Source organism: Cyprinus carpio, chromosome B7, assembly GCF_018340385.1.
Source record: "Cyprinus carpio isolate SPL01 chromosome B7, ASM1834038v1, whole genome shotgun sequence".
Taxonomy (NCBI): Eukaryota; Metazoa; Chordata; class Actinopteri; order Cypriniformes; family Cyprinidae; genus Cyprinus; species Cyprinus carpio.
The window spans coordinates 24651829-24937455 of NC_056603.1; the positions used below are offsets into that span (position 1 = coordinate 24651829).

Genomic DNA, 285627 nt, shown 5'->3' on the forward strand with positions numbered 1-285627 from the left:
AACAACACAAACGGGGCAAAAACGCGGGTTCCCGCCCAAGTGGGCTTCTTGGTAATGTCAGACCGGAAAAAAAATGCATTTTTCAAGTAAAAACACAGAACAAACAACACTGGCTCAGATTACACACACACACACACACACAAAAAAAAACGTATGTAAAAGTACATTAATAGAATGCTGCACAACAGGCTAGTTGCCCAGAAGGGATATGCAGCCTAGATCTTAGAGAAGCCTTTGGGGGCCGACTGAGCTGTTAACTTGTCCAAATGCCCGAGAAATGAACCCCAAACAGCGGAAAACTTTTCAATAGATTCAGTCCTCAAAAGTCGAAGTCTTTCCATCTGTATGACGGAGATCATATCCTTAATCCACATCTGGAAGGAAGGGGGCGAGGGTGACTTCTAGTTCTTAAGCACAAGTCTCTTAGCCACGACCATACCCAGCATTAAGGACTGTTTCAATGCACTTGAAAGGCTAGAGGTGTGCTGTGAGAGGCCAAAGATGGCAAGTTCAGCATCCGGTGGAAGAGGCTTATTGTAAGCCTTGGAGTACCAGTCAAAAATGCTTGACCAAAATCCAGACAATAAAGGGCAAAACCAGAAAGCATGAGAAGCTGTATCTTCTGCCACCTTACACCTGTCACACACACATTGGTGAAACGGAGGCGAAGATTTTATGCAATTTAGCTTTGGTGTATTGTAAGTGGTGAATAACTTTGAACTGGATCAGTTGGTGTCTGCTATTGACTGAACAAGCATGTATCGTAGCCAAGCACCTGTCCCACGTGTCATCAGAGAGCTCAACTCCTAGATCTTCCTCCCAGGCCTCTTTAAATCTTACAGTAGGGGCTGAGAGGCAACTTCCAAATAAAGAAACAAATTTAGAAATAATTTAGAAATAAGACGTACAGAGCCAGGAGGATTAAAAAAAACCAGGAGGATTAAAAAAAACCGTCCCTCAATATAAAGGTCTTTAATGGAACCCAAACCCTTTTCCCTCCAGACATGATAAGTTCTATCAGACCATGGGGGTAAAAAGGACTGATTGTAACAAATTGGCATATGAACAGAGGTCTCCGGCAGGGACAGAACTTTTCTCACTTGATTTAAAATTTTGACAGAATTTTTCAAAACAAAGCTTAATTTATTTAAATCTTTGGGCTTATCCAATTTGGAGAACAGCAGTGCCTTTAAGGAGGTGCCAACAGCCAAGTTGGTCTCCATTTGTACCCACAAGGGGGCCTCAGGGGTCTCATTACCCGGTGCCCCCTTCAGCCAGAACATTAAAGCCCTAATATTGGCAGCCCAATAATAATGTTTAAATACTGGCATACCCAGTCCACCCAAAAACTTGGATTTTTGTAGATGACTCTTAGAAATCCGGTGGGTCTTATAATTCCAAAAATAAGACAGGATTATAGAATCCAGTTCCTTAAAGAAAGCAGAGGTAAGAAAAATAGGGAGATTTTGACACAAATATAGGAATCTAGGAAGAGAAACCATTTTAATTGAATTTATACAGCCAATCATAGACAAAGGTAAAATTTGCCAATTCCCTATATTACTTTTGAGCTTAGAAAGAAACTCCAAAAAATGTAACTTAAATATTAGTTTGGGATCTTTGGGGATTGTCAGTCCAAGGTATGTGAAATGATCCCTAACTATCTTAAATGGCATATTCTCCAAAAAACCAGGGCTGTAAGTGTCAGAGAGAGGCATAAAGTTACTCTTTGACCAATTAATGGTATATCCCGATAGTCTCCCAAAAGAAGTAATTAAATCTAAGAGAATGGGAACTGATCTCTCAGAGTTCCGCAAATATAATATTATATCGTCAGCGTACAGGCTAATAAGAGCTTCCCTGCCCCCCACTTCAAGACCCGTGATATCTTTATGATGCCTTATGCTTAGGGCGAGAGGCTCTATCGCAATGGCAAAAAGGGCAGGTGAGAGGGGACAACCCTGTTGCACTGAGCGCTGCAAGGGAAACCTAGGCGACCTGTCTGTGTTAGTTAAAACTGAACACATTGGCCTGGCGTATATTAATCTGACCCATGATATAAATGCCTCGCCGAACCCAAACCGTTGTAATGACACAAACATGTAAGGCCATTCGACCTGATCAAAAGCTTTCTGCGCATCCAAGGACAGGATAGCTGCCCTGTTTGCTTTTGTATGATTGGAGTATATTGTGTTGAGAAGGCGACGTACATTAGAGAAAGAGAATCTGCCAGGGATAAATCCAGTCTGGTCAGGGTGAATGATAGGGAAAATGTACATTTTAATATAGAAATGCATTGCCATTTTACATACTGAATTGTCATTTTGCATATTACATTTAAAAAATGAATTTTGCTACCCATATGCTTCCATATTTGATATTTAATATGAAATCCATTGCAGTTTATCATTAGCGGAATGAAATGTCATTTACCAGGAATCACCACGTGATGGCAGCAAATGAACATAGCAGACAAACACGTCCTCTCCTCCTCAATATAAGCCACCTCAGGAGCCACCGACGACTTAGCAGGCTTGATTGATCAGTGCTGGATGTAAATGAACCACGTTAGACAACTAGCTGTCTGTAGCCCTCGTGGAGATATGTGAGACGAAAGCACACACCTCTTACTTCTTGCTAATAATGTATCTGTTTCTCTCCGGTTATGAAAACCAGCATAAAATCGGTGTGGTGGTGTTTTGGTTGGACAAAGGAATAAGGTTATCTGTAACTATGGTTGCAGGTGTTAATCGAGGCTATCATGACTCAGAGAAGAGATTTGTCTTTTAACTAAGCTCTGTCCCCTTGGTTACTGTTGCTAAGTCTGACAAGCTTTACAGAACTTCTGATAAATGATTAGAAAAGATTTATGTTCAACAGAGTAGCTCAAGTGGTAACAAATCAAGATATATTTTTCACATGCAGGCTGAAATTAAATGTGACACAAAGCGTTTAAAACTTGTTTAATCAAAGTGATTTTTTTTAAAGAAATTAAATTTTTTTTTTTTTTTTTTTTTTCTAAAACTACAGCTTTTCTCAACATCTAGCTATACATTCCTTATGGATATTTTTCTGCTGATTGTTTTTATTGTAAGTCATTGTCAGGACATTGGGCTTAATGTGCCTACAGCTGAATCACAGACGTGTTTGTGTGATATTGCCTTTACTGACATTTATTCAAACACAGAAGCATGTTCCTGTGGCTCAAAGACAATAGTATGGTGTTATAAACACTGACAAGGTTATGTGTTTGATTCCCAGAGAGTCATGACCTGGTAAAATATAAACTCCGAATACAATGTAATGCTTTGGATAAAAGTGTTTACAACATGTGTAAACGCAAGTTCTTTGAGAGCTTAGTGAGCCTGACTTGATGATTTCATTTTGATGGCAGTGTGGATATATGTATGCTCACCTTTATGTTGTTTCAAACAAAGATGAAAACCTTTCTTGTGTGCTATATTCCAAGTCATATTATAGCTTAGTGTGCGAAATTTCAGCTTTGTGTTTTAACTGCTGTGAAGAAGACCAACACATTTTCTTTGGAATATCATGCTATTCCATGCACCATACAATGAATCATTCTCAATTGAACCAGAACCTTGTATTAAGAAAAAATTGGGGGCACTTTTCATTTTTAAAATTCATATTGACTTTAACCTCAGTGACAATCACCTAGGGTGGCTGGGCCTCGGGGTCTCATGGAGGCTGTGACCTGTGCTGCGTGTGTCCTTTTCAAGACGTATGAGGCCTTGAGTGCTCCCACAGTCTAATTCAACATGACAGATCAGTGAGATGGACACTGGGAGAGGACTAAAGGAAAATAAGTGAACAGAAAATGAAATGACAGTGAAGATGAAAGCGAGGTATGTTCTTAGTGTGCAGACGTGTCCAATAATGACAATAATAAAATACTATTACTGGTGAGCTTGGGCTGACTGAAGGAAAGTAATGTAGACTCTAATGGAAATAAGAGAAAATATGCATGATGGATTTTTTTGTGGTTCACAAGTTGCACATCGATCAAATGTACTTCAGGTGGTGTAATTTTATTAAAATGTAATTGGACATCTCTCACATCAACATCATTACAATTATTCATGTTATGTCTAAAATGGAAGTGCAATTATAATTTGATATACAACATTTATTGGTTAGAAAATATATTCCTGCTTATTTTTACTTATTTAACAACAAAAAGAATAATTTCTATACAAAAGGTGTAAGCATCATTTACAATTTTCCACACTTTATCTGAAGCTTGTAATGGATTGGTTGAACCTCAAAAACTGTATTTTTATAGGTTAAAGAACATATATGTGCTGTGGTCTTTAATGGCCACTGAGACACAATAATGAGTGCACACAGGGAATTCACTTAAAACAAAAGCTAAAAAAGCAACTCTAAAAAAACAATGGCAAAATATGTAAATCAGGTCTGTGTTTGTGTACACTGGTAATAGATGATCTAGTAGCCATTCTTGTTCAAAAGCATGTTCCTCTGAACACCGTGTCTAAAGCAAACACTAAATCCTCTGTCTTCATGTAAACTAGTTTTTTTTGCCCTAAACAGCGATGAGCACAGCTATATATTAAACTCCAAATATGTCCTGATAAGCTGTGATTGTCACGTCACATGCCATTATTTTTTAAGTGGATGGAAACCTTTCTGATCCTGTCTGCTTTGAGCACGGTGTAAAAGGCCTGTTAACACCAAGAACGATAACTATAATAACTATAACTATATATATATATATATATATATATATATATATATATATATATATATATATATATATATATATATATATATATATATATATATAACTATATCGTTCCTCTGTATATAATATACAGTATATGTGTAAATTAAACAGATTGAAGTACACTCTTAAAACTAAACGTTTTTTTTTGGCATCCATGGAACCTTTCAAATGCAGGAAAGGTTCTTTATAGTCGAAAAAGGTTCTTTAGATTTTTTTAAATGTTCTTCAAAATGGTTCTTTTAGGAACTGTTCACTAACAAGTTAGTTGGGGGAACCAAAAATGGTTCTTCTATGGCATCACTGCAAAAACATCCTTTTATTTTTAAGAGTGCATGTATTGAAGTATGTTTTAATAAGAAAATACTTTCAGTCTGTCTACTTTCATATTTAATTCAATGTGCTACTTGCCATTTTTTATAAACATGAAAGGTATTTTCTACATTTTTGTGTACTTGTGGTGTGGACTTCACTATTCTCATAGATTTAAAACTATTATTAAAACTTTATAGTTATCATCCTTGGTGTGAACAGCTTTTAAGGGTACAGCAGGGGAAGGGTTTGTATCCAGTTCATAATAGGTCATCTTTATTTGAGAATAATTCCAGTTATCCACAGAGTCAAATGATGCAAAATGTGAGTTAATGCCAAGCAACAACACAAAACCTACATACTGTTTATCTTTCATTTTAAATGTACATAGATTAAAATAGCCAGCCACATGTCGTCTTCTCTGCCTATCCGTGTACAGTCCATTCACTCAGTGCAATCAGTGCTTGTCTGTATGACACTGGAGCCCATGCATTAAAAACAGCAATGCAGGACAAAGTCAGTTGTGGTCAGGACTCTCGTTCTCCCACGTCTTTCTTCACCATCTCAGAAGTCCATGGATATGGAGCGTTGTCCCGGGTCCACCACGCTGGTGGTGTTGTTGCTGCGAGCACTGCCATGGTTTCGGATGGCAATGCTCCCGCATCCACTTCCAATGCTGCCTGCAGCCCCTCCTACACTCCCACCCCTCACGTAGATTTCACAGGGGATCTCCTCCATCACGCGGTCCTCGATCACCTGCTCGGCGCAGTCGTGAGTCTGTTTGTAGCCGTAGCAGCTCTTCTTGTAAGTGCCGGTGTTGCTGCTATTAAAGGTCTTCATGGGAGGCGGCTTGGAGAAATCATTGTGGTAAGAGAGCTCCATTGAGCTGAGCGTGGTGCGGCTCTGCTTTGTGCTGCCGCCTGAGGAGGCCTGGGTACCACAGTGGTGCTCGTGGATGCATCGGGACATGGTGGAGGAGCGCCGCAGCTTATGGTAGCCGTCCAGCTCATCTGACAGCTCAGCCAGATCTGACGACAGCTCCTTGTCGCGGAGGGAAAACAGCTCATAGTTGGGGGGATCAAAGACCTCCTGGAAGCCACCTTTGTTGAAGACCGCCGGACGACGGGCCACTACTTTCTTACGGGGTTGCTTCATTTGCACCAGGATAGAGATGATGAGCAAGACCAGAACCACACCAGCAGAGATGCCGATTACCGTGCCGTGCGTTTTTGTGATTTGGTGAAAGAGTCCCTTGGACTTTTTCTCTGAGGGTGGAGAAACAAAGAGCTTTCAGTCAAACTTTAAAACATAAAGAGACATTCAAACATAATTATAATAGTCATCTAGTAATATAGCATATTAAAAGCACAAAGAAGTTGACAGGGAAAAATGTGCCACAAAAGATGGACAGGGAAAATATGCCACAAAATAATATATAGAATATGTTTTGAACTTGATAGTTGCTCACAACAACAAAAACAGAGACCAGTTCAATTTGTGAACAGACTCTGATGGTATGAGTTAAAGTCAGCAGAATTTACATTTATGCATTCAGCAGATTATTTTATCCAAAGGGACTTACAAGAGAGGAGCATAAGCAATTCATCACAGAGCCAACAATATTCACAAAATACAATGCCTCATTTATTAGAAGGATAGCTTAAAAAAATGCTAAAGCAGAGGAGAAAAAGTCAATTTTATGAAGAAAATTCCTGGAATGTTTTCCTCAAAAACCTTAATTACTTTTTGACTAAAGAAAGAAAGACATGAACATCTTGGATGACACAGGGGTGAGTGAATTATTAGGACATTTTCATTCTGGAAGTGAACTAATCCTTTAGGTGCTGGCGGAGAAGATGTGTCTTCAGTTGCCTCCGGTTCTGGATTAACATAGACTGACTGAGAGATTGTACATTTGGGGATTAACACCTTTTTTAAAGCAAAGAATTGAGCAAGGATGCATTAAATTGATAAAGTAACTGTAAAGACATTTCTTATGATACAAAAGATTTATTTTTCAAATAATGTTATATCCATCAAAGAATTCTGAAAAACATGATGAAACATGACAGCAAATCAGCATATTAGAATGATTTCTGAAGAATCATGTGACATTGAGCACATTTACTTGCACACCAGTAAGCTGATAACTCACAAATATCAGCTTATTAAAATAACCAGGTTTCCCGTTTACATGTACATCAGTAACCTGACAATGCCAGTAAGCTGTGTTTACTTGTCTTAATAAATCATAGCATAGCGTCAGTTCTGGCAGGTCACATTAGTCAAGCTTGCATCAGCTGACTCTCAGCTGATACACGTCTACCTATAGGGGATGTGACACCAATCAGAGCACTCATATATAAGGTCCTTCAGTATTATCACCAGCTTGTGTTGCTCAATAGCTAATTACCCTCCTCTGTCCCCAACTCCTCTTCTTGTTAGTCAGGATTCAGCCTTCTGATTCTCCTCGAATCAGACTACTTGCAAAAGGTTACATTAATTTATTGAACCTAATGATATCTGAAACACATTTATGTTGGTTCTGTTCTGTTACACTGGGGGGTTAATGCTGCTCTGCCTGCTCTTATCCATGCTAGACTGCGAGTATTGTATGCTAATTGTCCGTCATCTTTGATGATAGTGGTCCTGACAGAAATCAGTTTAATTCCCTTTGGTGACATCAAAATATAATAATTTGCGTATCTGACTCCATATTCCATAAGTTTGTCAGTTGTGATGTTAAAAAGCTAAAGCTTGCAACATTTCGGGATGATACTTACAGCTCAAATGATCCTCTCATGCAGTTATAAATGCAGCATTTTGACTGAAACACTTCTACTTCTGCTGCACGAGATGAGAACACTTATCATTTTGAGTCATGAAAGAGTCTGCTTTTATGATATATTTCCTTCTTTTTTACTGCAAAACGTTTGCTCTGTCTAGATGCGCATAAATTGGCACTAACAATGCATTCCTGTCATGTATCACACTTGTGCACTTCAAAAAGCCAACAGAAAGTGGGTTATTGCATTTACATGCTGCGCGAAATTAGAATAAGAGGCAAAAAACTACCTGTGTCGACCAGTTTATGCTTACGCCGTTCATGACCTTACTCCGATAAAAGAAAACTAAGAAAAAAAAGGTTACTGCGTTTACATGACCACCTGCGTTTCGGCTTATTAAACATAAACGGCGTCACTGAAGACTGGAGATGACCAGTAATGGTTTTGCCACCACAGGAATAAATTACATTTTAAAAGATGTCATATGAAAATAGAAAACAGTTATTTCACATTTACTTTATTTTTGCAGCATTGGACAGTATTTTTTCAAAAAAAAAAAAAGCTTACTGACCCCAAACTTTTGGTAGTGTGTATATTCAAAAATACATTTTGAATAATCCAAATGATATTTTAAAAATAAAAAAACAACACCAAAACATGTTACAAAAACAGAATGGTTTTGTTCAAAGAAAAGCATTTTAGCCACAAACAGAGGTTACTGTTGCAGGTGAGGAAACAGAAGCTGGTGTTTCTGCAGTAACTCACCCTTGCAGTGGTTCTCATCCCAGGGGTAAACGCAGTTCTGAACGCCGTTGCACACCAGTGAGTTGTTGATGCACATGTTGCTGTGACAGAAAAAGGTGCTGCTGGAGCATGGAGCTGAAAAACAGAACAGATAGAAAAGATTAAATCTCTTAAAAACAAGGCAACCCCTTTTCTTTCATCTCATAGCAGGCCATCTGCAGATACGTGTGCCTCATGCCTGTGCCACAGGCTGTGGAGCGGGTGTTGAGCACAGCACTATAAATCAAATCTAACAGCCATCACAAAGCCCATCTGGCCAAGTTGCCATGAAGCTCTTGACTGAACGTACGCTTAGCATGCTAGTCAGAGCAGAGGGTAACGAAGAATGGAAAGCGAGGGAGAGGGGGAGATAAGCTTGTAATTGAAGGTGAGTGCTGATCTCTGGGGATGAATCCTTCAGGCTGACACTCATCTCCTCATCGCGTCTCTTTCTTTCAGCTTCACAACCTCATCCCTCGGTCTCCATTTTATGTCAAAACCCAAGCATCCTCCTTATAACTGCTGTGCTAGAGCTTGAGTGAGGAGGGAAAAATCTCATCCAGTTTACAGGACTAAGTGCTTCTGACAGAGGATTGAAGAGGTCGTAACTTTCATTTCCTGGCAACGGCTCCCTGCTCCCACTATACTGTGCTCATTTCCAAAATTGTTAGACATTTCTTGCCTTCCAACAGTGGCCACTGACGGCTGCTAAAGTCTCACCACATCCCCCGATACATAATCACTCATCAGAGGAATGGGGTGAGGCGCCAAGTGTATTAGTTAGAGAAGAAACATTAAAGGTGACGATCCAGAGCAGGATGTGCATAGTCTGACAAGATGAATGTGTAATACAATTCAACAGTTTGTGATCAGTAAGAGTTAATGCTAATACTGCTTTACTGCTAAATTACTACTATGTTAATACATTCATTCTGCATTCTGATACATTGAATGATAGTGAAGCAATTGTTACAAACAATTTTCAGTTTTTTCTTTCAATACATCAAAGAATCCTATAAAATGTATCACAATTTCTTAAAATATAGCAACATTTTTAAGAACTGATAATAATAAATTTCTTAAGCAGCAAATCAGCACGGTTTCTGAAGGATCATGTGAAGACTCATCTGTCATCACATAAATGACATTTTAAAATATTTACATAAAATATGTAATAATACTTCATTATTTATGTATGTTTGATCAAATAAATCCTTGGTGAGCATAAGAGACTCCTTTCAAAAACATTACACAATCTTAGTGACCCCAAATTTTTGAATGGCAGTGTGTCTGTGGCACTGGACCAGAGAAAACTCAAATGTGAACGTGTTATTGTTATTGGTGTGCATTCTGATGGAAATCTTCTGTTGTGCTCAGTGTATGTGAGGTTTTGAAACACACAGTGGAAAAGAAAATGAAATTGTTGCTCATTGCCAAGATGGTAGTGAAGGCATTAAATGAACCAACTAATCCAAACACAACTTGGCTGTGTCAGTCTATTCACAGCGCTGCAAGGCTTTCAGCAGTTCTACGAACACAGCCATGAAAATCATTTGCATTTGCCACTGCCACTGCGTTTGCACTCTAAGCAAGATTAATATTCAGACGGAGTTGACATTGAATGCTGCAATTAATTCCTCTGATTATTCTGGCATTTATTAAAAGTATTGCAAAGTAGAGCAAAAATTTCCATTTGGTAATTTTCCGCAATTTGCATACAACCTTTAAACACCAACTGTGCTGAAAAGCAAAGTGGGAAGAAAATGTGATATATCATTCATACCAAAACATCTAACTCACGAAATAAAGCTTCATTTAGTGTTTTCTTTCTTTTCAACAGGTGCAGATAACTTCCAATTTTCCATAAAGACTGACCCATTAGCATGAGGCTGGGGGAGTAATTGGCTTTTTGATATCACTGCTTTCTACAGAGATCACTTTAATTAACTTCACACTCCTTAAATGGTCAATTTTTAAATAAATGCCAGCTTGTCCAAGTCAGCTTCCATGGATCATAGCATATTTCAGTCAATTATTAAACATCTTTTTTCAGACATTTCAAGCTAATTTTGTGATAAATGTGCATGCTTGAAAAGAGCTGATTTCATTTTATGCATTAAAATGTAAATGTTGAGAGTTAACAATATTTCATCCCAGTGCATGTAACAGTTAAACAGAGATGTACAACAGCATTTTCTTGCATCATATTAAGTTGTTATGTAAATGGCTTGTAATTTTAATGAAATTTGGCACATTATAACCTAGGGATCTGTCCTGTTCGCTTTGTTTTTGTGCTGTTTTCATACTGCGGTTAGCAAGAATGCTTTCTCTCCTGGACAGGCAGACTCTGCCTAAAGCACATTACAAAATGAAATATAAATGATGTTTCTACCCAGCCTGCTTGCTTTAGCTCTTTTTTTTGCTAGCTGACTTGGCACAGACTTCTCCAAAGGTCACATCCATCCATACTGACTTTCTAGCACCATGAAAGCCACTGATTTGCCCATGAAATATGAATGCTTTTCACTACTTCTCAATTCAATGATACAAGCAGCCGCTAATAGTCTTTACTGTGATTTATTGATCTGTATATTTGGCTATACTCACCTTGTCTATGTCATTCTGTACTTTTGAACGTTAAGAATGTCTATACTCACGATCTACAAATGAGGTGAAGAGCATGCGGAAACGACTGAGTCTGCTGCTCTCGTCGGCCCACATGCGCACAACGCCCACGCCGGTATCCAGCATCACATCATTGGCCACCGTACTGCAGAACTTCGCTTTCAGGTTCTCAATGGAGCTGCTGCCATCATACACGGCCACAAAGTTCTTCTTGCACTCATTTGAGTGCTCCATCTGGTACTCGAGGAAGCGGAGGTATATCTGCAGGGATGAACCAACCTTTAGCAAATGCATCAGCTAGATTCTGCAAAATGCTGACTCAAACAGGACAAGAAAGAATACAGCAATTTGCAAAAAAGGAATTTCGAGCAGCACGGAAAATACTGCTGCAGTTTGGTCTGACACAAACTGAACTGTCTTGATCTATGGGGACTGCTTAATATGAACAACAACAACAACAAAAAAGCTCCTGGCTATGTTTTCTTTAAGACACAGGCACTAAAGATCACAAAAAAAAGTTGGCCCTCACAACTCTTATCCTTATCTTCATGCTTTGTAATCATTCACTCCTCTGCCAAGTTCTTTAGGGAGTTTTTTCAGCCTGCTAAGTGTTCCGGTCTGCTTAGCGCAGGTGAGTGTATAATCCCTGGGCCATCTTAATGCCGTTTTCTTCCCTTAGTCTTATTCCTTGTACTTGCTGATTCGGCTCTACCGCCATTTCTGCATCACTGGCCTAATTCTTGCTGCTGCTGCATTGCTAATTTGAGCTCTTGAAATGTTTTCTCAGCAGACAAAGGGTCAGGGGGGCCTGATGGCCTCCTGTGGTCTCGTCAGGCCCTGGTTTTAGTTGCTCATATATCTGGTCGTGGCAGAAGAGCAGGGTCATCTCATTTGATGAACTGTGCAAGTAAAGGAGAATCGAAGAGGGTCACCTTGGACTGTGGAGGGGCACGGATGGTCCAGATGCAGTCCAACGCATCTCCATTTTTGATCTTATCCTCTTCTTCCACCTGACTGGAGCGGATGACTCCGTCTGTACCACTGATCTCAAATTGGCAATCTGCCGAAGAAAAAGGTGGAAGCGGGAAAATAGAGGGAAGAGTGAAATAAACTTAAAGTGGCACTAGCTAAAAGAAAGCAAGAGAAAGCCGTGACTGCAAATGGGAGGCAAATGGAGGGTTTTTGGAGAAAACAGAAATGGAAAGTCCGACAAGAGACAGAGTCAGATAGCATAAGACCAACAGAGAGAGGGAGGAGTGGAGGATGTCAGTGGCAGATAGCCTGCAGCCTGCCGCAGAGAATAGAAAGCACTTGAGATGGAATTGAAGTGGGGGGTGAAAATATTGAGGGGCTTACCTGGAATTGGATTTAGCAATCCACCGACGTGCAAATGAAAATCTGGGTCTGAAATGATAAGAAAGATATCGCATTACCCAGATAGCACACGCTGGAAATCCCATGCTCCAAACGTGCATTAAAATCCAGTTTAAGAGAGCCGTGGGTGCTGTGGTGCAAAGATCTGCCGTTTGATCTAATAATAGCATTTAGTGTTTGTCTTATTTGACCTTAAGCACACAGAACATCTGAAAGTCTTAAAGCTACTGCATCTGAACAGGATTTGGCCCAGAATTGTAATGCCTAAAAATCTAATAAATCAAGAAGTATTTGTATAAGTATAAGGAGAGCATAAGAACAGCACGCTTGCATAAATATTTCCTACACTGTAAAAATGTTAACTTAAAAAAAATGTGCTTCATGTGGTAACCAATTAAGTTTATTTTAATTTAAGTAACAAATTTCAAATAAAAATAACATCAGTAAATCAACCTAAACATATTAAATTATACCAACAAAAGCAATTTCAAAGATTAGATCAGGTAGAAATAGCTCCTTAAGGTAACAACTACAGGTTTCCACTTTTTACAGGGTACAACAGTGGCCATAAATGATAAAATTGTTATCAGAAGTTGCCACTGAGGATTATTACAAAATTGTTGTGAAATCTAATTTACATAAGGACGGGGGTCCCATTTATATGCGACAGTAATTAATTTACCGGAATGGAATCCAATCACCAATTGCTTAAATCACTGGATTCAGTCAAATTTACTGAATACAAACTCCAGTTTGTGCACAACATGCATCAAGGCCACCTCTTTGAATTCAGAATGCATTTATGAAGCAAATACACCAAACTGCCTGCTTTCACTGTCAGGGTTACCTGCTATAAAAGTGTATTTGACGCGGAAACCTAAGCCTTCAAGCTCCTCGTCGCTAGTGAATTTAATCCACATGAAGCGGCCCGTGGAGGTGACCACGCCTGGACTCTTTGGCCCACAGAAGCGATCAATAAGAGGGGAGAAACCAAAGGGACCATCCCTTATCTCAATATGGTCAAAGCGGCACTCGAAGGATGGCTCGATATAGTATGTTTTGTCAAAGGCCAGCTGAATTCTCTGCCGAGGGAGAGCTGCAGAAGAGAAGAAATCGTGAATGAAAGAGCAAACATTATATTTAGTTCATAACTGTACAGTATGTGACACGGTAACCTGTGCTGGAGGAAGCCATAGTCTATTCTGCAGAAAGCCTTCCAAAAATTGAGCTTACACAATAATACTACATTGTACAATTATAACATGCCAGTCAAACACAGACTCTCATGCTTACACACACACACACACACACACACACACACACACACAAAGGGAAAATACAGATTTTACATCCACATTTCATCCAGTCACCACATTATGAACAGTCTACTACAAATGAAGATGGATTCTCTTTCATAACCTTGTTGAAAGAACATGATAGACCATTATACTGCATTGCACATCTCATTTGAATTCATTTTGATTTATTAATACAAATAGAGGAATGTTAACAGCAATCTCCAATCTGCATTTTACATAAATACACAAACATGTAGTACAATGAAGCAACCACTATCCACTAACTAAATTTTGAATTTAGGTCACCTGCTTGAGGCACAACAACCACAATCATATCAGTCCCTGAAACAAATAACCAATGTCACTGTTGCTTTAGGTTTGTTTGGCTGTATTTGCTGCTGCTTGCATTAAAACCACATACCCTGCATATTCTAGTTATTTATCAGGAAAACAACTGCTTTTTTCTGTTCTACATATAAAGGCATGCAAATAAATATGCACAGGATTACTACTATCCATTCAGTTAAATAAGTTCCTAAGATAAATTAATGTCACTTAGGCAACTGGGTATTGTGGAAACTCCATCACGTGCAAGTATTTGTTAAAATGTTCATACTCTATCTACAGTATCTTGTTGGTTTGAAATGACAATCACATTAAGATGCACATGTTGAAAGGATTGAAAGGGGAATTCCAACCTATGGTAGCCGCATTTATTTATTCAACAAAAATAAATAAAAACAGAAATAAATGCTTATATCTAGTTTAAAATGATGATTTGAAAAATGTGATATTTATTTCTTTTCCCTTAAAAGACACACATCTGTCACAATGTATTTGAATGCATGTAAATTGCTTTGCCCACAGGGGGCGCTCTCGCACTGCTTCAAATACTGTTATGCCAGTACAAAATTGTGATTCACACTTGTAATGTTATACTAAGATGCACCAGCAGATATGATGCTGTTTAGAGAATAAAATTAATGTTGTATATACCATAATGATAAAGAGAAGAGTTCTTAAGTACCTAGAGGCTAAATATAACACTCCTATATTAGTAAACATGGTTAACTAGAGGCAGACATCAATCATGCTTCATTAACAGTTACTGTCAGTTTGACATCTAACAGCTGAAGAATAGCTGGAGAGGCTTCTTTCATTTGCTTTTAGGGAGGTTACCTTCTAGGATGTACACACACTCCTTGTTGGGCGGATAGGAGTTAGGATAGTTTGGAGATGTAAACAGGCCTCCATTGATATTCCGGGTCCACTGACCGCACTGCTCAGCGTTAGACAGAGATTCACCCGCATTCTGCGTCTCTGTGAGAACAGATAGATGAAGGGGGGATAGAGGAAACAGGAATGAAACAGACAGAATATGGCATTTGTTTGACCAAAATAAACGAAAGTGCAACTAAGATTAGCAATCACTGAAGCGGAGTGAAGAGAGCGAGTCAGTATTTTTGCAGATGGTGACAGTCATCAACAGCTGACCATAGAGTCCCATACTGATTTGAGTAAGAATTTGTACATATTTATTTTTCAGCTTATAAAGAAATACAAAAATGAATATTTCAACCCTAGATCGACTTGTCTGATCGAAACTAGCATTTCTTTTGCATTTTTAATGAGTTTAAAACTCTACATTTACTGGCCAGTTTACCCACAAACAGTTCAGAAACTGAAAGCAAAAAGAGCTGCAAGGAAACCCTCTGCAAGCGCCCAGTGCAAAAATGTGTATAGATAGGACTGTCACAGTTGACAATTCTGATATGAGTGTGATAATGTGAGTGTGAGTCATACCTTTAATTTTCTGCGCCAGGGCAAATCCCTCTTCTATTACAACGAGGAGAACCCAGGCTGGAAACAAAAGTGAGCAAGAGCATGTCAAATGCTAGCAGACAAAAATAGGCATGTGACATCACATTCTAGCCACAGTCGTGTCCTTCATCCGACACGATGTTCAGGACACCTGTATACAAGACTGGGAAATACTGTATCAGCACTGCAAAATGACCATATCGCAAGTATCCTGATATTGGTACATCATTAAAAACAGCACAGAATCTGACTGATCCAGTCTCGTCTCTCTCTCTCTGTCTGAAAAAGACTGTTCTAACAGCACTGATTCATTGTGCAGAGGCAAAGGCCATGGGCATTGATCACACCACACTCCTCTATTACTCTCCAGGCCCCGCATCTGGACAGGAATAAATCTGTCAGACTGATCAAACGTTGAAGAGCCTTGTTATGTCAAAACAAGTCTCGACACTTGACACCCATCTCTGACACAAGGCCAGATGGACAAAGATGCCCTGCCTCCAAAATTTATAATTAAATGACAAAGTATCACACACAGCCACATTGTTGATTTAATTATGATGCAATATTAATTTATTTCCTTCTGGGTTTTGTGAAAATTAATTATCTAGACAGCAAAATAAAGCAATTAACGGTCTCAAGTGTGTTTATAGTGTTGGTCACTGAATTGGCAGTAAATTGGTATTTATTTTCAGGCCAATCGGTTGCCATTCATTCAGTATGATAAGACACAGCTGAAGACAGCCACATGTGCGTTATGTCAAGTACAGCAAGCCTCTGCTTTCATTGTGGTACACTTTTACAGCCAGTGTGCAAACGAAATCAAAGAGACCCAGTTTCCAGGGCTCTCGGAAGCAAAAGTTGTCATAGATTGGTAAACTTCTATAGGCTAGTGGCGGACAGCAGAATATAGCAAATATGGTGGAAGAAAATAACGTGTTTCCATGAGTTTCTAAACAGAGAGAGATTGATTATAGCATTTAGAAAGGAGATGTCAAATTTATCATCACCTCCACAGACAACTTACAATGTTAATAACAGTGGAAACACGTCATCAAAGTCAGTCCGGCTTTCTGTTTTCTGTTCAAGATTATATATAAATGCCGATGACTATTATAGATAATTATATATAAAACATATAATGAAAATTATATGCATATAATGGGTATACAATATATCCTCCTGACTACCAGCTATGGAGTTTTATCCACTGTAGAGGACATTATTTTTTAAGTCTGGATGTCCTGTACAGAGCACATTCAGGGCTTCTCAGGGATACCAAATGATTGGATCATTTCAACATGACCACTCCCTCTTCTTGGTCTTTAAAAATGACTGACATTAATTTAGCGATCAAGTGTAACACCCTTATGGAAATATGATAAAATTTTGTAATTATCAATAAAATTTGACTAATTTTCAAATTGTTTGTCATAAATCAACATCTCAGGAAAATGTTATGGGGTTTCAAATCAAAATATGAATTTCTGTTATGAAACAGGACATCGATTTCATACCAGGACCTAAAGCATGTTTATCACAAATTTTGGGAGACACAACAAATAAATAGAGAAAAATTGAAATATCAATATTCCTATTAAATATTAGATATTATGAAAATCCTGCTAATTATTACTCCCATTTCTGCACTTATATGTTCATTCTATGTTACCCCCAAAACACATTAATACACAAATTAGATACAGTTTATAGATACATTGTATGTAATGGAAAAACTCGTTTATGGCCATTTTACACAGATTTTGTATAAAGAAAAATGTTTTTTAAAAATATCTTTCATAACATAGTTGAGAATCATCTTTATATAAAATTTGATATAAAAAATGAAAACTGATTTGTGATTAAAACAAAAATCCCACTGTTTTTGCCTTTTCATGTCTATTCGTGTCTTTTTATATTTAAAAACAGGACTTTTTAAAGTCCCGATGTCCTCTACAGAAATTGTATTTTTCAAATTTGTTCTTATGCTCTAAACACTGTAATAACATGACAAAATGCTAAATTCACAAAACTGTCTTTTTTCCTGGTAGTCAGGAGGATATAATGGAAATCTCTCAAGTGGCAATTTGTTGCTATGGTAACTGCGTCTTCTATTTGTCAGCATTTCGAAGGCTGCGCCCTCTGGAGGTGCTGGCTGCATAGCTACATCACTTCAGAAAAGTATCCATTACATTGCAGAGTAGGAAAGAATTACTGTAATTTACGAGGAATAACAGTAATTTTTAAAGATTAGTTTTTGCTTTTCTTTTTTTGAAAGGAGACATCCTCAAAAACGACCTCCGGAGGGATATAACCATTTGATTATATCATTAAAAATATGTCACAAAAAATAGCTTGTTAGAAAAATAAAGATTGAAATAGAAATAGAAAAATAAAGACTGTTAACGTTTGGCTGACTGTTAGGGGCACCAAAAGACAATTCTGTTACTGCTCGGGCTGAACCTCAACAGACTGTGTTTACTTTGACCTGAAACAATACAACATCAGCGGGGATTCATTTGCTAAAATGCATGTTTGGCAAAGAAAAGTCAAAGGCGACAATCTCCTTGTGATGAAACGCCGCTCACACTAAAGAAGGAACCCTGTGTCTTGAAGAGATGAAGAGATGTCAAGACAAACACACATGAAAGATGAACCCAAGAGCTCTCCGGGGATCCTTTATCTTGTGTGATCTGAGATCAACAAAAAATATTTTTAAATAGCCCACAACTTGTATATAGGCTAAAGACAAATGAAAAAAGCCTAACTTAATTAAATCGAGTTTTGTCCTCAAAATGAGGATGGCAATAGTGGCTCCAGATCTCACATAGATTGGATTTTCTGCATGAATTATCTTGACTGCTGTCTGGTTTCAAATGAACACACATCTGGGATGAGCCCCATGGGACGAAGCGTTAAAATGTTCTGAAGCGTTTGAGCAATGTGTCCATTCAAAAACCCAAACAAATCTCACTAAGGAAAAAAAACTTCATTCTTGCTTTATTATACCTTTAATTGACCAAAGAGATTGACTAGCTATTTTCCACTGAACTGTAGAGCTTAATGTCATTTGAATTAAATGTATTTAAAGTTAATTAAAAACAGGTGACAGTTTGCCTGTAGCATATTACTGTGAACTATAAATGCTTCAAACTAATGACTCATACTGGTGTTAAATACTTCAGGTCTCCATTTCTTTACAAAAACTGATTCCTTTAGTTTGTGATTTTTATATTCTCTAAGACCACACTCGCATTAAGCCAAACAGAAATAATAAACACAGTTCGATTAATGGACACAGACGCATCTCGTTATAAGCCATCTCACTGCAAAATCAACAATGCTTTGGTTGTAATTTAAAATGTGCAATAGAGCAGTTGATGGCAAATTAGTTTAGGTTAGAGTGAAATTTCGCCATCATCATCTTTCACATTCACCCAAAACATAGAATTGGTGAGATTATGACTTATTTCAGAGCTTTATCTTCTTCGTGGGCCTTAATTCACAAAGACATGTGGTCATATATTTTACATGTTCGCCTTGTGATTGCACAAATGCGAAATAGTGAACATAATATAAATAAAAATACATACATATTCTTGTAAATATTAAATATTTTGATTATATTCACATATTAATTATATTGGTCTGTATTGTAGCCTACATTGCTATACAATGCGTTACCACATTTTGTCTTGTTTGCATGGTCTGAATTAATTCGCTTACTGCGAGTTGAAAATCAGAAAATGATCTCAATATACATTGAAAATGATTTCAGTATACATTTACAGAAACCTCGAGGTTACGGTTCATCAGTAGAGAGGGTCACGAGGGCTGGGGAGCAGCAGCTCGCGCTCCAGATGTGGCACGCGGGAGCTGTCACTTCAGCACTCGCGCGCCGCTTCTGCAAATGCCACGCGCTCACGCGGCGAAGTTGCAAGAGACGCTGCAGAAATCTAATGCAACTCGCCTTTTGTTCTGTGACTATACAGCTTTTATGGTCCATATGGCCATTTTTGATGGCTGACAGTAACACAATACATTTCCCGTCATATAAATGAACAACGGTTTAATGAAAATGAAGCAAATAACAAATAAAAATTGTTTTGCCAGGACTGGCACATGCGAAACTTAGCTAATAAACAAAAGCACACCTGTAGGTGGCGACGCCACGGTTAGCCCTGAAAACTCTAACTTGTTATTACGGCTCTATGAATGTTGAGCTTTATTTGTTTTGTTGCAGTAACGTATTGTCAGACACACAAAAAAAACAAAAAAAAAAAACAAGATTTAATTGTTGGTTGAAACTCACCTCTGTGCATTTCCTCTCGTTGTGAATTACCGCTGGTTCCACCTTGGTGAGCTCTGTAGACGAGCTTTATCTCTCCATTTTACCAGACCTACAAATCCCAACTTTTCTTCGATCTCGTTAATCCCATTCCTCAAACTGGAAAGAAACCACTGTATTCCTCTCAGAGAACACGCGCCTCAAGTCCGCCTGACAGGTTGTAAATGACTGAGTGAGTTAATAATCCTGTTGAGAAATGTGCTTTGTAAATCCACATGCAGTGTGTCACCAGTTAAATACGCGGGAGAGACGCGCGTCTGCGGGAGTCTCGGGCTGAACTGAGGTGATCGCACTAAACGAGCCTCATTTGAGCTTCGGGCGCTGCTCGCTTGAATGAGCAGCCTGTGCGCATGCGCACTTCACGAGAGTACGACGCGGTCAGGGCAAGGTGACGTGATTCGTATCGTCAAGTGTATTGATTTATTCTTTCTTGAAGAGTTGAGTAATTTACTGTTTATTTTTTTATTAGGGACAATGTGGGAAAACAACAGCCTCCAGTCATGATTTTATTTAAATCATTTGTCTAGTGATAACAAACAGTCCTCTCCATTAATGCATGAACCTTGTTAAAGAAATGCAGTTTTTTTCAAGACGTGATGAACTCATTGCGGATGAATAGTGTCTTCTGACTCATCTGCTGTATCTTCTGGAGATGTATCCGAACTGTAAGTGAATTTCAAATCAACCCAAAACAACTTGAGGAAAACGCATAAGGTAATAAAGCATTTGGTCATGTTTATTTTCAATACAACATTCCAAAATACATCTACTGACAAACAGCATTTAAACGCAACCAAAACATTTTGAGAGTGATTCATTAATAATTAAAACAGAGCACAGATGCACAACCTGTTAGAACCAATATGCACCTGACCAGAAACAATTAGTGAAAACCATCTGCAATAATTACATGCCAGTTAACATGCAGGTCTAGTATGCAGCTGTATTATTGTGGTTTGTCAATTCATTTTGCCTTTGATAGTGAAATCACGTAATTAATGTGCATATGGTGCACCATAACAACACATTTTTTAAAGGTAAAAGAGATTAGCATATAAATCAATGCATGGATCAGATCACCTGACAGATATATACAGCTAAGAACAAAACCCTTCACACTGAAAATTCTTCAGCAGCACGTTATTAATTTCCAGTGTTTTAAAAACAAGTAAAATAAATAAATAATACCACTTAGAAATCAAGGAAAAGTACCTAAAGGCATAAGTGACAAAGGAAAAACAACCCAGAGTTGAAGTATTCATAACAGTGCCTTACAATCGGAAACACAGACAGACACAAAGGGAATTACTAGAAAGCAAACAGAAGAGAGTACATGCAGAAACAACAACCTGCTTTATGTTGACAATGGGCAGTTAAGATTGGGGACTTGCCTTCCTATATAACGTTGATATCCAGTGTCAAGTTAATGAATCGAAACACTGAACTCAGGAGAATATTATTTGGATGTGGTTTGCACAGAGTGTTGAGAGTTAATGCAATACTTTATTGTGAAACAATGATGCCATTTCTAATGACTCCACACAGCTAAATGCCTATTAAAATCAGTTTGCAGAGGACACCTTTGTTTACAGGAGGCCTCATGTAGCGCTTAGATTCAAAGCGTTTATTTAGTAAAGAGGTTCAGTGATGTGAAAGAACTGTCACCCAGTCACATTCATAGACACAGAGGCTGACAATTCATTAAGTCCTTCAAAACACACAACAGAAAACTTGAAACAAAACAAGAGAAAATTACCGGTTCTGTTTCTGCCCACTTGACATTTACCAGTCACTTTAACAATACAGAAAAAGAAAGTTTTAAAATAACATGTTTATCCCAAACCAAAGTACAAAAATGGCACGAAATACTCTTCTCCCTTCTCAATGTGCAAACATCATTATGCGTTTAGGATCATGTAAACAAACTTGACAGAAACACACCTCTTCTCTTCAGAAGTCAACAGATCCACAGAGACACCACTGTTCAAAATAGTCATATTTAGATGGATTCCTCTGATCTCAGACATTATTAAATGCATAAAAATGCTCCAGTGTGGGAAAAAAAGTGAGAATAAATAAACCACTGAAATGAAAGACCCAATCTTCTCAGCGTTTACCCACAATGCTCTCTCCGGTTTCTCACATAGCATCAAAATGGAAGCGATGGGCCTCCTGTCTCTTCTCCCGGTCATCTGCTTTCTGTAACACACAAACAATCAAAGTTTGCTACATGCTGTAACTTAACGGTCCTGATTGCAGAAGCTGCGTCTCGCACGTTAACCGTGCCAGTGAGTTGAATGCAAACACAATCCAATGGCGTTTGATACATCAGGAGAGGAAAAGGACAGACACAAAGAGAGAGAGACACAGAGAACTCATTACACACACAATGGCACACTTTACCACAGCGAAATACCTCTGTGTGTGATCACAGATAGAGCCAACACCAGACACTTGCTGTCCGAGACTGATAATAACACACACTGCCGAGCCTGGAGAGTGAGCGTGTGTGTGTGTGCGCTCAGTGATTATCCTGTCTCGGCGATGGCAAAAACGATGTCTATTCTCAGCTAGTATGAGTGACTCACGCACCGGGTCCCTCTGTGAAACACTCGTGAATTGGCTCTCCTGTTCTATAAGGGTCACTTATAAGGATGTATTTTTAGCTTTAGGTTTGTCGTTTCCCACCTATTAACTGTGGAAAGCACGTCGGTCATAAGCAAAATGGCAAATCAGTTAAGAAGGAAAAAAAGCAATGTGCCAGACAGATATAAGAAGGGATTATTTTCCTTTTCAAAAGGACTTTATATCTCACAGACCATGCAAAAAGAGCCTGAGGCTTTGACTGAGCGCTGTCAAGCCCTACGCTATCTGCTCAGGAGCATCCAGATGATATCTATTCACAAGATATTCTGCTATATGTCGGATTTTTCCACGATACGGTGCCGAGTCACATCAACATCACTATTCGCCGACTTTCATTGCAATAATTGAGGGTTGTAGTGCAAATACATACCTACGGGTTCATCTTCATTTCAGGTCCATTTAAATGTGTTAGGTGAGTCACAGGCCAGTCACAGACTCATTGATTACTCTGTCATGAGTGCTCGACTTAATTACATTGTCAGTGATAAAAATAGCCCGTACGCTCCTTCAAGCTCAGGATCACTAAATAGTAATACTTGCATTTTTAGCATGTCTGACCGTTTTAGTTCTTCCAGCACCAGCCTATAAGTAATAGTAATGTAATAGTCTCTGTCAGATCAGCTTCCAGCTATTTAATGATGCAACTTCACATGATTTCTAACACTGGCACAGTACCAAGGAAAGTTCAGTTTCCACAATTTTGTATTGTGTTTTTGTTGCCACACATTGGGTTTGACGTGTGCTCTCCAACAAGCACACCTGCCTGAAGATATATATGTACAAAAAACCAGGCAATGATGGAGCCATAGGCAACATATAGTACAGCATCTATATACTGACAGGCTGACATTCACATGACCCACACACATATGCAGTCTCCGGCATGGAGGAGGATTAGATGCAGTCATGTTGCCTGGGAGGCACTTTTATAAAGACCTTTCCATGTAAAAATCATGTTCTCCTATTATAATTCAATAAACAGATCAATATTACATTATTTATTCAATTAAATTCCGGCGCCTGTTTTGCTGTACACTTGTCACATACTTGTAATATGTTTTTGTTTTGAATAGCAGTATTAAAGTTGCCATGAAATGGACTTCACCCTTTTTTTGGACTTCTCTAACCATTTCATCCACATTTCTTACAATTGATCGCAAGCACACATTCAGGCTACGTCCACACGAAGCCAGAGCTTTCCCCATCCAATCTTTTTTTTTTCTCGTCTCAAGAAATATCTGCTTCCACACGAAACCACAAAACCGACACAAAACGATCTAGTATACATACCAGACCAGCATGTGGTGCTGTAATTCTGCTACACGATACACTAAAAACAGAGAAGACGACTTGGACTATGCGCATAAACCTTGCACATTGTATACAAACGAACATGGAACAATACATTTATTAATCTGTGTTAATGTTAGTTAATAAAAAGACAATTGTACCATGTTTGTTCATGTTTTTGTTGCTGTTAAGTGATGTAGCGGTGTCTGACTAGGGGCGAGACGTGGGCTGACGGTTTCAAACTATGTATGTCAAAATACGGAAAAAAAAGATTTGTCGCTACTTCTGTTTTCAGTCGCAACTTTAAAATTCTGGGCGATACCAAAAAGTCAATGCTTATTTGATTTTAATCGATGATAAATGGAATTTAGGCTTTTTTGTACAAAAAAAAGCATTATTAAATACAGTATCAACCAATTTCTAAAGGAAACACATGGTGCAACTGTATGTTTCTCGTTCTTTTTGAGTAATTGAGATGTAGCTCCTTTTGCCTTTATAACCCAAAAATTCAATAAAAAAAGAACAAAAACCAAAAAAGAAAATGATTTTTCTCATCATCATGTCTTAACACATCTCTTCAGGCAATTCAGAACAAGGCGTGTTTCTGCCCCATGCAGACATGCAAATGATACAGAACACCTCAGGACCTCATCTATTTGTGTCTTTCCCGCGACATTGAGCAGGATGAAGAGAGGAGCCGGAGGCAAAAAGGAAATACTGCGTCTTATCTTCCTCAAATATTGCGCCCCTCCCACAGGGATGCAAATGGAACGGTCTGCAGAAATGGAGTGATCTGCTGAGAGTCCTCTCCAAATGCTATTTTCACAGGCACTACAGGTTGCCCTCTCTTATCTACTAAAGCCACTTCAATTACAAGCTGTCATGGGGGGCAATGAAGATGGAGGGCAGAGACAAAAAGAGAGAGTGAAAAACACTTTGTATATCTGATGTTTCAAGCTGTGTCCGAAGAGAACATGCATTTTTATGAGGGGTCACATATTGAAGTCAGTCTACACAACAGGACACAATAACAATACGCTCATTCTTGTCCTGAAATTCCAGGCAAAAACATTTACACAAATGCAGCTCTATGACTAGAAGCAGGGCATGTTTGGGGAGCGTTGCTATTTTTGGATCACGAGAAGCTGCAATAAATGGAGAGAGTCACAGAAAAAGCGAGCGATAATGTGTTACAGTCTGGTAATGTAGCAACATGCAATAATAGACCACCTGCAGCCTACACAGCTCACAGCGTCAGTCTGTGCAGAGAAAATGGGCTGCGGAGCTTCTCTCAGACAGGCGGAGGAAAACGGGCCGCTTCCTGACCTTTTAATAGCTGAATAAGTGAGCAATGCTAATCGTCACCTGAACATGTGCATCAGGAAAGCCCATGCTCCATCAAGCAGTCATCAAGACAAGATAAAGAGCCAAAATTCTCCCTCTCTAGGCCTTTCTTCAGCCTCTCTCTTCCCTTTTGTCAAATATATTATTGCAGGGCTGAGGAAGAGAGATATGGAGCCAGCATGTTATTTTAATGCAGTGTCAACTCAAATGAAGGTCGTGTAGTGGGAAGCGCTTCCCTGAGCAGAGAGCAATTATGGTTTTCAGCGCGCATAATCAGGCACCCACAGCAGATGGCTTTGAGAGGACGCCAACACCAGAACAGCTCTTCACTCCTCGCGCACATGCGCATTAAGAGCACCACCAGGACCGGCATAACACCTTTAAATACAGGAACACAAACATGCACTCTTAAAAGAATAAAAAGACAAAAAAGGTGTCCCAGTAAACACCCTGCACACACCTGGGTGGTAGCGGGCAGGTGCACGGGACAGAGTCAAAATATTGATTTTTTTTTGCTATTTAACAAATATTTGCAAGCCTTCACAATATATCATTATTTTTTTTTTTTTTTTTACTTTTCTTCTGTTTATTTACGTTTTGTAACATACATCCTGTGTCAAAGTATCATGTGGTATACATTTGTAGATCTACAGGACCCTCCAAAAGTTTGGAAACTCCCTAGGCAAGGGTTTTGGGCAATATTACCATAAATCCTTAGTTTTGTGACAACTTTGCACTGATAAGAAACAACACAAATTATAAAAACCTTAAAAAAAAATATATATATATATTCAGAAGAGAGAAAACCTAGTTAAAATCTACCTAATCTGGTTCTGATCTTAGCTGGTCGTTTAGTTTGGTCTTTTGGATGGTTTTAGAGAACTGGTTCTCAACCAGGGAGCCAGGGCCCACTAGGATTACTTACTCAAGAGTACTTAAAATTGCTCAAAATAAGAAAACAAGCTTCAAGAGTCAAAATGTTCTTAATATTCAGATATACATAAGAAGTTACTCTGCAATGAAAATGGACAAAGTCCACATGGAGTTAATGACACTGAGAATCACTGCTTTAGAGGGGCTTCAGGCATTTTTCTGCTGGTCAGTTTGGGAAACCTTTTCCCACTTTATATTAGGTGGCCTCAAATACTATGTACTTACATTTAAATTAATCATTTGATACAATGCACTTATTGTGTACATACTGTCCAAGTTTTTATATTGTACTTATATTTTAAAAAATACCTGCATTTAATTAAATCTGTAATACATTTCTGTAATTACATTTATAACTACACAGTCTCTTACATCTTAACCCACCCTTAAACCTACCCATACCACCAAACCTGTCCCTAACCTTACCCGTATCCCACTTCAATAGCAGCAGAAGTGTTCTTCAATACAATATGAACACAATAAGCACACTGTACTTATTTTTTTGATGCAAGTACATAGTAGTTAAGGCCACCTAATATAAAGTGGGACCAGAAACCCCAACTGAACACCAGCTTTGCTAGGATGTTTTTTTCAGCAGGGAAATTCTAGAGCTATTTTTAAACCAACTCTAAACTGAATGACTAGTTGGCTAATTGGTCTTAAGGAAAGATGGTTTCACGTTTACCCCAATTGGACGTGTTTCTTGGGGAATGTTGCATAAGATGTTCCTGCACTCAAAAACGGATTAAAACAGTATGCAGTGGTCTTTAAAAGTCTGACTATTTTAAACTTGACATGCCGTCTAAAAAAAAACACAAAAAAAAAACAGCACGGTATGTGACGCAATAGTCAAAAATATCTGTCTGAATGTGTACAGCTGTAACTTTTCTGAAAGAGTTACACCATGCAAAACTGTCTAACAGCTAAAAGCCCAGTGTGGCACACTAATTAAATTTTAGATCAACTCATCATCCTCACAAATCAGTTGTGGGAAAACTAGTTGATTAGCCGACTGCTGTGACCCATCCTGAGTGTTTAAAAGGAACAAATTCACACATTCAGAGGTACACATAACATACAAGAAAACAAACAATCACCTTCCCACACACAAAGACAAAAACTCCCACGTTCACGTGCACAAACTCACACATAACACCCCGGAGGACATGTTGTATGGGATAATGAGGAACAGATTTGATATGCTGAAAGGACAGAACAAAGCAATTAGCAGCATAGCAGTGTGTGTGGAGCACCCTCGGAGAGAGCCGGAGGGCAGGGCCACACACAGACACACCCATCTGCTCAGATCTTCACACACACATGTGCAGAACAAAGACCAAGGGATGAGTCTGTGTGAGGCCACAATCCTTCGGAACCACAGATGCTGGAGTGTTTCAAGCACATCCACAGTAGAAGCCAGTGATGTACAATGGGGCTCAGATCAGAGGAGTGACAGAGGCTGAAAATAAAAGGATGAGATGTTCGTTCTCACCTTCTCCTGCCAGTGCAGTATCCCGATGATGACGAGGATAAAGACGCACACGCCAATCAGTGCTATCGCTGTCAATAAGACTATATTACTGGGGGTTAGGTAGAGTCTTGCACTCCAGCTAGAAAAACACAGACAGAAAGACAAAAGAAAACTTTTCAGAGCACCATCTTTAAAACTTTAAACATCATTCAAAACTCTGAAACGATGTGAGAGACCACATAAAGACATTACACCGAGCGAAGCCTGTGTAGATCATCAAAACAGTGACGTGGCGTTTACAGCACTGAAGAAAACTCTTATTAGCTCTGTGTACCTTCACGCGCGAGCTTTAATACGATGATTCAAAGAACCAGAGAAAGCTAAATATAATCAGTCCTGGCGCATTCTCTGACAAGCTGAAACATCAGGACATCAAGATGAGCCGCTTGAAATAACAGACGGAGAGCGAGCGAGAGCGTGAGAGGTGGAATGCTCTCCATTTACTGGAGAGAATGGAACGAGAGATGCTCTGTTTATCATTGTGAATTGTTTGAAAGCAAAACGGCAGCGGAAGGAGCTCGAGCGGGGTCTGTGGGGAATAGCAGGAAATCAAGTGATCTGCTCAAATATTTATGATAAAGATTGGCGGACAGCTTCATTAAGATGCATTTCGGCTGTGCTGGTAAACACATTAAATATTAATGCCTGAGGAAATACCTCTCACGGTCTTGATTAAGGCTAGTGACGGATGCAGTGACAGTGTCAAACTGCTTTTAATTACTTGAACAAGTTTATTATGCTTTTAAGTTTATTCTCTCTAATTAGCTGTGAGTTTGCATCTCTATTGGATATTAATGAATCTAGGAACTATTTGTAAAGTGTACACAGCCACATTGTGGAAAAATGTAATTATTGTAAAATGTAAAATATTTCTATGTGATTTAATTTTTTTTTTTTATAATAACAGTTCCTTGCATTTATAGGAAAAAAATAATGGTAATTAGTATATTGACAAAAACATTGATTTATTTATTATTTATTTATCAGTAATAAAAAAAACTATAAAAATAATGTAAAAATCAATAGTTATAAAATAAATAGTAGATAACTGTGCTTACAGTATTGTTTATATAACTGGCTAGTAAATATTTTCTACTTAGTAAAATATTTCTACTTAAGCATGTGTGTGGTCCAGGTACTACCTGCATTGTGGGGACCAAATTTCCCTACAAGAATAGTAAAACCTGAAATTTCTCATGTTGTGGGGACAAAATTGTGTGTGTGTGTACCTGTGAGGGTCATTCTGTGGGTATGGTATAACGATGAGCTGGGAGTTAGGAATGATAGCGGTCCATTCCTGTTTCCTCACGTCCTGCAGGTGAAAGAATATGATGGAAGAGAGAGAGCAAGTGCAAAGAATATTAGTACCATTGCCGTTATGGAAATTACATCACATTCAATTTCTGCAGCTGTCCTTTGCCAAACATGCACTAGAGCTGATGTGCCTCTGTGGAAGACAGGGGGATTTCCAAGAGATTGTATTATTGTATAATTGGACATTATTGAAGTGAGGGGTCTTAACGGTGAAGAGGGCATGTTTAACACATGCCTATCTTTAGTCATCATTAAAGCTGCAGTCCGTAAGCTTTGCCTCTTTGTCGCCATCTCTGTTTGAAACTTGCAATTGGAGTTACTTGCGGAATTATTTTCATTGCGTGGGTTGTGTGCCGGCACGGCTCCAGTGCAGATGAATCAAATATTCTGAGGTGAATGTGTGGCTGTCAGTCACTGCACCGGTGTGGATACTGTAATGTTACTTAGGAATCACAGATTTTCGCCTACGTCTTGGAATATATGACCTAAATAAAAATTTTCACTGGATATTGTCATCAGAACAAGTAAGTAACAAGTCTGCCACGTTTGTTCTGACCAAATGAGGAAAAAAGCATTACAATAAATTGTGCTACCAATGGTGACTTAATCTAAAGATCGGTTAGCTCATATCACATCAAACCATGCAAATTATTAATATTGTTATACTTTTTTCTCAAATTGTTAATGTTAACAACATCAGTATTGTGTGTTGAACTGGTTGTCTTTAAAATACAAATCCTGTGTAATCCCAGACTATCTGTAATCAGACGCACATTTAAAACAGGAATAATTTAATTTCAGTCATGTGTTTCATAAACACATAATTCTTTCTGGATTACGATCCACCATCAAAATGATACATTTAATTAATCCAGCTGCTGTGAGAAAAGGCTAACGATCCGCCACCTGCAGGATCCTCACATGCGATATCGCCTACTAGCTGGGACTCAATGTTTTCAGATGTGTTAGCGTAGTAGCAGGGACAACTTGAATTTCCTGCGAAAACCTACCCATACCGCTCAAATTAGAAAACATTATTATATGCTTACTGTTGTGAATTGGGCTAAAGTAAGGCGATAGTTTTGAACACTGGCTGGTTATGTACTAGCTCGAATATTGATTTCGGATAATTTTAACCAAAAAAAAGTTACGGACTGCAGCTTTAAATACATAATGGCTGATACAATGTTCCAACATCCCTTATCACCCAATTTAGCCCACATTTAGACTATTTAACTAAACTTTTACAAGCTAAAGGGAGAGCCACGCTTCAGGTGCTGATGTTCTCAGCGTGAAGTGATGCTTCAGTGCTATTACTGAAGCGAGCAAGAGCGATGAGTCCAATCAGAGAATTCAGCATCACTTTAAAGTGCAGATGAGTAGGTGGGAAACCATTTGCAGGCAGGTGATCAAAGCTACACAAAACAAGTTTTAAAAATATCTGTGAAGTTAACTCTGTTAGCTCAAAGTGGCTACAACCCAATCAAATTCTTCAGCCACTAACCCCATGTATGATGTTCACTTCAAATACTCTATGAAGGCCAACTGAATTGCTAATTTGTCAAATATTTACTCAGCTCTTAAAGCGATACTTATAACAATTAAGCACTGACAGAACTAACATGGGTGATCAATGAAAACAGCCTTTCCTGTTTGTGTTGAAATCATAAGTCTTTCAGTAGGAGAAACCGGCATAATTTTCAGTGCATCATGCAGTTAATAAGCCTCCAAACATGAAGCAGCATCAACAGTCATCTATTCCCCCAGCTATTTGCAAAAAAGTTCATTAGAGGAAAGGAAATCTCTGGAAGCTTTAATGTATTATGAAGACAGTACCTCTATCAATTACAAAGGTAATTTTCCCTCTTCAACTTGTTTCTCGACAGCAATTAGTAGCAAACGTTAAATACGTCTTTTTGAGGGAATCCTCCAGGGGTACAGATTTTAATTTCCGACAACACATTTATCATAACTCAACATTACGGTATGCACGTGAACACGCACGGTTGAGGACGAGTGTGGGGTCTGAACTAGATATTTTTAGCATGTTTCTTCAGTGAGTATGCATGAGGCTTGCAAATGGAAGGGAAGGGGCGGTATTCAGTCTCCCTGTGGGGAGTCGAGGCTCTGCTTACTGCGGAGGTCAACCATGGGCACCGACAGAAAGACAAAGATTTGTTACAGTCAAAGAGCCTCTACTGCTGCTCTGAGCATTTAAGAGGGAGGGCAGCTCAAGCCCACACATTTAAGAGTTACAGTAACCCACAGGCCCTGGCCTTACGATTATGCAGTAGAGAGAACACAATGGGGCTTTTTTTTTAAAAATAGATGGAGGATATTGCAAATTTAAAAAAAAGAGATGATTTAATGAAATTTAAGAGTGCAGCTGTCTAATATGTGGGAAAAACAAACATTTCATTGCTTGTGTTGACTGCTGAATGCAAGATTTATGCACTAATTACTTCAAGCTAATTTTGGCTTACTTTATTTTATGGTTTCCTTGTTACAGTGTAATTACACAAATAAGCACTGAGTAATATTAATTAACAACATGTACTTACTCTAGGGTTAGGATTAGGGTTAGTTACGCATAATTTACTGTTATTAGTACATGTAACATGCAACAAGGACACTGTCAACATGTAATAAAAAGAAGCTCTGATTCTGCAATATTGAGCCATGTGTTTTTCCACAATGTTCTTCTGACATGGCAACTTATGTTGTTGAGAGATTAGAGATATGAAAACGATAGAGAAGGCTGAGCTGCTTTCCCTTCTCCACATGAGCTCTGAGAGTTCAGAGCCCAATCCGGAGCTGTCAGCGGGAACTGTAGGTATGCTGTATAGAAACATTCATCTGTGTCAGAAAAACAACCACATATGCAGAGCCTTTGTGAGGAAATTCTCTGCCAAAGTCTCCCATTCTCTCCAGTGTTTGTAGGATACAAAAAAACTTACTTTAGGTCAATTAAAAACTGTAATGAATATGCAATTAATCACATATATCAATATTTGCTGAGAAAAGCCCTCAAATCAAGATAATTAGTGTAGCAGAAGAATAAAAATCGAACAAAAAGCACCTTCAAAAATCTATATATTATACTATTTCCAAATGCTAGACGAACATTTTTCAGCCGTTGTGTTGTGTCTTGTTTTTCCAGTGTCTTGCATCATAAGCACTGAATTTTAAAGATACCTTGTCAGGTTAAAAAAAAGTTCAACTTTTAAAGAACATGCCTCAAGACTCCTGTGTTCGATTTCATTATGTTCTATGCTTTATGCAGCTGTTTGTCAATGCAAACTGTGTGAACAGTTCTCAGTAAGTATGTTTTGGCTGTAGTAGCATATGGGTAAGAAGGCATAATTAAACATGCCATTTTTGTGTTATTTTTACAAATAATTAATTATACTAAATGAAGGTGTTAAACTGCCAGCCCCATTAAAAACACAACAAAGCAAATTGTTGTACGCAAGGCTCGCTTATGTGCATGATTTGTGTTATTGTGAATGTGCATGCATGTGCATGTATTCATGTGTGAGTGTGTGTTGGTAAATCAAATCTGCAATTCTAATCACTGTTTGATAAAGACCTCTGTTTAGCTCACTGACAGCAGAGGAAGTCGACGTCTTAAATTTAAATGAGCAGCACTGGGGGAATTCTAGAGGAAGAGGAGGGAGGGAGAGATTTCAAATTGCACTTCATCTAAAACCAGACAGGGACAACAGGAAAAAAGAAACACCATGATAATTTGAAAACCTTGAAATGATCAAGAGATGTAAGCACTGTCTTGGCTACATATCTCTATAATCGTCTATAAACAAGAAATACATATACAATGTAGAACTTTATTTTAAGGTCCAATTCTCGCCATTAAATCCACAATAAGATAAACTCCTCAATAAAGACCACCTCAATAAATAGTAAGTAAGCTAGTTGTTAAGTTTTGGTATTGGGTAGGATTAGGGATGTAGAATATGGTTATGCAGAAAATGTGCTTATAGGTACTAATAAACAGCCATTATGTTAATAATAGACATGCTAATAAGCAACTAGTTAATAGTGAGAGTTGGTCGCTATACTAAAGTGTTACCATATATATTGCTATAAAGGAAACATTGGGTCTGACATACTATATATATATATATAGTATGTCAGACATAATGTTTCCATTTTCAGTCACAGAAAAAGAGCAGGTAGAAGTAAACCAGGCCATCTGCATGCTCTTCCTCTCCCGGGGTCTTTCTACCCATGATTCCTCCCTCCATATGGCGAGTGACTGTGAGCATGTGTGAGTAGGTATGTCTGTACCTTCCCTCCAGGGGGCCGGGGGATGCCCACAAACAGGTGATCCAGGAAGTTGGCGCTGCGCCCCAGACCGAGCACGGTGTAGGGCAGCTGGAGCGCGAGATGAGCCGACTGGCTGAGCTGCCCCGCTGCGGAGAGAGAGAGGATGTGTGAGGAGGGATTGTAGGAGGGAGAGAGTGGGATTAAGGGTGGAGGAGTGAGAGGAGAAAGAGAAAACAGACGAGTGTGAGGGGGAGGGAAGCGTAAGGTATGAAACAGGACATGAACAGGTGAGGGAGGGGGGAGGAGAAGAGGAAAGAGGAGAAAACAGAAAAAATAGCTGCCATTAGTGTCATCCATAAATAAGGCTTGTTATAATAAGAGATCTCAGCATATAAAGAGTTCTTGCTCAGATCCTCATGAGCTTTAAATCAACCTCAACAAATTACTGCAGAAACCTGCACACTGACATATTTCACAGGCTACGATTGCTTTAAAGGGGTAGGTAACCAAAAAATGAAATTCTGTAATCATTTACTCAAACCTGTAGGACTTTCTTTCTAAAATCTAATTTTGAATGATTCTGGTCAAAGGACACTAAATCTGAACTAACCGATGGAGCACTTTGTGTGTGTCCTGCTGAAGTACACACAGTCCCCAACCGGGGAAAGGTCAGTCCATTGCTCATGTGTCATGTGTCTGACTTAATGATGCCATTAAGAGAAGAACAATTAGATGTGTATAAGCTGATTTCCCATTATGCATCAGAGAGAAGAGAGAGAGAGGCAGAGAACAAGGGTCTCCTAATAACTTCCCTTTGGCACATAATAGCAGTACTGGAATTCTGGATGCAGTCTGAGGATCAATTAGATGGACTGATGGAAAATGTAGAGTGAGTCTCACTGACCAGGAACAGATGCTTAGCCAATATAACACAAAACAAGCAAAACAAAAATTATCTTTTGTACTCTTACTCTAGTAGTGGAGTATTCAATGTTGGTTCTTCGATCTATGTCTTCTATTATCATTTACAGAACAGACCATGTTCATGTATTGCATTCAGTCAGATTTGTAAGCCCCTAATGAGATGTCCTTCAGTGGTTTTCTTTATTGAAGGACATTTCTTAAATAAGTGAAAAAACTAGACAGGCCTACACATGCCTTAGGTTTTATAGGCCATGTCGCCCTCATGGTGTAAGAGAGTTTTCATTCTGATGCCAAAGACCCCCAAAAATGATGCTTCCCTTTTCTATAATATAAAGGCAGCAATGCAGTGTGTGTTCAGGAAGACCCTGCTACACTGTGTACACACACACACACACACACACACACACACACACACACACACACACACACACACACTACTCATATCCTTTTCTCTACCCACTATTAGTTATGCTCATAAATGCTGCATTTATTTGACCAAAAATACAATACAAAAAAATATATATATAATTTTAAATTAAAATAATGGTTTCCTATATGAATATATATTTTAATGTAATGTATTCCTGTGTTAGCAAAGCTGAATTTTCAGCAGCTGTTATTTCCGTCCTCGGCATCACATAGTCCTTCAGAAATCATTATCATTAATATGTTGATTTGGTGCTCAAATCATTCTTATTATCGTCAATGTTGAAAACAGTTGTGCTGTTTAATATTTTTTGTGAAAACTGTAGCATGTTTTTCAGGATTCTCGATGAATAGAAAGTTCAGAAGAACAGCATTTATTTGAAATAGAAAGTATCTAAATGATAATTGTCTTTACTGTCACTTTTGACTGATTTAATGCATCCTTGCTGAATAAAAGTATTGATTTCAATCAATCAATTTTTTCAACAGAACATTTTACAATCAATATAATTTCAAAGCAGTGCGTTACATTTTGTGTTAAACATATTTAATAAAAAAAGATTAACAAATATATTAAATACAGTCTGAAAAGCCCTCTTCAGTTGTCTCAAGTCTTCCATGGACCCCTTGCCATCTTTGTGGCCCTCTGAGGGTCCCTACACACCAGGGGTTTTCCAACTGGGGTTCAATGTCATTTACATGAGGGTTTATAGTTGTAGGGAAACCACATGCACATGCACACACATATGAGTGACAGCATCCACAAAACAAAGAGGACTGAGATTCAGCTAGCCGAACACAAGCTGAGGTGCAAGACAAGCTAATAGAGATGTAGCTCGCCTCCTACACACACACCTACTCACACGCTCACTCAACCACAGTCCGCACAAGTGCAAGGGCACATATTCTCTCTAACTACAACTGTAGGACCATTTCGGTAGAGGATGTACTCTAATGCATGCAAGGCAAAGAAAGAGAGAAAATAGCTTCAATGTTCTGACAAACAACAGGCAGGTGGAAAGCACTCTGGAGAGCGAGTGGGATAAAAGGAGAAATAGTTTACAAGTGTATCCGTCTCTAACTTGAAATAATGGACCTGCTAGCCACAATACATACTTCATAAGCAGATTGAAAGAACACAACACAGTATATTAGAAGCAAACATAGACTGAAAGCAGATTCTGATGTCCACACAAACACACTCTATCAGCCTAAACCCAACAGTCCAGATCATCTCCCCAAGCAAACCTGTTTGTTAAATGATCTTGGGTCTAGCGTCGCTATAGAAACCATTCTTTGCTCTGTCGATTGGGCGCTTGTGGAGTGATAAAAGGAACAAATGGTGGCGATGCTGCCTGGGCCTGAGGGATTAGAGAGGTTAGAGAGGAACAGCCACTCGCTGAGCCGCAGAGCCAAAATGGCGGCTTGATCCAGACACTGATTTGTGTGTAGCGACACATGTCTGCTCTGAGGGAGATAAGTGGAGTCTTCCAGAGGCCCCAAGCAGCACTTCCCATCTTATCACGCTACCGTCACAGAAAACAGCGGACTGAAAATATGGCCACTCAAAGCCAGAATGACATCAAGTGTGGAGAGAGGGGAAGAGAAAGAACCTGGAATGACTGAATGACTCAAAATGATGAAATGTTCGCAAACTGTTTTTTTGTAACCAGACCTCACAGAGAGCCCAGTGTCAAATTGTAGTCAATCTCGCCACAAGTATGAATTTTATTTTTTTTTTTAAAGAAAGAACAGATCAATATTTTAGCACAATCACAGCACAATATTTTTGACTTGGCAGGCAGGAATTCAAAAAGATGTAAAAAAAAGTTGTCATGCAGACTGCATGAGGGAAAAAATAGACTTGGTGTGAGTAGGCCTTGCTACATTTTAAGGTCAAATGTATACTGTGTGCACATTATATGCAAATATTGTTCCCCAGCAAAGACCCCACACCTCAAAAAGCTAAAAAAAAAAAAGTTAAAGACAAAAGAACCATATTCCAAAAAGAGCAAACTGATGTCTCAGTGATATTACATACAGTATATACATATATATACAAATCAAAATCATTGTGTCTAAAACAAACAAACAAACAAACAAAAAACACTAAAATTAATCACATTAAAATGAATTTGAATTTAGGCATCACAACATTATAATGACACCTGTTATGTAAAAGGGTTGGCAAAAAAAGCTGGCTTTACCCTATAGCTTTCTTGGTTCATGGGAAAATTATGTTTAATTATGAAATTTTATTTAATTGATGATGATGATGTATAGTAGGGAAATGGATGTCTAACTTGCTAAAGATCACATTTAACACCGTTATTAAAATATTACTGTTTTTTAACATGAGTGTTATAATACTAACCCATTTATTGTTACACTACGCATTTAAATTTGGTTATAATTATTTACGACAAGATATAATGTATTACAATGCTATTAAATCCCTAACCAAAATAAACTAAAGTGACAAACAGACACTTCATTAAAGTGCCCCATTACACATTTTCCACTATTACCTTTCATGCAGTGTGTCATGTAGCTGTATGTGAACGATGCGCTAGATAAGACCCATATTCCTTTGCAGGGATCTAATAGAGCCCCTTGAATGCTTTTGTACTGTTTTTGTTCGTTTTTCCTGTTTTTTGTTTAACAAACACGATCAGTTTCACCAGGGAAGAACTGCTGAACATTCGGCAGAACACACCACAAGATCTTTTACCGGATTTCAATTATTCAGACGTTTTACTGAACGTTGTTGTCGGCGGAGCAGCGGCGCTGATCAAACGCTTCAGGACGCGCAAACGGGGGAAGCGAGCTGGTGCGCTCGTTAGACTCAGGAAGCGCGGATTTCGAACGCCGTTGCCTAGCATCCATCTGGCAAATCTCCGCTCTCTACCCAACAAAACGGACGAAATCCTTCTGCTCTCTCGGACAAATAAGGATTTCTCACACTCTGCTGCTCTGTGTTTCACGGAAACCTGGCTCAATGACGCCATACCGGACAGTGCGCTCCATCTGCCGGGCTTTCAGCTGTTCAGAGCGGATCGCGACGCAGAATCAACGGGGAAATCGCGCGGCGGCGGCGGGGACATGCTTTTACATCAATGAACGGTGGTGTACAGATGTAACTTTGTTAAAGAAGATGTGCTGCTCAGATCTCGAAACACTCTTCATTAACTGCAAGCCGTTCTATTCGCCGCGGGAGTTTCACTCGTTCATTCTGGTGAGTGTTTATATCCCTCCGCAAGCGCACGTAAGTCTGGCTTTACAGAAACTCGCTGACCAGATTACAGAGACAGAACAACAACACCCGGACTCTGTTTTAATCATTCTTGGGGACTTTAATAAAGCCAATCTCTCCCGTGAACTGCCAAAATACAGACAGCAGGTTACATGTCCCACCAGAGACAGTAATATATTGGATCACTGTTACACCACAATAAAGGATGCATATCACTCTGTTCCACGAGCAGCTTTGGGACTGTCTGATCACTGTCTGGTTCATCTTATACCAACCTACAGGCAGAAACTTAAATCTGCTAAACCTGTAGTAAAGACTGTAAAGAGATGGACCAACGAAACAGAGCAGGATTTACAAGCCTGTTTTGACCTCACTGATTGGAGTGTTTTTGAAGCTGCTACCACCAATCTGGACGAACTCACAGAGACCGTAACATCATATATTAGTTTTTGTGAGGATATATGCATTCCTACCAGGACTTATTTAACATTCAACAATGATAAGCCATGGTTTACAGCAAAACTCAGACATCTTCGTCAGGCCAAAGAGGATGCCTACAGAAATGGGGACAGAGTCTTGTACAATCAGGCCAGGAACACACTGAACAAAGAGATTAGAGCGGCTAAAAAGACCTACGCTAAAAAGTTGGAAGACCAGTTTACTTCCAACGACTCAACTTCAGTGTGGAGTGGACTGAGAGCCATCACTAATTACAAGACACCATCCTCCTGCACTGAGGCTAATCAACGACTTGTTAACGACCTGAATGAGTTTTATTGTAGATTTGAAACCCCCAACACCCATTCTGACCATCTCTCTACACAACCGTTAACACCTCCTGCAATCCCCCTCTCCACACCTCCTGCTCTTCAAATCTGTGAAGATGATGTGCGCCAGGTCTTCAGGAAGAACAAAAGAAGAAAAGCACCAGGCCCAGATGGCGTTACACCAGCCTGTTTGAAAACCTGTGCTGACCAGCTGGCCCCCATCTTTTCACAGATCTTCAACAGATCTCTGGAGTTGTGTGAAGTGCCTTCCTGCTTCAAACGCTCCACCATCATCCCCATTCCAAAGAAACCCAAGATTACAGGACTTAACGACTACAGACCTGTGGCTCTAACATCTGTCGTCATGAAGTCGTTTGAAAAACTGGTTCTGGCTTATCTGAAGGACATCACTGGACCCTTACTGGACCCCCTGCAGTTTGCTTACCGAGCAAACAGGTCTGTGGATGATGCAATCAACATGGGATTGCACTTCATGCTGCAACATCTGGACAAAACAGGGACTTATGTGAGGATCCTGTTTGTGGACTTCAGTTCGGCTTTCAACACCATCATCCCAACAGTCCTCCAGACCAAACTGACCCAGCTCTCTGTTCCTAGTTCTATCTGTCAGTGGATCACCAGCTTTCTGACAGATAGGCAACAGCTAGTGAGACTGGGGAAATTCATGTCCAACAGCTGCTCCACCAACACTGGTGCCCCTCAGGGATGTGTTCTCTCCCCCCTGCTCTTCTCGCTGTACACCAACGACTGCACCTCAAAAGACCCCTTTGTCAAGCTCCTGAAGTTTGCAGACGACACCACACTCATCGGTCTCATCCAGGACGGTGACGAGTCTGCTTACAGACAAGAGGTTGAGCAGCTGGCTGTCTGGTGCAGTCTTAACAACCTGGAGCTGAACACGCTCAAAACAGTGGAGATGATCGTGGACTTCAGGAGAAACCCCCCTGCACTCCCCCCACTCACCATCATGAACAGCACTGTGGCTGCAGTGGAGTCATTCAGATTCCTGGGAACCACCATCTCTCAGGACCTGAAGTGGGACAATCACATTGACTCCATTGTTAAAAAGGCCCAACAAAGGCTGTACTTCCTTCGCCAGCTGAGGAAGTTTAACCTGCCACAGGAGCTGCTGAAACAGTTCTACTCAGCCGTCATTGAGTCTGTCCTGTGCACTTCAATAACTGTGTGGTTTGGTTCAGCTACAAAATCAGACATCAGAAGACTACAGAGAACGGTTCGGACTGCTGAAAGGATTATTGGTACTCCCCTGCCCACCCTTCAAGAACTGTATACATCCAGAGTGAGGAAAAGGGCTCAGAAAATCACTCTGGATCCCTCACACCCAAGTTACCCCATCTTTGAACTCTTGCCATCTGGCCGGCGCTTCAGAGCCGCAAATACCAGGACAGTCAGGCACAAGAACAGTTTCTTCCCCCAGGCAATCTACCTCATGAACAGTTAAATGTTCCCCACTTATACAATAAAAATGTGCAATATCCTTATATTTATTTGTTACCCCTTCATCCTAGTACATCCCTGCATCTTACTCAATCCAATTCCATTATCATTTATAGCACAATTGTTTATACACTTATTTATCTGCAAAGGGTTTTTATTTTTTATTTTTTTTGACTGTGTGTTGTTGTCTTTTGTGTACTGGAAGCTTATGTCACTAAAACAAATTCCTTGTATGCGCAAGCATACTTGGCAATAAAGCTCTTTCTTTCTTTCTTTCTTTCTGAACAAAAACTATCTGCAAAGTTGTGACGCCGACAGTGCACAATAAATAAAGTTATTATCTGTCAAAAAAAAAGAAAAAAGAGTATACTCGCAATTGCCGAAACGAGTCGTCAGGAATTTGAATCTTATTCTGTTACGGCTCTACGTCACAAAGCAATACATTTGCATAATGTCCGCCCACGTTTTAGGTCGCCAACTTGCCTGCTCACAAACACAGTAAAATTTCTATGTGGTTAACATCATTTCGAGAAGACGCTGTATCCTACGCTGTGAGAGGAAAATCTGTTTGATCACATCTCATAATTACCACAAACTTGTCAACACTTGACACTTACCACTGAAAAAAGTCCTGCTCCAGTCGTGCTTGTGAATCAGTCTCTTTTCAATCAACCACTTCAACTGTTTCATCATCAGAATCCGGTTCAGAATCCGGTTCCGGTTCTATTCTATTCTGAAAAAGCTAACATGATTTTTGACCTTGCATGCATGTAAACCTGTTTTAGGAGACTCATAAAACAATATTAGCAACCCTAAAAAAGGCATAATAGGGGCACTTTAAGTCTGAATCTACCAAGAGACCTAGAGGGCAGCACTTACAATCCAAAACCTGTTTTGCAGAATCCAGGTAAATCATATTTGCAGTGTGAAACCTCAGAAAGTTGGAAGGTGTGCAACATCTTGCCATTAGAAAAATGGCAACCACTGAAACAAGACACCATACATGTAAACTACTTTTCCTTGTGGTCCTTGTAACTCTAAAATCTGATATTCAAAGTTGTTGATATGCAAAATTAATTTGATATTCAAAGTTATCATCATTTATTAATCTATTTTGTGTGTGTGTCTATTTGCAATGATTATTAATGCATGGTCAACATTTAGTTCTGTTTATCACACCAACAGAGCGGCTTTGAAGTTTCAATCTTGTAAGAGCAAGACAGAAAGAGAGCCAGCAAGAGTGGTAATTATAGAAGAAAGAACTGCATTAGGTCAGATGTCTCTCTCTCTATATGTGCACTGAACATAATGAAAGGACTTCAAGCTGTCCTAGTGGAAAAAAGAAGGCGTTCAGATCAATTACTGAGAATAGAGGCTCCAACAAAGGTCATTATCACAGTCATTCTCTCTATCGCTCTTCATGGGGAGGAAGCAGATGATACAGTAGGCTATATGTGATGAGTGTGAATGTGCTCTCTTCGTGATTTTGATGGATTGGAGTGATAACCAGAGACAGAGAGGTGCTAACACCAGCAGAGATCCTCTCTTTTGCTCTACCACCATTATGATCCAGATCACGATCATAAAGATATACTGTATGTACTTGTGGTTGGCACGAACGTAAAAACGGAGTGTTTCTGATCACAGGAGACATTAGAAAAAGACAGCAGGAAAGAGGGGATAATCTTGTTGGCTTGTGAATGGGTGGGAGTCTATATTTGCTCTGGGAGATTCAGAAAGGGACAAAAGCTGTGATCAATACTAATCGTACCTCTCACTCTAGCTGCAGGCTAAACTACACTTCACGGCACATATATGAGAGCGTGAATGAGGAAGAAGAGAGAGAGGAAGATCGTGAATGGGCTCGAAAGACATAAGACTTGTGTTAGAGACAGAGACAATACGATTCTTGCCATTTTGGAAATAAACAAGCCCACTCAGAATCTGTACCTTGGAGAATAATCAAATAATTCTATAGAACTGTGTAATTCAAGTTCTAGAAATCTTCTCTTATTAAACTGAGTGGGGACCAAAACTCTTGGACAAAACTGTTTATATTTCACTTTTTTCTTTTCTTTCTTTCTTTGCCTTTTCTCTTTTTTGTTTAATTTAAGATTTAATAAAAAATATTAGGGAAATAATCTGACTAAAAACGTTTAACTGAAAAATCATTGTAGATGTGTCCTTTAATGACTCTCCAATCAAAATATAGATCCTAGTCATTTGATTATTTCTTCAGCATGAAAATTAGTATACAAAACTAGAAGTGAAAAACAGAAAAATACTGTTATTTCACACTAAACAAAGGCACAGCTAAATGTATCATTCATTATAAGAGGTTTGTGAGGCAACTGTTATTTAAATTTCAAAGAAAAGCTGCTATAAAACTTTTTTTTTATAAAAACAAGCAATTATAGTTTAAATGGTAACACTTTAGATTAAGGAACATATTCATAGACGACAAGACTCTTCCTCAATAAACTCCTGATTTTCTTATAATTAATAGGAAGTAAGGTAGTTGCTGTAGTGGTCATGTTTATAGAATAAGGCATTATATGTGCTTTATAAGTACTAATACACAACCAATAAGTAATATGCATGGTAATAAGCAGCTAGTTAATAGAGAAGTTTTCCTTAATCTACTGTATTACCATTTTAATTAGGTCACAATGCAAATTATAACAAAAATGTTAAATTTGACTAATTTATATGTCAATGCGAGCTACCAAAAACAGTCAAAATCTCAGCTCTGTTAAACATATCTGATCTAGTTAAAAAAAAGCCTGCAGAACTCTGCAGACATTCCTTCCTAAAATCAATGAAGAGAATGCTAAAAGGTGAGCAGATTCCATCTGTGCCTGAATATGAGTGTGCAGGACATGTAAGAGTGTGTCTGTGTGTGTCCCTCACTGTGATGATTCAGAGGGGCTGTTCATTATACAGCACATTCATTTGGCTAATTAATGAGAACAGTCTCGAGCCCCATATTGATCTGCATCTTCCCTCTCCTCGTTCTGCGTCAGCCTCCTCTCTCCCTCCTCTTGTGTCTGCCTTCATACTTCACCTTTTTCTGCTCACATTCTCTCTGTTTACTTACAACTCTCATTCATTAGCTTAGTACTGCAAGGGTCAGTCCAATTATACAAGCGTGAAAACAAAACCCTCTGAAGTACCTTATCATTCCTGATAGGATTTGAGAGGATGCCCCTCACCCCACCATCAACAAATGCACCTTTACCTACAGGCTATACAAATATTCATACATAAATTCTCACTCACACATAACAAAATGATTAAAAAGAAGAAAACTAATGCAGTTGATGCTAAATTTAATACACACAATATATTTTGTGTTATATAGTTTTTGTATTAAAATATTATTATTTGTGATGGTACACAACACATTTTTAATTGGTAGACTAATGAATTTGTCACAGGTTGTTTGAGGCACAGTCCTAATTAACTTGTAATTGGTTTGAAGAATATTTCTTGCTGGAAGAGATGCTAGCTTAGAAACTGTAGGTTGCTCCTCAATTAAGCCAATTGAGAAAACACAGTGTAATTTGTTTGGTTTAGTCGACTCGGTTCAGTTCAGATAATTTAATAGCAAGAGAACTCTTGTGGGGAGTGCAAGCTGATTTAAAAGTGAGTTATTTTCAATGATCCAGTTAAAGTAGGTATTTTTCTAGTTATTTAAATACGGTTATCAGGACAGCACATGAACAATGTTGCCTTCATGGGATCTGAGGTTACTTACTTTGTCCTCGGATACATTGTCCTTAAATAGAGATAGGCAGAGTGAGTGCAGAGAGCAGCAGAAATACTGCCATCCACATGTTCTGAGCTCGAGTCTAAATGTGCAATAAGTCTTGCTGTGCTGTGTTTCATTACTGGCCAATGAGAGCCTGAGGGAATAAGGGCCCTAATACAACCTGGCCTGTTCTCCACATCGCGTACAACATACACCCCATTACCGTCCTTCAGCTGACCCCAGAAACCCTGCCACAATCTCTCCAATTACAGCAGGACATTGATCACAGAACTGTAGTTAGAAGTTCAGCATCAGAGCACCAAGGGACGATGGGCCACAGTGTCCCTAAGCTCTACTTACAGTTTCTGTGCTGAAATGGTGATTGCTTTTATTTATCTATTCCTCTGTGTTTTCTGTGGGAATGCCATCAGCTCCCTGTCACTCCTTAACTCTTCACATGATAAACTGTGTGTGGGGATAGACAGATAGAACGACAGATAGATGGAACCATAAAGAGACAGAACCACAGATATATAGAATGATAGAGAGAACAACAGACAGAAAGATACAATGATAGAACAACAGAATGATAGAACAACAGATACACAGAATGAAAGATACACAAAATGATGAATAGAACAATAGAAAGACAGAACAGACAGATTGACAGACAAGACAGACAGAATTAAAGATGGACATATAACAACAGTTGGACATAAAATGATACATGGACATAAAACACCAGACATACTGATGAAGTAGGAATGATAGACAGAACAATAGAATGGCAGACAAGACAGACAAAAAGAAACAGACATAAAACCGTACATGGACATAAAACAACAGACATAAAACAATAGGCAGACATAAAAAGTAGAATAATAGAATCATAGACAGTTAGAACGATAGATAGAATAACATAGAATGACAGACAGACAGACAGACAAAAAGAATGATAGATAGATAGATAGATAGATAGATAGATAGATAGATAGATGAATGGATAGATAGATAGATAGATAGATAGATAGATAGATAGATAGATAGATAGATAGATGAATGGATAGATAGATAGATAGATAGATAGATAGATAGATAGATAGATAGATAGATAGATAGAAAGAATGAGAAAGACAGAGTGATTGGCACAAATATTGTTAGGGATAAATAGATGTAACAACAGATGGACATAAAACGATAAATAGATAAAAAGATAGACATACATAGAATGACAGAAAAACTGACAGATAGACAGATACAACAATAGAACGTCATAGAGATAGACTCAGGCAGATAGGATAAAGAGACAGACAGAGACAGTAAGACAGACAGACAGAGAAACAGATAGATAGATAGATACAGTGCCTTGTGAAAGTATTCATACCCATTTATTTTTTTTCATGTTTTGTTATGTTGCAGCCTTATGTTAAACTGCTTTAAATTACTTTTTTCCCCACATCAATTTACACTCCGTACACCATAATGACAAAGCAAAAATCTGAAATAAGTACATTGCATAAGTATTCATACCCTTAACTAAGAAGATCAGGCCCTTTCTTTCCGAACATGCTGCACAACTCCTTGTTCAAGCTCTTGTTCTGTCCAGGCTAGACTATTGCAACGCTCTCTTGGCAGGTTTTCCAGCCAGTTCTATCAAGCCTTTACAATTAATCCAAAACGCGGCAGCAAGATTAATTTTTAATGAGCCGAAAATAATACACGTCACACCTCTATTTATCAATTTGCACTGGCTACCAATAGCTGCTCGCATAAAATTCAAGGCATTGATGTTTGCATACAAAACCACCACTGGCTCTGCACCCCTTTACCTAAATTCATTACTTCAGACTTATGTGCCCTCTAGAAGCTTGCGTTCTGCAAGTGAACGTCGCTTGATTGTGCCATCCCAAAGAAGCACAAAGTCACTTTTACGGACTTTTAAATTAAATGTTCCCTCCTGGTGGAATGATCTGCCGAACTCAATCCGAGCAGCTGAGTCCTTAGCCATTTTCAAGAATCGGCTTAAAACACATCTCTTCCATCTTTATTTGACCCTCTAACTTTTTCCCTCACTATTCTAATTCTAAAAAAAAAAAAAAAAAAAAAGTAACTACCTTTCTAATCTTTTTGTATCCTATCTATTTTTATTTTCATTCATTATACAATTATAAAAAAGACCTCTATCACTAGCTTGCTCTATTCTTTTTCTATTCTATCTGTTTTCTTTTTATTTATTATATTATTTAAAAGCCCTTGCTACGTATACTGTTTAGGCTAACTGAGACTTGTTATAGCACTTTTATATCATTGCTCTTTTGTTGTTTTTGATTGCTTCCATTGTCCTCATTTGTAAGTCGCTTTGGATAAAAGCGTCTGCTAAATGACTAAATGTAAATGTAAATGTAACTACTTCTTGGAAGCACCTTTACAGCCTTAAGTCTTTTTGCGTATGATGTGACAAGCTTTGCACATCTGCATTTGGCAATTATCTGCATATATGATCATGGAGCTCAACTAGAGTGACCATTCTTGGTCACCAGTATAATCAAGCCCCTTTTCCATCAATTGCTCATTTTGGCCAGGAGGCCAGCTCTAGGAAGAGTCCTAGTTGTTCCAAACATCTTTCATTAAGGATAATAGAGGCTACATGCTTCTGTGAACCTTCAATGCAGCGGATTTTTTTTTTTCTTCCCCAGATGTGTGGCCTGACGCAAACCTGTTTCTGAGCTCTACAGGCATTTCTTTTGACCTCAGGGCTTGGTTTTTGCTCTGACATGCATTATCAGCTGTTAGACCTTTATTAAGACATGTGTGCCTTTCCAAATCATACTCATTCAAATGAATTTGCCACAGTTTAACTCCACTCGAAGTGTGGTAACATCAACAAGTGATATGAGTGCTCCTGAGCTAAATTCTAAGTGTCCCAGAAAAGGGTATGAATACTTATGCAATGGAATCCTTTCAGTTTTTTACTTCTAATAAATTTGTACAGATGTTACAAACCTGTTTTGTGCTTTGTCATTATGGTGTATGGAGTGTAGATTGATGTGAAAAAAAGAAAATAATTTAAAGCAGTTTAACATAAGGCTGCAACATAACAAAATGTGAAATAAATGAAGGGTTATGAATACTTTCGCAAGGCACTGTAGACGGGCAGACAGACAGACAGACAGACATACAGACAGACAGACAGACAGAGAGAGAGAGACAGAGAGCAAATTTCTAACAGACATAATCAGCTCTGTGAAACACATTAGCCCCTGACCTGAACATCAAAACAAACCTGACACACAGCAGGTGATGCCAGAGGTTCATACTGAATTTCATACTCAGACTATTAGGAAGCAAGCACTGCCAAACACTTCTGCTCATTTGTATTCTGCTTCAGCAGGTGTACAAGATGACAAACCAAGAACATTATTACTGTGACATTTCATTATAGACCAGTATGTCAGCATATACCATTTAACTCTGAGACAGTTTGTTTTTAATGCGCAACAATGACAATAAACATTTATAAATGCTCTGTGTATAGAGGTGTGTTTTATCACTTATGTATCTCTCCTCAAATAAGAGAGGAAAGAACAAAGATAAAGAGGACAATGAGAGAGTGGAGATATTTAAGATAACAGAAATTCTTGTGGTTTCTTGGCTAGTGAAAGATTGCTCAATAAAAGAGGAAGAAGGGCTATAATTTCATTGGTCAGAACTTAAAGGCAAGTTCAGAAACTCTGGTCTGGCTTTTAAAAGCAGCACATAATTCCATTTTTTTAAAAGAAGATATCAGTTTCTTTTACAAGCATGGAGCACACAAGTTCCCTAAAATCCATTATTTCCAGTTATCTGAGGATAATTTTTGTCCTTTTAGCCATTTAGTCATTTATCTTTGAAATGGCTCTGTCACATTCAGCTCTCTGTTCTGCTGAGAATCTTTAGCACAGTCCACACACACACACACACACACACACACACACACACACACACACACACACACACACACACACACACACACACACAGAACAAGTCCGCACAGAAGATGCAGACATGCACGTGGCCCAGTGAAGGCACACACACAGAACCACAACATGAGAGAAACATTCACTCTGTTTATGTAATGCTTCCACTGAGAGCTCAAGGTCAGTGATGTATTTCAAAAGAGACTTCAGGAAAACAGCCATTTACTCCAAAGTGATGGAGTTCTGTCAATGCCGTGAGGAATTTAATCTTATCTGCTCCTAGAAAGGTGGAACGGGGTCATTCATCTCTGATCTTGAACTTGGTCAATCATTTGTCCTTGAGGGCCAAACAACACACGAGACACTCGTGTATAAAAAACTAAGCAATCAAGAAATAAGACAATTTGAGCCTCATGACTGATGTGTGCCTAGTCGCAGAATCTCTAGTTAGCTCTAGATAGTCTAGTTTACTTTGAAATTGGTTTGATTTTTTTGCATACAATGTACCTCATTACTACAATAAAAATTGGAATATAATTTTTAGGCATGTCATCTATGGAACATTGAATGTGTGACATGTGATAATGGATAAAAACGAACCAGAGACATACTATATATGATATTCTCTATATTGGCTGCATTCACAGTCTTCACTGCAATCCAGCGTCACAATGTGGCTCCCAGGCAAGAAACACATTTATACAATTCCTTATTTTCATCTCAAACATAAAAATGAATCTTTCTTAAAAATAACGATTAAATGCAATCATCATGAACAAATTAAATTTTTTGAGTGATAAATGGGCTGTTCCCCAGACTTCACACAATGCACAATTCCAGAACAGATTTTAAAATTAACACCAGAGTAAAGTTTGGCCAAGAAAAAGCTTTTTATTGGTTCATTCAAATCACTCCTAATTCACTCCTAGTTTACTTTAGTCAGATCCCTAAAAAATAGTGAACTAGTCAAGTCAAATGACTGCAGAGTGTCGAGGTTGACTTATCTTACCTCACTGAGACAGGATATGCGGGGCAAAGAGATATGTGTGATGCCTTTCCCATCTAGTGTTAAGCTTTTCTGAGCTGTGTACTCACCAGACGAGTTCTTCAGATAACCGTTCGAGTCCACTGACGTGTACATGACATACGGGCCAGGCTGGTTCACACCAAAGGGCTGTGGGATAGATGGAAGTGATTAGTAACAAATACAATACACATACAATACACAAAAATATTTGGCAAATGCTATTAAAACAAAATAAACTAACTCTAAATGTGCCGTCAAATTAGAAAAAATTTGGTGAAATTTTGCAGGCCAAAAAACAAAAGAAGTTATGTATGAATTATAAATCACTCACAAACCAAGCAGCTTGTTAAACCAATTTAAACCAACTGTGAAATCCATGTGGGGAAATCCTTTGCCCTCATATAAAATTCCCAAACACGCCGATTCCTATTGAAATGACTGGAAATCGCCGGTGAAAATTCAACTACATATCCGATCATATCAATAAAATCTTCCTTGGAAATGTCCATTGCAGTAGCTTGGGTAATTGCAAATTTGACTTTGTTTCTTGGCAGACTGCTACAATCCAGTATATCGGAGCTCCCCTGACCTCTGATATTGGCCTGACGGTGATCATGTTGACCCTGACTGCTTGTATGCAAGTGTGTGTGTGTGTGTGTTTTTAGTCTCGAGTCCACACAGATCACCACAGGTTACACAGGCCCAGCTCCAGCCTCCTGCAAATACTGAGACACATGAGAGATGTCTATCAGCATCCAGGAGGAATGCGGGGCCAGCGCTGGCTCAGCGCCGGGGAGATGGGGCAGACCTGCTACGCGCCAGCTTCTCAATTATGGATACTTTTCTCTGTGCAGACAATAACCCTGGGAACTGCAAATGAACAGCATGCCAGGAACAAGTGGGCATAAATTTTTAAACAGATGTATTTGTGGGGCATGATTATGGGTGGGGAGGGGTGAAATGATTCCCTAGTTGTAAATTATGTTTCACCGTTGCTGATGAATCCAGCCAATAGACAATGTTGACAGGAAGTGAGACAATCCTGGAGCTGAAGCTCTCAGTCATCCAGTGCCAGACTGACATAAATGAGGGAGAAGATGACCTGGCAGAGTCAGATACAGATGAAAAACGTTCAGACAAACACAACAATGAGGGCAAACTAAACGGCCAGAGAATCTGACGTCAGTGAGACCTGAAGCCCCATACACTTCTTTGGACCTGACAGCCTACCCATCGCCAGCATCCATCACAGAGTTTATTATCCCACAAGGAAACTATGGAAAGCTGTTTATTCAGACTAAATACACTATTCTTCAAAAGTTTGGGGTTCAACCTTTTTTGTCTTGAAGGCTTTGTTTTATTAAAACCAGTAATATAGCGAAATGTTATTACGTTTTAAAATAACCATTTTCTATTTGAATGTATTTTGCAATATATTTTATTCCTGTGAAGGCAAAAATCTTTTTCAGCAGTCATTACTCCTGTCTTCAGTGTCACATGATCCTTCAGAAATCATTCTAATATGCTGATCTCTTATTACCAATGTTTAAAACAGTTGTGCTGCTGAATATTTTTTGTAGAATGAACAGAAAGTTCAAAAGGACAGCATTTATCAGTATTAATACATAAACGTCTTTACTGTCACGTTATCAATATAATGCATCCTTCATGAATGCTGAAAACTAACGTGTTTACTTAAAAATCTATTGATCCCAAACTCTTGAATAGTAGTGTGACTACATATCTTGCAACTGCAATTTTGTTTCCTCGTAATTATGAAATTTAAGCCTGAAAAAATTCCAGCTCACCTAATCTGCCCCTTAAAGAAATGGAGGTTACTTGTGGCAGAGCAGGAAGAGCACCTACCTACTATTATCAAGACCCGGAGAACTGAAAAAGCAAAGCTTAAATCCCACATGAAGACACAATCTGACCCAGACATGACTGCCAAACATAATGTCTGCAACTTCAGAATCCAGTTACAAAGCAAAAAATAACCTCCATTAAACTCTTCAGATTGGCTGAAGCATAATAAACAGCTGGAGGGCCTTGGGCTATATCAACTATACAAGGACAGGTGGATAACACATGATCTCCCTGATGAAAAGACCAGACAGCAAGAGACAAAAATTGAGACAGAGAAGCAAGCCAGAGAACACAGAGAAACAATGTAAACGTGGGAAGATAGAGCATCAGAGGAAACAAAGTGATGCCTAAGACAGCAGAGAGGCGAGAAGCAGCTAAAAGGAAATAAACGAATACATCACAAGAACTGGATTGGGAATAACAAACACCTCCGTGAGTGACTGCAACAGTGGGCCAAATATTTGAACAAAGAACCCTTAAGGAACTAACTAAGACTTTCTCCAAACTAAAACAAAAACTAAAATGCTACAAGAGTTCCAGTGGGTCATTTTTTGCAAGCAACATATAGACAAGGCAAATATTTCATTGTGTTTTTTCATGAATCATAGGCTCCAAATGAACTAGGCACGAACACAATCCTTTGTTTCAAGTAAATAGTTCATTATAACCTGACAGCAGACTTCAAATTGCCCCCACTACTCCCACGTTGCAACTTTAAAGTTGCGAAAAACAGAAATAGCAACAGATCTTTTCTTCCATATTGTGACATATACGCGAGTGTAATGGATTATAGAAAATAAATAATGTAGAATGGAGAAAATTGTTCAAGAAAATTGTTCAAGAAACATACGCATGCTTGAAATATTCACAGTAAGATCTAACATGCATTTAAATAAGGTGAATTATAATTTCGTGCCGACTTCAAGGAAACCTACCGTATGTGATCTACACTGGCTGTGATCAGGCAGGATGTGCAACGGTGTTTATCATGCAACATTGGAAAAATAGGACAAATGCAAATGGCTATGATCTAGAACACATGAATTCATCTGAACTGCATGCTTCTACAGCTAACATCCCTGTTTTCGCATCTGAATATTAATTCAGCATGGGACTGCGTAACGTATGTCAGAGGTCCAGCTGGAGCAAAACAGGAGTGCGGCCCGTCTTAAAGGGCTCTTATTTAATCATAGAGCCCTCTGCTGTCCGCTGGCCTCAGGGCAAACTGTCTGCACTCGGCATATCACTAAGTTAGTGAACCCATACTACGTGATCTGTGTGTTTTTGTGCGTGTCTAAAGTAGAGGATGAACGGCTGGGCAGAAGCTGTTTTATGGCTTCATTATGAAGGATGACAGTTAGCGAACAGAGGTCTTTGAGTGTGTATGTGTGTGTCGCTTATGTATTAACAGAGTGATGAAATGCTTTGGGACCCTGCCAAGAGCATGGTGCTGCTCTAAAACAAACACACACACACACACACACACACACACCTCTCTGTTACAGCTGTGTAGCTGTGTCTGAAATATATATTTTTAATAGTGTACTATATAGGCTGTTAGTTATTCTGTCCATGCACTATTTGCATTATCTATGTGGCATTCACTATATGTTGAGAACAGTGATTCAGTGAACAACTATGTGATTTCAGACATCTCTAGCATAAAATCTACAGATAATGGAGAAAAGTTAAAAAGAAGGTAGAAAAAGAATAGATGGCAGGAGAGGGTGAACGATGGACTGACAAAAAAGAAAGAAAGAAGGAAACAAGGTACAGAAGAGCTCACAGACGAATGGAGAGAGTGTAGAAGAGAGAGAGATAAAAACAAGATGGTGACACAATTGTCCCCAACCTCAACAGCTAGTCAATAAGGTCAGAGAAGTGAAGATAACAAAACAGAACTCACAGACATCCAAAGTCAGGTTTCATGGTTATAAGAGATGCCTACATGCAGTGGTTGACTGTTACATACATTTTTTTAATTAACAGCATTGCCAGAAGTTTGGCCGATTAGTGTCTAAAGAGAGACTTTTGTTTTTACAGTGCTGAGAATTTGCTATATTGCAGAGAGAAGTCGGCAAAGCACATTTTTTACATGTTTATTTTTTAACGAGGTTTCCCTTTTCATAAAGTAATTGCTTTAGAAAATACCATGTAAAATAATACATATTTTATAACTTTTCTTTAAACTAAATACTAGTAATATTATATTATAAATGAACTGATTTGATCAAAAATACACTAATATTGTGAAATATTATTACAGTTGAATATAGCGGTTTTCTATTTTAGTTTACATTAAAATGCAATTTATTCCTCTGATGGCAAAGCTGAATTTTCAGCAGTCATTACTCTAGTCTTTAGTGCCAAATGATGATTTGGAGAGAGAGAGAGAGAGAGAGAAAAAAAAAGAGCTGACAGTCTTACTGGTGAAATTCAGCATATTCGATGCTATCTTATTAACGATAAATAAATATAAAACTTGTTTAAGCTAAAATACTCAATAAACAAACATGGAATAGACAGGGATTGTGTAGAACACTGTTTGAATTCTTCTGAAATCTGCGGGAACAGATTGCATGTGGACCTGGTGATGCCAAACACATGCCATTCCCACTCCAGTTGAGTGAATTGCATGATAGAGAGAGAGAGAGAGAGAGAGAGAGAGAGAGAGAGAGAGAGAGAGAGAGAGAGAGAGAGAGAGAGAGAAGATCAGAACTCACCTTGACATTTTCTGGACAGTCATTGGAGCACAGGCCACTGAGCACTACAGAGAGAAAGAGATAAAGACAGAGAAAGACAATCATGACTTTGTCCCACACATCTGGTCCTTAGATAAGACAAGTTGATTGCAGTGTCCGTATCAAATCCACTTCACAACACTCTGCTAAACACGGGCAGCAGTACATTCACCTCCTCTAATATCACACAATTTAACAGCAACTCTGCTCCCGCACACATCTTCAGCCAGGAATTATGCCCAGAGAAAATGAATCGGGCAAAATGTGCACTAAATTCCCACTAATGGTGTGAAATAAGAGCCAGACTCTGCTTCTCTTGAGGCCAAAATTGACTGTGCATTAGAGAACAGCACATATGAAAGGGAAAGTAAAAAATCATTAATTGCTCATTAGTGGCACACAAAGAACCATCTGTGTACTTGTGCATCTGTCTTCATCTAAACACAGCATTAGATTTTTAAACTGGCAGTGACGGGCAGCACTATTTACAGACATGGCAAATTAGAAAGTTCAGGGTGGAAGAACACCAGCATAAATTATATAAGGGAAAATGGAAAGGACAAAGAAAAAAAGTGGCTTTTGAAAGTCTGTGATGGAAAAACAAATTATGAAAATCTTTCAATCACTTCTCATGCTTTGAAAATGTATAGATTTCCTTGTTTGGTCTGACAGACAAATGTTCTGCATGAGTTATTAGGATTGTAAAATCAAATATGTGGCTTTGCTTTTCAAAGCGACTGTACTGTGGGGTGAAAAGTGAGGTGTGACATGAAGCCTGAAATCATTTTTCATTCATGCCTGGTCTAACAGTTTGTTTTATTTTTTATATTTTTTGGGCTTGAAAGACAAGAACAGAGAGATAACGTGCATCTTCCCTAGTCCTCCATGAATGAGTGAACTTGCTACACCCCTCTGTAATGTTTTTGAAAGATAACATTCTAGCACAGCATAGCCTTCTAGTAAGGCTAATAGGAAATGAAGGAATTTGGGCAACAGAAAATAGTGTAAAAATCTTCTGTTTCATGAGAAAAAATATTGAAACTCAACACAATTTATGTTATTTACTGGTTAACAGCATTTAAAAATGACATTTTCATTCTGAAACAACTGAAATGAATTTTGTTCCCATTGTCAAATACATTACGGGATTTTTTTTTCTTTTTTCTTACTTGAAATATTTTGAATCCTTGATTTATATTGAATAAACAAATACAGATAGCAATTCTGCAATGCAAATATTTCATTATACTATAGTAGTTGTTCTGCCAGTGCCGAAAATAATATATTTTATTTTTTTCATAGAAGTATGAAATGGACTTTATGTACATGCCATAGCTTCCATGAGCAAAGCATGTTGATTTCAAATCATATACACTACCATTCAAATAGTCTGGGGTCAATTTCTTTTCAATGTTTTTAAAGAAACTCTCTTATACTCACCAAGGCTGCTTTTATTTGATCAAAAATACAGTAAAAGCAGTAATACTGTAAATAAAATAGTATTTTAGTATTTTTTTATTAAAAAAAAAAAAATGTAGTCCAGTGATAGCAATGCCAAATTTCCAGCAGCCATTAAATCAGTCTTGAGTGTCACATACTCTTTCAGAAATCTTTGTAATATGCTGATTTGGTGAAAAATAGTCATAATAATAATAATAATAATAATAATAATAATAATAATAATAATAAATAATAATAATTATTATTATTATTATTATTATTATTATTATTAATGTTGAAAACAGTTTGCTCAATGTTTCTGTGATACCATCCATTTTTTTTTAGATTTTTTTTTAAGAATAGAAAGTTCAACAGAACGATATTTATTTGAAATAATAATAATAATTATTATTATTTTTTGTAACGAAGTAAATGTCTTTACTGTCACTTTGTATCAATTCTATGCATCCTTGCTGAATAAAAGCAATAATTTCTAAGAAAAAAAAAAAATGTACTGACCCCAAAATTTGGTTTGGCTGTTCTACAGTAGCTCCTGCAACAAACAAGCAGCTGACATCTAGATGAACAGGAATGCTAACAGATAACCTTCTCCAGGTATTATAGACCTCATTGTGGCAGGCATCCTGGTGGCCTAAAGCTGTCAGATACATTTTAAATCTCTAAGGCTAGTGTTTGTGAATGCGTAGCTAACATTGAACACCAGTTTGAACATACAAACTGACATGCCTGAACATGAATGCTAAAGGATAAGGAAACATGCACACATAGTGGAAATGTCTCTATCAATGACAAGCTACCAGCAGGGCTTGTGCACTGAGCTGAAGCATGATATGCATGGTCATGACACGCTCCCACCGTGTCTGTGTATTTGTGTGTGTGTGTGCATGTACTGCTGTGCAGTGCCCACCTAAGAGTACAACATAAAACCATTAAAAGACAGAAGGTTTAGCACTGAATACATCTAAACGTGCTTAACCCCAATGAAATGCCATTTTGTGAACTCACTACATGAATAATGCACTTGTTTACTGTCAGAGCTTAGTGTGAGCCTTCATATACAGATAAGACTCGACGTTTGTCTCAATTCCTCCCACAGGCTCCATTTGGAGATCCTGGAAACCTCTCGAATACAAAGAAATTAAAATAACCACACAGCGACAGGCCTGTCATCAGACATCTATGATAAACTGAGGGGAAATACAGAGCGGTAAAGTGGACAGTCAAAAAAACAATACAAATAAAAACGTACGATGGTTCATTCATCATAATGACATCTTGATAACTTTATAAGGTTACGTGAACAATTTCCCCGATTGAAAGCCTCATCCCAGAATGTCTGACATGATTGTGTTTGAACAGCTTCAACTGTTTTTTTCTTCTTCTTGTTGTGACAAAAGGAATGGATCCAAATTGTGTTGCAGTTTGTTGTTCCCAGGACATCAGGAGATTCCGCGGAGTGAATCTGCCGGGAGTTTGCAGCAACAATGGAATAGCTGTGATGTGATGGCTGTGAAATTGGACATGAGGCCTGCTGTTCTGTTCCGCACTGGTAAACCAGATGCCTCCGACGCTCTAAGTGACTGTGTCTCATGTCATTCATAACAGCTGCCCCCACACAGACGCTCACACATCATTACACCATCAGAGGTGGTGGTGCACTACTTCATAAAGCTGGAATAAAACCTGTCACTCTTAATCTAGTCCATGAAACTGGTGACCAGGTGCTTTCAAAGTTGTGAGATCACAGCCTGGAGTCGGGAGATTACATCCATTACCTTACTCTAACCCAGTAGCAACGCAGACGGCTTTATGATTGGCTTTCAGTCTCGGTTGAGGTCAGACAGTGATTACAGTAACAAGCAGCACTCTCAGTCCCTCATCACCTAATCACTCCGCCTCAATAAAAATAGAAAAAAATAAAATCTCCACACACTTAAAGCTGCAGTGTCTATGCTCAAATACAACTAATCTAGCTTCATATTCAGAGAGAAGCAAGTAAACTATCATTTGGCAGCAATAATGTGGCACCGTTCGATTTTTTATTTGAAAAAGTAGAATTAAAATGAATAATTTGAAACAAAAAGTTTTGAAAAACTTTTTCCAGACACACAGACAGATATATAGACACACAGATGGATGAATGTCACAATACAGTAGATGGATAGCTAATAGATGTATGTAACGATAGAACAATAGAATGATAGATGGATAGAACGACAGATAAAACAATAGAACGATAGAGTTATAGAACGATAGATAGAAAGTTCATTGACAGAATGATAAAATGATAAACAGAATGACAGAATGATCAATAGATAGAAAAATAGATACAGTAGATGGATAGCTAAAAGATGGATAGAATGACAGAATGATAGATAGTATGATAGATTGATAGAACGATAGATGGTATGACAGAATAACAATGATAAACAGTACAATAGATGGAACGACAGACAGACAGACAGACAGACAGATAGATAGACAGATAGATAGATAGATATTGTTTTAAATAGAACAATTGATAGAATGATAGCTAGCTAGAACGATAGAATGTTAGATAGATAGATAGACAGGCAGACAGACAGACAGACAGACAGACAGACAGACAGACAGACAGACAGACGGTCGGACAGGCAGAATAATAGGCAGAATGACAGAATGATAGATACATACAGAATGAAAGATAGAATGACAGTCGGACAGACAGACAGACAGACAGACAGATAGATAGATAGATAGATAGATAGATAGATAGATAGATAGATAGATAGATAGATAGACAGACAGACAGTCGGACAGGCAGAACAATAGGCAGAATGACAGAATGATAGATACATACAGAATGAAAGATAGAACGACAGACAGACAGACAGACAGACAGATAGATAGATAGATAGATAGATAGATAGATAGATAGATAGATAGATAGATAGATAGATAGATAGATAGATAGAGAGACAGACAGACAGACAGACAGTCGGACAGGCAGAATAATAGGCATCTATCAGAATGACAGATAGAATGATAGATACATACAGAATGATAGATAGAATGATAGAACAATATGTGGCAAGTTCAATTAAAATTCACACTCATGAAAGAGATTAAAATTTTCAATTCTGAATTTTGCACGACCTTGTCAGACCACAAAAAGACAAGCTTGTTCCTCAAAATTAGCTGCCATCCAACTGCCGAGTCTGGTGTGTTCTCTCCCCGATAATTTAGTGTCTTTCTCTACTACATCTGACTAATAAGGCAAAACAAACTAACAAATAAAAAGTACTTGAGTGACTAACAGGACTGAACTGAAATCACAGCGAATCATTCATAAAATCCAATCAGCTATAGTGAAAGAAAAAGTGAGTTCTCATGTACAGTTGTAAGGTGTGGGGTGGGGGCTTGGTTTTTAGAGTGACAGACAGCAGATTCGTGGAAGGAGCTTGCTCTGGACTGAACAAAGCGCACAGATGTTCCTCATTGCGGCTCATCTGCATTCTAATACATGAACAGGAATGCAATCAGCTGCCATAGTTCTCCCTCTCTGCCTATAGCCAACACACACTTACTCATCCACACACACCACAAACACACACTCCAACCACCGTCTGTGTGTTTCTAGAGCACGCAATCACAGGAAATTACAGCACCTGGCCTCTTCCCTCCTCTGATACACTCCTGCTACCCGCTGACTGCTCACTCGGACTTCTTTTTCTGTCTATTGAGTTGTAGCTCAGAGGGGAAGTATAAATATGTGTGCTTGAGCATTTATGACACTGAGGAAAAAAGGGGCAAGTGGGTGTTTTAAACATGGCAAAAGATAAAAGGGCTGGAGAAACGGATGTAAATCCAGAACAAAACTAAGGCTTTAACATATTACACATCTGTGATAAGGCTCAAATTCTTTTCATGTTCAGCTTCAGATTTATGTCAAAACACACATGGCCTTGAGGACTTGGCAACATCGAACGGAACTAAATTGTTTATTTAGTCCTCTGAGGATGGAATAACTGAGGGCTTCCCCGGCAATATGTAAACCACTGGGTACTGAGAGAGGGAAAGGTAATTGCATGAGGAGGACAGTTTTCATACCCACAATTCCTCTAGAGGACAGTAAACGAGGCAAGTTATTATAATGCACTGGTGTACGTCACCTGCCTTGCTTTAGCGACTGGAGGAGGGTGAGGTGGATATTAGGTGAGTTTCTAGTTATCAAAAAACTGTCCCCGTATTTTGATACCTTTTTTATACTATTACAGATACAATATGGATATGAACTGTCTTTAACTGCTTTACAAAGCTCTTCTCAAGCTTTACACACGTGAACATTATCTACAATATATTGTGGGTAAATATCCACCTTCACCAGTGCTCTTTTGATTTTCTGTCTTATAAAGTATCCAGTTATGCTGTGAGAAAGTGTGTAAGTTCACTGTCCAAATAAATCAAACTGGATTGTGAACAATTTCAGACCTTTTTGCAGACCTATATTTAATTGATTACATCAAAAGTGATTTTTTGCTAGTTGCGAGTTTTAATTCATAAGGCTGATTAAAACACACGACACATGAGTGCTGAAATTATCAGGGATAAAAAATTATCAGGGACATTAGGGCTTTTCACACTTGAAATAGTTAACACTGGGTCATTCTAAACAGAATCATGGGATATCTTGGTTTATATTTCACAATGTACAGAATTTATCTGGTGATAATAACTCATAAGCTGATGTTTCACACTGTACATTCCTAAACTCCTGCTGTAATGTTTATATTTGCAGTGTCAGCGCCATTGATTGAACCAACACAGCACTCAGCCTGTTTACATGATGGCTCTAGTATTGTGCATCCTTGTGTTATAAATATTCCCGACTGCACTGTCAAGTTTTTCCTGAATGGAGTTTTCTGTAGACTATAAAGGTAAAAATAAAATGGTCTTCACTCAAACTCATTTGTTTTCAGTCAGCATTTGACATATTTTTACCTTCAAACTCTGAAACAATAACACATAGTCTTTCTGTGACTGTAAAAGTATAAAAAGTCATGCTATCCCCACTTCTAAATTACAAGTGTGAAATGTACCTTTATCAGAGGTTAAAAGTGCGGTTTAGAATGACGATAACCCGGGGTTAAACGCAGAGTGATCTCCACCATTAGGCAACGATTTGTCAGTGGTATATTATTGGCTCACGCCCAGTAAAGAGGATTTTGCAACACCTCTGGTGGGTCTGCTGTTTAGTTTCTTATTAATACATAGAAGAACTTCTATATTTTGCGCCGCAGAGCGGCAGTAACTAGCACATCTTTCAGTTTGAAGAATCATTTGCAGCCAACTGAAGAAAAACTCTTCTCAGAGCAATGCAGCATATGGGCAATGACTGTTTCGATTTTGATTCATATGAAATTCAAATTGGAACCTACTGATTTTTAATACAGCACCATTACTTTTGCTTGAACATGTTTGCTTAATGCATTTAAGCATCTGTGTCCTGTCCCAGAGGTGGCGGGATTTACAGAGCTAATATATTTAGCAGGGATGGGAAAGTCTCCATTTACAGTTGTGTCTCAATCAGATGGCAAATTACTTCCCAAATTGCCATTTCAACTCTTCTTTAACTACAATATTAAAAATCGCTGGTACTTAGGTTGTGCATACATTTTTTGCCAGTACTAATATTTACACCACTGTTCAAAATTTTGGGGGCAGATTTCATTTACTATATATTCAGAAAGGACACATTAAAAGAATAGTTCATCATTTACTCACCTTCATGTCGTTCCATGATTTTCTTTCTTATGTTTAACATAAAAGAAAATATTTAGAAAAATGCTGGTAATCAAAAAGTTGATGTTCCCCATTGACTTCCATAGTAGTTTTTTCTCTACTACACTGTAGAAGTCAATGGGGACCTACAACAGTTTGGCTCTTCAAAAGTCTTCAGAATAACTTCTTTTGTGCTCAACATAAGAAATAAAAATATACAGGGTTGTAACGACATGAGGGTGAGTAAATGAGAACAAAATGTTAATTTTGGGGTGAAGTATTATTTTAAATTGACCCAAAGCGACAATAAATCTATTGCAACAATGTAAAAGTATCTATTATTTTGAATAAATGCATTTTTAGGCAGCACAACTGTTTTCAACATTGATAATAAGAAGGACTGTTTCCTAAGCAACAAATCAGCATATTAGAATGATTTCTGAAGGATCATGAGAAAAGTCTGGAGCAACTGAAAATGCTGGAAATTCAGCTAATTCAGGAATAAATGACATCTAAAATAGTTATTTTACATTGCAATAATATTATTTCAATGTTTTACTGTATTTTTGATCAAATAAATGCAGCCTTGGTGAGCATTTAAGTGTCTTCTTTTAAAAACATAGAAAAAAATAATCTTACCAACCCCATACTTTCGAAAAAGGAATGACACTGCCGTTTTACAGACAAAGACAAACCACGTCTGTGTGGAATGGACTAGTGTAGACAGGAAGTCATGAGTCTGCCATTATTCAACAGGGAATCGGCATAAACTACAGACTCATAAAAGCAGCTTTATAATGGAGGAGAGTCTATTTGTATAAAACATAACATTTATGTTATATATAAACATCAATTCCACCTCTCACTCACAAGTGGCTATTTGATTTGAAAGGGGCACAAGCATCTTGGGAGCACTTTGTCACTGCAGTAAACTACCCAGAGTGCCTCTCTCTTCTCAGAGCCAGACATTCTGGCTTACAGCAGTCTCATTAAACACCACATCTACAGGAGAGAGAGAAAGAGAGCGCGCTAATAAGCGTGAGGAGGGAGATTTAGAGACTCTGGGTCAGTCTCATCCCTGTTTTAATCTGACACTGATAGAATGATCTTCACATGCTGTTACACTGAGGAAGCTAATCTGTGCGCTTGAGCTAGAGGAGATTTCTCCTTCTCCTTTAATTAAAACACAGCAGGCAGGATTAAATGGCATCACGGCTGCTTTCTAGTGGATGCATTTGGCTGTGGAAATGTCAGCTCTCCAAATGCCAGCACCCGGAAGCTCTACAGCCACTACAGCAGCCACACTGGACAAACCTCATACTCACCTATCACTTTGACGAAATACGCATCGGCCTCAAAGTTGTTCTTCAAAGCGTGGATGACGAGCTCGTCCTTTCCTTCCACCTTGCTGAGCACGATCATATCTAATATACCCTGCAAATGAGAAATCAGAAACAATGTATCGAGCCCATTGAATCTCTCCCATCTGATGAGCACTCATATCCTTAATGGACTCCAGCAAGCTATTACGCTTCTTATCAGCCCCTCTCTGCGGTCTATCGGTCTCGCTCTTAAGAACACGGTTACACAGGGGCTCGTGCACAGATAGCATCCTAATACTGTGCTAATGATGACTAGCTCGAATGCTAACAGAATGAGACATGTTTGTTTAATGAGCCTTTAGCTCCATTAGTTATGTAAGCATGAAGGAATTCAAGGTAATTGGCTATATTGTGATTACGACGGGGAGAAGGTTGCGATACGGATGGAGAGAAGGGTCGAGGGAGGGAATGAGTGGATCACAGTGGGAAAGGAAGGGAGAGATGATGGTGAAATAAGACGTGCACATAGATGCTCGAGGGCTGTCTGCAGAGGTGAGACGTTTAACTTCTTTAGGTGGGCACTAAGAAGCACACAAACCAATGGAAACCCTCATACATGCATACTTTGCTCAGACTCATGTAAGATTTCTTCAGCAGTGAGTAAGACATAAAGAGAGTGAGAGATAGTAGGGCTGCACGATTAATTGCATGCATTTGTCATGCGTGTCTCATCAGTAAAGCTGGTTCCGTGATTAGCGGTAAATATCCGTCACCTGTTTTCAAATGCACCGGTTTATACACAGAGCCGTAGTTCACTGACAAGCTACGCAATATCGTGTTCATAATCGAATGCGATTAATCTCAATTATGAACAGAATATTGCGTAGCTTGTCAGTGAACTACGGCTCTGTGTATTAACTGCCGCTCCCGTTTGAAAACAGGTGACAGACATTTACCGCTAATCACGGAACCGGCTTTACTGATGAGACACGCATGACAAATGCATGCGATTAATCGTGCAGCCCTATGTTTTCTTTGATAAGTCTATTGTTAGTTTTATTAGTAATTGAGATGGACTTTCTGTGATGGTGTAACCTTTCAACATGCCCATGAATTCTACAAAAAATAAATGAATAAATAAATGAATCATCAAATTCTAACTATTTCAAAGAAATAAAATGCTTCTCAAAAATTAATACTTTTATTCAGTAAGGATGCATTAAATTGATCACTGACATTTATATAATTGATTAGTAAGAGACATTTACAATCTTTTATAAAAAAGAATGTTTTATCTTTAAAAAAAAAAAAAAAAAGTATCACAGTTTCCACAAAAATATTAAGCAGTGCAACTGTTTTCAGCACAGAAAATGCATTTCTTTTGAGCCCGAAATCAGCATATTAGAATGATTTCTGAAGGATCATGTGACACTGAAGACTGGAGTAACCACTGCTGAAAATTCAGCTTTGCCATCAGAGAAACATATTACATTTTAAAATATATTAAAATAGAAAACAGTTGTTTTTTTAACTGTAATAATATTTTCACATTATTGCTGTATTTATATTTGTATTAAAAAAAATCAGTGTTGGTAAGCATAAGAGACTTCGGTCAATAGCATAAAATCTTATCCACTCCAAACTTTTGAACAGTAGTGTATATATAAATTAAGTATTTGCGCATTTTGGTAGCATATTGGTTTTCCAGTTATTAATTGTATTACCTCCAGGTAATTAAAATATCTGAATGCTTTATAGTTTAAGAACTGTGTGTGAAAAAATCTCATGAATACTTTGCAAGGCAACAAAAAAAAAAAAAAAAAGCATTTTTATATATGCAATTCTTTCCTTTTGATTTTGGGGTAAAATGTAACCTGAACATTTCAGTGAGATTAACCCACACTGTATACAGATGCGAAGCACTGGAAAAGAGCCAGACACATTCATGTGTGTGTCTTGAGTAGAATGAACAGTCCAAATCAATGCGTCTGATCAAAGGACACTTAGAAATCAATAATCTGTAACAAAACCTTTGAGCACTAGGGAGACACACACAGCTCAAGGGAGAAGAGACAGAGCTGCCCGCAGGGAAGCTTCACTTAAAATACTAAAAGCAGAAAATGCCTCAAACCATAGGCACACCCTTAATACTGATCAACAGAAACAGTGCACTGAATTACAAAAGACAAACAGAAAGAAAAAATGGAGGAGGCCTATTTATAGTCATTCTGAAATTTGAAGGAAAATGTTTTTGGTAAAATAAGAATGTAAAATGTAACAAGACATTCATATGAACCCCTTCTGAACATGACCGCCCCCCAAATGGTTTGGATGCCAAAATATATAAATAAATCACAGACCAACAAAATATTAAATAAAATAAGTGATTGGGTCACGTGTCTCAAACAAGCATTGTTGGATGTTGTGTACTTATCAGTGTTACTTTAGTATTATTTTTATACTGTCATATTTTGAATTAGCATTTTTTTTTATTTTAATTTTAAGTTTTGTTTCTTCTACTTTGCGTAAATATATTTTTTCAGTTTTGTTTGTGTTGTAATTTTAGTACTTCAGCTTCAACTGTAACTTGTTTTTTTATTACTTACTTGCCAAAACAACATTTCTAATTTTCTAGTTTACAATTTTCATGTAATATTTATATATCAAACACTTATTCACATCAGACTAGGTTCAAACAGGTCTTAAGACTACAGAGACTGCTATATTATAGGATGGAAGGGTGTTAATCATCAGACTGGGGTTTTTGTAAAGTTCTATACTCTCAATGTCAAAAGAAGAGAGTGCCTGTGTCACACCACAGGGACAACATTACAGTCAAAGTAAATCAGATAACGACTAAAGCTTGGCATAATGCGGGTCACAGAGACATCACAAGATGAAGAAAGAGTGATCGGGGACAGAGAAAGAGAGGGAGATTGAAGAAGAGGCAGCGCTTTAATTAAAGCGTCAAAAGCAAGGGGAAAAGGCCAACACTTACGTCCTCATAGATGTCAAAGAAAGTGGCCACAACTGCCTTGGGGATGGCACTGAGATCTGACTGTTCCCAGTGCACACGAAACATGCGGCCCGCCTGCCGACAGCTCGCGTTATTACACGGCACATTCTCCAACAGGAACGCCTGCTGCTGCGTGCTGCTGAGACAGAAAGAAAGAGAAAAACAACCGTTAATGTGAGTAGAGCTGAGAAACACAATGCAAAAAACTGCAGACACTGTGTCATGTTGAATTTAACCCTTGCTAATTAAGTTTGCAAGCATATAGCAAACCACTGAACTTTGACCAATTAAAGAGCATGTCTGAGCCGGAACACTTCTTCAATGACAATATTACACGCATACATGCACATTGCAGAGTACAGGAGAGGAGCACAGAGCTCGATGAATCAGTGAGACTGGAAAAAAGGTTGAAACTTGTGCACTGAACTTTTGATCCCTAAATAAAAAAGGCAATTAAGCAGAACCCATTCCTCCCCATAATTCAGTGCTGAGTGTGGGGGAGGTGGATCTGGGAGGCAGCTGTGAATTATGAAATGAGATGCTTTTCTGCATTGCTCAACCACCCATCTGCCAGCCCTCTGTTTTATTAAAGACCCCTTGTTTCATACCTTTATTTCACTGCCATTTCTCCCCCTAGTCCGATATTTAACATGTAACACTTCTACACCATTTTCGACCTGGGCGTGTGAGAAGCTAAAAATAGAAACTGCATGAAGGTTTTTCTTTCCTGCCTTCCTTCTGTTTGTCCTTGGTTTCAGAAGAAGGAAATGCAGATGGGATGTACACAAAACATACATTTGAAGCTGGATAATTGCTGCCAGCTTGCTACAAAACACACTCCAGTTGAGCCACATAAAAAGATTGAGCTACATAAACAATGCACCAACTTCAAAAGAAGCTGAATTCTACCAGCATGCTGCTGATTAGCACAGACAATTATTGACTTGTTTCTAAGTCTATAAAACAAAAATTGTCTTTACAGTAAAATCTGTATCAGTACGCTACCATTCGAAAGTTTGGGGTTGGTAAGATGTTTTTATTTGAATGTTTTTCAAAGAACTCTCTTATGCTCACCAAGGCTGCATTTAATTGATTGTGATTATTTTTTTTTATATTTTACAATGTTATTTGTGATTTTTCAACAGCCATTATTCCTGTCTTAAGTGTCTAATGAAATCATTCTAATATGCTGATCTGGTGCTCAACAAACATGTTTTATTATCAGTGTTGAAAATGGTTGTTATTTAATATTTTTGTGGAAACTGTAAAGCATTTTTTTCAGCGTACTTTGAAGAATTAGTAATCTCTTATAACATTAGAAATGTTGTTAGGGTTGCTTTTCATCAATGAATGCAGGGCAAACAAATTAATTGCTTTAATAAAAAGAAAAACTAATGAGAACAAACTTTTGAATAGTAGTATATCTCTTTCTCACTCTCTAAACTGTACATATGGGTACAGGGTTGTATTTGTGCATACTTACAGTACAAAAAATAAGGCCATACAGAAACAAAATGGCACACTTGTGGAAGCAAACTAGCTGTTTTTTATGTGTATTATTTAATTTTTGTTTACTGAAAGTCTTTTCAGAATGACGTTAAGTCAGTAGAACAATCAGTATGTTGTTAAATAACAGTACAATCCTTTGAACACACTGTACTTCTATCCCTCTCATCCTCGTATTCATTCCCTTAAAAAAAAATTAATATAGCACTACCCTGACTAAGGTCTATACAGTGATTTTATCCATCTTAACCCAAATGACTGACAAGTCTATCTAATGGACCCCACTACAACCTCTACTCTGCTCAATACTCTCTCTCTCTCTCTCTCTCTCACACACACACACACACACACACGCACACACACTTTCTACGACCACAAATAATATGATTAATGCTTGAAACTCAAATTCAACTTGGACCATGAAAATGAATTTCCCAGTTTAGTTGTCCGAGGTGGTCTGGCAGGCGATGAGACTTCCTGTGCGGATTGTGTTGGTCAGTCTGGAGCTTGGTCCACTAATCTGTGCATTTCACAGCCAAAGCCTCTGTGCACCTTTGCTGGCCGCCCGTCAGCGCAGGCCGATTTTGGGGGGCTTTGCCAAAGTCATCCAGCCAAGCAAGCAGACTTTGTCCCCTCACAGGATTAACTGACACCACACTTACTGCAGCGCAGAGAACAGCTGCTTTACCGGAGCCTTCGCAGGTTTAACTGGCTGCCGCACACAGAAGGAAAGTTTTTGTCCTTGTATTTGGCTGTGAAACTGTCATGACTGCCAATTTAAAGACTAGAAGCTGAAACACATCAGTGCATTTGGACAGCAACTGTACTCAAAGCACATAGACAGCTATGTGTGTGAAGGAGATTGGCATTTTAGGTGCGTGTATGTGAGTACAGACACTATATGTCTTTATGAGTGTATGCGTCTGGTTACTGGGCATGCAGGCCCCACTTCCTGTCCTCTCGCTCTCTCTCTGGAGCACGGTCGTGACCAGTGGCTCGCTGTGCCAGCTGCACATCCATAAGCACACACATGCTCCTCGCTTAATTGGGAGCTTTGGACCCAACACCATGGCAAACCCAGCAGGGAAGAGCAGGCCAGAGGCAAGCCCACAGGCTGACCCCTCCTTCCAACTCTGTCAACCTTCCCTCTGTTTTTTCTTTTTCTACAGCAAAAGAGGGATCTGACTGTACCGTTTCCTGACCGCTGTGCAGGATCGACATCAAAACGTGAATTTTTGAGGACGTCAGTTGTCCAGAGCACAAACAGGGAACGAGAAAGTGAAAGGCAGGCGTGTTGAGAGGGACGGCAGACAGCAGGTCTGGAGATTCTCTGAGGGGTAAGATGACAGAAGCAGAGAGATCTCGTCCCCCCAGGCATCTCTTCAATACCGGTCCACCCACTCTTCCTGAGGCTTCTTTCTCTCTCTGTTGCTGTATGTGTTGGTCTACTACTTTTTCAATTTGCTCTCAAGGGCAAAAACAAAGCAGTCTGAAGGGTGGAAGGCATTTGAATCATTCGCTACCTCTGCTCTCTCACTGGAAATAGTATGCTTCTGAATAAGGAAGGAGGAGGAAGAAAGAAGTGATAGACATGCACAAAATACTGTAGGAGGCTTAAAAAAAATCATCTTTAACCAGGATTGTGTGTCATTTGGGATTTAATAGATAGCATAATTGCAATTATAATTACAATTAAAGGAAATATATTTAAAGTTAATTAACATATTTTTTAACTAATAAAGCAAAATGTCAAGATTGTTCGTTTGACAGAACGACAGAATGATCGATAGATAGAACATTAGATACAGTAGAGCATGCAACTGCACAAAACTGTGTTTTCAGCTAAAAAAGGGCTAGATTGTAAGGAATAAAGGGTAAATGGCACTCAATAGTTTGAGTGAGAGATTCAGAAAGCAAACTAAACAACAGCAGAACTGACATGCTAATGCTTCAGAGCATAGCTGGGCTAATCAGCTATGACAACAACCATGCTTACTACAAGCTCTCCATGGACTCAAGTGCTTCATGAAGACTACAAGAACCAATGAAAACATCATTACCAGAGAACAGTAAGTAGATCAGTTCAGATAAGAGTGTTGTATAATGCAGAAAGCTACATAACCGGAAAGACTTTTATTGAGCACGTCTTTCCCAATCGGCTGATGTAGATTTTTAGAGACCTTTCAAAATAATCCCTCCCATTTGAAGTGAAGGAAATAAATCTTTGCTTAAACGTTTGACAGGCTTTTAAATCTGAATCGCCTGCTGCATTTTCAGATGCCATTTTATCTTGAAAGTAAATGGGAATACAGTTCACCACGATGTATCTGATGCTCTGTCAGGAGTGTGAAATATTGACACGTATTGACATTTATCTTCCATCTTCGTGAAATGAAGACGTCTTTCTACTCTTGGTGGAACTGCAGCTAATCCTGACTGACAACGAGACAAGTATTTCAAAACACATGCTTATGAGATGGACGGCCATTGCCTAGCAACAGAGCGCCGTGCTGCTGCAGCAGCTATAGATTTGAGCTTGAGCCCTAGCTCAGCCAGGCCAAATAATTCAATGTACGAATAATTCAGCATTGAGGTATACGGTAAATAATGAGACCGCTGCCGATGTGAGAAAAAAATATTCAGGTCTCATGCACTGCAGCCGTGAGATGCACTTGGTATAAACAATGAGCCGTCTTTCCGCAGTAAAAACACACACCCATTTACCTCAAACTGCGAAGCATAATAGCAAATGCAATCACGTCCCAATGCGTGTGTGTCCAGGTCTTCCCCCGCACTCCTCATGGGAGTCTTCTGTCTCGTTCCTCATAAAACTCAAGCACTTCTATTAAGAGGTAATCCTGACATCATAAAGAAGTGTGCAATTGATGGCATTCAATTATACATGCATTAGCTCAGCTTAATGGATCTCTCTGATTTTGCTCCTCTCATCTCATACAGCTTTCAATGCTCCTGGAGACCCATGGTTGATCACTCCATCCTTCTCTCCTTCTCTAGCCCCCTCTGAGCATCATACAGGTACACTTCACCCCAGTGGTGGTTTTGAAAAGTAATACTGCTAGTTAAGCTGTGCAGGGGCTTCCTGTGGCTAAAGACGTGTTTTTCCAGGAATAATGACTGGTGGTTTGGACTGTTCTTCTGTTCATTTCTCACCTTACATTGGTGGGTTGCACTGAGTCCGTCTGTTCATATTGTATGCCTTCTTCTGAAGCAATATTTAATAACGTTTTGAATGACATTACACAGCAGCTCTACGATACAAACCCATAGTCAAAATTCATACACTCCCCAATTAAGGGGCAATTCAGTTTTTACAATCTGAATGTTTCAAACCTGTATGTTTCTATGTAGAAAAAAACACTTTTTCAAAATATTTTATTTTGTGTTGCACAGAAGAACAATTCATACAGGATTGGAATGACATGAGAGTGAGTAAATTATGACAATTTACATTTTTGGGTGAATTATCCCTTAAAAAATGAATTAGGCAACCTTGTGCTTTCTATGTCAGATAGAGTTGAGAATGACAGGAAATTATTATGGTGAAGCAACTGGAGTGGAGACTCAAACCTCAATCACAGCAAAGACAGTATTAGGAGGAGGAGATGGACAACTTATACAACAATTAATGGAAGAAATCACATGGTAGATGTAGGAACTAATCCGATAAAAGAGGCAATTGTTTTTTGAGATAAAGGCATTACATGTTTTTTCGCTTTAAAGGGGACCTGTTTGGTAAAAATCACTTTTATAAGGTGCTTGAACACAGTTGTGTGAAAACAACCAGCCTATAATGGTAAAAATCCACCCACTATTTTTTTTATAATCCTACTAAATCATAAATAGTCTCTCAGAACAAGTGATTGCAGATTTCTCCATATGTACACGTCACTGTAGGGAAAAAGTCATGCCCATTTGTGATGTTCTCTGCCCTATTGTCATAGACACAGCCCTGAGAGAGAAGCAGCAGTCTGCCATTACTGTTTTTTTGCTGTAGCTGCTGGAGATACAATGTCGGCACCAAAGAGGCGTTACTGGGATGCACCAATGAACATTGGAGTCTCCATAAACTCCCGTTTAACTGAGCCACTGAGGACACTGTGGTTTAATTAAATTTTCAAAGGAAATGTCCGGGGAAAAAAAAATCAGTATAGCCCCCTATATGTTTAGAGATCAATGAAGTCGACGGCTTGAATTTGCCAAGCTCATAATCACAATTGGGACTTATAAAGTTTGTAATAGCACGCGATGGCACCATGAGACCAGCCATGTGATTATTTTTATTGTGCCATGCTCCCTGTCTGAGTAATTCATAAACACAAATGTATTATGCACAATACAATCAAATGTCTGACTTTCAACCGAGTACGTTTTCTGTAAAGATAACAGGTTTTTACACCGTAAAAAATATTTTACAGTGAAAATATATTAAAAAATATTATTTTAAAATCCAGTCAACATTCAGACTGCCAATGTTTGACTGTACTAATAAAAACAAATTTAGACGAAACTGAGATCATTCTGCACGTGAACGAGCCTAAAGGCCCCGATATACTTCAAACGTAATCGAAGAACGAACTTATATGACATAATTTCGAACAAAATCAGGCTGAAATTAAATTTGTTTTGAGTTTGTTTCGGCAGTTCGAAACAGCTCACCAAAACTTTCTTGGGGAGTTCATTTTGGCTCCTAAACACCTTTGAGCTTCCATTGGTGGTTATGCAATCGGTGGGTGTGTTCTGAAACTCCATCTTCTTTGACGTGTGATTTTTTTCAAAGGGTCCGTTTCTCATTCTACAGAGGTCTGAGCATAGAACAACATCTCCTGAATACACTGGAGTGTCGAATAGCTGAGCTGCACAAATATATACCCACCTGTACGGTCGCTCGTGGAGAGACCTTAAAGATTCAGAGGAAGCATTTAATTCCTAGAAAGAAATTGCAATGAAGCTTGGTGTCAACGAACCAGAGTTATGCAAAAAGCGATGTAGAGAAACATCAGAGAAAAGTTTTCCAAAGCCATGAAAAGAATGAAAGGAAAGAGCATATGTTTGTGTTGCCTTCCATCTGATCCCAACATTAGGAAAGACTGGATAAACTTTTCAGAAATTTTCAGAAAGACTGAAACTAAGGGTGCTTTCACACTAGCACTTTTGGTGCGCACCCATGTTCGATTGACTTCAAAGTTCAGTTCATTTGGATGATGTGAACGCTGTCTTCCGACCTCTGGTGAGTACCCACAAACTATACCCGAGTCCGCTTAAAAAGGGTGGTCTGGGGTACAGTTCACGTAAGCTCTAGTACGGTTCTATTAATGACATAATATTTGATAAAAATGTGTGTTTGTGTGTGTGTGTTTCACTCACTTCCCTGACGAGCCTGACTGACACGCTGCAAGCAGAGAGCTTTATATCTCATTTCTGTTCATCTTCAGTGTTCTTTAGAGCATTTGCAGTACATTCGTTGGACAGACATAAGTGCTGTTATGTATTGAAGCTTTGGAAACAAAACCAATGGTTCAAAAACATAATTATATATAAGTGGAGAGAGCAATGTTATGCATATTGCCGCCTTCCCCTGCGCAGTCATTACTAAGCAATGGGGTGAACAGCTGCTGGCTTGATGGCACAATCGAACCATGGTTCGGACCCATATAAAATAATATGAACACAGTCCAGTGGGGGCCGGGGGAGGGGGGAGCAATCGAGCTTGAGTGAAAGCACCCTAAAAGACGACGCTGTGCCGAATATATTGGATCCAACAGTAATGTCGCAACACACAAGTGTGAGTATCTGTTTTTATTATGTAGTCACTATTCCTTTGTTATTACAGATTGTTTGATATGTTCTGAGTATTTATACATTTTTAACCTAAATCACAGCAGCGTTCATCTATGAAGGATGTAAAAACATGTTAGCCAATCACACCAGTGGGTGTTTACTTCCGAGTCTACAATCCACCACGCCTATTCAAACAGAGCATTCTGATGAGGGAGGCCAAACAGGACAGAAAATAGCTTATGACTTTTAAATTATGATGTCTTTGGATGTAAACATCTTGATAACATTGCAAGTGGACCTCAGAGAACAGTACAAAATAAAAAAGGCAGTTCATGACCCCTTCAAAGTAAACAGAAGTTGTTCCTTCATGACAAGAAGATGGCTGCCAGATGAACTAGGTTCCCTTCAAAGGGCTGTGACCATGACTCCAACATGAAAAGTGATTGACGAGGAGGTGGAAGCGCTAAAATAAAAATCAAACATGTCAACACATACATTTGTGGTGGATTCAGCTCAGAAACTGACCACTTACAGAAGCAAAACGCACACTTTTGTGTCTGTGTAAGATGAACGGTGCTTTGCAGTGCAGGTCAGAATAGACACAGAGGTGAGGAATAGGAGAGAGGCCCCCCGAAGCAGAGAGGTGATTAGAGCAGTTCAGAAACACAGAAAGAAATAGAGCGAGAGAAAGCATGATAAAGTCTCTCAGGAGCTCTGTTAAACCAGAACACACCTGCTGGCCCATGAGATGGGCATCCACCTGCTGCCTGACTACAGATCAGCTCACACCTTTACACTCCACCTGTGTGCACCATCACACATCTCATTACAGAGCTCCTCTGCATCTGAACCACCATGAAAAGATCCTTGATAGAGATGTAAGAAAGATGTCAGAAAAAATGTGATCCAGCACTTCATAATTGTAACATCTGGATCAAGTCCACTCTAATCACCAGATAAGTGTTCTTGGCAGCTCCGGTGGTGGGTAGGGAAGAGCGACGAGAGGTGGAGAGAGATAGACGAGCAAAGGCCTGGCTACTGTCTCGTCCGCAGCCTCACGTACATGACAAATGGATTTTCAGTGCGGCCCTCCGGCTGTTTAGCTGTGCTTTCCTCTGCTGATTCTATTTGAATTGAAAAATGAAAATAAATTTGATTTTCAACGGTGTCCTTTACATTAAAATTCATTAAGTCTTGACGGGAGCGGAAATGATGTCTAGCCTCATTGGTGGGACACAGCCAATTACCATTTCAAAAAAATCTATAAAATAAAACCAAAATGAGTCAGTTTTACGTACTTTGGAATGAGCGTGCAATACCTTACGCCCATCCAAATATTTTTGCCGTAGATCAGCGCATTGTTCCTCTTCCCTGACATGCTCTGGTGGGCATCCCGAGGCTGTTGATGCAGAACCTTAATTAATTTTCAGCCTAAATGGGCAGGAATGGGGAGGGGGTGGGACCATTAGCCCACGGCATAGCAGCGGTCCTATCGAGTGGGTCATTTGCATGGCGGGAGAACGACTTTGATGTACAAAGCACAGTGACAGGAGAGAAAGAGAGTGATAGTAATAGATCAAGAGAGAGGAGGAGTGCGAAGGAACTGGGAAACACCCTGTTAATGGCCCTCTTGTGTGTAAAGGAGGGGCTGCTGGCAGGCGACAGAGGAGTTTGGCGCATCTGATGGGATGAGGTGAGGAACAGAAGTAGCCTTAAGCCAACTCAATCATACACAGCTGAAGCTAGAGACTCCTGCATGCAGCAAAGGGAATGTAGTTTATTTTCCTTTCTTGTATCTTGACACACAAACCAACACACGGACACAGTCACTGACATGTATAGGGACATAACACACTGCGTGTGATTTAGTGCACAAACAAACTCTTTTCCTCTTCCATTATCTTTTCACCATAATCATACTTTATTCTCATGAGCTGTTGTCTAATGTTTGTCTCTCTTTGCCTCTCAGACACAGAGGAAAGTTGATTTAATTACAGCTAGCAGCCATTTCATTTCCGGAGGATGGTTAACTGTGTGCCAGGAGCAGAGTGGAGCTCTATGTTGCGATTTGTAATGCTTAAAAAGACTGATGGATTGAGACCAAACATGAATGCAATGAATAAATAATGAATGAAATGAATTAACAGAAATCCAGACATTTTCATCATCTGATCTGCATTTAATTGAATACAATTTTCATAAATTATAGATAGTACAGTCAACAAAAAAAGTGATGTAGTCAACAAAATATAGCTTATGAGACTAATTTGTTACTCTTCCATGTTGTGATATTAAAGGGTTAGTTCTTTTGTTCATCTTCAGGACACAAATTAAGATATTTTTGGATGAAATCCGAGAGCTTCCTGACCTTCCATAGACAGCAACAGAACTACCAAATTCAAGGCCCAGAGAGGTAGTAACTTGCTGAGTAACGTGCCAGAAAGGTAGTAAAGACATCGTTAAAATAGCCCATGTGACATCAGAGATTCAACCACTGTCATGAACGCATGTCGAAGATTGACAGTGAAGAGAATTGAAGAATTGTTGAATAAAGTTTTTTTTTTGTGCACAAAAATAATTCTCATAGCTTCATAAAATTAAGGTTGAACCGCTGATGCCGATTTTAACAATGTTCTTACTACCTTTCTGGGCCTTGAACGAGGTAGTTCCCTTGCTGTCTATGGAGGGTCAGAAAGCTCTTGGATTTCATCAAAAATATCTTAATTTGTGGTTTGAAGATAAACAAAGGTCTCACAGGTTTGGAATTACAATTACAATTTCATTTTTTGGGTGAACTAACCCTTTAAGTGCTTCCTAAAGCTATGAAGATGAACTTTAGTTTTGTCCTGTAAGTATGGCCAAAATAAATAAATAAATAAAAGTTTTAGTTGAGATTAACTAATTGAAAAAACTATTTGAGATCAACTAATAGAATTCAGACTTTTAAATTGTATTATAAAATGTTTAACATTATAACATTGTACAAGTCTTTACTGCTACTTAATTTAGTCATAATTTATTAATAATCTAATGAATCCTTGCTGAAACAGTTTGAAAGAGAGTCTACTGATAGTACTCATATTTAATGCATAAAGAACAAATAGGAGCAAAAACCATTCTTTGTATTAAGAAGCAAACCATATAGAAATAGACTATTTACACAGTAAATTGGAATCTTAAAGTGGTCCTATTATGCTCTTTTACATTGTCTTGAATTTGTTTTGGGGGTGTTCTAGAACATGCTCGCATTATTTTTTTACATAATTTACATTATTACAATGCCTTTCCCCCCATCCTGGCACAAATGGCTTGATTAGTTCTGGGTTTGATGAAGGCATGCCTTCCGAAAAACGAAATGTGATGTGACTGGTTAGCTATCCCAGTGCGTTGTGATTGGAGAACAGTTAAGATGGTGTTCAGTACTGCCCCGCCTCTTGCCAAAGCAGCAAGTTTAGTTAAGAATGGCGTCAATATTGACACATCAATTTGAGCTGGATTAAGACCCAGAGAATATTGAACAAGAGGATCGCGCAGAACCTTTGCACACACGTATATTGCAAGACATATTAGAGCGGTAACGTTATTGTTGTTGTTTTTTTTTTGGGCTAAATCACGTTTTAGATAGGATGTCAACAACTGCTTAAAATTAACTGCATTTACTATGTACAGATAAGTGCATATGTGTTATTTTTATTGTTATTTAATTCTAACATAATAACATGAACTGCAGTGAAACTGTTACATACAGTTGAATTCATTCATACCATAGTCCAGTGTTTCCCAGGCAGCATATATATGCAAACTCATTCTCTGCCAGCAGGAGGCGCTGTTGGAGTGGGAGAGATCTAGGTTTCCCCGGCAACCGCTGTACACAAAGCAGCGCTCCCGCTCCAAAAAAACTGCTTTATCAGACATTACATGCAAGATTAAATAAAAATGACATCCATTTTTCTGAAGACAGTAGGTTTCCTTCAGAAATGCAGTGATATAAAAACACCCGCACTCAATGTATGGGAAACACTGTAGTCTCATAATTGAAGTGTAAATTTTGCAGATTACATCTTTGTCCAGTATTCTACTGTCAGCAATTTATTATAAAAACGTTTTCATAATTGTAACATACATTTTTACATATACAATTATTCAGGTGCATGTGTAATAACTTGTGAAAACTTGAGGCTACAGCAGCACTTCTTCGTCGTATTGTCTGATGCACCCAACCAAGCTTTCTAACCATGACCTCGCCCCTCCCCAATCCTTCGAATTTCCATAGGCGGGAATTATTTTAATGATATTCGAATGGGCCGCTTTGGAATATCACAAAACCAGGAAAATAAAACGCTGTAGTCCAAACGAGCCGTTTGTTGTAGTTCCTGAAAAGGGATTTTTTTAAAAGCGAAATATCTCCCTTTGGAGTGGACTTTGAGATTTGAAAGTTTGAAGATCTTTTTAATGCCCAAACATACACACTACACACTACACATTCAAAAAGTGAACAAGCATAATAGGACCCCTTTACATGTGACCATTAGAAAGGGAAAGTTCCTGACATGCTGGATGCGTTCCAGAGAACAACACTGTGTCCAGATGTTTTATCAGGCTAAACAACGTCCTCGCCTGACACATGAAAATGAGGGGCGATGGAGCAGTCCCACTGCTGTCTACATAATCTCACCCCAAGCTGTGAGGTCAGAGGTCACTCTCTCGCTTCTGAGACTTCCACAACGGTTAATCTTTGCATCAGTGCAGAATGCTTGAGTGGTAAATGATTACACAACTTCTTAACAAAGCTGTATCAGAGGCACAAGATCACACTGCCGCCAATAATGAGATCTAAAGCTTTGGATCCATGGAAAAGCTAACGGATCCTGATCAGTGTGTTCGTACTGCAGAATGTGTGATCTAATGAGGTCGAGATGCTGTGATTGTGTATTATTTACACAGCCAGAAGTGAACAAAAAATCAATGCGAGCAGAGCTGTGTGAAGATGAACAAAGCGAGTCCTCTTCTCAGCCCTCTTAAAGCGATTTTATTGGTGAGTCAGAGTTCTGATGACCAAGCTCTTCTGCCGCTCTTCATTTCATCTGAAGCCAAACAAGCACCTGGGCAAGACACCAGAGTGGAGGAGAGCAGAATGGGAAAGGAAGGGAGTGTGTAGGAGATGGGCCAGGTATTTGACATGTAATCTGCTGATAAAGAGAAGATTGAAAAGTGTGCTTGCTTAGCTCTCCATCTATCCGAATCAGACCAAGGGCGAATTCAACAGGCAAACAGCAGTGAGGGAAAACAAAGCTGGAGAAGGACACAGAAGCAGCAGAGTAGGTGGAAGAAAATGACAGGAAAGAGAATGCACACTTTGTTCTCGAAACGGCTGTAGTCGTGCCTAGTCACACTGTTAAACATCCATAGTAAATGTGTGCCACAGAATCAGTTCTGTGTGTGTAGCAATGTCGCTTTAGGTCCATTCACAGTGCAGATATGCCCTCAGGCAGCTATTTTCTATGTAGCAGATACATACAGTACACATACAGCTCCTGCTTGAATGGGCAAAGACTGAAATCTTCAACACTAAGTCAAGATTATGTGTAAATAATGTATTTCGAAGCAGCAATTTGTGATGTAAAGTACTGGTCCTCTGACACTCAATTCAGGACACACAAATATCAGACAGCTTCTTTGTGTCTTCACTTGATGTTAAATGCATTTTGTGGTCAAAATGCTTGCCTTGCCAAGAAATTAATGTAAATAGTTTTGTCAAGTAAAATATCATGCTAAAAACATGTACTGTAGTTTTGAGCAGTCTTGGAGTATTAATGAAAAAACTGACTTTTTGGATAACTTTAGCAGCTTCAACAGGCCTCAACAGTTAGATAGTGAAACACTTCAAAGCACTCTTTGTTCTATGGCTTTTAATTTTTTTACTCTCTTTGTACTCCTATTCAACTTTTCAATAAATAATTCTCAAATACAAATAAAGCTCAAATCATGCTTATAATTTTTTTTTCAGGTTGATCCAGTTAATGTACACTGGTGTATCTCTACTTTCAAAGTGAAGAAAGAGACAGATAAGTGTAGTACAAAGCTATAAAGAAATTTCTAAATCTCTCAAAATGTTGATGTTGTTTCAGCTGAAAAAGGCACTGTACTCCGCTTTTCCTTGCCCACAGTCATTTTCTCAGAAAGTGACACACAGTGACTTACACTAAAACACAAAGCGGTCTCTATATATATACACAACAATGGGTAAAATGGGAATGTGTGTGTGTCAGAGGTACAGATGATTGTCAGTGAGAGAAACAGACAGTGACTCCTCTAGAGCACCTCCATGTCAGTGTCAGCATGTGGGCTGGACTCATGTAGTCAGTGATGGGTCGAGGCCTGACTTCCCCCTAAATACTACCTCCCCAGCAGCAGGTCACTGGTGTATCCACACAGAACCATGTGTTTTAGATGGGGGCATCTAACAGTTTAAATACTGCTCTCTGCTTCAAGTACAGGAGGCAGATGTGAATGATACGATAAGGATGTTAGCACTAAAAACATTTTTGGGGGATTATAAGATTTTGATTTTTGCTCTATGATTATTTTTCAGGAGGCAGATGTTGGTAGTTCTGCAAGACTGTGCAAAAAAGAAACCACATCTAGGATATTGTTCAACCACAAACAAACTGCAACTTGCAAAATGAAAACTTATGATTTAGAAATGTACCAGCTGCACAAATTTCCTTTCCACCCAGGCACCTGATTATGATTTAAAATCTAACATTTCAGACTCAATTGGAAACACTCCGATTGGTAAGAGAGGGCACAACAGAAGTTAAAATTAGTATCTACACCTACACCTATCATCCAAAGACAACCCTTTATCTTATATTGCCTTGATAGGATATGACAGAGAGAGAGACTAGAAAGACTAAGTGTCAGAAGTCCGATGAGAATTGAGATCGAGGCTGATGATGCGGTCTGAAGCTGAAGACGATGGAGAGATGAAGAACCCTTGAAGAGCCAATAAGAAAATCATGTTTTAATCCACTGACAGTTCAGAAACATTTAGATCAGTATGAATCTTTACACTCGCCAAATCTGCTGAAGACTACGTATGGTTCATTTAAAAGAAGTGTGAAGCTCTCATTTCAATTTTAAATGGTTTTGACTTTGAAAATGTCTCTGGCTGGTTGGGTAAACTCTCTCACCCACCCACTCGCTCACTCAAAAAAAAAAAAACCCTCACAAACTCCAACACACTCTATCACCTCAGAAACCATGACAACCTTTGCTAACAAAATGGGCTGGAGGCTGTTTGAAAGCATTTGGGGGAGAATAAAAGCAAGATAGGAACTGGCACAACATTACTCACATCTACATCAGTCACTCTAAACTGTAAAATGCCCATGCGTTTGATGGGTATCAGCATGCTTGTTCTGACCTCATGAACATATGAATATAGCGCGCTTAAGCCATCCACTAAGCCTCTATATTCAACAAAGTCACAGAATATGCAAAATCCTGTATTTGTTCACTAAATTGTTCAATAAATCGGGAAGTATGGAATATGTTATTTAATTCCGCGAAGAGTGTGAAAAAAGAAACTGAAGATTCATAGAAAGATGCTGCTGTCTTTAACGAGAAGGTTCAAGGGATTGTTTAGAGTGATCCAAGCACAGATTGGTATGAGATAAGAAAGTGGCCATCTGTGAGGAAAGGAGGTTTTAACATCCAGCTCCTGGCTGATGAGAATCAAATCACTCTCCTTGGCATCTTAGTCATTAGAGGCAACGATAATGACAATCGGCCGATTTGAACACACTCTGGTGTATCTCTGAGGTCTCTGGATACATGTTGCCTGATTACTGTGGAAGTGCTGATGATGAGATTGGCTGTGGGGTGATTAGAAGAGACTATACCAGCACTAAAGCCTTAGGACACAAGGGGAAGTTTAAGCCTTTACTGACTTAAAGATTAGGTCAACCTAATGTATTAAACATGAAGACCATAGACTAGAGACCACAACGAAGCAGATCATAAAAAAAGAAGTGTTTTTCTAGGATTCTTTGTGTGTCGCTAAAGCGACTTGTGATTCTCTGAGTCCAGACACAAATCCCCTGTCCTTCAGGACGATGTGAAGTTGTCTTTGTGTTCTAAAAGCATCTGGAGCATCTCTCATAGTCACCTGAAGGCCAGCGGCAGAGCCTCTAGTATCTTATCTCAATCAGAGAGCTGTTAATCCATCCATGCCCTTCCTGCTGCTTTTTCAGGCCTGTCTGTCCTCACTCAGGTCAGGCCAGATCGAAGCTTCTGGCTCTTCACAGGCACCTGCTCTCACGCTTTTGTTGATGGCAACACTTCAGCCAACCTTTACCCTGCCATTTATTCACTGTTAACATAATAGTGAATGAAGTGTGACGTATGATGTAAAAAATGCTATTTAAAGCTGTTCAGACATACTCTAACACAGGCAAATTATCTCCACAGTCCATTTACAGAGAGCTGCAAAAACCGATCATTTAGAAATTGATGTCACAACCAGCATGCTCAGAAAGAGGGTGGAATAAGATCATGTATGTTGAGCATTATTGTAAGTGGAGAGGAAAAACATAAAATGCCCCAGAAGTGTAGAAAGTCTCCCAAAGTCTTGTTTTATCAGGATTACCCAAGAAATCCTCTAACTTAAGGTTTAAATTCTTTGAAGGAGAAAAAAAGAGAAAAGAAAAAGCGCTGCTGTGCTTCGAAAAACAGCTAGTGCGGCAGTATCAAAAAGATCCTATTTGGATAAAAGGAAAAGTAATAAAGGTTGGGTTTTAGCCCTTGTATGTTTACAAAATTCTTTAAGCACTTGCTTGGTTTAAAAAATTTAAATAAAAAGTTTCATGGTGTTGAGAGTTTTTGTGTTTAAATGTCAAAACATAGTTGCTTACTTTGCGATTCAGTATTGATAAAAAAATAATTTCCTTGCTAAAAATCTTGCTGAAAAGAGACATTCACTTCTTAAAACACAAGTCACTGCCTTTGAGAGATGGGTGGTCGTAATGCTTTATACGTACTCTGACAAATTTCCTTAAGTAACTTGTGTGAAGAAAAAGAAAACTTCTTAAGAGTAGGTACTCAATTAAAGGAAAGTATTTTAACTCTTCGAGACATTTTGTTTTATAAATCTGGTGTATCTATCTCAAGATGATGTGCAAATCCACTGATTTTAGTGAGATACGATTTTAGCTCTCCACCCAAAACCCAAGATGTATATACATCTTCCCATTTCGTGGTGACCATTTGCATTATGAAACATGTTCACAGTTTCATAATGTCTACATTCATAGACTTTTTTTTCACCATTTCACCATTATCACCACCAGTGCTTTATTCTGAACTTTGATCAGATCCTATGTAAACAGTACTCATTATTTAAACAGTAATTTCACTGGATGCTCTGTTCCTCTAACTCAAATAATCAGTTGTATCATGACTTTTGCTCCTACTTGAGTAATTATTGATAAATAAACATTATTTGTACATTATTTTGGCTACCCGGCACTGATGCTGACTTACCTAGAACTGGTGTTACGAAGAATGACCAGGGCATCAGGAAAGCCATCCATGTTGTAGTCTCCTAAGTGCAGGGTGATGGGAACATCTGAAGAAGACACAAATCCCCACACAGAATCCTTCCTCCTGAAGTCTGTCAGCACCGGCACCCACTGGGACAACAGAGGAAGACAATTCAGTTACATGAGCTGGCATACAGTACAAGAGATCACTGCTAAACTAAAAGGAAAAGCGATATAATTGTTCAAAAGTTAACTAAATTCACAACACAGTTCAAGCAGTTGACATGAATCACTATATGAAGTATTAAGGCCCGTTCACACCAAGAACGATAACTATAAAGATAACTATAAAGATAACGATATTAGCGTCCACACCAGCGAACGATATCTTCTGTTTATTCTAAGCGCACGCTCGTCTGGCGCTTTAAATTCTCGAGCGCGTTACAGCAGGATGGATTCTGATGGGCTGTCAATTTTTTATCGTTCTTCAGCTGGAAAAAAATCGTTTTGAAAGTGATTCCAACGATATCGTTTTCTTTGTCTTTATCGTTATAGTTGTGGTGTGGACACCGCTGTTCTTTAATACTGAAAACGATTTTTAGAACTATATCTTTATCGTTATCTTTATAGTTATCGTCCTTGGTGTGAACAGGCCTTTACACAGAAAGTACAAAATTAAATGTTTCAAATAAATATTACTGCATATTAGATATGTAATACTGTGTAATACTGTCCAAATTTATCTGATTTTATAAAGTGACAAAATTACATTATTAAATTAGTTGATGACGATACGATGAATTTGTCAGAGTAGGGATGTTGGGTCGCAGTTTAGGAATTTCCCTTGTTTAAACCAGTCTCTAATATGAGCCAAAGTTAACAGGTCATGTGAACAACCCCCCCCCCCCCAAAAAAATAAAAATAAAAATAACAATAAAAATAAATAAATTGGACTGAATGTAGCCAAAGCAAAGCAGCACACCAGACAGTGCAGCATTATGGTTCTCTTGCTCTCTGGGTTTGGTCATTTGCACGTATGTGGGGGAGGCACAGGCGCAGATGCTACAGGCTTTACTCACTCATGAATGTAAAACAGAGTGCCAGGTGCATCTCTGCATGTTTACATCCATGGGGATGGAGGCACGGAGACAGGAGGGAGGGAGAGAGAGAGATTGCTAGAGATATGCAGGGAGAGGGGAGTTGGACACAAAGTGGTAAAGAGAGAATGCAGGAGAAAGAAGGCAGAGCTTTCTGTAATGGCTGCTAATAAGATTTTCTCCTGACCCTCGGTACACAGCCAGAATCAGCAATGCATGGATCAGGCAAATAGAGAATGTTTGTATTTGTACAAAATAATACGTCTAAAGCTAATATTGGTAATATCTCTAAAGCAAGAACTAACTGATGTTAGTCTCCTTTCTACTGAAAAGAAAAATAGAAGTCAAGCTTGTGAGTCATGGTGTGCACTGTAAGCCTAGCCGCCTCATTATGAGAAAATATGAGAGTCCTGCAATGTTTGTTTACATTGCAGCACCATTTCCCGCTAAGCGCTTGACAGGTTATCTAGGACAATTTCTGTTAAACCATGGTTTAAAATATTTGATATGCAGTTCAGACAGTTAAAGATATACAGTCACAATTATAAAATGTTCCAACAGTTTAATCATCACAATAGCTAAACAATTAAAGATATAACTAGCCTATATACGATCATAAACATTATTAACCTTCAAAAAATTTGAGAAAATAACTAACCTTAGAACTGCTAGAGATGTAACATACTGATTATCAAATATAACAATAACTAACCTTTAAACCATTAGTGTATATAACAACACTAACAACTGTCAAACAGTTACAATAACTAATCTTTAAACATCAGAGACGTTACAATAGCTAACTTCAGAAAGTTACCAACGTAATTAAGCTTCAAAAAGAGATGTAACAAATAAAGTTCAAACTGCTAGATTGCAAAAACTAACTTTCTAACAATTAGTCACAATAACTGCAAACCTTCAAATATTAGAAACACAACACTGTAACTAAACTTTAATCCATAGAGTAGAGATAAAACAATAACTAGCTTTCAATAACTAACTTTCAAGCTGCAAGGTAGCTGATTCCATAGGCCAGTGGTTCCCAATCCTGGTCCTGGAGAACCATCAAAACTGCACGCTTTTGTCTCTCTTTTCTGACACACACATTTGAGGTCTTGGAGTCTTCACTAATGAGAAGATGAGTTGAATCAGGTGTGTTTGAATAGGGAGACATCTAAAATGTGCAGTGCTGGGGGTTCTCCAGGACCAGGATTGGGAACCACTGCCATAGGCTATAGAGCCAGTGACCCAAAAAGTTGTATCAGCCTATAATTTAAGACAAGATTGTGGGACATGATAAAGTGCTTATCAGAAGATCTGCTAGATAAGTAAAGGAGGATAAGATCTTTAATGTACGATGAGGCTTGATCATTAAGGGCTTTAAAAAACATCATCTTAAACTGGATCCTAAAATAAACCGGAAGCTAATGAAGGAAGACTAAAATTGGAGTGATATGATCTTATATTTTTAGCCAATGTTAACAGCCTTGCAGCAGCATTCTGCACCATCTGAAGGTGCGAGAGTTAATGTGTTTGACTCAAAGTTTAAGAATGACACCCAAATTTCTCAGCTGAAGTGAAATTGAAAGAAAACGATTTCCAAGCTTATTAATCAGGCAACATCTAGATTTCAGGGGACCAAAATAATTATTTCAGTTTTGTCATTATTATGCTGGAAACAGTAATTTGACAACCAAGACTGTCCTCGAAGCAGTCCAGAGAAAGCTGGATGGAGTCACCAGTTTTCCAAGGCAAATATAGCTGAGAGTTATCAGAACAGCAAATAAATAAAAATTAATATGTTGCCCAATAATACTTCCAAGAGGAAGATTAAAAAAAAAAAAAAAAAAAAAGGGGGACTCAATATATACCCCTGAGGAACCCCACTAACAATTGGGGCTGAAGATGAGGAGAACTTGCTGAAAACTGTAGAAAAAGTTCTTTAAAATAAGAACTAAACCACTGTAAGGCTATGCCCTTAATGTGATACCATGGTCTATTGTTTCAAAGGCAGCAGTAAGATCGAGTAGATTTTTTTTTTTCTTTTTTGGCTATGATGACTTTTAAACCATGATGAAATGTAACAATAACTAACCTATAAACCAAATTAGAGATATAACAATTGCTAACTTTCATAAAGTTATATATATAACAATTGACTCTGTAAGGAAAATCTGAGGTTTGTTAGAATCAAATCCCATATAATGATTGTGGTAGAGCGTGGAGAGGCAACTCACACAACCATCCGTGAGTTATATGATGTCTATGTGTGTATACATGTCTACAGTATGTGAACATATGTGCACTCTCATTTTTCCCACTTTGCTGCTTTCTTGCTTGCTTTTTCTTTCACTCACTCAGTTAATGAACGTTTAATGGTTCTTAAGCTCCTGGAGTGCTTCCCTCCAATAGTACTGCTGAGCCAGACCTCAACCCCCACCACAGGTCCTAAGTTAGCAGTTCTGACTGATGGGCTGTTAAAACAGGTTATGAGATGTTATGACAGCTTATGGGCACACTTAGTGATGGCTCATCATAACCAAGTAGAAATACTGACAGGGTTTTATTTAATTGAACATGCTTGGCAAACCATTTCTAAACTAGGGCCATTATTGTTGAGAACCTCGATACCAGCTGAAATAAAACAAATGATCTTTATGAACGACTCTGAGTGGGTTATACATGCTGGTACGTGTTGAGACACTATAAAATACATGCACACATCTGGTTCTGTTTCTGTGTGTGTGAGCCATCCAAGAGTCCTTTACTTCCACTCTACTATTAAGAACTACAGTAAAACTTCACATACAAAAACAAAAACAAAACATCTCTTTCTCTCAAGAAGCCACTCACAGAAAATGGCCTTAACTCCCAGCTGAATTCCGCTGAATTAAAGACTCCTTTCATTCAACACAGAAATGATTATGCAAACAGTCATTGCCCTTGAGGCCATCTACAATCGGCTTCCATCACTCCGTGTCTGCTTGTGTAAATTGACTTATATCAGTGCTGACCGCTGGTTAATGCTAAGTCTTATTGATTTATTAGGGAGGGTAGATGGAAATCACAAGGCTGTGGGCTGACATTGTGGTGAACACAGAATGGGTCTACTCAAGTCCTTCTAGCTGATATTTAGAGTCAAACTGATGCAAGTTTGAGATCATTTCTATTCTGAACATGATTGTTTTCAAACCTTCAAATTTAAGAATGAACTGTCTCTGACAGCAAATGGCATTTATAGAAAAGCAGAAATACCCCATTTACCAAAGCATGCAAAGCGCTGCACAGTTTTCCATTTCAGACACCCACTTGTCATGGAAAATAAATTAAGTATTTAGAGTATTCACAGCTTTTCAAAAGCCATTCTGATTGTAATTTTGTATTTTTGAGTACTATTTATCAAATAACACCAAAAACAAGAGTACAGAGACAACAGAGCTGCTTTGGATTTTTCCTCTGCTATTCACTGCTATTCACAAATGGTCCATTTGTGAGTGCCTCCAAGTCACAGTTTTATATAACAGCAATGTTTCTGTGCATGTGATTCTTATTGGTTAGCCAGCTTCATTTGCAGTTTGATAGAAAAGAGATTAAAACACCTCTCTGTAAAAGAATCAGTCGCATCAGCAACTGATTCTTAAGAATCATACATACAAATCATTTGCTAATGCAACTGATTCTTATTATGACAGCATACAAATGTTTGTCAGTCCGAACAGACACATTAACAGCCATTCATTCAAAATGTTTATCACACCAAATATTCACACCGAACATTCGTTGTGGTGTGAACAGGCCTTCAGAAGATTAGGAAAAAGCAAGAGAAAAATATAGCAAAACATGAAAGACTAAGAGATGATTTAGCCAGTAAAGGTATTGAGAATTAGATGGTGAGACATATCCTGCTTTACGATGAAAGCGAGAACTGCTTGCATGTGCCAAACTTGGCATCTAGACAGTCTGAATATGAGCAGGTGTGATCTACATTGAAAACATCCTTCCAAAGTTTAAAAATAACCTGAACCAGCTGCCGTTGAGAATAGGTGTTGGCGGCATTATCTGCTGGCCAATGAAAACTGTTGGTGGCAAACCAGCCTGGCAGCATCGAACTGTACCACTGAACAAGAGCCTAGCACACATCATTACACTACATGCAACGACATCCCTCAATCTCTAATGCAGACAGGAGAGTGGAGGAGGCCAGCAGAGTCACACAGAGAGGGATGTAAAAGGCACCGTACAAAATTCACGCAGAAATAAGCCCGACAGGATGTGACTGGCAAAATGTCCTGCTTATCAGCAGCCTTTGGAGAAATGCGAACAGGTTTTAAGTCAATAATTCAAGTTTAGTAAACAGATTATACTTTAAGCCGCCATATAACCCAAAGAGTATTTTCCCACCATCTGCTTAACACAGACCTGGACTCTCTGGCAGGTCAGGGGAGGGTTTGGGTTACTTGGGTGCCTAGAGAGCCTGTGTATGCCGCTCATTGTTTAAAAGGATGTGAGAGCTCATCTGAGAATCAGCCAGGCCTTCCTAACAAAGACTCTGCACATTTATCATCCTGTTTGTGGAGAACATCTACCTGACAGGTTATTGAGGCCAATCAGGTGAACACGTGGCATGACTTGCACAAAAAGACGCTTTTGCATGTCTAAGACTACAACTGGCACCTCAGAGTGTGTGTGATGGATGAGAGGAGCAATAAGAAAGCCTGAAGAGGAGAAGAAAGAGGGGAAGGGGTCATTTTTGGTGTATGTTTGGTGGGATGGGCCTGTTGATGATCACAGAGAAAAGAGAGGCAACTCTCTGCTAAAATAAGCCTCCCATCCTGCTATCAACTGCTCTGCTGATTAACCCAATCAACCCGAACTGGAGCACACAGACCCACTTCACACACACACACACACCTTCAATCCAATCAAACAGAAATGAGACAGAAGCTAATCAGTGTCATCCAGGATAACGAGACACTCCGTAATTAACCAACTACCATAGAAAACACGCTAATTTCTCATTTGGCTTCCTGCTTTAAGATGTTTATTGGCTGAACACAGCTGGGAGAGACCTGCATTAATGTCACCGCAATGCCATGAACATCTAGACACTAAGGATGATGGGATACCTCAGCACCAGCGATTACTTCAGCTTTATAGGTTATTACTCTACTTGTTCACGACACACATGACAGTTTGTCATGTTATAAGCCACTTACATCATTTGAAGTGTCTCCTTTGTGTAAATGACGGCATGAGCCCAGCAAACACCATGCGACCGAACAGCCGAAATGTCAGCGAATTAGACTGTGCCGTTGTTGCCAAAGTGACAGAGAGGGGAAGAGGGAGAGAATGATCTCTTTAATGCAGAAAGCCATGATAGCCTTTCCTAAGCAAAAGTAATGGGACATCTTAGATAGAGCAAACGTTGTGCACAGAATACAAATGGCCCATTTTCCTCCCTCCTTCATATCAGTCGGGGAGACATCATCACGTTCGCTTTGCCAAGACTCCATCCCTGTGGCTTTGTTTACTAAAGCGCAAAAAGTCCCTGTTTTAGCCGAGCTACGCTTTCCACCACTCCCACATCCCAGCTGCGACGCTTCATAAGGCCAAGAAATTAAAATCAGAGCTCGCCGGAGGGAAGACACCAGACGAGGTGCCATTACATCAATAGGTGCCATGAACAGATGATATGAAAGTGCGACGTCTAATGAACTGCCATCTTTATGACACTCCGGGAGGAAAAAAAAAAAGGGAGAAAGAAAGCTTCATCGCTCGTCGCATTACGGGGAACGCGTGCCATTCCTCCCTGCGTGTGAAACAGAATCTACAACAGACGGCTTCTTCATTAGCCTCCCTAGAAGAGAGGAGCACAGTTTGTAATGAAATGTGGTACAAGAATCAGAAGACGGGCGTGTCAGATCAGAGGTGTTGATGTCAGGAAAGGTGGGAAGGGTACAGGCTGTTTATTACAGCATGCAGTGTTTATGTCTGAAGAGAAATGTCTAGACACGTGCACCTGCGAGAGTGCCCAGAACTGAAGGTCACCTGCAGGCAGTGATTAATTTGTAAATAATGAGAGCCATACAAAGGACTGGTGGAGGATCTGGCAGGACGGGGGTGGGGGTTGGTGAGAAAAAAAAAAAAAAAAGTATCTTTAGCACCATTTTGACACTTCATGAAAGCATACATACATACATACATGAGAGTTGATGATATTGGTGGGAGCGATCTAGCTTGTGTTGCAATGCCAGCTTGCAGTGTGGTGACATAGTATTACAAGAGATGGCCTGTTTTCTAATAATTTGCATTAAGGTAATTTGCATGAAAGTGTAAAAAATTTATTTAAATCATATTTATTAATCATATTTATAGTTATATTACATTTAAAAATCAGTAAGACTTTTTAAAAATAAATTAATACTTTTATTCCACAAGAATGTATTAATTTGATCAAAAGAGATTATATGCTGTACTTTTCATCAAAAATTTCAGAAAAAAAATCAATCATGTTTTACACAAAAATACTAAGCAGCTCAACAATTTTTAAACAGTAGTAATATTTCTCAATATGAGGTGGCAAAGTACACAACTCCATTACTTGAGTGAAAGTATAGATACTGCTGGTCAAATATTACTTACAGTAAATCACTTCACGTAACCCTAGAAGTGCCAGTACTGATAGAAGAAAAAAAAAAAAAATCACTAACTGACTTTTAAATGGCACTTTTCCACTGCATGGTACGGCACGGTACGGTTCGATACAGTTCACTTTTGGAGGGCTTTCTACTGGGTACAGTTCCTGGTACTTTTTTCGGTACCACCTTGGTTGAGGTTCCAAGCGAACCATACCGTTACCAAAATGTGATGTGTAAACTCTGCTGATCACTGATTGGCTGGAGAGAATCGTCAACACCTGCGTCACTGAACATGCAACTTAAAACATAGCAGAACTGCTAGATTTAAATCAGCACAGCCAGCGAAGGAATCTGATTTGAACGAACACACCTTAACAACCAAAAAATGGCTATTTTGTGGTCTGTTGAGGAAGTAGAGGTTGATAGCAGAGGAGCAGATCCAGCGAGAGCTTGATGGGGCAACGTGGAATGAAAACGTTTTTCAGGAGTCGCGGCAGTAGAGGTGGCGCAACTATAACGACATGTGAATAATTCCACCCACTCTAAACCGGTACTAAACTGCAGTGGAAACGCGAACCAAGCCGAGCCGTGCCGTGCCATACCACACAGTGGAATAGCACTAAAAGCTGCTGCATAGTAACGACTTTCCACTTCGAGGACCTTGATAGAAATGTAGTGGAGTGAAAAGCACGATATTTGTCTTTCAAGTGCAGTGAAGTTTCCAGAAAAAACAAGACTCAGGTAAAGTACAGGTACTCAAAAAGTGTACTTAAGTACAATACTTAGGTAAATGTACTGCAATACTGTCCACCTCTGTCAAAACCACTGTTTTAACTGTATTTTTGATCAAATAAATGTAGCCTTGGTGCGCATAATAGACTAATATATACCCAAAACCCAAATATATAAAACCCAAAACTTCTGAACAGTAGTGTATGTTAAAGGTATAGTTCACTCAAAATTTGAAATTCTTTCTTTATTTATTCCTGTGTGTTGTTCCAAACCTGTATGACTTTCTTCCGTGGCACAAAAAAATATATATATAAATAATGTTTTGTATGCACAGAACGGTCCATAAAAAACAACACTAATCTCACTGACTTTCATAGTAGAAACAAAAACACAAAAGACATCTTTCAAAATGTTACACAGAAGAAAGAAATTCATACAGATTTGGAATGACATGAAGGCATGTAAATGATAACTTTTTCATTTGTTAGTGAACAATTCCTGTAAAATATTATTAGATGATTAATATTAATTGCCTATTTTTATTTTTCAATAAGGCCCTTTAACCATTTAAAAGCATTAAGCCACGTGCTTAATGGGTATTTCATTTAATATAAATTAAATAAATAAAATTAACAGTTTTGCGGACTATGTCAACGATTATTGTGACACCTACAAACATTCAGTATCTCATGGTCCAGAGTAATGTTAAAAAACAAGTGAGATATATTTATCAGAGTTAAGTAACGCAAATCACAAATAACCCATTCAAAAGAAGACGTCTCAATGCCATTACTGCAGAATAAACTGTCATAAACTGTCAAAACTGAGAATTACCATAATTACTCTTAACAAAAGTCAAAGAACAGCATTTTCAGAGAAATGGTTAGACATAAGATGTGGTCCATATGGTTTGTTTATAATAGGAATCGTTAGACCTCTAATCTGTACAGGTCATAGCAAAATGTCTTTCAGAGGCGTATGAGGTTTGATAAACTAAAATAGGTGCTGCATCTTACTGCAGTGGAGCCAGATCAGCCCTCGAAGGAAAACTCTTAGGACTTCTTCAGAATTGTTTCAGATGACATTAAACAGAAAGGATGCAACTAGCATTTCACAAAAAATGTCCAAGGTTGACATCCAGATCTGTCAGACATGTCATTGCATGTATACTGCAGATGCTTCATGTAGCATGATGCACCATTAACCACAGTTGTACCTTAAACTCTGCTGCACAAACACACAAAGCCCTAGAAACCATTCTGAAGACTTTAGCAACTGCCTAGATGTCTAAAACTTTGCCAATGACAAGAATCCAACTGTGCACAAATCTGTGGAGTTTTCTGTTGAGTTCTGTGCGCTAAGTTTCTGGGAGGAACTGCTCATCAGATAAAACTTCTATTTTGGCTAATTTCTGATAATGCTTTCAGCTGCCAATAAGTGCGCAGCCCTCTCAGCTCCCATTAGCACATTTTACCATATTCAAATCTGCACACATTCCCCCTTAATCAGTTTAGATAATGTTAAAAACCATCCAGATTCTGTGTGGGTCGACTAACAACTCATGAGTGGCAGCATACAAGCTGAACAGGTGGTGCTGTGACACGAGGGGAACGGGACGCCATGAGTAATGACAGAATCAGCAGCTGCCTGAGTGAGAGACTAAATGAAGGCCTCAGTGCCCTGTATGGGCTAAGCAGATAATGGCCAATCTAACCTCCTCAGGAGATGTCTCTACACGGAAGTCTGGGAAATGTAGCCCTCAGTAGCTTTGCCCACAGGACACTTACTTCTGATAATTTAGAGATGTCATGATAAAGAGAAGCAGTCAGATACAAAGCAAAATCCACACTTTAGGTGTGTATTTTTTTAGTGATGCTGTGAGATAAAAAGAGAATTAAATAATTGGACTGATTAATTCAGCTGATGCTGCCAAGCTGGAAACAAAGTTGCTATTACAGAGTACATGAAAATGAAATGAATAAGTGTGAGACGCCCCGGGCTGAGAGAGAGAGAGAGAGAGAGAGAGAGAGAGAGAGAGAGAGAGAGTCTGGGCAGGAGAGGAGAGAGAGAGAAAGAGAGAGAGTGAGAGAGAGAGAGAGACAGACAGAGAGAGAGTTGGTGTTAGAGAGTACATGAAAATGAAATGAATAAGTGTGAGTCGTCACGGGTCTGTTGAAATTCAATACACACGTACACAGACGCTCACTTCCACCACCTCAGACAATCTATTGCTTCGCTCTCCATCATTTCCTCCCCATCTCTCTTTCTTTCTTGCACCATGTTTTATGGATGCCGCTTTGCTGCATTGCAGCTTAAGGGATAGTTTAATTCTGTGGTGATCCCAAAGCCCTTCCTCTCTCATTCTTTCAGAGCCCGGAAATCACGTCTACAATTCAGGTAATCATTTAAATCTTGGAAAGGGTGAAAAGCATACAGGTGTAAATGAAATGCGAAGATCGGGAAATAGATGTCTGACTGTCAGAGTGATTCGTTAGGAAACAATTGGGGGTTTTTCTGAAATAGCTACATGTTTGAGGACAAAAATGACTGAAAAACTGCTTATAGAGCTAGAAGCTAAACCTAAAAAAATATATACTAATGAGACCATTTTTACAGGTAAAATGGACAAAAAAAAATTCTAACAATGCAAAAATTATTTTAAAGTAGCTAAATATTAGGCTAAATGCCAAAGACATAATGATAACTGTAACCATAAAGTTATAATAAACATTCTAATTCTATGAGAGTATTGAAGTCTAGGCAAATAAAAATCACAATTCACTTAAAACTACGTACTATAAGAATGAAATTCAAATTTGAACTATTTAAAAAAAATTTCTTAGCGAAAATCTGAAATCTCTATTACTGATTTTATTTCTATAAGACATTCTGTAAAGCTTGTCTGAGTTAACAACAGTAACCAAAGGGGGGTGCAGAAAAAACTTAGCATGAAATAGAATAGTGATGGTCTTTTCTTCACCTATTGTAATGCACATTTTTGGCTTCATGAATGAGAAGAAGATCATAAACACTCTTAAAAATAAAGGTTCTTTATTGGCATCAATGGTTCCACAAAGAACCTTTACCATCCATGGAACCTTTTCATTCCACAAAAGGTTCTTTACAGTGGAAAAAGAACTGTTTTAAGAACTGTTCACTGAAAGTTTTTTTGGGGAACCAAAACTGGTTCTTCTACGGCATCGCTGTGAAACCCCCCTTTTGGAACCTTTATTTTTAAGAGTGTAATACACTCCACAATATTCCATATAAATAAGAATGGCCAGTTTTGATAGTGAATCTGTCATTAAATAAAGAAAATGTTTCATTTTAAATTTCCAAAATGTACACACACCAACTTTAATTACAATAGAAGTGACTTGGAAGTGTCCATTTATACAGCCAGCCAAAACTGTGTGTACATGTGTGTGTGTGTGTCCGTGAGGGTGATGACAATCGCTGTCCCTAATCACTCTAATGAGTGTGATGTTACATGTTTACACTGTCAATATTAAGCAGATGAGCTGGAAAGGAAAACAGAGAGAATGAGTTTATTTAGCAGACTATGTGTGAGAGAGCGTATTGTGTGATTAGCAGACACACACACCCCTGTCCACACAAACATGCTTAAAAACAGAGAAATCCCTTGACCAATTAAATCATAGACTGCGTTCTTTGACTATAACACAAGAGTGTCTTTTGTTGTTCTTCATCTTTTGTCAAGTGTTTGTTTTCTTGTATCTTCTCTTTTCAGTACAGCATGTCTGTATCAGTCTTGTACATTATTTGGCAGCATTGAATAAACTCTTTCAAACCAGTGTAGCTTGTTGTTTTCTAAACTCTAAAAAGAATGGAAGGGGAGAGAACTGAGAAGAAAAGAAAGAAAGACCAATAATGGACAGAGAGAATATGATGGACAGATGGGGAAAAAAAATGGAAGAGTCAAACTTTTCTTTCTATTCGCTATATCTGATGGTGAAGACTAGCGCCTGTGGCAGGCGGACAAAAGCTGACACGTGTTCCTCGCCCTTTACATTCTTGCCCTCTCCTAGTCTCTGTCCATCGTTGTTCCCTTTCTCTTTGGTTCCAGGGCCTGTGACAGGCAGACAGTGTGTGTGTGTGTGTGTGTGTGAGAGGGCAGAGAGATAACCACTGCCTTCCACTGTGTGGCTGACATTCAGTTAAGAGCATGAGCTGCCAGACCACAGCAGACCTTCACACAATGAGCTCTAAATAAGTAACTGCCACTATTATTATAGGCTTCTATTGTAATCTGTTATTAAATTTAAATGACCCATTCAAATGATCCATTTCTCAAATCTACCATTACATTTAGAAGCGACAGTGTCACAATGTTTAAAACAGTCCTGTCACTGTCCTCACAGCAGCTCTGAGAGCTCACTGACTCTGCAGATGCAAACAGATGAAAGGGTGGGATCGAAGAGTGTGACATAGTAATAACGGAGGTCTTGTGTACCTCTGTCCCTCCAGGCTTGTCCAGGAAAATTGCACTTCTTTCACATCCAGAATCCATGCAGACCGGCAACAGGTGGTCCTGGGAGCCGTCACCGTCTGAGGAAAAACAGAAAGAGGGAGAGTGAGTGAGTGAGGAGGTAAAATGAGGTCTATGATATACTAATGCATCTTTTCATTTGGTTCGTAATGCTCCAGACTCCAGCATATGGAGACAGCATCATGTGATCTTGAGCATGTGTAATGAAGTGTGTGGCAGCCTGGTGTGTAGCCGTTTGTCCTGGTGTCAGAATCATGTGCCTGAGTCTTTATTCCTTTATGTTTACCTCTTGCATACTTGACACAAAGTATCGACTACTAATATGAAATATTACCAAATCAGGAAATGAATAAAAAAAAGAAAAGAAAAAGCAACTAAAAAATAAAGACTGAATAGTGGAAAGAGAAGAACTGGAGGAAGAGCAGTAGAGATGCTCATTGACATTCATAGCATCTACCACACACCAAATAGCCACGTAGATCAAACCTGCAGCCTGCAGAGAAACAGAGAATTACACGCAAACACACACACAAGTTTATATTTCTATCATGGTGGGGACTTTCCACTTTCGGATTCCTGTAGTGCAAACTGAAAAGCATGATGCTTGCAATGTCAAGGTCATGGGTGTGATGAAATATAAAGGCAGCTACATAATATATTATATATTTATATATATATATATATATATATATATATATATATATATATATATATATATATATATATATATATATATATATTATATATATATATATATATTTAGGGGTGCCACAATATGCCAGTATTGACTGGTTTAAGGAATTAAATGCTGATATCATTTTAATACTACACATACAATAATATAAGTCATAACTATAATACACATAAATAAGCCAATGCTAACAACTTTGGATGACAGTCTAACATAGTACAGTAGATGGCTGTATAACAATGGTTGCCACCTGTCAAAAAAACTGACAAAAAAAAAAAAGAGACAATGACGCAGTGTGTAGTTAATACTGCCACACAAAAAATCATTTTGGAGCAGATGACAGACAAAAGCGAGACACTCTACCCACACCCGAAAAAAGTTAGTTCACCAGTGTGAGAGTTTTTCTGGATTCTGTTAAGACACCACAATCTGCACGCAGTGACAATCAGCAGTGAGCACAAAAGGCGGCAATAACACCAAATTGTACTTAGTTTACTAGCCCTGAAATGGGAAATTATACATTAAGGTCTTAGTTGGTGTTATAGGTGTTTTTTAAATATTATATATTATATGTAGGTATTTTTTTATTTTATATACTGTAAGTACAATGTAAAAACATGTATAAGTACAGTACATTGTAAATGATCAATTTAAATGTAAGTACATTGTAGTTAAGGCCACCTAATATAAAATGTGACTGTGAATTCTCTTGGCCATGATAATAAAAGAGAGAAAAACTGATATTGTGACAGCCCTAATATATATTTATAATGTATAGAGACCAATATATACTCTGCACAAAGAAATTTGTACAGAGAATTTAGCTTTACAAAACCCAGTGAATAAGCTGAATGTGACAGCGGTGAGAATGCAAAGTATTCTTGGATTGATATACACTGCAAGAAAAGAGAGACGAACAGAATAAAATAATTCTGACCAATTCTTTCCAAATCAGACTTCCAAATGAAACTTATAAAGTAATCCAGTCAATGCGTTATTTGTATTGTGTTTTGTTGTGTAAATAAATTTAATTAATATCTTCAGTTATCAATTGATCTCACATAGCACTGAAAGTATTTCACAAAATGCTAACCTCCAGTTTGAATTAATACAGTACTTAGTATGTTAAATAGGCCAATTTTTTTTGTGTGCGATCCCCACAGTGTAGCTGACTTAAAAGTAGGGATGTTTGTTCTATACAATATAAGCAAAACCTCATACATACAGTATCCCCTTATCACCACCAATCAGAGTGGAGCTGTCTTCCATTCTTGAGATAAAGAATCTATGCTGCTTTTGTTTTCTGTATTTTAAGAGCTTTCTCTCTCAGTATATTAGCAGAAGGAGAGATTGATTGTGACTGTGTGTGTGTCTTTTTGACAATCAAAATGTGTAAGTGTACAGTAGGAGTACGAGCCAGTTGCTTAACGCCACTAATGACTTCAGCTTCTTGCTATACAGTACACAGGCACACCTCTAGAAGCTGTACAAAAACACCAAAAGCCCTCCATGACACACATACACACACACACACACACACAAACTAGTTTATGTCATGATGACTGGGCGTTAAATGCCACATGTGACACCCACTTCAAGCAAGAAAAAAAATAGCAAAAGAGGACATCTCTGCCATTTGCTACCTTCCTGACAGTGCCCTAGTATTGAATATCATTCATCTAATGAATAATGCATATGGCTGTCACATGTAAAAAAAAAAAAAAAGAGCAATTACCATCCTGACAGAGCAGATGGAGAATTTTGTCTAACATATGTTGTGCATTCATAATGACACATCCATGTCAAGACTGACTACATTCTGACAGTGCACATTCATGAATTATAATACTTTTGCACAGTACATGTGTTGGAGGGTGTGACTCTTGAACCCCTTTCACACTGCACGTTGGTCCCGGAAAATCGCGGGAGTGCCTTCTGTGTGAACGCAAACATGCCCCGGGATTGATTCCAGGATTGGGGATCTAGTAATAAGTAAAAATATGAATGGTATTATAATGTTATACTAAAACTAAAATTAAAACAATGGAAAAACCCTTAAGATAACATGTTGGGGAAAATCTTGTGCACGCAGAAGACCATAAGTGGACTTTGAATGATTAATTGCTGCTTTGAACGATTATGTAATTGTGGGATACATAATTGTAATCGCGATTAGAAATTCGATTAATTGTGCAGCCCTAGAACGCACACAGATTCCGGAAAATCACTGGCAGTGTGAATGAACCACAATCAAACGATCCTGGGACAAATCATGGGACACATTATCCATGTATTTACCAGAATTTCTGTACGAAAGAGGCTTTGCATCGCTCATCCCATAAACCTTTCATGCACATATTTTTTAAATAAAAAATTGAACAATAATAATGTTGTTGACAACTTTCTTAACTAAAAAAAATTATGTTGCTATTAACCACTAAATTTAAGGCAGACAGGCATCTGAAAATGTCACAGTGCAGACCTGTATTGAACCTGTGCTCATCTGATACTGCACTACAGCTCCAAAAATAATTTATTAACTAGCTCAAGGCAAATTGTTAGGAAAAAGAACTTACATATTATATGCAAAGTGACACAATGACAACACTGATTTAAATGAGTTCAGTTTTATTACAGCAATTCCTTTAACAGCACCAAATTTTCCCCCATTTTACACTATCATTCAAGACTTTGGGGTCGGCATGTTTTTGAAAGAAGGCTGGATTTATTTGATCAACAATATACAAGAACAATAAATATTTTGAAATATTACAATTAAAATTTTATTTTGAAACAATTTATTCCTGTGATGGCAAAGCTACATTTTCTGCAGCCATTACTTCATTAATTAGGGCCCTATTTTAATGATCTAAGGAAATGGTCTAAAGCACACAGCACAGGTACACTTAGGGCATGTCCGATCCACTGTTGCTAGTTTAACAACGGGAAAACGGTCGGAGTGCCCGGCACAGGGTCTAAAAGGGTTGTCCGTCCCTATTCTCTTAATGAGTAATGGGTGTGTTTTGGGTGTAATGTGCAATAAACCAATCAGAGTCGAGCGGAGCTGCTTTCTTTTATACAAAAAGCATTTTGTCTAGAAAGTCAACTAACAAAATTCAGAAATAAAGCAAATTATTAAAAAACCAATGCAATTGCAATTTCAAGCAGTTTCAAGCACTTTATCCAAAATTCAAGCCCTTTTCAAACCTTGAAAGACACATTTAACTTTAGATACATTTAATCCATCCCTGTTGAATAAAAGTATAAAAAAAGTAAAACAAACAAACAAACAAACAAAAAAACAATACCAATACACATTTTGCATGGTAGTGTAACATCACAAGGGCATGTATTCCACACAAAATCAAGTATATTTGTTTGTTTATCCCTTAGAGTCAAAAATAGTGCTGCCAATAAAATCAAATAAATGTTGTGATTTCAAAGTGGCCTTTAAAATGCTGCGGAATCAGATCTCCACTTTTTCTGACAATAGTTTATTATCTTGTGTCGGTGAAATCGAAGAAAAGAAAACAACTTCACTCAGATATTCCAAGTAAAACTAGACAAACAGAACACTTCTGAAGTGTGAAATTCCTAATCTGCTTGTCTAAAATGAACATCAGACAGGAAGCAGCAGGAAGCTTGTCCACATTCAGACGAAGCTGGACTTCAGACTCTAGAGCTACAGTAACCACTTCTTGGCATGCTTGACTAGTAACAAAATGCTTGCTACTAAACAGGATTGCATTTACCTCCGTTTTTTGAGGGGATTATTTTATGGCCGATTAAAACCAGACCGTGAGCCTCTTGCAGTGTTTTGTTGGGATTGTTTAGAGCAGAGAAGGATGGCTGGAGAATACTAACGGAGAGAGAAAGTGCTAGAGGAGAGGAGCTGAGAGAAGAAGGTTACTGGGGTGTATCTTTGATCTGCCACTTAGGTGCGGGACGGAGAAGAGAGCCGTGCCATAACTGACAGCCAGGAGTGTGATCAGAATAACACCCATTTCAAATCAAACAAGTGGACCCTCCCTTTTCTCCCTCCCTCGCACATATACTCTGACTCTCTTCCCACCTTCCTCCCACCTCCTCTCACTTCTCGGGAACAACATATACCTTTCACCGCATACCATGTTCCTTTCATTCCGTTCATTTGAAATGAGGCTTTGAAGCGCCTCGCATTCACGATTTCTTTCACCGTAGGTCAAATTTAACACATATCTCTGCTCGCAGGTGCCGCAAACCCATTTTTTTTCTAATTAAGTGCCGATTCAAACATTAGCAGTTAAAAAGGTAGAACAAAAGCATGAATCAAGGCTGCTGCTTTGATGATCAGTACAATTAAACAATTTAAACCAAACCCACATTCCCGAGGGGCAAGCCTTCTGCTGTTTATAGAAAGCGACATGCGGCGGGAGCTGTGCTTTCAGTGCCCACTCAAGCCAACCGAATGTATAATGTCAAGATGTGTCCTTGGCTTCAGAGGAAGCCATTCACTTCCCATTACCACCCACTTAATGGGAGCAGCATTGCTATGATTCACCTGTATCGCGTGTGTGTGTGTGTTTGTGAGGTGGTGAGAATGCTGCGGGAAATGGTGTGTATTTGTCTTCACCCCTAGTGTCCATCCGCTGCCATGCTCTATCCTGTCAAAGACGATCACCATCATGAAGCTGCAGCCTGTTCCTCACACCAAATCATCTCATAGTGACTCTACAGGCTCCTACACTCACACACTACTGCAGCTAATTGGTGCCGACAGTTTGATGCCTGCGTGCAAGTTCTAGAAGGTGGTGAAATGCGCATGTGCTAAAGGAAGTTAAAAGCTTTGGAAGGAACCGAAAAACAGGAAAGGAAGATGGAAAAGGACAAAGCGGAGACAGATGTTGATCATTAGGGCTCGGCAAAGATCTTCACACTCCTGTCTCCAGAACAAGCGCCTGACACTAATCCAATAACAAGTCTTTTTTTCTGTGTGAGCCACTATTATTGACTCGGGCACGATGACACATACATGTAGAATAGGGCTGCTCTAGCATGCACGTCTCTTTCCATCCCCAACATCATTTATCATCCTAAATCACAGTCTACAGCTCATTCTCTCTCTCTCTGTATATATCTTTCAACTTACCCAACCTCTCGCTTTGCATTCTAGACCGTCACTGTGACATCATTTCTGTGAAGCAGTAAAGGTCAGAGACGATGCACCTCAAAGGTTTAAGATGTCATAATCATAGGGCAGCTTACAAAGGCCATGTATGTCTCAACATCCTGCTTACCAGGCAAACAGCATCGCTTGAACGCCAGAACACAGTGTAACACAGATTACACCTACACATGAGGTTATATTTTAAGGTTTCCTTTAGAATGGGAAATTAAAACAAGGAAATGAAATACAACCTTCTTTTGCATTTAAGTGAAACACAGTGACTTTGTTTTATCTCATATATGATTCATTTGTCACCTGCCAAAGTAACATAGTGAAAATCTCAACTGCTGTTCAATATTAAAAGGGCATTAATAGCTGTGGTGGCACTAATACTTCTGTTTCCTAAAACTAAAAGGCGGAAATATACTACATGATTTTTCCCTGATTTTCCACCAATTTGCTGTCTAGAGAAGTTGATTCTAGTTGAAAAAAGTCAGAGCCAGTCTGCAGATTTGAGTTGACAAATTTCATAGAAAATTGTGTTAGTGTATGATGGTGTCAGACTCTGATTTTTTAGCTTCAGACTGTAATTCCACCCAGTCGGAGGATATCAAAACATGTTTGATATTTTGAGCCGATTCTAGAACACATATCGCTTTCATTTGTCACACATCTAGCAACAAGGCAAAATCACAACTAACTTCTGCAAGAGTGACTGAAACAACTGGTAGTGAAGTCTGGTAGTGTATGATCCTCAGATGTTTAGTGTATGATGGCCAGTTTTTCCTCTGTGACTATTACGGAGTCGGTAAGTATAAGATGTCCAGTGTTTCAAAATCTGGTCAGATATTAGAGTCGCGTAGTATGTTCCAGCCTTAAAGGGATAATCCACCCCAAAATGAAAATTTTGTCATTAATCACTTACCCCCGTCATTCCAAACCCGTATAAGCTTTGTTCGTCACACAATTTAAGATATTTTGGATGAAAACCGGGAGGCCTGTGACTGTCCCACAGACTGCCAAGTAAATAACAGTGTCAAGGTCCATAAAAGGTATGAAAGCCGTTGTCAGAATACTCCATCTGCCATCAGACGTGCAATCTGGGTTATATGAAGTGATGGGAACACTTTTTGTAAGCAAAGAAAACAAAAATAACGACTTTATTCTACAATTCCTTTGTCAACAGTCTCCTCTGTGTCTCATCATATCACCGTTTGCTGTGTATGCTCTTCTGTATCATGAACGGAGCTTTTACAGGTTTGGAACGACATGGGGGTAAAGTGATTAATGACAAAATTTTCATTTTGGGGTGGAGTATCCCTTTAAGAAGGTTGTTTGTTTTCTTGTTGTTATTCTCAGGCCTGCCTATGCACCTTATTTTACACCGTGGAAATAAGCTAATTTATTTGAATCTGCAAGACTTACGATTCATTATCAGCTTTGCTAATGAATTGGTAAATAACTTTTTGGTAAAAAACCTGAACCTGAAAGTGCAGTAAACGGTAAAACTATTTGCGCTACAAACCAGTGTGTTTATAATTATGATAATACTTTAAAATAATATGATTCAAAAATCAGTTTGCAATGTAAAGCAGTATTACAGACTGATTTTACATGGGTAAAATAACTGGAAGGGAATGATACCTGAAGCCTAATTCAGTCCGTGTCCATTCTTATGTTAAAAAAAGTGCATTCAAAAGGTTGCCGATGATTTAGCATGCAAATAAATGCAAGAAAGAAGGCTAATTGCAATTCAGTATGAAAATATTCCAATGATGTCATCACCGTCAGCTACATTCCCAGTACTAAACATTCATGTCAATGGAGATTAAAAAAAATGTACTACACCTAAGGGTGCAGCAGTTCATGCCAATTTAATTGCAGAAAATTAAGAATAAATGAACATGAATTCAGCAGCTGCTTAAAAAAAGTTATTGTAGTATAATTTAAATACCATTATAGTTTTGTATTATTTTGAATACGTCTTTATTTTTAAAATTTTCATTTTGATTCACGTTTTAGTAATTTAGTGTTTATGTAATTTCATTACTTTTATGTCTTTAGTTTCTATTAATTTTCAAGTTATTTTAGTACATCATGGTAAACTGAAATGAAATAAGGTTATCTTTTTTATTTCAGTTAACATTTATTTATAAGTAGATATAATTAAATTTTTTTACGGTTTTAGTTTCAGTTAACTATAAAAACCCTGATGCCTACAGTCCTCAAAAAGCATATAAATTAAAGCAATAACCACCTGACTGACTGGGAGTCACATGAAAACCTCCATCCTGTTTAAAACTCACATCCTTTGAAGCTCATTGCTGTGAAAACACCACAACAGCTTGACGTGACATTTTCCAAAATGACAAGAGAAAGAGATCAGAGGAAACAGATTAAAGAGTGCAGAGAATGCCTCTTGTTTGGTCAGATCAGTTAGCTTTGAATATAAAGGCCAAGCTCCTGAGATGCAGCTCACTTGAACACATTCAATCTTAGGTCATTTCACTTTGCTTATCAATCATTTACGTTATTTGAGATTTCACTGCCAGTGCCATCCCTGCTATCAGTGGGATGCTTTTGGAAAGGGGAAATTTGTATTGTTAATAATTAATAGGATCCCACAGGAGCTAATATTCAATTTGGCGCCATGTGTGTGTGCGTTGAAACTCTGTTGCGCATGTATTGCCGTTAGAAACTCACAGCTACTTTCAGATTCTGAACTGCATAAGAATTGTGCATATTATGCATGAATTATCCCAGAAATCACATGTGCATGCATTTAATGCCACCTCTAAACAACACAATTGGGCCGCACACAGTGATATGCTATACTCACCGAAGTCTACAAATGCAGATTGACCCACTTCATTATAATTCTCCGGTGCCTTTCTAGACAGGGTTTGGGTGAAGTTCCCATCCTAATGAACAGAAAGATATAACAGGATTAAAACATGTTCATTCATTTCATTTAAAAAGTACATTTCCTTTCATGCAGAGCTTACAACTGTTAAAAAAAAAAAAAAAAATCCTGTCCTTGAGCAGCAAGAAAAAACGCCTCTAATTTCTAAAGTGTCAGCGTAGCTGTCAGAACAGAGCTAATAATTTAGTGCATCAGCCACTGTGGGCATGAATGAGAGGAAGCCTGTACTGTCATGGGTTAGGGATCATTGCTGGGTGTCTGTACTTCCTGATGGACATTACGAGACAATGCAGCAAGACAAAACAAATGTGTGGTCTGACAGTCTGCCCAGCTGAATTTAAAGGGGAAGTTTCAATCTGATTGACAGTGCATGAGGCAGTGGGGCAGAGAGAGCAGAAGGTAACAGACGGCAGACGTGCGGTGTAGGTGTGGACCAAAGGTGATTGGCAGGTAGGCAGCAGGAGTCACAAAATGACGGCTAATTGGAGTACGGAGGGGTCAGAGGGCAGGGTAAGGCTACTGTGCACATTGATTAGCCCGTGTGAGCCAGAGCACAGCATGGCACCGGTGATCAAAGTGCATCTTGGAAACCCACTAAGACAGGAGCTTCAGAAAAGCCTGGGAGACTCAGCCTACATGCTGAACACAGGCCTCCACACAAAAATGCAGTACAGCGCACTGACTGTCCACCACAATAACGTGAAGGAGACATTAGAGAGACATACATTTGACAAGGACCAGATCAAGGCCACAATACTATTGTGTACATTCGTTATGTCAGATGCTCACTACATTTCTTACAGGATACGGATAGAGAAGACACGTAGAAGAACATGTCAGAATGGATGAGAATTAAACAAACAGAAGGACGTCAACAGAACAAAGAGAAGGTGAGACACAGAGCTATTCTGTTTTATATATCACCATCACGAAGCTGCAGCCTTATGTTAAACTGCTTTAAATGACTTTTTCCCACATCAATCTACACTTCATACACCACAAAGACAAAGCAAAAACAGATTTGAGATAACTTTATTAAAAGTTAATAAGCTTTTTATTGGAGAAAAAGATATTAAAAAGAAAAAAAAAAACCTGAAATAATAATATTGCATAAGTATTCATACCCTTAACTCAGTACTTGAAGGTGAAGTTGAAGCCCCATTCGCTGTAACCACCTCAGTTTTTTTGTCGGTATGATGCAACATGCATTGCACATCTGCATTTGGAGATTTTCTGTCTGTCTTTTTTGCAGATCCTCTCAGGCTCTGTCAGGCTGAATGGCTCTGTCATTTTAAGAGACGTTTGTCTGGGTTCAAGTCCAAGATGGTTGAGTCACTCAAGGGCATTTACAAAGTTGCCCATAAGCCAATCATTAAGGATAACATTCCTTCTACCCTGACAAGTCCCCCAGTCCTTGCCGCATAAAAACACCCTCCACAGTGTGATGCTGTCACCACCATGCATCACCACTGGGATAGTCTTGGTTAGGTGATCCAAGACATTATGTTTGTAATTGAGGTTTATCAGACCAGAGAATCTTGTTTCTCACAGTAAGAGAATCCATTAGATGTTTTTTATTTTTTATAATTCCAAGTGGGTTTTCATGTGTTTTCACTGAGGAGAGGATTGAGTCTGGCCATGCCGTCATAAAGGCCATACTGGTGAAGTGTTGCAGTGATGTTTGTCCTTCTCTAGGTTTCTCCCATCTCCACATACTGTATAATCATAGATAGTTTGACCAGCTCTACGAAGAGTCCTGGTTGTTCCCAACTTCTTCCATTAAGGATTATGGAGGTCACATGCTCCTGTGAACCTTCAATGCGGGATCATTTTTTGTAGTCGTCCCCAGAATTTTGCTCAACAAAATCCTGCAGACCATTCCTTTGACTTCAAGGCTTGACTTTTGCTCTGACATGCCTTTTCAGCTGTTAGAGCTAATTAAGACAGGTATGTGCCTTTTCAAGTCATGTTCAATCAATTAAATTTGCCACAATTTAACATCAACCAAAGTGTAGAAACATCTCAAAGATGACCCAGCAAAACTGAAATGCTAAATTTTAAGTGTCACAGAAAAGAGTATGAATACTTAGGTAATGTTTTTTTTTAAATACATTTCCAAAGTTTTCACAAATTAGTTTTTTTTTCTTATTATGTTGTATACATTTTTGATATGGAAATAAAGTCACGTAAAGCAGTTTAACTAAATGATGAAGTGTTTCAATAGAAATTTGGCCCCCAACAGCATGTGTTCCAGTGTTTTCTCCAACACTTCACAAGATCACTCTCCCCTCCTGTAACTGACCATAAATCGCTTCATTACCTCCAGTACCATCTGAGGCTCAGTCAGCACAAAACACCTCGGCCTAATCACTTCAGCTCGGCCAGATACAGCATTTCTGTCAGCTTTCAAAGTCTTTCAAAACCAAGATGGCAGGGTGGTAATTGGTCTCATTATATGTGATGACACATACTGTTTTGGATCACAATTTGAGAGGGGAACGGGGAAAAATATACTAAAAAAAGTATTTGTGAATCTTGTTTCTAGCATTATTTTTAAATAATAAAAATGAAAGGTTCTGTAAAGAAACAAACTGGGTCACATGAAACATTGAGGCCGCACATTTATTTAATTGTATAATACATAAAATATTAAATTGTGTTTACAAAATATTCACAAATGTAAATTTTTTAAAAAACAGACACATTTGGCACCATAATGTGTGTTATTTGTCTTTTTGTAGTTTTTGTCCCATTTGATAAACGGAGATGGTTTATGCGGCAGCTCTTGGCCTGAGGGATTTGTTCATAATTCTCATGAATCACAAAACTCAAGCGCCTCCTTACTTCTGTGTGGACAGTGTTTATCCATCTCCAATGAAAACTCCCTTGAGCCTTTGCTCTGAAACTACAGGCACGCATCTGGCGGTCATGTATAATATCGATTGGTGTATGATTGCGGGAGGCAGTTCAACTGTAATGTGATTGTGGCTTATGTAAAGATAATGGTGACTTGACTTGCTCCCCCTAATCTTCTCAGAGTAGAATGAGGCCATGTTGAGTCACAGGGTCTGTCTCATTGGATTGATTGAACACTGATGTTAATAGGAAGGGGCTGGAACTGTGGCATGTTGGCCTCAGGGGGTTGTGAGTAACTGTGTATGTATTCCTGGAGAATGGCTAGATAGAATCAATGTCCTTAAGGGGTAGTGACAACAAATTTCGATACAATACATTTATTGATGTTTCACAATTAGAAAGCACTTATTGCACTATTGGTTCTAATTTTGCTAAGGCTTCTTACATAGCAGGTCTCCTCAAAGCAATAGTTCACCCAAAAATGAAAGTTTGAAAAACTGTATGATTTTATTACAGAGATACTGTGTGTTGAAAAACATATTTTTTTTTTTTTGTGATCGACTTTCAATGTATTGACAAAAAAACATTCTTCAAATCTCTTATTTTGAGTTCGACAGAATAAAGAATAATGAGAGAAAGTTTCAGAACAACACGAGTGGATTTCATTTTTTGGGTGAACTATACTGTGACATAAATATATTAGCAATTTTACTGACTTAGACCAACCCTCCAAACACATGGCAGCTAACCTGATGTCAGATCATGCACAAATACTTGCAAATTATTATTCAAGTCTCTGTTGGTCTGGGCCTGAATTTAGATGATCTTATAGGAGGAGATGTTTTACAGTCATTCTGATCTTCCCTTCTACTGGCAGTTAAAAATGGCCAGGCAGCACTATTGGAATTGTAAAAGCTATAAAAGAGGATGTGCCATTACATTCTCTGAGGGCTGAGGCGTTTTGCTAATGCTTACTAAATGCTGAACCTCGCAGTTTGACGATTATTAGCAAACAGAAAGCATTCTGTTATAATAGGCGCTACGCATTTTAAGAGATTTATGGAGTGAATAGCATTAATTAATTGTTTTTCAACAAAAAAGCTCTTGCTGCTGTGCCATAACCATGTAAAATCCCTGTTTAACAAGTAGAGTAGAGTTAAATATATTGTATTGTATGCAGAACAGACAGGCAGGGCTGCACGGTAATGGTTAAGGTAATAAGCACAAGCATTTTTCCAAAAATTATAACCCTGATTATTAATCATGATTTTTCTAACTTGATTTTATTTATTTATTTATTTTCCACTTTTAATCAGAATTATTGCACTTTCAAATAAGCACAAATCAAGAGTGTGTCAACTCATGCAGGGTTTATTCTACCTTATATCTACTGTAGTTATATCTAGTTTCCTGATTTACTTCATTCATCTAAACACATTATGAAAACAGGTAAAACCTCAAGAGGCTTGTCTCAAAAGCTAACACAGTGAAATTCACAATATTAATTCCAATAATTCCAAATTAAATGATCAGTTTTCTATTAAAAAAAATTAAATACTGCGGTTGCTCAATAAATTCATGTGTCACAGACATAGTCAGAGCAAATAAGACAAACAACTTTTGTGAAGGAAGTCAGACTGGCTGTATTGCACATTCATTTGATGAAAACATCAAAATGGATTTCGCAAAACTCCAACATAAAGGTTTGTTGTTGTTTTCAGACATTCAGCGTCTTTTTTTTTTTTTTAAGTGCAGAGAGAGCACACAGTTGCCAGGTTGGGAAATTGCATAAAACACTGGGTGGGAAATGTATCCATTTAAGAGAAAAGCTCTGATTGTGGCATTTAATTTGCTAACATATGGCAAACCCAAGCTTGAAAGTTTGTGGAGGCTTCTTACCAATGCAAAATAATGCAAATGTCAAAAAAAAAAAAAAAAAAATTCAGCATTATTAACAAATGGGCCAATATTGCAGGAAAATTATGGTTGAGAAAAAATAAACTGTGATCATGATTTAAATACAATTAATTGTGCAGCCCAAGAATATAGAGAGATTTGTTGATAGAAGCACACATTTCTCAAAACGATCACATGAATGTTACATTTTTGCAAATACTTTTATCCAAAGCGACATGCATTCAAGGCACACTTTATCAGCACTTGCTTTCCCTGGAAATCAAACCCATGACCTTGCTGTTTTACTGTTTGAAAACTATGCTATGCTGCTATGCTGGGATAAAAGAGCTATCATGTGTGCTGACAGGAATACAACGTTAATATCTACTCCATATTCATCCACAGAGATCTGAAGCCCCTGGTAGTATACACTGTAAAATCTAATTGGGCTTACTTAAAAAAAGCATGCAAACCGATTGCCTTGAAAAAACTAAGTAAAGTGAAATAGGAATAGTATGTTGTACTGACATTTTAATTATAAGATAGATCATTTTTTTAAAGCAAACTATTTATTACTTTTCTTCTGTTAAAACCTTAACAACTCTGACTTCATGATGCATTACTGCATCAACAAGAATAAATAATTATAGTAACATAAACAAAGTTCCAAATGGCCAACCAAAGAGAATGCTAATTACTATAATGGTGAGTTTTTTGCACATTAGCAACATATTAGTGCACTGCTACCTCTCACTGGTTTATTAATGTCATTGGTTCCTTTGTGGCTACTTGAATATTTTAAGTAAGTGTCACTCAAAACAGTAAGTAAATTGTTTTATTTGCCTTGAAAGTAGCTATAACTTAATAAAATCTAGTAAGTAGAAGAACTAAGTAAAGATAACTAATTAAATCTAAGTAAGGTAAACTATTGTATTTTACAGTGTATCCATATTGTAAAGCGAGCACATAAAGAGGGTCTGATTGAGGTTTGGATTGTAAATACAGGCTGCAGCTTGATTGTGTGGCTCCTGTGCGAGCGACACAATATGTGTTTAAGTGCCACAGTGCACTGATTGAGTTTTGGTGGGGCAGCCATGATTGGGATCACGAGCGATTGACATGCGAGCAGGCGCAACTTTAACCGGTGAACGTGTGAGGATGCATTAATGTTACAAGGGCAGCCATAATTACACAGTCATGGTGTTTCCAACAAAAATGGTGGGCTAACTCTGTAACTTGAGCTCAGGGAAAAAACAAATAATTCTAGCTTGTTTGTTTGGTCGGGCGGCTCCGTCTAGCTGCTAAAATGACTGATGGCGTCTTGTACTACAGTAATGACTTTGCATGCAGTCTACAGCTGAAGCTTTTCAATTTAAACAAACACTGGAGCTGCTGTGTGCGCGTCTGAGTATAATCAGGGCTGGGAATAAGTGTTTAAGGAGAGCGAGAGAAAAGTAATTAAAATGGAGTGTGCTACAGGAAGCACATGGCACTGGCCTGTGACCAAAGACTGTTAACTCCAAACCCTCACAGTAAATAGTGGCGGGATTACTGCGGTTTTACTGGGAGACATTTCCCTGTGAGGTATGTGTGTGTGTGTGTGTGTGTGTGCATAAGTATGATTCTGAGGGGTGCTGTGTGTTTGTTTATACGTGTAAGAGTCAGTAATCAAAGACTAGTCACCAATCAGCTGTTTTTCATTCAGATCCCTTAAGCCTCTTTCAAGGAATATATATGAACTAAGCAGAGTCTAAAATGGCTGCTGCCTCAAATGTGATTAACGATTGCCCATCGCTCCCCCTCTTTAATCATCCACCCACTTATCTCCTCCTTTTCTTTATTTCCACCCTGGCTGTCTGTCTTCACAGCACGTCATTTTATCCATCCCTGCACTTCTGTCACCAACCTCTCGCTCTCAGAATGAAATGATGAGGAGCCCTGCGGGAGGAGAGACGATCTAACCTTACTCCCTCCCTCCTTATCTCTAAATCACCATCAGCGGCGGAGCACCACAGACTCAAGCGATGCTGGAAGAGAATAGAGGGCAGTGGAAATGCTTCCGGAAAAGCTGCGGTGCTTCGAGACGAGACGATGCACCACTGACCTTTTACAGTCGGCTTGGGTCACTGCGGCACATTGCAATTCTCTCTCTCTCTGGCTCACTCGCATTGTTCAACTATTTATCATCTGCTATTTTTGTAGTTTCCCTTTATGAAAGTGTGTCTCAACTTCCTTCACTTCTTCACCTTTGATTTTTCTAGTTTTTCTCCACTTTAAGTCTTTCCATCCATCTTGCTGCCTGTCATCACACTTTCTTTTTTCCAGCCCTCCTTTCTTTTCCTCTGTTTTCTAACTTTAATTTGACCCTTGGATCTCTGTGTTCAGGCTCTTACACATTAACGTGGTGGTTCATTTTGATTTCTATTTTTTAAGGTTAGTGTGTAGTGTTGCAGTTTGAGCATAAACAATTTCTGCAAAGCAACGACGCTGAAAGTTCAGTGCAAATGGAGATATCGTCTTTTAAAAGTATGGCAGTTTGATGCCTACAAAAATGGCTGGTAAGGATTACAGCGAGGTACTTCCCGGGTTTGTGACGTAACAAATCAAGATAAACCCCTCCAGGAACATGCAACAAAGGGGGAATGGCTATGTTGCACTGCTTTACAGAAGAGGAAGAGTTGCTTCCATGCCATCAAAACTAAGGGTGCACGAAAAAATCTATTCATATATGAATCACGATTTAGTCTTTTAAGCCCGGGACACACCAAGCTGACGGACGGCTGTTGGGCAACGTCGGGTAGACGGCGAGCGACGGTCAGGCTAGTTTGTTTGGTGTGTTCCACTCGTCGGCAACAGTTTGCTTGATTTAACATGTTGCATCGGGATGTCGGCGAGGGTGAGGACTCTGATTAGATGTTCAGTTTAGTGAATGCAAGACCATTTTTGTTTACATTTCGTACATCTGCGTTTATCTCGTATATCTTTGTTTTGGTTTCTCCTTTTGAATGACGAATATATACTATTAATAGCTGCTTATATGGACAGCTCGTTCCTCTCACGCATGCGCAGAACGCACATGTTAGTTTCCCGTCGGGGGTAGTCAGTGCGGTGTGTTCGAGCGCAGCATTTTTGTCCGACGCTGCCAACGCGAGGCGACAACACCGTCGGCTTTCGTCACCACTAGTTCTTTGAAGTCGGCTTGGTGTGTCCCGGCCTTAATGGATTCACAAGTTTCAAAATCAATGTTCTAAAGCAGCGGTTCTTAATCCTGTTCCTTGCGTCCCCTGCTCTGCACACACTCTGCTCTGCATCTCTCTCTCTCTCACACATATTCAGGTCAACAGCTCGTCACAGCTCCTTCAATTAACTGTGTTCCAATTATACACTTTATGTCTATAGACAGACAGATATTTTTTCACATAGCTATGAAAAACATGGTTGCCTTGCTGTATTACAGCTTTAATCAGGATAAAACCGTATATTAAATGCTGACAGAAGCAGTAGCATTTACAAATAACAGTGTATGTAGAAAGTATGAGACAAGAACAAACAAAAAAAACATACAATTAAGAGCTGTGTGCCTGCACAGGTTCTGTGGAATCCTCTTCACTAATATTATTTGATTTTCTATGGGTCTCAATTTGGCTAGAATTGTTGGATACTCTTTTTTTTTATATTCTGCGTGTGAACATGCCACTGAGGCGAGGGGCGTGATGTTTAAACGTGCACTAGAGGCAGTTTAGTGAATCACAACACACTGTGCCAGCTAACCAATCTGAGCCCATTGCGTATCTCTGAGGGAGGGGCTACATAAAACCAGGAAATCATCAGTGCATATACAGGTCCTTCTCAAAAAATTAGCATATTGTGAAAAAGTTCATTATTTTCCATAATGTAATGATAAAAATTAAACTTTCATATATTTTAGATTCATTGCACACCAACTGAAATATTTCAGGTCTTTTATTGTTTTAATACTGATGATTTTGGCATACAGCTCATGGAAACCCAAAATTCCTATCTCAAAAAATTAGCATATCATGAAAAGGTTCTCTAAACGAGCTATTAACCTAATCATCTGAATCAACTAATTAACTCTAAACACCTGCAAAAGATTCCTGAGGCTTTTAAAAACTCCCAGCCTGGTTCATTACTCAAAACCGCAATCATGGGTAAGAGGTTAACCCAGAAGGCCATCATTGACATCCTCAAGCGAGAGGGTAAGACACAGAAAGAAATTTCTGAACGAATAGGCTGTTCCCAGAGTGCTGTATCAAGGCACCTCAGTGGGAAGTCTGTGGGAAGGAAAAAGTGTTGCAAAAAACGCTGCACAACGAGAAGAGGTGACCGGACCCTGAGGAAGATTGAGGAGAAGGACCGATTCCAGACCTTGGGGGACCTGCGGAAGCAGTGGACTGAGTCTGGAGTAGAAACATCCAGAGCCACCGTGCACAGGCGTGTGCTTTTGAACCAGAAACAGCGGCAGAAGCGCCTGACCTGGGCTACAGAGAAGCAGCATTGGACTGTTGCTCAGTGGTCCAAAGTACTTTTTTTCGGATGAAAGCAAATTTTGCATGTGATTCGGAAATCAAGGTGCCAGAGTCTGGAGGAAGACTGGGGAGAAGGAAATGACAAAATGCCTAAAGTCCAGTGTCAAGTACCCACAGTCAGTGATGGTCTGGGGTGCCATGTCAGCTGCTGGTGTTGGTCCACTGTGTTTTTATCAAGGGCAGGGTCAATGCAGCTAGCTATCAGGAGATTTTGGAGCACTTCATGCTTCCATCTGCTGAAAAGCTTTATGGAGATGAAGATTTCGTTTTTTCAGCATGACCTGGCACCTGCTCACAGTGCCAAAACCACTGGTAAATGGTTTACTGACCATGGTATTACTGTGCTCAATTGGCCTGCCAACTCTCCTGACCTGAACCCCATAGAGAATCTGTGGGATATTGTGAAGAGAAAGTTGAGAGACGCAAGACCCAACACTCTGGATGAGCTTAAGGCCGCTATCGAAGCATCCTGGGCCTCCATAACACCTCAGCAGTGCCACAGGCTGATTGCCTCCATGCCACGCCGCATTGAAGCAGTCATTTCTGCAAAAGGATTCCCGACCAAGTATTGAGTGCATAACTGAACATAATTATTTGAAGGTTGGCTTTTTTTGTATTAAAAACACTTTTCTTTTATTGGTCGGATGAAATATGCTATTTTTTTGAGATTTTTTGGAATTTTGGGTTTTCATGAGCTGTATGCCAAAATCATCAGTATTAAAACAATAAAAGACCTGAAATATTTCAGTTGGTGTGCAATGAATCTAAAATATATGAAAGTTTAATTTTTATCATTACATTATGGAAAATAATGAACTTTTTCACAATATGCTAATTTTTTGAGAAGGACCTGTATAGGAGAAGGGACAGAGCAGTGTAGAATAAATGTAAATTATGTAAAAAATAATGTGTTTTAAAAACGAAGCATTAACACACGTTAGACCGCACCCCATAAACACAATCAAGCCTAGAAAAGAAAGAAGAAAAAAAAACACTCAACCACCCCTTTAAAACAACACTGACTGTATGGCTGAGCTATAGCCTAGAGGTTAGGAGGACCACACATACGAGAGGGTACATATCCTTCGCACCTGTTACTGTTTCATTCTCATTCTATTAGATGCATTACTGTTCAAAAGTCATTGACACATGACGCATAATCTGTCAATCTCTTGTTAATCTTGAGTACCTATAGAGTAGCACTGCAGCATTTTCACCCATAATGACGTCATACAGGGCCATACTTAAAAAATACTTTCCGAACCCAGAATGAGTGTATTTGGCACAGAAATACTCTTTCATATGATCAACTAGTTTTTAAGACTTTGATCATGTTTAGCATTAGAATCCAACTCTTTAGCAGTGTAAATACATCAGAATGCATGAAAAAGCATTAGACATCCCCTTTAAAATTAATCAAAAATGACAGTAAATGTTATAAAAAAGATTCTATTAATAAATGTCCACTAAATCTTTCTATACATCAAGTAATACTGAAAATATTTTCACAATTTCCACAAAAAATGAAGCAGCACAATTGTTTTCAACACTGATAATAAGAATTAACATGCATTTCAATGCAAAAGCAGTGCTGTGGTTATTTAAATTAAGTTATTGTCATTATTTTTAATGTAAACGTGTTGTTCACAAAAGCGCTTAGTTTTAATGTTTTTAAATGTCATGCTACCAACACAGAAAATGTTTTAAAAAAGAAATGCTTGTGTGTTAATTTTATATTGATCACTGCAATTATTAATCAAATGATGGAAAGGAACACTAGGTGCATATCCAGCTATATAGTCGAGCACACTTTTAGTGTTTTAAAGAGCCGATTCAGGTGTCAGGATCACTGTGATGGAGCGCATTCTACAGTCTTGGTTAAGTGTGCCAAATTGAGAAAGGCCAAGTGCTGCATCCTCCATAAGGGAGCACTTAGAACTGATCTGCAAGATTAGCAATCGCCATGTAAACTGCAATTTTTTTTTTTTTTTACAGCGTTTCCTGATTTGTATAATTCTTTAGCGAATCCTCGCTAATACAACATTGACAGCTCATGCAAATAAATGACTTCAGGCAGTGGGAATTGCCTCCTCAATGATAATACACTAGTGTTAAAGATTAAAGGGCAGGAAGTAATGCTCTAATCTACCTTATTGATCCAGGTCTGAAATCCATCTTTGGTGGTGAGGAACAAATCTGTGAGAAAAGAAAGAGAGATAAAGAGAGAGAGAGATCATTAGTTATTTCACAAAATGACCAGACCGCCTTGCTTTGCCAGTGTGATTCTGATTCAAGTAAGCTAGTAATGCATTGAGTGTGAGAGCCATCAGAAACAGGTGGAAGTATAGATCCCTGTGACAGAAAGAGAAATGGACCAGCGCCATCTTGCTGGCAGCAGCAGCTCCTCGTTCAGTCCTGCCACACAGTATTGCACAGTAAGAGACATTGCCGAACCTTAAATCAAACAAACTTGGAAGTGAGGAAGAAAGCCTGGATGGATGGACACTGTCAAAAGCACAGTTGAACCAAGGAGATCGAATACACGTGTGAAACCGTAACCCATGAGCTCAGTGTATTGACATATTAAACACAAGCCCAGCTGTGAAACTGAACCTGAGCTCAATATAAACGGTGTGCCACCTCCAGTCAGAGTCTTCGAAAAGCCGACAATTTCAGATGTTCAATACATCGACGTTGTTCCCTACATCACCATCACGACTTGCGTGATTTCGTCTGTTGTGTATCTTTCTCTCAATAACCAGAACACACCACATGTATTATCAAGCATGATTCTCCTGACAGAGTCCGAAACGGAGTTATTACACTGATTGGCACAGACGAGTGGTGTAATTTTCTCTTGCTGTCAATGTTCTTCTTTCCTTTTGTGTGATGATGGCTCCATTTTAGAGGCCTGGACGTTGTTATGGAGATGGAGCAAGAGGCATGTAACAGCCCTGTGTTATTTTTGTGAGACTTTCATATGCAGCACTCAATGCTTCAGGTGTGCGAGGGTGAGAAAATGCAAGAAGAAGAGACGGTCATATCATAGAAAACATTTTATTTACTCTAAGATAACAAGTTCAACGCTTTATGCAAGTCCTCTAAAACTGGTCTGTCCACACAGAAATCAAATTGTTGTGCAATATCGCAGCCAATAAGAACATATTTGATGTTTAATGGATTTTTAAACAATGATTTTTCAGTGATGGCAGGGCTTCATGACAGATGATGACAGTTCATCCATATTACTATGAATGCGAGAAACTGCAAGGCACAATTGGCAAAATCATCGCATCACTGCAGCTCCTGATAGAAGATCTGGTTCTTATAGAAACCATCAGTATCCTGAAATGTGTGCTTGGTACTGCATATGCACATTGGCTTAGCAACCTGAAATATGCTTTAAGAAACATTTATGGGACAGATCATGTCATATTTTGTTGCTGATTTAAAATATTTTATTTAAATGTGATTTTAGCGCTTCTCATTAACCAATTTAATTGGATGCTTGTGTCTGAAAGGACAGTTGAATCTGCGGATTCTGTGCAGACTGGATACAATGATGGGGCACAAACACAACAGTGATTTGGATTTTGTGATTTCAAAATTTCCCCGTTCAAGTAGACAAGAGTTTGTCTTGCATGCCTTTGCAGGGACTTTGGCCAATCACAACAAAGGGTATTTTCATGTCTCAAACATTTTGTAGCAAAAACAGCCTTTTTCATTTTACAGGTCATAGAAAGGATGGAAATGGCCAAGGGAAAACCTTGTTCAAAAATGAAAACTGTCCTCGTCATTTACTTGCCCTCACATCATTCAAAACCTGTATGACATTCCTTTTTCTGCAGAACACAAAAGAACATATTTTAAGAAATGCATTTTTTTTGTTTATACAAATGGAAGTAAGTGGTTGGTTACAAACATTCTTCAAACATCTTTTGTGTTCTGCAGAAGAAAGAAAGTCATGCAGGTTTGGAATGACGTGAGGGTGAGTAAATGATGATTTTAATTTTAGTGTGACCTATCCCTTTAAGAAAAAAAAGGGTGAGCCTGTGGGTGAGTTTTAAAGCCAGTGTCATTAGGTGGGCTGGGACAGATGTTTGAAGCGATTAGGGCATCTGTGCTTGTGCTGACCTTTGAGGAGAAATAAAGAGCAGATACTGGACTCAAGAGCTTGTGCTTTGGCTGTAAACCTTTGTCCTCTGCCTCTCATTTTGTCCTTTTACTCGTCCTCTCGAAAAAAAACTTTTCCTCTCCCTATCTCAATCCTCCAGGTCTCACACATTCCATATCTTATCCCTCTTCTCTCTCTCTCTCTCTCTCTCTCTGTCTCTTTCTTGGTGAAGTGGTGTTCCCTGTGGGAGTGAAGAGCTCGCTGGCAGTGGCTGATGAGGTGCGGAATAAACAGCTTCATTAATCAGACTTAGAGCAGTGCCACTGGTACAGTCGGCTGATTACACTCAGGTCTGGGGCCTCACATGTGTACACGCACACGCACACGCAAACACACGCAGAGTTCTCAACGTACATTGTCATACACCAGCACCTTTAGACAGATGGCAATTTCACTTAAAAGATTTTCTGCTGACATGTAAAAATAGCAACTTTCATTCTAAGTGACTATTACAAATGATAGAGCTTCTAACACATTCAGCAGTTTGACAAGTGAAATGTTAACATGACCCTGAAAACAGGTCCTCTTCCAAAATGTCATTTTTAAATGACAATTTTTACCATGTGGTTTTGGTGCCAAAATAAGCATCAGCAAATATTGCATTGATTGGACAAGTTTATTCAGACACAATGGGTTTTTATTATCAGTTATTTTAACATTTCCCTTTGATCACTAACGTCATCTAACTAAACTGTCTGCAGTGGGTGAACTCAAGAGGAGTGTCAGCTAAAAAGTCTAAGGATTTTTATACAAGTCATTTAAAGAATAACAAAAATGTTTTTTTTTTTTATTTAATTTATATTCTATAAACTTAAAAGAGCACCTTTATATATTAATAATGACAGTGCTAGACATATTGAATGCGTGCAGTGCAAACGCTGAGACAGACACTCTCAATAAACCTTTCAGAAACTACGTCACTCTCAATGAAGCTTTTAAAATGTTATAAAAAAAATTTCTCAAATCAGAACACGTTTCAAATCAAACACGTTGGTTTCTCAAGGCCAGTTTAAATCGATTTAAATTGCTTTCTTGTGGAAAAGTTAACAAGTAAGATGCCCTTATGTAGCACGGCCATGGACCCCACTCAGCGTTCACCTTCTGTTATATGTTTTTTTTCAAAACAGACAGCTCCAATCTGACTGATTGGCTGCTTTGCTAATCCACCTGGAAACCAAGTTTTGTTTTCAAGGCAACAAGCTGCTACAGTAGGGTTGTGCCAATAGACGATAGTATCGTGTGTCGATGATAGTCAGAGATATCGATGATAGCAGATATCTTTGTCGATAGTCATGACATTATTAGGCTCATTCTCTTATAAATGTATTAAATTATAATTATAATTAAAATTATTATTATTATTAGGTGGCCTATTATAATTCGGCTATTATTATCAAATTGCCCCGCTATTTCACTATAGCACCACATTTCACACTCGCGAAAATGAGGATTAGAGCCTGTAGCCGAGTCTCCAACCACAAACGTACATTTTCTGCTGATAGAAGGTATTTCATTGCATTTTAACAAGTAATTTGAACGGCCTATATATATGTGCAATATTTTAACCGAGCCCTCACTAACTGAGTTTCAGGCCACAGTTATGTTAGAATGCATTTCATTCTTGTTTCTGTGGCGGCGTGTTGGGCTTGTCATGGGGCGTGCAGTCCGGAACTCTGTATGACTGATGTATCCGTTCAATTGAACTTACTCCATATACTGTATATGAACTTGTCTTAAATACTTTGATATTTAACATGTTCGTTTTTGTCCAATATTTTGTGTTCTCTTCATGATGTAGACGAGGGTGGAACTCCTTATATGGGCATTTCTCTCAGAAAAATTTGCCTGCATGCATCGACCAGAGCGAGAGCGATAACACACCCATCAACGAACTTCATCCGGCAGCAGCGCTGTATGGGACTCATTCGGGAGGAATGTTTCCAAAGAAGTGTGTTTTTGGTTGTAAGGGAAGGATAACTTAGTTCAGCTTCCTAAAGAACCCATCGTTATGTAAACAGTGGATGCGTTTTGTTTTTCCGGGGCAGCAACGGAGTTTCACAAGTATGTTTGTTACAAACGTTTTATAAACAAGGCCCAGTTCAACGCTGGATTTGCTCATTGTTTGATACTGAAAGAGGGAGCGGTCCTACCTGTATAAAATATCCCAGTCATGATTCAGAACTGCAGACGGTAAGTGAAACGGCATCAAATGTCTGTTTTGTTGGCATTCGGTGCTTAAGTGCTCGTCACTCTTTAGCTCCGCCCAGGAGCTCAGCATTTTCTGAAGAGAATCGTAAAGCTGTATCTTTCTTTTATAAATATGATAAAACTAGACTTAGATAAAAGTCTTTTTGGGGATATGAAGGATGCAGTGCTACTCCATAGGTACTCAAGATTAACATGAGATTGGGTGAAACTGTGTGTGTTATGCCCCCTTTAAGTTAACATTATCAAAAGCCGTCACATAAGGGCCTGGTTCAGATGTCAGAGAGTGAGTATTGGTCTGAGCCCACCGTCTTTCTTGGGAACGAAGAAGTAATGGCTGTAAAAACCTGACTTGCTGTTCGCTAAGGGGACCATTTCCACAGCACCTTTGTAAGCAGTGTACGTACTTCGGACCAAAGAATATGCCCATTGTCATAACATCGTCCCACACCGAAATGTGAATAATACCTCTGAGGCGAGGTGGTCTGCGAGTGAACTGGAACGAGTAACCTCGTTCCATGGTTTTTAGAATCCAGCTTGACATGCCAGGGATGGCTTTCCAAGCCAAAAGCCAGGCAGCAAGTGGTTACTTTCCTACTAATGGCAGTTCACGGCATGGGGGCGTGCTTCCCTAGACTCAATGCTCTCTCAGTGCGAGCAGCCAGCCCCGGTGAATCTGAAGCTGTCAGTATTCTCCTTTTTAATCGACCTAAAAAGATCAAACTGCTCGTTGGATGAAGGGTGTTGATGATCCTCACGTGTTAACACACCGGCAGATCAAAGTGCAGTGTGCATCCACCTAAAAGAATAAAACCGCTTGTGCAAATAAGGGGTCAGAGAAGGCGAACCATGAGCGCAGCAGATCGAGACACACACTCTCATAGTGAGAGCGATCGATCTCAATGAGTGTAGCCTCAGCGTGGGCTGCAGTGAGAGTGAAACACGCAGGACCTGTGCCGGCATAAATTCACTCAAGCCTGATCGCTCAAATTCGTGAGTTCGCCGTTTCTTCTCCGAGGTAACTGGGAGGGGAGAAACGTGAGAGCAGGGCAGGCATGGCCATCGTCATTGAAGAAGGGTAACCACAAACGATGCAGGGACAAACTCGCGCTTTCGTCTGTGAAAGCAGCCTGTCTCAGTGAGCGCATCCTCAACGACACACACACAAATGCGAAGCTGTCAGCGATCTGAATCATTGGTGACAGCATTCTACTCTAATTCGCCTAGAGGGATTGGATATTTGTGGACTTGAAGATTTAATTAAATCATTAAATTAAACATCCATTGGCAGTTTTCAAGAGTTAATTTAGCTTAGCTCCCTGAAAAAGCAGTAATGATGAAGCAGTCACGGGTGGGTTGAAAGCTCTGGAAACCACAGGGAGCACCTTGGTCAGTTGAAAGAAATGCTCGATTAGCTGTTGAACATGCATGTTGTGTTTACGTGCCTCCATCGTTGTGGCCAATCTGCACAGAATCAGCAGAATCAACAGACCTTTCCGACACAAACGTCCAATTTAATTTCCTAATCAGAAGCACTGGAGAACATAACAGGGAGTGACAGAGAGTAATGTGACTCTCATACAATTAATCAAATTAATTTGATTATACATGTTGCAATAATGTACTAAAATATGCCTTGATTAGTGCCCCTGATTCATTTCATGCTCCTGTTTTCTTCTCTAACAGCATGCAGGCCTCTCTGTTGCTATGCGATCTCACTTTCCCAGCATGCTGTGGGAACTTGTATGGCATCTTGTGCATATTATTTGTTGTTTTTCTTTTTACATCACCCAGTTGGCACAGTACCTCCATTAAGGCATGAATATTTAAGAGAGCCGTCAGAATTAAATAATTGAGGAGCACTTTCAGATTATGTGTCATGAAGGAAGGATAGTGAGAATAGTAGCTGCCCACAAAAGCTGAAAAATGCTGCCTCTGCACGTGGACCGTCTGTGTGGTCAAAAAATTGGGCTGCATGCAGACGGCTCAGACACTTCTGATGATGAAAATTGCATCACAAGGGCAGTGCGCGGATCGTCACATAACGCATACGGCCGAAGTCTAAAAATTAAGGGTAGATAATTTTATATAATTGGGCTGCATGCAGACGGCTTATATATATATATATATATATATATCGATATATATATATATATATATATATATATATATATATATATATATACAGTATATATATATATGTTCCTAATAATCCTTTAGGTGAGTAAGGTTCTATCTGACATTTTTGTCAAAGTTGAGTTATTCACATTTATATTCCGTGACAACTTATTCACATTATGTGATGTTTCTTTTTTACATTTTGGGACTTTTTTTTAGGAAACAAAAAGGTTCTATCTAAAGTCGAACTCTAACTTGGCTTTATAAGATTCAACCTGAGTGAGCCAATCAGCACTTCGAATGCACACACGAAGACCAATCAGGATCAGCTTTCTTTGTCATGATGCCGGACTATGCCACAATAGCGGAAGAGAGAGCAGAAAAACTAAATAATTTCACACAACTTGATGTTGGAGAGAGCAGAAAAACTAAATAATTTCACACAACTTGATTAAATAATTTCACACAACTTGATGAGAGAATTAAAGTCTTCTTTTATGTGTTTTGCTGTAGCTATTACTGAGTTATTTTCAGTTAGACACCACTCTAGTCAGCAGCGCTATTAAGAGTATAGGTCCGGATTTTGTAGTCGATTTGCTTTATTCCAGTCACGTCATTGTCATACGAAGGGAAGTTATGTATATATTAGTTTATGTTTGAACCTTGATCCATCCTGTGTACTTGTACTGAGCTGTATGTACTATGTAGCTTTAAAGCTCTATGCTACGGCACACTGGTTTAAAGTGTATACTACATTAAGTGAGATGAAATTTTACATTTTACATTTTTGGTAAAAACTAGGGCTGTCCTCAACTAAGGATTTTACTTATCGACTAGTAGTTGTTCATTTTAAGCATTAGTCGACTAATTGCACATTTATTAATAAACCTTTTAAATCATTATACATGCATAAAGCTTGCCACAGCACACCGGCAGAAGTAATGATTATGATAGTGTCAGGGAAAAACAGTTAGAAGACTGCATTAATATTTTAATATTTTGATAAACTAGTGCTTTCTTTGTTCTCGGTTTAATACCGTGTCTACACCGGATGCGACAGTTGTCACGCCGCAACAGCTAAAGTCACAAGAAAACAGAGTCTTTACAGATTTAAAAGATGTATTACTCTTATCTGTATGAACAAAAATGAGCAGTATTACCTCATGCCTGTACCTCTTGTGCAGCTTCTCCAGATTGTGTTAATTATTTCTTTTTCATGATTTTATTTTTTGGCAGCTTAATTTATGATTGTTGTTTTTTAATTGGTATAAAATTGATAAAAAACATAGTCCCCACTTTATTGTTTTTTGGTAGTATTGCCTAATATAAAACTTTAATATTGTATGCACTGTATTGAGCAGTACAGTTAATGAGTTAAAGAGCATTTAAAGGGCTAGTTCACCCAAAAATGAAAACTCAGTCATTAATTACGCACCCTCATGTCGTTTTAAACCTGTAAGACCTTCGTTCATCTTTTTTGATGAATTCTGAGAGCTGTCTGACCCTCCCTAGACAGCAACGCAACTGAAATGTTCCCAAGTCCAGAAATGTAGCAAGGAGATCTGTGACACAGCTTACACAAACAGCATACGTCCAGCGGATATTCTCCAAAATGGCACCAGGGTGATGCGGAGGAGAAAAAATTGTTGAATAAATTTGTTTGTTTTTCTTTTCTTTTGCGCACAAAAAGTATTCTCATAGCTTCGTATAATCGCGGAAGAACCACTGATGTCACATGGATAATTTTACAGATCTCCTTGCTACATTTCTGGACTTGGGAACATTTCAGTTGCGTTGCTGTCTATGGAGGGTCAGACAGCTCTCAGAATGGAGGATGGAGGTTAATTTGTGTTATGTTGATTTGTGTTGTTATTATGTGTTTGAAACGACATGAGGGTGAGTAATTAATGACAGAATTTTCATTTCTGGGTGAACTTGCCCTTTAAATCACTCAAAGCTGATTAAAGTTTGTTATGATATATAAATGAAAAATCTATCCAAAAAGAAGCTGGTTGATGTTACCACTGACCACCAATAAAAAAAAGAGCCACTTCTGAGCACGAACCATGCCACAAAAATCACTCTGCATAAAGAAACAGTGTTATTGTTCAGGGTATATACAGTATAATGCTTGTCTTACAAGCTACAAAACAATGTGGTGCTAAAATCGCTGTGCCTCTATTTTCCGGTACACATAAAGCCAGTGTCGTGTCGCTGGAAGGAAAATGAGACAGATCTCATTTATCTTCCACCATCACGTGTGGAACAGCATGGCAACAGGAGTAACGACAATAGCATCCCTAAAAGAGATTACATAAGAATTCAAAGGTTCATAAAATATACAAAAAATTAAAAAAGGCGGCACAACAATTACAAGAGGACCTGCTGTTTTAACAAATATAAACTAGCTAACGTGCATTGCAAATCTGAGATACCGTGAGTCACAGCAGGGCTTGTGCAGTTGGAGGGGGGGATTTTTGGAGGAAGAACCGTTTTCCATTATATCTAATGACAGCATTTAAACGAGTACACAGTACGAAGCACAGCAGTGGCCCGCTCTCTTTCAGTGGAGAAATGTTAAAGAATCACTCTACTTTCTAACTGCCTTTCCTGAGGCATTACGGGTAACAACAGAAACACATGCAGAGAAGAAGAGACAGGCGAGGAGAGATGCAAGAGCATCTGTCTCCAAAACTCCTTCAACTGCTGCTGCCCTCTTTTCCAGCACCCTCTTTTCAGAGCAAAGGGAAGGAAGAAGAGACAGCAAAGCGGATGTGTTCAGTGGCAGACATGTGATACAAAAGGAGAGTGAAAAGAAAGGAGGAAATGAGTGATAGAGAGAGCAAGAAAGAGAGATCAATAAATTCTACTCCAATCCTCCGAGACCGTGTTCGCACAACATTATATTGTTCTGTAAGTTATGAAACCGATAAGCACACCAAAATAAAAACAAATCCGGCACCACAACATGCAGAAGACTTTTATTGGAGTAAGGTCACAAACAACTGCCTTTCTTCTTTTATTAGATGCACTCAAGCAGATATCTACCATGATATTGTATGCAGGTAAAGGCTTCTGAAGACAGACTTTAATAACGCATTACCATTTGTAGCTTCCAGAAGAATTATTCTGAGACATGACTCATTGTAAAGGAGAACCTTTTTTAGGATGGTTTCTTGCAAAGTAGTAAAAAATTCTATTAATATTAAATACTATTATAATAAATTGTATCTATTTATTCTAATAAGTAAAAAACAACAACAATGATTATAATCATTTTAACATACATTTTTTCAAATGTTTTTAGAAGAAACCTCTTATGCTCTTATACCCCCCCCCCCCCCCCCCCCACCAAGGCTGTATTTATTATATTTATGTACATATTAAATTATCTAAAATACAGTAAAACAGTAACTTTGTGAAATATTATTAAAACTTTTAACACTAAAAACAATGTTATTTATTCCGGTGATGCCAAAGCTGAACTTCAGTGTCACATGATCCTTCAGAAATCATTCTAATATACTGATCAGGTGCTCAAGAAACATTTCTAATTATTACCAATGTTGAAAACAGTTGCGCTGCTTAATACTTTTGAAGAAACTGTGATGCATAGCTTAAAAAAAGTAAAAAAGTAAGAGAAAATAAAAAAAAACCCTGCAGGTATAAGAAATTGATTTTTTTAAACAAAGTAAAAGTCTATCACAATTTTGTGTGTCCTTGTTAAATAATAGTATTCATTTCTTAAAAAATAAATAAATAAAAAAACTTGACTTTTAAAACAGAGGTGTATTTTATTCACATATTCAAATGTACATTTAACCAGAACATTTTACAGTACATTTACTGTTTGTTGCTGTCTATTACTTAAAGGATAATTTACTCACCCCCATATCATCCAAGATGTCTTTCGTTCTTCAGTCAAAAAGAAATGAAGGTTTTTGATGAAAACATTCCAGGATTATTCTCCTTATAGTGGACTTCAATGGCTACCAAACGACTGAAGGTCAAAATGACAGTTTCAGTGCAGCTTCAAAGGTCTCTACACAATACCAGACGAGGAATAAGGGTCTTATCTAGTGAAACGATCGGTCATTATATATAAAAAAAAAAAAAAAAAAAAAATTATTGTATATGCTTTAAATGCTCAACCTTGCACTGCTCTGCAATATGCGTCCATGACTTCACGTAATACGTAATCACGTTGAAAGGTCACGTGTGATGTAGGCAGAAGTCAAACGCCGTTTGCAAAAAAGTTGACTCCTTAATAATAATCCTGGAATTTTTTAATCAAAAACCTTTTCTTTCTCTTTCTTTTCGACTGAAGAAAGAAAGACATAAACATCTTGGATGACATGGGTGTGAATAAATTATCAGGAAATTTTAATTTGAAAGTGAACTAATCCTTTAAGTGGATTAAAGTATCTACAATAGTAGCTGGTTGGCTGAAATGACTCTGCTTTTTTTCTGACCAATAAAAAAATTTAAATAAAATAAAATCACCATTTTAAAGCATTCCAGATGAACTACATAATTATTAAGATGTGCATTGCATATTGCTAAAAGGCTGGAAAACATTGAAACCATATGAGCCAGTAGGCCTGTCATGATTGTTTAAGATAACCACTGTGATTACTGCGCACATTCATTTCTAAATCACATACTGCAGTCTAAGTGAATTTTAAGCAAATACACAAAGGCCACAAAACACATTTCATGTCTTTTGCCAGTGCATTATGTAAGCTTATACAGTATAATAAAAATATAATACAAATTTATTCATATTTAGAACAATAAATTCACTTTATTCACAGCAAAATCATCCATATTTTTAATGTTTTGTGTTCACTGTGAATAAATGACTTCTGCACTTGAGGTGGCTGGATTTCTTTATAATAAAAAGCTCTGCATCATCAAAATCTGTCAGAAAATTTGACTTAAATAAAGAGAAATGGCTTTTTCCACAACATACTCCACAACAAAATTTTGTCACTTTATTTTAAGGTCTAATTCTTGCTGTTAACAAACTTTTAATTATGACTTTTGCCTCTATAAACTCCTAATTTGCTGCTTATTATTAGTTAGTAAGGCAATTGTTAAAGGGCAAGTTCACCCAAAAATGAAAATTCAGTCATTAATTACTCACCCTCATGTTGTTCCAAACCTGTGAGACCTTCGTTCATCTTTGGTATATAAATTTAGTTTTTTTTGATTGTATTTGAGAGTTCTCTGGTTCTTCTTTGGAAGAAATGTGAATGTAATTTTGAAATGTGAAGAAACATAGCAAGGACATCGGTAAAACAGTCCATGTGACATCAGTGGTTCAACCTTAATTTTACGAAGCTACAAGAATACTTTTTGTGCGCAAAGAAAACAAAAATCATTTATTTAATTCTTCTCCCCCAAGTTATGTCTTCCAGAATTTTCATTTTGGGGTGAACTAATGTTAAAGTTTAGGTAATGGGTAGGATTATGGTCATGAAGAATATGTGCTTTATAAGTACTAATAAACAGCCAATATGTTGATAATAGCAATGCTAATAAGCAACTAGTTAATAATATTGAGAATTGGTCCCTGTACTAAAGAGTAACCCAAAATCCATTTACTTTCTTTTCCTACAAATGAATTTCATTCCTGTGTCAGCAGAAGGATCCACCTCTTCACTTCTACACACTCTCAAACACAGACCTTTCACTTTAAAACACATCCTCACACTTTCACACAATCATTCAATCTTTCTTTCCCACAAGATTGTTCCATTACTGTGGATGGTTCCGAGTTGGAGGGCAAATGCTATAGCTTGAAGATAACACGTAATATCCTCCAACAGCATGATTCTCTGGCAGAGAGTGAAACACAATGTAATGGACTTGCACTGCTGTCTTATTGCTATTCTCAGTTGTCATCTATTACACACCCAGAATGCTGTTTGGTATGTGTTTTTGTCATCTTTAATTGCTTCTAGAAAGCCTAAGCACTCAATTTTCCCTTTCCTGGCTTTTTTCCACGACTGAAAGTTTTTTTTAAAAAAAGTGTAATTGTGATTTCTAGCTTCTACCACATTTGCATACACCTTTCACAATCGGTTAATACTTCGATTTCCTGTCAAACTCAGTACTGATGAGAGGAAGTCATGATGGATTTAGTCACAGAGTGCATCGAACCGTCTGTCAGTCAAACATGCAGGGCTATGATGTGGTTGCAATATTTCAGCATCAAGCAAGACCCGAATCCCAAATTCCGCTCTACTTCACAGATACGAGGTGGCGGTTTCCATGCCAACAGAGATACAAGCATATCCAGCACCTTATACCCCGAAACTAATATTTAGCTCAGCAACAGGACAGTGATAATTTGCTGTTTATGTGCATGAGTTATTATACAGCTTGCTCTCTGTCTGCCAGCCAATCAGACTTAAGCAAACTTGGGGCAGATTCCCAAAATTGGCACTTAATCAGGTTACGGGGCACTTGTAATCGAGATCTGCTATGTTTAACCGATTAAAAAAAGAAAGAAAGAAAACAATATGTTTTTGGTTCAGGATCAGGCAAACATTCAGTTAAAGTGCTTTAGTTTAAATTAGTGTGTTTTCCCCCCTCCCTCACACACCCACACAAGTCATATATACTTCTTTGATAGCCAGAGCTGCTGACAATCACCCTGAAGAGAGAGATCTCTTTACACTGTGAAGCACTGTAAGTGCTTCTGTTTAAAATCACAACACAAACACACCTTTTCTTCACTTTGTTTTGTAGATTGAAATGAAAGCATGTTATTTTTGGAACAGCATATTACTATGCTTCACTATATAGTATACATTCTGCTGTTCCCAATATGCAGATTGTCTGTAAATTCAGATTTTGTAGCAGAAAACCTACTACAGTTGCCAAAATGTGCAGTTTAAATTATTTTAAATAATTATATTTTCAAAACTTATTTAAATTCCTGTTAAACAACAACAAAATTTAATCAGTTAAAAAGTATGAACATGGTTTAAATATGGTAAATGTGAAACAAGCAAGATTTATTAGATAACATATGCATAAGAATGATTTATATATAACCAACAGGATTTATAAATGCTGCTTATTATGTATTAACACAATTTGTTAGTACTATTAAATCTCATTCTTGTTTAATTTATGCCACACAAACCTGCTTCACATTAAGTTTATTAGGTCATTTCAAAACCATCCAAATGGATGGGAAATTTATATGCAATTACAATACGTAAATCCTAAATATTAGGCTTTAATGATTTTGAGTGTACTGTTTCACTGAAACATAGTGCATATTCATTAAGTATTACAAATATAGTACTCTATTCATACATATCCAGTATGTTTGCATAGCCCATGTTCAAAATGGAGGCCAGGAGTGTGTTTTTGTTATACAAAAGCACATCAGCTCTAAATGATAAAGGAGGGGAGGCAAAGGTACTGATTGGTAGTTAATTACGATGCATTCACAACTTCTGAGCTCTCATTAGTTCCAAACAATGCTGACATGCTGCACACAAAATTATCTCCATTATCATCGGCTCGCCTGCCGTGAGCAACTTCCTCCGCTTCTGAGGCACCATGCCGTCAGAGCGAGCGAAACCATTGCTTTCTCTCTCCATGTCTTGCCGTCCATACATGTGAAGGCAAAAGAGGTAAGAATGAGACATTCTGGGATGGAGGTTTGATTTCTGAAAGCTACAGAATGTTTTCACACTACAATGATCTCTTTCATTGCAAAAGTTTAAGGAAAAATGTGATGCCTCATGATGTGACCCCAATAAATTTAGCGACAGCTGCAACATCAAACATTCAACAAAACAAATCATGCCACCAATACTAGCACCAAGCTAACAAAACCTTCAGCCTGCCCTCTGTCTGAAGACATTAGAGGGCACATCTCATATGTGTTTTGGCTGATGCCGCGGGGCTGTTTCTAGATCTTTCTCCTGAGGTTCAAAAGGTGGAATGCCGTTTATTTGAACAGCTGTTACTTCGCCAACCAGCCATGACTCCATCTCTAATGTCCTTGAGGGAGTCAATGTGCCAAGCTAGTCTTTCCTAAAGGGCCAGCATGCTGTCGATAAGATCAGACGATGACGACTTGAGCTTGACAAGTGAATGAGACTTTGATAAAGAGGCTAACGACAGAATGGAGTGTTGTGAGAATGACAAGACTCTAAAGAGACCTGGAAGAACAAAGTTAAAAGAACATGAGATGTTGATTTCAGACTGTCATCTCAACGGAGAAGTTCTCAGAGGTTCTGCTGTCTTTAACATCTCTTCTCCAGTTGAGCTGAGGAAGGCCTTTGACATTATCAGGAAAAAGTCATGTCACTCATCCCTGAAACAGATACCCTGACCAAATGATATTCAGACGGCAGACATGAAGCACTTTTGATTCTTCAAATGCACCTTAAGCCTGGACTCAGGCATGCGCCATGGTAATGGCCTGACAGTGGAAGTTCGACAAATCTGTAATTACATTCCTGTGAAGACTTCATCTTGAATTCTGAAGTCATGCTGACAAAGTCACTCCATCTTTCTGGTGGAAGGCCACAGGCTATATCCTATGAGATTAGCACAGCGTGGTCCAATATGATCAGTGAGGTGCGCTATTCACTTCAAACAGGCCATGAGGTGGAAACAGATGAATAAAAAGAGACCGAGAGCATGAGAGAAACTGCCTCTTTGTCAAGGTCAGTCCATCACAGTATCGTCTCTGCAAGACGCCCCAACTACGAGCACAATCTCTTCCAACCTTTAAAAAACTTCGCCCAGAAAACATGGTTTAGTTCATGAATTCTGATTCTGAATCCATCCAGACGTTTCATTTTCCGAATCGAGATGCACTTCAGAAGACATAAACTCTCTGTATAGAAAATATATAATGAAACTCAGTGAGTTGCTGAAAGGATAACAGAGATTCAAAAGGTTTTTCATGTAACCATCCAGTTCCAGCTTGTTAACAGACTCGTATGCGTCACCTACATTTTGTAGATCTACGGCGTTTCCCAGGCTGAGGATTTCTTCACAGTCTGTTGAGAGAATTGAACTACACTAAATGAATATTGAATGAAATTAATCTCAGAGGAAACAAAACTTCATCGAGATGACAGAGAGGGAATGTATAGAGGAAAAGTTTTGGTGCATCTGGGGGGCTGAAGCAGGGCATTGAATCCAGAGCAATGGAAGAAATTGAGTCTATAAATAGATGCTGCATAAGCCAATATCTAAGCCAACAAATCCGCCACATTTCTCTAACCCCGTTTTTTTTTTTTCTTTTTTCCAAAGCACTTCATTCATGAGCATGACGGCACTGGCATAAAATGGAGAGATGCTATTCTGAGGGGATATAATCTTGTAACACCATTACGAGAACAACATAGGTGGAGTGGAGGAGATTATGCCAACCCCACATATTGCTTATTCCATTTCGCTCATATTATGCTGGCAGACAGAGCAATGGGAAAAGCAGCCCAACTTATTTCACTAACAAGCTTAGATGCTCAGGCCACTCACAGGATTTTATTTATGTGTCTGCCTGCTTTTTGTTGGAATACAAAATAATACGTCTTTCCAGTCACATGATGTGCAAATTTGTGGGATGCAGAGAAATGTTTACAAATGTCACATTTTAATATTTCATACATCTAACTGATGCACATGCAGAAAAAAATAAAAATAAAATTACGCCAAACCTTGACAGGACAATGATCCGTGTTTTAATGTGGAGATGAAGATAAACAGCGAACATGATTTCAAGACTATAACCCCCTTAAACCTGGCATTGACATGTTATGCATCTGAAGAATTTTTTTTTAGCCAGACTTTACACCTTCTTTCCAATGTGACTTACAAAACCATTTACATATTTCATATGAGGTTGTGTTAACTGAAATGTATCTGCCATTTATCAAATTTTAAAAACATTCATAATGTGCTTGCTATTTGATAAATGAATCAGATATTGTTGATTAAATTGGGGGAATAAATTGCATGAGCACAGTTTATGTTGTCTTGTTCACATTGCAAGAGCAAAATAAGTCAAATTGGCGTACTTGATTAATTGCAGCAGCATAACCTCACTGCACTGCATATAGCTGAGTGAGGATAATGAAAATGCTTTTGCATTTACATCTTCATTATATCTGGGCAAAATCTGTCTCAGGCCACCTCCAAATACATTATCAGTGATCTGATCACAATGTGTCTTCAGCCCTATTCACATTTACATTTAGTCATTTTGCAGATGCTTTTATCCAAAGCGTTATATTCAGACAGTAATTGTTTCTCATGGGACATCTGTAAAAATAAATTTGCATGGTTTCTCAGTGATAAAATTGAAAGGTTCAGATGATGATTTATTCATGGTGGAGGACTTTTGTGAACCTACAAACCCAGAAATGTGGTTCTCACATCACAGAGCAGGCTCATGCTTAATATTTAAATATCCTATTTAACAACAGGAAAATTGCTATGATGGATGTCATTTTAAAAATGTAGAAATTAGCAGAAATTTAATGTAACCTCTTATTTATACAAGGTAAACATTTGGCTCAGCTACTTGACTGACCAGTAAAAGGATTACTAACCCAAATTTCTATAAATGTACGTAATACGTATTTTAAAACTGTATCGCATACCTGTTGTCATAATAAAGGCACATTATTATTTAGGTAAACTCAGAGACTAGATTAGGAAATCAATCAATCAAAAAAAAAAGAAAATTCAGTTGTGATCTGACTAAAAAACAAAATCACATGATAATACCATATTATAGAGGGTGACAAAGTTAGTATATAAATGCTAAAGTCATTTAGCAGATGCTTTTATCCAAAACAACTTACAAATGAGGACAATGGAAGCAAACAAAATTAATAAAAAAAGAGCAATGATATGCAAGTGCTATAACAAGTCTCAGTTAGCCTTAAAACAATAGAGCAAAAACAATAGAGCAAGCTAGTGTTAGAGGCCTTTTTGCTTTTGTTAATTATATAATAAATAAAAAGAAAAGGAATAGATAGAATAGAAATAGAATAGAGAAGTTAGTGTTAGTTGTTTTTTTCTTTTTTTAAGAAAACAAGCTGTTAGTAAATTAATAGAGTGCGGGTCTAAAAGGGGCATAGAATTAGAATAGAGATTGCAAGAGTTAGAGGGTCAAATAAAGATGAAAGAGATGTGTTTTAGCCAATTCTTGAAGATGGCTTAGGATTCAGCTGCTTGGATAATGTTGGGCAGGTCATTCCACGAGGGAACATTTAATTTAAAAGCCTCTTTGGGATGGCACAATAAAGCGATGTTCACTTGCAGAATGCAAGCTTCTAGAGGGCTCATAAGAAGTAATGAATTTAGGTAAAGACTTGAAACACATAGCGCACAAGTTGTACAGCATGGACTTTATACGTTTTTTTTTGTCCTTTTTAGAAGATATAGCCACTATGAACTGTCCATATGTGGAAAAACAGCTTTAAAATGTCTCATTCTATATAAAGAATACAGGCTTGGAATGGCATGAAGGTGAACTATCCCTAGACATCACACATTTGGAACGGTCTGCCTGTCATCAGGTACAACAGGATATATGCATTATGGAATCTCTCTCCGCCTCCATATGTTCCGCACAAGTTTCTGAATCTAAACGTACATGTCTAGTCTGTGACAATGCAGCAGCATTACGCAAGTAATCATAATAGTTTTAAACAAGCACCCAGAGCACAAACAAAATGCCAAAAAAAAACACGTGGGTGGATAAAACTGGCCCTGGGGTGGCAGAGAGTGAAAGAGAAAAGCGAAGACACAGAGAGTGGGAGAAAGAGAATCGGAGCCAACTGAGTCTTCTGGGACGCTGATCCATTTAAACAGACTCTTCCATTAGCTACAGCCACTAATTGAGTGAAGGACAAATAAAGTCACGGTCCTTTTTAAAAATGCTTGATTAATACACACTGATCTTAATTAGGTCTGGTGGCTCAATCTTATCTGTTATTATTAAGCATGCCTACTATTTCCCCAAAGGAACAGATTAACATTGGACATCAACTGTGTGGGACAACTTCAGCGACAAATCTGCTCCCTCGACTTTTATTTATCATGTAAATGTTACAATTTAGCTCTTTGATATACTGCCAACTGTCTGGAAGGCACCGTATATCAGCTCTGTTCCTCAGAGCATGTTTACTGCTTATAAAAACGGGAGGCAGCGAGAAGACATACATATTGAAAAATAATGAGATCTCTACCCACATTGTTTCAGGCTATTTGTCAGTAAAGCTGTGCCAGGTCTGTACAAGGAGAAACTTCCAGTCATTGTGTTATCCAGCCGCTATGTTCTGCAGATCTAGCAGACGTCTCTAGGGTGCCATACAATGAGACTGACACCGAATCTTGATAGGTCCAAATTTATCCCTTTTAGAGAGTGGCATCCTCTGTAAACAGGTAAGTGCATCTTCTTCTGCAAAATCTGGCTGCTTGATTGGATTGTTGTGTCTTTTTGAAAAACACAAATGAAAAGGCATTAAAGTCCCATAGGAAAAACAATAAAGGGACGGCTCACAATCATGGGCATTTGGCCTAATGTAACCTAAATGTGCAAGTGAGAGTCTGGAAGACTGCCGCAGATAATGATTTGATGAACTTCCCACCTCAGCAGTCCCCTAATGTGGAAAATCTGTTTCCTTTACATCGCACGACAATTAACTCGCCGCTCATATTCAGAGAGATTTCAGGTCTAATTGGCTGCAGTCTGGAGCATTGCAATGCAAGGTTGCCTAGCAACCAGTCAGAAAGCAGAATTTGTGTCTTTTGTGCATATTTGCGCATAATGACATTTATAATTATTTGGCAATTACTCCCTTTTTTTAACGAGGCCGCACATTCTGAATCTGCGGGTTATCAATAACATTATGAGTGAAAATGTGATGCAGATGCCAGTGGCATCTCCATGTTGAATAAATGATGAATCAAAAACAAAGAGAAGAAAAAAGTAATGAAAATTTGCTACAGGGACTTAATAAATGTATGGGGCTTCTCCATGCTCATTTTGCTGCTATTCTCTTCACGGCTCCTTTGGTTATGCATTAGCCTTACCTGAGCCATCAGAGCTGCTCATGCAAGGCAGCATTAGCCTATTAGAAACACATTTAATTGGACTTAATCATTCACCTTTGTCTAAATTAATTGTTGGTTGTTCATCTTAATAAACCATTAGGGCCAGATATCATATGCAGAGCCTGTAGGTCTATAAACGAGAGGGAGATTTTGCATTCAGGCACAGGGTGAAGGCTGGACTTTCCACTTTTTAGAGCTTAAACAGAGCAGTGACACTCAAGTGGATGCAATTTCATGTCTTCTAGCTAATGTTACGATTTCACATGTGTGACCGGAATCTGAGCTGTGATCCGGAGGTGACCTGTTCATCCACAGAAAGGACACGTATGGAAACAATTCATGTCCTGACTGAGAAGTTTACAGAAGCAATATAAAGTTAGCAGTGAAAGGCCAGAAGTCCGGTATAGACATTCAGTCAATATGATTTCAAAAGTGTTCCTTCAACTAAGTGCTCAGGTTCTCAGGTACTCATTATTCAAACCTAAATAATGCAAACAATGTTCTTCCACATGACAAACTTTGTTACAAAAGGAAGAGCGGAAATAGATAAGATCAATAAGAATACTGGGTGGCCAGCGGTCTAGATAAGTGGTTGTCAGATGGTTTTGCTTGAGAATATGAATTTTACATTTGACATCAAGCGTGACCCAATGAACAAAAGTAAATAAAAATGTCCTTAAAATTAAACACTGATGTAGTATTATTACAATAACCTAAATAGGCCTAGTAATTAGTAGTTACTGAACATAAAATAGATTGATGTATATTGTAATATATACGTTAACATTAAATTGACTAGTTTCAACCAACAGACAGTTAAAATTGAGAAAAATACTGTAGGTAACATACAAAAATGTTCAACATTGATAATTGTTGAGCACCAAATCAGTATATTACAATTATTTCTGAAGGATCATGTGACACTGAAGACTGACTGGAGTAATGGCTGTTGAAAATTCAGCTTTGCCATTACAGGAATCAAATATTTTTAAAAATATATTAAAATAGAAAACAGTTATTTTAAACTGTATTAATATTTCACAATATAACTGTTTTCACTGCATTTTAAAATAACTTTCTGTGAGCATAATAGACTTCTTTCAAAAACCTCTTTCCAATCCCAAACTTTTAAACGATCCCATATTTGAACAATTTATTAGCCATTGATTCGTCCCATTCAAAATCAGATAAAGACAATTTAAATTGCTAGCCTAACTATGCACAATTATATGCTTATTTGCGTTTAGCATTGTTTTTCTCTCTGCTATCCACAATAAAAACAGACCTGCCACCCAAAAATTATCATTAAATTGTAAATGAACCCACCACGCACATCAAGATTACATTAAAATTAAAAAAAATAAATAAATAAATAAATCTTCTCTTATAAAAACCACAAGACAAGCCAAAAGTCAGTGACGCATCTCTTCTTGAAAGCCTCCACTCACCATCACTAAGGTCTTTTCCTCACACCAACTCTTGCCACAGCAGACAGCCATAATTGTAGAGTAAGTGGTGGATGATTTTGTCGTGGGTGTGCTTTTTTCTCTCCTGGGCTGTTGTTAATCTGCTGTGATTTTCTCACAGCTGTAGAGGTCCAGAGAGGCTTTCTTGGTCCTGTCTGCCAATCAGACCCAACAGCACGGTCGCTTGTGTGGCAGCAGAACAGCCTCCAGATGGTTTGGGGGTGGCAGTGATGCCAGGCTCCCGCCGAGAGGGTGGGAGATAAGTGCTATAGCGGCTCAGGGGCTTTGTTTTAGTATGGGTAAATGGAGTTGGTCCATATTGGTTAGTGAATTACTTTCTGACCTCTTTGCCCTTTCCTGGATGAGATGCTTTTGGTCACTGTGACATAGACACATGCCCACTCTGAGCCTCAACTACACTAATGGACAGTAAGACTTTGACAGGATTCTGCAAGAGAGCATTTAAATCTGTTTCCAGCCTTTAGAAGCACAGGATTATTACAGTCAATTTTATGTGACTGACAGGCAAGCTTAACAGGAAACTCTTCACCCTTGAAAACAGCTTTGAATTCATAAACAGCTCTTGAGAGATCATTTGATTTAAAAAGGTTCAGAAAAAAAAAACACCACACTGGCATCAGGAGTCAGAGGCACCTGGCAATAAAGAGGATGCTGAAACACACTACTCTTCTGGCTTCACTGGTTATGATGACTGTGAGTCAGTACAGACAGCACAGCCTTTCACCAGGACAGCAAAATGACATTATTTATGCAAAAAATAACTGTAATAGCATGTTTTGACAGGCTATATTCAGACTGCAGTTGATTTTGTCTAAATTTGACATCAGTTATAACTTACCCATGATGGCAGGAATCATAAAACAATGAATGAAAAATATAAATGAGCCTCTTGTGCTCACAAAGGCTGCATTTATTTAATCAAATGTATTTTCTTATTATATTATTTTTATGTTATTGTAAAAGCTAACACAACACAACAGAAATACCAAGAGAGTTTCAGTACTTCACAGACACTCCCCACAAGACCTGCTGCTAAATAAATGGGCCAGTATTACCAAGATGAAAAACAACACTCAGGAAGTATCCTGTCTTGATGATGGGATTACAAGCAGAGAGAAAAAGCATGACAAAGACAATCTAGAGAAGTAGAATAATGTAGTTATTGTGAATCTCTGTTTCAGTACATGGAAAGAGCTGCTAGATTTGTAGTCACTAAAATTTCATACTTATAACTACAGTTGAGGTCAAAAGTTTACATCCCCCTTTCAGAATCTGCAAAATGTTAATTACTTTACCAAAATAAGAGGGATCATACTAAATGCATGTTATTGTTTATTTAGTAATGACCTGAATAAGATATTTCACAAGAGAAAATAATAGTTGAATTTAAAATAACCCCCTTTTAGACCCAATATCTAAAAGGGCATTAATATATCTTTAATACTTTTTGAGTTACAGGTAGGGCTGGGCGATATATCTAATGATATGATCATGCGCTAATGCCGCTCCATTTGAAAGCAGGTGATGGCGATTTAGCGGTAATCACGGAACCAGATTTACTGACTAGATGCGCATGATCATATCATTAGATATATCGCCCAGCCCTAGTTACAGGCCTGCAAACTTTGGAGAAAAAAAACCTGAAAAATGCTCTTTCCCCATTTTTGAACGGTCACCACTGACACATAATGCAACAAAGATTGCTAAAGTCAACAGATTTTACCAATAGACCTACCAATCTCTGTGTAAAAGTAACATTATGATGCTGCCATCTTTCTGAAGTCATTTTTAGCCTCCTGTAATTTGGCTCTAAATCTCAGGTGAAAATTGCCATTTTGACCCCCCTCTACAAAATAGTGGATTACTCAGTAAATATTCATCCACGACATTTAATATTTTGACTATCATCACTATACATGTTTATCTTTCTTCAGAAAAAATATAAGCAAAATCAAAAATTTGAGCCTCTAGTTGAGTTGACACGGAATGACCCTATAAATACAATATCTACAACCTTTTGTGACCTCCACAAAGCATGAGAAAAATCATTACATGAATCAAATGTAAAATGTGACTTCATATATTGTTCTGAAAAGCAGTATATGGAACAGGTCATATCTAATAAACCTGAGTGTCTGATGTGTTAATAATCAAAGAAGTATTCCTAGCATTCCTAATCCATAAATAAATCAAGCAGCACTCATAGCCGTTCTACGGCAAATGGGCTTCATCACGGCATCTACAGAAATGCTAACTGAAAGCTACAGAACAGAGAAGTAGCGATTCTCTAAATCAGTCCACAGAGCAGCAGAACCAAGCATTACTTTATCTGACACTTCAAAAGACTTCAGAGTGAAGGAAAGACCATAGCAGCATTACTCACCAGCAGTGAAGTCCTTGTTAAGGTCGATGAAAGCATTGGAATGAGGGACGCGCATTTTGACTTCCAAGTTGAGAGCCTGTTCACATTTCAGTTGCCTGACAAACAATAAAACAGCATGCTTTGTACACTCTGCACTTGTTTTCTTGACACAGGCAGAAAAACCAAAAACAAGCTATTGCACATTTAGATAAACAGTCTTACCTACTCCTGAGATAGCAAACCACTGATGAACCAGCCACATATCCAAAAATGTCTGGAATCATGTCCCCATTAAAGCTGTAGTGGAAAAGAGGAAGCAGCATTAGATCTCTGAAAAAGCATTTGTACACTAAAGGGGTGAGAACTGCAAAACTTACGATACATTACATTAAGCTAAATTTTGAGGGGTTGCTTTTAAGATATTAGCCAGCAGAACAGGCAGAACTTCCTGACAATAAAAATGTTGGTCTGTTTATCAGAATTAAAGTCGGTGAAAGCCACAACTGTACCATAATTCCCTAAGGCAAGGTGTTTAAGACCAAGATTGCATATAGAAACAATATTTCCACAATGCCCTTAAATTTAAAAACAATATACGGCACTTACTCCATGACAAGGGGCTGATCATCAAAGGTCCTGTTCAGCCCTACCTTACCACTCTGGTCTGTAAGAGAACAGATAACATTCACTGTGCAAATCACTGCTGAAGTATAATTTCTATAGCTGTAAGACCGTCAGTTCAGGCAGAAATACTGAATAAATGAACCAACTGGAGCCAGGGTAATGTACAGAAAGCACTTCCTTCTATTTCTTTGTTTTATTTTTAAGACCTTACCCAAAGTTTGGTTACGCCCCCAGAAGATGAAGACTTTTTCTCCGGGGAGTTCCTTCTGGTAGCCAGTAATGAGCACATCCATCTGAGAGTCTCCATCATAATCACCCGGGACCACACCAGTTATGTTGAAGTCACTAAGAGAGCCAGAGATACACATGAACAAGGCAATATCAACACAATAAACTCTCACAAAACATGACATATGAAATATCAGTCAGGGGAAAAAAAAGTTTGCATATGTGGTTTAGCTTTTACATCATATTTGATATATCACGCTGTTACGGCCCACACAATATGATATAGTGATAATATGGAGCTTACACACTCAAAAAGAAGAAAAAAAAACATGTCAATTTTATTCAGAGGCCCAAACTGACCAAAAATATGCTATTTGGTGAAGTTGTTATGTATATGGTCATTAAATACAATGAATTTCTAATAGCTTGTAATGTAAATCAATGAGATTTTTGTTACAGTATAGCAAACTACATAAAATGTAGTATATTTACATAAGTTGTCAATGTTTCAACAATATGTTGTTTTATGATCAAAGCTATGTAATTTTAACTGGGGGGAGAAAAACATAACGCAATACAATTATATTAGAGAGAAATAAACATTCTCAAAGTCTGTTATACCTCATTTGATGCACACATTATTAATATAATGTTTCTAAAAAAAAAATGGATAATGAAGTAATCCTAGGTTGCTTCAGTCCAGTAAATGTTTACTTGAAATTGTTATTGATAATAATATAAACATATTCTTTTATTTACTAATTAAAAGTCAAAAGACACATGACAAATGTACAAAGATACATGTACCAAAGCAGGCGAACATTTTTAGAATTATGATAAACGGCTGTTCACTAACTAAAAATTAGTCAGGTGGCAGAAGGCATATAGAAGATTGTGTACAACAGCTTTTCAGCAACGTTTTGATCATGTCGATAATTTTAGAGGCTTTAGAAATTCATGTATCGAAAGTGATACAGTAGGCTTTGTTAGTGTGTGCCAGTGTGTATTCTTACCTTGGGAAAGCCTCTTTAGTCAGATGGACTTTAGGTTTGAAATAAGGAGCTTTAAGATCAGCCAAGAAAATCACCAACTCAGAATCTGAAAGAAACAATATTCTCATGAAATAACACAGAATCAGGGCGTTCAGCACCAATAACACAAATAAACAAACAGTGCATAAAAAGCCACACCCCCTGTCATTAGAAACAATACATGATAGCGCTGTGTTATACAAAACACCCAGTCACATCTTATTAAACCTCACACATATTATACAATAAGCAGCATCTTACATTACATTAAATTCAACTTAAGAGGATTTGATAATCTTAACGTCAGCGAGCAGAACTGTACTTACGCTTCCTGATGATGAAAATGTCAGTCTGTTTATCAGAGTTAAAGTCACCGAACGCCGCTACCGTACCAGAATTCTCCTGGCCAAATAAGTCACCAGTAACGTCCTGCAATGCAAACGTGACATGTTGTCCCACAAAACCTAATGATAACGTCAAAAACCAAGCCCATGACAGCAACATTTTGCTTTTAGCTTCGGTCACCACAAACCGGAACACGGCATGTCGTTCTACGGCAGTCGGCGGAATACATATAGGCTTTGCGACAGTGTGAGGGCTAACCGGCAGTGCGAGTGTGATGTTGTTATTTAGCTGTCATTATGACAAGCCTAGCGGGTGTCGGCTGGAAGCTGCTGGAGTTCAAAGCCAGATCTAAGCGATCAGAGGTTTGGCTTTTTGTGATGCATGGCACTGAGCACGATTAAGCAGTGTGCATTTGTTCTCTCGGCGCATTTTGATCCATTGCCCGGGCTGCAGATGCATATTAACATGAGTTGTCTTGTCTTTGTGGCAGAGAGCAGAGCCCAAAGGTCAGGCGTTAAGTTTACGCCGATCGGGGCTATATTTAGAAACTAACTGCACACTGAGCATCAGGCTTTGAATTTTTAAGGAGTAGCACTTTAAAAGACTTCAGTCCCCTGAATGTCTCAGGTTTTGAAAGGCTTTTTAACCCTCTTAATTCAGTGCTTGTTAGCGTCTGCTTCAGCCTGACATTAAAACTCAAGTAGCCCTTGAAAGGGGTTTCAGAATCCACATGCGGTTATGTAAGATAGATAAATAAATAAAACCACACATAGTTTCTTCCTGCTAGTTTTGTTTGTGGAAGGCAAACCGTGGAAAAGAAAAGTGCTTGCCCTATTGTTATTCTAAACCTGTATAGAAAAATACTCAATGAATGTAAACAGTGGCTGCCCTTCTGCCTAATATTATCTTCTTTTGTGTTCTACAAATTTATATGGGTTTAGAACAACATGGGTGAGTAAACAATGACAGAATTTGTTTTGCCATGACAATTTTTTAAAATAGTTTTATTTGTACAGCTTTATAGAAATTTTGTTTTGCCATGACAATTTTTTAAAATAGTTTTATTTGTACAGCTTTATCTATTTTAAAAAAATCTAACTAGCTTTCTAATCTTTTTGTATTCTATGTTTTTTTTTTCATTTATTATACAATTATAAAAAAAGACCTCTAACACTAACTTGCTCTATTCTTTTTCTATTCTGTTTTCTTTTTATTTATTATAGTATTTAAAAGCCCTTGCTACATGTACTGCATTTGTCCTCATTTGTAAGTTGCTTTGGATAAAAGCGTCTGCTAAATGACTAAATGTTGTCCTCATTTGTAAGGATATTACTGATGTCAGTATCTTAATGCCTTATTGAGGTATTGAACAGATTAGAGCTGTTGATATTATAGTTTACATTTTGCGATTACAAGCAATCAAGCAGTTGAGATTTGCAATATAGAATATATCGCTATACGTGAGTATGTATGGTGTGAAGTTGGATACCCTTATATATCCTGTGAGGTAATATAGTTTACATTTTGAAGCAATATAAACATTCAAGCACTACTTCACTTTACAATAGGACTACGGATCACAAATTGTCAGTCATTATAACCTTAGAAGTTGCATTGGCTCATTTTCGCACATTTTATTTATCATCTCATCCCCTGACATCAGTCATACCAGATCATCTTTCAGTTGCGCATAATGTAATTATTTGCATGTCCATTCAGTAACCATGCCTGAAGAAAATCTCACTGTGTGATTCCATGTAATTTGTCCTTTCTCTCTATTTTCTGCTAACCCTCTGAATTACACTAATGTTGTAGTTTAACTAATAGAGGCCTGGCATAGAGTTCACCTAATGAAAAATGGCCAACACTGCCAATGAAGTGAATGACCATCGCAAACTCCAGAAACTTGGTAAGTTGGGGCATAGCGATTGGTTCATGGAAAAGGCGTTCTTTCAGTTGCGCATAATGTAATTATTTGCATGTCCATTCAGTAACCATGTGGGGTTAATAATGTTTTCATTTTTGAAAGCCAGTGCATTCATATAAAAGTCTTGGTTCAGACTGTTTGATACCTAATTGGTGCTTAATTTATTTTCTTTTTCATTACAGAAAATAATAGTTCTAGTTTCCCATCTGTAATATTTCATCGGATGTAAATAATCCTTGGTGATATCAAGGGGGAAATTCTGTGATTAATGAAATCAGTAATGCAGTCCAGTACTGCTCATCTCTTTCTGTCAATATCTGATCAAATCTGTTAACAGAGGGTTTGTATGCTTCTCAAGGCAAGTTACTTTTATATCAGTGTGGTGAAATTAAAATGAGGAGTATCTTTCGTTTGCCTATTGGATGTGCACTGCTTAGCTGGAGTTATCTTAAAAAGAGATGGCTTTGTCCCTGCTACTTAAAAGCTGATGGGAATTATGCTAATTTAGTAGGAAATGTGAATTTTCAGTACCTGAGGTATTGACCCTGGGTCAATTCTATTAAAATGTAAATTGCTCCAAAGTTAAATGTGTCTGAAATAGTGCTCCAGTTGATGGGGTTCCCCTGAATTTCACTCCTCACAGAAAAAGCTGAATCTACTGGTGTCAGGTTCCATTATTCACAGAGTTTGTGCCAGTGCCTTCAATTTTGCAATCAAGCTGTGTGTGTTTGCATTGACGTTCGATTTGATGTATGTATTTGGAGAACAATAGCTTTAGTCTTTTGCATTTTGCTTTGATTGTTTTCCTGGCATGCTTTGCTGCCTTTGCACCCCAGTAAATCTACATTTCGCTGCTCTTAGCATTGTAAATGGAACAGAAAACCGTTTAGGTTACAGAGACTAAATGAAGCACATTTTGATTTTGGTGAGTCAGCTCAACCTCTGCATACTAAGTAGCCCAAAGTGGGCCTGTAGCAGGTCAGTAGTCTATAGTAGCATCATCAAGAAGCCATGCTGACTTTGAAGTGAGCTCATCACGTCCATCCAGGGATACTTGAATTGCATCTAAAGACGAGATCAGCATCACAGTGTTTCAGATCTATGCTGATTCACATGTTCTTTAACATCTTTCTTTACTTTCTATGATCAGGCTCCATCTATGAACCCTTTAAGCTATCCATACTGCACCGGGAGGATGAGCCCCTTTGGGAGAAACTTGACCGCTACTATAGCGCAGGTGAGAATTTATGTCCTGGATGTAATTTTTTTTTTCATATAGGTTTAAGAATTGAGCGTTTTATGAAATGGTTGGCTCAGGATAGTTAAAGAACATTTTTTGGGCACTCTATTATGGTCTTTAAATGAGGCATTTAACCTCATTCTGTTGTGTCATGGCTTCATTTAGATGCAACACCTTTCTTTTAATTTTAATTACAAGGACAAAATTATAAAGCAATGCATTTAAGGTGTCAAGCTGTGTACAAATTGCAAAGTTACTCCTGATTTTCTCTATTATAGTTGATCTGTGTATTAAGTGTTTACTCATATTTAAAAATAATTTAATTATGGCAAGATGTTTCCTAATTTAATTAGAGGATTCAAAAAGTCTCCAAACCATTACATTTAATTATAATACCCAGAAAATGAGTTGAGTCCAAGCACTAAAAGATTCATTTGGAGCTAGTACGGTTTCTCATTGCTGAGCTCCTCTGTGCCTTTTGCTCTTAATCAATACTCATCTCTTTTCCTGCCTGCCCTCTTTCTCCCTCTCCTCTCACCTAATCTCACTTTCAACATGACAACAAATACTGCTATAAAAGATGAAACAGCGTATGGAAGAATAAGAGTTTTCTTGATAGTTCTATTAATTCTTAAAGATGAAAATAGATCGGTCACTCGTTAATGTTTTTGGGGTTATTTAGCTTAGCTTAAATGTATGTGTTATTTGTAAACCACTGATTTAGAATTATCTCCAACTTGTTGAATGCTGGTTTGTTGATGATATCATAATGATTGATCATTCCCGCAGGTGAGGGTGAACTTGTTAGTGGCAGTGGCAGGAAGACTGATATTTGTGCTGATGCACTGCACAAAAAAAAAAAAAAAAAATTCATTTATTAATATAGTCTATTTTGCTCTTGTTTTCCAGTAAACATCTACAAGATTCATTTTGCTTGAGAAGCAACATGACAAAATAAAATTAGATAATAATCCAGTTTTCAGAAAAATCTAACAAAGTATAGCGGGAATTAAAATGTAAAAAATCTATAACAAAATATACTTTTTGCAATGACTAGGACACATTTATCAATACTTACGCTTATGTTTTCATTTGTAAAATTTCTTGAAAAAACAAGAATGACAGCTCTCTACTGTTTAGAATTCAGTACAGTATGTTACATGGTGCATGTTTACATTACAGTGCAAAATTGTTCCTTAAAGGGGTGAACAGAGAAACCAAAATTCCCTTGATCTTTTGACATATAAGAGGTCACTGTATTATAAAAACTTGTAAATCCTGTAAGTTTCAGAACTCAAAACTTTCTCGTTATTCTAAAAACAGCTTATATTGAAGCCAGTCTATCCAAACGACTGTACCACTCTATGATGTAAAAGTGTGGCTAAACACCACCTCTGCAGAAGTTCATCAACGCCTACTTCTACATCACTGCCTGTTTAGCCCCACCCACTGATAAACGCATGTAGTGTTTGCAAGAGAGAAACGCAGAAACCAAATCATAAAGATACTCCGGACATATCAAGACGCAGTGCAGTGCCGAGTTGTGGAAAAAACAGTGGACTAAAGTTTACTATGCTACTACTGTAGAAATGTAGTGTAGGTACTTGGTTACAGTATAATGGTGGTCATTATGCCTCGGTGAGAAAAATATTCATGCAATTTGAAAGATGTAATCATACAATGTACTTTGTGCCAAAGCAATAGAAAATGATTTATATGGCCTACAAAGACTGCACTTGTGTTCACACAGATTCTGTTTTGAAAAGAATTACGAAATGGATCCTAGTGATTTAATTCTTAAATGCGTCTTGTTTTTAAAGATATTTTTACAGGACAAGAGAGAATATGACCCCACCAGATCTGTGCCCTATTTTCCAGGGCTCTAGACTAACTTGTTGCACTGGTGCGCCTAACTTTTTTTCTTAGGTGCACCATAACTTGTTTTAGTTGTGCGCATATTTTTTTTTATTTCATTTAACACCGCAGTTTTACAAGTTGACTTTTTTTTTATTTTTATTTATTTATTTATTTTTTTAATAATCGCTGTCCATATAGGCAATATTGACTTGTTAATGATTAACTAACAATCCTGTCAACATAAAGTTCTTTATTTGAAGCACAATTCTACAAGAAAGGTAACTTACTGAAAAAGTGTTGGTGCTTAAAGTGCTTCACTGAGCCGATATTTAAACTTAAAACATCTCAAGATAAATGAAATAAAAAGAAAATCTAAATTAAGTGTTTTAAGAGCTTCAAACTGAACATCTCATGGCTCAATGTCTTATGGACTATCCTCCATTGCAGTCACATGCCCCTTGGATGGCCAACTCCTGTAGTTTGGCCTTCTTGATCTTTGGCCTTGGCTAAACTAGCTGGCCACACTCTCTCTAGCAGCAAAATCTTCCAGACTTGGCCCCTCTACACTGATTCTGATCAGATCTTCACTGTGTCTGAATGAAGGGATGCTCTACAGTAGTGTCTGATTTGAACAGCTAAACAGTCCCTAAACAGCTTATACTACTGTTTCAGCTATTAAAATAGTTCAGTTTTGAATGTATTAGCAAAGTGATTATATTTCGTTTCATAATTTTTTTTTTTATTAATTTAATTTAGAAAAACGTTTGGAGCATTTTTTTTTTGTTAAATATAGGTTTTATTTTATTTTATTAAAGTAACGACCAAGTGGCCAGCGTTAGACAGTGAACCTATGTTTGATCAATTTAGCCTTCTCAAATCATCACGACTCACCTAAAATAAAATCTATAGATATAAAACAGTTCAAGCATATAACAATGTTTAAACGTTAGACCCAGATAAATATGCACTATATCCAATAGTTTGTGCGGAGACGCTTCAGGACATGGAGATGCCAGCGTGATCACTAGAATTTTTTTTCAGTGGATATGCCGTCATTTTTGTAAGAGTAATGCATCATTCCTAACAATATCAAAAAAAACATTGTGCTTTTATAAAATATACATACATTGTGCTTATATAAATATACAAAAAATATACAAAAAACAAACATGATGCACTTTTTGCATCTGCTATCTCATCTTTAACAGGAGCGCTTCACAATAATGAACAATTTTTTATTTTTTTCATCACTAATTGATGGATGTCTAAAATATGAAAGTAAGGAGAAGTCTAAAACAGGCGGGAGGCCCGGCCTGCGTCTGAGCTATGACGTGAAAATTATCCCGAAGGCCAGCTCGAGGGGCGTAAAAAAGTCGGGGACGGTCGGGCTTGGGCTGAAATGCAGGGCTCTAGTGTCTATTGTTGAACCACAGGGAGACTTTCAGAGTCGCAGAGACTTTTTTTCCCTCGAACGGCTGGTTGCACCGGTGCGACCTCTGATTTTTTGGAGTCACACCATTGAGAAATTAGGTTGCACGTGCGACCAAATTGGTCGCACCCTAGAGCCCTGTTTACATTTATATGCATGCAAATTGTGGAGAGTGGAACATGGATATGTCTGTCTAATTCTTATTGCAAAAAAGGAGGTTGACCAATGGATGGAGGACATAAACATCTCAGATTGACCTTATGGTTCAATACAAAGAACAGACTCTAGCTGCTTGTTTTAAAATATTATAGGAAAGTTGTGTGCATGGTGTATTTGTTTTGTCTAGTACGCCTGATTCAATCTCTCAGCTCATTAGCAGAATACTTAGCACAGGGTAATCCCGTTTTGAAAGCGAATCCCCATGTCATTCTCTTAGAAATAAATGTGGTAAGTTTCATAATTCAGATAGTAATGGTTTTGGTAGACTTTTCCTCTGAGCTGAAATGCATCTCAGCTTACTATAAGTACTGTATATGAATGCAGCACATTACATGCAACATGCACGGTATGTTATTTGGAACTTTTTATAGAAGGTTATTGCCATTTTTATCTCGGGTCTTTCTCATTTTTCTGTCTTTCTCGCTCTCTTTCTGGGTTTTCCTATTTATGTGGTAATGACATCATGCTTCAGTGCTTCTCATTTCCTCTTCTTCTCCTCTCCGGCCTGTTTGTTGTGAATGCAGTTCTGCTATCTTTCCCCTGCCTCCACAAGATTAAGGTTGGAGAAAACAAGCTTTAACTTTTAATGGGCAAAAAAGTATCTTTCTTTCTTTCTTTCTTTCTTTCTTTCTTTGTATTCTTCCTCTGCCTCTCTTCATCTGTGTGGTTCAATCTCCACCTATTTTCTCCATCTTCATTCACTCTCTGTGATGACCCCCCCCCCACACACACACACACCTTTCCTCTTGGTGTATAAAAATGGCCTCTTCGTGGAAACCTCATGTTTGTGTGTGCAGATTTAGGGGATTGATTTAGAGGTGCATTATGCTGATAGATGATGAGAGAGATGCAGTCTTCAAAGAATTTGCATCTAGAGTGCTGTGATGCATTCCATCCCTCATGCTAAAGATGCGTGTGAATAATATGTCATTTCGCTTCTTTTCTTTTCTCAGAAGTCGTCATTTAATGCACAGTTGATTTTCTGCATGTCGCCCTAATTGTGAAGTGACTGCAAATGAGATTTTCTTGATTAGTAATTTAAGGTTTTCACAGGAGCAAATGGGCAGTAATAGCAGGCTGTGAGGCAGATTTCACCAGATTAATTGTGCTCTCAACTGTTCCTCCCTGAAACATTCTGGAAGGCTCCAACTGCAGTCTTCCTTTCAGTCCTGCCAGCATCAACCGCAGTTACAGTACAAGGCCTAATCAGATGAAGACGTATTTATCGCCCTTTCTGGATTGGCGGATTCTTCCGATGGGAGTTGGAGTAATCCTGGCTGCAGTCTCTCTGAAGAGTATATTAATATTCTGACTAATTCCCCCCAGTGTCTCTTTATCCACCAGCCCTGCTGGCACTGTCTCTTTGAATTGACCCAAACTCTACATAACAAATGATGGCTCGGAATGAATGTCCCCTTCATTTGTGCTGCTGTAATGTGCTGATGAAAAATGAAGTGCCCTATTCAGCCTGATTATACATTAGTAAAGAAAAATCACAGTGAAGAGAGAGAAAGTTTAACAGTTGGGCACAGTGATTGATAAAGCTGTGTTATCTTTTTTACTGTTTTTTTTTTTTCATAATATTGATGAAGACGAGAAACTTGCAATAACATTTAATTATCTTAAATAATTATACATGCAGTGGTATTTTATGTCAGACAGCTAGAATAACAGGTGTGAAAACGTGTTCATCAAAGACGCGTAAACAGCAAGGTACAGTAAGTGTTTGTGGAGGCACCTGCTGTTGCTGTGGGCTGTTGATAGTAACACTGTATCTGTTTTTTTCTTTGTCTTTCTCTCATTTCTTCTAGTCAAATGCACCATTCTGAATTATCAGAGCCCTACCACTGGTCTGTTCTCAGTGAAAACCTGTTCCACCTGTAAGGAGGCTAAAGTCAGAGACTCCCTCTACTGTGCTGCCAGTATCTGGGCACTGGCATTGGCATACAGGTAGTACTGAGTAGTAATGTATGTGCAATACCTTTCTATAAATTCTATAAAGTTTCTTTTCTAGTTTACATGATCAAGATGATAATCAATATGACCAAGTGCTACATATATATCTAAGTGCTACAGTATATACTGTATATTTAGAGATTATTAATAATTAAGAAGAAGTTTTTCTAAAAAAAAAAAAGCCTAAAGATAAGTGATGTGGTGTGCATATGCAACACAGCAAAAACAGCACAGAGGCCCCATATGCAGTGGTGTACTGTATATACCATCTGTGGTGTCTGGGAAAAACAAGATGAGTTTAACAGCCAAGGAAAAAAGGCTGAACAAACAATTTTACACCATTTTAAAGCATATCTGTTAGTGAGCTATTTTAGTGAGCAAGAGGAATCTGTATTGTCAGATGGGTTTTATTATCCACAAAAACATGTGAATGTTTATTCATACTGGTTGTTGAGTCACTTGGTGTGAACAGACCTCATGTTTATGATTTAGCCCAAAAAAGCAGTATTGTGGTATAGAATAGGACCCTTTAAATGAAAAATGAAAAATGAAATATGCTGTTCACACACTAATATTCAAAAGGGTTTGGGTATGTTTCTTCTTCTTCTTTTTAAAAGAAATTTATACTTCTATTCAGCATTGATCGAAAGTGAGAGTAAAGGCATGTATGTTTCAATTAAATGCTGTTCTTTTGAACTTTCTATTCATCAGTGATTCCTGAAAATAGTGCATCATAGTTTTTACTGAAATATTAAGCACAACTGTTTCCAACATTGATAATAATAAAAATATAAAAAAAATTCTGAAGAATTATGTGATACTGAAGACTGGAGTGGAGGCTGCTGAATGGCAGGAATAAATTAGCATACATTTAAAATGTATTTTTTTTTTATTTAAACAGAAAACAGTTATTTTTAATTAAAGTAATATTTCATAAGGATTTTTTTACTGTATTTTTTTTTTAACAAATAAAAGCAGCCTTGGTAAGTGTAAGAGACTTTTTTTCCCCACAAACATTTAAATAATCCATTAAAGGGTAGTGTAAGTATTCATTCTTTTGATAGATTTATATCAGTGGCAGCTTTAATCACATTGAGATAAGCATGTTTACTCACTGATCAAGAGCAATTTGGCCCATTGATTCGGGTACATTTGTTCCAGTGCTCAAAATAGTGGACTGCTGTTTTACACTGCAGTTTCCAAAGCTCAGTTAAGACAAAATTAGACTGAACTTGATGTCTTGGGATGTACTGGATACCGGATAGCTTAAAGGTTATATGTTCAAACTCTGCAAGGGGGAATTGACAAACTCTCACCTTTATGCCCTTGAACAAGATATTGGAGCTAAAGCCCAAGTTCCTCTTGAGGTTCACTATTTAACTGGGCTGTTGTAGAACATTTATCTTGTTCTTTAGCTGCTTCAGTGATTTGGCTTTGTGTTCTGAATCATTTTCCTTCCTAAAAATGAACTTTCTCCCAAGAGGTTCACTTGTGTTATTTTCTTGTATTTTGCACCGCCTTTCCTTCTTTCATTTGAAGGCAGGTTTCCCTCCAAAAATAAGAGTAAGATCTGTCATCATTTATTCAGCCTCATGTCATTCCAAACCTCTGTGACTTCTGTTGGACACAAAATAAGATGCTTTGAAGAAAGCATTTTGTGACAAGGACAAAAAATCTTCATAAAAACACAATAAAAGTCCTTTTTGTTCAGGCGGGAGGTTTTGATGCATGACCTTTTCTAGGCAGTGTCTGATTGGTTTGGTATTGCTCTTTCCCTTCGTAATAACTGAACCAACACTGACTGGGACAACCAAACACTTGAATATTCTTTTGTAGGTTTATTTTCCCTATTCATTTTCTTACTCTATCTCTGACAGCCATGGTTGTTTGTCATTTATAATAATAATTGAGAATGCCATTTAAATTCCAATTCAGTCCTGGATTGATTTGAGGTAGCACACAGGATGCAGAATTTTAATGTAATTTTTAACTAGAAAGGCAAAGTTGAAATGTTTTAGAAAAAAAAACACTGACATAATATAAAGATTCATTGACCTTTTATTTTTTCATAATTTCACAATATCTTTACTGAATTTCAGTATTCTGTAAAAAGGGAATTATACAGTAGATATTTTAAATGCATATAATATATCTATCCTATGCACAAACACACACAAACCTCGCTTCTTTCTAAAGCAGGTCACCAGCACTCTGGGGGCCCGGGTCAAGGTTACAAGATTTGTAGGAGGGCACCCAAGAAAGAGACTTTCTATTGAACTCCTAAGACAAAGTGTTATTTTTTTCCCTTCTCACTCCTCCTGGAGAGGGTTGTTCCTCTAGAGGACGAATGCGAGGATAAAAATAGAGAGCAGGCGTTTATCAGAGACAGACGTAGTCATCAGTCTTCACCTCTGCATATTAGCATTGTCAGAAGAATTTAATTAAGATGATTCCAATCTGACAGCAAGGCCTGAACCCATTACTTATTCTCTGTTTGTCTCTGTAAGAGTATATGTGGGTGGCGTTTGCATGTGCATGCTCTACACTGTGTTAAAGGTTTGTCTAATTTGCATGTTTGCTTTTTTATGCCTGTGAAGGTTGCAGCACTTGACGTAGTTAGATGGTAATGGCATGCTGCAGATTCTTTGATATTTAAAATATGCATTTTCAACATAATGCAATGTTTTCCAGGAACTCATGCAGAATGTTTGTTGCACAGGCGCATTGATGATGACATGGGCCGCACTCATGAACTGGAGCACTCTGCCATCAAGTGCATGCGGGGGATTATGTACTGCTACATGCAGCAGTCTGATAAGGTGGGTCACAGCGTCACACCATAGGACAGAACGCAGTAGTGCTGCATGCATCAATTTTGCCTTTTGAAAACTCCAGCAGCCTGCTGAAGATCGCTTTATTCACCCCTAATGAGCGGTTTCATACTACAAAACAACCTTATGGTTCTCTCGATCATTTTTGGTACTGTTCTTGTAAGGTTAAGGTTACGCTTATGCAGCAGCTTGCAGGTCAAACGTCCTTGTGCAGTGTTGGCATAAGTTTGGCAAGATTGCATTGTTTGCATTTAGTACTATGAGTTATGTAATTTTGTTGTCTGATGTGACCCCTAAACTTGTTCACATTGGTTGACTGACTAACTTTGCCATGTATTTCTTTATGTAGATTTCCACTGTACCTCAAGATTTGTTTTCAAAGAAAATGTACACGCATCCCATACTTTTCACATTTTCTCCAGTTCACCACACTTTCAGGCAAACACTGGGTTTTCTGTTCTGTTGTGGGGTTTATAGTAAATCTCAGAAAGAGCTCTACACATGGCATGAGGCTTTTTTATGGCCCCACTTACTGTTTCATGGCTCAACAGAAAGGATTTTTTTTCTGCAAGCCTGCCATGACAGTAGTTCCAGTTTTTACTTACCCTACCATTATAACTGGCTCCACCATAAAATAGTAATTTTATTTAGCCATGTATTTTTAAATTTACTATAATTAATATTTATGTTTTGCAAGAAATGTTAAAGAGTTAGTTTACCCAGAAATTAAAATTGTCATAATTTAATCAACCTTTTTAATCAGACATTTGTTTGTCTTTGAAAAACAAATTAACATATTTGTTATGAAATCTGAGAGATTTCTTTAAAAAAGAAAAAAAAAGTCACAAACAAAAATTTGATCAAAGCGCATGTCCGAGTACACTGGTTCTCGTACCTCAAGCAAGTGTGTTTGATGTTCTCTATGTATGTGTGTTTATAATAGTGCTGTCAAACGATTAATCGCAATTAATCACATCCAAAATATCAGTTTTTGTTTACATAATATATGTGTGTTGTGTATATTTATTATGCATATACACACACACATACAATATATATATTGAAAATATTTGCATGTATAAATTTATTTTATATATAAATAGATTTAATATAAACATAACATTTTTCTTAAATATACAGTGCCGTTAAAAGGTTTTTGCCCCCTTCCTGTTTTTTTTTTAAATGTTTTGCATATTTGTCACACTTAAAAGATTCAGATCATCAAACATTTTTTTTTTTTATATTACACAAAGATAATGCAAGTAAATACAAAATGCAGTTTTTAAATCATGATTTCATTTATTAAAGTAAAAAAGCTGTCCAAACCTACCTGGCCCAACTTGAAAAATTCTCTTAAATGAATGAATGAATGAAAGATGCATTTATATAACGCTTTATTGTGTATAGTTGTACACTCAAAGCACTTTTTTCAATCATATGGGGGTGAGTGGGGGGGTCTCTCCATAACCACCACCACTGTGCAGCATCCACCTGGATGATGCGACGTCAGCCACAGTACAACGCCGCCAGTGCGCTCACCTCACACCAGCAATCAAGTGGATGGGGATTATTAGGAGACCATGATTGACAAAGGCCTGTGGCGGCAATTTGGCCACTTTGATTGTGATTGTGAACTGTGATTAACCACATTATTTTTGAAAGCTGAGTTAAATTTCACTAGCCACACCCAGGCCTGATTACTGCTAGACCTGCTGAATCAAGAAATCACTTAAATAGAACCTGTCTGACAAAGTGAAGCATGCTTAAAGAGCAATACATCATGCCGTGATCTAAAGAAACTCAAGAACAGATGAGGAAAAAAATAGTTGACATGTATCAGTCTGGAAAGGGTTATAAGGCTTGGGACTCCACGAACCATAGTCAGAGCCATTATCCACAAATGGAGAAAACTTGGAACAGTGGTGAACCTTCCCAGGAGTGGTTGGCCTACCAAAATTACTCAACGACGACTCATCCAGCGGGTCATAAAAGAACCCAGAACAACATCTAAAGAACTGCAGGCCTTACTTGCCTCAATCAAGGTCAGTGTTCATGAATCAACAATAAGAAAGAGACTGGGCAAAAACGGCATCCATGGGAGAGTTCCAAGACAAAAGCCATTTGCTGACCAAAAAGAACACAAAGGCTTGTCTCACATTTTCCAAAACATTGATTTGATCTTGAATATCCCCAAGACTTTTGGGCAAATATTCTGTGGACTTTTTGGAATGTGTGTGTGCCGTTACATGTGGCATAAAACCAACACAACATTTCATAAAAAGAACATCATACTACCAGTCAAACATGGTGGTGGTAGTTTGATGGTCTGGGACTGCTTTGCAGACTTTCCATAATTGATGGAAGCATAAATTCTGCACTCTATCAGAAAATCCTGAAGGAGAATGTCCGGCCATAAGTTTTGTGCAGCAGGACAATGATCCCAAACACACCAGCAAGACCACATCTGAATGATTCAAGAAAAACAAAATTAAGGTTTTGTAGTGGCCAAATCAAAGTCCAGACTTAAATCCGATTGAGATGCTGTGGCATGACCCTAAACAGTCCATTCCTGCTCAAAAACCCTCCAATGTGGCTGAATTAAAACAATTCTGCAAAGAAGAGTGGGCCAAAATTCGTATACATTAATGTGTGGTTGTATTTGCCAGTTATTGCAAATGCTTGATTGCAGTTGTTGCTACAAAGGGTGGCCAACCAGTTATTAGATTTAGGGGGCAATTACTTTTTCACATAGTGCCAGGCAGGTTTGGACAGCGTTTGTCTCTTAATAAATGAAATCATTATTTCAAAACTGCATTTTGCATTTACTCGGGTAATATTAAAATTTGTTTGATCTGAATCATTCAAGTGTGACATACAAAAAAACTTTTTCACACCACTGTATACATGCATGTATGTGTTTTTATACATGTATATACATAATATGCGCAGTACACATATATACGTATATTATGTAAATGAAAATGTTTTATTTGGTATTTTATCGCGATTAATCATTAGACAGCACTAGTTGCTAAATGTTTATATGTGATGACAAGTCTAAATTAAATCTGTTTATCATATAAAGTGATCGTAAGACTTTAAACCACTCAACTGCTCATTTACTTGCATAATATGAACTTTTTGAATTGGAAAAGTTGTGGTGTAGTTGACTTCTGAATTGAGGAACAGAAATCTTTCACGTTTGATTACAAATATCTTCATGTGTTTCAAAGATGAACAGAATTCGTATGGGTTTTGAATGACACAGGAGTAAGTAATTAATGACGAAATGTTTATTTTTGGATGAACTGCTTTCAAGTTTTCTTTATAAACTGTAAATCGAATAACTGATCTTGTCTTGTTTTGCTAATTCCGCCTGTGATAAGTCTCTGTCCATCCCTCAACTCACCCCGGATTGTGGCAGCTATGTCTGTGACACACCGCAGACAGTAAAAAGTTGGTTTTGACTGCAGATGTGTGAACTCACTCAACAAAGTGGATGGTGCTTGGGCATTATTTAAAGGGTTTTCTGTGGGGTTGCATTTGAGTGGCTGCCAGTTGAGCTTTTCTGTGGTTTTTACAGTTGGATGTTGCTGCAATCAGGGGTTTGACAACGTTCCCATGGTGAGCTGCCTGGAGTTACTGCAGTCATTTGCTTAGTTGTTGGGCTTCCTGTTTTAGTCCACCAACTGAAAGGAAATGTTAAGTAATGCACAGTAGCATTTCTTCAGTCGTCCAAAAATAATAAAATATAAAATATATAAAATATAATGTTCTTCACAACCTCTCACTCTGGCATGCTGGATATTAGCTTTTTGGGCCAAATCCTGACTAATGTCGATCCATTCTTGCCTTATTAGTTCTCAGAATTGATTGCAATTTGTGGGCTTCTGCTTGTCCACTCATCATTTGAGGACTGACCACAGGTTCTCTGTGGGATTGAGATCCGGGGAGTTGCCTGGCCACTGATACAAAGTTTCAATGTAAGATCTTCGAGCCACTTCTTTATCACTCTTGCTTTGTGACATGGTGCTCCATCATGCTGGAAAATGCACGGATCATCACTAATTTGCTCATGGATCGTTGGAGGAAGTCACTCTTGCAGGACGTTTTGATACCTGATACCTGACTAGTATTCATTCACACTTTCACATGTGCTGCTGATATAATTAGTTAATTCATGTTAGCTGGTCATTTTGTGTCAAAAAACAGTGACATTTGCTTTTTTGTGAAAAGTTTTCTTCATTTTTTGGCCAATGAAGCTTTTAGCAATTATTTAAAATGCATTTGATCACTCTACACAATAATCTAGAAACAATGTGAATGAACCCCACAACAGCTTAATGTGCAAACTTTGCAAAAAACAAAATTTATGTCACTGCTAAAACTTTTGGCCATGACTGTAGTCTTTCATACTGAGGCACAGGACCCCCATCAAAAAGTTTACCCATATTGATATTGTTAATTATGATATGTATAAAAACTTTATTTTAGTATAAGGTTTGTTGCTCTTTCACAAACAGCACATTGCAATAGAGAGCAGTTTTGTCACTGACACATGGACAGTAGTGTATACTGTAGGTAAATTTCAACTCATCCAGCGCTGTCTTATGAAGTATCCTGTTGTGGTGTGAGAAACTGCTACAAATGACACATTGTGTGTGTGTGTGTGTGTGTGTGTGTGTGTGAACTTGAATGAATCAATCTGAATCACAAACAATCTTTTTGTAAACTCATTTGACCAATTAGATCAGTAGCGATTCATCTGCTAATACTGATTCTAAACAGCTAAACAACACACAACATGATTGCTGAAATATTGTCAGGGAATATTATTCTCAGACCCATATGTGGTAATCTAAATTTACTGCTAATATTTTATTAAGAAAGGTGGCATCTCACTATAAAAAATATAATAATAATAATCAATTAAATAACTTATAAAAAAGAATCATAGTTTCCATAAAAATTAAATTTTAAATTAAATATATAAAAATAGAAAACATTATTTGAAATTTTAATAATATCTTTCTACTCTATTTTTGCTCAGCGTAAAGGGCTTATTTCAAAACCATTTAAAGGGGTCATATGATGCGATTTCAATTTTTCCTTTCTCTTTGGAGTGTTACAAGCTCTTGGTGAATAAAGAAGATCTGTGAAGTTGCAAAGACTAAAGTCTCAAATCCAAAGAGATATTATTTATAAAAAGTCAACCACACCTACCTAAAATGGCTCGTTCTAACATGCCCCCACATATCTACGTCAGTATGTGGGAAGATTTGCATAACACCGCCCAGATGTTCACGCAAAGAAAGAAGGTGTACCTTTTATTCTCGTTGTAGTATTGTTGTTGCCGCTGCTGCCATGTCGTATAGACACTGTGTGTTTCACTGTGAAAGCGAAACTACTTTGTTTGGCCTTCCAAAAGAGGACGAGATCTGCTTCGTCATGCCTAGAGCTGATCCATGCTGGTCGCTGAGGAAATACATCAACGTTGCACTGTGGATCGCAGAATCGGCTTTCACTGTGGACGAAGCGGCGTCCAGCACGGGTTCGTCACATTTTGTAGCTGCAAGACCAAGGTACGCTCCTTTGTAGAATCCACCTGCCGCACTGTTCTCAAGCCGCCCGCCTCTGCTCACACAAGCCGGCTGCGGCTCACTCTAGACCGCGGCTCACTCTAGGCCTCCAGCCTCTGAGAAAACACTCCCTCCTTCCAAAAGAAATGACTAGAAATCATGTTTATATCACATTTATAATGGGTTTTATGTTTTTGTCTCAACACTCCGGCCGGACAAGGCTTCACAATATGTTAAGAGGTGTAACATTTCCGTCACACGCTTAAGGCATTTGGCCAATTACAATGTGCTAGATAGCTGGCCAATCACAGCACACCTCACTTTTCAGAGAGATGAGTCTTGTGAAAATCGACTCGTTTCAGAAGGCGGGGCATAGAGGAGAAACAATAATGTACATTATGTGGAAAATAATGTGTTTTTTTTTTTAAATAAACCACATAAACACATTTCATTACACCAAATACACAAAATAATGCTCTTTTTAGCAGCATCATATGACCCCTTTAAAAAGTCTAACTGCATCCAAAACTTTCTAACTAGTAGTATTGTTCCATGAGATTGTTATTTTACAGTGCAGTCACATGATGGCTTGTTTATCACTTTCTGTAAACATATACATTATGCTCATTTGCTAATCATTTTGATCTAAAAATGCTTTTAACATGCAGATCATCAGAACATAGCCACTTTTCCACTATTAATGAATTGGATGCATTGGAACTTACCTTTTTGGTTATGTACTGATGCACTGATGGTTGGGAGGCTGTCATTAACAGTAAGAGTAGTCTCATTTCACATACAAAAAGAGCTCATGTTAATGCTGTTTTTACAGTTGGCCATTGCTCTAAAGCAACTGTTTTCTTCTGCCGTAGACCTAAGCAATTACGCCTCTCTGGTGCCTTTGAAATTGTTCCATTTAATTTATTCCTGACCCCCAAGACCTGATTTGCAAGAAAGCTTTTCTGTGTCTTAATTATAATGCCTCGTTTATGCAGTTAATTACACAGTGCAGTGCTCATTAACATCTGTCTATAGCATTCACAAAGAACATTGGCTTTTTAATAAACTCACAATGCGTTGCAACTGTTCATATCATCAGTTCCCCAGGTATATTCAAGAGACGTGTTTACTGTGGCATGCTGCTGATAACACACTGTGAAAAATAAGTCACAAACAGATGAAAAGCAGAAAGAAAGCATGAATGCTTGAATTATATTTAAGACACGCATGCATTTCTTCTGCAGCGTTAAACTGATCTTTATGCACTCACGAATACATGCATAAGAAGACTTCCTTTACCAAGCAGCCAGCTTTGATGAGTTTAATAAAGGTCAGTCAAAGTCACACATAATAAATCGCTTTGATAGAGTCTCTATTTTGCCAAGTAATGTGTCATAGAGTAATAGATGTTCCTTTAGCAACTGAAGGTTACTCGCTGCCCTGTTGTGCTTTAAGTTTTTATTGATTTCATTTTACAGGCAGTAATGACTAACAGATGTTTCAAATGTCATCCTTTGTCTCACAGGTGTCTTTATCGCTCTTTTTGCCTCCATCTATATTTGTTTTACTACGATGTGGATTTGGACCAAGGGATGAGTGTTTTCTTTTTTGCAGAAACTTACAGGTTTGTTTGGCCTGTTATACAGCTGTGTAACTGCTGTGAAAAAACATCATTGTGTATCTGGAACAGAAGAATGCCTCTCATGACCTGACGAGAGAGGGGAAGTGAAGAATAAAAAAAATGGGCCACTTATTTATAACACTTAAAATATGCTGTAGGGGCCCGTGTGTGTGGTGCAGTGGAAAGGTCGGCCCAGTTTTCTGCTGTATTGACGGGTGAAGGGTAGGATTATGTGAATGACTGCTAGAGATGGTTTTTCATGTTGTTTTTGGTTTATGGGCTTCTGTGCAACATGTATTCACTTTTTTGTATCTGTGTTAAGAACAAAATGGTGAAGAGATGTTATTTGTTATATTGTACACACTGACATTTTGAGCTAGAGCAGAGAATCCCACTGAGTCCAGGATTTTGGAAGAGATGTTATTCTGTTAATGCATGTTTGGAAGATTGGAGAAATCCTTGAGGCTGTGTGGGATTTATGAGATACAGTCTGTGTGTGAAAATGTCTTGACGGTCCAGTGTCACATCAAGTAGCAATCGACCGATATGGGTTATTAAATGTGTGTGTTTTGTGTACCTCATTGAATTATCATTGTGTTATCACTGAATTATAAATTACATATAAAATGCAGCACACAAAAATTCCATTAAATTTATTAAATATTTACAAAAAAAAAAAAAGTTGATAATATTGGAGGGAAAATCCACAACAGACATAGTTATTAGATCAAAACAGACTACTTTTAAATTCAAAATAGACTAGTATATCTGTATATATCGATTAATCAACTGATATTTGGCTGTCACTAATGTGTAGTGCATCTGCAATGACATCTCTAGTTTTTTAATAATCAGTTAATCTAATCATTCATAATGTTCTTTTAAACATCTGAATATCCAACATGCTTTCTGCTTTTTTATTTGTTATTTTGCAGTTTATGCCTCATTTTTGTACCACATTAAATAATCATGCATATATATTTTGCGACCTCATTCTCAACGTCTGGGAAAACCCCCCTGCGGCAGTCACGTCTGCTGGCTTGGTGATTGGTTTTCTGTGATGATTCAGTGCAGAAGCTTTACCTATTGTCTGCATAATCTCCTTATTTACTTGAGTTTATGACTCGCATCTGTTCAGTGTACCGTTTATTTATCATCTTCATCTCTTTATGTTTGATCACCTTTTAATTTAATGTAGTATGTTATGTCTTCAAGTCTATAACAATTTGGTTTTTAATAAGCAAATGTTAGAGCAAATAAATATATAAAATCTAAATATAATTAATACATTTTATTATGCCATCATTATTAATGTTCCTACACCCATCCAAACAATTATGAAATCACGTAATATAAAGTACACATGTACCTTCAAATTGAATTTTTGTCACAGCAGTTCCTTTTGGGTTAATACCCAACATTCAGCACATCTTCCCAAATTCTCCTTATCACATGTCTGACCTCAGCTTGCATGCAAAAATATTGTCTGCATTATGGCATTTTCAAATGTTTTTGCCATTGTATCATTGGTGGCAGAGAATGTATTATGTCCAGCAAAACCCTAAAAACTCTAAAGCTTGAGTTATGTAGATACCTATCCTGATTGAGCATCTATTTCAAGCCAAGTAGACATCTGGGAGCACTACATCTTTCTTGCGGAGAGATGTATGCATTCAGAGTTGCTCCCGAACACCTACGTCATCTTTATTGTAATTTGCAGTTTAAAAGCTAATGTACATTTACTGATATAATGTAATATTACAGAACAGTACTTTAAATGAGATAAAATTATGTTCAGGAGCACAACTATGACCTGCAGGAATATCAATACCCCCCCCCCCCCCCCCCCCCCCGCCTTTTTTTTTTTTTACCTTAGTAAGCATTTGATAAATTATGAAACGGCCAATACCTTGGTTATGTCTTGCATTTTTCATTGACTCTTTTTTTTCCTCCATCTTTTCTCTCTCACTCTAATATTCTCACAGGTGGAAAAGTTTAAGCAGGACCCAAGTCCCTTCACATGCCTGCACTCAATATTTAATGTGCAGACTGGAAATGAGGTTTACTCGAATGAAGAGTACAGCCATCTACAGGTGCTTCCCACACTGCATTCACACACTATATTCATATAAAGTGCCCAAAAGTTGTTTGCTTTAAATAAGTGATATGTATGCTGCCTGTCACTCTCAATCAAAAAAGTCATTATATACTATAAGTATCCTCTCTAACAGTACTGAGAATTTTGGAACGAGCTCTTGTGTCCTTCTCTTTCAGTATTTTAATATACAGTATTTTATGTATTACCTTATTACAGATGAGGTATGACTGCATGGACTGTTTATAAAAAATACCAGTACCAGTTTAATTCATGTCAGTTAAATCCAATTTGGTTGAGTTCAGTTTATTTGCATAGCACTTTTCACAATGCTAGTTTTTAGGGATGTAACGATTAACTGCGAGCCGGTTGAAAATCGATTTAAATATGTGATGATTCAAATCGGTTGAGATGCTGTATGATGTATGTCTGAGGGAAACGTACTGTACTGTCTTGGTAGATGGTATTTTCTATTTTCATTTTGCCTCTGTATAATGAAATGGTTTACGCCCAAAATCTTTTTGCTAGCCGCTGATTTCTCTCTCTGTCTGCCTGAGGACTTGCTCTTAGGGCATTCTGGCCATGACTACATTGAGCAATTTAGCTGTAAGAAACATTAATGCAGAAATAAAGTTAAGCTGAGTTGAAATGGTTAAGGGCAAAGAGCATAAATGCCAATTCCTGCATTTTACCAAGCTGAGAGATCACTTATGCAACTGCCCAAGCACTCTATTTGGAAAATACTGTAGCACAAATATGAAACTGTCATTAAAAGGCCTCTTCAAATCCTGCCAGCACTCACCCTTGACCCTGGACTCATACACCAGAGGAGACACTGAGATGTGTTAGTGGTTGCTGTAATAGTTGTGTAATCTTTCTCTTTTCTTTGGGCTCCACAGACTTCATTAACAGCGTCTTTTATTCCTGCTGTCCACTCCCAGGGGCATTTATTTAACACTCTGCTGATAAACCACTGTCTGTTGAATAACTTCAGCTTTTATTTATTCAGCCACATTGCCCTCTTCTTGGAAATTGTTACTCTTAAATGTTGTGTTTTTAAGCAATTACTATGTACAACTATATTGTGTATATGACAGGCAGAATCACCTTTCTAGCTGAGCTTTCCTCCCAAGTCTTAACAAATTGTCACAGTAGCTGTTATTTTGCTATTTGCAAAAGAGTTGCTAATTGACATCTCTAAACAGTGCCCGCTCGGGTGTGTAATGCAATTAAAAAAAACCAGTTGTGAAATCAGCAGCCTATTAAATTCCATTATTAATGAACAGCAGAACAAATCAGGGAGAAATTGCTAGTTTAATATTTTTCCTACTCATCATTGCCAATGCATTTTTTCTTATATAATGTGTGCCTTGGTTCTGGTTTGGCTTTGGATTTGGATAGAGTGGTTATAGGCTCTAGTAGCTAGTAGCCCTCAGTTGTAGCTAGTTAGTTCCTGGTTGCTCCGGGGGGTCGTCCATCTGACAAATGAAAAATAATGGTTCCAACCTTATCTGCATATTTGTGCGTCATCTAGTCTGAAAGGTTTCTGACACTTCAATAATTGAGGTTTTGTTTTGTTTTTCACCTCACCAAAATTTGGGATAGTGTCTAAATACAGATGAAGCCTAATTTGTGTGACAAAATTCATGTTGAAAGGTTTTAATGCAATGCAAATACACCAGGATGCTCAACAGATTTGCAGTTTCAGGCAAAATTGAGATGTTAAGTGAGAACTTGCTAGTTTGGGGTTATTGATCGATGGTTTTTTTTGTAGGATATGGGTTTGTTTAGAGGTCAGGGTCAGCCGATGGCTGATATGTGCTGCCGATTTTTAGGGCCGATATCTTTAAGTTTTCCCCCTCATTTGCATGCTAAAATGTCACACTAATAATAAGTGGATGCACAACATTTCTAAACTTATCATCATTTATTGAGCACTGACTTGAACCATCTCTCGAATCTTAATTTTTGTGCACTGCACGGTATTACAAATAAAAAAAAAATTATCTAAAGTTAACCAAACAAATCAATAAACTGACCAAGTATTAATATATATAAAACAGGTTATATATATATATATATATATATATATATATATATATATATATATATATATATATATATATATATAGATATATATAAAAAGTCAATCATTTACATAAAAAGTTTTAGAGCATTTATCAAGCAGATTTTTTCAAGTTTGTTGGAACATAAATGTAAACTTAAATATACATTTAAATAAAAGAAATAAAATTTTATAATTTAAATTAAATTAAATTGAAATGTATAATATATAAAATAAAATATATAATAAATAAATGTAGTTATTGATGCAAACTAGCTAGCAGCAAGATTTGTTTTTGTTTTAAATGACAAAGAACATCTAAAGTGCATTCTAACTTCAAACTTACATCGCAGTCTGTTCATTATTACGATTAAGTACAGTCAACCAAACATATAAAAGGTTACACTGGTCAGTTTAAATAGACCGTAGAATACCGGTCCACTCTGCTGTTATGCCAAGGACGTTTTTGCTCATGTGAAGAGGATGATCTTTTCCGTCTAGTTTACATTAAAAAAATAAAATAATATTATAGTTTAACATTCAGGTACATTGCGAATATGGAAACGTTTGGATATGTGCAGAACGAGACGTGACTAATAACCTCCAAATACATCTAGCCAAACCCACGCGCGCTCGTCCTCGTCTGCACGCACGCATGCACTGTCACGATCTAATGCACTGTAAATGTAGGATTTTTTAAAACAAATAGGCCTACCGGAATGCAAAAATTCAAAATCGAACATTTTGCAGAACCGGATCAAATAAAGTACTGGTCATTAATACTCGCATAAAATGTTTAATGTGAAAAAAGCGGTTCACTGACTGCGCAGCACAGCCACAAGCGCCACAGTTAGCCTACGTTTGGGATAATTTTATTTTTAATACTATAGTGTCATTTGAAAACATTGCAATTGCGTTTTAAAATACAACAACGAGCACCACAAAACCATTTAAAGAGGTGCATTCAGCGGTCTCCTTGACGGGAAACAGTCAACAAAGTAAAATGATCTCACAGCGCGCTCTCTTCATTTTATCAAATGATCATAATCACATATTCATTTTACAGACCTGCTACTAGCATTTTATTCAGACTAAAACCCCTGTAATTCGGTTGAGAAAGCTTTTTTTCAGAGTGGCTTTTGCACATAATAATAATACCGCTGCAGACGCATTTTGCAGCATATAGCTTATTCATTGATTGTTAATTTAAACGACGATCGATCATGGAAATGATCAAATATTGACATCCCTAAATGCAAATGAGTTGGATGGAAACCTGGCTATTGTCTGCATCAAACCATGCTTCCGAACAAATGTCATTCACCGTTCTGGACTGCTCCAGGACAGCTGTCTCTCCGAGCACGGTGCTGTCTGTGACGGGGCGGAGTAATGTAGCCCTCAATCACGCTGCAGTGTTTGTGAGAATTGCCACCTACTCCACCTCATTTACAGAGTGAAATTCTCTGACTACCTTTATCTCCCAGGACTGTTGTTGAATCTTCCAAAAGTTTTGGCTTGGGGTCCTTCACATGCGGCAGCAGCACTTTCCACCGCACCAATAACACGGGGCTGCCCGCCGACTTGCCTGAATTTAAATCGGCGCTACTAAACACGGATATCAGCCGATGCCGATATATTAAAAAATTACAAATATCGGCCCGATATATTGGCCGACCGATATATCGGTCGACCTCTATTTGGGACCACATGTTAGCTTATAGTTCTTGATAAACTTTGAATGTTTGAGCTTTATGAGTACAATAAAAACTAAAATTGGTTACACTTTATTTTAAGGTGTCCTTGTTACAGTGTAATTATACATTTAAGTACTAAGTAATATTAATTAACTACATGTACTTACTATATGGTTAGGGTTAGGATTAGGGTTTGGCCTAGGATACTTGCATGTAATTATGCATAATTTATTGTTATTATTAGGGATGCACTGAATATTCGGCAACCAAAATTATTCGGCAATAATCTTCCCAAATATGTAATGAGAATCATTTATAAATCTGCATGCTGTTGTCAACATAAAGAAGCACTGAAATCTTCCTGCGGGTTTCTGCCAAAATAAGGGCAGAGAAAAGCATCTCCATCGACATTCATAAATGATAGTATTGTAATTTTACTGTCATTCTGTAAAATAAAAAATAAAAAAGTTAGACAATAATAATGATAATAATTACCCTACAACAGCTCTATTAATACATTTATTATAACATTCACACATATTGTTCTAATTGGGTTCTGTAATATTTTCTGTTTTAAAAGAAGTCTCTTCTGCTCAGCAAGGCTGCCTTTATTTGTACAGTAAAAAACAAAAATACATGCCTGATTCAAGTCTCAAAAATGGCCCAAAAATATTATTTTGCTAACTTATTAATTTTAAGTTAAATTGTGCTTTGTTAGTATAATGTCTGCTAGAATGTAAAAAAAATGTTCAGTGTTAAGTAAATATTTCTAAATTGTTGTTTTGTAATTTATTTTTTTATTTGAAAAGCAGGAAAAAAAAACAAACAGTAAAAAGCACATTTTGTCAATTTAATTAATGTAATGTTGAATTTAAAAAATGGCAAAATAGGCCAACATGGGGGAAAATGTGAAAAACCGTGTTTGGTATCCGGCCTTCGGCCCAGTGTTTCATTTTGTTCGGCCTCGGTGCATCCATAGTTATTAAGTACATGTAACATGTAACAAGGACACCTTAAAATAAAGTGTTCCCCTAAAATTTGTCTAAAAAGTGAGAAAATTTAATATTTACTTATCTTGCCACTATTCCATATAGTCTCATTTATTTATATAGTGCTTTATACAATACAGCTTTACAAAACAGCTTTACAGTGATACACAAGAAAATTGTGATTCAGTGATGCAAAAAAATATATATTCTGCTTTAAAGCAGCTCTAAAAAAAAAGACAACAGTATACAGTCAATATTCAGTTAAAATCAGGTAATTGTTGATTCAATTTGGTTCAATAACTTTATAAAGTCCATCAATTTTGGAATGAGTTTAATTCAGCTTAGCTCTGGAGAAAACAGTGAAGCCATCATCCAACTCAGCTCAGTTCAGTTTACATTCAATAGTGACCATATAGTCAAGTCAATAATATTGGTATATTAATAATAATAATATTATCAAGTGTCCCCAACCAGTGTTGGGTGTAACTAGTTGCTAGTACAAACCCGATTCCAAAAAAGTTGGGACACTGTACAAATTGTGAGTAAAAAAGGAATGGAATAATTTACAAATCTCCTAAACTTATATTTTATTCACAATAGAATATAGACAACATATCAAATGTTGAAAGTGAGACATTTTGAAATGTCATGCCAAATATTGGCTCATTTTGGATTTCATGAGAGCTACACATTCCAAAAAAGTTTGGACAGGTAGCAATAAGAGGCCGGAAATGTTAAATGTACATATAAGGTACAGCTGGAGGACCAATTTGCAACTTATTAGGTCAATTGGCAACATGATTGGGTATAAAAAGAGCCTCTCAGAGTGGCAGTGTCTCTCAGAAGTCAAGAAGGGCAGAGGATCACCAATTCCCCCAATGCTGCAGCGAATATCAGAAAGAAGTTTCTCAGAGAAAAATTGCAAAGAGTTTGAAGTTATCATCATCTACAGTGCATAATATCATTAGACGGCACTGCATCACATACAGGAATGCTGCTGTAATGGAAATCACAACACAGACTCAGGAATACTTCCAGAAAACATTGTCAGTGAACACAATCCACCGTACCATTCGCCGTTGCCGGCTAAAACTCTATAGGTCAAAAAAGAAGCCATATCTAAACATGGCTAAGCCATGTCATCCGGACTAAAGAGGACAAGGACAACCCAAGTTGTTATCAGCACTCAGTTCAGAAGCCTGCATCTCTGATGGTATGGGGTTGCATGAGTGCGTGTGGCATGGGCAGCTTACACATCTGGAAAAACACCATCAATGCTGAAAGGTATATCCAAGTTCTAGAACAACATATGCTCCCATCCAGACGCCGTCTCTTTCAGGGAAGACCTTGCATTTTCCAACATGACAATGCCAGACCACATACTGCATCAATTACAACATCATGGCTGCGTAGAAGAAGGATCCGGGTACTGAAATGGCCAGCCTGCAGTCCAGATCTTTCACCCATAGAAAACATTTGGCGCTTCATAAAGAGGAAGATGCGACAAAGTAGACATAAGACAGTTGAGCAACTAGAAGCCTGTTTTAGACAAGAATGGGACAACATTCCTATTCCTAAACTTGAGCAACTTGTCTTCTCAGTCCCCAGACGTTTGCAGACTGTTATAAAAAGAAGAGGGGATGCCACACAGTGGTTAAACATGGCCTTGTCCCAACTTTTTTGAGATGTGTTGATGCCATGAAATTTAAAATCAACTTATTTTTCCCTTAAAATGTAACATTTTCTCAGTTTAAACATTTAATATGTCATCTATGTTGTATTCTGAATAAAATATTGAAATTTGAAACTTCCACATCATTGCATTCTGTTTTTATTCACAATTTATACAGTGTCCAAACTTTTTTGGAATCGGGTTTGTAATTAGTTACTGTAATTTAATTACTTTTCCATTGAAAAAGTAAAGTAAGGGATTACTCTTATTTTTTTCCTGTAATTTAGTTACAGTTACTTCTTATGTAATTGAACTTAATACTGTGTATAGACTGTAAAACATTTATATACAATACAATAGTGGATTTAACATCCAAAATTTAAAGTCTAACCTTAAAAGGCGACAATGGCAAGAAACCCAGACTCAATTGTTGACAGAAATGGAGAAAAAAACATTGGGAGAAACCAGGCTAGCCAGTTCCTCTGGCCAACATGGTGTCTTAATTCAATACAAGTCAGAGTTATGGACTGATATCTTTCAGAATATTTCATGCAGTTCCTTCTGCTTGAAAGAACTGGAAGGAACTTAAAGTAATTTGATATGTTTAAGCATCGATTAAAGAGCTGTTTCTATGTGTCGTCTTAGTTTTGAAGCTCATTTAAAACTTGAGCCATAACTGTAGGTATATCTGGCCAATGAGTGAATAAGTAATGTCATTGTTTTAATCTATTATTAGAAAGATATATAGACTAAGGGCCGCTTCAGCAGTTACTGTACAATTATTAACTAAAACACCTTATCCAGCAAACACAAACTACCATGACTGATCTATCTTCATCCCCAGAAAAGTTCCACTTCTGCTCTGCATTTTCTCTCTGCAGATGAGAGACGGAAGAAGAGAGAAAATAGTGCCACCCCGGGCCAGCGGTATTCATTAAGATACCATAAAGCTCGTCACATTAATCATTTTAGTCCAGGCCCAAAATAAAAGTGCTCAAGCCATCCCTCTCTCCTTTCTCCCTCTGCATTTTGTCTTTCGCCTACCTTCCTCAGTGCCCCATTTTAACGTGCTTTAGGGGCCCTCAGTTCTCTTCATGTTAAATTAAAAGCGCTGTCAGCCCGGCCTCCCCGGGTGTTTCAACATTTCCTCATTTATGTACCATAAAGTCATCATTCTTTCCCTCATCTTATTTTTCCTATGGCCTAATTCTGCGCTGGGGATGGGAAGTGTTGAGGGGCTTATGATATTACCAATGCCACGCATGGAAGTGATGGATTACTTTAGCTGCTTAAAAAAGTGGATCATTATTCAAATAAATTCATGTATAATCAGAATATTATATGGGTAACATGAAGGAATGCAGATGTATTGACAAATAAAAACACCCATGGCCTAGAAAAGCTTTGAGAGCAGGCCTACGTCTCAAAGCAAGCCTACATTTGTTGGTGTGCGCTGATGTCTGGATAGCAAGCAAAGGAGATGGAGATCTTGGTGTGACACATTTCCCTGACGTGTTTGCATATTTGTAGGTATCATTCATCCAGAATCTGGTGCTCTGTGTGGAGAGAGCGTAACGTGTGCCAGACTTTGGCATGTGGGAGCGGGGAAGCAAATATAACAATGGAAGCACAGAACTGCACTCCAGGTAAGGTTTATCATTTTCTTTCTGTTCCCTTTCTATTACTTTGTCATTAAATAAAACTGCTACAATATAATTTGTAGTTAAGGATGCACAACATATCAGTAAAAATGGGTTATTGGGCAATATTGTAGTTCTTTCAGTTTATCAGTATCTGCCAATATTGGATACTTAACTAAGGTTTTTTTTTTATGTCGTTTGAAAGAAAAGATGTATTTTTGATACATATATACATTAATATTGTGAAATAATATTACAGTTTTAAATTGATTGATTTTAGTTTCTTTTGTGTGTCTTTTTAAATATATTTTTAATTGTTTTCACGAAGGAGAATAACATTTTTATTATTGGCTTATCGGTATCACCTACTGTAGAATTTCAATTTTGATGCATCCATATTCATAGCTAAAAGTGATTGTCTTGTACAAAGACAGAGTATATACTTAATTAATTTGTCTTTTTATTTATTTATATAAAAAAAAATATATATATATATATGTATATGTATATATATATAAAATATATATATGCACAGAACATTTTTCTTTTCTCTTTTCTTGAAAGTTTGAGATCATGTTGAGGAGGTTATAGATTGGAGCATGTCTGTGATGGCCCTCCAGTAAGGTTGACACTTCATTTCACCTCCTCTGGGTGAGTCCATGAGTGACTAAACTCTTACTGAGAGGACTCACATAGAGAAGCTCCTATATCTGCCCAATGCAGAAATGGTTCTTGGTGCTTTGCAGACAGTATGGACTGTGGATTTGCCCAGACAATATGCTTTATAAGAAGAGCAAGTCAATAGGTAGTGACTCCCAACACATCGCTTTGCCTCTCTTTCATAACCAGACTCAATAATGATTCTCTCCATCACTGCTTCCTTATCTTGCCGTCACAGCATCCCCACTGAGGGCCAATTAGAGTATTGACTTCTGCTCTTTGCACTTTTTAACCGAATGAAAAATATTGTTTAACATTTTTAAGCAGATATTGAAATACTTTATAATGATCAATTTATGATTCACCAGTCTTTAAATTATATATTTTAGAGAGCTGTCTAGGGAAGAAAAGGTATAATTGCTACTTGTTTTTTATGTTTTTTTTCTGACTTATTCATAAAATATGTAGCATAAAGTTTTGCAGTTTTAACTTAAACAACTCTGATAACTGCAAGTACAGTACAATTAAACTAGAAGTACACAAAGGCTTGTGCTAGTGCAGAAAAGTCATTTATACTGTTACAAAAGATTTCTATATCACATAAATGCTGTTCTTTTAAACTTTGCATTCATCAAAGAATCTTGAAGAAAAAATAAGAAGCAGCACATCTGTTTTCAGCATTTACTGTATAATAATAAGTAAAAGAATCATGTGACACTGAAGATTGGAGTAATGACTGCTGAAAATTCAGCTTTGTCATTACAGAAATAAATGATATAGGGGTGTCCCGACTAAGGATTTTCATAGTCAAATTGGAATTTTCGAATCTTGCCGATAGTCGACTGATAGACAAATCATATGATTGGATGCGGAGGGTAAAATACATTACCAAGAGTCAAGTCAATTCAACAGCCATAATTACTGACGTTAACACAGGGAAAATGTGTAATGGATGCCTCGCAGATACAAAAATATTGTTTTATGTTTTAATTAAAAAGATTATAGTAAACCTCAGCGAAACCCTAAGAATTCACAAAAATTTTACAGTTGTGCTCTCATTATAATGTTATGTATATGACAGTAGTTATTAATGTTCTGTATTTCTGTTTTAAGCTTTGCACGCTGAAGATGACCAGTAGAATGAAGCATATGATTGCAGGTTTTTAATCAATGGGATTTAACTCATCAACTATCTCATATAGAATACGCTTCATTATTTATTCAACATATTCATATTTACAGCAATATCTTAATAGGCTGTATATTAACTTATTGGAAGAAAACTGGTAGTTCTATGTGAAATCAGACATTTGAGCACCCCAATATAGCCAAAATAGAATGATCATAGCACCTCAACAAATATTCGACTGTGAGATTGGTAGTCGAATCAGGCTCCTCCCATCGAAGTATCAAATCTTTGACTATTCGGGGTCAACCCTAAAATGATATTTAAAATATATTTAAATACAAAACTATTACTTTAAATTGTAATATTTCAAAGCAGACTTGGTGAACCTAATGACGCTTTTCCACTGCGTGATATGACTCGGCTCAGCACGGTTTGCATTGCCATTGCAGTTTAGGCGGGATTATTCTCATGTCGCTATAGTTGCGCCGCCTCTACTGCCACGACTCCTAAAAACAAAACTTTTTCATTCCGTGTTGCCCCATCAAGCTCCCGCTGGATCCGCTCCTCTGCTGTCAACAAGAGGAATGTCTTTACTTCCGCAACAGACAACAAAACTTTTTGGTTGTTAAAAAAAAGTGCGCTTGTTCAAAACAGTTGTGTTCGATCCTTCGCTGGCTGTGCTGATTTAAATCTAGCGGTTCTTTTGTGTTTGTGTCGCAAGTTCAGTGACGCAGGTATTGATGATTCTCTCAGACCAATCCGTGATCAGCAGTGTTTATACGTCTCATTTTGGTAATGGTACGGTTCATTTGGAACCTCATTTGAGGAGGTACTAAAAAAGTACCAGGTACCAGATACTGCACCCATTGGAAAACCCCCCAAAAGTGAACCGTACCGAGCCGTAACGTGCCATACCATGCAGTGGAAAAGCCCCATAAGAGACTTCTTTCAAAAACATTAAAAAATAATACTATCCTGTGTTTCCTTTCCGTTTTCATGTGGCTAATTTATCTAAAACATAGAATTTCAAGTGTTATACTTTTATATTTGTGCAGATAGGATCACAGTATTTTGCAACATTGTTTGAAAATCATATACTACAGTACCATTCAAAAGATTTTGAACAGTAGGATTTTTAATGATTTTTAAAGAAGTTATTTGATCCAAAGTACAGCAAAAACAGTAAAATTGAGAAATATTTTTAAAATAAGATTTTTTACTTGAATAAATTGTAATATTTAATTTATTCCGTTGATTTCCAGTCTGAATTTGTAGCATCATTACTCCAGTCACATGATCCTTCAGAAATCATTCTAATATTCTGGTTTGCTGCTCAAAAAACAGTTATTATTATTATTATTGTTGAAAACAGAGTTTAATTTTTTCAGGTTTCTTTGATGAATAGAAAGTTCAGAAGAACAGCATTTATCTGAAATAGAAATCTTTTGAAACATTATAAATGTCTTCATCATCACTTTTGATCAATTTAAAGCATACTTGCTAAATAAAAGTATTCATTTCTATAATTTCTCCCCTAACTTATACTGACTCTAAACTCTTGAATGGTATAGTGTATAATGTTACAAAAGCTTTTTATTTCAGATACATTTTAATTTGTGGATCTTTCTATTCATCAAAGAATCCTGAATAAAATGTACTCAATTGTTTTAAATACTGATAACAACTAATATATGTTTTTTTTGAAGAAGATATGAGTATTTTAGTGTTTTTTGTGGAGTATTGTGATAATTGTGACTGGAGTAATGATGCTGAAAATTTAGCTTTGACATTTAAAGAAGAAATAAATGTTTAAATTAACATACCTGTATGATTTGATGTTCTTTCTAAAACTAAAAAGGGTTAGTAAAACAGTGCTTTTTCTACATTAATGAGCATCACATCTATACCGCTTTTGGTTTTATAAGAGCCCGTGCAAAATGAATATTATAAATGTAACAATTAATTTCTGCAAGCTGAAACAAATAACAAGCTGAAGCAAATGTGTTTCTTGTAAGTAATTAATGAGTATATTCTTCTAACATGATTATTCTGTGTACAGAGTAAAGAGAGTTGTTGTATTGCTGTGGATGTAGCTCAGAATGAGATGTGTGATTAAATGTTTTATATCAGTGTACTCCAGACCAGCACAAAGGAAATAGATGTTGCTGTTGTTAGATCTATTGAAACAGTGCCAGATTTTGAGTAAAGTCACAGAACTCCAGAGGGCTGTAATTCATGACCATTCAAGAGGGCTGTTTAAAAGTTTCTTTTGAAATTCTCTCAGAAACTTTCCATTTAATTAAAATTAGAATAAAAGGCATTTCATCCAATTACAAAAACCAGACCAACCGTCACCAATACAGAGCCAGTTATAGTAACACATTACAGCAGATGGTTCCCCCTCATTTTTTATACATTATCCAGTTTTGTGAGTTTTAAGCTTTACCAGCTTGAATGTAAAAGTAGCGTAGTCTGTCAGCATCATTGTCAGATTTTACCAATATATCTGGGGTTCAGCATGTTTGCTTTCTGTCCAGGCAGAAAATCAATAGTGTCTCAACCTCATGTAGCTTGATTGTGATCGTAGCTGATGGTTTTGTTGGAAAGGGATGCACGGAGAAGAGCTGGATTCTTCCATGCTCTTTTCAATTTAGAATTATCCCCAATGCCTTTCAGTTTGCTCGTTTTCTACATTTTCACTATTGATTTTTCTTCACCAATAGCAATTGTATACTTTTATTTTATTTTTTATTGCTCAGCTCACCTAGCTCTAATCTTGTGCTCTAATCGTAAGATTGAGTGGCTGAAGAAGCAAAAATGACAGAAATTATTAGCTTTGTTTAACCTCAAAGGAGTATTTCATTGATGAAAACGGCTTTGGATTTCGGCACCTGGAACAGAAGAGTATTTAATGAGAGCTTAGTTCTCCTTTCACGAAAGTGCTCAAATAACAAGTGCAATATTTATTTAGTCTTAAAAAGGAGATGCTCATTTTGACTGTGAATCTGATCTTTTGTCTTCTAGCTCGGTGGGACTAGCCAAAGCAGCTCTGGAAGCCATCAGTGGATTCAGACTGTTTGGAAATCAGGTACTGCTGACATCCTTTGGCTAATAATGGGTTTATTCACACAAAAACCTAAATTCTGTCATCATTTACTCACCATAATGTCAAATGAAACCTCTGTGATTTTCTTTCTTTTGTGGAACCCAACAGGAAATATTTTGCAGGTGGTCTAAACTGATATTTTTCATAAAAACTGACAAACGATAATCAAGAACTATAAAAAAAAATATAATAAAGTCTACACGATCGTGGAATTCTCATTTTTGGATGAACCCCCTCTTTAATCACTGAATAATGAATGCTTTTGAGGAACTGTGTTTAATGTTCATAAAAGGAAGATTTTAGTAGTTCAAAACAGCTGAATGACACAATGTACCAACAGCTCTCTTCATCTTTGTAATAAATAAATGTGTCTGCTCCTGCATGGGGATCTAATTGTGTCCGAGGTAAGAGAGAAACAAAACAAAGTGATCAAGATGATTGGGTTAGATTGTGTTTGAGCTATTCGTTTTGTCAGCTTTCCAACTTTGATGGATGGTGAATACTTCTATCTGATTTTGGTGCTCTTTTCTTTTTGGAGCGGTCATTAGTGGGATTAATTTGTTTTGGTGTTGAGGGAAAATCAAGATGGCAGTGGGCCACATCCATTATATTTGGTAATGGACTGGAAAAGCGATAACATCCTCAAAGCGCATCCGTTTTGGAAGAAGAAACATCTCACCTTTCCCCCCAATCACCCAAATTTACACACAGCTGAAGGCGCTTTGGATTGGATTGTTTAGTGCATATAGTTGTTAACCTTGGATGTTTGTTTAACAGAAGGATGGACAAGATTTAAAAATATGGTGTAGTTATTTGTAGTTACTGTTGTGTTTCAACCTTTTGCCAAGTTTGCCTCTTCCTCCCTAATGTGGCTCTCTGTGTTCTGTCATTAGCAGGAAACATGGTGCGGTGTATGAAATGACTTTATGGAAGTGACTGCTGTAGACAGTGTTGTTCTGAATTAATGGAGGACTCAAATGGCTGGCTTTGCCATGTGTCTCTCAGTTGGATGGAAGGCTTGCTGTGTCATCACATGGGTTATGTTATTAATGATGGCTCTCACGCTCCATTTCCTCAACCAACTCTCAGCATGGATGGCAGAGCTGGTGCTTTCATGTGTTTCTTTGGAACAGGAGCTGTCAGAGCTCGGCTATAACAGGATAAAAGCAGGTAGATCTTTCATGCCGTATGTTGAGCTACATATTGCTCAACTTTCAGATTTTTAATTAAAGGTCCATCATTTTGAAACCATTGTACAGATTCTCCTGGATTGAGTTTTAGGGCTAGGCAGAATGGTCAACTTGTCAACTAGTCATCCAAATACCGACTAGTTTATCTATACAGCATTCTGTCTTTAGCATTGTTAAATGTCACACAGCATACTAAAACAGCACCATGAAGTTAGTTTTTAAATGGACCCACTTTAATATTCATTAAAATATTATATCAAATATAAAAAAGAAGATATTTTTATCCATCCATCAAAAGTCTGTTCAACCAATATTCACACACTTCAAGAAGTACAAAAAAACATTGAAAGAGTTTTCCACATGAACCGATTGATGAAAAGTATAATAGTTTTTATGCAATAAAATGTTAATGATATGTATATACATTTTACATACCCCTTGGGTATCATGAAAATAGCATGTTATTTTTTATTTAGTACTGTCCTGAATAAGTTATTTCACATAACAGATGTTTACATATACTCCACAAGACAAAATAATAACTAAATTTATAAAAAATGACCCCCATTCAAAAGTTTATATACCCTTAAATCATAGTACTATGTATAATTTCCTGGATGATCCACGATGATCTGCGATTTTTTTATTTTGTTATAGTTGTTCATGAGTCCCTTGTTTGTCATGAGCAGTTCCTGCCTGCTGTTCTTCAGAAAAATCCTCCAGCTCCTGCACATTCTTTAGTTTTCCAGCATGTTCTGCATATTTGAACCCTTTCCAACATTGACTGTATGATTTTGAAATCCATCTCATGAACAACTATCACAAAATATAAAAACAACCGTGGATCATCCAGGAAATTACACATTGTATTAAGATTCAAGGGTATGTAAACTTTTGAATGGGGTCATTTTTATAAATTCAGTTATTATTTTGTCATGTGGAGTCTATGTAAACCTCTGTTATGTGAAATAGCTTATTCAGGACAGTACTAAATAAAAAATTATGTAATTTTCATGATCCCTATTATTTTGTATCAATTATTAAGATTAGATTAGATTGACATTGTTTAGTGGCAGATGTTCACGGTTAGCTAAAGTCAGCTCTTATCTCAGTCAGTAGATGATGGCGCATTTAGCTGGAGTCTATATATCACTGACACGCCTCCCATTCTCACACTCTTCAAAGTCATTTACATTACAATCCCTCTCAGCATGTAAATTGTTGGTTCAGAAGCTCGTATAAGCATTTCGGTACTTTGTGAGCTTCTCTAGATGAGCTAAATGTTCCACAAAATGGTGCTTTCAGTTTAAATGGAGAGGTGTGAGGGGAATGCAGAGAAAACAGAAGCAATAGTTTGTTCTGATTGGATGGCCCTTGATGGCTAAGAAGCTGCCACTCACTGTGGTTACGTGAAAAAATGAACCAAAAAGCTGCTAAAAGTGTGCATTTTTGAATTTTTTATTAACCCTAACCATGTGATACACTTTTAATTTCTTAGCTGTTTTTTTATAATCAATAAATAAAACATTATGCATTTTTTTAAATAAAAAGCATCAAGAAAGTATAGGTTCTATAAATTTTATATATATAACATTATATACATTACTTTATATATTATGTTCCCATGCGAGTTTTTTTGCCTACTGCGCATATACGAACTGCTGATGCATTATTAAAGAGGTCATACGCATATACAGTAGGTGTGTGTGTGTATATAGTCTATACATATGTGTGTTGAAGTTTTTATTATTAAATGTGTGTAGCAGCCGCTGTCTAGGCTGGTGTAGAGTATGCCTCCGAGCTGAGTTTAAATTGTGAATCTCATTTGGGGATGGTGAGGTTGGCGGTTTCAAGGTTTTTTCAGGAAATGATGTGGAACTGTTGCTTTGTGACACACCACAAGCCCAAAGTAATCACTGAAATCTGACTTTTTTTTCTATTTTATTTTTTAGCAAATGCTGCATCAGAGCAGCATGATTGTGTGGTTTTGTGGAAAGGAGGGTGGATTTGATTTAAGGAGACCCTGTGCAGGACTGGCCTTTACATTCTAATATGTAGCTTTTAAGCAAACCTTATATTATCTAACTGACTTTATGAAAGTTTGTGTAGACCCACTAACACCTGTATCAGACACTGTTGAATTCCACCCATCAAGAGGAGGTGTCAAGATGACCGTTATAATGTTTGATTTGTGATGTTTGTTTACCTCTGCCCTGCAGGGATGCTCCTGGTCAGTCATTTTTGTGGATCTGGATGCTCATAACAGGAACAGACAGACTCTGTGCTCTCTCCTGCCGAGGGACTCTCGTTCCCATGTGAGTTCTTTTGCCTACTATGCATATACAAACTGCTAATCCATTATTAAAAGGGTCATATCATGCTTTTTTTAAGTATTTTTTTTTTCCTGAAGTCCACTTATACAGTAATGTTAGTTTAGGCTTCTTGCATGAAAAACATTCTTAATTTAGTTTTTCATGACCATTGTCCACCTTTGAATTGTACTACTGTGCCTGTCAATGTATATGTTCCCCTTGCATATGAAATGAGTAACAATCCTTAGCCATTTCTCTTAGCTATTCCTTTGACTAAGATCTCTATTTTTATGGATACTTGATTAGAAATGATAGAAATTCATTTTACACTTTATTGCTTAGTTATTGATCATCATTGAACATTGAGGAAGTTGGTTATGATTCTACAGGGGAATGGATGTGGGGACCGTCCCGATTTTCTGAAGCCGGGAGGGTTGATGGAGAGGGTGTTTTGAGGGAGAGAGGTATGCTTTAATATGTTTGCTTTTTCTGACATCAAAAATCCAAGAATTTTCATAACTCAGTATATGAACTAGTTTTAGTATGAAATTCATTTTAAAATCTGTTTTCATAGCAAATCAAAACCATTTATTTCACGAAAAATCCAATTTCTTGTGATATGACCCCTGTAATCTCTAGAAAAATGTATGACATCCGATGCCCTGGATTTGTCAACTCACAGAATGTCCTTTTCGTCCTTCACAATGTCCATTAACAATGCATAATTCCCATTCTTCTTTGTGCTGATTTTAATGGAGAACAAAGTACAGTAATCTCTGCCAGAACAGGTAAATTATCATGATTAAGCCAATTTAAATTTTATTCTTCCTTTGAAAGTTGAGTGAGGTTGTTTGATTCCGTGGCTTGAAGTGTATAGGCTTATGTATTGCATGTATTAGAGCCTCTTCATGAGTCTGACTAATGTGTTATTAAAACTGCAGAGGCTAATGTAGAAAAATAGCCCATTCTCAGGAAGAGAGTGGTCACTTAACCCTGGATTACATCGATATTTCCTGATGGAAAGCAAATTCAATAGAAGAGCAGTGAGTCACTCAATGTCTTTCTTATGCAAGTGCTCTTGTCATGTAGAACACAGATTCGGCCCTTTTGCCCTGCATCAGCTACCCAGCGTTCGCCGTGGATGATGATGCTCTATATTCCCAGACTCTGGACAAGATAGTCCGCAAGCTGAAGGGCAAGTACGGTTTCAAGTGCTTCTTATGGGACGGCTATAGAACAGCCAATGAGGACAAGAACTGCAGGCACTACAAACCTGCCGAGATGAAGGTGAGTGTGGTTAGCATATTAGCTGAAATGAAAGAAGGTAGGGGAAAAGAAATTCAGTGAAAAGGAAAATAAAAAGAGCCTTTTCCCCATATTTAGGATGAGTTATGACTAGCCTCAGGTTTAGCCCTTTTATTTCAGAAAGAGATTTTGCTATAAATTTAGTGACAGATCTAACAAATGGCATTCAGGCATTTTTATACGCATCTTTTAATCTGGTTCAGATTTACTTATTTATCTGTCTCTCAGGAGAATGCAAGGGCTGTGGGTAAATCCCATTTGATTGGGTTGAACTGCGAGGATATTAACTCCAGAATTAGCCTGGGAACATGCTGCGTCTGACTCTAAAATCTGAAAGGGGGAGATTCAACCCAAAGCAAATCATCACATCAGCTGCCGCAGATGACCTCCCACAATAAACAAGCCCACAAGTAGAGGGAAATGAGAGGTAAAAGAAGAAAAGGGCCAAATGCTCCATCAATACGTCTACCTGATTACTTCATCCACCCTTAAAGGGATAGCTTATCCAAAAATGAAAATTCTGCCATCACTCACGCTCATATCGTTCCAAACCCTTAAGACCTTTGTTCATCTTTAGAACACAAATTAAGATATTTTTGATGGAATCAGAGAGCTCTCTGATTCTGTATAGACAGCAACGCAACTGACACATTCAAGGCCTAGAAAGGTAGTAAAGACATCGTTAAAATAGGCCATAGGGGCTTTCGCACCAGAGGAACCTTTTCATAGTTCCTAGAACTACAGTGTTAGAACTATTGAAGAACTATTGGCTGAAGTACCTAGTTTTTTGGTGTGTTCGCATTGGAGGATCTAAGAATGCTTTTAGTTCTAGGAACTCCATTTGGGGGAATTAAATTAGCTCCTACTTAATAGTAGGGTCTAAAACAGTTTTATAGGAACTACCAGTGACCTAAGTGTACACCGATTGACCAAACACATATAAAACACCGGCTACCTGGCATTTTTAAAAGGCATGTAACATATTAGCATGGAAATCATCTATAAGCAGCATTTATCTGTTGTCTGCAGTGTTATGTTCTTTTCTCAACCTTGATAATATGTAACGCTGCAAGTTGTCATAGAAAATTTTGTCTCTGCGTAAGTTTCTAGAACTACTCTGTGAGAAAGACCCTTATGTGACAACAGTGATTCAACGAGAATACTTTTTGTGCACAAAGAAAACAAAAATAACGACTTTATTTAACAATTCTTCTTCTTTTGTGTAAGCATCCACTGCCATTCACAAGAGTACCATGACACATTCCTCTGCTCATAAACAAGGTGCAGCGCATGCGTGTTCTACGTCAGCAATGGCGGTGACAATTACAGATTGAACCATTGATGTCACATGGACTATTTTAATGATGTCCTTACTATGTTTCTGGGCCTGGGGATGGTTCAATTGTTTTGCTGTCTATGGAGGATCAGAAAGCTCTCTGATTTCATCAAAAAATATCTCAATTTGTGTTCTGAAGATGAACGAAGGTCTTACGGGTTTGGAACAACATGAGGGTGAGTAATTAATGACAATTTTCAACTATCCCTTTAACACATTAGTACCAGCATGTTTTAGAAATCATGTATTTTTTTGATACTGTGGCAGTACCAAGCTACTCCTTTATGCCAACTATCAATCAATAGTTTGGGGTCAGTATTTATTTATTTTTTTATTAAATAAAATAAAATTAAATTAATATTTTTATTCAGCAAGAGTGTATTAAACATTTACGTCAAGTTTTTTATGTATCTATTATTAATATTAATTTAATATTATTTATTATAAAATAATCCCTTTGAAATGTATCATAGTTTTCAGAAAAATATTAAGTGGCTGTTTTCAGCAATATGAAATGCTTCTTGAGCACAAAATCAACATATTTGAATGATTTCAGAAGAATCATGTGACACTTACTGGTGTAAAGGCTGCTGAAAATTTTGCTTTAATATGACTTTTTTTTTAACTTATTTTTGATAAAGATAGCCTAGGCAAGAAGAGACTTTTAACAGTTTTTAAGTGTAAGTGTAAGTGTAACCCCCTTTTTAGAACTGTTGGGTCCCACCTTACAGAACTCAAACTTTTGAATGGTGTTGTACTTTTAGGTAGAATAGTGGTAGAAATAGCCTCAGGTTTCCTGGACTTAGCTGATGATCTCCCAGCCTGGACAGCTGTGAAGTGTTCAAAACCGCTTTACAAAAAACCGGACAGGGCTGGTACCGTTACAGACACTGTACTTTTTGTTGGCGCAATATCTTTTTTTCCTCATAGGTAGAAAGCAGTCTATGTAATATCATTTTGTTTTTGATTTTTTTAAGATACATGAAATCATTGTATCATGAATTATTTTCTTTATATCTTTGTGTTATCAGTCTGTCATGCTCAGACAAATACAAGCTCTTCTGCGTGGTTGGAGTTTCCATTTGATTTTTTTAAGATACATGAAATGATGGCAGAGGATTTCAAGCCTGAATGTCTCGTAGTGACTGAATGTCCTCTGGTGAATGATATAGTCTCACTAAGTAATTGTGGTAAGTGAAGCCAAAGACCCCTGAGACTCCTTCTGTTTACTGTGAGTAGGCCTCAATGTCTGCTCTTTTCCGCCCAGGAGACATTTATTTAATATGTCTGCCTCATAGAACCCCCCTCCATCTCACTCTCCTCTCTGACTACACATCTCTCTCTCTCTCTTTCTTTCTCTTTTTCTCTGGGTGGTTATAGAAACTAATATTGAGGAGAAAAAAAGAACAAACAGTGTATTTTATTTTTAGTCTTTCAGGGTTTAATGAAAGCCTGTTGGTGCAACTGGTGTTAAGAAACCACTTATAGTCTTGAAAAATGTCCCTTTTAATTAAATTATTTTTCGCTGTTAGTTAGAGAGTAGATTAATTTAGCTATTTCCTCTCAGTTTTAGAAGTTGGCTATACGAGTACCCCTATTTTTGTCCTGAAACAGTTTATGTGCGATATGCCAATGATGCGAGACCAGTCCAATTAACAGCCATTATTTCATTACATCCTAATCTCTCGCTCTTATCTCCTAATGCCACGGCGATTGTCTTCCGAGATTGCTAGTGGAGATAGAGGAGTCTTAATTACATTTGGGAAAGGTTGAAAGACATTTTGTTCCCTGTCAGCCATCAAAGTGTGCTTTAGATTTTGTACCTCTTAAGCAGCTCACAAGATTTCTTTTTTCCGAAGACAGATCATTTGAATTGAGGTTGTCATATAATTGGCAGCGATGAAAAGAGGATCACAGAATTGTATTACGAACGTTTCATGTCATGAATAGGGAGAATATTGTGAATGCATGAGCTTCTAAGCTTCGTAAATTTTAATTGCAGCTCGGAAAGTGGGTTGCTAAATGTAGTATGATTGCATGCAATAAACGCCAGATCAGAATTCACCGTGAGCACAAACAGGCCCACACAAAATTGTTTGTGTTAATCTCTATTTATTTGGTTAGATATTGGTACAAATGTTTCTTATGGATTACTCCCTTATCTGCCCACACGTGCACATGTATCCCTAATATCAAATTCCTGTTTGAGAAGAAATGCTCTCTGTTTTTCCAGAGCATCTGTAGACACTTAAATGTTGACTTACTGTATACTTTTAAATGGATGTGATAAAACAAGCGGCAGTCACATAATTTGAATTAATCATTGCTTTTTCACACTCACAAACCATCTCTACATCTGAGTTGATTTTAATTTCAAACCCAAGTGATTCATGGCCCAGCTCTAGGGAAAGAGAGACAGAGCACTATGGCTTTTTAATGGAGTTTCTGCTTGACTGCTATACTTTACGTCAACATAATTGTTTTCTGTTTTAACTGGAAAACAGAGCTTGTCTGGCATTTCCTCTCAATGATTTGAAGGGCTTCCATTTTATGTATGTGCATTTTGCTGCAGGTAACATATTGCTGTAAGTCAGTCAAAGTACAAGTTGTGTGGCACTGAGAATATCCTAACCATTTGAACATGTCGTTTTTTTGCTCATTTCATTCTAACAACCGTATTGCAAATCACACAGGTAGAATGAGGGATTCGTATATATCTTTTCCTTGTTCAGTAAATAATTACACACTTGAACAGTAATGATGTTGTGGAATCATTACATGAAGCTTGTACAATGACTTCTCATGTACACAGTTCCTTATTCTCTGCCCTGTGATGTTTTCAGCTCTTTGACGGGATCGAGTGCGAGTTTCCTCTGTTTTTCATCTATATGATGATCGATGGTAAGATTCATGAATATAATATAATATAAAACATAATATAATATATACCTTTATGCACATAATAGCACTGCTGATGTGTTTCACTGTAAAAACTCTGTATTCTGTTTAATTTACAGTAAAAAAAATTACAGCTGTTTTTACCACAAATTGCTTATTGGTTCCTATATATTTTGTGGCTTATGAATGTATATTTCATTAAGTAATGTGGTGCTAGTTTACCAGTTTACCAAAATCTGCTTTTTACCAAGAATATACAAAAATAATATACAAAAATAAGAGTTGCCCTAGTATTTTCACCAGCTAAAAAATGGTTTTAAGTCAGTTATTTTTTTATCTTTTGCTGTAGTGTGTCAGTAGGAAATATCAGTTTACCTTTTCAGACATTCATTTTGCCATTAATTGTAATAATCCAGTGAGACTTTTCTGACAACAGCCAGTGCTCCACACAGAGATTTGATAGAAAAGCAAAATAAAAAACAGCAAAAGATCTAAATAACTGACTTAAAACCATTTTTAGCTTGTAAAAATACTAGTGTTCTAATAATTTTGGCCACCACTGTAATTATGAGAATTACCTTTTATTGTTTTTTAACAATACATTTTACTGTAATTTATAGTTTCTACTTACAAAAACCCAGAATTTGACAGTATTTTACAAAATTATGTAATGTAGTATAATGTAGTGTTAAACCATTTACAATTTTTCACTGTATATGCTAACAAAAAGTTTTCGTTTTTTTTTTTTCTGTACAAAATGCATAAATTTTTGACTGTTGCATATGCTGAGCTTGTTAAATCTGCATATGGACCACTTGTTTAAATCTCCCATCTCTGAGCTTTGTTATTTGAAGGATGGGGATATAGTGTTCTATAATTTCCCTTTTGTTGACCTTTTGTTCAGGTGTGTTTAGGGGAAATCCTGCTCAAGTTAAAGAGTTCCAGGAGCTGCTAGAAGCTGTCATCTTCCAGTCCTTTGAGGGTAACTTGCGGACACGCACATGCATACACGCATCTTTTTGGACAAACTGCCAAAGCTTGTCACATTGTGATGGACTCTGCTTGCCAGCCAGTGTCCTCCAGCCCTGCCAATGACTGTTATTTTCCCATTACTCTTTATTAGAGTGGTCCTTTCGTATTCATCTCTCCCGGGCTGCATGATTTTCTCAGACGTGTCTCAGTCAAGTGCACAACAGAGGAGCTGCTCATTATTTAAACAGACCAGTACTCTAGCAATTCCCCACAGACAGACAAAACATGCTGTCTGAAAGTCTTTCAGACTACAACTCTTTAGAAGTATAACAATAAGCAACTTAATAACTAGTTCAGCTCTTTTAATTTGCTTCCAGTGAGCCTCACCAATACAGATGAGCGCTCAGCTTAGTTGACTAAATTATGGTTGATAGAGAAAAGGTGAATTTGGGGCTAGGCTGGATTCTGCTGACAGCCTGATTGCTGCTTTTACTGCAGAGTTTTCTATCTCTTCATTTTTACATATTTAATAAATACTTATTAATCTAAATTAAAGCTCTGACATCCAACAACATGAATAACAGTAACATTCACACAAGCAAGTTGTACTGCTGTTGTCAACTGTTTTAAATTCCAAGCAAAATATAACCAAGTAGTTCATTTATTTATTCTACTTACAAACAAAATAGTTCTTAAGGTGTCATACCTATTACTATACTATACTATACTGTTTCAGACAATTCTTGAAAGAATACTTACCAAGGCTACACTAATGCAGTAAAAACAGTAATGTTGTGAAATATTATTGTAGTTTAAAATAACTGTTTTTCATTCAAGTATATGTTAATGTTATTTATTCCTGTGATGGCAAAGCTGAATTTTCAGAAGCCATTACTGTTTTCAGTGTCACATGATTCTTGAGAAGTCATTCTAATATGCTGATTTGGTGCTTAAGAAAAATGTTGCTTAAGAAACATTGTGCTGCTTAAAGGGATAGTTCACCCAAAAATTCTGTCATTAATTACCCACCCTCATGTCATTCCAAGACCTTCGTTCATCTTCGGGAAAACAAATAAAGATATTTTTGATGAATTCCGAGAGCTTTCTGACCCTCCCATAGACAGCAAGGATCCTAACATGATCAAGGCACAGAAGCATAGCAAGGACATCATTAAAATGATCCATGTGACATCAGTGGTTCAACCGTAATTTTATGAAGCTACGAGAATACTTTTTGTGCACAAAGAAAAAAAAAAAAAAAAAAAAAATTCAATAATTTGTCTGCTCTGCATTACCCTATAGCACCATTTTGGAGAGAATCACATTCATAAACAATGTATGCAATGTACGTACGCAGATATGTTGTTTACATGTAGATCAAAGCGTAAACAACTTATCCTTATACAAACAAAAAGTATTCTCGTAGCTTCGTAAAATTACGGTTGAACCACTGATGTCACATGGATTATTTTAACGTATCCTTGCTATGTTTCTGAGCCTTGATGTTAGGATCCTTGCTCTCTATGGGAGGGTCAGAGAGCTCTCGGAATTCATCAAAAATATCTTAATTTGTTTTCAGAAGATGAAAGAAGGTCTTACAGGTTTGGAACGACTTGAGGGTGAGTAATTAATGACAAAATTTTCATTTTTGGGTGAGCTATCCCTTTAATAACTTTTTTGTTTTAAAAACAGTGTTTATTTAAATGTAAACATCCTTTCTGTAACATTTGATCAATCCAGTTCATCGATTAAAAGTTTTAATTTTTTTCAAAGAAAAAAAAAATCGGACTGACCCCATACTTTTGAACTATGGTATATATTATGTTAGCATGGCTTGGGACAGTGTAGTCACTAGCAGCATCCAACTCCATATCACAGAACCGTCTCATGCACATACACAAGACACACTGGGACTCTCTAAATTTTGTCTAATTTGATTTTCCGCAGGCCACGTTGTTATTCCCAAGTATTACTATGTTCCGGCAGACTTTGTAGAGGCTGAACAGAAGAATCACGGCAGCCAGAAGCGCTTCCCCAGCAACTCAGGGCGTGATGGGATGCTGTTCCTCTGGGGACAGGCCCTCTATAACATCGCTAAGCTGCTGGGTGAGTTTCAGATCCATCCAGAGCCCAGGGGTCAGGACTATTTCACAGACACACAGTAAAAGAGTTTACATAGATGTTCTTTTATTTATTCATACAGTGTCTTTTTTGCCATTTGCTCACATTTCTCAAAAGGAAAGAGACCCAGAGGCACTGCGGTCTCACTGAAAGCAGTCGACGCAATGGTTTATAAACTAAACTAAATAATGGGATCGTATTAATGGAGGTCAACAAATGTGTTTTATGAATCACAGTGATTGTGTGAGAAATTATTCTCATTATTTAGTTACCTTCACTTCATTTCAAACGGGTAGATTTTCTTTTTTCTTTGGAGTCCTAAAGGTTATATTTTTCAAACTACTCTTTTTTCCATACAGTGAATGTGGGGGCTGGTGCTTTCAAAAAGGACAAGAGAACAAAATAAAAGCAATCCATGTGACTTGTGCACTATTTTCCCAAGTCTTCTGAAGCCATTTTCATGAGGAACAGATAGAAAATGGAAGTCATTATTCATTAATCTTCTCCGCTGTATCTTTTGACTGATCATGCCACATTAAGTTTGATTTTCAGTGAATATCAAATTCTAAGTCTAATAACTATTCTTATTAAGTATTAACATGATTTTCCCCACAAAAATATTGTTTTTCACCAATGTTATTACCAAGTTGCACACCCAGAATGATTCATATTGTAGACAGTGATTCATGTGTATGCTCTGCAGTAAAATCCAGACCAGCAAAGACATTAGTAATCTGTGGAAAGGGCTTTTTCAAATCGAATGGGTTAAAAAATGCAGAGATTTTGTTTAAAGCTCATGTGAACTGAACAGTGATTTTGTTCTGTGTTTGCTGTTCAGTGGATGGTTTGATCAGGCCGAAAGACATCGACCCCATTCATCGCTATGTGCCACGACAGGATCAGAGGAACGTCAGCATGCGATACTCCAATCAGGTCAGCTGCATCACGTCTCTCGTGTAGGCAACTACACGAATGCTAAAATGTATCCTGTAAACACGCGTGTGAATGGCCTGTGTGTTTAATCTCTCTCAGAGCCTCATGCATAATTTGTTGCAGGCTTTAGCAGAAGCCCTGATACATCTCTGTATCAATCCATTACAACTGACTTGTTTTGCACATCCATTCCTAGCAGATCTGTTATTGCTTAGACAGCCCACACTGCTCTTGATAAGAAAAACCTACGGACACCTGCCGTTTCATAGCTAGCACAGAGCTCCCTCATCTGTCTCTATAGACAGTCTGCAGTATCACTTTAATACAGCATCTGCTCATTACAGTGTTTAAATTGTGACAGAGCCCTGACAAAAAGTGAAAGGGGTTGAAAAATGCACATGGAAATTCAAACAGATAACTTTTTCATCACCGTAGCCTGTCTAGAAAAATCATGAAATTAAAACTTTATTAACACACAACCCTGCTACTAGAACTGGAGATAATTGAGTATGCACTGCCATTCAAAAGTTTCATAACTTTTATTCAGCAAGGATATTAAATTGAGCAAAAGAGATTTATAATAATAGATGATTTCTATTTCAAATGAACACTGTTCTCTCGAACTTGCTATTTATCAAAGAGCCTTCAAACGTGTCATGGTTTCCATAAACATATTATGAAGTACAATTGTTTTGAACATTGATAACAGTAATAAATGTTTCATGAGCACTAAATCAGAATATATGAAAGATTTCTGTAGAAGACTGGACTAATGGCTGCTAAAAATTCAGCTTTCCATCAAATTATATTTTACAATAGATAAACATTCTATTAAAATATAGACAAGGTTTCATCAGGCGTATGCGCTTGGACTGAAGTTAAAGGGATAGTTCACCCAAAAATCAAAATTATGTCATTAATGACTCACCCTCATGTCGTTCCAAACCCGTGAGACCTCCGTTCATTTCGGAACACAGTATAAGATATTTTAGATTTAGTCCAAGAGCTTTCTGTTCCTCCATTGAGAATGTATGTACGGTATACTGTCCACGTCCAGAAAGGTTATAAAAACATCTTCAAAGTAGTCCATGTGACATCAGAGGGTCCGTTAGAATTTTTTTGAAGCATCGAAAATACATTTTTGGTCCAAAAATATCAAAAACTACGACTTTATTCAGCATTGACTTCTCTCCCGGGTCTGTTATGAGCGCGTTCACAGCACATCCGGTTAGCGAACGAATCACTCGATGTAACCGGATCTTCTTGAACCAGTTCACCAAATCGAACTGAATCGTTTGAAACGGTTCGCGTCAACAATAAGCATTAATCCACAAATGACTTAAGCTGTTAACTTTTTTAACATGGCTGACACTCCCTCTGAGTTCAAATAAACCAATATCCCGGAGTAATTCATTTACTCAAACAGTACACTGACTGAACCGAGCCAGATAACGAACGAAACATTGACTCGTTCTTGAGTCAAGAACCGTTTCTGTCGGACACGTCCGATTCGAGAACCGAGGAGCTGATGATACTGCGCATGCGAGAAGCAGACTGACACACAGCGCGTCTGAACCGAACTGGTTCTTTTGGTGATTGATTCTGAACTGATTCTGTGCTAATGTTATGAGCGCGGGTAAACCGAAGGCTTGAATCAAGGGCAATCATTGCCAATGAAGCCATTACGTTGAGCGCAAAAGAACTGGTGAACCGTTTTCGGCAACCGGTTTATTGAATCAAACTGTCCGAAAGAACCGGTTCGCGGAAAAGAACAGAACTTCCCATCACTACCGGTGATCCGAAAACCGATGCAACCGGTTCTTGACTCGAGAACAAGTCAATGTTTCGTTTGTTATCTGGCTCAGTTCAGTCAGTGTACTGTTTGAGTAAATGAATTACTCCGGGATATTGGTTTATTTGAACTCAGAGGGAGTGTCAGTCATGTTAAAAAAGTTAACAGCTAAAGTAATTTGTGGATTAATGCTTATTGTTGACGCAAACCCTTTCAAACGATTCAGTTCGATTTGGTGAACTGGTTCAAGAAGATCCGGTTACATCGAGTGATTCGTTCGCGAACCGGATGTGCTCTGAACGCGCTCATAACAGACCCGGGAGAGAAGTCAATGCTGAATAAAGTCGTAGTTTTTGATATTTTTGTACCAAAATGTATTTTCGATGCTTCAAAAAATTCTAACGGACCCTCTGATGTCACATGGACTACATTGAAGATGTTTTTATTAGAGCCCGACCGATATGGATTTTTGGGGGCCGATGCCGATGCCGATATTAACTCGAAAAGAGCCGATTTATAAGCCGATATTTTGATTTTGAAAATAAACTGGATATTAGACCCATTTCCTATAAACTACACTTACACAACATTCAATAGTAAAATATCTGCCTGTTCTATGTATGTGGGCTGTATAAACCATTTTCCAGAAGGGATTATGTTAAAAAAAAGTCTTAGATTACAGTCTCAATGACTAAACAATTGCACATCAAAAGTATATATTTTTTAATGATCAAAAGAACACTGCATTAGAGGAATCTTTGCAGAAGTAGTCCCACACTTTGCTGCTACAGCTTTCACCTTTTTCAGCCATCTGTAGGGCAGAAAGAGAGACAGAGAAAGAATAAGCATGTGTATTAATAATATCACCATGTATCATTACTCATGTCATCATTAGAATTATAATAATAATAAACAGGGATCTCCTACATAGGCAAAAATGAGAAATATAGAGAAATATATATATATATTTTTTTTTTTTTATTTGTCAAGCAATAGGTATTACCTATTACCTACTTATATTTAACTATATTATTACAACATATTCCTGTTATGTCTGTAAAACTGCTTTGAAACAATCTGTAAAAAAAAAGAGAAGAAAAAAAAAGCGCTTGTTCAGCTCACATTTATTTACATGTCCCCTCTGGTTTAATCATTTCTGACGCACCTACTGTAGTTACTGTAACTACACTATATTTGCTCTCACAGACACATTCACAACGGACCCGTATATCTTCTCCTCTTCTCTTTGTGCAGTCTGAATCAAAACATCGTAATGCGCTGGCGAACGTAAAGTTAGCCTACTGTTACCGGAAGATTACGGAATCAATTCGAAGTTGAATGGTTAACGTTAGTGTCATGAACACACCGCTGTCAATTTTGAGAAGAACCATCTTCAAACAAGTTAATAGCAAGCATTTAAGGGTCCTGCTAAAAAGGAAGCTATGTTTGCGTTAGAATAACGTAACAGTTGTTTGTTTTTTCGAGGCACGCTGTACATAACTTCTAGTCATTGACTACACGCGCGCCCCCCGCCACAGTTACGCGGTCATTATGTGGGAAACAGCGCCCCCCGCTTTAGTTTAGGTTTAATTATGTGGTTATAGTTTGACCTCTTATTAACGTTCGCGCTCTTCCACTGATAAACATGGTATTAGCTTTGTGGCTAATCTAATATAGCAATGCATTAGCGGCTGTAAGTGATGTTACAGAATATTTAGAAGTGATAATGATAGGACCGTTAGTTAGAACTACCACACTGTTTTTATATACAGTGTATGAACTAAATCTACAATCATTTCACATGATGAACAACAGACTCACCGTCAAAAGAGTTCATCTCAGTGGCTCGGCTGATAGCTTTCTTCTGTAGTGGATTTCTGGCGCTGTTGTCAACTGGGGAGCTGCAGAGCTCCCTCTGGTGGGCAAACTATGCAACACTCATAACATGAGTGAAGCATGAGACTCTGTTTTTTTATGTTTCATCGGCCGTTATAAACGCCGATGCCGATTTAAATGCAATTAGCTCATATCGGCCGATAATATCGGCCGGCCGATATATCGGTCGGGCTCTAGTTTTTATTACCTTTCTGGATGTGGACAGTATACCGTACATACATTCTCAATGGAGGGACAGAAAGCTCTCTATCTAAAATACTAAATCTAAAATATCTTATACTGTGTTCCGAAGATGAACGGAGGTCTCACGGGTTTGGAACGACAAGAGGGTGAGTCATTAATGACATAATTTTGATTTTTGGGTGAACTATCCCTTTAACTTCCAGTCTGTGTTTGTTTATCGGTCTGGCTAGTGGCGCCAGCTACAGTACAAACGCAGTTAAAGTTAAAGTGATGAGTAATGAAGTTGGGCTCAGGTTGTTGTGCTGTGGGATGTGTTTCCCATACATTTATTTATTTGTGGCGACCTGCTACGACATCAAAACTGACCAATTTTCCAAAAGGCTTCGTTGAATAACATGAGCACTTTTAAAAATCAAAACGCGGGTGTTTTTATATCACTGTATTTCTGAAGGAAGACTGTCTTTTGAAAATTTTCGATGTAATTTTCATTTTATCTTGCATGTTATATGCCTGATAAAGCATTTGTGTATAGCCACCGGGGAAACCTCTGTTTCTCCCGCTTTAAAGCACCTCCTGCTGGCAGAGAATGAATTTGCATTTTCAATAAGTCTGTCTACACAGCAAACATATTTTGCTTGTTATCAAAACTAATCTACTCTAGAGGGACTTAGCGGTTATTATTGATTTTGGAAGTCTACTGGAAGTTAAGTTAGGGCCACAAAAGCGAGTGGTGTATCAACTATCATTAATTTTTTAATTAATTAATTAATTATTTTTTATTTTTTTATTTTACTGTTTAAATGTGAATATGTGGTCTCAGTCCTGTTCTCTAAATAGCTCACTGGTTTTTGTTCCATGTGTGTTAGATTTGAGATTTCATGTGTCTATAGTTGTTAGTAGCTGCTTTTGCATCTTGTTACAATGGAGTGTTTATCATAGACTTTATACATAATATAGTGCTTACTACCAAATGTAGTTTTTATACAAGCATGTAAGGATGTGGGGAGCTATCAGAAATGTCACTTCCTGTCAAGAACTCTGACTCAGATGTGACACTTCTATTGTAGCGAGCAAGATGACTCATGCATGCAATAAAAGCTAACAAAGAGGTTGAGAGTAATGCTGAGCGAGCTTCATTATTGCATGCATGAGTCATGTTTAAATATAATTTAATATATATATATATATAATATATATATATATATATATATATATCCACACAGTATAATAAACAGCAGTTTTTTTGGTAACAAGCAGATATATTTACTTAAATATTCATCCTATTTTTTAGCACATAAATAATCAATTTCTTGTGAATGTGCGAGCTTTTCGATTCACTAGCCACTATAGGTAAACAACTAAGAGAATAGCAAAGTGCATTTGCACAAAACCAAGTCTGAATAGGATTATAATAATAAATTAAAATTCAATGACAACAAATACCAGTTTGCAACATTAAGCAGCATAATTGACTTGGAACTGATTCACATACATGAAGTTTAAAATAAATATTGCACAAATTTATCTTAGCATTTTACAGTGTCAGCCAGTAACGTTGAGCATAAGATAATATGAGATTTCTTAAAAAAACACCCACAAACTTTTGCATGATAAACTAAATTTCAAAATAAAAATTGCACAATGTTACAGCCAACAAAAATGAATGAATTATGATATATTCATCTTTGTGAATTATGAGAGAACACACCCTGTCCTCTGACAATGCAGTCTGCTAATCTTAATCGTATTAATTTATCACTCTGAGATTATGCCTCAAAATGGATTCAAAAATGCTGGGCGGATACTATTATTAAATATTAGGTACACTGGATTACTTGCTCATCATATTCACTTGTTCAATAAAAGCAGCAGTATTCTGATTGCATTTATTTCATAAGCAACACAAATGCAAATGCGATACTTGTCTACTACGTGATCTGTGAATTGTCTGGCGTAACAGCTGTTCTTAGCTGACTCAAGGCTGAATTCTCTCATCTGGCACTTGACATCTCAAAGGAACGTACCTTCATACCATGAAACCAGTCAAATGACACGGTCTTCAGAAAACTTGAGGCTAAAAAAAAAAAAAAAAAACACATTCAAATCATCTTGTGGCTTAATTGTACTATATTGCCAGCAAAATCATCCTGAATAACCTCAGCCCTAGTTGAGATGTAGCTGTGATTTGACTGATATTGGCTTGGGAGCCCAAGTTTGTCTAATCAGAGGCAGTGAGGGGCAGGCGGCTGTTTAATTCATGAGTGTTGCACCGCTGCATGGGAAACTGGGAGGAGCCCTGCTGCTTTGAAGGAGGGCACTGCATATTGCACAGTAATGCGTGGCGTGCTTGTCTCTTCACTTTTTCATCAAAGGCTGCGCTGACTAAAGGGCACGTTGCTGTGGCTGCTGTTTGTTTGCGTGGTGTGTTCATGTGCATGTGTGGTAGTGTCTGTTTATAGAGGAATTTAGCCATATGAAGTGTCAGTTTATGTTTGTTTATGAATTATGGCCCACACTTTGTGCAATATTTATGCGAGTACATAATTGAATATTATTGGCAGTTTGTGCTTATGCATAGGTTGTTCTCAGCCTGCACTTGTCCTCCTAACATCTCCCATACTTTGTCCTCAGTTTGAAGGCAGATCATTTTGAACCATGTCCTTGCTCAGAGATTAGACAGGCCTTTTTTCCTGATTGATGGATGTACCCTGTTTCAACAAAGCACAGATGGAGCTCAGTTTAAATTTAGAAACGATTGTTCAGCTGAGCAGCCAAGGTGCAGGAAGCAGCCTCATCTTTTTGCCTTTTAAATACCGAGAACAGCTTTTGAAATTCTTCCCTCGCTCACATACACAAGCTTAGGGAAAGAGGCCTTTTTGCAGTTACTTAGCTTTGCAGACGCTATATTTCTCTGATTCATATTTAATTTGATGCATTAAGACAAACGTATTCCAACAGAACATGGCCCCATTGTTTTTGTTGGCTGTGCTCAACGACTGTATCTTTTAATGTGAAAACACAGGATGTTCCTGCGGTTCCTCTTATAGGAAGTGATTGTTCGGGGTTTGAGTAGAAGACTATGGGGATTGGATGCAACTCGTTCCACGTGAAATCTCTTGTCTGCATGTCTTTTTCTCTGGGCTGAGTCACTTCACACAGACCTGGAGGGATTTCCAGAACACACCACAAAGAAACACAACCCAAGCGGTGAACAGATATCAGTGGCCATAAGACATGTGAGATGAACACATCTGTATGTCCAAGGTTGTGTAAATCACAAAAAAAACTTTCATAAATCATCTATCTATTTATCATTTTATCTATTGCTTTAACGTTCTATCATTCTGTTGTTCTGTCATTCATTCTAGCATTCCATCATTCTATCATTGTCTTTTGATCCATCATCCTCTGTCTGTCTGTCTGTCTGTCTGTTTCTGTTATTCCATTGTACGGTCTATCATTCATTCAAATGAATCGCAATTCTGCATCCTATTGGCTACCTCAATTCAAATTAAAGAACTGCATTTAAAAGACATTCTCTGTTCACTTCTGGATGCTACAAAACCATGGTGCATACACATACACACTTACTATGTTGCTTGGAAGTATTTATAAATGTAAGCATGCAACGTGTGTGTGTGTGCAAGCAGTGAGTCCTGAAAAGATTGATGGAAAAATTCCAATGACCATCACTACACATGCACACACTGCTTTAAAGCACCTCAGTTGTCCACCTTCCTGGTGAGAGACACAAATAAAATACTTCTCAGCGATTTAAAATACTAAAGAGAGAGCAGGAAAAGGACCATACATTTGGCAAGGCAACAGAGGGATTCGATGCTGATGGCTGTGCGGAAACATATTTGTTGTTGGAGCTAAAAGTCATTTCTCAAACGTCTGCAGAGTGGTGACAGATGTGTTGTATGTTTATCACCGACAGCCAGCAGACGTGAAGAATGTGGCAAGATATCACTTATTTGTCACTCACTCAGTTATTATAACTCCAGACTTCATAGTGTGAGAATCCAAATCCAGTGTCACTCTGATGCTGTAACGTTTGAAGCGTATTTCACTGCAAGAATATCTTGGCATATGTCACCTCTAAATATGTAATGTTGCTCTAGAATTGTTTAGTAGCCAACTGGCAAGTACTGTATGTACAGAATTAAGATATCTGAATCTGAAAACACTAAAGGTTTATGGGTAAAGAACCTTTAAGACCCAAACTAACACCAGACCCCCACAAGACCCAGACCAAGACTAGACCTCAAGACCAAAACCAAGACCCCAAGAACCTGTCAGTTTTTGCAAGTGAAATATAGAAACAAATTTTGTGTCACTTTATGCATCTGAACCCAAAGCATTTTTATTGTGCTTTAGTGATGTTTGGTGATTATTAGATAGGGAGCCTGTGGAGCCTGTGAAAAAAAAGGTGTCAAGGTTAGCTCTGAGTCATCTTCTTTCAAATTACTCTAGTGACTCTGTGTTTTATCAGAGACTTGAAAACACACTTCTAGGCTTTTTCTGAAACAGCTCTGCACAGACTTTCCCATGGAGCGGCTCAACAGGTATTAGTAATCAGCCTCCTTATCTCCTCTCACTCCACACACTGCATCTTTATGGGAATTACATCACATACAACACCACTGACAAGCACCAGACTCCTGAGGCTTTCACCTGCCTTGCTTTAATATAAATTGATTTTTTTTCTTCTTGTCATAAGGATTGCCGACTAGATCTAATATATATCGGTGGTCCTTCTGGAGAGGGGTGATGTGTATTGAATTCACAGCAAGCCTTTGTTCACAATTACACTCCCACCTTCTCAAAAGTCCAATCCCCAGCCTTTTCAATTTCTTTAAGGTGATTGTGGCCAGACTTGCACGGTTGCATAGAAAGCCCCTTGACTCTATTAAAAGAAGTGGAATGGAGCTGAAAAAGTAAGCACTTTTTCCATTCTACTTCGGAAAGAGTTTTTTGTCAATACATTGGGGTACAAAATCTGCAACCAGTGCTTATCATTTTTAAAATCCTAAAACTTATTATTTCCAGGTTTACATAAAATTTTGAATCCCATATTTGAAATGTGGTCTCAGACTTTAATCTGTCTCTCTCCATCTCTCAGCTTGATGGGGTGCTCTGTAACGTGAAATGTGTGAACCTAAATTGTGAACCGCTTCCAAACTTGCCAGCTGTAGGGTTTAACATTGAGAAGTCACTGCATCGACAAAGACACTACTTTAAATTTTGATCCTTTAAGGAACATTAGACATCTTAAAGAGCAGCAGTTCACATGACTTAATGTTTTTGCCTTTTGGCAGAAGAGCAGTTGAAGAACAAACTGCAAAGTGAATGTGAATCTGCCAGATCTCTTTTATCCACATCATATCTCCAAGAGACAGTCCATTAGGTTTGCATTGATTTGTCACATAAATGGATTCAGGAAAAAGCAGCTTATTTCAGGCTGCCCGTTTGGAATAGAATCTTTACAGTTACATTGTGTTTGCAATGAGAATAGAATCAAAGAGAATAGGACAGAATCTTTACAGCTCAATTACGTTTGCAATCAATTATTAGAAGAATGGAATCAGTAAAAATGGCTTATTTGAGACTGTCAAAATAGAACAATATTTGCTGCCACATGAGCAACACTGGTGTTGTGTAGAATGTTGTTTTACATTTAGTTTGTGGTTTTGTAGTTGCAACTGTCTGCAGAAAAAGAAAACACTGTAATAACATGAAATGTGATCTCTCTATTACAGTATATTGCATCTGAGGCATCATTTATAGCATTTCATTAGTCTGTACTTTTACACCTTTGTGATACACTCATAAGCTGTAGAGTTTTGCCATTAGTGATCCCATCTCAATTCCAGCAGCTCCAGACTCGGTGAAAACATCACTTAGCTGCCGAAGGGGAGGTTTTTCAAGTGCTCTTCTACATCAGATATGAAATTTCCTCAGCACGCAGGGGCAGCTTACACCGCAGTCAGTCTTAACCTAGATACTGTCAATGTATGACTGCTTTGAATTTGTGAAAGCTCCAAATGTTGAAAGATGCTCCCCCGTATTAAAATTACTTGCCATCACAAAAAATGTTTGGACTATAGATCTTAATCGGGTTAGACGCCATATTGATTTAACATGGAAGAAAACAAGGCTGTGAGGGATAGACTTAGACTTTACAATGGCATGCAGTTTATAAAGGTCTGAGATCATGTAATTTTCACAACTCAACTTTAAAAAGTTTTTGTCTGAACAATCGATTAGTTGTTAAACAACAGTACTCCAAGTACTTCTATCTCTCACAGCCTCATTTTCATATATGTCAAAAATTAAATATGGTGCTACCCTGACAGTCTATACCATAATACCGTAGTATAATTTGAAGGTAAAGTAGCATTAATACCATATAATATATATATATATATATATATGGTAATCATACATAGATGTGTTAATTATCAAAATACCATGGTATTACCATATGATACCAGCAAAAAAGATGTTTACACTTTTGAGGACTAATTTGTGCTTCTTTTCAGATACAGCATAATTATGCTAAAAGAGCCTTTAGCCTCATTTAACTTCTTTTTTTTTTTCTTCAATTTATTATTGTTCTTAGAGGAAGACAGATTTGTCACTAGAGGTAAATATTGACTGTTTGACACGGTGGGGCTCTTGGAGCCACATCATGAATATCATTATGAGATCATCTGACTGATTGGTAATGGAGACATTAATAAAGAGCATTTCTTATCACTTTCAGTCCTATTGAGCTGCTCATATTTTATTGTCTGCTGCTTCAGTGTGGAGAGAGAGACTGCAGGAGTCTGCAGAGCACAGAAGGGCTCCCAGCGCTACCAGTAGTAGTACTTGCAGGGTTTTGTACACCACCAACTTCCACACCACTTCCAATAAAACTTCCATCACTTCAAAGCCACTACGCTGCTGTCAGAAAAGATGTGCATATCCAAGATGGGATGTTTTTTTCTAAAAAAAAAAAAAAAAAAGCTACCTTCTATTCCAGTTTAATGAGGTATGCTGGTACTCACTTTATAAAAGAACCTCAAATTATAAAAGAAAACAAAGAAATGCACTGATGCACAGACAGTGGAAAATGTACAAGTGTTCATTATTTGCCCATTACATTTCAATTGTAAGTTTTTTATTTTTTATTTTTTTTTATTTTACCAAAACTGTTTGATTTAAAATAATTTTCTCTAATGTGATCAACAACAGAAACAATTAAACAAAATTATTCCTGTAGCTTATATGTTTGTCACTTTCGCTTGGGGACCAATCCTCACAATCAAATAACTATTAACTACGAATTTTGCCTCAAACTAATTTGCTGCTTATTAATAGTTAGTAAGGTAGTTTAAGTTTAGGTATTTGGTTGGATTAAGGGATCTAAAATATGGTCATGCAACATAAGGCATTAATATATGGTCCCATTGCAGAGAGGCACAAAATCACTCTCCAGGACGTTCTTTTTCACCGAACCCTGATGGTGGAATGACCTACCAAACTCCATCAGGATAGCAAAATCTCTCACAATCTTCAAGAAACAACCGTAAACTCATCTCTTTGTAAGCATCTGTCTCCTCATAAAAATAAATAAATAAATAAGAATAAAAACAAATTAAAATTAAAAAATAAAACAAAAAAAGCAGAATACAATAAAATAAAAAAAAACCTATGCCTTCACTTTTTCTGTTCTCTTGTCTTTATCCCTTCCTGTCCTAGCTTTTACTATTTAAAAGTTGACTGAAACCTTGTATAGCGGGCACTTCTCGTGTTTATTGCCAACTTATGGTAAATCGCTTGATGTATTCCTCAATTGTAAGTCGCTTTGTATAAAAGCTTCTGCCAAATTAATAAATGTAAATGTGCTTTATAAGTACAAATAAATAGCCAATATGCTATATACTGTTCTAATATGCAACTAGTTAATAGTGAGAATTGGTCCCTAAACTAAAGTGTTTGTAGATAAAACACATATCCTTAATGTATTGTCAAGGCTGGTACATTTTTGCCTTGATTTGCAGTCTGAAGGAGTCAACACTAGTTGCTGAAAGTCAGAGCCAGTATGCCGGTTTTAGGCAGTCAGAGCTGACAGATATCACAGAGAACCATGTAGCATATACAGATTCAGATTTTTTTTAAGCTTCAGACCATGATTCCATTCATTCGGTGGATTTCAAACATGTTTGATATTTTGAGCCAATTTTAGAACACATATTGTTTTCATCTGTCATGAGTCTCCTAGCAACAAGGCGCATGTTTCTTTGTGGGTTTGTTGTATTCTAACAACTTGACCGTCTGGTATTGTGTGATCCTGAGTAGTGTGCATGAAGCCCAGTTTTTCTCTGTAACCATTTTCAAAATCTCCAAGTGTATGTTGCCTGAAAAGTGTTCAGATTTTCTGTCTGACTTTCACCCCTGCAGTGTGTTCCAGCATTTAGACAAATGCATCTGGCAAACGCTTAAATGTTAATGTTGATGCTTTTGCAATGGATTGTTTTGCAATTATTTTTTGTGCATTAATGACCGACTTGAACCCTGCCATTTAATATCTCTCCAAGTTGTTTCAATAGCGCAGTGCAAACTACTGAAGTTACACGGCACCTTTTCACTTTTTGAATAATTCTGCACCTGTCACATATTAACAACATACCTAGACATTCACTTCCCATCCATCAAGGGCAGCTTGAACCTGCTCCCATCCTCCTCTGCAGCCCTCACGCAGGGCAGAATTAGCATGTATAGTCTCTGTTGATCAGCTCTTGTGATGACTCACTGCACTGCCTCCACAAAATGGCTGTGCCAATATGTCATTTAACCCAAAGCTGTGATTTGCCCTGTTCACCGAGCACTTATCTCCCCCGTTTCAGGGGAAGCAAACAACAACAGTTGAGACAAACAGCCTACACCACAAATATATTACCATCTTCCGTTCAGACTAATAGATCTGTCTATCTCGATGTTTGAGCATCCTAGTGCTTTTGAAGGTGTGCTATTTACATATTAGCTGGTTAATATTACAGTTTTTGGAGTTGTAGCAGAAGGTTTGAAAGGTTGTTGGATATGTGCAATACATATTTCCAAGAAAAGTGCCTGCAAACCTTGGTTATTATTTCTTTGACCATAGCTCCGAGCAGAACGGCAGAAATAATGATTGTTTTGAAACATAGCGAAGCCCGCAAGTTGTGATCTCGAGAAAACAAGACAAATTAGCTGCTAAGATGCTCTTGCCGTTCAGGAGTTGTGGCAGTGGAAGGTTTAAATGGAGGCTGGCTGTCCTCTGTGTGTAGGCAGAGGGCTTTAGCTACTGATTGATATGACCCAACCTAAGCCTTCAGCAATCAGCAGCTCATTATCTCAGCGAAATTACTACATCATCCAGCCCAAACAACTGTAATGAGCTAGCATAAAGTATCGAGGCTCTGTTCCACCATCATCTCCCTCATCTTTATCCACAGTCTCTCCTTCTCTCTCTCTCCCTCTCTCTCTCTCTCAATGAAGCTTGTTTTCCTCTATTCCCTCCCACCACCCAGTCATCAGTTATACTCTAACTGCTCTGACTTTTCTTTCACTTTTATGGTCTCCCTCTCTCTCTTTTCTTCATTTTTAGTGAAGCCACTCACTCCTAAACTCACAGGCAATGGATTTTACACTCTGTGCCCTTGCCTTCTCCGTTGAGACCCAAAGTTTTCTAATACAGTACGTCGTCTTTGCTTGTTTCATGCAGGGTCCCATTGAGAACGATGTGGTCATTCATGTGGCCCTGATAGCAGAAAGTCAAAGGTAAATAAATTTCTTATGTCTTTCTATCTCTTCATCCTCTGGTCTAATTGATGCATGGACACTAATTATTATTAGTACTATTCTGTAGCCTTCATCTATCAGCACTCTCATTTAAAGCTTTTCTGGTGAGAGGGGGAGGTGAAAGAGTTTGTGTGGCCAGCTGGTCCCAGCCAGGCCGGCTCTGCAGTTCATTTAACATTGTTCACCCCAGCACTTGGCCCACCTTTCCCCTTAATCACTCCGCAAACCTTAATCAGGATTACTTGTCTAACCCAACCATCAGTACCTTCATTTAAAGCAGCAAGTTCCACTTAACACCTCACCTTGCTTGCATATCTTGAATAATGTTAAATATTATAGTGAAAGCTGGAGCGGAGGTTCTAAAGGCTTATAAATGTACATTTGCGTTGAACCCCACAGCATAAGGAGTGCCTGTAGAACATTAATTTGTATAATCACATTGGCATTCAAGATTGTGTTGCCCTTGGACCTTACAAATCCTACATAACAGCATTAGGATGAATGTTGCCTATGTAAATATGACAATTAACATCTTTTAAATTATGTCACAGATCATATTATATAACCAAAGATTAAATGGCCAAATTGATCCTTTTCACATTTTGTTTTCAGAATTACAGAAGTCATTATAGTTGGGTAAACTTTTATAGTGATGACTAAAAAACAACAAACATAATTTTTGCATTCACATCTGCTCCAATTGCAAAAGAAAAACGATAAAAATCCATGATAGTGTTATCTGTTTGACTTTAAAAAAAGAGTAACAAATTATCGAGAGTTTGAGTACATTGGTCAAAATTTGCTATCATTTATTAGTAACATCATAACATCATACATATTTAGAACAAGGTTTGAAGAACAAGATTTTTTGAAGAGGATTCATATTAAGTGAGATGTTACACATACTGTAGTGCCACATTAAGAGCAGGGTATGTAGTTTGGTTCAAACTCATTTTTGTTTTGCCAATTGAAAGTCTTTTCACATCCTGATAGCAATCACTAAGTTAAGTGGTCTAATTTTTATAGTCTCCGGAAGGCGTAGGACCATAAATTGTTCAACCACTCATAAGCATTACAGTGTAGTAATAAGAAATGATTTTTCCCTCAGCTAGAATCGCTATAATGTGCTTTGTTTTAAAACAGACATTTTGAAACAAGGTGATAGAATTTGGCACAACAATTGCACCAAATGGATTTACAATAGAATGATTGTTTCCAAACACAGGTTATGATCTCAAGAAAACAAGTCAGAAAAATAATAATAGCATATATCTTCTGTTGGCTTTTATTTGTTGTTATTTTTGCAGTTCCTTTTTGATTCCACTAATGGTGCAGAAATTACACACACCGTTAATAGAGTTGTTTTTAATGTGTAATAGTCTCTGTCTTGCTTGTGTCTTTCAGATTAAAGGTCTTCCTCAACACTCAGACCCCACAGCAGGTGGAGCCCATTCAGATCTGGCCCCAGAAAGAGCTGGTGAAGGTATGACTGTTCAATCAATCAAACTGACCAACAAACAAATCTTCCAGACTGATCAATTTCAGTGACAGTCGCTCCATTAGACCACTGGTCAGTTTGGACCGACTGGCACATCAGTCATGTCAGCCGGTGAATTATTTTCGCATGCTCTTAAAGATTTACACTATGGATTGAACCTCACTAGTGCACTATTGATTAAATCAGTTTGACAAAAGACTCTGAAAATAGACTTTAATGTTTTCTCAGATATATAAATGTCCTTTGTGAATATACTAGCAAAATATTAATTCATTGTGACAAAATATCAATAGAATGTACTGTAGTGTTTCTTTACTGACCAACCTGGTCTAAGCTTGTCGTCATAAATCAGATTATTAGAATATTTTTAGGGGTCAGAAATTTTTTGCAAAATATTTTTCCTGCCCATTCTGTCTGTAATCATGTTTATGTGTTTGTTCTTCTATCTGTGGGTGTGTGAGTGGGTGGTAAGGTTTTGTCGCCGGAACGTGCAATTCACTGCAGTTTGGTTTAAAAACTTGAAACCTGAAATCAGAAACCCAACAGTATCTGCTTCTCTTGACTCCCTTCTTTCTACGGTCAGTTGTGTGTGTGTCTGTGCGCCAGTGTGCATTAGACAGAGTGATGATTTGCTGAGTATGTCTCTGTAAGGATGCTTATTCAGTGGCTGACCTATCAGAGACGTCTGGAGCTCTCTAGATAGGCCTGCCTACTGTAGATCAGCTGCATTACCTTCATCACTGTCACGCTTTACGGTAAATGACACAATGTCAATTTGACTAATGATGCACATTTTGAATTTCTTGAATGATTCTTTTATAAAGGAGCAATAGCACTAGGTTGATTGCTAGTTATTTTATTATGATATTCTTTGATAAAATTATTAAATTATTAATTTGTATTAATTTAGACATAGGACTTATAATTATCAAAACTGTCTACGCTCTCTTATTTACACTCTCTACACCTTGTTGATTATAATGTTTATAATAATTACTTTCTTGCTCTATATATTGGCTTTTACTCAGTCTATGTGGTGAGCAGTGCAGCGTGCAACGTGCAAATCTAAAATCTTTCCAGGTTACTGTCGATGCCTTTCGCTTTGGTTCTACACAAGCTTGTTGTTGTGTCAGGTGATGTTTCTTCAGCACTCATTATCGTGTGCCACAACAAAAAGATTGGAAAGGCATTCATGGATCAGACTGCTTATGTAAACTCGCTCATTAGGACTGTTTGTCATTTCAGATAAACTAATTGAAACAAATTCTGTGAATGGTTACAGTGCTTAATGTGTTGTAAACAGAAAATGTTTACACTATGGCAGTGTTCATTTTGACAGCAAATTTTGATTTAGTTTTAGTCGACTAAATATCATAAGATTTTAGTCAACTAAATCTATAGTAAATTTAGTCGGCTAAAACCTAATGGGTTTATTTACAGTGCATTTATTAAACATTTCTCTAAAATTTCCAAACTCATTATATAGGTTTGATATTAAGGTTTTATCATGATAGACACCTATTTAACTACTGTGACACACAAACATGACTTAATGTTAAAATTAAATAAAACAACATCATGAACAAGAACGTGGTCTTCTTTTTAATGAAATACCAATGGTTATACAGGCTAATTATGCATTCTTTAAAGCAACTTGCTTACCATATTCTTTGTTCTTTCTATATTTATTTCTATGAATAAATTTAGATGAATATTTAGGGCTACTAAAGTTTTTTTTTTAATCAAGAGCAGTTCGTGATTTTATGTTTTTCGTCTCGGTTTTATTCATTAACAAAAATGTCAATAGATTTACGTCATAGTTTTTGTCATTCAAAAAGTGTTTTAGTACATTATCGTCTCGTTGTCTGTGAAAAAAAGGTTGCTGACGACAATTATAACAAAAATTATTCGTCAACGGAATTAACACTGCACAATGACAGTAGATCTAAATGGAATGTTCTCATAAACATCTTTCATGATTACTTATGCATGGATGTGATTGTAATTCAGTTATATATTTGAGCAGTGGTGCATCCCTAATGTAGCTCCATCCTTTACAAATCCAAAACCTGATATGTTTGAATAATCATGTAAATCAGAAGCACAGATATGAGAGTGGTTCATAGGTTGACATGCTGTTTCTAATCCAAGCATCAAGGCTGAATGTGAAGAATCCTGCGTATTAAAGAGGTTTGTTTCAACATCAGCACACTGGCTTCACTGCCCCTCTTGATGTGCTACAGGCTTAACATGTGTGACATTTGCAGGTTTCGTGTCAGGCATGTTGAGCTCCTGATTAGAGGGAGGGCACTCTCGATTCAGTTGTGTCTTCCCCTCATTGCTATTCTGCACACAAATTTTCCAAGGTACAGAGATCCGCACTGAAAGAAAAAGAGTTCTGGAGCATGAAGCTCTCTCGAAAAATGTTCGTTGTGACAACTGGATTTTGTCTAAATTAGCAGCTATTTTCCTATTTCAGTTGGATATGAGCTGGATTCTCCTCAGCAGGGGCTTATTCTGCTGTTATTTTTTCTTGGTTTTGTCTGTTGTGCAGTACACTTTTGTACTGGAGTGTTATTCTGAGAATGTCAAACTGCAGGAGGTCAGAGAGAAAAAGAGCTCCATCTAATGTCGTAAAGATGTCAGCACACACTGACTTTCTCCTCCCTGCACTGGAGGACTGCTCCAGTCTATTACTGAGGCAAGCGTCACAAAGCGTTATTATTGCACATAACCAAGGTGAAGGCTTTGTTCTTAGCCTTTTATGACGCTACACTTCAGGAGACGTGTGCTATTACTTTTCTAAGCAATCAGACTTGTTATTTCCACTTGGAAGACAATAAAATAAAATTTAGATTGAAAGGTGAACCTGAGGAGTGAAGAGGCTATAAATCTCTAAGTGGGTGGACGCTGGTGAAATAAGGTGGCAGGGAGGCATACTATTCCCATCCTGCAACAAGCCATGAATAAATCATACAAATTACTGCTTTACTACTCTGGTATTGTATTTGTTGTAGTTGTGTGTCATGTGGTTGTCAAGTGTCACGGTCAGTGACACTGCTTTATGTATTTGATTTTAAAGATGCTGTTCACGGAGTAAAGCTCTATTTATTAATTTCCCTGTTATTGTTACTGTAACAGTAATAAAAGTGTCTAAAAAAGTGAATTAAAATATCTAAACGTCTCAGCCAGTGTGAACCAATTACACTACCGTTCAAAAGTTTAAGGTAAATAAAATACTTTTTTTATTTATGGTTTTATTCAGCAGGAACACATTAAAGGGATTGTTCACCCAAAAATGAACATTTTATTATTTTCTCACCCTTGTGTCGTTCCAAACCTGTATGAGTTTCTTTTTTATGTTGAACATATAATAAGGTATTTTGAAGAATGCTGGTAAACAATCAATCCATTGTATTTCTTTCCCTGTGGAAGTCAGTGGGGACCAATAACTGTGTGGTTCAAAATTCTTCAAAATATCTTCTTTTGTGTTCAACATAAGAAAGAAACTTACAGTACAGGTTTGGAATGTTACGTGAGAGGGAGAAAATTATGACAAAAGTTTATTTGGGTGAAATATTCCTTTAAATTGATCAAAGATGTCAATAAAGACATTTAGAACGTATCAAAAAATATCTATTTCATATAAATTCAGTACTTAAAATTCTTTTAAAAAGTCATACAATCCTGGGGAAAAAAAGTTCACACTTTCCATACTTTTAGTGGCACAATCATTTTAAACTAATAGTAATAATCAGCATATTGGAATGATTTCTGAAGGATCATGAATATTGACATGAATAGGACACTGAATATTAATGGCTGCTGAAAATTCAGTTCTGCTATCATAGGAAACATTGCATTTTAAAATGATTTTGCTTATAATTACTATGTTTTGTAAAATTATTTTAAGTTGTAATAATATTTTACAATATTATTGTTTTCTCTGTATTTTTTATCAAATAAATCCAGCCTTGTGTAAGGAAATGTTAGCTCTTTTCTTTAAGAAGAATCGAATCTAGAGATTCAAACTGCTTTAATTGAACTGATTCCAAATTTAATTTGTTTATACTTCATCGACGGTTCGTCCACCGAACTTAAAATTCAGTATATCCTTACAATTCTGTTGATATTACTTCATGGAAGATAATACAAACAGAATGATAATTTATGAGCTGCACAGGATCTAGGCAAAGTTTAATCTTAAAATACACCACACAAGACAATACTTCTTTTATAAATGAAACAAGAATTTATTGAGCTACTCTATTACATGGAGCTAATGAACACACACACACACATACATACACATACACACACAGTTGCAACAGATTTATGAGGTGAGTTATGGAGAAAATCTCTACTAAATTCACAGGCGTTCCGAAAATCAGTAAAAGCAGAGCCTTAGTTTATCTTTACAACTTAATAATGACCTTGCACCATTTCAGCAATAGATAGAGGTTTTGTTTGCCTTTACTTGTGATTTTGCTGCTGACCGCGGCGTCGTTTCGTCTCCTTGGCTCGCATTAAGCTGAAAGGGAAATCCTGGCTGGAATTCGCTGTTGCGTAGATGACATCTGGGGATACCCTTTGCCTTGATTGGTCGGTTGACTCCCTGGCGATTTTGAGAGATCCAACAGCTCTTGCCTTGGCTGCGGACAAAGTCCTTTCGTTTGCGTGGCATTAGCTTTGAAGATTCTGTCATGGAAAGTTGAAGTTCTTTATGACTTGCAAGCACGCTGATGGCTAAAAGCCGGTGGTTTGAAGGGCAAGCAAGCAAGCAAGCACTGAATTAGTTCAGGCATTGGGGTTTTATCCAAGCGGATTTGGTCCATCCCACGACGCGATCTTCCAATGGGATGCTGTTGCAGAGCTTACACGCGCCCCGTACTGTTTCTCTTTGTACATTGATTAAGCATCCGGTGACATCGTCATGTGAGATTAACTCCATTGTGGAACTTTGGTTAATACCTTATAAAGTGTCATAATATGCACACAATAGAGAATTTGGACATTTCATTCACTCCAAGTTTAAGCAAATAACGTGAGCTTTCGTTTAACACTAAACATTCCATATCTTACACACATTTAATAGCACTATCTGCTAAAACCAATACGACATTGGTTAAAGTTGCCCCGATTACATTTGAACACATCAAACAAATATAAGACATAAAACATATTATTTGTGAATATAGTTAAACCTTCAGATTCTTCACTGGTTGTCCTTTTTGAGATTATTGAAAAGTTCAGTTTGTAGAAACATTTCACTAGCAAGTCACAAGTCATGGACAGACACACTGTATGGACCCTTTGTTGTGGTCCATTAAATATTGATGATTCCTGCGGGTTTGGGTCTTGTGATCAGAGTTAATTTAATTATCTCCTTTTTAGGAGATAGCAATACGGCTGACAGGAAGCTTATACAGGATGTCGACGTCACATGATTAGCTCCTGATTAGTTTTTTGATAAGCGGGGGGGTATTTTGGAACAAAAGTCTTCTGTTGCGGAATCACGTTGTCCCTTCTCTTAAAGTTGACATACAACAGAGCATTGTTCCTCTTTAGCTTAATCATTAACAGTGTTCAGATTGTGCAAATGGGAGGAAATAGGCTCTTTTAATTCCTGTGGCAGAAGTAGCCGATTCTGCATTTATTGATGTGACTGTTCACCAAGGTCCTACACTTGGTTACCATGAGAAACATCAAAAACATTGAACGTTAGTGTATCTGCATGGATCAATACACAGTACAAACACACACACAAAACTAAAATAAAATAAATAACATTTATGTACAAAATAGGGTGAGTCTTATCAGCCAGTGAGAAACTGCCTAGCACACTAGCATCATGGTGAGCTTTTGCTAAGCACAGTTTTACATTTTCTTCAGAAAATGTTTGAATCTGCTTATTCCTACAATTTTACACAGCAAAGTGTAATGATTTAGAATCTGGCCTTGAAATCTAAAATAACTATGAAATATCGCTTGTACCTTTGAGTAAGGCACTTAACACCAAGTTGTTCCAAGGGACTAGAGACTCTACAGCAAGTTGTGGTAGATGAAAGTATCAGCTGAATTATAAATGAATAATTAGTTATTCTTAGAATGTGAGCAAGCTTCCTTGAGGTCAGGAGGAGGAGGTGTTGTGAAATTGTTATGCTCAAATAATGGCTTAATAGCTCAGATCTCTTTGTCTTAATTAATGGCACTAAGACCTTGTGAAGACTATCACAGCAGTATTGAACCAACTTAAAACTGCAAGGTAAACTGGCTTGTCTGGCTCATGCTGATTCTTCTGTGGCACACACTGTGTTGTGCCAGGCATGAGGGGATATTAATATTCACAGTAACAGGTGATCCCCATGTGATGCAGTTTTATCTGGTGGTATCTCACTCATGCCACAAATATAACACCAACCAACCAAACCTAGAGTCTTTAATAAGTTCCAGTCATACAAAAGCCTACACACAATCTGTCATGACAGTTTTGTTGACCTTTTCTCAAGGGAAATAACCAGTCTTTCAGAATCAGCTATTGACCAAAGCACACAGACACAGTATTAATTAAACCATATGGTTCCTGTACTATAACGGCTCAGATAATGCCTTTGCACACATAATGGACAGGCATTCTAGTTGTTAATGAGTGTAACTTTATTTTTCCAGGCATACTGCTTTCTTGCCATCAATAAGAAGCTTGGTTTGAGTGGAAGACCAGAGGGGCCTGTTGGCTGCATTGGCACTTGCAAGATAAACAATGTTCTGTGTGCTCTCCTGACAAACATTTTCTCATTTATTTCAGCTAAAAGAGGTTTCAAATAAAAAGAGGCTCAGAGCAACACTATGGCTATGATAATAAATAGTAGTCCAACTCTTAAAAAAAAATAAAAAATAAGTTGGTGTTGACTGTCTGATTAATTAAATTTTTAAAATTAACCATGGTTTTACTACAAATAAAACCAAAATAACCATGGTTTCTATAGTTATACCATATATTATTGTTATAGCCATTTAAGAAAATGTATTTTGTTTTATATTTATATTTAAATTAATTTGTTTGTGTTTTGCTTCAGCTTAATCTGTTAATTATAAAAGAAAATTGTGTCATTTGTAAACATGGCATGTTAATGAATTGGACGACAGTATGCCGGGAGAAATGGAGTGGTTCAGACACAATTTTTGACAACTTCGTATGTTTTTTGTTTTGTGGAAAGCCCCTTTTTGAACGAATTTCATTTGGTGTAATTTGTATCTTAATTTAAATCAATCTTTTTGTTTTTTTACAATTATCGAATCAAATAAATTGAATAAATTGAATAGCATTGTTTTTTAAGCACAATGACATTTGGGGAAGATAAAAATAAGAATTCCAGAGTAATTATCCTCTGTATTTGATAGAGAATTGATTATATTAAATACCGTATGACAGTGGTGGGCAGTATGCAGCTTCTACCAGAAATACATAGAGAGTTACAGGGATGTTCATATGTCTGTCAGTGCAGAATGAATGGAATGTTTCATATGCTGTCTGAGGTAAAGTACTGTATATGTCTAGATCTACCAGTCATCCATATAGTTGCAGGTAACGCAATGGGTCATTCCTCTCCTCCTCAGATTTATCGAATCCTTGGAAAGCCTATAGTCTGCTATCCAATTGTCTTCGATCTTAGCGACTTCTATTTGTCCCAGGATGTCATGCTTTTGATAGATGACATTAAGGTGAGTTGGGTGGTATCACACCTCACTGATTCTTCAGACGATGTAAGAAGAGGGCTCACTTTATGTTCCATACTTTGTCTATCTTTCTATATAAAGAAAGAATCAAATTTAGGGCAGAAAATGGGTAATGGGCAGAAACGTTCCCCATAAATCATCAGTGTTGGCCCTCAGAGTTATAGAGCGCTTCTTCTGCTGTCTGCACTGTATTAACACATTTGTATTCACACTTTTTTGCAGAATGCCTTGCAGTTTATTAAGCAGTACTGGAAGATGCCAGGCCGACCTCTCTTCCTTACCCTTATCAGAGAGGACAACATTAAGTAAGAGTCTCTCCAGGATCAGCCAGATCCTGGTTTTATTTATGAGAGGTTCAGTAATGTTAGGGGAAGCCGCTTCAACCCCATCCTGGACATGCTGGCAGCTTTTAAGAAGGGAAACATTGGAGGAGTCAAAGTTCATGTGGACAGACTTCAGGTGTGCTGCTCTTTACAATAAATTATTTTATTGTATATAAAATAATTTTGGACTTCTAAAATCAGCTTTTCCCATGTAAAAATGAAAGAAGGCATTATTAAAAAATGTAGTTATAGTTCTCTGAATAGTTTAACTTTGTTAAAATTAGACAAGGGAAATCTGAGAAATCACAAAGCATGCTTTTGAAATTATTATTTAAATAATTAAAGAAGTATATTGCCTAAGGCATATTGCCTATTTAGCCTTGAAACAAAGTCAATAAATTCTTAGTTGGCAATTACATTTAGACGACTGAACACAAGCAGACTTTACTACAACTATTCGTGTTGAGTTGGCATATACACTACCATTTAAATGTGTTTTGAAAGAAATCTTTTTAGAAATCTTTACATTTTAAAGTGCAATTTATTCCTGTTTTGACAGCCTAATTTTCAGCAGCCATTACTCCAGTCTTCAATGTCACATGATGCTTCAGAAATCATTTTGAAATGCTGTTTTGGTGCTTAAGAAAAAAAAAAAAAAATTATTATTATATCAATGTTGAAAACAGTTTTTGGACAATTTTTTTTGGATCAACAAAGTTCAAAAGCACTTATTTGAAAGAGAAGAAATAATAAATGTATTTACTGTCATTTTTGAAAAATTTAAAGCATGCTTGCAAAAAAAAAAAAAAAGGGAATTAATTTCTTTCAAAAAATATGTTAATGAGTCCAAATTTTTGAACGGTAGTGTACAATATATTGAACCATTCAATTATAGTGAAGTCACCTCAAAATGTCTACAACTGGACAGTGCAAATATTGAGCTATATAAGTCTGAAAAGAGTTACCAAGTCATTTCTAAGGCTCATGGAGCCATTAGACCCTGCTAAATTTCGGTAAATGTTCATAGCATCTCATACAGAAGTTTCAAAAGATATCAGAAAACAGTTAAAGCATCACAGACTGTGCCTGTACAATAAAATATAGTGGTGGCAGTATGATTGTTCTGTTAAATGCCTGTAATAGACAGTTGTTAAGGAGAATGTCCAACCAAGCTGAAGCTTTGTTACAGATTGTAACTTTTTTTTTTCTTCATGTTGTGATGTACACCTGAGTGAAATGGAGTATCAAAAAGAAAATAGTGAAAGGTGCAGTCTTAGTTCTGTTTGTTGTTGATTGGATGGAGGCTGTTCTGAATGTCAGCTTGTATTCAGACCAGATTTCAGATGAAATTATTGGAGAATTCTGGCATACATCACCAGAGAGAAGTGTCATTTCCCTGGGATATTGAGTTATGACATAAATTACAAGGTCAGTTTCACAGTATTTCACAGTAATTTCAATAACAGTTGATTAGAGTGATATGGATGTTATTTAGAAAATAGATAGTGTGACTTTACATTTCGTTCTGACTTTAAGTGTAATTGGGAGATGCAGCAAAACTATTATAAAGATTATATCTGGCTGGCTAGAAATAAATAAAATAAAGGTTTTGGAGAGTCCTAGTCAAAGTCCAGACTTCTGGAATTTGATAGAGACATGACCTTGAGATTCTGCCAGAAGACTTTGACAGAGATAAGCAGGCTCATATCAAATAACATTTTTACAAGACTGATATGAGTCTGCATTATCTATTTTTTTTTTAAATCATAATACATATGCACTGTTTGCAATTGGTTCCCTTTGTGAAATATTCCATTTATATAGCCATAGAGAGCAAAATAAAGAATATCACAACAGCTTTGAGGAGCTGGAATTGCCCAAGCACTCAAAAGTGAAACGTCAAACCAGCACGCCGAACGCCTCGGACCTGGAGCAGCAGCCCGAGATCAGCACTGAGGAATGGCTCCTTAAATCCACATTTGAGATTCTACAGAAATTCAATGTGAGCCTCGCTATCCTGCCCATTTGTGATTAAGAGTTTCATATAGGTGCTCTTATATAACTCATATTCTGTTATCAGGACTGTGACTGTCTGGCCAGTCAAGCCCAGCTGGCCAGTATTCTTCTCAGAAAAGATTGCCCTGACTTCTTCGATAGAAACGTTATGTGATTTCTCTTGATTTCAATAGCAGTTTTTCCTAGCATTTTAATGATTAAATGTGTAAGGCTGAAGTATTTCAGCAATATGAAAATGATGAGCTTTTTAAAGAGCCACAGGACATGTCTTGCCGCATGGCTGCTTTTAAAGCTCTTCTGAATGAAATGTCCACAGCTGTAATCCATTTAGTGCCTTCATGGCTAAGCAAGTGGGTTGGCAATGCTAGCTCACACCCTTGTCACGGTCTTAATTCCCATAGTTACAGTTTATCTCGTAGCTCAAGACGGTTCACACTCTTAAACAGACCTATTGAACAAGCGTGGAGCGATTAAATATATGCTTATATGTGATTTTATGTCACAATCTGGAGCTTCCACATGTCTTTGGGCCTAAATGCTCCAGTGATGTTGTCTGAAAATATGTGTTTTTATAGTTAACGTGCCGTTCTTAACATTCCTTTGTGTTCAGAGAATCCTAAAGATGACCTGGAGAGAATCTACAGAAGAGCTGGCAGCAGGAAACTTTGGTAAGAGTTCCTCTTTTCAAAACGCTCTCCAGAAGCATTTAAAGTTGCACTTATTTCCTAATTTCTGGGGTAAAACTAAGATACTTTTGATATATTTATGGCTATTTTTGTTTATACCTCTTCTTTGTATATGGCTAATGTTATATGGAACTGAACACACTATTATTATATATACTATTTGCATATATATATTTTTTTAAAGTCGCAAACTTCATGTAGGCTGGCGGTACATAGTGCTGTGGCTGTTATCCAGAAGTTTGCCAGTTGTATAGCTCCCCATATAACCACTATGTTGGTCCATGGCAAGCATGGCATGGCATATAAAAATATGGACGTAGTGTCCGTGACGTCACCCATAGACTCCTGCAGAGCAGTTTTGAAGCTCAAAGTGTGCAGAGCGGGCCGTCGCCATCTTGGCAGCGCGTCACCACGCGACTCTCCCGGATAATCGAAAATGGGCAAAAAGGCGGGAGCTGGTTGCTGAAGCCACGCCCACCTAGCTCGACGGCATTGTCAGCAGCGGCAATCCACCTGTCACTCACGTGGCCACGCCCTTAATTATGCAGAACTTTAAGGCTTAATATAATTTAAACGGATGAGTTTAAAAAAAAATTCACCCCCCTCACAGTTGTCATGAAGGGCAACATTAGCTATATAGACCAAAATCATTTTTTGCACCAGGCTGTAAACATGTTTTTTTCTGCTGTAAAGTTGGGCATTTTAACATGGGGTGTCTATGGGATTGATTCCCTTTTGCAGCCAGCCTCAAGCGGCCAGTCGATGAATTGCAGTTTTAGTCACTTCCTTATTGGCTTCACGAGAGAGAGCGGGAGGTTGCCGCTCGAGCAATATACATGACTGCCAGCCTTGAGTGGCAGCCTTACTAACCAATAGAGTGAGCGCACCTCCGTTCTCCCCAATCAGCTCTGCTCTAGCCAACTGCGTAAACGCCCACCATTAAAAAATAAATAAAAATAAGTAAAGCCGGAAAGCGGGAGAGAGAAAGAGTAGGATTATGGCGTCTACAGGCTCAGATCAATAGTTAGGCAAATTAAAACTGAAGAAAAACGTTATGTAACTTAAGCTTCGAAACGACAGACAACGAACAAAACAGGTAATTTGCAAAAGCTGCGTCACAATGCATATCAAGAGCATCCCTTATTGCATGTTCCCAATTCAGAAGACCGCACACACAGCCTGTGTCTCTGAATGCTTCTAATACTCGCTCCTCTCTTACCCACGCGGTGCGAATCCCGCGTCACGGACGAGCCGTTGACACTTGCCGCGATCACGCAGCCTGTTTCGTAACGCTCGGTTATATTCCAACGAGCGCATCTGACAGTATGGATGAGGCTTGACCATAGACTGTAAGGGCTTGACGCACGCGCGCAACCTGCGTTGACTCGCGCCTAGCTCCGCGTTTAAAAGTCAAGTCAAGTCACCTTTATTTATATAGCGCTTTAAACAAAAAAGATTGCTTCAAAGCAACTGAACAACATTAATTAGGAAAACAGTGTCTCAATAATGCAAAATTACAGTATTGGTTTTAATGTAAAATATAATGGTGTCTATTTGATGGATTCTATTGGTATATATGGCAGATGGCAACCAATAGAACAACAGTAACCGTTATTCCTACTGGAATAATGCCAAAAACAAAAAGGAATTTTGTAATGGTTTAATGGAAACCGTAAGGATTTCAGTTTTTTTTTTTTCTTTTTCAGCAGGGTAATGATACTCATACTGTGCTGCACATTATTGACAATATTGAGCTGAAGTATGACTTTGCAAATTTAAAATCGCAAATCAAATCGCAATCGCAATCGCAATATCTGTCAAAAAAATTGCAATAAGATATTTTCCCCATATCGCACAGCCCTACTGTTGACCGATCACTCAAGCTTTTGTGATCATGCACAGAGAAACCATTCAGCTCATGACTTGTTTGTCTTTTCCTTTTATAATTGTTATTTTGCATATGGTAATTTATTTTTATTTTTTTGGAGGCGAGCTACTTTGTAACACAAATTGATGTCTCATAGCTAGGGTTATCACTGTAACGGTGTCTCATTTGCAGTTTGTTTGTGAGCTAAATCTCATTATGTCTGTGACAGTATAACCTGTCCATAACACCTATTGATATTAATTTCCCAAAGGAATCCATCAGCTAAACATGAAATTGGTGAACATTAAAATTTGCATCTCAAATTACGTTAAAGTCATGGATTCAATTTCCAGGGAATGCACCTACTTATAAATCGTATACCCTGAATACACTGTAAGATGACTTTGGATGAAAGCGCTTGCCAAATAAATGAATGGTCATGTAAATTACAAAAATGTAGCAAGTATAACATTGTATTATAAAGTTTAGTCCAGGAGCAACAACAGCAGGGTCTGAATGCCCAGTGCCACTTTGTCACTTTTGATCGTTTTCATCCCAGAGGGCCCAGCTTGAAATTTTAATGAGGATTTAAATGCTACAGGGGGACAAAATCTTGGAATATATAACATCATCTCATTTATTCAAATGAGCATCTTGCTGCATTACAATTAGATTGAACACCCCCCCACCCCTGAAAGTTCAAAGAAGTTTAGCGGGGTTCACAGAGTTCTTGTAACAAGCCTATTTGGTGTTACAGTATATGTGAAATGATTTACTTCTGACCTCCAGCTACACAATTTGTCATTGCAGCAAGTCATACAGTTGAGTTCAAAACTTTAGGGTCCTTAAGATGATTTAATGTTCTTGATGTCTTTTATTCTCACCAAGTCTGCATTTATTTGACCAAAAAATACAGTGATGGCAGTAATTATTTATATATATATATATATATATATATATATATATACATATATATATATATATATATATATATATATATATATATATATATATATATATATATATATATATATATTTGTAATTTATTCCTGTGATCACAAAGCTGAATTTTTGCAGGCATTACTAAAGTCTTCATTGTAACATGATCCTTCAGGAATCATTCTAATTTGCTGATTTGGTGCTCAAAAAATAGTTTTTGTATGTTGCAAATGGCTGCTGCTTAATATTTTTTGTGGAAACTATGATAACATTTTCCTGAATTCTTTGTTAAATAGAAAGTTCATAAGGACTTGAAATGGAAATCTTATGTAACATTATAAATGTCTTTGCTGTCACGTTTGATCAGTTGAATGTGCCCTTGCAGAATCAGTATCAATTTAATTAAAATAATCTTACTGACCCCAAACTTTTGAACAGTAGTGTGAATTTAAGAATAAACTATATTTTGTACTAGGCTACAGTGCAGCCCCATTTATGTTTGGCTCTATTGAATGAGTGAGAATATCTCTGTTGTACTGTGTTGTGTTCACCATGTCCATTGTGCGCCTTGCTGCCAGTCTTTTAACTAAACTAGTGGACAGCCTTGCACCGAGCATTACTAGCATTTTAGTGCATGGCAAGCAGGTAAGTGGAAAACAGGAACAGGGGCCTAAATAATTATGAACAACATCTGAAGTCAAAAATATAAATTTCAATCCGGGATTTGCCCCAAACCTTTTAATGTTCACTGACTCTAAGTAGGATAAAATTAGCATTAAATTCACATCAAATGTCTGTTTCATTCATGATGGACTCCTCTTCCTATTGTGCAACATAATAGTAACTAATTGCATCAGTCACCACTGCCAAAGCTAACCTGCTGCCCTTTCATTTGATGCATAACCACACGTTCTGCAGCTAAATCACTTTTACCCAGAACTCCTGCAGCCATCCCATTGGTTCATGTATTACATTTAACATCATTGTACATTTACCTTTTATTTGCTTTCTGTTGAGACAAACATTACGTGTGGTGTGGAGTGTTTGTTTAATGAACTGCCATAGTTTCCCAACATAGGCCTGTTAAGCCTCTGGTGGTTGTGAAATGATTCATCAGAGTAGCGCACTAGCAGTGAATCTGCATATAAATTGCATCCTAGGGGCCTAATGTTGTGAGTAAGATAAATGGGTACGTTTTGGTTTGAAAATGGGTCATTCCTTGCATACGAGAGTAGTCTTAGCTGACCTGCATGTAGAATTATAGAGTCTTAGCCTTATTTAATTTAAAGAAGCTGAGCCCTTACCTGTGTGCTCCCTACTTAATGTGTATTTGGGTAAATTGCCATAGCAGAGCAATATTGATGTCTGCTGGGAACTATGAGACATACAACAGCAGATCATGCAAAGCAAGCCACCACATACTGTACCTAATCCACACTTTTAAAAAATATATGCATTTCATTACATAAATAAAATATAACAAAAGACCAAGGGCCAGATTTACAAACAGCTTGCGCTAGCGCAAACCATATTTTGCTGTTAAAATACTATTGTCAGGCTTTACTAAAGATGCACAATGAAGAATTAGCGCTGAAAAGGTGTGGACAGTTATTTTGCCTGACATTATTGAATATGCATTTGTAGGAGTTTCCCTTTCAGACGCAAAATTTATGGGAGGAGAGTATTAAAATGAACCAGGCAACGATATTTACTAATGCTGCGCTCGTAAAAATTACTGGTATGTGCACAATTATTTAATGTCCATAAAAAGCAGGTCTTAAACAATTTTGCGCCTGTGTTGCAAGTAGATCACCCACATCTGATGATCATCAGCTGTTTATTTGCGACTACACTAATCCGCGTCTATGTTCTTTAGTTTGTGCGTTGTCAGTAAATCACCTGCAGAAATTTCCACAACAATCGAGGCTGTTTTGAAATTGTGCTCAAGCACTAATTTTCCCTGTTTAGTAAATCTGGCCCCAACTGCCATCTGCTAACAAATCATACTAGATGTTTTACAAGATGTAACGCCACTTTTCTGGGCCGTCACATTTTTTTTCAGGTAACACCTGGTCTTGTGGTGATTTTTTTTTCCACTAACATTTGACAATTATAAAGTACCCAAATAGCTTTTAAAAGAATTGATCTTTTAAAGGCCAACAAACCTTGATTTCTGTTATTTTTCCTATATACTTTAAATGTTATATCCTATATACTTTATATATTTTAAATGTATTTTTCTTTGCATTGAAATGTAGATTATATAAGCAAATTTGACTGAAAACAACAATAACAACAAAACCAATACAATTTTAATAAAACAAAGTTCGGTATATAGCAGCATTTACTTCGTTTCATTCACATTATGAGAGTTTTTTCTTGAAAACAATGGATGTTGTGGAGTATTGAGATTTTTGTGATTTATACTCATGGCAATTCCTAACTGTTTTATGTTTTTGCCAATTGGTTGCTATTTTGTAGGACCTAATTCGTACACTTTAATACGACTTGCCTTCACCCTTCTGATGGTTTGATTCAGTGGACCCTTCATGCCACGTTCTCTCTAAAAAGTTTAGTTTTCAGTTTACCAAGTCGCATTGTACAAAATCATGAAACGGTTACATTTTCCCACGAGACCAGGTTGGATTTATACATTTTAAAGTGAATAATCCTGGTTTGAGTACATTAAAACCCATTCAAAGACAAAGAAACTCATGATACATCATGATACAGACTGAAGACAGTTCTGTTTTACCAGGTGACCCTCGGCCTGTTTGGGCATGAGGAGATTGTGATCTCTAACCCCCTGTCTCCAGGGGTCATTAAAGACATCATATACAGCATGTGCAGCCCCCATGGTGAGCGAGAGGCCGTGCTGCAGCAGGAGCTCGTCATCCACATTGGCTGGATCATCTCAAACAACCCAGAGCTGTTCAGTGGCATGCTGAAGATCCGTGTGGGGTGCGCCCTCAAGCGTTTCACAGCATGAGCCTAAATAATAAAACATGCTCATGTCATTAAATAATCATATCTTTTGCTACAGATAATTTCTGTTAATTATTTACATAGGTTACCTAAAACAGTCTTTATTTGTCATGTCTATTCTTCAATCAGATGGATTGTTCAAGCCATGAAACACGAGTTGAAGATTCGTGCTGGGGACATGCCACCTAAGGACATCTACCAGATGTCCCCTAGTGCTGTCAAACAGCTCCTGCTGGATGTCCTCCAACCTCAACAGACTGGCAGGTGCAGGATGCCAGCCATCTGTGTGTTAGTGTAGATACCTGCCAAGTCTGAATTATCTGCTGTGTCCAATTGCAATAGTAGTGTATAGTTTATCATCATTTGATTATTCCTATTTTCAATTGGGCAGCTGAAGTTAATTATCAAGTGGAAAAATATGGTCTTCTAAAAGTGCAGTTGTAACACATTCACATCGTCAAACTATCTATATGAATAAATAAAGGAAAAAAAATTACAATTTAAAATGTATATTTTAAAAAATTGTTTCAAATTGTATTTCACCATATTACTGTTTTACTGTATTTTTGATCAAATAAATGCAGCCTTGTTGAGCATTAAATAAATCATACTGACCCCAAATTTTAAAAATGTAAATTAAAATTTTCCCAAAAGAATCCTGCTCCAGTGCAAGCATTCAAGGATTTCTCAATTGCAGCAGTTTTGAGGATTTATTTTAATCTTCTATACTTCCATAGATCATGGCTCAATAGACGTCAGATCGATGGCTCCCTCAACCGCACTCCTCTCGGCTTCTATGACCGTGTTTGGCAAATCCTGGAGAGAACACGTAATGGCATCATGCTTGGAGGAAAACATCTCCCTCAGGTAACTTTTCTAAATCTTTTAAACACATTTTTTTGGAAGTCTTAAGCATAGTATTGTTGGGGATGAATAGATAATAAATAATTGGGATAAATAATTGCATCATTGCAGCTGTTGATGGTGGTGTCAAATATGCTGGAAAGAAACCCAGAGTTGGAGTTTCAGGAGGCTGTGGATTTGCACCGCTTGGTTAAGGATGCCTTTGCTGGCTTTCAGAAAGACCACAGCAGACTGGATAGATCTGAGAAAGAGGTGAGGGCAGATTTAATTTAGTTTAGTTAATGTCATCAATACTTGGATCAGTCTATACTACTATTCAATAGTTTGGGTTAAAAAAAAATTCTAAATGTTTTAAAAACACTTATGGTCAACAAGGCTGCATTTATTTGAACAAAATATAATTAAAACAGTAATATTGTGAAATTTTCACAATTTTTAAAAGAACTGTTTTCTATTTTAAGTAGTTTATTCCTGTGATGGCAAAGCTGAATTTTCAGGATCCATTACTCCCGTCTTTAGCATCACACGATCATTCAGAAATAATTTCTAATATGCTGATTTGAAAACAGTTGTGCTGCTCAATATTTTTGTAATTATTATTTTTTGATGAATGGGAAGTTCAAAAGAACAGCATTTATTTGAAATCTTTTGTAACATTATAAATTCCTTTACTGTTTTTTGATTAATTTACTGCATCCTTGCAAAATAAAAGTATCCATTTCTTTAAAAAAGAAAAAAACTTATTTTTAACAGTATTTTTTTTTTTAGTAAAACAAACAATATATTGATTAAATACACTTTTTTATAATGTTGGCTTTCCATAAATTGCGTAATTCATTTACCAGCATATCAAGCAATTAAAAGAGTGAGAGTCCTAATATTTGATCTATTTTAAAGCACAACAGCCAGTATGAATTTGAAATCCATGTGTGCTTGCATTAGCATTTTGTGGTGATGTTATTAAGGTAAATATAATCCACAGAACAACATGGAGGCCTTCTACAACACACCAGCCCTGGGGAAACGAAACACGTCCAGTTACCTCTCCAAGGCAGTAATGATCCAGCTGCTTCAGGGAGAGGTGAAGCCCAGTAAAGATGACCCGTGTTCTGTCAGCTAATGCACCACACACTCCTGTCAGCCTTGCTTAGACTGCCATACAAGCCCAGTCATGCTAACATAGGATCGTTTTTGTCTGGAATATATTATATAGCATACAAATAAAAAATATATATTCTTTCAGGACCTTGAAGAAAGGACCTTGCTCACATTTGCATCTATTTTAAAAAACCAGTTTACCTACCACAGCTTATTGAGCAAGAACCATTAAACTTGGTTATGGGTAGAGATCCACATGCTTTATTTTAAATGATTAATTTAAGATCAAAATCCCCTGATATCATTGAGTAAGGTACTACCTGCTTCAGGATGTGGTCAAATATAGTGTTATAGATTCTGTCGGATATGAACTTAAATGTGAAGCTAGAAGCTGTTTTGCAAGTGTTTTTGATTTGCAAGCATTGATTGTTATGTAGTGTGGAAGTTGATCTTCATTAATTTAGTTTGTTTTTCATTTTGAACCTTATTTTGACCTCAAACTTTTGAACAGTAGTTTGAATTTAAGAATAAACTATATTTTGTACTAGGCTACAGTGCAGCCCCATTTATGTTTGGCTCTATTGAATGAGTGAGAATATCTCTGTTGTACTGTGTTGTGTTCACCATGTCCATTGTGCGCCTTGCTGCCAGTCTTTTAACTAAACTAGTAGACAGCCTTGCACCGAGCATTACTAGAATTTTAGTTCATGACAAGCAGGTAAGTGGAAAACAGGAACAGGGGCCTAAATAATTATGAACAACATCTGAAGTCAAAAATATAAATTTCAATCCGGGATTTGCCCCAAACCTTTTAATGTTCACTGACTCTAAGTAGGATAAAATTAGCATTAAATTCACATCAACTGCCTGTTTCATTCATGATGGACTCCTCTTCCTATTGTGCAACATAATAGTAACTAATTGCATCAGTCACCACTGCCAAAGCTAACCTGCTGCCCTTTCATTTGATGCATAGCCACACGTTCTGCAGCTAAATCGCTTTTACCCAGAAATAACTGTTTTCTATTTTATTATATTTTAACAAGTAGTTTATTCCTGTGATGGCAAAGCTGAATTTTCAGCAGCCATTACTCCGGTCTTTAGCATCACACGATCATTCAGAAATAATTTCTAATATGCTGATTTGAAAACAGTTGTGCTGCTCAATATTTTTGAGAAAACTGCAATTTCATTTTATTGTTATTATTTTTTGATGAATGGGAAGTTCAAAAGAACAGCATTTATTTGAAATCTTTTGTAACATTATAAATTCCTTTACTGTTTTTTGATTCATTTACTGCATCCTTGCAAAATAAAAGTATCCATTACTTTAAAAAAGAAAAAAAACTTATTTTGAACAGTATTGTTTTTTTTAATAAAACAAACAATATATTGATTAAATAAACTTTTTTATAATGTATATTCACTGCTTTTCACCTTCCAAAATTATGTAATGTCTTTGAATTCTCTTCATTTGTTGGCTTTCCATAAATTGCGTAATTCATTTACCAGCATATCAAGCAATTAAAAGAGTGAGAGTCCTAATATTTGATCTATTTTAAAGCACAACAGCCAGTATGAATTTGAAATCCATGTGTGCTTGCATTAGCATTTTGTGGTGTTGTTATTAAGGTAAATATAATCCACAGAACAACATGGAGACCTTCTACAACACACCAGCCCTGGGGAAACAAAACACGTCCAGTTACCTCTCCAAGGCAGTAATGATCCAGCTGCTTCAGGGAGAGGTGAAGCCCAGTAAAGATGACCCGTGTTCTGTCAGCTAATGCACCACACACTCCTGTCAGCCTTGCTTAGACTGCCATACAAGCCCAGTCATGCTAACATAGGATCGTTTTTGTCTGGAATATATTATATAGCATACAAATAAAAAATATATATTCTTTCAGGACCTTGAAGAAAGGACCTTGCTCACATTTGCATCTATTTTAAAAACCCAGTTTACCTACCACAGCTTATTGAGCAAGAACCATTAAACTTGGTTATGCGTAGAGATCCACATGCTTTATTTTAAATGATTAATTTAAGATCAAAATCCCCTGATATCATTGAGTAAGGTACTACCTGCTTCAGGATGTGGTCAAATAGAGTGTTGTAGATTCTGTCAGATATGAACTAAAATGTGAAGCTAGAAGCTGTTTTGCAAGTGTTTTTGATTTGCAAGCATTGATTGTTATGTAGTGTGGAAGTTGATCTTCATTAATTTAGTTTGACAAAAGGTTCAAAATGAAAAACAGTTTACTTCAGAGCTTTTTACTACTAGTTAATGTATCATGTATCACTTGCCTTTATGTATATTTGAATGGTATGAAAAATGTTTTCATGTTTTCACCGTGTTCTTAAACAGTATTTTCAGTCCATTATTACTTTAGAAATATATATATTGAAAAATAAATTGTCCATGTTTTAACTTAATTACAATTTTATGTCCTTTTCTCTCTGTCAGCTGCATTGAAAACCTCAAACCTTTTGACAGAAACATATAAGATGTGATAGATAGTAATTAGGGTAAATCCCAGAGAAAAAGCTCAGCAGAAATCTTGTGAGTGGGTGTTTGGACTAAGATCCTTATTTATCATGCCGTTCACTGTCATCATACTGTCTCTGCAGTTCTCCTGAGGAATGAGTCCCGAACTCACAAAATATTGAACACGAAGACCAGAGTGAGAGACTGAAGAATCTGTATCTGCCCCTGAGGCCTAATAGAAGCTTTGAATGGATGGAAACAAGATTACATACTGGTGTTTAAGGGCTGAACAAAGCTAAATTACATGTTCTTAAGCCAAAATCTATCATATGAGAAGCTTGTTTTGCTGATTTCGGCAGACCATTTAAAAAATGGCTCCATCTATAAGAAGGTTGGCACTTGAAGAATGTAATGCACTTCCTTTAGTCTTGCTGCATTTGTTTCTGATTTGTGTTATTAATCAATGCACCATTACACCCAGTGGTACAGTACCTATCCAAATTAATGTACACTTTTGCACGGTCATATTATAAATCAAGCCATCCACTTGAGAAAAGCAATAAAACTGTTTTAAAACCCTCATAAAAGTTAACAGGCCCCTAAAAGTCACAGTGTGTGTGTGGTCTGACAGGTTCACCTTTGTCTCCTCTTAGTCCACATGAGGGTCACCTTTGGGTAGGTGACATTAGTGAAAAGGAAACATTGTAATTCTCCATCTTTGCATCACATTCGCATCGCATTGAGCTGGCAATAACAGCTTAAATATCTGATTGAAATTGCATAGTTATAAATGATATTTACTCTATGTCTGAAAGTGCCATACTCTAGCATTCAAAATAGTAATATTGTGAAATATGGCAATTTAAAACTTTCCTATTTGAATTTATTTGAAAATGTAATTTATTCCTGGTGGCAAAGCTAATTTTTCAGGAGTCATTACTCCAGTCTATTATGGCACATGACCCCTCAAAAACCATTCTAATATGATTTCATGCTCATCACTCTTAAAAATAAAGGTGCTTCACAGGTTCTTCACAGCGATGTCATAGAAGAACCATTTTTGGTTCCACAAAGAACCATTCAGTCAATGGTTCTTTAAAGAACCATCTATTTCTTACCTTTTTATAATCTGAAGAACCTTCTTTCGCCACAAAGAACCTTTTAAGGAACAACCTTTCAGAACAACCTTTCAGAACAACCTTTCAGATGTTTAAGGTTCTTTATGGAACCATTTAGACAAAAAAAAAATGGTTCTTCTATGGCATTGTGAAGTGCTGTTATTTTTAAGAATGAAGTAACATTTCTTATCAGTCTGTCTTTCTTAACTAATTCACTTAACTATATATATATATATATATATATATATATATATAGATATATATATATATATATATATATATATAATTTTTTTTTTTTTTTTTTTTTTTTTTTTTTTTGAGAAAGTTTATTGCTCTACTTTTCTGCACAAGAATTCCAGTGTACTGGAATGTACCTGTGCAAATGGCAATCAGTCTCAAATCAATCAAATCATATTTTATGCTGCTTAAATTTTTTTGTGGAAACACTGATACAGTGATTCTTTCAGGATTATTTGATGAAAAGAAAAATATTTATTTAAAATAGAAAACATTTGTAAAGTAGTGTCTCTCAAGTTTTATTTTGCAGTATATTGAACTGTCAGCAGTATTGTATGTTTTTCCCCACTACTTAACTTTTACCAGTAGTGCTATGAATCCTCATTATAAACAAAGAATCTGTGCCACCTCTTTAATTTTACCTTAAAATCAATTTGCATTTGCTGTGGAAATCACTTCAGTTACAACTACACAGCTATGCAATTCTGAGTCCCAAACCCTTCTCAAATATGTGTCTATCCTCAGGAGATGGTTTTCATATGGATTTTTCTTTTATTAACTATTCCCCATACTTTCTGGCTGTAGTCTAATAAGATTTCAGAGACCTCTGACAAAAGGAGGAAGCATTTCAGACAACTGGGGGTAGAAAACAAAACAGGTTTTTTAAAGAATGTGACGGCTTTTATTAGTAATCTCAAACCATATCAGCCTTATTCCCTGTCTTCTGAGAAATACATGTGGTCTGATTGGAAATAGGAACAACGTATAAAAATATACAGAAACAGGAACTCAGCTGATACTGTTGTACTCATGACAACATAGCTGTTTTTAAAATAGTGTTCTTTATAATTTATAGGTGATTAATAGGTACTTTTTTCAACATTATCGCACACATGGCTTAAAGATAAGCAAGCTAATGTACTGTCATTAGATGCTACAGTACTAAATGCTAGCAGAAAATGCCTATACAGCCCTTTCAGTCCCTAAAAACAGTTCACTCAACAAGTGCTTAATGACTGATACATCAAATCACAAAACAATGCATTTTAAAATAAAGCAGCATCTTAAATTTATAATGCTTAAAAGGTAACAAAATGATTGATGAATAACAAAAATAGCATGCATCTCAACATTACTTTCATTGGAATGATTTACCAACGGAAATAAAAACAGAAACCAACCTGAAAACATTTAATAGAAAGGTGAAACACTGGCTGAAAGAAAATCAAATATGTGGACATTGACTCATTTTTTGCTGCAATGTATTGTCTGTGCTGGATATGATGTGTTGTGTTGTGTTGTATAGTGTAATGTGGTCGGGATTGTATAAAATGTTAATGTTTATAAGGTATTTGTTGCATGATTGTGTAGTTTACACTACGTAGTTTTTTTATGTTTTTAGAAAGGCCTGACCAGCGACTGGGGTTGCAAATTAGCCTACTGGCTAGAAACCTTTTATGCAACACATTTACACATTTTGTTATGGCTTTGTCTATGATAATTATGTATGTAACAATGTGCGCTGCATTGTCCCTGATAAATAAATAAATAAATAAATATTCAATCATTCAGTATATTCATTATGATTTATTCTTTTATAGTTTTATTACATTATATTCATAATTCTAGTTGTACTCAAATTCCATTGATGTAGTATATTTCCTTTATTTGACATACAGTATAATAGGTACATTTTTGTGATGTTTGGACAGGATGTTGGAAACTTATTCTCTGCAAAAAATATTTTATATGCAAGGATATTTGCTAATTTATTTTATTATTTGTTTATTTTATTTATTTGTTTTTTATATACTAGATGTTCTTTTCCAAGAGTTGGTATTTGCAAGAAGATTGCTTAACTCTGTTGTTTCTGCCAGAAGGATGTAAAACTACAACCCATGTCTCCCATTTTTTTTAATCTTACTTCTACCTAATAGATGACCTAGTCCTGAACTAAATTCACCTTAGGTAGGGGGAAATTTGATAACACATAGATAATGAAATTAATTTGACATTTAATCAGTCAGACATAAACATTCCATGAAGCTGTAAGAGGATATAAGTCTCTAGTCTATACTGTATATTGCTCTATACTGTATATTTTACTCTTTATGGCTTATTTACCTTTTTCTCTTATTGCATGCTTTGAAGATCTCTGTACTCAGACTTTAGTCTATTCTCTTAGAATTTCAGCAGATTGGATATTGTCCATTTTTAATTTTCAAATTTTACATTTAATCATCTGTATCGCTCTCGCTTATACTTATGATCATTGTTCATTTTAATAAAATACAATTTTTCTCAGTGCATCAGAGATACATTAAAGTAATAAACTCACCAAATTATCTTTCAAAAGTGCTACGTATTTAGTTATCTGAAATTCATCCAAATGCATTTTTAAAGGGTCCTTCTATCATTGTCCAGTTTCTACTGCATATATTGATATGACATAATTCTTTAGTCCAAGGTGTTGGGCACAGAGGCTTCTAGTGAGCTGTTCACTGCTGTGGAATGATCCCTCTTAAAATGTTGTGAGCTTTTAGGTACCCCAGGTTCCACTGGCTTTTTGCGTTTATGTAAACTCTTTGAGGAAAACGCATAGAGGAATGGATTCACACAACTGTTGATGAATGTAAGACTTCCAGCAATGTCACTGATGAAAGATAGAACTGTCTCTGATTGTAAAAATGCTGCACAAATTTCCTCTAATTTTATTATTTGGTGTGGAGCCCAAAAAATGAAGAAAACTATGACAATCCGTGTGACAAGTTTAGTCGGTCTGTGTCTGTGTCTGAATGCTCCCTGTGTGGCTGTTTTGTATAAGCAATAATATGAAGTCAACATGATTGTGAAAGGAACAAAAAATCCAAGCAGTGACTCCAGTAGAGCAACAATAAGTATGGCTTCTGATTTGAGGATTCTTTCACACTCCATTTTGGATTCAACTTTAACGATCTCTTGTGTAAGTACACCAGGACAAGAGAAAAGCAGTGCCAGAGCCCAACTGCTGATCAGCAGCACTCTTTTTCTTCTCTTGCTCATTCTGGACCACAACTGTGGATGTCGAATCCGTAAACAACGATACACACTCAGCATAGTTACTGTTATCACACTTGAGTATGCGCTGCAGTAGACGAGTGCTGTGAAGAACTTGCAGGTTACTCGGTCAATGTTGTCTAGTACACTGTAGATCCACACAGGCAGGGTTATCAAACACAAGATGTCTGCAGCTGCCAGATTCAGCATCAGATGAGCGGTGAAATTGACCTTTTTGAAACGAAGAAGTATGAAAAGAATTACTCCAATATTACCAGGAACTCCAATCATGAAGCAAAGACCCATCAGGCCACTGCTGACCAGGTAAGCTGTAGTCTCGCTGGTGGAGTTTAAGTTGCTGTGGTTCTGCATGGCATGGACACACTAGTATCGTGTTAAGACGACTTCTACAGAGATCACCACTTTCACATTTACACACTTATTTATAACCCATTTCATAACTTCCTGACACACACCCACAGAGTTCTGAGGAATTTTTTTTTTCTTTCAAACAGGATGTTATGCCTCTATCAATGCAAAATATGTAAAACACTGAGAAATTGTAAGGTGGTCAATAAAATATTACCATATCGTTATGAATTTGTTCCACATAAACCACCTCTTCAAGCTTTACTTATCAGCACACACTGCTTACCTACATATACCAAGTCTCAGATGTCACTCAGGTTAGCTGTTTAAGGCATTCATTATGTCTTATAAGGGATCTTTTTAAGTTTTCCTTTTTTTTTAAACAGTTATACATTGTGATAATGTTGAGATGAGTTTTCGTAGGTTGCATGCTGGACATACATCAAATCATGTTACCTGCCTAATAATAAAAAATATCTTGCATTATAGGAGTGTCTCAAGTCATATCTGGAGACCAGAATATCAACAAGAAACAGAATCAGTCCAGAACAACCCATTACCCACTTAAGTCTTAGAACTGCTGGTATTTTTGAGCTGTGGAAATTAAATTTGTTCATTTAAAATGAAGCTCTGACTCACTATTGGATATAGCTTATTGTGGGAAAATTGATTAGTAATAATGTCAGAACACAGGCATGCAGTTAGTTCTTAGACTGTCTGATGCAACACTACAGCATAAGATGGTGACAACTCTGGTTAGTTCTTGCAAAATATTCATACAAGCTACTATTTAGATTGCAACATGGGTGACTTCCAAAATAACAGTATGTGTCTCATGTTACACACTGAAATGTGATCAGTCTAAGCAAAGCAAGGCAAGAAACAATTAGTCACAAGCTTTCCATCTCCTTGCAAGGTCTTTGACAGTAAAATACTATGGTTTATAGGCATTTTCTGTTCCTGTTTTCTTAAGAGTACCACCGTAAAAAATGTTGCTGCAATTAGTTATGAAAGTATGTCATGTGAATGTGAAGCTGATCTCATGCCATGCTGAGTTCTGGAAAACTGCTTTGTTTAACCACCAAACTGCGAGGATCACGCTATCTTTCCGCTGTTGAGTTTAGGGCAGTATTTTGATTTTCTGTCATGATTGTGCTAAATGTTACCATTGTATGTTATTCATGCTGCATCGAGAATTGCAATAGTTACTCAGATCATCTTTCTGAGAGAAAACTGGACAATGCAAAGGCAAGATAAATGATTTGGTATAAAAAAAATTTTTGGTTTGTTATGCTGACTGAAAATCTTGATAGCAATCACTAAGTTAAGTGGTCTTAATATATGTATTTATAGGTGCATCTCAATAAATTAGAATGTCGTGGAAAAGTTCATTTCAGTAATTCAACTCAAATTGTAAAATTCGTGTATTAAATAAATTCAATGCACACAGACTGAAGTAGTTTAAGTCTTTGTTTTTTTTTAATTGTGATGATTTTGGCTCACATTTAACAAAAACCCACCAATTCACTATCTCAACAAATTAGAATATGGTGACATGCCAATCAGCTAATGGTCTCTCAGTTTGGTTCACTAGGCTACACAATCATGGGGAAGACTGCTGATCTGATAGTTGTCCAGAAGACAATCATTGACGCCCTTCACAAGGAGGGTAAGCCACAAACATTCATTGCCAAAGAAGCTGGCTGTTCACAGAGTGCTGTATCCAAGCATATTAACAGAAAGTTGAGTGGAAGGAAAAAGACCAACCAAGAGAACCGCAGCCTCATGAGGATTGTCAAGCAAAATCGATCTAAGAATTTGAGTGAACTTCACAAGGAATGGACTGAGACTGGGGTCAAGGCATCATGAGCCACCACACACAGACGTGTCAAGGAATTTGGCTACAGTTGTCATATTCCTCTTGTTAAGCCACTCATGAACCACAGACTTAGCGAGAATAGAGGCCGTTATTATTGTAAAATTATGCGCTTTGCACTGTAATGTTTTCTCACTCGTGAATGAGATGAGGTAATGTGACATTGTTGCATTCCACCTTCCACCAATACTGTCTCTCATTGTGTCGCTGTGTGCATTCATGTGTTTTAGAGGAGGCGTGGCTTTGGAGAGTGATTTGCAAGGAGGGTGGGATCTTATGCTATCAAAGCTAACATGCTATACGTAGGTTCTACGAAATCCCCTACCCTACCTTTAACTAAACTAAAGTTAAATATAAGTCAAGCATGAACACTTAAATTTAAACAACACATTATTAGTTATTCTACTTTTGAATTTTAAGTTGTTATGAGGACTAATCATCATACCTGTCAACATTTGGATACCGAAATCCGGGAGACTCCGGGGGGCGGGGCGGTTGGGGGGGGGTGTTTGCGGGGGCGGGATTCAAACAGATGGGGGTTGGGTTTGGGGCGGGTCAGAGGCAAGTTAGATACACATAATACATAATTATTAATAAGAATTATTGTGATAATAATGAGACTTATTCATGTTTCTTTTTTATTTATCTTTATTATAACAAATTTTATATTACATAATAGGAAACACTTCGGTGGATGTGGAACATGTAACAAAAAATTTAATGTACTTGAAGTACATGGAAACACCTTCATGTTAAATACACTAAGTACTCCATGTATTTAACATGAAGGCGTTTCCTACTGTTTCTTACGTCCAGAATTATAATTATAAGTTGCAGACTTAGATAAAGTTTGAAATCGCGGGTGTGCCCCTTTGTGCCTCCACAGCGCGATTGTGTCGTTGGGATTTTTTGTTCTGCGTTACGTCGTTTTTCCCACCGTGTCCGATACTGAAATCAGTACGACATACTTTGCAAAAAACATGGGAATTGTCGATGCTGCTTCGTGATAAGAAATTAAATTCCTCCGACCAGCTGTTGTTATATTTGCAGCTATATTTAGTTTTTTCGCCGTAGCACCACCGATGCTTTCTAATGCCATTTTTAGTGGCGCTTGATTCAAATCCCCCCGTCTACCTGCGCAGATATCAACTGCGCAACAGAGCTGTAGGTTGCCAGGTTGAGGTCACAAATGGGTTCAAAATTGTGTGAGTATCTATTGCGATACGTTTCATACAAGATCTGGCAACTGGACAACCTTGGAATAATGTATTGATGTGATTATTCATATTACGAGGTAGGGCCATACAAATTACGGGAGTTTCCCGGGAGAAATAACAAAACGGGAGGGGGGCGGGAGATGGGTGTGAAATACGGGAGACTCCCGGGAAAAACGGGAGTGTTGACAGGTATGCTAATCATAACAATAATTTTTTTTTACAATGCACGTGAATACAAGTAAATCTAATTCCATGGTGTGGTTTAGCCTACACCTGGAGCATAGCAATCATTTTATAAAACCAGATGGATATTTAACAAGATATCTCCCCTATTTAGACCTATTTCTCCCCTATTTTATATGATTTATATAATTTTTCAGTGTTGTGTTGTTATTATACAAGAGTATATTTCAAATGAAATATTTAATCTGCTGTGTAAAAGTAGGAAACATTATATCAACTACACAGTAAACAATAAGAACAATAACCAATTTACTTTAGTCAACAATGCTCATCTTTATTTTCTGTTGGATGGATAATGTTAAGTGCAGGTCCTTTTTTACCTCTATATTAAATGATAACAAAAATAACAAAAATTACGACTTTATTAAGCATTTTCTTCTCTTCCGGGTCCGTTGTGAACGCGACTGTTGACATACGACGCTGCTGACGTGTTTGCTGGTGCGTCCAATAACAAAGAAAACACGTCAGCAGTGTCGTACGTCAGCGGCGTCACTGCAGTGTTGTGAACGCGCTCACAACAGACCCGGAAGAGAAGAAAATGCTTAATAAAGTCGTAGTTTTTGTTATTTTTGGAGCAAAATGTATTTTCGATGCTTCAATAAATTCTAACGGACCCTCTGATGTCACATGGACTACTTTGATGATGTTTTTATTACCTTTCTGGACGTGGACAGTATACCGTACATACATTTTCAATGGAGGGACAGAAAGCTCTCAGACTAAATCTAAAATATCTTAAACTGTGTTCCGAAGATGAACGGAGGTCTTGCGGGTTTGGAACGACATGAGGGTGAGTCATTAATGACATCATTTTCATTTTTGGCTGAACTAACCCTTTAAATTTGTGCGACTGAGTTCATTTTTTTCATTTTCATTGTGTTTTTCTTCTTTTGTAATGGCATATTTTTGATAGTTTCTGAATAAGTTACGTTCTGTTTTATAAAGTTACATTCATTTTTATTGAACCAAATGTAATTCCATAATTTACTCGCCTCAGTAGGGTCTCCAGATTTATAAACCGGAACAACAATGGCTGACTTCCAGTCCTTTGGAAACTTCCCTTCTTTAACAGGGACATTAATTAACTTTGTTATTGGGCCAGTAAATAAATCTGCATGCCTTTTAAGAAAGATAGAATCTAATCCAAATATATCTTTAGACTTGGAGGTTCTAAGAGAGTTCAGAAATGTATTAACTATTATTCAGAAACCTTCAATAGAGACAGGGCAGATTGAGAGATGTCTATCTGTGGTGTAACCGAAATTCCAATATGATTAATGGGCACTGTCATCTTTACAGAATCCACATAATAAGAATTAAGAAAGGTTGCAGTTTCTATTGCCCAATTAATCAAGGAGCCGTTATCTCCAATCTCTAATTGCTTTGTTGTATTATTATGCCATTTCCCAGTTAGGTTTTTCAGTTTATCCCAAATTTGTTTGTGATTTACAACAAACACAAATTTGTTTGTGATTTGTGATTTACCTTTGCATCAATGCATGGCATTGAATCTCTTTACACGATATACAATTCTTAATATAAAACAACAACAACCCACCTCTATCTTTCCTGAAGAAATTATACCCAGGAATATGTAAGACAGAAGATGGGTTTTTATGAAGTCATGTCTCTGACAAACACATAAAATCTAAGTTAGACTCACCTTTGTGCTTTAGCAACTCAGATGCCCTTAATTACCATGTTTCTTAGAGAAGTAAAGATGTGTCTGTCGGTCATTAACTTGGACTTAAGAACAATTTGTAAGGCACAATCTCTCTCCTTCATTAGTTTCTGTATATCATCATTGGTCCAAGGAAGAGTATATTTGCTGGCACCTTTAAATGAGCTTTTTAAAAATAGTTTTGTAGTGTTTTAAATTGTGGATAAAAACAAATGTGTGTCAATATCTACATTTGTACCAGATATTAATTATCTCCAATGTTCTTAATTGCCTTTTCAGATTCACATACATCATTCTTAGGTATTCTAAATTGGCAAGGCTTTGTATTAGAAATGAAATAAGATTTATTGAGCTGGCTATAATGACAAGCCTGTAACCATGTTAAAAGATTTAATTACTCTCTCAGGCTTATTAATGAATACAAGATCTATTTGAGTACTGGATGTGGAGGTTATCCTAGTAGGCCCCTTTACTAGCTGTGTCAGATCCAACCTATCTGTGGTTTGAGTGCTGATTTGATTTGTCTTCCCAATTAATATTGAAATCACCCACCAAAATTACCTCCTTCCCTGAAGTGCATTCTTTAAGTACAGTACATTATTTCTCATAAAATACAGATTTTGCAAAGGGTGGTCTATACACTCCAATAAGAATGAAAGGCATTTGTGGTGACAGCATGACATCTAGATAAATACATTCTAAATCTGTCTCAGCATGGCATTGAATCTCTTTACACGATATACAATTCTTAATATAAAACAACAACCCCCCACCTCTATCTTTCCTGAAGAAATTATACCCAGGAATATGTAAGGCAGAAGATGGGTTTTTATGAAGTCATGTCTCTGACAAACACATAAAATCTAAGTTAGACTCAGCTAGAAGATGTTTAATTTGATCACTTTTTGAAATAATACTATGAATATTCAGGTGTCCCCACAGCAAACCTTTAGGTTTAGCACTGGGATCCCATAATACTCTGGAATTATTTACAGTTTGAAAAAACTTCAGTTTTCGTAATTTCTTAATTGCTGGGTTTAAAACAGTTTTTTTTCTTTTTCCATTCCAGCTGGGATACAGCTATAATGCTGACATTAATTGGGCCTCCCCATTCAAATAAGTTCAAAGTGGATGCTTTCCAGACAGGACCCCCCTCCCCAGCTTACCTGCTATTCGTCCATTTTCCATACACTTTGGCTTGCAGACCCCATCCCGCTTACCTGCCGTTTGTCCATTCCCCATCCAGGTCAGCATGTTGAACACTGCTGACCACTCCATTGCCCCGCCCCCATCCCACAAACCGACTATTTGTCCACTTACCTACTAAAGTGACCAATTGACCCCTTGACCCTCATTGACCACTGTCCCAACCCAGGGACCCATCCCTTATCCCTTGAACTGCCTATTTGTCTACTTACCTACTAAAAAATTCCACTGGCCACCAACCTCCTATTTTGTATAATAGAATAGGTTACAGGTGGGATCTCCAGATCTCAGCCCAGGAAAGGTATAGAGAGCCAGAACTTGCACTCCTCCCTTAGTCAAAGTCTCATTTATCAGATTTACCGCTGATTACAGAACCGGCTTTACTGACGAGATGCGCATTAAATTTCATCCTAAGTTATACATAAAAGGCCTCAAACCACTGTGTCCACAAAACACCTATTTGAGTCCCATTATATAGGGTGGAAATGGGATGCATCCCAATCCCAATCTATATAATGGGCTCCAAATAGATGCATTCTGGACACTTTATATAAATAGGATTTATCATATGTATGATGTTTTTCTTGAGTACACCACCTCTGCTATACTCAAAACAGTCAATTGGACCCATTTATCTGATTTATTTGAAAAAAAAAAAATGTCCTTAAAGCTCCAGTCCCCATTAAATAGGTTGCAAGTGGGACCTTCTGGTAGGAGTAATGCAGTATGCCCCACTTGCAACCTATTATATGGCGACTATATTATAAGGTAACCTATTATAAGGTCCTAGAGCCTCGTGGTTTGGGACCATACGTCAGGAGCCCCTACGTAGCCAGAATCCTGAAACTCAAGGTCCTACGACCCTGGATAGGAGCTTTATGGACACTTCCAGTATATGATATAATTCATGTGTATGATGTTTATTCTTGATTAAACCACCTCTCCTGTACTCAACACAGTCTGTTGGACCCATTTACCTGATTTGCATATCATAAAAATGTTTATTATGCATAAAAAATAATGTCCACAGAACTCCTATCCAGCCCCCAATAAATAGGTGGCATGTGGGACCTTCTGGTAGGAGTAATACAGTATGTCCCACTTGCAACCTATTATATGGGGATTGGATAGGAGCTAGGTGGACACTTCCTGTATATGGTATTATTAATGTGTAGGTTGTTTATTTTTGATTAAACCACCTCTGCTGTACTCAACACAGACTGTTGGACCCATTTACCTGATTTGCATATCATAAAAATGTTTATGCATAAAAAATTTAATGTTCAAAAACTCCAATCCAGTCCCCATTAAACTGGTTGCAAATGAGATTTTATTTACAATGCTTGTTTTTTTATTTCAAATGCTTGATCGTGGGGCCCTCACATACAACATATCACAGGGCCTGAATCCTCAGCTTTTTTGGGAAGGGATTCAAAAACAAATCATCAAAAGTATTCATGGAAAAATAGAGACATGTTCTCAACCCCTTTTCTGACCTCTTGAGCCCTAAACAAGGTCGTATGACCGCCAAATTTTTCCGCCCTGTCAAGGGGGTCCCCTTAAGGCAAAGATTTTAAATTCGGCTCGATCGGACCCTTTTAAGCCATGTTCACCAAGGTACTATAGTAAGGCCATTCAAATAGGTTGCAAGTGGGATTCCTCTAGAAGGGTCCCAGGGGCCCTAAATTGCATACAGGGCTCCGTCAGGGGCCCCTGAGTGATGTATCAAGAGTGCTGAGGCCTAGGACCCCAAAAAGTATTTTTAATTATTTTTGATCCTTCTCTCTCTCTGCCATTTAAGTCAATTGGAGAGACTCAGACAGGCTTAATTTCAGCCCCACACTCAGCAATACTTAAAAGGTTAAGAAAGCAGCTAGGGGCCCCAAACTTTGGGGCCGAATTCAGGGGCCTCTGACGGTAAACGCTGCAAAGTCTCGAGGTCCTACTACCTGTCGTCTCCGAACGGGAGACATCCCACCTGCCAACTAATTGTGTAGTAGTTTGGCAGACACGCGGTCCCTTTTTTGACTCCTAAAGGAGGTCATAGGGTCACCAAACTTTTCCACCTCTCGAGGGGCCTGTGATGATATGCAAATGTGCCTTTGGGTCTATCGGACCTTTCTAAGCCATATCCACGAACTATAGTAAACCATTCAAATAGGTTGAGAGTGGGATTTTTTTAGAAGGGTCCCAGTGGCCCCAAATTTTGTGCCTTGGCCCCCTGGGGTCCCTGGAGTGGCATACTGAGGGCCCCGAGTCCTACAGCAAAAGGAAATGTTTTTGGCTTCTACACAAAATCTCTGCTGCAGGCCTCTGTCTTATACACAGCAGGACCCTTTTGAGAGTTTTAAGTTTGGAAAGGCAACTTTTTTCTGTAAGGTCATAGAGCCTCGTGGTTTGGAGCCATACGTCAGGAGCCCCTACGTAGCCAGAATCCTGAAACTCAAGGTCCTACGACCCATCATCTCTGAACAGGGTACGTCCCACTTGCCAACTAATTGTGTAGAAGTTTGACAGACACAAAGTCCCTTTTTTGACCTTTTGACCCCTAAACAAGGTCAAAGAGCAGTGGTCAGCAACAGGTGGCCCACGGGCCAAAACTGGCCTGCCAGCAATAATATCTGGCCCACGCCCACAGTCAGATTATTTTGATAGCAACTGGTTCTGAAATACATCTGTCATGCCAGCAACAGTTACTCACAATCAGAGAATGGGAGAGGAGCGGTGCAATTTTGACTTTGAGTGGAGCGGATTTTTTAATAATTGGAGCATCGTGGTTTTCACTCGGTCCAAGATCGCTCCACAACCACTCCATCATGAGTACAATTCATTCCAATGACCTGTAATATAACTGCATATTTAGCAAGAATTCACAAGTTAAACATTTAGCCAGCTTGATAGAGAAGGACCTCTCAAATCAGAAAGAATGTGATGATGGCAATGGACATGAGTGGGAAGTTGTCAAGGAATTAGTTTGTTCCTTCCATACTGAATATTTTCAGCTGAAAGCATGATTTACTGCAAGTACTACAACACTTATTCATAAGCAATTGCTCTCTCAATAATGCATTTAAACAAATGTAATCTTACAGTGCTACTTCATCTGTATTCCATTTCAAGTAAAATAACTGACGAAAACATACTGTTATTTTCATCACAAATAAAATTTGCACTGCAAAAAGCAGCAATTGTACCTTATAATGCTGACATTAGCTTTTCATGTGGTGGGAAAAAAGTTTGCACATTAGTATTCCAATACGGCAATTTGAAACTCTGCTGTTATTTTATTTATTAATATACGTTATGAACAGAACTGTGATATTTCAAACAAACTTAAATACTTTAGACACGGAGTGAAGGTGAAGCACACTCTGCCACAGGCAATTCTAATTGCATGTTCTGGCCCGCCATCTAGTGGCAAAATTATTTTTGGCCTGATGCCAAACTTACTTGCCGACCCCATCATAGAGTCATAAAACTGCTCCAACCGCCCAAGAAGCTTGTGACAAGAGGTTGGTATGAATTTGGGGTCGATCGGCCCATGTCCATAAAGTCACTATCTAATTGCCATTAAATAGGTTCCAAATGGAATTTTATTTACAGTTTGATTAAAAATACCATTAATAAGGGGGCTAGAGCCTGGGGGCTTTGAGTGCACGATCGTGGGGCCCTCACGTACAACATATTACAGGACCAAAATCCTCAGCATTTGGGAAGGTCTTTAAAAAAAATCTGCTAAAATATTCAGGAAAAAAACCCTGTTTGTCCAAAACGAGGTCGAAGGGCCACCAAACTTCTATAGCTGATCAAGGGGGTCCACTTGAGACAAAGAATTTGAATTCGGCTTGATCAAACCCTTCTGAGCAGTGTCCACAAAGGTACTATGGTAAGCCCATTCAAATAGGTTGGAAGTGGGATTCCTCCAAAAGGGCCCCAGGGACCCCAAATTGCACACAGGGCTACGTCAGGGGCCCCTGAATGATATTCAAAGGGAGCTAAGGCCTAAGACCGATAAAAGTATTTTTCTTTGCAATCAAGTTAATGATATCACTGGAAATGAAGTGTCCCCAACTAAGCAAGCCAGAGGCAACAGCTGCAAGGAACCAAAGCACCATTGTTGACAGAATGGAGTAAAAACCCTGGGAGAAACCAGGCTCAGTCGAGGGGCCAGTTCTCCTCTGGCCAGATGAAACCAGCAGTTCCAGGCTGCAGCAAAGTCACATTGTGCAGAGGACTCAACTGGTTCCTGTGTTCTTGTCCCGGTGGTCATCTGAGGTCATCTAGTTGACCTGGTCTCCGCTGACTTTCAGGGCTGTAGAGGTCCTTTCTAGGTGCTGATCCACCATCTGGTCTGGATACGTTCTGGATTCGGGTGACTGCAGTGACCATCTGATCTGGATACAGACTGGATCTGGTGGCTACAGTGACCTCGGAATAAGAGAGAAACAGACTAATATTAGCGTAGATGCCATTCTTCTAACGATGTAGCAAGTACATCAGGTGATATGGGAAGTGTTCCCGGTTCCTAATTAATGCAGCCTAAAAATCCTTTAATGGATTTGGATATTAGAAGCATATTAGTGTGTTATGTGTAAGCCAGGTTAAAGAGATGAGTCTTTAACCTGTTAACCAGACCCCCCATTATGGGACTCACAGCTGAAAGTGCCTTACCTACCTTAAAATTGTAACAGTTCCTTACTTCATTGTGTTACACACATAAATTTGGTGTCTTTGGAAAGAAGACCCTTTGGGCTTTACTTTTTATCAACCAGAGTTGATAATGCTCAAAAATATTAAAAGTTATAGACACTGAAGTGCCTTGAATTTTTTTTTTACCACACTGAATTTCTTTTAAATTTGATATAAAAATACATGAAAACAGTCCTGGAGCAATCTAGAAAAGTAATGGGTTGAAAGTCGAGTTTATATTTCAAATCTGAAGAAGATACCATGAAAAATGAGATTCCTGCAACCATTTTTCTGAGACTATGTCTAGTCCACCCCCCCCCCCCCAAAAAAAAAAATACCATTAATTTAATATATTCATAAACATTGACATTTGCAAACAAGGGGAGTTCAGTGCACCCGCGTCCAGGTGCATGTTAACAGGTTAATCTAGATTTTACTGCAAGAGTGTGTCTGCCTCCCGAACAATATTAGGTAGGTTATTCCAGAGTTTTGGCACCAAATAGGATAAGGATCTGCAGTTGATTTTGATATTCTAGGTATTATCAAATTGCCAGAGTTTTGAGAACGCAGCAGACATGGAGGACTATAATGTAATAAGAGCTTGCTCAAATACTGAGGTGCTAAACCATTCAGGAATTTATACGTTGTTTAATAGGTATCCAGTGCAGTGTTGACAGAACCGGGCTAATATGGTCATACTTCCTGGTTCTAGTAAGAACTCTAGAACATTTTGGACCAGCTGGAGTTTGTTAAATAAGTGTGCAGAACAACCACCCAATAAAGCATTACAATAATCTAACCTTGAGGTCATAAACGCATGGATTAACATTTCTGCATTTGACATTGAGAGCATAGGTCGTAATTTAATTTCGATATATTTTTGAGATGGAATGCTAGAAACGTGGCTTTCTAATGAAAGATTGCTATCAAGTACCACACCTAAGTTCCTAACTGATGACGAAGAACTGACAGAGCAGCCATCAAGTCTTAGTGTTCTAGGTTATTACATGCGGAGGTTTAAGTCCTATAATTAACACCTCTGTTTTTTTCAGAATTTAGCAATAAGAAATTACTTTTCATCCAGTTTTTTATATCGACTATGCATTCCACTAGTTTTTCAAATTGGTATGTTTCACCGGGCCGCGAAGAAACATAGAACTGAGTATCATAGGTCATTTGTAACTCTAATTAGAGCAGTCTCAGTACTATGATACGATCTAAATCCTGACTGGAAATCCTCACATATACCATTTTTCTCTAAGAAGGAATATAATTGTGAGGATACTACCTTTTCTAGTATCTTGGACAGAAAAGGGAGATTCGAGATTGGACTGTAATTAACTAGTTCTTTGGGGTCAATTTGAGGTTTTTTGATTTGAGGCTTGATGATTGATAGTTTTAAGTTTTAAGTTTTTTGACATATCCTAATGGTAATGATGAATTAATGATATTCAGATTAACGAGAGGCTTAATGAAAGTCTTTTAGGAGCTTAGATGGAATAGGGTCTAACATGTTGATGGTTTAGATGATTTAACAAGTTTATACAATTCTTCCTCTCCTATAGTAGAGAATGAGTGGAATTGTTCCTCAGGCAATCTATAGCATGCTATCTGATGCGATACTAAGCTGACAGCAGCATGGTTACAATTTTATCTCTAATAGTATCGATCTTAGAAGTAAAGTAGTTCATAAAGTCATTACTGCTCTGCTGTTGGGAAATATCAACACTTGTTGATGCTTTATTTTTCGTTAATTTAGCCACTGTATTGAATTAATTCCTGGGTTTATGTTTGTTTTCTTTTAAAAGAGATGAGAAGTAATCAGATCTAGCAGTTTTTAATGCTTTTCTGTAGGATAGGTTACTTTCCCTCCAAGCAATACGAAATACCTCTAGTTTTGTTTTTCTCCAGCTGTGCTCCATTTTCCAGGCTGCTCTCTTTAGGGTGCGAGTTTGCTCATCATACCACTGTGTCAGTCTGTTTTCCTAAATCTTCCTTAAGCTTAAAGGAGCAACTGTATTTAAAATGCTAGAAAAGGGAGAGTCCATAGTTTCTGTTACATCATCAAGTTGTTCTGAGGTTTTGGATGTGCTAAGGAATTGGGATAAATCAGGAAGAATACTTATAAAGCAGTCTTTTGTGGTAGAAGTGATGGTTCTATCATACTTGTAACAAGAAGTAGAATTGACAGTTTTAACTATATGAAGTTTGCACGAGACTAAATAATGATCTGAGGCACGTAGGGTCTATCTTGCATAGTCTCTCCTCTCTTCCTTCTCTGCAAACCTCTTCACTGCTAAAACATCATATTACCACGACAAGATTAACAACTGTTGTGATGCTCGGACACTCTTCAAAACCTTCTCTTCTCTTCTCAATCCACCTCCACCTCCATCGACTCTTACAGCTGACGACTTTGCAGTTTTCTTCACAAATAAGACAAGAACCATCAGTGACCAATTCTCCACACCGCAGACTGAGGATAACTTCACAACGACTAATGCTCACTCTTTCTCCTCCTTCTCTCAACTCTCAGAGACGGACGTTTCCAAACTTATCCTGTCCAGTCATCCTACTACTTGCCCACTGGATCCGATCCCCACTCACCTCCTTCAAGCGATTTCTTCTTCAGTCATACCTTCACTTACTCACATTATCAACTCCTCTCTTTACTCTGGAACATTTCCCTCAGCATTTAAGCAGGCTCTCCTAAGCCCACTGCTGAAGAAACGATCTCTAAATCCAGCACTTCTAGAAAACTACAGACCGGTATCCCTTCATTGCAAAGACACTCGAACGAGCTGTGTTCAACCAGCTCTCTATGTTTCTTGTACAGAACAACCTCCTGGACAGCAACCAATCTGGATTCAAAAGTGGCCACTCAACTGAGACTGCCCTGCTCTCGGTTACTGAAGCCCTGCGACTGGCAAGAGCAGCTTCAAAATCCTCAGTACTCATTTTGCTGGACCTGTCTGCTGCTTTTGACACCGTTAATCACCAGATTCTCCTGTCCACCCTCAGAAAGATGGGCATCTCTGGAACCGCACTCCTGTGGCTTAACTCCTACCTTTCTGATAGATCCTTCATGGTGTCTTGGAGGGGTGAAGTTTCTAAGTCACAACAACTTGCTACTGGGGGTTCCTCAAGGCTCAGTACTTGGGACCGCTTCTCTTCTCCATCTACATGACGTCATTAGGATCTGTCATTCAGAAGCATGGCTTTTCCTATCACTGCTACGCAGATGACACTCAACTCTACTTCTCATTCCAACCAGATGACCCGACGGTAGTTGCTCGCATTTCAGCCTGTCTGAGAGACATTTCTAGCTGAATGAATGACCATCACCTTCAGCTCAACCTTACTAAGACTGAACTGCTGGTGGTTCCAGCTAACCCATCATTTCATCACAACTTCTCTATACAGCTGGGTTAGTCAACCATAACTCCTTCCAAGACAGCCAGAAACCTAGGAGTTGTGATGGATCATCAGTTAAGCTTCACAGACCATACTGCTACAACGACCCAGTCCTGCAGATTTGCCTTATACAACATTAGGAAGATTAGACCCTTCCTGTCAGAGCAAGCCGTCCAAGCTCTTGTTCTCTCCAGACTGGACTATTGCAATGCTCTCCTGGCGGGCCTTCCTGCATGTACTATCAAGCCTCTACAACTGATCCAGAATGCAGCAGCGAGGGTTGTCTTCAATGAGCCAAAAAAAACTCCTCATGTTACTCCTCTCCTCATCAGGTTACACTGGCTACCAGTAGCCGCTCGCATCAAATTCAAGGTACTGATGCTTGCCTACAAAATGACCACTGGCACGGCGCCAACTTACCTAAACTCACTAGTTCAATCTTATGCACCCTCCAGAAGTTTGCGCTCTGCAAGTGAACGATGCCTTGTGGTGTCATCCCAAAGAGGTTCAAAATCACTCTCACTGACTTTTTCCTGGACTGCTCCCAGCTGGTGGAATGACCTCCCGATCTCAATTCGAATGAGTCTTTACTCATTTTCAAAAAACATCTAAAGACTCATCTTTTTCGCCTGCACTTAACCAACTAATACTAGTACTTACCTTTCTTTTTCTTGTCTATCATATTTAAAAAAAAAAAAAAAAAAACCCTGGCTACGTGTTCTGTACTAGACTAACTGAGACTTGTCATAGCACTTGTATACCGTTGTTGTTCTCTCATTGATCTGATTGTTTCTACTGTTCTCATTTGTAAGTCGCTTTGGATAAAAGAGTCTGCTAAATGATTAAATGTAATAGCTCTAAACTGTTTCTCTTTTCCTTCTTTCCCTAAATCAGACCAGACTCCTGTACTGCAGGATAAAGCTGAATGTGTCAGAGCTGGACAGGTTTTTAATGGTTTTCGGCTGAGCAGGGAGGCCCTGACAATGCTGCTGGATCTCCTGAGAAGGGCCACAATCCAGACACTAGGGTTTCTCTTCTGTCTGCTAGTGGTACATCATACAGAGTGGTCTCCAGAGTGTTTGATATGTGCCTCGTTCCACTGTCACTGGAGGTGCTGGTCATTCACCAAGAGATTCACCTCCTGAAGGAGACAGGGCTGGGCTCAAAACTGATGTTGTTTTTCTGATGTTAAACCTAAGCTATGTGGTAAATAGTTGTAAAAAGTACTTTCAGTAATGTATTGAATTATTTTTTTTTTTTACAGGACAAAAAAAATAAATAAACGTATAGAAGAATGTTTTGTAAGCTGCATTAAAAAAAAAAGAAAAATGTACACAATTACTTCCCTTTTATTTACGCATGTGAATATGCAAAATGCATGTGAATGCAAAACAAAAATACAAAATGTACATAAAGTACTCAGGCTCATTTACAAATAAATTACACTACAAAATATATATATATATATATGTATAACTTATTCATTTTTTTTTACTTACATCACAAAAATAAACTACAGAAATTACGTTGTTTCATTGACAATGTGAAATTTTAAAAAAAGATATTGAAAACTTGTAATGTACCCATTTTTTCCACTGTTTTCTCTTTTTGAGAGAAGAGTTAATAAATAATTTATTGTCTCTCCATTCTCTCACTGCTCTCTTGTGCTCTTCTCTCCTCTGTCTCTCTCTGGAGTTTTATATCTTCCCTGTGCAGCTTCACCAGCTCCCACTCACTCCCTCACCTGTCCCAGGACACTTGCAATCCTAAGGCAGAGCAAATAAACCATACCTGTTAGCAACAACAGCACAATGAATTTCAGCAAAAATGTGTCTATTAACTTTACTTTGTATTTTTTAAGTCTTTACTCAGCAGGCTTATTTTCTCCTGAATAGTACTAAAACAAAAGAAAATGTAAACACTTATGAAAAATATGAAGACAGGTTTGCAATCTTAACATTAGAAAATACGACACAGCATATGCATACAAAATACTAAAGTGCTAAAGTTTGGTTAAAACATTTGTAGACATATCTTGAATGACAGCATCACAAAAACACAACAAAGGGAAAGCCTAATATAGTGGTTGTCTTATTTTTTGTGGGCTCTGTTAAAAAATCCCTGGCTTTTAACACTTTGGCTAGGTATTTCAGTAAATGAAAACACAATACTTACATTTTAATGTGAATTCCCCTACAGAACTCTCACCTGCCCCATTCTTTGAATAGAAACACTGTCATCATCTGCACACAAGTGATTCTGGGATATGGTAGGGTGCGAAGTGCCCATCAGATGTACACTTTTTCCCGGGAAATGGAGAGTGCATTTGACGTCTCTTTCAAAATACGTCAGCCTTCGTCGCACCGCGGTGACGCAATTGGCCTTGGAATGCGGTATTCAGAGGGCACATTCTGACTTTGGGAAAGCTTACGTCGTGACATTGTGACGAATTCCCACTTCAAATGCGCACTCTGGAGTCCATGCACTTAAGTTTGGAACACAGCTTGAGTAATCCTGAAGACCTTGATTAGCTTGTTCAGGTGTGTATTAATTAGGGTTAGAGCTAAACTCTGCAGGACATCAGCACTCCAGGACCAATGTTGCCTACCCCTGATCTAAACGCTAGCACCATGTCAGCAATCTCACAATTATAGCTTCATTATAAATAAACATTACTTTTGATATTATACGTGCAGAATGGTTTATTAAAATGATATTTTATGTTAGATTATCAAATTTACTCACCTGGCTAGCAGGTTCTTCTGGTCTTCTGGCAATTAGCAGCAAAAAAGCCTGTCAGGTTTTGTCATTAGATGTCAAAGCTAGTACATATGTCTTGAAACTCATAAAGCAAAAATAATGTTTAGATTCCCTTAACCATTTTAACCCTTTAACTGATATCTCCACTGTGTGGTTGAGCTTAATTTGAAAGAGAATAAATCTATCAAGAGGAAGAGATGAGAGAGCAATCTTTCCACAGCTGTACCACAAGAGCACATATGGACGTTATGGGGTAATTCATGGGGTAGTAGGTGGGGATGCCATGAAAAGAAATGGTGTAAGAGCCAAACCCTTAAGCTTTGTAAAGGTGACATATTTAGTTGACTTGCATAAGTACATGTAGGCTTAACTAGGACACTGTAAAATATATGAAGAGTTTGGTTCCAAAATGCAATAAATCCATTTTGATTAATTTGAGTAAAAATGTATTTTCTTTACCAGGAAAGTAGCAAGATGAAAACCACTATTTTGTGTTTCAAACTTTCACATAGCATCTTTAGGTTATAATAACAATAAAAATTTAAATCCAGGTTTTAATCAACTAAATAACTGGTCAAATATATGCAAGTGTCACTGTTGTTGTTTGTTTAAACCACTGTATGGAAATCTTTGAGCTTGACTCAAAATCATAACTGCTTCTAACATGACCCTACAGTGTCCTGCCCCACTTTTAGAGCTCCATCATTTTAAAATTGAGTTCAACTTTGAATGTTTTTTTTTTTTTTAAGCATTTTACTATTTGATAATGGAATGTTGTTTCTGTTGTTAATTTGAACATTAAATAATGAAAATGAATTTTTTTAAAAAAACATTTTTTAATCTCCCTAATCAAAGACATGTGATTTTAACATAACGTTATTTCACTAAAGATTACTGAATGAATCAGTTCAGGGGAATTTAACTAGGCTATTTGAATGTTGAAATAAACAGTAAGTGGCCAAATTACATAAATCTATAGCAACTACACCTGAAAAATATAGATTTGAAAGGATCAGATTATCCAGAATTTATTTTTGAATGTACATTAGTGAACGGTTTATATGTTAATAAAAGGTAAGAAAAGATCAATTCATAATTGGGGAAAAATAACTTACTCTGGATGTCCAGCAGATGGCAGGATATACAGATTTCAATGAGTTAACACTTTAAATGATATCTCTAATGTACAGTTGAGCTTAATTTTATAGGGAATAAATCTGTCAAAAGGAAGACATGAGAGAGCAGTCTTTCCACAGCTGTACTGCCCCATCCCTGTGTCTGCTGTTGCCATGGAGGGTTTGGGAATTTCCAGTTTTTGAGTGACAGCAGCAGTTTACAAACTTCAGTCAGTCACACAGAAGGGAGAATGGTGCTGGTCAGTCATCAGATAATAGGGTCAAACAAGCAAACAAGGAAGTAGGGATCAAACCATAATGTTGTTGTGAATACGGTAGAGGTTAAAGAACAGAAATATAGCAAAATATATGAGAAATGCAAAACTGTTTCTTTACCATAATTATCCAAAATCATGTGTGAAAGTTAAAGGGATATTCTTTTTAAGGCCAATTCACACCGCACAGACAAATGCCAAAAACACCAACAAACAGGTTGGCTGTTGGATTTAGAATTTTATGAAAAATAACTGTCAAGTTTACACTTCCCTCAACAAACTTTGAGTCAAAGAGAGTCATGTAACACCGTGTCTACACCAGATGCAACAGTTGTCGTATCGCGCCGCATCCAGTGTAGACAGCATGATTACACTGATTATAATCAATAGAACCTTTGTATACAGTACCTTTGTATTTTGTTGATCCACGCCGCTCGCATCTGGTGTAGATGGTGTAACATTGGGGAAGTCTGATTGGGGAAGAAATGGATGATCCTGTAGCCACAATCAAAATTTTACTGTTATTAATGTCTTTGTGTGTCATTCTTCACCTGAGAGATGGTGAATAAAATGAAAGAGGCCGTGGTTGAAGCTCGCTTTGAGTGAAATATGTGCATCATCATGTAATATGTGCATCATCATGCAATGGTTCATGGCCATGTCAGAGTTTATTGTCATTTGTTGGAAAATCATTTCACACTGCTCAGACATTCCACAACCCAACAAACACCGATTAAGTATGTTCAGTCGTGTGAAAACAAACTCCAGCCAACACCAACAAATGCCAACAGGGGTAACACACTGATCCAACAAAGTCCAACAGACTAGTTTGTTGGCGTTTGTCTGTGCAGTGTGAATTGGCCTTTACTGGGCTAAATTCAAAGCTGTTTGAAAAAAAAAAAAAGTTAAAGCTATACAGTCTGTTTACTCTGGATCTGTATCGCAGCTCTTTCCCTTCACTTCTCTTTAGATTGATTATAATCTCAATCAGACAGACCCCTGCAAACAAGCCTTTACGGGCCCAATTAGGGCTGCCAGCGCAGGGCCCCTGAGAATTTGCTCATTGGCAAAATGTTGGCCCCTTAGCACTGGCCCTACACGGGCAGCCCTCACTTAGCCTCCAGGAAGCCTTAGCACTGTTTTATTGAAAATAATAAAGTTTGAAGTCACCATTATGGAGGTAAGCACTTGTTTTAATTGTGCTCTTGACTTCTTAACTTTAACGTTTCTCTGGCTGCTATAACTGTTGGTTTCTGAAACACATTTAATATAGCAAAAGTTGTGAGGAGACAAATTGATCAGATGATAATAGTTCCTTATTGATGATTCAGTCATCAGGTAGTGTCCTGATTCACTGATCTCATCCAGAACTGATCTCTAGGAACATTATTCAGACTTAACCATTTCAGATTATAGTAGCCCTGGAATACCACTGTTCCAGAAACACAATTACAACAGCTAGAGAAAAAATTAAGATTACAGAAGCTTACAGAAAAAGTCAAGGGTCAGGAACCCAACCAAAGCAAGTGCTTACCTCCATAAGGGTGACTTCAAACTTTATTGTTTTCGATAAAACAGCGCTAGGCTTCTTGGAGGCTAGGTGAGTGCTAAGGGGCCAAATATTTGCCAATGAGCAAATTCTCTGGGGCGCTGCACTAGCAGCCCCCCGTGTTCACGTGAAGGGGTAGGGGTGTCTCGATTCTCTTTTGGTTGGATTGGTAGGGGTAAGGGGAAGGGCCAGATAGCCCTTCAAACAAAGGGGTAGGGGTAGGAATTATCTCAGTGTAAACTGGCTTCAGTGGCAACATGGCTGTTGAGCGAACAAAAAGACATAAATGTAAGCATTTTTTTCCATTAATAAAGATTTTTACGAAAAGTAATCATTTGTTTTATGTTACATTCAATCCTGAGTTCATATTTACGGTCATGTTATTAATGTTTGTGTTTGTTAGATAAAGTTTGTTAAGTTTGTTTCATTAAATAATTCGCTATAGTGCCACAACATATTTTCATGTCTGTTCAGGACGATAACACCATAGACATTGAGGAGGGCTAGTACCCCCAATAATTATAAATCGCTAAACCCTTTTCTCAAATATTGCGAATTTGAGAGAGGGAGAGGAACGGAGATAGAGATGAAAGTTGTGTGTATGCTTGTCTGTGCGCTTCTCTTTTTAGTGTGAGTTTACTTTAAAAACAGTGATTTCATCCTCTCGTTGCTGGAAAATATAATGTAGCGATTCAGTATTTAAACTGTTAAACTGATTTGGATTGGGCCTAAGTGGGCCCGTAAAGGGCCAGTGCAGGCTTGTTTGCAGGGACGTCATCAGAGTATTACAACCATCATATTTTTGTTTGGGGATTTGGGCTGTTTTCATATTTGAATGTGGTCTGTCACAGTGTTGGCAGGGCTTCTGCCCATCTCACCTTTTCTGACAGAAGGAAAGCCATAATCCAGAATCAGATGTTTTCTTTATATATTCAAAAATTTCCCTTGGAAAGCAGCAAACAAGCCTATAGTCTGTCCTGACAAGCCTACTGATTACAGAATGTGACTGGTGCTGAAGCTCTATAACTTCTGCTTAGTGTATGTTCTGGATGGTAAACTGCATATTAATGTGGAGAAAAATAAAACACTTATTCTTTTTCATTATGTAGAACATAACACATAGCTAAATTACTTACAATACGATGGGTTACTTTTTACATATTCATTCATGGAAATGTTTACTAGAACAACATAATTTGTTCAGATTGTATCTAACAATAAGACAATAACTAATTACATTTTTTAAATTAGTAATTATAAGATGACTCTCAGCACTGTGGATTTGAATGACATATTTATGCATATAAAGTTAGCTCTGACTTTATTCACATACTTAACAGTGTTTAAACTTAAACTGAATATAGTGATTAAAGATTTTGTAGAGTGTGAAATTAGATCAAGATATGATAGCAGTTTTTCTCCTTCAAGTTCAAGGAGATTTGTCTGGAAACTAATGGAAACAGTACACCTGCCTTATATTTAATTAAGTCTTCCCCACTGAAATTAAAAGGCTGAACTGTGATATTAAACACAAAATGTTCCCTCCAGGATACGCTTGCAGGGAATAATATAGTGTGGCTGTGTGAGCTGACAGCAGCCTCTATTTAATCTGGATTGGGTTGACAGACATCAGTGCTGCCATGCTGTGGATCAGGGGAATTCTGGGTGATGTATGAATTTGCAGACAAATGAACTGTGAATGTGGGACTAGAGTGAACTCCAACCCTCAGAGGCAGGAGCGGACTGGGGCTAAAAAAATGGTCCTGGACTTTCTGGCACAGAGCGGCAGTACAGATATTTATACGTATTACAAATTATTTACATTTCAAATAAGTGCTGTTCTTTAACTTTGTATTCATCAAATAATCCTGAAAAAGTTAAAGTATCACAGTTTCCACAAAAATGTTAAACAAAAACAGTTTTCAGTAGACTTTTGATAATAATAAGAACCATTAGTAATAATTTATTACAAATGATAACTGATAATAATTAAGAAGCAAAACAGCATATTAGAATAATTTCTGAAGAACCATGTGACACTGAAGACTGCAGTAATGATGCTGAAAATTCACGGAAATAAATTACATTTTAAAATATCAGAAAACCACTAATTTTAAGTGTAATATTTCTTCTTATTATTTTTATTGTATTTTTGATCACATAAATTTAGCCTTCTGTCAATAAATAAATAAATAAAAATTAATTAATTAAAACATTTTGGGCCTACGTGTTTTTTTTTTTTTTTAAACACGTGAAACTATAGAGGAAAGCCTGGATAGAGATTTTACAAACATTCACTCTTATCTTATGTTGTGACAAATGTAAATGGCATGAATAAATTTACTTTTTATATATATATGTAAACAGTTGGCAAACATTGCTGAATTATCTCTTCACGTTATCTGCTTGCATCTTACCTCAGCTTCATTCAAGTGACGTGCAGGGGTGCGTTTCCCAAAACCATAGTTGCTAACTAAGTTAGCAACTTTGTTGGTTGCAATGCAAATTCCCATTGCCAACCAGTTAAGTTGCTAACAGGTAAGCAACTATGGTTTTGGGAAATGCACCCCAGCTCAGCGTCTATGAACAATAAATCCTGCCTTCTTCGATTTGATTTTGAGTCAACAAACATTTTTACATTGACAAGCAGTTTTGAGCCGCTGCAGTGAGCCAGAGCATGTTAAATTAATTAAAAATTTTTACTAAAGTGGGCCGTGCGGGCCATTTGTCGGTGTCGATGGACGGATAAAGGCTACATACATTTACTATTTTATATATATATATATATATATATATATATATATATATATATATATATATATATATATATATATATATTTACACAATGGGCCGGCCCACATTGTACAGTGGCCCACCAGGAAAACTATTTTCATACTCTTTCCACCTCTGCTCAGAGGTCAGAAATACACAATGTCTTGAAAGAACCACAGTGTATCAACATATCAAACATACTGAAAGCAGTTTTGGCCTCTTTCATTTTAAATGAAGACACTGCATTCGCAGGGCTTCAAAAGCAGTTAAATACACAGTCTTGTACATGATTAAATTTATTCCTAAATGTATATGAATAAGATTAATATAAATAATAGTAGTATTTAGTATTAGGAAACAGTGTGTGTGTATTTGTGATGGTGATTTTATTAACGTTGTTCCACCATTAGATGGCAACAATAGACTATTTTTACAAGTCAGCAGTAGAGACCTGCATGGGATGGATTTTTCAGTCCCGCTCCCGCAAGATTCTGTCCCGTGCCTGCCCACTCCTGCAGAAATATATCTTATTAGATTATTATTGTAATAAAATGTTCATAATGTAATAATTTTCTCAAAACGCAATAAAATCTTGAGCTCATAATGTAATAATAATTTTTCAATGTAATAAAATATCACATAATGTAATAGGTTATTGTATAAGAAATGTGTTATGAACACACTGTGGCAACTTATAATGTAATCACAGTTCATAAGGTAATACCAGCACATAATTTAAAACAATTATTATTATGTTTGCAATATCAAAATTATCTTTCAATATAATACATTTGAGCACAAAACATAATCATATAGTTTTATTAAAAGAAAATCTGGCTTATTAAGCTACATTGTGAACTTTTATTTATTTATTTTTTTTATAAAAAAGCTTACTAATTTTGTGATTATGACATGCTTAATTTTTGAGATATAGGCCTGGTATCACAGACAGGGTTTAGACTAAACCAGGATTAGGCCATAGTTCAATTTGGACATTTAAAGGGATACTCCACCCCAAAATGAAAATTTTGTCATTAATCGCTTACCCCCATGTCTTCCAAACCAGTAAAAGCTCCGCTGTTTTCTTTCAAATCAAAGCTGAATACATGAAGAAACAGCGCATCCTTGTGGCGCGGATGATACAGAAGAGCATATGCAGCATACGGTGATATGGAGAGACACTGAGGAGACTGTTGACAAAGGAATTGTTAAATAAAGTCGTTATTTTTGTTTTCTTCGCTTACAAAAAGTGTTCCCATCGCTTCATATAACCCAGATTACATGTCCGATGGCAGATGGAGTATTCTGATGACTTTCATACCTTTCCTGGACCTTGACACTGTTATTTACTTGGCAGTCTATGGGACAGTCAAAGGCCTCCAGGTTTTCATCCAAAATATCTTAAATTGTGTTCCGAAGGCAAACGAAGATTCTACGGGTTTGGAACGACATGGGGGTAAGTGACTAATGACAAAATTTTAATTTTGGGGTGGATTATCGCTTTAAGTAATTTTTATAAATGTGCCTTAGAAAAAACATTACTGGTGTGGATAATAAATAAAACAAAAGGGCACTGATATTTTAAGGTCAGTTAGAGCAAGTTTCTTTCAGCTGAAACAGCTTAGACTTAGATTTTACTCTGGCATTAGGCTTAAGCCTTCTCTGTGAAACCGGGAGATCATCATTTAAATGGTTGTTATAAAAACTTATTTATATTCTACACAAATGTATAGGCCTAATTTATTTATCATTTGGGCAATATGATTAGATGGATTTATCTTCCTGAGGTAAATGTAACAGAACTGACACATTCTTCACAAGCTGTTATACTGATGATTTCCCTGGTTAAAACCATTTATAGGCACACAATTGATAACATTCATATAAAATTCATGTTATTACTTGTATTAAAGTGAATAATTGTTCATTTAACTTGTGCTCCATGCTACCTATGCCTGAGGCAGATAACACTATCTATCCCAGACTACATTAGACTTTGGAAACTTTTATTTGTTTTTTCCAAATTTGTTCATAAAAAAATGCCTTCAATTCAAAGGACAAAGAATTTAGTAGGGGCTCAACTGAATTGTTCCTAGCAATAATTTTGATCAATTAAAATATGTTTAGGCTATATGTAACCACTGTCATTGTCATCATACCACGGACATTACCTGAGATGTTAAAGTCCACATGAAATCAAAATTTGAAGAGTGTGTCTGCCTCCCGAACAATGTTAGGTAGGTTATTCCAGAGTTTAGGTGCTAAATAGGAAAAGGATCTGCCGCCCGCAGTTGACTTTGTTATTCTAGGTATTATCAAATTGCCAGAGTTTTGAGAATGCAGCGGACATCGAGGACTATAATGTAATAAGAGCTTGCTCAAATACTGAGGTGCTAAACCATTCAGGCCTTTATAAGTAATAAGCGACAATATAATCTTTATAAGCTTTATTAGAATTTGTATATGCATAATTTAAATGTTATGTCCCCACACTCAAAAAAAATATTTTAGTAGTTTGCTCAGTTTACTTAAATAAAAAGTTTTTTTTTCTTCACTCAGCGGCATTAGCACTTAAACCATTTGTGTTGGGACTACATGAGTCATTTACGTTGCAATGACTGAAACCGGGCAGTGGATTTCTAGTTCCCAGCGTGCATTGCATAGGGATAGATCAGGAGAGTAAATGTTGAAATTAAGTGCTGTTTAATATATATAGTTTTTTTTCTTTTTTCAGTAAAGGTAAAGACCCATTAAAGTTTGTTGTCCAGTTATATTTGACATTTAAAAGAGTTTTGAGGTTACCATTATGCTGAAGTGTATCCACCTTTTTCCTCAACGCGGAAGTAAGCCTATGGGTGAGACTTCCATTTCATTAGCTGCTATAGGTAAATAACGAGGAGAATAACAACATGCAGTAAACGGTAGAACTGTTTGCAGTACAAACCAGTGTGTTCTTAATTAAGATAACATATTAAAATAATATGATAGGACACATCAATTGTCAATATCAAGCAGCAAAACTAACTGTTTTGTACAGCTAAAAATAGCTGGACTCAAATGAGACCGGAAGCTTTACCCATAGAATTTACAAATGGCTTGTCAGAGGCCAATGGGCAAATTTAGCCAGGATGCCGAGGTCACACCTCTACTCTTTTCAAAAGACATCCTGGGATTTTTACTGACCACAGAGAGTGCATTTAGCATATTTGATTTACTATCTAGCTAGCTACTGTATAAACACATTTTTTGACTTTAATTGCATAAATCAAATGGGGGGTGTGCATGTGATTGAGGAATGTGAAGAGTAGAAATTAAGTTCCATGTTATAGGCTAACATGCAGTTTTGCAAATGCCCAGTTTATTCCTATTAATGCAAATATTTCTGCAACCATATTTAGAAGACAAGCATGGTCGGGGCAGTGGGCTTCAGTAATTGAGGGAAACATAAATTCTGCTCTTTACCAGAAAATCCTAGGGGAGATTGTATTTTGTTTTTTATTAGGATATAGTAAAGGTTTATTAGACTGATTGACAGTATGTCTGTTTACATGGACACTAAAAATCCCTTTGTAATCGGCCTAGTAGCACTGTCAGAAATATAAAAAAATGTCACATGAAACCATACTATTTAGAAAGTATTGGCCTAATCTGATTTAAATTCATTCAGATTGTAAGGGGCAGATGAAACCTTTTCTAATCTGCTTCATAGGACATGTAAACACTTTACTGGATTGAAAACTGAAAATGGAAAGTTCTTTGCATGTGCAATGATGAAAAAATCTAATTAAAAAAATCAGCCAATTAATTTCATGGACTCAGTATTGTAACCTAAAATGATTCCTAAATGTTTATAATTTAGATTATTTATTTTATTTTATTTAGATTATAAATCTCTATAGTTGTTAATTTGTAAAATGCTAACATCTAAGGTTATGTCAGCTTGTGAATAAGCTATGTTTCAGCATCTAGGCAAACATTCGAAAATGTATGTGTACTAAAGCCACACTTCATACAAATACTCACAGTTACTTATATTGGACATTGGTTTATCGTAACCTGCATTGGCCTTTACTGTCTAGACCCCTTGTTGTGCTTCTAACCATTCTGTAGTTTATATGGCAGTTACAAGGTAGTTATCCTGTCCAATATGTTGTGCCGCCTGAGTCGTATGCCCCTGCACTACCTCTCCAGCTCAGTTTATGCTTTTATTACCCTTTAAAATCAGGGCTTAGCAAATTCTTCAAACTTGAATTTAAATATTTATCTTGTTTAATCAAATACTCTCTCTCACACACACTTCTTATATTCTGTATCCTCAGGCAATCCTGACAATATTTGGCTCCCTCTAAGATATACAGGAAGCCAACACATGAAAGAATAAAATTACAATCCATCATTGACAATGTAATGCCTGCTAGTCTCCACATACGGGAGTGACGTGCACCCATCAACATGTGCTCTTTTGTAGAGATTATCTCACCAAACAAACCTTCTGAAATTTTGGGAGCGCTCCAGTCTCTGCAAGAACAATAAAGTCAATAAAGTTGCATGAAATGCACAAATCATACAGTCACAGTCTGCGGCTGTTCATGACCCAGATTCTTAGACTTACTCGCAACTGTAGTTTAGAGTGACATTCACATTGCTTTATTGCATTCGGTCTGACATGTCGAGGGAGAAACAATTCAAGAAATCAACACTTAGGGTACAAATTACTATCAGGTTTGAAATGGTATGAGTGACAACTGCAATTACCCTACCTAAAAGCAAACACAAAGAAAACAACAGTCTAATTTTTATCAATTTGTCAAGTTTGAACCTCTGGCATGGTATTGTTCTTGGCGTATTGCTATATTGGTGCTGAGGTCCACATGACTGTTGTAGCAACATGGCATATAAATACCAGAGGTTGCTAATGTGATTAAAGTTGTAAGTCTGAAGTTTGTAAGGTGAACACAACATCATTTTATGAATGTCAGCTTGATGTAGGTATGAAATACATCATAGCTGATTTATAGCTATTATCATAATTATACTATTGCTGATTTAAAGTTCAACGAGGGCTAAGATGTCATGTTATATTATCTGAAAACTACCATTTACCGTACTGCCTCAAACAATATCTCAGTCTCAGCTATGCCTTTTTTCAATGCTGTTTGCTTATCATTTGTTGGTTAATCTAATGTTCAATCTGTGCTTTGATTGCAAAATAATTCCCTGCAGTATGTTACTTTATAGAGTGCAACAGGTGGTTTCCGGAAGTAAAAATCCTGTTCATTTTCTCTGTTGGGCTGTTGATTTGAATGATAACATATTAATCTTTACAGCCAGACCTACTGTGAGCTGTTGGTTTGTTAACATGTGGTATATGCTTTTGTTGAAGACATCAGCCTGCATTATTTCAGCTTATTTTTTTTTTAAATAATAATGTTTAACAGTGGAATTCCTGGTGAAGGTCTATTGCCCATGATTCCACAGAAAAATCTCCACTGATTCGGCCTTTGAAACAAGCAAATTGCAGGAAAAATAATAGAAACATTGTGCCAAAAGAACACTTTAGCACCTGTCCACTCCCATGAAGCACTAATATTTTAATATTATACAGTTAGTATATAGGCTACAACTTTTTGTCTTTTGTATAATAACATGGATTTGCTCTTTTTGATTCATACAAACACAACTGGTGCCATCTTGCATCTTTCAAATCTATTTGTATTGAAAAGTACCTCACAGGATGTTGCTACTAATAATAATATTGTTATATATTATTATATAATAAGAAATTTGAATATAAAACTTTGACTAACAGGAGTATGTTTGCTGTTGATGTAAGGTAAATAAACTTTAAACGTGCTAAAACCTAAACCTTGTCCAACAGCTCACATTTTTGGCCAGGTTTTTATTGTCCTTCTTATCTTCTGAATATGGATGTTAGTTTAGTTGGCTGTTTTAGGAGTGTGGCTGCAGGTATTCTACTGTCAGTTTGAATTAGAATTAATCTGACCTGAATGTTAAAGACACCACACGGCCAGAAGCATTGGCAAGCAGTGGCAATAATATGGCAGGAATGTTCTAGACTAATGACGGGTTTAACAGATACTTGCGTTCACACTTCCAGGCACCTGGACCAAGCACAATCAAACATAATATCTGTTCAAATCTCCCCCCAGTCCTCTTTGGCTTGGCTCCATGTAATGCTACCTGCTTGAGGAAACCTTATCCCTGAACTTGCTTCGATGCCCCCATGAGGTGGATCTTAACCATAATGCTTTCTACACATGTGCAGGGCTGGAGGTGGATGTTGTGGTGTTTGAGTTCTTAAGCAGCGGAGGTCTGAGGACGCTTCATAGCAGGGGAGTCAGGAGAATAAGGAAAAATTGTAAATAAAACAGATCTGACTGAAGAAGAAAAAACAGTGTAAACCCTATATTTTCTTGGAACCAGACAGGGTGTGGGATTAAGGGGAGCAAGAAACAAAATACGGAGCTAAATAAACCCACAAACACACAGACATGCAGTTTCAGCTTCCAGAGCTTTTCACCTTGACTCTTTGAATAAGCTGTTCGAGTGCAGACATGCTCCAACTGATTCATTTGCTCCGCATCCAAAATACGGGCACCACTGTAGCCTCTGGAACTGGAAGGTTAATGCTTTAAGTAATTATTATAAATGAGATACCGAAAAACTTGAGACAGCAGTGAACATACAGCCAGCCTTTTGACAGCCAGAAGAGGATAAATAGGGTGAAAACGTGGGGTGACACAAATGGAGATTGAAAGATATAGAGAATGGGAAATAAGAGGGGGTTTTGCTCAGTGCCAAATGTGGGTCAGACATGACCTTCCCATACTGCAGATGTTGTCTTCTTTGAAGCACATTCTTACCTTCCTAGTGGGAGTCTACCAATAACACAGGTGTAGACACACTTTCCTGCTCTGTGCTGCGTAATTTATAGCAACAGATTGCCTGAGGGAGTCACGAGAGAGGGGTATTCCCTGTTGGAATGAGATTCTGGTTGCTGGCAACAGCCCTGGACAGAGTCTGTGATGAAAAGTGATGTAGATAAAGTCATGAGCAAAGGACGGAAAGAGGCCCCTCTTGTCTGTTGTACATCCTCTCAGGCCTCTCAAGCTTGGAGTTGCATGCTCTCGCAGTCCGACAGACTTCATGCCTGAGTGGGGCTCTTTCAACCTGCTGAATCATGAAATGTTTTAAGAATGGTATCATCACACCAAGACTTAAATTATAACACATTGCCACTGGGGGGAGGTGGTGAGCAGCTAAAAAGAGGTGATGAAGATGGTAAACTCCTAAAGAAATATATTCAATGTGACAACAAAGTATATGCTTCAGTAACATTTGTTTACCTTATTTATCTTTTTACCATTTCCTGAGCAGAAAATTAGTAATTGCTACCATTTATCATCATTTGAAAGCCTAAGCTAAAATTATGTATTTGATAAACTTCTAATAATCATTCCATAAATTGACTGTCATGTTTAGCTTTGCCTTTATTTAGTGTTAAATAATTTAAGATGGTGTTTCTCTTTCCACCTTAACTCTTTCTTTCTTTCATTCTTTCTTTCTTTCTTTCTCTCATCGTTTATTTATTATTATTATTATTACATTTATAATTTTGTTATTTTTTTTTTTTTTACAATTTTCAAACTATTAACTTATTATCACTAGCTAAAATACTACGATATTTTTATTTAAGCATTGATCCTCATTTATTAGTAGTTTCACAGTGGCAGATTGTAGAAATTAATGTTTTATTTTTCTTAGCTTAATTATTTTTTTGTTGTTGTTGTTGTTGTTGATATGTTGTTTATATAACATAAATACTTGTATTTTTTTTTTACAATACATTTGTATCCTGAGCCACAGTTTATCTTCTCATGAGAGAAAATTTGAAGAACATGTGTGACTAGCTCTCAGAGTACGTGCATGTTCCCTATATTCCAGGAGATCAGACAGCAAATACTCGATCTCTTGAGAAAACAACTGTTTAACAAGGTGAAAATTTCATATGAATTTGTACTACATGATTTGTACAGAAACATATTATTTTTTTGGAAAAATAAAAAAGTCCTGCTTTAAACCTAACTGCTAGTATGGCATAAAAGAACATTGCACATGAAATTGTATGAATGAGATTATATGAATTTGTTTGTCAAAACATAAAAAGAATTTGCCATGAGAGTGTGTTGGCTGTAAGGAGACACACAATATGTTAAAATAAAGGGGAAAGTGATACATCTGCATGTTAACCCAGGGTCTGAGGGGTTAAAGAAAAAGCTTAGCCCATTAGATGATGAGGAGAGCTTGTGTCCTCATCTGCGTTTTTCCAAAGAACACCAAGCACCAAAATCTGCCCACTTTTCCTCTGATCACTGATGGCAGGCTTAGAGGGATCACTCTTGTTTTTTAATAATGTCTTCAGATGAAACGACAATCGGGGCGCTCCCTTACTTTAATCTTCCTTTCCGGTGACATCAAATCCTCATTATTGTATAACACATGTGTGAATGTTTTTGTGTCCTTATTTGTCTGATGGAGGAAGGAAAAGTAGATGATTGTACATGTGCTGCTGCCAGAGGCTTACCTGTATAATAGACCAAATAATGGTCTGAAACCGGAAAAAAAAAAATGCTTTATGGACAATATAAAGAGTAGAGAATCAAGGCACATCTGATTTTAGTGTTTGCATATCCTGCTTAGTAAGATAAGTCCTTTAAAAAAATCAGGATATATATATTCTTCATGCTTATCTTATGATATCCCACAATATATTCTGTGAGGTTTAGCAGTTGCAGGAAAAATGCAAAATAAATAATTAAGTAATAAATTGTGCATGAAAGTTGAGCTGTCAACTGACATATAATTATGTTTCATTAGATCATTTCTGCTGTACAGACAGCAGATGAGGTACATTTACTAGAAAAAGTAATCCAGATATTTTATTGCAATTTAATGGAATAGCCCATCCCAAAATAAATTTAAATTCTGTCATAATGTACTTACCCTCAGGCCATTGCAAACCTGTTTGAAGAATATTGGGAACAAACTTTGGATCATTTCTATTTCTCAAAATATCTTTTTATTATTAATATTATTATTATTTGTTTTTATGTTCCACAGATTTGACACAATTTGAGAGTGAGTAAATGATCACAGAAGTTTTTGAATTTTTGTTTGTTTTGAAAGAACTATGCCTTTAATGAGTTTTGTGTGAGGAAGTAGCAGTTGACATCTGTTTTGGAACAGTGAATGTGTGATGAAGTGTGACATTGGAGCATCTGGTGAACCGTGAAAAGCTATGCTGACTACTTGATGCTTCAGTAAGTATAAATATATTTTGTGATACACAATTACCCAATTTGCACACTTTCATGTATGTCTTTTGTTCTGTTTACACTGTGTAGATATTTATTCTTATTCTCTTCTTGTATATATAGTATATGTAAGTGCTTAGAGCTCCTGCAAGCCAAAACTAATTCCTTGTGTATATGAGTGCACTTTGCCTTTTTCTGAATCTTATTCAGATCAAATGTCATGCATTATTTTGCATAGCGATGTGGAACATGTCATTTCCTGTACTTGTGCTGTGTCTTTATAAACCCCCAAGCTTACTTTTGACTTAATAGTGACGCTTACAGACACTGTTCAATCCATTCACACCAGATGTTTGTTCATAAGATAGCATATTGAAGAAATAGAGCTCAGGTGTCTTGCTGACACCATTCTGTTTCCTTCCAACATAGTGTCATTTGAAAGACTATGCCACATTCTGCCAGTCACTGTTTAAGTACTCTTTAAAGGAGCTAATGAATGTTTTGCAACCTCAAGGCTTGGATGCTTATGATCTTTGACCTTTGCTCCATAAACATCATATCAGTGTGTTTTCATCCTCCCTAGCTCTGTAAGGATATAATAGATCAGATTTCTCATTCATTCTGTACTTATTTTTTTCATTTGATAGCAAAACTGAATTTTCAGAATTCATTATGCCAATCTTTAATGTCACATGATTTGGTGCTCAATAAAAAAAAAAAAAAAATTATACTACTGTAAGTTAACCTTAACATATTGAAAAAAAATAAAAATAAAAAAATAAAAAATCTAATATTTCGTGAACCCTCTAGCACCCCCTTGTGGACCCATAAGGACCCCAGTTCAAAATTCATCACTTTAAATAATAGAAAACATTCATCTGTTCATCCATTTTTATTTTTTTAATAGCTTGTCCTGTGCAGGGTAGCTACAATAGAAAACATCTTACTGAGATTATTGGGAAACATTTGTCTGTGTGGCATGATTTCCATCTGGTTGCTTAAATCTAAGCTGTGATGCTCTTCTGTTGTATGTGGGGGTAAGGGTTTGTGTGGGTGTATGTGGGTAACCCTTAGCCTCCGGTGCGGCCTCTAATCGATCACGTCTGCTTCTGTCCTTTCATCTGCTGTTTGGCTTGGTTTAACTGGCCACGTGGGCTTTGCATAGTTCATCCAAACCGAAGCCCTGACTCAGCAAGTGACCAGAGGGCAGGGTATCCAAAGCTGGGAAAGAGCTTTACATTGCGGAATAGAGCCTCAGGATGCACAGAGCTGGAGTCTGCTGCAGCCAGCAACTCTGCAACACTGAAGCACTGTTCAGACTCTCCAGGATACTTCTAATTTCTTTCACTGGCTCTGATTTTTAAACCACGATCAATCTGGGATTGAGTAGTAGGGATGTGTATTAAGGCATTTAGGAAAGTAGTTTCCATTATTTGAGAAATGTAAGTCAATATTTGGCTTTGACACTAATGACTCTCACTTGAAAACACTAATGTGGTAAATGAATAAAGGCCGTCTCTATCCGTTAGACTGAGAGACAGTGGAAAGCTAGCTGGCCTGTACTCTCTCTCACAGTTTGAGGTGTGGTGCAGTACTGTATGTTATGGGTGGATGAAGGTGCTGGTGTAAACCAGAGTTCCATTCAATGAATTCTGTCTGTTCATGGTTCTGCATTTCCCCTGATCATTCTAAATCCATCTCTCATTTCTCCATTCTTACTCTCATTTGTTTGCTTCTTTAGAGACCTAAAATAAATCGGCTTTGTCTTTCACTGGCCTAAAATGTTGTGCACTTATTTAACTTTAAACATGAATAAATGTTGAACTTCTGTTTTGATATTTACTATAATAGCCCAATATGTTATAAGGCTCCAGCGTCTCCACAACCCTATACAGGACAAGCCGTTTGGAAAATGGATGGATTTATGATAAAATCCTGGAATGATCAGTCTTGTAATTTTATTGATTTGTTTGTTAGATTATTATATTTCTATATTTAACAAAATCGCATGCTTTAATAGATAAATGTACCGCATATAAAACAAGCACTAACCTCATATCTGCAAATTTTCAATAAATTACCAGTAAGACCATATCATTTGTGTAATGTCATATTGATTCATTAATCTTTATTATGACCTGAACCAGTACACTGTAAAACGTAACCTGAAAATTGTGGTCTATATTTCTAATGTTTAGAATGAGTGATTGAGAACATCATAAAAATAAATAAATAAACAGAGAATAAACCACACATTCAGTACACATTCAAAATGTCATTTTACTATTGACTTCAAGCGGTACAGTATCCACCTACACTGCATGTAAATATTTACAAAGTGTAAGATGATGTCATGTGTCTGGTCCCTTGTTCATAATGCTGATTGTCTCCAATGTGAGTAGCAGACATGGTGCAACTCCAGGACTACGCGGCCATATCAAAACAGAGCCGCTGCTCATTCTGACCAATGAGGGCGGAAAATTGGAGACAAGGGGCCCTACGTGGACATCTAAAGCCAAGCCAACACACAGCAACCCACACATAGCGTTTCCTTTGCCTAAGAGCCCATTCAATGTGTCCTCTCAGATCACACTAACAATCTCTATTGTAACAGATCATTTGGAAACGAATGTCATCCCATCAAAATGCAATTATTCATGCTAGAGGGTGGGGCATGATGGGATATGGTTGTGTTTTTATCACGCCACTGAGAGGTCTGGTGTGGGGGACGGACTGCCATGTCAAAGGGAACTTACAAAAAAAGGGAACGAGCTGGTCCCTACATTTTTTTTTTTTTTAGCAATAACCCATTTTCATTTGTATACGTTACAATATGGATGAAAACTTGCCACTGCTTTCATTTCTTTGGAATCTAAAATACTCACTGTTTTAATATAGCCACATGATGTAAAAAATATGCATGTTAAAACTATTTGAAGATAAAAATTGCTTACTGTCTGTTTCTCTATAAAATATTATCCAATTTTACTATTCTAAATTTGACTTCTGTTGTAAGTAAACTATTGTAACCCTGATTTTTGCAAGGGATGAGACAAAAAAAAAAAAAAAAAAAATATATATATATATATATATATATATATATATATATATATTTTTTTTTTTTTTTTTTTTGGTATATATATATAAGCCCAAAATGCTGTCGAATGAGCTTAAAGGGATAGTTCCCCCCAAAAATGAAAACTCTGTTATTAATTACTCACCCTCATGTTGTTCCAAACCCGCAAGACCTTTGGAAGACAAATTAAAATATTTCTGATGAAATCTAAGACAAAAAAAATGACTTTATTCAACAGTTTCTTCTCGTCCATATCAGAATTCTATGTGTCATGGTACTCTTGTGAATGTACAGCAGAAAAAAATAAGAATTGTTGAATAAAGTCATTATTTTTGTTTTCTTTGTGCATAAAAATATGTTCGTAGCTTTATAAAATTAAGGTTGAACCACTGATGTCACATGGACTGTTTTAATGATGTCCTTACTACCTTTCTGGGCCTTAAACAAATTGTTTGTTTTGATGTTTTTGTTGGTACATTTATGTGTCGGATTTCACCAAAAACATCTTAATTTGTGTTCCGAAGATGAACAAAGGTGTTATGGGTTTGGAACGACATGAGGGTAATTAATGACAGAATTTTAATTTTTGGGTGAACTATCTTTTTAACTTGTACTGAACCCAAAATATTACTTTTTTGTTTAACAGTTTAACAGTAAAAAGAAGTATTCACTCATATTTGTCTTCACTGAGCACTTTGGCTCTCAGAAACTCCAAAAATCTCATAAATCCTAACTTCCCAGTATTTTGAGAAGAAATAATTGAGGGTGCACAGTCAAGAAAACGAATGCTTGATTAGCTCAGCTGTGGTTTTGCTTTGTGACAGACAGTGGATAATGGGTATTTACAGTAATTACTTCAGGCAAACATGTCTGAGCGTGCGGCTTCATTGTGCTCGCTCTCCCGCAGTGAACGTGTTTTAACGAGGAACAAATTGTCTGTGGGTTTCTTAATTGATGACTCTTACATTTACAGAAATGTATTTCCACTGCTTTTCAGACTCATTTAAAAGTTAAAAAGAGACGTGGCATTTGAGATGCTCTGAGGGTGGAGAGTTTTCAGGACATATCAGCTCTGCTTTAACACTTCTGTTTAGACATGAGGGATAAAGGCTTTCAGCGAGAGAAATGAAGCTGATGACAGAGTAATTTACAATGTGTGAGCCGGAGACCAGTTGTAATCTTCGATGAGGAGATGGATTTATTGTTGATCTCTTGTGCTATTGCGTTAGAAACACCCAGAACACTACAACACAAAAACCTGCCAGTTGAAGGCTATTATATCCAAAGCCCCTGAAAAAAAAACTGCAGAAGCAAAATAAACATGCTTGATTTATCACCTAAAAGGAAAGATCTCACTGTAGAACAAAGTTGGACATGACAAAGCCACATTGCTCTTTATGTTTATCATCTGTTGACTGGTAGAGTGCTGAGTGTTTTGATCTGTTTAGTTCAATACGTGAACCTCAGCAGCCACACACCCTGTAGATCAAAAGACTGCCTAGTGAATCAACTATTGTGTGAAACTGGGCTATTGTATATATACCTGCTTTGTATGTATGCTGCGACGTGTGTGTGCTTACTTTAAAAGTGCTGACTGTGTAGATGCAAACAAAATAACAACTCTGAACACTGCACTCATCAGATTTGTGCTAATATATGACTTTAGATTTACTAGATGCCTTAACAAAAATCAGATTTTAATCCGAATTCTAACCACCTGTTTGGATCCATCTGGTAAAAGTCATATTTCATATGATTTTCCTGGTATGAGTTTTGCTTTCTGTCAGAACAAGGCCTTAAATGTGCTTGAATTATTCAGTAAGAGCCACAGAGGTCTAAAAATACCTGGAGAAAGCTATCCATTAGCATTCCCATTCATCTTAATGGCGTTCTGCAGGAGCAGCAATCCTGGAAGTACGCTGAGATCTTTTCTCATGAGTGCTCAGTCCTACTTTTGAGGATGTAGTTACAAAAATTACCAATAGGGGCTAATAGGCTCGTGCTAACCAGCCAAACTTTGACCCCTTGGTCATGAAAAAGCAAAGTATGACATCTTCCTATTGAATTTCCTTTCTGTTTCATATCCATGAGATAATTACAGATTGTTCCATTGTTCTGTCAGACCTGGGGGGTTTTGTTCTCTTGAAAGAGTGCAGAGAGGATGTTCATGACACACCTCCGGGGAAATGAAGACCTCCTTCGTACCACTTTTGGCAATCTTAAACCCAGCCCTATATGAAAAGTGAACAAACAACCTTTGTTTCCAATGCTTAGTTGAGTTTTTAAAAGGGAAGCGCTGTGTGTGTGTTGTTGGGGGGAGGTTGGCAAAGAACAGCAGGAAGAAAAACCTGACAGTTTAGACAGAGTTGTATGCAGGTGCTGTGGAGTTATGAAACATTCACCTCAGCAGGCTGCACCTGAAATCTCAGGCTCTCAGAGTAATCATCGAGTCAATGCAGTGCTCTCTCTCCAGTGAGCTTTGTGGTCAGCAACACTTTATCTTCTAACTTGTAGAACTTGGATAACAATTTAACAGTTTCAGCATGGAACACCAGCCCATAACAGAAGCTATAACAGAAGCAATTCACAGAGCTAGATTTTCAGTAAAAAAACTTTTAATTTCACCCAAAATAAAATATTAATAAAATATTTTTTCATTGCTTTTAAATTATATATAATATTTAAGTATTACTTTTAATTATGTATATATAGGGCTCCCATTGTCCAGTTGTTGGCACTGAAATACAATACTGTTAACAAGTTTGTGGTCAGTAAGAAACACAAACTTTTTTTTTTTTTTTTAATTCTTCTTACTTTTTACTTCTTTCAGAAACATCAATAGATCTTGCCAAACCCAAACTTTTGAACAGTAGTGTATGAAAGTTCTGTGCTTGAGCATTTGATGATTTCTGTGTCTTGGGCTTTGGGCAACTTATTGAATTTTTCCAGTGCTTATTGTTCCTCTTTCAAATAATTGAAGTTGGTGAATTGCTTCTTGCAATTGGATTTTGAGATCCATAACTGGGACTTTAGGCTCAAACAGACCTTTCAACTCCCACTGCTCCCTCCTTTTTTCAGAAAAATTATTAGCTTAGTGTAGCTTACATATCCTCTACATTTATTGATTATTATGTGCATGTGGGTTTAAATGAAAACTACCAAAATACATTTTTGTGTGCTCTATGCCAGCAATTTCTTGTTTTATTGCACAGATGATTGTTTCCAGTCATGTTTACATTAGCAGCATGATTTATTTTGTTAGAAAGTACATTTAAATATCCAGATGGGCCTCTGGTTATGTGACTTACCTGTTCAGATTGAAATGTGTCTGACATTTGTCTTTCCATAGATACAGTATCCTGAGTCTTCCATCACAGATTCAATTTCATTCATGCTATATTAAATATGGCCTCTATTGTGACTGAAGGGTTCTGTAGCCAAGTAAATCCTAACTTCAGTGGGCGTGAGCCCTAAAAACACTCAACCCCTTTTTCAATAATATCTTAAAGCACATGTTGCTTTAAGTAAATAATTATAATACAGCTCCAAAATGACATGTTTTTTCTGCTTTGTGGTGAATAAGCAGAATGTTTAAAGAAACATCAAAGGCAATCACTCCACCCATAGACAAGGCACACCACAAAGTAGAGGAATTATCATAATAAGAGATTAAACTTTTCCTATAGAACGATTCTAAAAATACCTCATGCCAAAAAAAAAAAAAAAAAAAAAAAAAAAAAAAAATCCTTTTCACCTCAATTTTTCTACCTCATGATCTTTACCCTCTATCTTTGGAAATGCTGACATATTGAACCTAGACACTGACCAGAGAGATTGAGGGAGCATGTCCTGCCAGTGCGGTGGAAGAGTTTAGGCACCCTGAGGTCTGTCACGTCCACGTCCTCCTAGATGAGGCACTGCCATATGGCACAGCCAACCTCCTGAGATTTTATAGTTTAGAATTTTATTTTTAGTCTGTCTTTTCTGTTTAGTTTAGTTTTTGTTAATTTCACTCTGTGATTGTTAGTATTGTCTTTTGTACATTTTTTTTATTTATTCTTGTTTCAGTTTATTTCATTTTCGACTTTGCATTCTTATGATGGTAACTAACATTTTAGGGCTGACAAAGCTAATGCTCTAAATATAATAGTTTAAGTATGTTTAACACTGACTTTTCAGTTAAGTCTAGTTTTTTGCTGTTTAGTGGGATTTTTACCTTTAATGCAGTTTGAAAATGAATAAGAAAAACTTTATTTTCATACCACTTTTATAATTATTATTATTTTTTTTAAATAATAAAAAAAAAAATGTGACAATTTTATACATATACACTACCATTCAAAATGTTTAAGGTCAGAGTCTCGCCAAAGCTGAATTTACAGTAAAATCTGTGATACTGCAAAATATTATTACATGTTCAAATAAATATTTTGTTTTAATATATTGTAACATGCCATTTATTCTTGTGATGGCAAAACTTAATTTTCAGCAGCCTTCAGAGTAACATGATGACAAAATGTATAGGCTACCTCAAGTGCACTATAAGCTGCTTTGGATATAAAAGCGTCTGTCAAATGCATAAATGTAAATAATAAACCGTCTTATGATTTATATCCTGTTATTCACATATTTCTCAACTGCATTGTTGCGATTATGATAGTTTGCATCTGTGGTACACAGACCGTTGTGGTTATTGCTCAAACAGACATGAGTATGTACTGTATAATTGGGTAAAGCCGATTTGGGTGTGGTCATATTAATCATGTCTATCTGGGAGGTGAAGCTGCTGTATTTGATACAGAGAGCTCAAGCATTGCTCTGTCTGTAGACTCACAGCACTAATGAGTGACAGGCAGCTCCCATAAACAACAAAGCCCTGCTTATCCTCTTTAAGGCATAAATCCAAGTTCATTTGAGTAATCCCTGGCAAATATTCCCCACAGACCTCATGTTCATCGGAGCTTCCGTGGTGATTTCTGGGAGAAAGCCAGTGCGTTTGATCTGACCCCGCACCCAACACATTATGATAGACAAAAAGTTCTCGAAGGGAAAAAGCCATACGTTAGATGTATTTACACAATCAAACACATAGGTGAGAGTGAGCTCATGCTTTTGCCCATTGCAATGGGAAGACTTTCTCTGCATGAACCTTTTGTGTGTGTTTGTGTGTGGGAAGTAAATGATCCTGTCTCATGTCTCCGAAGTGTGTGTGTTTTCTTTGCTTTATTAAGCTTTACAGCCCATAAACCTATAGTTCTGCAGGAGTGCTGGGCTTTGATGGGGTGCTGTTAATTTTCCTTGCTTTCCCTCACTGTTGTGCAGGACCGTGAAATGCCGGTATGATGACTGGGTTAAGACCTCTCTAATAAAAGCCATTACATGGCTCGTGAGAACCGGCACGTGATTTACTCTCAGGGTCACTTGCTTATTTCATCCTGTTTTCTCATTGGCATCTGCATGCCTGTCTGTTCTGGGTGCGTATATTTTGTTCTGAGACTGGTACCGTATTTATTTCAGCCGAAGATCAGAAGAAATAAAACAAAAAAACAAAGTGGATGGCTGGATGGTAATTTATGGCTTCGTAAATATAGCAGCAGATCATGATGTGGTCCAGAGGGCACTGTGGAGTCGAGCTGTTGACAGTGAGTGATTGGATTTGCTCTACCCTCCCATTATTCAAAAATGTAGCCTCACTACATCCCGTTTGCTCTATCAGCTCTGCCTCTACCCATTGGGTCTGTGCTGATGTGGCACGTCTGTGTTAGAGAGTCTGCAGTCTTTGCCAGGCCACGTGAGCGTCGGGAAGTTTGGATAGGTTTATGATAGTCTCTAACCACTGATGAAACCAATGAAAATTAAAGAATGTGTAGTGTTGTAAATTAATCTGTTTCAAAATTGTCTTGACGTCTCTTAAAACAACCACTTTTTCATTGATGACTCCAAATATAGCTCATCTCAGAACTAATATATCATGGCAAACAAGTTAAAGAATAGCAGCCAAGCAGTCAGGAAATTTATTAAGTGATGAGCTGTTTCCACAGAGCTGGGGAGCCATAACAAGGGAAGTCTGGGAGATTTTAAGGGCCCATTGCAGGAAGGGATCAGTAGAAACTTCAACTTTGTCCTGCTTGGTTTAAGCAAGCTAAAAATTAAGACTGCTGCTTTCCTAGATTTGATGATAAGAGTGATCTCAAGATATCTAAACCTACGCTTGACTCATAACACTTCATCAGGTAGCTGGCAAGAGATGACATAAAGATAAATGAGAGAGAAGGGTGTATCTAAGTATCTGTGTTACAGTCGAGTTACATGATTTTGCCTGAAGCAAGCATTTTTTTTTTGCATTACTCCAATATCACAGGAATAACTTGCATGCAAACAATCACGCACACACTCTTTTTAAATCAATATTAAGATTAAAAGCAATTACAGTAATCTAATCACTAATGTTTATGTTCATGTTCATTAATAATGATTGTGAAAAAAATAAATGTTGTACAGGTTGGCGTTGCAATAAAACCTGGCTTCAGCATACTCTACACTGACTTCCATTCACACTGCCTTTAATGACTATGTAAAAGCCTGAATTTTGAATTGTGAGTATATTTGCATTTTGTTAAATACTGTAACTTACATCTAACCTCAACCTAGAAAATCTGCTACCTGCCCAACACTTTTTTCTGGTCATCAACTGAAAGTCGCAGAGGGCTATGAGTCACTCACATGTCCACCTAGGACAAAAATGAAGTAATGCCCTTTTATTCACTGACATAAAGGCACTCAATGCGAAGAAAGAGGAAGAGGAAAAAATAGGTCATAAACTCTCATTGTTGTGTGGGTAACTGGAGCTCTTCACATAGCCTTTGCCAACTTTTTCTCTTTACACACAAAAATATAAACTTGAATGGCTGATTGTGGTTAACAGCGGTGGCTTTGGTATTGATGGAGCCCTGCTAGCTGTCTCCCATTCACAGCTGAGACCATGTCACAACGTGTCCCGTCACGCCTGTCTTGCGCCTCCAAATGCCAGTGAAAGTTAAATATTTATCTGTCTAGTCCCTGTTACAGCAACTGTATTGTTTAAAAGCTTGATTGACTTTGTATTTTATTGTGGAAGAGTCTGCACTGTGCATTCATTATTTGTGGTGGTTACACTGTGTCAGAGCAGGATGATGAATCTTCCGTGGAACTTCAGTGAATCCTATATATATGTTGCTGATATTGAGTAACTTATATTTTAAACAATATTTACATTGTGTGATTTCTTTCTGGCACTTATATTAACAAGTTATGGCATTCACATTGAGAGCATAGGTTGTGTGAATCTGCCTTAACACAGAGCAGTGAAGCTCCTGAAGCAGTCGTTTTGAAGAAATCGATTGATTGAATAAATGATTCAGTGACTTTAAACAGACTGTGGGCTGTATCCAAATATGCATTCTTTTCTAGTAGGTAAAAAATAGTATATGAGACAGGGATGGACTGGGGCTAAAAAATGGCCCTGGACTTTCTGGCACAGAGTGGCCCACTACACCAGGTCCACAACACACCACACCATAAATCCATCAGTTCATTATGCACAGAGCAATTTTAACACCACTTACTAACATAAAAATATAATACAATACACAAATAAAATGTTATCCTTTTTTTTTTTTTTAATTCTTATCATTAACATTAATGAATGACTGGCATAGGCCTATTTCTTTACATTATAATTTGTCTTTCCTGGTGTATATGACAAATAGTAAATAATTTAGAATAATTTTTATCTTTTTTACAAGGACAGTTTAATATCACTAAAGTTAAATGCCTACCATAATATATGACACAATGCTCTGATCTGTGACTTTGAAATGTAGTGCAGAATGTGGATTGTTTTTATGGTGCCTTTATATTAGTCCTTTAGAAATCATTCAGATTTCCTGCTCAATAAATATTTCTGATTATTATCAAAGTTGAAAACAGTTATGTTGGTTCATATTTTTATGGAAAATGCGATACATTACCAATTAATTAATTAAATATATATATATATAATCATTTAAATTTATATATATATATATATATATATATATATATATATATATATATATATATATATATATATATATATATATATATATAGAAAACCCACTATTTTTAAGTGTAATGTTTAATATTATTATCTTTACTTTATTTTTGATCACATAAATTCAGCCTTCTTTCAATAAATAAATAAATAAAAAGTCTTAATTATTTCAAACATTTGACCGCCAGTGTTTATAAAATAATGCATGTGAAATAAATTATATATAAATATATAACATTTTCTTAGACACGTGAAATTACAGAAGAAAACCGGGATACAGACTTACAAGCATTAACTCTTATTTTATGTTGTGACGAATAAAGTAAATGGCATTAAGAATTTTGAAAAGGCCAGTAGTAGTTTGCATCCCTGAAAAATAATGTCTGTCGTTTAACTTTTTTTTTTTAAACATTTTTTTTCGTAAACCGTTAAAAAATATTGCTGAATTGTCTCGTCGTGTTTAGCTGCTTGCATCTTATCTCAGCTTACATTCAAGTTGTGCGCAGCTCAGCTCTGTTAACAGTAAATCCCGCCTTCTACACTTTGATTGGCTATTTCAAACATTCTGACATTGAAGAGCGCTTTTGAGCCGCTGTATTGATGAGCCAGAGCATGCTAAATTAATTAGAATGTTTGACTCAAGTTGGCCGCACAGACTATTCATTTGGGCCGCTGGAAGGATATAGAGGTTTTCAAGGCAACAACATAAACAAACGTCGCATCTGCGCTTTTGTGGCCCTAAGTAGTCCCTCTAGAGTATGTTAGATTATTTTTGATAACAAGCAAAATATGTTTGCTACGTAAATCAGACTTACTGACAATGCAAAATCCATCCTATAGGCCTATGCACTGTTGGCCTGTAAAAACAATTTATTTATATATATTTAAAAAAAAAATAATCTGACCTGCCCACATTAAAGAAAATGGTCCGGCCCGGCCCAGCCAGATGGCCAATCCGCTTATGATGTGAGAACAGTACAACAGTATGTCTGAATTCATAAACACATAAAACAGTAGCTGAAGTTCTGGTGAGATTCTGAAATGCACATTCAATGTACACCTTACTATGAGACCACAGAGAGGATTTGTGAATGGCTTTGAAGCAAAGCAACTGATGGCATAAGTCAAATGACAATGACAACACTGAGGATGTACTACAGATTACATTCATATGACACATATTCACACTATATAGAACATACATTTTCTCCTATTAAATTCAGATAAGACAGAGATATTACTCATTGAACCAAAAAGCATTACACAGAATCTCGCAGATTACAATTTGCAATTAGACAGATGTACTGTTACTTCCTCTACTGTCAAAAATCTGGGTGTTATATTAGACAGTAACTTGTCTTTTGAAAATCATATTTCCCATGTTACAAAAACAGCATTCTTCCATCTTAGAAACATTGCCAAGCTACGAAACATGTTGCTTGTTCCTGATGCAGAAAAGCTAGTTCATGCGTTTATGACCTCTAGACTGGACTATTGTAATGCACTGCTAGGTGGTTGTCCTGCATCCTCAATAAACAAGCTACAGGTAGTCCAAAATGTATCGGCTAGTGTCCTTACCAGGTCAAGAAAATATGATAATATTACCCCAATACTACAGTCTCTGCACTGGCTACCTATTAAGTTCCATATCAGTTACAAAATATTATTACTTACTTATAAGGCCCTTAATGGTTTAGCTCCTGCGTACCTAACTAGTCTTCTACCCCCGCTACAATCCATCCCGCTCCCTAAGGTCACAAAAACGCTGGACTTTTGATAGTACCTAGGATAGCAAAGTCCACTAAAGGAGGTAGAGCTTTTTCGCATTTGGCTCCCAAACTCTGGAATAGCCTTCCTGATAACGTTCGGGGTTCAGACACACTTTCCTCTGTGTTTAAATCAAGATTAAAAACACACCTCTTTGGCCAAGCATTCAAATAATGCATCTCATAATTTTGGACTGCAGTTATATCTGATCAAATGCGCATTATTATTCTTTAGCTTGGGTTAAACTAATTATTTTTACTTGGCTGGAACAGCAGCTACGCTAATTATGTCTCTATTTGTTTCTCTGTTTTGCCACGGGATTTACATCCCGTGGTAACTAGGATTTACACAAGCTCCAGTCTGGATCCATAGCACCTGAGAAGAGATGATGCCAACCCCTCAGAGGACCTCAGATGATGCTAACCCAGAGACAACATACAGAAGTACCACATTTTGCTATAAGTTTGATTGCATAGTTGCTGTTAATAGTGTTAATTGTCTGTTTGTTTACGTCTTTTATTGATTTTTCTGAACATTTCTGCCGTATGCACATAAACTGACAGTCATCACTGATAAGCTACTAGTAAATATTGTAGAAACTTAATTTTCTGTAAAGTTGCTTTGCAATGATTTGTATCGTAAAAAGTGCTATACAAATAAACTTGAATTGAATTGAATTGAATAAATTTTAATGGTCAAGTTGTAAGTTATTATTTAAATATGGTACATATAAAGTACAATATGTGATTTCAGACCCAGCTATAGTCACTTTTTTCGTTCCAAAGTGAATCAGTGTTGTTTAACAAATCAGTTGAATGAATGATTCAGTGGTTTACTTATTAAAACCATTACTTTTTTTCCATTCGTAAAGGGGTCATATGTCATTGCTAACGTTGCTTATAATTTTTTTTTTTTTTTGTGTATTTGGTTTTGTTTATTTTGTTTTTGTGTTAAAAAAACACATTATTTTCCACATCATTTACATTATTGTTGCTCCTCTATGCCCCGCCTTTCTGAAACGTGTCGATGTTTACAAAACTTATCGTTCTGAAAAGCGAGGTGTATCCTGATTGGCCAGCTATCCAGTGCATTGTGATTGGCTGAATACCTCAAACCTGCGACGGAAATGTTGCACCCCTTTACATACTGTGATGCTGTCTCCTGGCATGACCAGACAAAACCAATAAAACCCATTACAAACGAGGCCTTTGTTGCATCCAGTGGGGACATAATTACTGATTACAGGTGCATCTCAATAAATTAGAATGTTGTGGAAAAGTTTTTTTTTTTTCAGTAATTCAACTCAAATTGTGAAACTCATGTATTAAATAAATTCAGTGCACACAGACTGAAGCAGTTTAAGTCTTTGGTTCTTTTAACTGTGATGATTTTGCCTCATATTTAATAAAAACATATGGTGTCATGCCAATCAGCTAATCAACTCAAAATGGTCTCTCAGTTTGGTTCACTAGGCTACACAATCATGGGGAAGACTGCTGATCTGACAGTTGTCCAGAAGACAATCATTGACACCCTTCACAAGGAGGGTAAGCCACAAACGTTCATTGCCAAAGAAGCTGGCTGTTTTTTTAGTGCTGTATCCAAGCATGTTAACAGAAAGTTGAGTGGAAGGGAAAGTGTGGAAGAAAAAGATGCACAACCAACCGAGAGAACTGCAGCCTTATGAGGATTGTCAAGCAAAATCGATTCAAGAATTTGAGTGAACTTCACAAGGAATGGACTGAGGCTGGGGTCAAGGCATCAAGAGCCACCACACACAGACGTGTCAAGGAATTTGTCTACAGTTGTCTCATTCCTCTTGTTAAGCCAAGAAATTTTGGAGCACTTCATGCTTCCTTCTGCTGACCAGCTTTTTGAAGATGCTGATTTCATTTTCCAGCAGGATTTGGCACCTGCCCACACTGCCAAAAGCACCAAAAGTTGGTTAAATGACCATGGTGTTGGTGTGCTTGACTGGCCAGCAAACTCACCAGACCTGAACCCCAGAGAGAATCTATGGGGTATTTTCAAGAGGAAAATGAGAAACAAGAGACCAAAAAATGCAGATGAGCTGAAGGCCACTGTCAAAGAAACCTGGGCTTCCATTCCACCTCAGCAGTGCCACAAACTGATCAACTCCATGCCATGCTGAATTGAGACAGTAATTAAAGCAAAAGGAGCTCCTACCAAGTATTTACATGTACAGTAAATGAACATACTTTCCCGAAGGCCAATAATTCACTAAAATGATTTTTTTTATTTATTTTTTTATTATTGGTCTTATGAAGTATTTTTTAATTGGTTGATATTGTTTTTGTTAAATGTGAGCCAAAATAATCACAATTAAAAGAACCAAAGACTTAAACTACTAGAACTTTTCCAAGACATTCAAATTTATTGAGATGCACCTGCATACTGTGTTTTTACACGTTGTGCTGTGTATCGCGCTGCATAAACATAAAACCATGTCTGCATTTGTGATCTGAGAAATGGCAAACAACAAGCTCTACTCTACACTGCTTAAAACCCGTGTTTGTATCATCAGTGGCAAATTCTTTAAATATAAAACATGTACTTACAGGCTGTGAGTCAGAAGTGCCAGACTTTCTTTGCAAAGTTGAAACTGCCTAACTTTATAGAGCAGCCTTTGAGCACAGACCCATTGTAGGCTAGTCTGCAGGTTCGGGAAACGGTCCTCCATACAATGCGTCACACAGCATCATACACCACGGGCTTGAGTAAGGAACGGCCGGTGGCTTAGAAAATGGCACGGCCGGCGGATTCGACGAAGGATACATGTGACGACCCTGGGCTGGAATCCGCTTCGTCCACGGTGAAAGCCGATCTGGCGATCCACAAGTTGATGTATTTCCTCAGCGACCAGCACAGATCAGCTCTAGGCATGAGGCCAAACAAAGTGAAAGTGTGAAAAGTGAAAGTGAAAGTGACGTGACATTCAGCCAAGTATGGTGACCCATACTCAGAATTCGTGCTCTGCATTTAACCCATCCGAAGTGCACACACACAGAGCAGTGAACACACACCTGGAGCAGTGGACAGCCATTTTATGCTGCGGCGCCCGGGGAGCAGTTGGGGGTTCGATGCCTTGCTCAAGGGCACCTAAGTCATGGTGTTGAGGGTGGAGAGAGAACTGTACATGCACTCCCCCCCACCCACAATTCCTGCCGGCCCGAGACTCGAACTCACAACCCTTCGATTGGGAGTCCGACTCTCTAACCATTAGGCCACGACTTCCCACAAAGTAGTTTCGCTTTCACAACGAAACACAGCGTCTCCACAACATGGCGGCAACAACAATACTACAGCGAGAATCAAAGTTACGCCTTCTTTCTTTGCATGAACATTTGGGCGGTGTTATGCAAATCTTTCCACACAGTGAGGTAGACATGGGGGCGTGTTTAAATGAGGCATTTTAGGAGGGCGTGGACAAGTCTTAACTTTTATAAAGAATATCTCTTTGGATTTGAGACTATAGTCTGTGCAACTTTACAGATCTTCATTCTGCACCAAGAGTTTGTAACACTCTAAAGATGAAGGAAATATTTAAATTGCATCATATAACCCTTTAATTAAGTGAATCAATGTTGTTGAACAAATCAGCTGAATGAATGATTTAATGACTCACTCGTAATAATGGCTGTGTAGGTAGTCCTCTGAATAAGTAATTACTTTGCAACCATTAAAAATGTATGTAAAAAAGACAGTCACTGTTGCCACCTACTGGTGTAGCTACTGTATGTAACCTGCAGAAAGTGTCATTAAAACTACTGCATATACTGACACTCTGTCTGGAAAGGACACAGACAAGTGGAATGCTGCTGGATATATTATACATTATATTACCATCAAAGATCTACTGAAGATTCAACAATCACCCCAACATTCTGTAATTCAAATTTTGCAGGTTGGTAACATGCTAAAACGTACTTCTGTTAATGCATACTTTTTTTTTTTTTTTTTTTTTTCAGTCTGATATTACATTTGTTTTATCAATTATTCTCTTACGAGGATGCAATAAAATATGTTCTCTGTAAAAAGGTTCAAACTCAGTGGTTGTTTGAGCAGAAAGTTTCTTTGAACAGAGGACAGGCAGTGGCAGTGATGACTGTGAATGGGTCAGAGTGAATTGGCCTCCTGTTGATGCCCGGAGACGTCTCTTTAGCCTCTCTACAAGAGAAGAAAGCCAGACTGCCACTCGGCCCACAGCTAATGCTGCCTGCAGCTATTTGCAAGACCTCGTGTGAATGTAAGAAAGCAGAGGTAGAGGGGTCTAATTTGACAAAGTGAAAGCAAATCATCTTAGAGAGTGAAAGGAGCAAGTAAGAGAAGAATGTGTCTGTGTCCGTGTGTTTTCATACTATTGACGGGCCGGCCAGCAGGGGGGCTACACTGGGAATCCCCAAAGCATGCTGAAACACATCCCCTCCTTTTTCCAATCTCTTTAACCTTAGTTCTGTTCACCAAAGATCTTCTCACTTTTATGGTCTTTTCTCATTCATTCTGTCCAACTCTCACTGACACTTCCTTTGTTAGTAAAATCACATTGCCAACCTGGCTTATGTAAATGTAAAGTCTTGAATCCTAGCCGGCCTGGCCATTACTTCAAGCTTAATGGCTTAAGAAATATGCGCATGTCCTCATTTGTTCCTAAATCTAAACCTCTCTGTCAAATATGAGCACTTTAACTACAACTAACCATGTACACAGACCATCAACATGCCCCTGCAATGTCAATAACAGAATTCACATACCACAATCATTTGGCAGCAGGACACGTGTCATAAATTGTGTTTATAGATGGACATTATTTTGCAATATCCTCTTGATAAAATCTAAAGTGAAATGCATGGGCTTTAAAAGAACATTACACTGGAGAAATGGTAAGACATGCAGTAGACATGAAACACAAATCCGGCTTTGTAAGGACAGACTTTAGCATGAATCTGTTAATAAGGCATAAGTGAGGCTTTTCTAGCCGAGACCGAGTATAAAAGAAAATATTTCTGCAGAATATTACACTCATTACTATGACATTTGGCTTTTAGAGATGTGGGCAGCCATTAAAGGGGAGTTCAGTGAGAAGTTTATTCGGTCTATACAGTATTTGTGGGCTGTGACTGTGTCCACTGCCTGCTTATGAAACATCAGGCAGTAATTCTTGCTATTAGACTTATGCTACTTAAATAATGTGTTCTTTCTGATGAAACATAAAATAACACAAACACATGCTTGTTTCACAATATAAGTGAGTATTTCATAGATTAGACATTATTTTTCTATCAGGCTAATAATCTGTGATCTCTGTCTGGTCTGTCTGTCTGTCTGTGTTTTCTAACAAGTTGCTTGACTTTTTCGAAATGCATGTATACATTCGCTAGCTAGCCAGAGCCTGAGCCTTTCTGATAAACAGCAAAAAATAAAAAAAAATAAAAAAAAAATAATTTAACATAACATAACATAACATTTTTAGCCAATCAGAAAGCAAGCCAATCTCAAACACTCTTCCATTCAGATTTACAGACATTATACTAACAAAATGTCTTAAATTTATTTGTGCACCTTTAACTTTTGCATTATGCAAAATGCATTATGTTATTAGTTCTATTCTATTCTATTCTAGTCTTAGCTTTCCCCAACACTCAGTGCAGCTTTAAATGTTAGTAACTCAGATAAATATTAACCCTTGTATGGTGTTTGGGTCTGTGGGACCCGTTTTCACTTTTTATCAAAAGAAAATTTATACTATTAATTATTTTTTCAAACTCAGACTAATTGGACTTGGCTCATTTTCAGTGAAGAACATATATCAGAACAAATTTTCATTGACCACTCACTGTACACCCCCCTACAAATTTATATTACACACAGAACGTTCGGGTCCACTGGACCCAGAGCTGGTAAAAGAGTGGAAATTTTAGATCATGTGTACCTTCACTCAGTTCTCCTATTGTCTGGGCCTGCTATTAGTATGTGTTTGTGTGTTTATGTGTGTGTGTGTGTGTGTGTGTGTGAGACAGAGAGAGAGAGAGAGTCTGAGTGTGAGTGATTGAGAGTGTGAGTGTAAGTGTGAGTTTTGTGTTTCTGCTCCTGCCATTCCCACACAAGGTTGTAGCACTTTAATTCATAAATGTGATCTAACAAAAGTAATGGGCAAATTTTTACCATATATGCTGCTTATATTGCTTGTAAGCATCTAATGAGTATTTTAACATATAATTTTTGATTGTGTTGAATTAAAAACCAAAAACTGCAGCTGGTCTACCAGACCCACGAACACTGGCTGAGTAACAAAAATATGAACATCATACAAGGGTTAAGTTGTGCTTTCATATGTTGTAGGCAATACTATGTATGTAAGACCAGTTGGAATTTTAGAAAATAACCTTTACTTTGATTCCTGTCAAGCTAAAACTAAAACGTCAGCAGCTGAGAGAGGGCCTGCCAACAGAATTTATTCAGAACTGGAAAGATGCTTCTGCAGTGAATAACTCTCTTCCTCACTGTTTATTTGTCCAGTAATTTTAATGTTCATTTCCGCTCACCTCTCTTAATCTTAACCTCCAGAATGGCTCCCTCAGCAGCCTGCTCGGGGCTGAGATGGGCCCTGCATCCTGGTGTGATCAAAGACTAGTTTTATCCTCTAGAGGGGTGTAGGTTACAGTGCCATTCACTTTATAGGTGGTCAAAGGGTCAGATGTACATGTAACCACATAGGAGATAAATCCTTAAGAGTAGCAAACCCAGGTCAGCAGATAGGCTGTGATGTATGAGGTGACTAGAGACAATATCACATCCTCTGCTCTCACGGACCACCACAACTCAGACATTCAGTTCATTGGCGACTTATCTAAACTGTACATGTGGTGCCTTGAAATCAGAGCTCAGTGATACAAAACAATGAAAAGCTCTTGGCATTTAGAAATCTGTATAAAGAAAGTTAAAGACACAATTGAACACTCAGAAACTCAATGTCAGTGTGACATAGAATATGTAAATCAAGATTTTATATGACAATTATAAATCATACATCTTATATTTTGATTCTGATTTATTTTTTTTTCAAGTTGTTCCAGGCTTGTTGAAGTAATTTAAAGTAATTTGTCATGTTCTTACTGAAGTGTATTAAAAGAGTACCAGTAGTGTGTGGCTTTTTAAGGAAAATGTATAAACTGTATTAAGTAGTTCTACACATCTGAAAAAATTACTTGAGAGTGGTGTAAATTGGAGAATTTACGCTAGTTTTCTGGATTATTGGAAATTAATGCAAAACTGATGTGTAACTGCCATATCTCTTCACATCACATTACTTAATCAAGTGCATTCATTTATAAAAAATAAAAAAAAATCAATGTTAGGTCATAAATACGGCACAGCAGTTGGGTTCCGTATTAAAATCCTATTTGTTTTCACTCAGATCCATATTGGCTTCAAATTAAAAGTTAGTCATGTTGTCATTCACTCAGAGCTGGTTGCATCAGTTCCTAGTTTAGAACTATTAAACATTTTTTAAACCCCTACATAAAAATGTATGGATGAAAAATAAGTTGTTCTATTATTCCTTACCTAGAGACTTTTTTTTTAAATAAAGAAATGATGATGATATCTTTGATATTTTTATAAAGATGCCAAGCCATGATTGTTTGATGCATTACTTTTTCAAATCTCGACAGGCTGTAAAATAGAGTTCATTCTATGCTATATAGTATATCTAAAATTAGTCATATGCTCTGTATCTTTACCTTGATTATTGTATTTGGAGTGTCCTTGGTGCCACTCCTTATCCCCTGGCTCTCTCTGGTTATTGTGGTAAGTCAAGAAAGAGACTTCAGAACAAACTTCTGCCTGTTCCTCCAACCTCTCCGCTCCTGCAATTTTTATATTTCCACACATGGGGGGAAAAAATAACCAAAACAACAATATTTAGGCTGCAATTACGGGAGAGTAAAATTCTATGTCTGAGAGCAAATGAAGGATGCTGGTTTCTCATGGTCAAACACACCACTCAGAAGATTCTTCGTGCATAGACCGCTAACCTAAAAATACACTGAGTCTGGTCTGTTTGCTCACGGCAAACAAGAACACAATGGAGACTTGCTGTGAGGTTTACGCTAATTTGCTTCAACAAGTATAAATCGGATGCTAATAGGATATGGATGTTTACTGCTTGATAAGTTTTATGAGCTTTCATGTATAACAAAAAAATAAACAAAGGCGTGAGTACAGGAACGAATGAAACTAGAGCATGCAGATAGGCTCAGTAAGTCTGTCCCAGTGTGTATTTGATAGATCAGAGTCAGAGGCCTTTAAAGAGGAACCGGCAGACTCCCAGGTGCCTCGTCTCCCACAAATGATCTTCCCCTTACCTAAAGCCTGCAGGTTAAAGCCCACCTGTAGTGATACCTTACACAGGTACTTTGTTTTCTATGGATTAGATGATAACATATAGAGCTGTGTATTTTGGTATAAAACAGTTGTAAATGTTTATATTGTTATTCTGTTGAAATCAAATTTGCCTCTGTTGACTTATTTAATGTATGTAACTGGTCTTATTGTGAACAATTCATCTGTGTATGCTAATATCTGAAGAAAAAATAGTTTATCTTCTTAATCTTTAATACATGCAATAACTTGCTCTTCCTCTAAAATGACTTTCATTTTTTTTGGTCTCATCACTGAGGCCATGCATGCTATGTATAATGTTAACCAACACCTATTGTTCATTATTATTTTTTGTTAAAATCGCATTCTGCCCATGGCTTCATTCTGGTATGTAACAGTTTTCCTAATCCAATCCATTATCAATGGTCAAAATGAAGTCCCATGCTACATATTTTCTTGCTTACTTTTTTTTTGTTTGCTCTTCACTAACCTGCACAATAAAGGTAAATAAAATATTTTGTGCAGTACAGGATGTATTCTAAAAAGTCATCATGGAAATGAGACACAATGGTTTTATGGGGTTTTATGGGTTCCCTTTTAAGAGGGAATGGAGGAGGGACTTAAGATTAAGTAGTCATTAGCTACAGTCTTATCAGATGTTGAGGCATTGTTTAATACATATCTGAGTCTTTTCCTCTTACCCCCCACACAGACTTACACATACTGTATGCATGCAGGCCAATACACAAGAGAAACACAAAGGCTAGGCAAAAAGATATTTCGAAACAGAGCTACACGTATACAAACCACTCTCCTGTGTATTTGTATTTACATAAATGTATTCAGATGAGCATTTGATTCTTGTCTCGAGTCATGTCATGTTGATAGTATTGGAGTTATTTATTTTTATTCCCCTGAACTTCAAGGAGTTTCACTGACATTGTCAAGCTGTTTTTCTTAAACTGGGCTGTATCTCAGTGCTAACATTATGAAACATGCTTGATCATTTATAGGGTGCTGACACTGTTTTGAGGTCTATATTCTCAGGCCAGGTACACAATACCAGGGAATAGTAAACAGACAGTAAACAACATTAAACAGAGAGTAAACAGCCACATCAGCACCAATTTAACCATTGTTTGACCCATACATGTGGACACAAATGCTCAAAACACTGATAATCCTTTAAAATACAAATGTTGGTAGCTTTCAGAATTTAAATTAATGCATATGCTGCTATATTTGTCATGATGTCTGAGATAATTCAACTTGGATGTTTCCTCAGGCCTTCAAGTCATAAGATAACAAATAGCAGGGATGTTCTCCTGGGTATGAGCTGAAGTCAAGAGGTCAGGGTTGAAAGGCAGTTGTTTCCTAGTTATATCCTAGACTGTTTAGGGTTTCAGTGACACAGTCAAATAAATAGTGGGTGCAACCGCCACTCAAAGGTGTATAGATTCATGTCATGGTTTAAGATTTATGACCTCTCCATTCAACATCATAGTCTGGATACCACATTTACTTCCAAAGATACAGCCCACATAGACTCTATTATGGATAAACAATTTTGTTGAGTAGAATGGAAATTGGTCCTTACAAACAGGTTGTGTGTATGTTTTTATATAATCAAACGTGTTTAATTCTACAATTTGTATGATTTATTGGTTTGTCCTCCTCAGCAAAATCAAAAAACCTGATGTTATCAAATACATGTAGATGAGCTGTGCTGTATATTTCAGCATAAATAAATTGAAACCCTCAGATCTTCATTATTTGGAGATGTGCTTCGACTGACCATCAGACATTATGGTTCCAGTGTTGCACTCTGTTCTCCAAACCCAGTACGGGGTAAATTAGGAGCAGATACAGGCAACCCTGACCTGGCATAGTTCCCCCCAGCTGGAGCCGCTGCTGGAAAAGCCATTTCTCCACAACATGCAAACAAATATAAAACAAATGGTGTACAGCCATGTAAAGAGAGGGAACAAATGTTAGCAAATATGAGGTCAGAGGCTGAGTTATGACCTCACTGCCTATTACATTACGTTAAATTGCAAAAGTTGCTTTAAACGATCATATGTGCCAATCTTTTGCACGAAGCAAATCTGAATTGATGAAGATGCACATTTAAGAGTCGTTTCATTTATTCCAGAAGTTTGTATTGGCAAGTATTATATCTGTGCCCCCCTCGAGGCTTAAACTGCTCATTGGTTGGTTGTGTGCATAGTCTGACTGATTGTTGGACAGACATCTATGAGAGAACCTTTTGACTATTTTTGACACTCCATTTAACGTACTCTATACATGTCAACCATGGCTTTATGGTATGATGTTGCATGTTTAGCTGTCTGTGCCTACTCCATTCAGTGGAGTTTGGGCACAGTTTTAAAACCAGAGAAGGAAGTATTGGCACAGAAACTTAGGTAAATAACAACACTGTAGTCAAAGCAAAACCATCTTCCTTTGGGGTTTGATGCATTTGGCTTTGACAAGCTCAGCCCCCAGCCAACAACATCTGACAACACTCTTTCTGAGGACTTTTCAAAATTAGGCAAAAAACTAATGGATTGTAAAGCACAGTTAAACTCACTGGATGACTTTTTTTTTCCACATGGAGTCTTTCTTTGAGCTACTTGTCATATGGTTGATATTGTGTAGAGCACGGTAATCTTGGCCTCCTCTGTTCATTAGAGACAAAATCCGAAACCATTGTGAAAAACAAACAAAATAAATATCAAACTACTTTAAAGCCACCTCTTATGATGTCTCGATTTGATCTTTTATTCTTTGGCTGAACCTCAACTTTAACTTTTATGTGATTTATAAACATTTTAGTATACAAATCAGGTAGGTTTATGAGCTCCTTTAAGAAACCGGTGAACAGAGAAAACAAAAGCGACTGCTCAAATTCACCCAAATGTAGACAGAGCTTTTATCTTAATAAGACTTTGGAGTAGGTGTGTAATAACAGTCCTCTGTTTGGTTATCATAGGACTGGGAAGCAAGAACCAGTTCATATTCAGACCAGGTTAAATGTCTTAAAAATACGGAATTTTATCACTAAGTGCAGACTCATTCTTATAACACTGTAATATTTTGACAGTGTTTGCTACTATTAAAAACAGATCTTTTTAAGAATCAAAAACAAAGTGCAACCAGTGTAATCCGATTCCTGAAAGAACAACTTTTGTAACTTTTGTTGTAGTTAATGCAAAACATACAAATGCAACCAAACTAAACACTGATTCCTGAGTGAATGACTCCTGTGAGCTTGAATGAAAACCGAGTGACTAGCCTGATTCCCAAAAAATAACCCTAATGAGCCAATTTTTGGGGAATCAAAAGAATAAAAGAAGAAAAAAAAAGTATATCATGTAATGATCTGGTTTACTTAAGGTTTGGGACTTAAATTAGTTATTTATTTATGTATTTTATTTATTTTTTTAATGGTGCCTCTAAGGGTAATTCAAAGTCTGTGTAAACACGTATAAAAAGAACTGTAGCATGCTAAAATTATTTTTGATGTTCTGTTGAAATCAAATGAACCCATAATTTGGCATAAAAGACAAATCTCTAAAATATTTCTGCTTAAAAGTTGCCTGGTAATAAGACTTTATAGGCTACAGCCAGAATCAGGTTGTCTGGAGATCTTGTTTTGCATAACGTTGA

General features: G+C 37.5%; 3 protein-coding genes and 1 pseudogene across 4 annotated transcripts; 1 reads left to right on the forward strand and 3 right to left on the reverse strand.

Annotated features, from left to right (window-relative positions):
• Positions 1 to 5169: 5169 nt before the first annotated feature.
• On the reverse strand, positions 5170 to 20455 carry LOC109107767 (neuropilin and tolloid-like protein 2). The gene is made up of 9 exons (XM_042728112.1): positions 20074 to 20455; positions 15744 to 15800; positions 15120 to 15260; positions 13490 to 13738; positions 12625 to 12672; positions 12201 to 12328; positions 11301 to 11529; positions 8626 to 8739; positions 5170 to 6339 (listed from the first exon to the last, which is right to left on the reverse strand). The coding sequence occupies exons 1-9, from the start codon at positions 20081 to 20083 to the stop codon at positions 5639 to 5641; spliced, it is 1677 nt and encodes a 558-aa protein (XP_042584046.1). The 5' UTR covers positions 20084 to 20455; the 3' UTR covers positions 5170 to 5638.
• A 369-nt stretch (positions 20456 to 20824) lies between these two features.
• On the reverse strand, positions 20825 to 141005 carry LOC109066360 (T-cell immunomodulatory protein-like). 2 transcript variants are annotated; one of them, XM_042728109.1, is made up of 18 exons: positions 140755 to 141005; positions 140411 to 140495; positions 139381 to 139514; positions 139152 to 139209; positions 138768 to 138842; positions 138567 to 138661; positions 115239 to 115285; positions 103704 to 103785; positions 94992 to 95086; positions 82052 to 82200; positions 65186 to 65342; positions 62191 to 62299; positions 53627 to 53670; positions 49106 to 49184; positions 33476 to 33600; positions 29083 to 29165; positions 27815 to 27932; positions 20825 to 22308 (listed from the first exon to the last, which is right to left on the reverse strand). In XM_042728109.1, the coding sequence occupies exons 1-18, from the start codon at positions 140930 to 140932 to the stop codon at positions 22249 to 22251; spliced, it is 1773 nt and encodes a 590-aa protein (XP_042584043.1). In that variant the 5' UTR covers positions 140933 to 141005; the 3' UTR covers positions 20825 to 22248. The 2 variants fall into 2 exon arrangements, with proteins under 2 accessions (XP_042584043.1, XP_042584045.1); XM_042728111.1 differs by having other exon boundaries at positions 65186 to 65339; positions 140755 to 141003.
• A 25-nt stretch (positions 141006 to 141030) lies between these two features.
• On the forward strand, positions 141031 to 221743 carry LOC109055001 (annotated as a pseudogene).
• Positions 221744 to 225766: 4023 nt separating this feature from the next.
• Positions 225767 to 228660, reverse strand: LOC109055003 (type-1 angiotensin II receptor-like). Its single transcript, XM_042728113.1, has one exon. The coding sequence runs from the start codon at positions 228513 to 228515 to the stop codon at positions 227565 to 227567; it is 951 nt and encodes a 316-aa protein (XP_042584047.1). The 5' UTR covers positions 228516 to 228660; the 3' UTR covers positions 225767 to 227564.
• Positions 228661 to 285627: the final 56967 nt, after the last annotated feature.

Excerpts from the sequence above, each read along its gene's own strand:
- LOC109107767 (XM_042728112.1), bottom strand. Across the intron at positions 15,261-15,743 it reads CCTGGCGCAGAAAATTAAAG|AGACGCAGAATGCGGGTGAA; the intron begins GTATGACTCACA and ends CTGTTCTCACAG. Across the intron at positions 12,329-12,624 it reads ATTGCTAAATCCAATTCCAG|ATTGCCAATTTGAGATCAGT; the intron begins GTAAGCCCCTCA and ends TTTCTTCGGCAG.
- LOC109066360 (XM_042728109.1), bottom strand. The coding sequence starts at position 140,932 with ATGTTGCTGTCATGGGCTTGGTTTTTGACGTTATCATTAGGTTTTGTG. Across the intron at positions 33,601-49,105 it reads TTATCTGAAGAACTCGTCTG|CGGGGCAGCTCAGCCAGTCG; the intron begins GTGAGTACACAG and ends CTCTCTCCGCAG. Across the intron at positions 22,309-27,814 it reads TACTGCACTGGCAGGAGAAG|AAAGCAGATGACCGGGAGAA; the intron begins GTGAGAACGAAC and ends TGTGTGTTACAG.
- LOC109055003 (XM_042728113.1), bottom strand. The coding sequence starts at position 228,515 with ATGCAGAACCACAGCAACTTAAACTCCACCAGCGAGACTACAGCTTAC.